The 288,358-nt window shown below is 36.2% G+C and overlaps 1 long non-coding RNA gene across 4 annotated transcripts; it reads right to left on the reverse strand.

The window, feature by feature from the left end:
• Positions 1-59,708: 59,708 nt before the first annotated feature.
• LOC143661778 (uncharacterized) lies at positions 59,709-187,440 on the reverse strand. Of its 4 annotated transcripts, none has more exons than XR_013164831.1 (7): positions 187,327-187,440; positions 184,130-184,227; positions 134,510-134,578; positions 129,062-129,198; positions 122,648-122,826; positions 112,190-112,293; positions 59,709-59,880 (listed from the first exon to the last, which is right to left on the reverse strand). It is a non-coding gene; the product is annotated as an uncharacterized LOC143661778 (long non-coding RNA). The 4 variants fall into 4 exon arrangements; XR_013164830.1 differs by lacking the exon at positions 59,709-59,880 and adding an exon at positions 60,075-60,181; XR_013164833.1 differs by lacking the exons at positions 59,709-59,880; positions 134,510-134,578 and adding an exon at positions 60,075-60,181.
• Between the last annotated feature and the right edge of the window lie 100,918 nt (positions 187,441-288,358).

Below are 288,358 nucleotides of genomic sequence, written 5' to 3' on the forward strand. Positions count from 1 at the left end.
AGACCTAGAGAGAAAAGATGAAAATGGAGAATTGGCTGAGCGTTTTCTTGCATACGTTAAAAAAATTATGGTGAATATATTTATCAATTCTCCAAAATAACATTTACATATAAATTCACAGAATAGTTTCCTTATCCTTGCTTCCAGTATGTTCCATATGTTAGGTTGACATCAATATCTCATATAGACAGAATGCTCTTTCTTCTGAGGAAAACAAAATTGTATATAGGGTCGTACAGTTTTGAATCTGCATTGTCTGGGAATTTTGTGATTATTAAGAAGCAGCCTAGTTTTGACTTGTCTCCTGTCCTCCTCCTGCTGATATCAGACCACGTTTATCAACACAACCTGCTGGGGTTGATTCATGTACCGCACACAAGACATGTTCACATGTTAATCTATGGTCACAGGGGTCATGAATCCATATGAAAATAGGGCCTTCGAAGATATAGTTATCAATTAAGGTGTAGCCACATTGAATCAGGATGTGAATTAATTCATTTTATCAGAGGCCTTCTAATGAGAGGAATTCAGATACAGCCAGGCAGAAGAAGCCAAATGCCAGAAGAAACCAGAGAAGAGACAGAAATTACCACCTGATGCACAGCTTCCATTCCCAGCATCTTTCTGACTCAGGGAGAAAGAATGGCTTGGCTGACATCTTGATTTTGAACTTGTATCCTGCAAAGCATGATCCAATGAATTCTTATTTACGTGCACCCATTGTGTGGTATTTGTCATACAGCCCTGACAAATTAAGATGCAGACCATAATAAATACTAAAATCTAGATGTTTACTAAAAAATAAATACTAAAATCTAGATGTTTACTATAGTTACAAAGAACATTCATGGACATTAACTTACTTAATCTGCAGATAGGCAATGGATAGTTCTATTAATTGATGAAGAAATTGAGGATACATGATTGTCCAGATAGCATAGTACATCATCAGTAAATCTAAAATTCATTCCCAATACCTCTTCTTAGAGCAGGAGGACATAGAGGCAAAGAAAAGATGAAATAGTAGGTTTTTAAGGCCTAGTATTATGCCAGCCAGTCTAAAGGCACCCTAACAAACCAAACTATTGTTACTTACTTCCTCATTTTACTGATGAAGTACCTGTACCACATAAGGGTAAAAATAAATGAACAATCAAGGATACACATCTAGTCAGGATTTCCTTGAGTGGAATGAGCTCAAAAGCTGGGCACCTGGGAAGCACTTCTGGAACGGCAAAGCAAGGACCTCTCAAAATCAGCTCCACCATAAAAGCAATGAGAAGACTGAAAATAGTCTCAACATGAACTTGCTCCAATTTCTGGAAGTAATCTAAAGTGTTATAAAAACCCAAGAAATCTGGCTGAATATCAATAGGAGTAGTGTGCTTCATGGTGTTTCATCTTGCCCAAATTCCACCCCATTCCTCCCCTTCAGCCAAAGCCTTGAAATTCAGCAGCTTCACAACTAAGATAGCTGTAAAAAGAAATAGTCTAGCAGACACCAGAGAAGGCAGAACATGTCTGCAGCTAAACAAAAGTCCCATCTCAAGAGAACTCGTCAATTTGTCTGGCAGCTTGCAGAAAATCTCCATTCTCAGGAAATGCCCTTCCTTCCCTGAATCAGAGCTCCTTCTGTACCAATGGCCCTATAACAGGAGCATTTATTGTATTCAATCAGCACCAATTACTTAACATCACAACTGCCAGAGACAGTATTAGTAGTTGAGCCTCTCTCAGGAGGTTTGAGAAACTTCAAAGGAAAAGTGGAGACTATTATGTCCATAGAGTCTTTGGAAGTTCCAACCCAGTCCAAGGAATTGCAAAGACAATAAGCATGTGCAGGGACTTGCATGCCCAGGAAAGACCTGCGAAGAAATGTCCAACACACACAGAGACCTTCATCAATGAATGCGATGTTTATTCAATCAAGATATTTAAGAAAATCTATGTGCAATCATTAGCCGACCACTAAGTTAATTGAGCAGAACCCTCAGAGATCACACATGACAATGATCACAGACTTTGCAGAGCTGGCTCAAGAAAGTCACAATATAAGCAAACAGCAGTAGCACAAAATAAACATCAGCTACGGAGTGGGTGGTGACAGGTGGAAGTCTGGTTAGGGTTAGGGTTAGGGTTAGGGTTAGGGTTAGGGTTAGGGTTAATTTGTTGGATATTATTATAGCTACTCTTACTCTTTTCTGAGTGTTGTTTGCATGAAATATCTTTTCCCAACCTTCCACTTTCATCCTATTTTAGTCTTTGGTTCTAAAATGAGTTTCCTGTACACTGTATACTAAAATGAATATATAGATGGGTCCTGATTTTTAATCCATTTTGCCAGTCTATGTTTGATTGGAGAGTTTAATCCATTAACATTTAATGTTGTTACTGTAAAGGCAATACTTTCTTCTACCATTTTGTCTTTTTTATTTTATACATCACATTTAATTATTTTTCTCTTTTTACATCTACTGATAGTCTTCATTTTACACTCTTCTCCAGATCTCTCTCTCCTGTCTTTTCTTATCTACCTGTAGTGCTCCCTTTAGTATTTCTTGCAGACATGGTCTCTTAGTCACAAACTCTCTCAGTGATTGTTTGTTTTAAAATATTTTAATCTCCTCCTCATTTTTGAGGGACAGTTTCACTGGATATAGAATTCTTGGTTGGCAGTTTTTTTCTTTTAGAATCTTAAGTGTATCATGCCACTGCCTTCCTGCCTCCATGGTTTCTGCTGAGAAATCTATGTATGGTCTTACTGGACTCCCCTTGTATGTGAGGGATTGCTTTTGTCTTGCTGCTTTCAAAATTCTCTCTTTGTCTTTGCCATTTGACAAACTGATTAGTAAGTGTCCTGTAGTATGTCTATTTGGATCTATTCTGTTTGGGTTTTGCTGCACTTCTTGGATGAGTGATTTTATGTCTTTCATAGAGATGGGAAATTTTCATTGATTAATTCCTCCATTAGTCTTTCTCCTCTTTTTCCCTTCTGTGACACCCACAGCATGTATATTTATGTGCTTCATGTTGTTATTCAATTCCCTGAGGCTCTGCTCCTATTTTTCCATTCTTTTCTCTGTATTTTCTTTTATGGATCAGATTTCAGACATCCAGTCTTCTAGTCCACTATTCCTTTCTTCTGCCTCTTCAAATCTGTTGTTGTAGGTTTCCATTGTATTTTTTATTCATGTCTTTTTGTATCCTTTCATTCCCAGAAGTTCAGTGATTTGTTTTTTCAAACTTTGATTGCTTCTTTTTGTCCTCCCAATGTTTTCTTTATATCTTTCCTCAACTCATTGATTTGATTTTTGAAGAGATTTTCAATGTCTCTTTGAACATCCTGAATTAGTTGTTTCAATTTCTGTATCTCATGTGACGTGTTGGTTTGTTCCCTTGACTAGGCCATAGCTTCTCTTTTCTTAGGATTACTCATTAGTTTTTGCTGATGTCTAAAACATTTGATTTCCTTAATTAGTTTATTCTGGAGATTTTCACTTACCTAGGATTTTCTTGCTGGATGGCTTTGCTCTCTAACTGTTCTTTGACATTCAGTTCACCTTTTTCTAGACCTTTAGCATAGGTTCTCTTTAACAGATCATAAATTTTAGATTTTTGCTGTTCTGTTGCTTGCCTTGTCTATAAGGAGCTTTATGTTTTTAAAAATTTTTTGAGGAAGGTCTCCTCAGCTATTATAGTTGCTAGTCATATTTTCCGCGGCCAGACAGACCCATGTCTTGGGAGGAAATCGTACCCAGCAGCAGTTTCCCCTCAGGGTGAGACCCAGCACATTGACAGGACTTCTTATGAAGCCTGTCAAGTCTGTGCTTTTCCTATCCTGCCCAGCATGTGGCACTTGTCTGCTCACAGCTTCCCACCAGTGTGAAGTGATGCAGTGACTTTAACTTCAGCAGACTCTCCCTGTTGGGGGCATGGCTGAGACAGAAGGGAAGTAATATGATGGCTTTAATTGCGTCTATTTCCAGTCCCTAGGGCCTGAATTCCTTGAAGGAAGAATTCCACCTGAACTGGGCTCCACCTTTCTTTTGGGGAAGATACACCCTTTAGGGAATTAACTCCTTTCACCTGACTTTAATTCTACCCTTTGGGGCGGTGCTGGAGTCTGAGAGGGCTTCCAGTTCTATCTAATGAGCTGTTAAGGAGCCGACAAAAAAGCAAAAAAGCAAAAAGCTCTTTTAGAGCCAGACCCCTGCCCCTCAGGTTTGACAATCAAGAGCTTAATTTGGTTCATGAGTCTATGTATTTCCTGGCTCTATGTGCTCCTTTTTCTTGGAGTCCAGCCCTTTTCTAGTATTTTGTGCTATATGACTAAAAAAAACCCTTTTTTTTTTTGATTTTGTATGTTTGGTTTTTCAGACATCCCTGCCCCTCTCTGGGCAAAACCTCCTAGTACTTTTGGTTCTTATTCTAGGTTTTTCTGAGCTGGGGGCCTATTTTCAGCAGTCAGAATTTATTAAATTAATTTCACAAGTGGAGCTTGGTGGAGCTAAGCCCTTACTGCTAGTAAAGTCTGTTTCCTTTCCCCTCAGGGTACCAGCCTGCCTTGCTCATGGGGAGGGGAGCTGGCCTCAGTGGTCAGGGGGCTTACAGGTCTTTGTGGGGTCTCAGCCACTCCACCTGGTCCAGACTGGTGGACACTGTGTGTCCAGTCACTGATGTAGCCTCAGCAGTTGTTCTGTTCAGTTCTTGGTTATTAACTAGCTGCTCTGGAGGACAAAGTAAACTCCATACCTCACTAAGCTGCCATTTTGCCCCCTAATTATTTTTGAAAAGATTTTTTCTCATATGTCCAAGGTCATATCTTCCTTGTTGAAATGCTTTGTACTGCTACTTTGCATGGCCCAACATTTCTTGTTTCTTTGCATTTTTTAATCTTTTGTTGCACCTTGGATATTTTGATATTTTAATATTTTATCTCTTGAATTTAGAGATGGAGGCATTTGTCTTTTAGTCCTGTATCCAGCTAGAGTTATGACACATATTTCTTTGAATGGCAGGACCTGATAAAAGAAAGAAATAAAGAAAAGGAAACACCTTTCTGAGTTTTTTCAGTTTGGCCTGCGCAAGTATTCTCTTTTGTAGCTTGGCTGTTCTAACAGTGAGTTTATAATACAGTCTGAGGCAAAAGTGCATGGTCCTCCACAGTTATTCTCTCAGCAGATATCTTGTCCTGGGCTTGCATATTTGGCCCTAGTATTTCCCCCTTTGCATGGTCTGAACATCCCCTTAACTCTAAGAAACAGTATTTCCTCACAGACCTAGGCTCTACATGGTGTATGCCACAGCCATAAATCCTGTGCTCCAGACAGCTTTGATCTGTCTGTGCTATGACATGCTGTAGGAGAGCTCCGTGAGCTCCTTTTCGAGCAGGGCAAGTTCTGAGGCAGTGATCCAACAAGTAGACTGGTTCAGTTCTTCAGGCTGCCAGCAAACAGACTTACATAGGCTCAAATACAGCCTAGATTTTGCAGAAGAATTCCTCTGCTCCTACCAAAACCAGGGAGCATGGGCTGTCTCCACACTAGAGCTAATGAGGGCATGAGAAATGGTCCAGCAAGAGTTCCAGGTCATTGTCTTAGCTTTTTAAAGCTTCTTTTGTCTTAATGAGGAACTTTCCCTGTTACTGAAGGACTTTATTTTTGACTTTCAGAAATATGGTTCTGTCAATTCTTGTTTATTGCTTAAAGCTTCTGTTGGAGCACTGAGCCCTGAAACATCTAACTCTGCCATCTTAATAATAGTATCCCCTGTTTCATATGTCTATTTTATTTTACTTTATTCTTTTATTCTGAGTTAAATTAATTTATTCCAAGGGGTGATAGTTACTTGTGCATTTGTTTGGGTTGTTTGCTCTGTTTCCTTTTGTAGTGCTTCTCCCTTCCTACTATATATATTCTGGTCTTGAAAATACAGAGAAAGGATTAAAAAGCATTAATTCACTGAATGATTTCATTATGCTCAATCATCCTGTGAAACTTCAAAGGGCTGAGTTCCATTTAAACCATTATAATCCTTACTTGCCTTCTCTTTAATATCCTTTTAACATGCAGAGTTCCTTTACTATCCAGAGGCATCCCTTTACTATCCAGAGTTACTTTTCTGTTTCTATGGGAGCAGTGGTCCTCGGAGAAGTGAGGTCCCAAACAGTGTTCACATCCTGAGTATGCTTCCCTCCGTGTCATTTGTCTAGTACTATCACCACTCCCTTGAATGAGCACTCTCACTGATCTGTTCTTATATTATCAGAGTTTATACAATCTACTTTGCCACAATATTTGAAGGTTATATACTAAATCTATGAGAACAAAGTTGGGGAGGGTAAAAAATCTGGAGAAGGCATCAGTGGCAGTAACAATGTTTTCAAATGTCCCAAGTATTCCTTGCTACTTCCTAGACTTCTTATAGTAATATGACATCAATTGACCCACTGCAGCAAAAAACAAAAACAATGTGAACAGGAGTCAGTGTACCACTTCTGCAGCCAATTTATTCAAGAGACTGAGCACCCCTTGCAGCTATCAGTTCCTCTTCTTTGGTAACCCTGGAAGCTCTTTCTGAGACGGGTGGAGCCCGGTGCTCTGAGCCACTGCATAGAAAGGAATGGCCTGATACCGATTGAAGTTTTCATGCATAATACATCATCCTTTGCTGCACTAAAATACTTTTATTATTTATCAGCAGAGCTTATTCTAACTTAATGTAACCAATACAGCACCTAAGATTGGTGGCTGGAGAGCAAAAATATTAACAAATTACATAATAATTTGGGATATAAAAATATATTCACAAAAAGCATAGCCAAATGGGTATTTGATCTGACAAAGGAAGGATCCCTTTTACCAACACTATTATATCATTTGACTTCTTTAAAACTTCTATAAGATATAAAAATATATTTATGTGTACATTTTTTTTTTTTTGCATGTGCAGGCACCAGGAAACGAACATGGGTCTCTGGCATGGCAGATGAGAACTCTGCTGCTGAGCCACAGTGACCCACCCTATGCATACTTCTTAAAAATTGGCCTCAGAATATGAGAATATGATGGAGTTCTGCTTCCTCCTGTTTGCATAGAGTTGTCTGGTTATGTCACTGACCTGTGGACTTTCGTTTATAAACCTTTTGGGAATCCAGTTACTAGAAGGGAAACTGATGCCACTTATTGCTGTCAACTCATAAGCCCTACAATATGTGAAAGAAAAAGAAAATGATGAGGAAAATAAGGAAAGAACTAGCGTTCTTCTAGTAGTTCATGTTAAAAACTTTGGAGTCATCTTTGACCCCTTTTTGCCTCTCACACCCCACATCTAATCCCTCAGATAGTCCTGTCTACCACAACTTCAAATCTTATACAAAATCCAACCACCGCTTATCACCTGTACGGCTGCCACTCCAGAATAAGCCATGCTCATCTTTACCTGAAGTCGCATTGAAGTTTTAAAATTGGTCTATCTGATTTCCACCTGTCTCCCCTCTTGTATTCTCAAAAGAGCAGCCAGAGTCAGGCTATTAAAAGGTAAATCATATCCTGTCACTTCTCTGCTCAATATCCTTCCAGCATGTCATCGTCAGCAGAGTAAAAGCCAAAGTCCTGACCAAGTACTACACGCCATCCATGATATTTCTGACACTCCTTCCATACTCCTTTGTCCTTCACTCACTCTGCTTGAGCCTAGTCTTTCTTGCTATTCTGGGAATATGCCAGGCATGCTCCTACCTCCAGTCTTTTGCAGTTTCTTTCTCACTCTTTAGAATGCTCATCCACAATGCCCCTATGTCTACCCCTTTCACTGTCACTTTTTCATGAGATGGTCCTGCTTCTTTGGACCATTACTAGAAATGCTAACCCTTTCTATCCCTCTTATGTGCATTTTTTTTCCTTTCCACTTTCACTATCTAATGTACTATACATTTTCAATTATTTGTCTTGTTTATTCTTAGTTTCTCCTACTTGAAAGTTCTCCCCATGGCCAGTAATTTTTGTTTCTGTGTCTAGAACTGGACGACACATAAAGTAGTCAATAAACATTAGTACTTCTGCATGACGGATGCAGAGTTGGACAGTTTACACCTTTTTAACTGAATCTTCATAATGCCCCTATTATGCAGATATGTTTTCCCCTTTTTAAAGAAAAGAAACTAAAGCTGAGAGAGGGTAAAATACTAAAATCTTGGTCTTTCAGATTTCAAAGCCACTGTTCATTACATCTCCATTATTTTTACTCATAGAAATAAGGGTTATGTGACAGATCCTTAGGTCTTCATTTCCCTTTTATCTGGAACTCTGTTCAGTCTTCCTTTAAGTCTCTAACTTTTCATGTTAACACTGCAAAGACGACCCATTGTGAGGCCTAAGATATCCACACTGTCACCATCTCCTTTGAAATCTCACCAGTTAGAGTAGAGCTGTCAGCCTTTTGTGATATGGCAAGTCTCTCGGTGAAATAAAAGGCCAATGACGTGATATTCCTTGTAAAAGCTATCACTGTGGAGAAGAACTTGCAGCAATGTTCACTTCAAGAGGAGAAATATCACCATATGCACATAATTTTAAAATTCTGACCTATATTTTTAGATACGCTACCTGGGTTAAAAGTTATGAGACAATAACAGAAAGACACAATCATTTTGTTCAGTCTAACTGCTTGAAATGTAAAGGAAAGGCTGTCTATAAAAGTGAACATCAAGTTTGTGGTCTCTGAAATATTACCCATTGATCGAATCAAAAGAGAACATTCAAAATGAATATAAGCTTTATGTAATATTTATAAGTCAAATACTTAGGAAAGTAATTTTGTGGTAAAAGTTTTATGATTCCTGAATTCAAATGGGAGAAAAATTCAAGGGCAGAAAAGATAAAGTGGGAATAAAAAGTGAAGACAAGTGCAATTGCTAGAAATTGAGTCATTCGGAATGAAGGAAAATAGGAGCTAAGATAACAGAACAGTGTCACGATGTCTGTGACATCAGTGCGATGTCTGCACAAGATTCATGTGACCAAGGGCATCTGAGAAATCGTGGTGGGGAAAAGGAGCAAAAAGGTAGAAGAGGTTGCTAATCTCTAGATTTGCTCAATTTCCAACAGGAGCAATAATAAATGCCGTGAAGAGGCGTATTTGTTGAAATGTTATTAAAACATATATATACATATACATGCATATATGGTTTTATATATATTTATACATATATATACATGTGTGTATTCTTATTTCCATAATTTTATACGTCATAGAAAATTTGGAGAACAAGTATCAGTCTATTCCCCAAAAGAGAATATGCACATTGAGCACCTATTATGTCAAGTCAGTATCCCACACACTGATTGGCACATATGCATTTGAATATTGCATTTTTTAGGATTCCAAAATAAGATATTAATTGAATGTCTTTTGATAGTAATAAACTGTTTCATTTGGATTATAAGAATCCATTCAATAATACATCTTGGGCTTATGTCATATTTTTTATTACCATACACTTTTCACTTAACATAAAATGGCAGAGAACTTAGAATTTTATAGTATCAGAGTCCTTTGAATTTAGAATGCTATTCACTATCAATTATTTGGGGCATTAATGGAGCCACATAATTGTAATGCTGAAAATGTAAATTAATCGGCATGTAAATGAGACAGGTATAGCAAGTAAATGAAAGTAGATGAGGTCCTGGGGGATCTGTTTTCATTCTGTTACTGTGTTTCTGGAAAAAGTGTAAATGTTTACAGAGGTTAATGAAATAAGTAAATGAGTTTTATCAATTCTATTAAAATTACATTTAAAATACATAGCTATATTGTGCACCTTAAACTCTAAAATGAGTTTTGAGTTAAAAATGCATAAATTCATTTGGAATGAATGGAAATGAAAAATAGAGATGGAAAAAGAGCCATTTTGTATTACCATGAAAAGGTAATTAACTATCTTTTTATTATTTAGGAATTTTTTTTACAACTTTCTCTTCCAATCTATTTTCTAGTCTCTTATGCAGAAGGCTCATCTGTTTTCAAGGTTAGTTCATTCAAGTTATAGAGGAGAGAGGAAGGAGTGCAGAATACAAAACGAAACCATGGCTATAATGCAGGTTTCTCAGATAGCATGAGGATAGGATCTCTCCTGACAGTCTTTGGTAAACATTAGCATTTGCAAACTCTCTCTCTCTCTCCCTCTCTCTCTCTCATCCCCACCCCCACTCCTCTGGTCTATCAAAAGTATATGCAATTGCTTCTTCTAGTCGATTCTTCATTCACTGATTGAAATGATGGGATGGAAACCAAGGACTGCTTTCACCTAAGCAAGAATCTCTGCCTCTAAAGAAGTAAAATATGGGCATTACTGCTAAGAGCCTCACCTTTCATTCCTCCTTGTTTGCTAAATTGTCCCATAATACCCAGCTGGAAACATGTCACAAAGCATATCAAATTAATCTCTTCACCATTCCCCCAGTCAGTTGTATGCTTAGATCATTATCTAGGAAAGCTCCAGAAATAAATAGCACTCATCTCTATGCACCTAAACTGCTTTGTTTTTCTCAAGTGCCTTTGTGTACTTCGATAATTCAATTATCATTCTGTTTTAAGAAACAACTTTATTCAAACACAATAATACTTGCTCTGCACTTTCTTAAATAAAAGAAATGTCATATAAAAATAGAACGGAAGCATGAATATATGAACTGCTACTTGGGAGCCATATTATTCTTTATTATTATTTATATGGCAGAGTTTCTCACCTTTAGCACTGCTGACGTTTTGGACCAGGTGATTCTGTGTTGTGGGGGGCTGTCCTTACAGTTTAGGATGTTTAGTAGGTACCTGACTCCTAACCACTAGATGCCCCCAGTGGGGACACCATAAAATGTCCCCATACATTGACAAATGTCCCGTGGAGGGCCACCTTGCCTCCTTTGGGAATCACTGGGTACATAGCTCACTTTTCTTATTTTAATAACAGATGCTTTTAACTTTTGACAAACTATCACAGTCCTCCTTCCATCCACTTACCATCCAAAGGGCAGAATTGTCTACATGTTAATACAGCTGTTAATTAATACGGGACTTTAGACAGAGTCTATACTGTATTGGACTCTGTAGTTTAATTCATCAGTTTTATATTTAATAATGATGAAGCACAACATATTTTTAGCGTAATTGAATTAATTTTGTTTCTAATATGTCAACCGATTATCATGATGAAATGTGTTTTGATATTAGATCGGGGGAAAACAAGAACAAATATCTATATTTGTTCTATATCGAACTATATCAAAATTTATTGAGTCATATAGTTTAGTTACACTTGGATTTTAGGGCATTAAATTATTCTTCAGATATTTCAATTATTCATTTATTCAAAGTTGACAAATGGACAATTATTTGATTAATTTAATCCCTAAAATACTTCTTTTGGATAATTTGGCCTAAAAGGTAATTATGCATTCTTAGACTACTTCAGGTTTTGGGTTTGTGGTGTTCATGATAAATATTTACATTCTGAAACTCCTCCAGTTATCGTTCTGACTAATCTTAGGGCCACTTCACTACTTGAAAAATTCTAGAAACTAATTAAAACATTTTAGCAAGTGTAAAGCTATTTAAAAATATGGCTATGATTTGACAGTCAGATAAAAATTCAACCAGAGGTCCCTCCCTTTGGGGACAAGGATCAAGGAGCACTGACTACTCCCAGGGAGTCTTCACTGTGGAGGAAGCCCTGCTGCAACAAACTCACTGTGTTAGCGACAATCCCCCACCCCTTTCTCCAGCACCACCGTTCCCTCTCCTCTCATCCACCCTCTATTTGTAGGCCAGTTTTAGCTCCTGTTACATCATTTGGAAAGTGATTATTTGCTTGTTTCCACTTGGCCTTTGTCCACCCAGTGACTGGCACATCACCTAGAACATCAAAGAGATGATGAACTCCTTGTTGAGCTATTGGGGGAAATTCAGTTTTAATCATTTGCTGACAGTTTGATGAAGTAAATAATGCAACATAAAGTTGTCTGTGGCCTTCTGCAGGTAGAAGAAAAGTGATCCTGGAATGATCCCTTTTTATCCTTGGAAAGAATAAATGAATGAATAATGAATGAATGGGGTACAGAGTAGAAATGACCTTTAATCACTAATTGGGCTAACAGATATCTAATGAAATCTGATAAAATAAATGCAGCATTCCCCATCCCAGAAAGGGTTAACACATTGTGTTAGTTAGATTCAGTTGCCAACTTGGCCAGGTGAGCATACCTAGTCTTGTTGCTGCGGACATAAGCCAATGGTGCATGAACCTCATCTGTTGCTAATTACATCTGCAGTCGGCTAGGAGGCATGTCTGCTGCAGTGAGTGACCTTTGACTTAATTGGCTGGTGCTTAAATGAGAGAGCACAGTGTAGCACAGCTAAGCAGCTCAGCACACCTCATCTCAGCACTAGAAGCTCAGCCCAGGCCTTTGGAGATGCAGAAAGAAGTCACCCCGGGGAAAGTTGTTGGAACCCAAAGGCCTGGAGAGAAAGTCAGCAGAGATCACCCTGTGCCTTCCCATGTAAGAAAGAACCTCAGATGAAAGTTAGCTGCCTTTCCTCTGAAGAACCAACTAAATAAATCCCCTTTTATTAAAAGCCAATCCGTCTCTGCTGTGTTGCATTCCGGCAGCTAGCAAACTAGAACACACATCCTTTCTAGAAATTCTCCAGACTCTTGGTTAGCTCTTTAAGAAGACATTTAAGACCAAATATTGGTATTGAGTCATCTGTTAGTTCCACTAGGCAACGAGCTCCATTAGGAGTCATCGCCAGTCCTCGCCTACCCACTTCCTTTTCTTGGTGTGCAGAAATTTCAGCATGGTTCCATTCTGAATCAGGGGAAAGGTGAGGTCTAATGGAAGGGCCTGATATTTATCTTTTTTTTAACTTATTTTTACTGTATAATATAGCATATATATAAAGCAACAAAAGAAAAAAACAGTTTTCAAAGCACCCTTCAAAGTAATTACAGACAGATCCCAGAGTTTGTCATGGGCCACCACACCATCCTCTCAGATTTTCCCTCTAGCTGCTCCAGAACACTGGAGGCTAGAAGGAATAAATTTTTTTTTATCATAACAATAGACTTTTTTTTTCTTTTTTGTGAAAAATAGCATATATTCAGGAAAACAATAAATTTCAAAGCACTGCACAACAATTAGTTGGAGAACGTATTTCAGAGTTTGGTATGGGTTACAATTCCAAAAGTTTAGGTTTTTACTTCTAGTTGCTCTAAGATACTGGAGACTAAAAGAGATCAATTTAATGAATTAATATCAGCATTCACATTCATTTGTTAAACCCTACTTTCTCTGTTTAACTCCATCATCACCTTTGATCTGTCTATCCCTCTCTTTAGGGGTATTTGGGCTATGCCCATTCTAACTTTTTCATGTTGGAAGGCCCCTGGCATTTATTTTGAACCCCAAACAGGAACAAGCCCCCAGAGGGTGCATGAAGGTTGCCGGAGACATGATTTTACTCAGTGGCAGGGTCTCTCCCCCTTGGGTTGTACAAACACCCCAACGGCGGGCAGCACTGATTTGCCTCCCACCTGTACTGACCCCAAGCTGTTTGGCATCCTAGGAAGACCTGGCCTGATGGATCTCTCCCTGCTCTTTTGGCCCTTTGTGCTATCTAAGTGAATAAAGTGGTCATTTGCTGCAATTCTCTGTTGTCTTAGCCTGTGTTGTCACAATGCACCATATAGCAACTGGCTCCGCACCCTTTAAAAGCAGGGCCCAATTACTTGGTTGTAATAAAGTAGGTCCTCAATAAATGTTAAAAAAGCAGATTGATATATCAAAATAGATTTTTAAAACATATATAAATTTGCTTTAGACCACCAAGTCATATAATAATTGACCATGACATTAATATTAATGGAAAAAAGGTAGAAAAGTTACCTTTCACTCTCCCCTTTTCCACACCTCACCTATTATTGTAGTTACTCAGATTTCTAACAAGGTAGGATGTTAAATAAAATAAAGTTTGTAATCTGATGTTAAGGTATAAATATCAGAAAATTTTCCCTGAATTACGAGAACAAAATCAAAAGGAGAGAGAAGGAGAAAAGAGACTATGATGAGAACGTAAGTATCCAAGAAATATTGAATGTCTTCTATGATTTATGTAACGAAATTAAAAAGTTGAAAGCCAATTTTAAAGCACTTCAAAGTAATATCACTGAAATTAATTTGAAGGATACATTTAATGTTTTGAATCAGAATCTGTCAAGTCTGTCATGAATTTTAACTGAGGTAAAAAAACGTATTCTGATGCATATTATATGGACGTTAGAGTTCAAATACCACAGAACTACCCAAGAAATGATGATACAATAGAAATCAATTACCTGACAATAATAAAGTATCCCAGTGGAAATCATGATGAATGTCAAAGCAAATAGTTTGATGTATTTCACTTATAAACTCTCCTGTTTGTAAAGCCTGGTATGCCAGATAATTCTAGGACAAGATTTTTTATTTTAACTCGACCTAGGTTTTCTTAACTTTTTATTCACGCACACACACACACATACACACACATGTATATATGCATTTAAAAGTGCACAGAGGAGAAGTGTAAAGCTCACTAAATTTTCACAACTGAACACCTCTGAACACTGGATTGAGGAGAAGACATTCTCATTATATGGAAAGCCCTCAGCATGCTCCCTTCCTATCTCTGCCTGCCCCCAAAGATAAGTACTATCCTGACCGCCAGTGGCATGGGTTATTTTGCCTGTGTTTGTATTTTATGTTGATGGAAGAACAAAGACCATGTATGCTTTGTGTGCCTGCATTTATTTGTTTTTACTTAAAATTATGTTTGAAAGTGTCATCATGTTGTTGCAAGTTGTTAATTTTTATTGCTGCATAGCATTCCATTGGGTAATTACTCCATACTTTATTTGTCCCCTCTACTTGAATGTCCATTTGGGTCGTTTCAATTTGGTGCTATTAAAATAACTCTGCTGTAAATATTTGAGTACAGGTCATTTAATGAACATATACCAGCTACTGACTACCCTTTGCCTACATTTTAGAACTTATTTTATAAACTGCACAGTGTTAACTGTTCAGGTACAAGAATAAGCCTTTTTTGTAGGATTCTATTTATTTGAGCAAGAAAATATGTGACTGAAATAACCTGTCATTAAATAAATGCAGACTCTTTAAGGAGGGGGCCCGTATATGACAGATGCACAACAAGTTATATTAAGTTGTTTATTTTATTGCTGATAACTATTCCATATAATGGATATTATCATCATATTACAGAGGGAGAAACTGAGGATATGAGAGGTTAAACAACAAATTTTATAAACCTCTAGCTAATAAATTCTAATTTATCATTATCAAATATAAAAATGAATAATATTCTAGCACATAAATTTGGTTTGCAAAATGGAATGGAATGATGAGAAGAAAGAGAAGAGAGGAAAAGATATTTGGAATAAATGTTTTCAAATCAAATTGAGACGGCCATTTGCTTTGTTACTAAAGCCCAAGTGCTTTAATTTAGGTTTTCCTAGAGGCAGATATTAGGAAACAGGGATTTGACGTCCAGTAGTATATTTGGGAGGTTATCCTAAGAATCACTGACTAAGAAATAGGGAGGTAAATACAAGGAAAAGAAAAGAGTCAACCATCTATCACCACAGACAACTAGAACCCTGGGGAACCCTGTAGACTATGGGGCTCAGAGATACTCCCCTTGAGGCCAAAGAATCTGGTGTATTGTTTTATTTTTACTTTTTTTGCATGGGCCGGCACCAGAATTGAACCTGGGTCTCCAGAATGGCAGGTGAGAACTCTACTCTTGAGCCACCGTTACACTGCTCTCTGGTGTATTTTTAAATGACCATTTTGGGATTAGTGGTTGAGGGCTGATCCTGGGGGTATTGTTTCTCTGTTATGTCACTTCTTGCCTGCTGTCTGCAAGGGCAGAAAAAGCTCCAGACAACAGATTAAGCCCATGGGCAAAGGCATACCAATGATGGCAGCAGGAAATCAGTTAGCATGCATTAAAATGACAAGGTATGAAGAGATATGGGTGGAGAACAAAAAGCATCTGCCATGATCGGATCCTCTTACGCCCTTTGGTAAGCTCAGCCAGTGCTGTCGTTGTTTCCTTCCCGTGGTGCCTACTCACAGGTCCATGAGCACACACGGCAGGAGGAGCAGCGAGGCAAACTACAGTCAGCCCTGCAGAACTCGGATCGGAACCTGCGACTGATATTCATCATCTCCACCTATCATTTAGTAGCAATCCTATCTCCTCATGATAGCCAGGTTCCATTTTCTCTGCCACTATAGTCATTTATTTATTTATTTATTTTTACTTTGCCACTGATTTTCTGGCAGGAGAGGCTGCAAACAATCAGGAAACAGAAGCTAGTGTCCAGCAAAGCTTACAGTCATAAGTACAGGAAACACAAATTCTCTGAGTGGATCACTCGAAGTGTGGTGAGGAGGACCACCGTTTCTAACAAATGTTTCTTAGCTCTACTTACTCAGTCTATCAGGGTCTACAACCATATAATAAGCCAGCAGTGCAAACTGTATTCCATAGGTAAAGGACTGTAGGGCTTTATCCCCGTGTTGCTGTTTTAGCTGCACATTTAAGAGACCTTCTAACGTTCTATTAGGCTGACAGCCTCTAAGTGTAGGACTGGTGGCTGCAATGAGCATGGGTGATCCAAAGTGATATTATACAAGATCCCATGACATCACCTGAAAGCCTTCAGATAGTGATAATATACAAGTCACGGCACAGAGGAAACACAGTCCTAAACCTGGAATATTTAAGAATGCTGACCAGGATGAATCATGTTCCTTCTAAATAGAAGGAGGGTTATGCAATCAACTTGCCAAAAGTAACTGGTTGATTGCTTTGAGGAATGGCACATGCATTGAACAAGGGCTAGGGAGAACACAGATTCCACACCAGTAATTTGAACAGGGAAAATGTATTATGAAGTATTATTAACTAGTAAAGACAGTCTGAAGCTGTATGTATCCCAGAAAAGATCACGTTATTTCAGTCCAGTCCTGAGAGTATAGACCTATTATGAGTGGGACCTTTTGATTATGTTCTTTCAGTTGAGGCATGCCCCAGGCGGTTCTTAATCTTTTTACTGGGAGCCCTGTATCTGAAGATAAATGACAAAGAGGATACACAGAAAAAAGCCCCAGGGCAGCTGAGAGAGGAAGACACTGAAGCCAGGAGCTGGAAGGAAGGAAACCTGGAACAGAAGGGAGAGACCTGAAGATGACATGTACTTTGCCATGTGACAGAGGAGCTGAGCATGACTAGTGGGCAGTCTTCAGAGAGAAAGAACCACCTGTTGATGTCTTGATTTGGATGTTTTCATGGCCCAAAAACCATAAGCTTGTAAGTAAATAAATCCCCATTGTAAAACACAAAAAATTCATTTACTTTAGCAAACTAAAATGATGGTTAACTACTAAAAGGGGTAAAAAGAACTTTAAGGTATATAGAAATAATGCAGAAAGGATCTACTACATGCATGGTTGATAGAAAGTCAAAGAAGGGCCAACAAAAAAGGGTCTTAGAACTTCAAAAAGATCTTCCACCCCAAATGAAAATCAGACATCTTTGGAGAGCTGTGGCTAGAAGGCAAATACGCAGACAATCAAGGAGGGAGAAATTTGCAAGAGGATGTGGGCTGGAACTGTTCTGAACAAATCATCTTGTGGGGTGTTTAAGAAACTCATTGCCTGCAACCAGTCTTCTCACATATCATTTTCCCGACAGCCACAACATAGGACTAGAAAGGTACACAGAATCAGGGATAGAACCCTTTCCTCTTGCTACAATTTTGCAGTGTCCTTTCAACATCCCCTTTTGACAAAGCTAGCAAAGGGTAAATGTTCATAACATCAAGTTCCAGTATCATAGAACTGGTCAAGGGTTGAGATATAATAAATGTTTAGCTCGTATGATATCTGTCATGGTTAGGGACAGGTGTCAACTTGGCCAAGTTGTGGTACCTGTTCATCTGATTGGGCAAGCGACGGCCTGTCTGTTGCAATGAGGACATTTCATAGGATTAGGTCATGATCACGTCAGCTACATCCACAGCTGATTTCATTTGTAATCAGCCAAAGGGGAGTGTCTTCTGCAATTAGTGATGCTAAATGCAATCATGGGAAGCCTTTTAAGGAGGACTCAGAGGAGACAGATTCCATTCCTGCTTTGGCTGGTGAGCCTCTCCTGTGGAGTTCATCCAGGCCATCCATTGGAGTCATCGGCTTCGCAGCCTGCCCTGTGGATTTTGGACTCTGCGTTCCTACGGTCACGTGAGACACTTTCATAAACTTTATATTTGCAAGTGTTCCCTGTTGATTCTGTTTCTCTAGAGAACCCTAACTAATACATCTTGGTACCAGGAGTGGTTCTTAAGGAACAGAATCTTAAAAATGGGTTTTTATGAGTGGTTTTCTACTCTGACTGGACTCAGAGACACTAAGGACTCTGATTCCCGTAATCAGAATGACACTCCTAATTCATGGACTGAGTTGGCAAAGGAGATAGTCAACATATCATCATTCGATTCTCCTAATGCTTCGCTTGTACAAAGCCAGACTCTGGGGGATAATGTTTTTGACACCTTTACAGAGTTTTTCAGAAAAAAGAGTTATAGAGATGTTGGTTGGTTGTTGTTAGATGCACTGTCTACATTAAAGGGTGAAAGGGATGGGCTTAAGGCTTCAAATGAGAAGCTTAAGCGCTGTCTGAAAGATGTAGAGGTTACTATGAGTATCCTGAAGGAAAATCTTATTTCCTGTAGCCGTAGACTTGAGATCTCTGAAAATCAGACTCAGGATCTTATTGTTAGAGTAGCAACTTTACAACGTAAACTGAAATCTCAGTCTTGCATGGTGTCTGCCGTTAAAGTGAGGGCATTGATTGGAAAGGAGTGGGACCCTGAAAAATGGGATGATGACATATGGATTGATAATGATGTTGGGGGTGAGGTTGAAACCCTAGGCCATGCTAAGCCTTCTCTAGAGAACCCTGTAATAGTCTGCCCTGAGGACATAGCCGCCCCACCTCCAGCCTGCCTTGAGGAATTGGCCACCCAACCTCCTCCTGAAGGGATTAACCCTAGAGTTATTAATCCTGTTTCACCAGATGAAACTGCAAATGAAGGCCCTGAAGCAAATGGCTTGGAAGATATTTCTAATTCTTTTCATGACCCACCCCCACCACCCCTCATTTCTTCTAGACCTATAACTAGACTAAAGTACCAACAGGCCCCTAAAAGTGAGGTACAAAGTATCACACATGAGAAGATACGTTATACTCCAAAAGAACTGTGTGAGTTTTCCAATTTATATAGACAGAAATCAGGGGAATATGTGTGGCAATGGATTTTAAGAGTGTGGGATAATGGTGGGAGGAATATAAGGCTGGATCAGGCTGAATTTATTGATATGAGCCCACTAAGCAGAGATTCTGCATTCAATGTTATAGCTCGAGCAGTTAGAAAAGGTGTTAACAGCTTGTTTGGGTGGTTGGTTGAAACATAGATCAAAAGGTGGCCAACATTACCTGAGGTTGAAATGCCAGAACTGCCCTGGTATAATGTAGATGAGGGGATCCAGAGGCTTAGAGAGATTGGAATGTTAGAGTGGATTTATCATGCAAAGCCTGCTCTTACACCCCAGGAATGTCTAGAAGATGCACCTTTTACCAGAACAGTGAGAAATAAGTTTGTGAGACTAGCACCATCATCCCTCAAGAGCTCTGTGGTTGCACTTCTCTGTAGGTCAGATATTACTATAGGAACTGCTGTCACTGAGCTGGAATCCTTAAACACAATGGGGATGACAGGATCCCGAGTTGGCAGAAGCCAGGTGGCAGCACTTAATCACCAAAGACAGGGTAGACGTGGGTATTATAATAGACAACAAACTCAAAGGAGGCATCAAAATTATATGACACGCAGAGATTTGTGGCATTGGCTAGTAAATCATGGGGTGCCTAGAAATACAATAGAAGGGCAGTCTACTAAATTCTTGTTGGAGCTATATAAACAAAAGAGTTCTAGGTCAAGTGAGCAGAAGTCTTACCTGAATTACAAAAACACAGAGTCACGGCCCCTTAATCAATTTCCAGACTTGAAACAGTTTTCAGACCCTGAGCCCCTTGAATGAAGGTGAGGTCAGGTCCCTATGGGGGAGAAACCTGTTACACTGCCACAAATTTATACTGTTAATCTTCCTCGAAGTCTTCCCCAAGGAGACCGACGGCCTTTTACCAGGGTAACTGTGCATTGGGGAAAAGGAAATGATCAGATATTTCGGGGATTATTAGACACTGGTTCAGAAGTGACATTAATTCCAGGGGACCCTAAACGTCACTCTGGACCACCAGTCAGAGTGGGGGCTTATGGAGGCCAGGTGACCAATGGAGTTTTAGCTCAGGTCCGTCTCACAGTGGGTCCACTGGGCCCCCGGACCCATCCTGTAGTTATTTCCCCAGTTCCGGAATGTATAATTGGCATAGACATACTGAGCAACTGGCAGAATCCCCACATTGGTTCTCTAACTCGTGCAGTGAGGGCTATTATGGTGGGAAAGGCCAAGTGGAAGCCACTAGAACTGCCCCTACCAAGCAAAATAGTAAATCAGAAGCAATACCGTATTCCTGGAGGGATTGCAGAGATTACTGCCACTCTTAAGGACTTGAAAGATGCAGGGGTGGTGATTCCCACCACATCCCCATTCAACTCTCCTACTTGGCCTGTGCAGAAAACAGATGGGTGTTGGAGAATGACAGTGGATTATCATAAACTCATCCAGGTGGTAACTCCAATTGCAGCTGCTGTTCCAGATGTAGTATCATTGCTTGAGCAAATCAATACATCCCCTGGTATGCAACTATTGATCTGGCAAATGCTTTTTTCTCAATAGCTATTAGTAAGGACCACCAGAAACAGTTTGCTTTCAGCTGGCAAGGTCAGCAATATACTTTCACTGTCTTACCTCAGGGGTATATCAACTCTCCAGCCCTATGTCATAATCTTGTTCGCAGAGACCTTGATCGTTTCTCCCTCCCACAAGACATCACACTGGTCCATTATATTGATGATATCATGTTGATTGGACCTAGTGAGCAAGAAGTAGCAACTACTCTAGATTTACTGGTAAGGCATTTGCGTGTCAGAGGATGGGAGATAAATCCAACAAAAATACAGGGGCCTTCCACCTCAGTAAAATTTCTGGGTGTCCAGTGGTGTGGGGCATGTCGAGATATCCCTTCTAAGGTGAAAGATAAGTTGCTACATCTGGACCCTCCCACAACGAAAAAAGAGGCACAACGCCTAGTTGGTCTTTTTGGATTTTGGTGACAACATATTCCTCATTTGGGTGTGCTACTCCGGCCCATTTATCCAGTCACCAGAAAAGCTGCTAATTTTGAGTGGGGACCTGAACAAGAGGAGGCTCTGCGACAGGTCCAGGCTGCTGTGCAAGCTGCTCTGCCACTTGGGTCGTATGATCCAGCAGATCCAATGGTGCTGGAAGTGTCAGTGGCAAATAGAGATGCTGTCTGGAGCCTTTGGCAGGCCCCTATAGGAGAATCACAACGCAGACCCTTAGGATTTTGGAGCAAAGCCTTACCATCTGCTGCAGATAACTACTCTCCTTTTGAGAAACAGCTTTTGGCCTACTACTGGGCCTTAGTAGAGACTGAACGCTTAACCATGGGCCACCAAGTTACCATGAGACCTGAGTTGCCTATCATGAGTTGGGGGTTGTCTGACCCTCCAAGCCATAAAGTTGAGCATGCACAGCAGCACTATATTGTAAAATGGAAATGGCATATACGAGATAGAGCCAGAGCAGGTCCTGAAGGCACAAGTAAGTTACATGAAGAAGTGGCACAAATGCCCATGGTTTCCACTCCTGCTGCTACATTACCTTCTCTTTCCCAGACCAGAGCTATGGCCTCTTGGGGAGTTCCTTACAGTGAATTGACTGAGGAAGAGAAAACTCGGGCCTGGTTTACAGATGGTTCAGCACGATATGCAGGTACCACCCAAAGGTGGACAGCCACAGCATTACAACCCCTTTCTGGGGTGTCCTTGAAGGACAGTGGTGAGGGGAAATCCTCCCAGTGGGCAGAACTTCGAGCAGTGCACCTGGTTGTTCATTTTGCATGGAAGGAAAACTGGCCAGAGGTGCGTTTGTATACTGACTCATGGGCTGTTGTTAGTGGTTTGGCTGGATGGTCAGGGACTTGCAAAGACCATAATTGGAAAATTGGTGACAAAGAGGTCTGGGGAAGGAGTATGTGGATAGACCTTTCTGAGTGGGCTAAAAACATGAAGATATTTGTGTCCCATGTGAATGCACACCAGAGGGTGACTTCAGCAGAGGAAGATTTTAATAATCAAGTGGATAAGATGACCCATTCTGTGGATACCAGTCAGCCTCTTTCCCCAGCAACTCCTGTTATTGCCCAATGGGCTCATGAACAAAGTGGTCATGGTGGTAGGGATGGAGGTTATGCATGGGCTCAGCAACGTGGACTTCCACTCACCAAGGCTGACCTGGCTACAGCCACTGCTGAGTGCCCAATCTGCCAGCAGCAGAGACCCACACTCAGCCCCCGATATGGCACCATTCCCCGAGGTGACCAGCCAGCTACATGGTGGCTGGTTGATTACATTGGACCACTCCCTTCATGGAAGGGGCAGCGATTTGTTCTAACTGGAATAGATACATACTCTGGATATGGGTTTGCTTTCCCTGCACGCAATGCTTCTGCCAAAACTACCATCCGTGGGCTTACAGAATGCCTTATCCATCATCACGGTATTCCACATAGCATTGCTTCGGATCAAGGAACACACTTCACAGCAAATGAAGTGCAGGAATGGGCACATGCTCATGGAATTCTCTGGTCTTACCATGTTCCCCATCATCCAGAAGCAGCTGGATTGATAGAATGGTGGAATGGCCTTTTGAAAACTCAATTACGGTGCCAACTAGGTGGCAAAAACTTGAAAGGCTGGGGTAATGTTCTCCAGGAAGCTGTGTATGCTCTGAATCAGCGTCCACTGTATGGTGCTGTTTCTCCCATAGCCAGGATCCATGGGTCCAGGAACCAAGGGGTGGAAATGGGTGTGGTCCCACTCACTATTACTCCTAGTGATCCACTAGGAAAATTTTTGCTTCCTGTCCCTGCTACCCTGAGTTCTGCTGGTCTACAGGTTTTAGTTCCAAAACGGGGTGTGCTTTTTCCAGGAGAAACAACAGTGATACCAGTGAACTGGAAGTTAAGATTGCCACCTGGCCACTTTGGGCTACTTATGCCTCTGGATCAACACACCAAGAAGGGGATTACATTATTGTCTGGGGTAATTGACCCTGACTATCAGAAGGAAGTAGGACTGAAACTACCTAATGGAGGTAAAGAAGAGTTTTCTTGGAATATAGGAGATCCCCTGGGGCGTCTATTAGTACTACCATGCCCTGTGATTAAAATCAATGAAAGACTGCAACAACACCATCCAGGCAGGAATACTAATGGCTCTGAAACTTCAGGAATGAAGGTTTGGGTCACCCCACCAGGCAAAGAACCATGACCAGCTGAAGTGCTTGCTGAGGGGAAAGGGAACATGGAATGGGTAGTGGAAGAAGTTAGTGATAAATATGAACTTCGACCACATGGTCAGTTACAGAAAGGAGGACTGTAATGCTGTTTTGTTCATGTTATACTATTTAAGTTGTAAGATATCAAGTTTAAGAATGAATGTTGCCCAAGGATTTGCACCCCATTCTGGAGAGATTTAATGTGTTTCCAGTTATATGCAGGACCGTTGAGTAGTGTCAGGTAAAAGAAAAAATGTGTGCTTATTTGTTTTCATTTGGAAATTAAGTATGGTCTAAGGTGATATATATATATATATATATATATATATGTAGGTGCCAAGTTGACAAGGTGTGGACTGTCATGGTTAGGGACAGGTATCAACTTGGCCAAGTTGTGGTACCTGTTCATCTGATTGGGCAAGCTCTGGCCTGTCTGTTGCAATGAGGACATTTCATAGGATTAGGTCATGATCACGTCAGCTACATCCACAGCTGATTCCATTTGTAATCAGCCAAAGGGGAGTGTCTTCTGCAATTAGTGATGCTAAATGCAATCATGGGAAGCCTTTTAAGGAGGACTCAGAGGAGACAGGTTCCATTCCTGCTTTGGCTGGTGAGCCTCTCCTGTGGAGTTCATCCAGGCCATCCGAGTCATCGACTTCACAGCCTGTCCTGTGGATTTTGGACTCTGCGTTCCTACGATCACGTGAGACACTTTCATAAACTTTATATTTGCAAGTGTTCCCTGTTGATTCTGTTTCTCTAGAGAACCCTAACTAATACAATATCAAAGGCTAGGCTTTGGTTTAAACTGATGTTAGGTCAGACATTCAGTAGCAACAGTAGCTTGCTCAGTCTTAATAAGAAGAAGCCCAGATGCAAGTAGAATGAATGGATTCCATTTCTCCTCTTCTGGCTATCCCACGTTGGGCCCATTATACAAACAGTGAAATCTGAGAATAGCTGGCCACCACTGGATGAGTCATTCTATACACCTAATTGTTCAATACTTTTTCTGTGATGGATGTTTTTGGGTACTGAGATGAGAGACAAAGATCTCCACACTTTGTACCCTTTCTCATAAGACAATCTATATACTCTTTCTCATATCTCTGCTCTTCTCGTCTTGATTTTTCCAGGTTTCTTTAATCAACAAGCCAGACCATTCGCCTCTGGTCAACACTTTAGGAAACTCTTTTCCTCATGCATCTTCTCTTACTACAACAAATCAATAACCTGAAGTACTACCAGAGCAAAGATTTCCCCTCTTTATTATCTTCCAGGGCCATCCTCTTAAGAGTCTACTTCTAGTTAAAATCAAAATACTGACACATAAAAACTAACCCATCTACAAATCAGGACCAGGTTTTATCCTCCTCTATCAAGAAGACATATTAAGTCCTAGTTATGAGATGAAGAGATATTGAAACAACAGAATTAGGTCACATGGAACCTGAGGCACCTCTTTGTGTGACTTGCATCTCTGCATCATTTTTGGCCTATCCTGAAGATGACATTTCTATCAGATGTCGACTTCTGTTATTCCTATACAAATTGATTCCTTAGTAGTTCTGATAATTCTCAACTCATAATGAGAAACTGATGGACTCATACTTGATGTCAGTCTCTTTCAGGGCCCAGTAAATGCCAGAATTGCTCTTCTAGTGCTAGAAGACATGCTAGAGACTCCCTGTGAAGCCCCTTTCCAGGTCAGATATCTCTAGTATCTGCCTAGCCACATAGACAAGGTTGTCTGGAACTGTTGTACAATACTGATTTTCTCTGGGCCCACTCAAGACTGACAGAGTTCTGAGTCACCCAATAAATCCATGAGGACAATGTTACTAGTACTTGCTGACTCTGAAATCTAAATGAGCCTACCTAGTGGAATGATTCTTTGATGATGATAGGATGTCTAAGGTACAACAACTTGCCCTTTAATTTGGAGGAAATGTCTTGGTATGCTTCAGTTTGTTGTATACCTAAAGATATTCCTCATTTAGAAGATCCCTAAATCTTTGTAGGATTTTTCCTACTTTCTGAAGCCCTACACATCCAAAGTATATGACATTTCCTACTCACTAGATCCAATTAATATGATAACATTAATATGCCTGACTGGCTATACACTCTATAGAATGCTAAAATGACCAAGGTTCCTTTAGACAACACTTGGCTAAAATCAGTAGAGTTAATTATTACCGTGGGGCAGCACTCTGAGTGTATCTTGCCATCCATTCCAAGTGAAGGCAGACTGCTTCTGATCCTCTTTTTTGATTAGCAATGCAAGGAGCACATTTGCCAGATCAATAACTTTATATCAAATGTCCAAGGCTCTATTGATATGTTCTAGTGAAGTTACATGTCTGGCACAGTAGCTCCAATTAGAAATAACCCCTGATTCAGTTAATGGTGCTTTGCTAATATTATCCATAGTCCATCTTTTCTTTTTGGGAAGAAGGGTGTGGTGTCCTGCAGACTGGTGAAGTACAGAGCTGAAATGAAGACTGCCGCCACTGCAACTTTTAGGTCTCTGTCATTCTACTATTTTTGCTGATTTGCCTGGAAGGGGCTAGTTTTAGGGGTTTCTTCTTTACCTTTCTTACTATTATTGGACTTCTCAAAGGTCAGTCCTGAGTATGCACTCAGAATTGAAGGAATAAGCACGGGAGGGGGTGTGTGAATGGGGGTCTGTGGAATCACCGGACCACCAACAAGACAACTTAGTATCAGTATCACACGCATCACCTGGCCTCCATGTGCTCTCACTCTAAGTGGGGGACCATGATGACATTTTTGTTCCCTGGTAAAGCATCAGCTCAGACCCTCCATCCAACAACTCTGGAAAGATAGGGTAGGTCCTCTTTCCTAGCTTACTCAGGTAAATTATCCTAGGTCCATTCTGGGGGAAAGATTAGGGCTTTGCTATTATGGTTTGTTTGAGAGGAATACCGAGTCAAGAGGACGCCGACTATTCTTTAGTAGCCTCTGGGCCTGAGAACTTGCTTAGATCTAGAAATCGGTGTGCAGTGATGATTGTGCATCGAGGCAGCTGACATCAGCCTTTGCCTTGTCTGTGTCTAAGTGTTTTCCATTCTGGTTTGGTATGTTTTTATTCATTTGCTTTTATTTTATTATGTACAGCACACAATGAACTGAATGACTGCAGCATCTACATGAGCTTGTAGGCAGATTCTTCTCCTGTCGAGCCTCTCCTGAAGCCTCGCTGGACCCGTGATACCAGCTTTGTGAGAGCCCGAATCAGAGGGCGCAGCTCAGCGGTGGTCAGACACCTGCTCCACAGAAGCTGGGCAGTAATAAATATATGCTGTTTTAAGCTGCTTAGTTTCTGTAATTAGGCATACAGCAACAGGGATTCGGCTGTCCCAGCTAGGCCAGACAGCGTTACTGGTTTAGAAGCAATGAGGGAAGTTCAGGGCCACTGTGAAAGCTGAAAAACATCATTTCATAAAACATCTGCCTCAAGTGAGGTATTCAGTGTTCATATGGTCTCTAGAAAAAGGGATGCCATTATTTTCTCCTAAGGAGAGTGGGCCACTTCTGCTAGCCCAGATAGTCTGGAGAAACTATTATAGTCTTAGAGAGTACACTTACACTCATTTTATTGAATTTCAGATCTCATTGGTGTTGTTTCTTTTCATTTGGCTTGAAAATATGGGAAGGATTCTAAACATCCCTATGAAAAATGAAAATTAAAGTCATGTTTTGAATTTCCAACTGTTATTAGATAGAGCTCACAGTGCCAAGTTGAGTGATAAGTAAAACATAAATCTAATCCTGGTGTTCATAGCAACTTGTTTATTTTAATTTACTCTCAAAGACAAATATCAGCACTAGCCCTCAAATATTATTCACTAAAATAACTATGTCACTTCTCAACATTAAACTCTTAACCAATTTATTAAAAACATCTGAAACATAGTAAATCGTCTAAGTAGTAGTAACAAGTTATTGTTGATGTTAAATGCTTTGAAAAATCATGCAATGATCACCAAACAATTGCTGACTTATATGAGACTTTGATAAGTCAAATCATAATGCATTCTCTAAGATAACCATAAAATAACTAAATAATATGAATAAGTATCAAACAAAGAAGGGGGAAATGTGATAAGGAAATGTAATAAATAGAAAAAAGGCAAGAAAGGGGAGCCGTTATTCAAAAGACATTAGAATTAACACAGAAGTATGTTTTATAATAACCTAGGGTTAAATTGACTAGGGATTATAATTCTAAATTTGTATGGAACTGTTAACAGATCCTCAAACTAAATAAAGAAAAAAATTGACAAAATCACAAGGAGAATGCACAATAATTGGGGGAGAGGGGTTATTATGTCTCCCTCATAACTGATTGAACAAACAAAAAATTCAAAGCAGTAAAACGTGTAGAATTATGAAGCACAAGATTAATAAACTTGACTTAATGGAAATACGTAAAACACTGCAAAATACAACTGCATAATGAACATTCTTTTCTAGGACGCATGGACCATTTAGCAAATTCAACCATATTTTGGTTGAATATCATTGGTCTTCCACCATTGAGATCATCAAGGACAGGTCTTCTGAGCACAATGGAATTAAGCTAGAAATCAGTGAAAATGACCAGAAATTTCCTATATAAGGTTATATATACAAAAAGTCATAGAGATATGAGCCAATCAGTAAAACAATGGTTATGAAGATAAACTGCATGAAAAGAAGGATTTCTCTTCCTCAGTCGAGGGACTATTTCGGCATCATCAAGGCAGAAGTTCCTGATCATGGAACATAGAGTATTTGCCACGTAGAAGACACTTAGTAAACACTTGTGGAGTGAATGAATCCTAGAGCAATTGCCTGCAAATTACTGGACAATAGAGCTTGCTGGGTAAGAGAGATTTAAATCTGTGACAAAAATGAATGGGTAAAGATTCTTAAAATAGGTAACACAAGCAGAGCTCAGAATTTAGGGTGTCCTATTTTGAAGTAGAAGAAAGAGAAAGGGGAAGAGAGAGAAGAGGGGAGGGGAGAGGAGGAAGAAGAAGAAAAAGGGATGACGTTCCTTACCTAAATCGAGACTCCTACCTTCATTGTTATCAGTGTTGAGAGAGTTCGGCAACCCAGGAATTGTAGGAAAACAAGGGTTTGGTTACTGGTTATCAATGACCCACTGCCATCTTTAAATGAAGTAACTTGTTACTGTATTAGAACATGGACTATTTCTTTCATCTCAAATTTATTTATGCTGATCCAGGAGTTCCCAGGACTAATTACTAATTGTAGAATCATTTCCATAATTCAGTTTCTGATTCCAGAAAAAAATTTGATTACACGTTATCAACTAATGATTCAATTGCCATTTTGACCTAAATTTCACTAGGTGTGGTGACATTATCATAAAGGTTTACCACATTTTTATAAAACATTAATAATCTGTGACTATGTAAAGGTAGGGCTGGGGGATAAAAGTCAGTACCTTATCTATTTCACTTGTGAAATTGCTTTGACTCCTGAGAGAAGCTACCAAATGCATTGCATTCATTATGGTTCCCAGACAACCATATGAGTTTGGCACAGGAGAACCAAAATAATAAAATGACGGTTACCTGCATTGACTCCTACCTCTTCTCTCATCCTAGGTGTCAGTAGATTGATGTGTGACTTATCCAATAACTTCAGAGGGAGGGTCCATGGAGGAGCAGCTCCCGTGCTTCTGGAGAGGAGGAGAAGGGAGAAGCAGAACAGTGTCTGCTTAACCAAAGATATGATTAGGTGTGTGTTAGGATGTGCATCATTATGCTAAATTTGCTTTTCATTGCTTACATACACACATACATACATCGGGGGGCTCTCATTGAATATATGTGCAAAATTATATTTATGTATGTATGTGGAGATGTGTATGCAAATAGTATATGTTCTAGGAGATAGGAAGGAGTGAGAACTTTTCCTATCAGTCCACAGACCTGTTGTAAATCTCAATACAGCTATTTAGACATTGGATGGATTGGTATGGTTATCTATTATTTCCTTCATATTTTTTTAATCTGAAAAAGATCTGAATGACTCCCCTGAAAAATTTATCATGCCAATAATAGACTTTTTTTTTTATTGAAGCAATCACCGGTCTAAATGTTCACATTATTTTAAAAGCTATTCTTTGTAGAAGAGAAAAGTTGGGATAAGAATCTTATCTCTCTTTACAAGAATAGCATTTTGAAGATAACAGGCACAACATTTTCTAAATCTGAAGACTAAAATTCAACAAGATTTTGGCTATCTCAGGATATTATAAAAAAGTGTGATTGAATTTTTAAAATTGAATTTATCAAGTGATCTGAATCTGTTTTGTTAACTAATGACATAAAAGTATTAGCAGCAGAGGTCACAAGGAGTGTGTAGATTTTGTATGTCCAAAGGAAAGATTTTATTTTTGAAGAAATAAAAAATAATTAGAAGTCAATTAAAACTCATAATATGCAGGAGACAGATTAAGTAGTATTAAATTAAATTTAATAATGCAAGGCGATGCTTTTTAATATACTAAGAGTATGGAATAAATCATAATTATAGACTGAATAAATTACAAGATAATTGTCTGAAATAGTAGGTTAATTAAAATCAGAACATTTCCTCAACTGGAAAACCAGAGAGGTTGGTGGGCAATATATCAGAAGTTGGTGGTTATTTCAGTCCAAATGGTCAAAGCAGATGGGCATCTAGACATGGCCCCAATAAGCTGTGGCTTTTATGATCTTATACTGGCTCACAGGATTGACCACATTATCTCTTACTGAGACATGACTGTCACATGATGAACATTTCTGAAGACTCAATATAATTGTATGACTTTCTAACAATGAGAATTTGGTAAGTTATCTATCTCTTATCTTGTTTTCCAATTTATAAAATGGAGATAATAATAGTAGCATCTTATAGGACTTATTGAATATTAAATGATATATAAAGTAGCTAGAACATTGTTTAACATACTACGCTTTCAATCAATGAAAGATGGTGCATTTTTTTAAAAGTTACCTTTACTTTGACACTCATGGTATAGCTGAGACTGAAGTTATTTTTGGATGTAAGGCACCATTTCAATCACAGAATAGTGTCTACATTTATAACAGATTTGCAAACATTTAAATAAATGACACCCAAGTAAATTATTAGTCTAATCAAAGAGGCAGCCAAAATATGCTTCTATTTTATTTTCCTCTTTAGCCATTTTACCTATATGAAAATTATCGTCTTCCAAATCTTTCAGAAAAGCTTCCACTGTTGGAACATTATCAATAAATGGAATTTGGGCTAAGGAAAGAAAATTAACAAAAAGCCCTCAAAGAAAATTCACTTCAGAAAGACTTAGTCTTTTAGATCATAAAGGACCTTATAGCAGCTTACAGGAGTTTGGAGTTAGAAAATTGGTCCAGAAATTAAAAGAGAGGATTTTATGATTCAAGGACTAAAAATGAGATCTGTAACTATGAAAAGGTCTACAAGATTGCTATTCTTTTTGAATTGCAAGCTCCAGGTGCAGAACTTTGAGAAAGACATTTTGGAAAGTGTGCTCAGAGAGCAAATGATCCGGTGTTTCCTATTTGTGCCTGCGTAATCAGAGGTCTTAGTTCACACTGCTTGTTTAATTAGGCTGGAGGTTTTCAATTCACTGGGCTGAATTTCAATTCATTGAACTGACTTTATTATTCTCCTAAAAGCAGAGAACCCCACATACTGATGTAGCAAAATGGGAAAACTCCCTTTATAGTTAGGCCTGAATTTCATTATTAAAATTATTAAACTTTCTGTTTTAATTTTTTGGGGGTGGGGCCACAGCAGGCTGAGGATAGTGTGACACAGCGCATGACCAAGGGTGACATGCCATAGGCAGCCAGGTTCAATTCCTGCCAGTCCTACATGTCGTCAGACTTTGGGGATTAGTCGATGCCCTTTCAAGGAAAGGGCTCCAATGTACTAGTTTATCCATAGCCCCCATAACACTCAAGAAATGCTTGGTTGAGAAAGTCAATTGTAAGGCAAGTCTTTATTTAAAAACAAACAACTCATCTTTTGCTCCTATTCTGTAAAATGAGAATAATAATACTTTCTAATTGTGTGGAAATTAAACAAAAAAGTATACAGAAAATGCCAAATAGAGAAAGAGCCTGCCACATGGTAAGCACTCGATCAAGCATAGTTTGAATTATTTGTGCTAAAAACATTCAAATGTAGGGCAGTGCAGCAGTGGCTCAGTGGCAACAATTCTCGCTTGCTAAGCTAGAGACCCGAATTTGGTTCCTGCAGCGTGTCTATGCCAAAAAAACCAAAAAAAACAAAAAAAATTCAAATGTATAATAAAGATTTCTATTTTTCGTTTGTCAGGCACTATTACTGATTTAAACATTAAGCCTGTCAAGAATTCATATCGCTTACTCTTATTTTCTTCTCACTTGGATTTAAGTCAATTATTTTGATTTTCCATTGAAACAAATATTTTTCATGACTAAATAATCATGACAGTTTTTAGGTGAGAAGTTTTAAAGGTTAAATAATTTGATTTAGAACACTCTGATCTATGTAAATCATGAAACCAAAATGTAGACGTTTTTTAATTTCTGAGAAATACCTCTGACCTATTATGACACTTTCGTTCTCAAATCCGCTGGGATTTGAGAAGGAAATGCTAAATGCAGTCCCTGATAGAATGGTGAGACTACCTGGTAAGAAGCTTTTTTTGCTCCTTTCAATGACTTGGGTTTCTTTTTCAGGCATTCCAACTTTCCATTCTTTGCAATGTGATGCTGTTTTAACTGAATTACTTTCTGGTTTTAATAGGTTTAGGCTACGGAACCACAATCAGGCATTGGTATCCTGCCTATTTCATCTTTTCAATTGTCAATACAAGGTCCTCAAGTGCCTTTAACTACTAAGTTAGGAAAAGCCAGGCGTCTCTAAGGTCTACTTTTGAGGATGTTTTTTATCTGCAGTTTGCACTAAGCTGTCGTGTGTCTCTTTCGCCTCCAGCACTTTGCACCAGCTGCACACAGCAGGTCTGTAACTTGACCTGATGCCCACTGACCACCCAGCAGGGGATGATGGTTTTAGCCCCATAGCAGCACCAACTCCTGCTGACTCTAAAACCAGTGACAGCAATATTACTTCAAAATAATTTTTTAAAAATACCACCTGAGGCCTTCTAATTTTATTCTGACACACTAGAGCTTCCTGAATCTGTTCATAAGCCTCCGGTGGGTAAAAAGCAAGAGACAGAATCCTTTATTTATATTAAACTAAAAAGACATTCAGGTGGACCCCTGCTGGCTTCAGGGGAAGGTATAAGATTCCTGAATGGCTCCTTTCACTGGTAATTGTGGAGGCCAGTATTGAAAAATGTATGGTTTCTATACTCTGTGAGCAGAAGTTGACATATATTCCCAAGGCCAAGAGAACTGTTCCATGGAGTAAAGTCCTTTCACCAGGCATTCTGGCAGTTTCCTCTCTCTCAAGAAAAACCTGCTTTTACTACACAACCTCTAAAAGGTATGATCGTGTAGAACTAGCGCCAGTACCTAAGAGAGACTGCCTTGATTTTTTTTAATTCTGAGCCTGAAAATCTTAGAATAAAGAATTGTTATTCCAGGGAAAAGTCTGGATGAGCTACCTGCTCTTGGACCCACCTACTTCAGCTAAGGTAACGTGATTATATAAGAACATGGCAGGCCACGGTGGCTCAGTGGCAGAGTTCTCGCCTGCCATGCTGGAGACCTGGGTTTGATTCCTGGTGCCTGCCCATGCAAAAATAAATAAATAAATAAAAAATAAACACGGCAATTCCCACAGGAATCACAGAGGGGAAGGAAAAATTCCCTCAAAAATGGTGGAGGAGAGAAAATGACCTTCTTGCAATTCTTCAGGTGTGGTTTCACGTCACCCTCCTCCTCCCACTCAGAGCTGTCCACATGGCACAACAGGACTCTTTGGACTGTTTGCAAAGTTCTGTTCTTTCCACCACACCTTAGCTTCATCCTGCTTGTTGGAGTCTCCTGTTCAGTCAGGAAAGTGGTGTCTTAGCCCTCAATCCTTTAAATTCATCTGCTGTGCATTGAATTGCAGGGCTTAAAACGATGCCAACTGGTGTTCAAACTAACATAATGACCTCCTGGTATTGGTTCTAGGTGTACAGCCATACCCTCTTTCTCTGGATCTCATTTTATAATTGACCTTTAGCTGACAAAGTGATATATTGAACTTCTTGTTTGTCATTTCCTATATAACCTGTTCATCTCCTTTAGACAATTCATTTGGAACGATGGTAAGAGAAATTATTGTCAACCACTCTAATGAATTATGAGGAAACAGAATGTATAAGGATAGCTAGACAATATATATTATAAGCCTCTCATGAAAGAAAAAAAAATAGAGGGTGAGCTTTGCACCAAGATTGCAATATAAAACTAGTGTATGTATAGGGAACACTAAATTAAAGCTGTTCATTTACTTTAAGTTACTGGGATTTATCATTAATTGGACTTATACATTTCAGCATAGAATTTAAATATTTCCAATAAAAATTGCCTAAAATGTCTGAGCAGTTAAAACAGACACCTATTGAATTATTCTTTCTCAATGACATCTTCTCTTTTCCATAAATAGACATATGAATACTACCTTATAACAATTATCCAACTAATTCAATCAGCAGAGCAATCCTGATTTTTGAGGTTCAAAACTAAATAAGACCAGGCAAAATCCAAAGCAAAGTCATTTCCCCAGTAGCAGAATATTTTTCCTTCCTTAGCTTTTTATAGATATTATAAGGGTGAAAGATTATGTTAGTAGGTCTATGAATTTAAAATGTTGATGATTCACTCCCTCTTCCTTTTTTACTTACTCTTTTAAGCCTAAAACTGAAAATTAGCAAGATAAATGTTAATCCAAGATGAAAAATACCAAGAAATAATCACCTCAGCCATTCTGTTTATTATTCACCAGGGAATGTTAGATAAAGCTTATTTAAAAGAAGGAAATGCTATCATTCTATCTGGATGATAAGGTACAGTGCCATGCAGAAACACTGTGGATGGCTATCACTCATAAAGCCTCTTTAAAACAGGTCCGTTATCAGTGGACCCATGTAAAACAAAGCCATACTAACAAGAAGGTCCATTAATGTTTTTTTAATCACTAAATTATATAAAATTTAAGTTAGCTAACCTATAGAAAAAATAGTTCCTTGCTTTATGTCTTTTGGAAATAAGCTTCTTAGTCATAATCATATGGTGACACTAAATCAAGCTTATGGGCAGAAAAGTCAGACTGAATGTTCAAGAAAAAATAAAGTGAGTTATAGTAGATTTTGTAGCAGAAGTTTTATTTATTTCTAAGTCAGTAAATACTCGATCTAATTTAGTTAATGGGATTTTTTAATCACTCTGTTATCAGGTAAGTTCATTTAATTATTTCCTTACAGACTGGTTTATTAAGATAATGATTAATACTTTAAAGAAAATCTTCCTGAAGCTTGCTAGATGCAAAGAAGAATCTTTATAGTTTCCAGAAATATTTAATCTAAATAAAGTTTTTAGATATATTATGTATAGCCTTAAGAGACAAAGCTATTGTCTCAATCAGATGTATGTGTCAAAATCACCTCCGTGAGAACTGGGATTTTAGTTTGTTTGGTTCACTCTTGTGTGTTTATACCCCAAACAGAAACTTCCAGCATCCTTCTCAGTTCTTGTTTTGAAAAGACCACTTCTCATACTTCACAGTAAACCTTACGTTTGCTGAAGCCTTTTGGAAACTACTCTTATTTGTCTTTATATTGGGATTTATGGCTTCCTTTTTATATTTTAAACCTCTGTTTCTCTTGCAAACCTTTTCCCACTCAGCCATCTATTCACTTAGTCTCTTGTGTCCACTGAAGAGTAATATTGATTTTTGATGTAAACATTTTCATATTTTTTTGCCTTTGATGTTTTAATTGGACATTTTGTTAATAGATCATAAAGACACTATTTCATTTTCTTCTTTTATTTTTATATGTCTGTCCTTCACACTTAGATATTTAATTCATCAGTCCACTTTTGAATATGCTGTTAAATGGGCATATACTTTTGTTTTTCTCAATAAGTAGTTTATCTAACCATTTCTAGATGATTTGTTCTTTCTCCACTACATTTTATATTCTATTTGTCATGCATAAGTTCCCCATATATGCTAAAAGTTCGAAAATCTACAGAGAAGTTTATAAACTCCTAGAAAAATATATAATGCACAAATATCCTCAGTAACATCTTAAACAAATGGAAATATTTGCCAACAGGTCCTCTTTAGAAACAAAATGGAACAAACAACAGCCAAGGCCAAGAGGTTTTTAAGTGAGTTTAAACAAACTTTAAAATAATATTAAATTCCTATTTTATACGAGTCATTCAAGAAAATAGAATGAGACAAAATTGCCTAGTTCATATATGAGGCCATGATTCCCATAACTGAGTGTAAGGAAAGCATAGACTCATGTCAATTATGAATATATACTAGATCTCAAAATAAAATATTAGTTTACCAAAACCTATAGGCATATGAAATTACATGATTAGGCATGAATGCAAGGATAGTTGAAAATCAGAAAAATGTATCATTGCTATTCAATTCATTAGAGGAGAAAAGTAGTGTTTTTTAAATCTCTATTTAAATAAAAAAATAAGCTTAGAATTGAAGGAAACTTCCTTAATTTGATAAATATTATCCACGAAAACCTACAGCAAACATTATACTTGATGGAGAAATTTTAGCTTCATGCCTTTTAAAATCAGGAACGAGTCTATATTAATGCGTTATTGGAAGTCCCGCTTAAGCTTAAGGGAAAGAAAGAAAAAGGAATTAATACATGAAAGAAGAGGAGATACAAAGCTGTCACTAAAGGCAGATGTTTAATCATCTACCTAGAGGAAAGTCAACAACACAATGACCATGCAAAGTGAAAGAAATAATGACAGTCCTGTGAGGTGCCTGGGCATAAGGTCAACTACAAAAAGCAGTAGCATTTCTTTACATCAGCATAAGTCAGTTGTTGGGAGCCAATTCTCCACGAGTTTCTCACATATGTGGGCCAAATGTACCTTTGCTGCAGACTATTCTTTTCAAAACTATACCCATAGTAAAGGAAGATTCACTTATTTTCCATCAAAAAGGATTTGGGTTCGCCAAGCCCAGCAGCCACTGAATATGCAGGCATTGTTTGGCCCTTTTCACATTTTCCCGTGTGAGTTGGGTGTCAGCCAGGCGGCGCAAGGTGTGCTTATGTGCTGGGAAATGCTGCTGTTGTGAGCAATGCATTTTCTATTGTTTCAAATCCAAAAGTCATCTATCCCTTGCCAGAACCCATGAAAATGTGGCATGCTAACTTGCTAGCTTTCAAGAAGGGTAAAAATCTCAGATATTTCAGAGTTCTTTTTACCAAATGTGCTGGTTTAAAAGTACGTATGCCCCCTAGAAAAGCCATGTTTTAATAAAAATCCCATTTCATAAAGGTAGAATAATACTGTATGTTTGAAACTGTAATCAGATCATCTCCCTGGATGATGTAATTTAGTCAAGAGTGGTTGTTAAACTGGATTAGGTGACGACATGTTTCCACCCATTTGGGTGGGTCTTGATTGGTTTACTGGAGTCCTATAAAAGAGGAAACATTTTTGAGAATAAGAGATTCAGAGAGAGCAGAGAAGAATGACACAGCCATGAAAGCAGAGAGTCCACAAGCCAGTGACCTTTGGAGATGAAGAAGGAAAACGCCTCCCGTGGAGCTCCAGGAAACAGGAAGCCAGGAGAGAAAGTAGCAGATGATGTGGTGTCTGCCATGTGCCTTTCCAGAGGAGAGAGAAGCCCTGAACGTCATCGGCCTTCTTGAACCAAGGTATCTTTCCCTGGATACTTTTGATTGGACATTTCTATAGATTTGTTTTAATTGGACATTTTCTCGGCCTTAGAACTGTAAACTAGCAACTTATTAAATTCCCCTTTTTAAAAGCCATTCTGTTTCTGGTAAATTGCATTCTGGCAGCTAGCAAACTAGAACACCAAGTAAAAAATAGAGTCCAAAACAGGACGCTATCATAATAGCAGTAAAAACTTCAATTCATGAAGTGATTTCCCTCACCATCAGTACACTATGGTAAAATCTGTAAAGATAATGAGTGGGGTAGAAGATGATTTTAATTTTTCAAAAGGCATTCCATGTTCTTAGGAATGATGCCTTACTATTACCAATGCGTCAGTTATCCTAAAACTAATCTATAACTTGGAAGCAACCCAATCAAATTTCTGGCCAGATGTTCAGGTTATCTTAGCACACTTTATTTATAAATTTATATTGAACCTAATTTATAATTAGCTATGCCAACCTTACTTAAGCAAGAATAAAATGGAGATATTTGCTCCAACAGAACTGAGACATATTACAAAACACAGTTATACTGGGTACTGTTGGCTCAATAATATATCTATATTGATCAGTGGCAGGCACTGACATCCTCAGAAATGAAAGCCGCTCCTAAACAATTTAACTTTAGTGATCATGAAGAATATGGGGCCATAAGTTTTAATAAAAAAACATGCCCAGCTTCTCCTCAAGCATGTTACATTATGTGAAAATTTCTAACAGCAGCACTCCTGTGTTTCTCTGTGGATTGAAGCCTTCTCCAGCCATTTGTTGCTGAGGTAGACTGAAGGCTTAATTGCTTAAATTAGGTAGAAATGTATTCCGGATAATGTTCGGGGACAGACACAGAGGGACCTACAAATCACAGTTTGAACACTTTAAAGTAGGCAGAGTTAACTTTTGAATTGCTCACCAAACTAAGGAGACTTCGTTGTGAGTTTGCAATCCTGGCTTCCTGAAGCCGATGGCAAACTAATTTTCCGTGGGCTGAGTTATGCTTCCACACTTTAATTTGTCCAGCATTTAAAACATACATGTCCGTGAGTGCCGCATGCAGCAAGATTGTTACCCTTCGCATTTTCTTATGTCGAGTCATGCATTTGTCTTACCCCATGAGGCTCGTGTATACAAGTGAGACTGTGACCTCTGGTCTAAATCTGAAATCCTGGGAGCATTAATCAGTGCAAAGACCTGCTATCTGGATTGCGTTAGGATCATCTACTGCTTCTGGATTTTTGGACGGGTGTTGGAAACTCAGTTGGCTTTTGTCAGTTCCATAATCAAGTTTAGCATCTGGAAGGACTGAGTAACTGGCTCCATGCTGATAGTTGTCCCTTTTTTGTGTGGATCCTGCCCACCAGCCCCTTCACAGTGTCCTTCTCCCTGAATATCCTTATCTTAGGCTTGGAAGTTCAGGTGCGCGTGATGGAGAAATTCTACACAAGGTTCAAGATCAGTGTGTTTCATGAGGCAGACCCATATTTCTGCGATGAAGTCAGAATGACATGACTTTATTTTCCCTGGCTAAGCTGCATGAGATACTACATTTTTTTTTCATGTGCAATAGTTCTGAACAGCTATTGAATAGTATTGTTTGACATTGGTTTGTTAAAACAGTACCTAGGATTAATAAAAAAAATTATTGACAATGTTTAAAGAATTAGTGAAACTCAGAGAAGCACAGAGGATCTCAATGAATTTGTCAATTACAGTTCATTGGTGGTGCCTGCAACAGGTTATTTTAATACCACAATATGAATGAAAATGATGAAATTTCTTAAATGGTGCTTTGTGAGTAAAGAAATTTGCAAATTATTGACTGCTGGCTTTATTTCAAAAGCAGATCTTCTCATGAATTTGCGTTTAAGTTGAATTTACTATTCTGAAGGACAAACAGCAGATTTACTCCAGAGAGTCCTTTAAATCGCTGGGGTTAAAATGAAACTCGGTAAATTGGTAGTGTAGAACCTTGTGAAAATTAGAATATAAATAGTGGAGTTAGTCTTGATTGCTGACTTTAAGATTTAGAAATAATAGTTGTCACATTATTAGAATGCGATTGGTTTTTCAATGATAAATTATTTGTCATGAGAGGTTGTAATTATGAGACCACATTTTGTTTTGTATTGATTGCTGGCTCAAACAAGAGATAAAGTCACAATCGGAGTGTACATTTTTCCCAACCTCTGCTGCTAGATCATACAATACTTTAAATATCTTTTGTTTTGGACAACAGCAAGGAAAAAGACTAGCATAGGTGAGTTGCTTGTTTTAAGGGACAGAACGTAACATTGTAAATTTAATTATATCACCATTGTTCTTTGTATCTATGTTAATAACCTTCTTTCTATAAACTTCTGTAACAAATGTGCTATTTATTATATAGTTCATCCCTCAGAGAAAAGCAGCCCCTGAACAATCTGAGAATCGGCTTGACGCTTAGAGCTAGGCCTGGAAATTATGAGGAGCTGGCCTGGCCCTCTGAGCTAGGCCACTGTCCTCTCCTGTTGGACATAAACAGTTTCTCAGAATATCAATGTCAGACAAGGTCACTCTGTGACCAAGATATATTGAAAGGAAAAAAAAAAACAAGGACAATTCATAATTTTGACTAAGTACAGGCAAAAACAAAATTACTGTGCTTACCGCAAAATACCAAGCATCCCACATACCCAGCTAATATGCTGGTGCATCTTTACAAATTACAGCTTTAGCCTTACTACAGTCTTGCCTCCTTCTAGATGAGATTTATAAAGGTGTCCTAGCATGGAATTATCCCCAGTTCCTGACAGCATCCATAATAAAGAGCAAAGCTTCACTTGTTTGGAACCTTCCCCAAATCGCCTACCCAAAGCCCAGAACCTGTTCTAAGTCCTTTCTGACACCCTCTTACTGAGACATCTCACGTTCCTCACCCCACACTCCCTAAAAGGGCACATTTCCTCTCCCTGTAATACACAATGAATCCTACTTGTTCTACTGTGTTTCTGGCCATCTTTTTCTGGAGGGTAATGCAGCCCATTAGTTGTATTCTTGTTTTATATATTAAGTAAAATGTAAAACAACAACAAAATAACAGCATAACTGAAACTTATCACATCATATTAATTAACTTCAGAACCCATAGCTTGTAATCATTTTGAGTCTCAATTCAGGGCCACGTAAATTACTTCTAACATATTTCCTTTAGCTTCCAGGAGATTGCTATTGAAAACAGAAAGTAACTCATCCTAATCTGTGTGCTGTTTTAAAAGGATGATGCGCCCTAGAAAAGTCGTGTTCTAATCCTGACCCGTCTTGTGGAGGCAGCGATTTCTTTTAATCCCTATTCAGCACTGCAGGTTGGAAACTTTATTAGATTCTCTCCAGGGAGATGTGACTCACCCAATTGTGGGAATAACCTTTGATGAGAGAGAGGTAAGACTCGACCCATTCCAGACGGGTCTTGATTAGCTTACTGGAATCCTTTTATAAAGGAACCATTTTGGAAAAAGCTTCAGAGCCCCAAGAGCCACGAGAGCCCACACAGTCAGAGACCTTTAGAGATGAAGAAGGAAAATGCCCCTGGGAGCTTCATGAAACAAGAAGCCTGGAGAGAAAGCCGGCAGACATCACCATGCTCACCACGTGCCTTTCCAGTTGAGAGAGAAACCCTGAACATGACATCGGCCTTTCTTAAGGGAAGGTGACCTCTGGTGGGTATCTTAATTTGGACATCTTTATAGACTGGCTTTAACTTGGACATTTTCTTGGCCTTAGAACTGTAAACTTGCAATTCAGTAAATTCCCCCTTTTAAAAGCTGTTCTGTTTCTGGTCTATCGCATTCCGGCAGCTAGCAAACTGGAACAAGCTGCAAAACCCCTCTTTGAAAACAACTGAATAAATTCGAATAGAACCAAAAGAAAAAGAAAATTTATACTTGATATTTTATGCCATCTAGAGAGGAGATGGTCCAAAGTGAATTTCCTAAAATTGATGTCATAAAATATTGTTTTCAAGATTTATGCATTAAATTAAATTAAACAAAAGTCAGTTTATTTGAAGTGAAATGAAATTCTCTACTGTACAGTTTTCAAAGCCTTTTGTCTAGTAATGCATTCACAAGAAAAGTGCATGGTATTATTTTAGTTACCTACTACTAAGTAACAAACTCTCCAAATCTAGTGGCATTGACCAACAGTGATTTTATCATGCGCATCAACTTTGAGTGACAGGTACTTGGAAAGGACGTTAGAGGGAGTTCATGGGATGTCTCAGGCCTCAGCTAGGAAAGCAGTGATGCCTGGGAGTAACGAAGATGACAGAGGCTGGACCAGCTGGGCAGGAGTCCACTTCCGAGACAACGTCTTCACTCACATGTCTGGGACTTTAACAGCAATACCTGCAAGTCTGTGCTCTACCAGACTGTCAATCAGAGCCCGTAGGTGCGTTCTCTTCACTAAGGCGGTCTCAGGTAGTTGGATTCCATGGCAAGTGGAATCCCAAGAGAAACAAAAGCTGGATGGCATATTCTGACTGACCTTCAGAAGTGACACAGTGTTATTTCTGCTCTATTCTATTGGTTAAAAAGAAAGAGGTAAAGCCTAGAGTCAAGGGTAAGGAAGTTAGACTCGACCTCTAGATGGTGAAGTGCAATATGACAACGTGGAAGAACATGTTGGGAACAGGGTGGGAAATACTGCTGAGGCCACCTTTGGAAAATGTAATATTATAAATATGTATTATTTCAATGATTTATTTGGTCACTGCACACTTTTTTAAAGAATATCTACTAATAACTTAAGGAAAGCTATAGCATGTGAGATGCACAAGCGAGCAAAAGGACTTACGTTCTTAGGAGAACAAACAGTCTTGAGGTTTCCATTAACTGAACATTAAACACACGTGATCATTAAGGTTTGTACAGGCACCTGCATGGCTGCTATTGTGGGAACATAAGATACATGTTTTAAAAAGGGAGAAATGTTAAGTTGTAAATAGAGTGACAGAATAAAAATTTAAAGAAAAACAACAGAACTGCACTATGCAAACAGTGAAACCTAAGTTAAACCATGGATAATTGTTAATAATACAATTTTTAAAATATGCCTTTATCAGTTGCAACAAATGTTCCATCTCAATGCAAGGTGTTAATAAAATGGTGGTTTACAGGAATCCTGCAATTTATACATGATTGTTCTGTAAACGTGTAACTTCCCTGAAAAAGAAAAAAAATTAATAGAATAAACAAAAAGCTTTAATAAGGAAAGAAGCCAAAAAATATTACGTGAAGGTAAATTATAGAGTATGTTAGATAGTGATAAATACAAATGTAGATACAGGGAATAGGGAACACCAGCAAGACTGTAGGTCGCAGTTTGTACAATCACAGCAATTACACTTTCATTAATTCTATGGCATAAATTGACCAGTAACAATTCTTTCCCTTTCATTGACCTGAAATTTTACTTTGCATTTCTTCTCTAGCTATTGATAATTGAGTCCTATACTGTTGGTCTAGACATGGATTCTAAAGTGATAACCTAAATTTCAGCAAGAAAGAAGCCAGAGACTAAATCTGCCATGTGGATGAGTTTCTTCCATGTTTGTATTGTGTTTGTCTATATGCTGGTCTTTTTATTATATGTGCTTTTGTTTTGTTCTTTAAAAATGGATATTATATCTATCCAGAAAGGATAGAAGTTGGGTTTAAGAGGATAAACAAAAGTACAGAAAGATTCAGGTGAGAAAAGAGAAGGAAAAAAAAAGTAGCGATGAAAAATAGAACCATATAAGCAATTTGGATTTCTTCATGAGCCTTTGTTATTTTGAACCCCTCTGTTAATTCTGTCTACTTTTCTCGTGGTTCAAAGCATAGAAAATTAATAATCAGGAAAGTAAAAGGGGCATCATTAATCTGTTCACTGTTACTGTTTTATATTTGCTCACAAAAATTTTTTTTTAAATATTATCTGGTTCCTTTAGCAGTTGTCTAGATTTCCTCCCTCTGCTGATGTTTTAACAAACATGAATCTTGAATAATATAATATTAAAGAGAATCTCATTAAAATAGAATTGGTATCTTGGAATGCTAAATCATAATTGCTTTCCTTCCAGGCTAGAAGTTCAGAGTTTCTGCTGCTGTAATTTCAGAGCTCAATCAGCTTTGAAAAGATTAAGCGTATGGTTAAAGGCTTGTTTTCAGGTGACACCTATTATTCAAATAAAAAAAAGAAGATTGGTAAAAGGCATCTCCATCATATACTGTATGAGGGGAGAAGTCAGCTATCATTTTTCATAAAATTGGATCATCATTACATTCAATCTTCATTAATATAGTTCTGTATATTCTTTTTTTTGTTTGTTTGTTTTTGCATGGACAGGCACAGGGAATCAAACCTAGGTCTCTGGCATGGCGGGCGAGAACTCTGCCTGCTGAGCCACCATGGCCTGCCCTGTACATTCATTTTTAATCTGCAGATTTTGCTGTTCTAAGGTAGTGAATCTATAATATCAAGGAACTAATACATTTTTACTAGTTTGTTGTTAATAGTCTGAGGAGCCACATTTCAATTCAATTCAACTGTGGGTTTTGTTTCAGTTTTCATTTTAGTTTTTAATTCTGTGCTCAGTGCCTTCTAGGCACCATTGGAAGATTTTTAAAGGCAAGAATCCTGTCTTCAAATAACTTGAATGGTTTTGTGTACCTATGTTTGACACGCATACAGAAATTATAAAATATGACAGAGTTCATTTCAATCCTTTCCCTGCCAGCATCAGTTTAGGTATCAGGGACTGCTTTTTTTGAAAACCATACATTAAGACAGCATGATCAGTTTGACAACTTATATTCTCTTTGCCTTTGTAAAATGTACCATGCGTTCAGCTCGGGGATTTTGCTGATGGACAAGGGAGCCAGGTTGAAGGTTCTCTTGTTTTCAGAGTTTGCTTTGGCTTTGCTTGGGCTTGATTTGATTTTTTATAATATTTTGTGGGTCTCCTGACCTTTTACTGCTTGAATGTACTTCAAGCCATGGCTGCTGTCAAACACATAAATAAGCAGACATCCTGGCTCTGAAAAGCAAGACAGATTAGTCCTCTGTGATTGGACTGGTTTGAGGACACAGATGGGATTATTCTTTCTGCTGCTTATTTTTTTACAGGACCATTTATTATGAACATTTGAAAGAGAAAAGACATTGTTACAGTTTACTTGCAGATAGCTGTGACATATAGACAAGACTGAATGGATATTCCAGTCACAGCCATTGTCAGTAGTGTCATCTTTAAATGGAAGAAAATAATTATTTTATTTTTAATTTTAAAAGTTGGCACTATCAGATAAAATTCTTATTTATTCCTCTGTGGTTCAAAGATCACTGAACTTGGAATTGAGAGGCCTCGCATCAGCTCTTGGTTCTGTCACCGATGGTATGACATAAAACAGGTCATTTGCACTCTTTAGATTTCAACTTCCTCATTATTTTGATTTAAGGGCTTGGCCAAGGTGATTTTGAACATGTAATTTCAGTTATTCTTCTATAGTTACCATGTTTTCATTACCTAATGTACACCAGGGATTGGACTTTTCTTGTGCTATCTCATTTGAACCTCCTGATGATCCTGGGAGACAGATATTATCAGCCTCTCCATTGCATAGATGTATTAAATGTGGCCAAGATAAGGCAAAAATCGGGTTCAGGATTCTACAGCTAGGCAGTAATGGAGTCAGAAATCCAACCAATTCTGGGAGTACTTCTCCATTATGTAAGTCTACTTTTATTATAGACCATCAAACTTCTTTTTAAGTGCATGGATTGGGAAGTCAATCTGCCTAGAGGCAAAACTGACCAACAGGCAACATTTGGCTAGTTATTCTACTCTCTGTGACTCAGTTTTATGGTTCTTGAAATAATCCCTCTTCATAATGTTACTGTGAGGGTGTTTCAGTTTCCTTGGCTGCTCTAGCATATACATGCGATGGGTTGACTTAAATAATGTGAATTTAACTCACATTTTTGAGACTAAGAAAGTACAAATCAAGGTGTCATCCGTCCAAGCAATGCTTCTTCCCAGAGCCTAGCATTCTTGGCTCCTTGGAAACACGGCAATGCACGTGACGGCCAGTCCTAGCCTGTCAATTCTCTTCCTGGTTTCATTGAATTGCAGCCCTTGCTTCCTGTGGCTTCTTCTCTTTCTGTCTGCATTTCATACTGCTTTTAAAGAACTCTAGTGCTGGGATGAAGACCAATCCTGATTGAGGTGGGCCACCCCTTAACTGAACCAACCTCATCCAAAGGTCCTATTTACAATGGGTTCGTACCCACAGGAGTGAATTAAGTTTAAGACTATGTGTTTCTGGGGTACATGCAACTCCAGACCACCACAGGGGGATAAACATTAGCATACATAAAGCATTTATGATACAGTTCGGTGCAGGAAGCCCTCCTGCAGTGTTATTCACTGCTTTTATTCTTATTCTTTTGACTTACATCTAAAAAAGATTCATGAGATCGAAGTCACTTCCTTTATATATCGTTGTAGAAGACATAGTTCGAATGTGTCACATAACTTAGTAACTGTCTGCATCTATTGTGACAAAAGAGTCCAGATTTTTGTTTTGCTTTGTTTTTAATTTGGAACTCTACAAGTCCAATTGGGTTTCAGTCTTCCCATCATAGTGTTGCATATTTGATTTAGAAATTAAAATGAAAAATCTCTCTATGCTATAAACGACTTTACCAGAACTCTGAACCTCTATCAATTACATGGAAATGTCCACTCATAAATGTCCACCCTTACTTCTCATAAGTGAATCATTCATGAGAAGTAGATGTTCAATTGAATGGAACCATTTGGCAGACTTCTTCCATGGCAGGGTGACGTAGCATCTCCTGTGGCACACACGAATACACAAAACTGAAGTTAGATTCAGATCACCTGTCACAATCTTAACTCTGTCAATCCCTTCTAATAACATAGAAAAAAGAAACCTTTTAACCCTGTAGATTTAAATTTCTTGGACTTAAACTAAACTTAATACCTTCTCTTTCTGGGGCCATGTGAGGATCAAATAAGATAACATCAGTGTACAGGGCTCTGCACAATGCAATCTCTCTTCAGAACTAAAGTATTATTGTTAGTACTTACTCTTTCTTTTTTAAAACTTTAATTTCAAGTGGTCCTGATTTTGCAATGGCCTCTCATACAACAACAATTTCTGAACCTGGGTGCTTCGATTACTCTACTAGTCTCTTATTTTAAGACATCAGATGTCTTCATGGTGCCAGGGTTACATGGTTTACCCTTAGCGAGGGTGGTTTGCTGCAGGGACACACAGGAGTCATCACACAAACTGCATTGTTCTCTTGTTCGAGAATGTGCAACACACTTAGAATAGTATGATGAGACCTAGTGCCCTGCATTTTCCTTACTCAATGAGCATTCCAAAAGAGGGAGTGTCACTCTGGCTAAATAAGCTGTGATACAATGGAATATTACACAGCCGTAAGACAGAATAAAGTCATAAAGCACATAACAGCATGAATGGACCGGACATCATGCTGAGTGAGATTAGCCAGAAACAAAAGAACAAATACTGCATAGTCTCATTGATATGAACTAACATTAATGAGTGAACTCGGAAACTTTCAGTTAAGAACAGAGGCCATCAGGAGATAGAAATAGGGTAGATATTGGGTAATTGGAGCTGAAGGGATACAGATTGTACAACAGGACTGATTGTAAAAATTCGGGAATGGATGGCACAATACTACCTGACTGTAGCACAATAATGAAAGTACACTGAATGAAGCTGAATGTGAGAATGACTGAGGGAGGAGGCCTGGGGACACGTATGAAACCAGAAGGAAAGATACATGATAAAGACTTAGGTGGCATAATCTAGGGATGCCTAGAGTGTACAATGATAGTGACTAAATGAACAAATGAAAAAACAGTTTTTGCATGAAAAAAAAATTAATTAAAAGAATAAGTGAAATCTCCATTAAAAAAAAAAAGCTGTCACTCCATGGAGTGCCTGTATTGGGTAAACTTTGCCCTTTAACAACCTTATGTCCATCAGGCAAATTGAGGCTTCCAGTTTATGCACCTGCCTGTAATCCCACCCCTGTCTAGGATGCTGGACTGATCTTTCTAACAGAGCCAGCTGTAACAGCTACAGCAGTTCACACGAAACAGGTCTGGCCCCTACCCCTTAAGGAAGTATGTGTCCAGGGCTCGAGATCCATGGAATACTTCTTCTGTTTCTCTGGTATACTGTTTGAGAAGTCGAATTTTCTGAATCATGATCCTTTTCTTAGTCCCTGATTTTATGAACCGTTTCCTGGGGGCATTGCACACTAAAATGAACAAGCACTAATAAAGTGATTGATTGATAGAGAACTTCAGCCACACCTGTTTCTGATGCTGAATGAGCAAGATATTTAAGCAGGTATCTGAGCTTAGTAAGCTTCATGCCTAGTAGCCAACATCACACTATGAATCTAAAGAAAGCCCGGGACAGAGCCTGCCGTGGATCTGGGAACGTTTTCCCACAGGTGGGCTGGAGCATCTTATGAAAAGAAAGAAAACGCCTATTCCATGCGGCCTGCCCCTCACTCAGCATTGCCGTAGATTTTTCCCCTCCCTTTTTCACTACATTTGAGTATATAATGCATAAACAGTCACTTAGCTTGATGTCCTCACCAGAAATGTATTTTCTCTTAAATATATATATAGAGAGATTTTCCTTAGGGAATTTGAGGAACATTCAGTGACAAAACTTGTGTGCTTATGTAGTGCAGCATCTTTCTGTCTTTCTTGGGAATAAGAAGCCTTGCCTCATTTTTATTTGGTTGCTTTTTTTTTCTGAATTTTATCATTTTAGTATTAGTTGCTTTCAAAGCAATGACATTGTAAATGCAAGACATGCTGAGAATCATAAAATTATCCAATGCCTATGCTATAGCCCAAATACAATTACTCAGCTTGGGATACAGCCAAGAAATTTGCTTCGGAATTTTAATGTCAAGTGGTAAGAGATTTCTGTCTACTTTCCTTCGAAAAGTTCATGGTCAGTTGTCAGTCATCTCACCCATTTTTGGGAAGAACACTGCAAGTTTTTCAATTTGTGTTTCCAATTAATTCTTATCCATCGTTATATTTGCAACACAATTCTATGGCAACTATGTTTTTTTTAAATCTGGGTATCACCTCTGCTCAAGGGCTGTTTCTTGCTTCTCTAACGATTTCTGAAAGAAGGGATGTAACTTTGTAGTTTAATTGGATTTTATTCCAGTATGATTATAATATGTTTCTAATTGCTGGATATTTCAAGAGTAAGTTAACTAATCACATTTTATGAACTGAAAAAGATCCTATTGACCATTAACTTTTATATGCTGGTTTCAAGGTTGTTCCTTGTATAACCCAAAGTGTTGCCTACAATTTTTAATGATGGGTCATTTTTGTCACTACACAGTTTTGGAAAAAATAATGAAAAGCAGTGGAGGAATCAAACATCTAAAAACACATAGAAGATTTATCAACACATTTAGTGTTTATTTGATCATAATGCATATTCTATTGAATGTCTAAAGTTCATTTAAAGAGCATTTTTTAGGAAGTCAAAAATTAATGATAATTAATAAAATAATTATAAAAGCCAAAAAAAATTAATGATAATTTGATTAGATACAAATGCATTTCTGATCTAGCAGACATAGTAAAGTTAACTACTGTTGTTTTGAGTGTCCTGGTTGAATGACTAAGATGTAAATCCTAAATAATATTTTCTTTTCACCAATGTTCAATCTTGCCATATGAAAAATAAACAAACAACAACAAAAATAAACCCTTCTAAGTTCTATGAGTGAGTTTGCATCAATCTTCACCTCTTAGGCAATCCCTCTTTGCCACCTCTCAGTTGAGGCTGAAAAGCTTTGCCAAGTGCCTATTTCCTACCCCTCAGCCTAGGGACATGGATTGTTTTCAGCCTGGCCGTTGATCCCCAGTGCTGCTTTCCAGGGTCTCTTTCAGAGTCCACCCTGCACGCATTCTCACAGTGGGCCCTGAATGCTTTCTCCTAATCTCTTCCTCTAGATTTTGTTACTTTTATGGCCCTATCACAGATTGGATTCTGTGGGAAAATAAAGAGATTCATGCAAACAGACTTAAGGAAAATCTCCCTAATGAGTTTTTCAGACACACCCAAATGTACATGGACTATAGCTTAGATTTAAGCAGAGACACGTGCTATCATTTTCAAAGAATTATTAGCCAATCTAATCACATGTAGTATTATATTACACACCACAAAAATAGACAGTGGTCTATACCAGGCTTATTTGAAATTATTTCCAGTACTTATCACATTTTGCTGTCCATATGTGATAAATCTTTGATAAATGATGAAATACAGGTCTTCTTGAACTAAGACCAAAGCTTCAAAGTACATATAAAATTATACATCATACATTCAACAGGCATTTGACGAGGGAAAAAATTATGTCAGGTGCTATATGCATATCTTGTCATTGAATAATTATTGGAAATCTTATCCAAAGTCACACAATTAATAAGCTATGAGTCAAGTTACACACCTATATCTAACTTAGAACCCTGTGGTCATTTCACTGTATCATGTCACTTCATAGAAGTGTACAAAAACAGCTGAATAATAAAAAATATTGAGAATGAGAATGCTTGGTAAATGCATCAAATTTTTCCTATGAGCTAGGCATTTAGCTAAGTGTTTTTCATAATCTAAAAAAATTAATATTCATAACCAAACTTTATAAGACATATTGTTGTTCCAATAATTAGGATGTAAATTAGGAATCTTCAGAGAATCAAGCAATATGCTCAGAACAAGCGAGTGGGAAAACTCCATTTATCACCTCACTCTCTTACTCCAAAGCCCATGTGCCAAAGCACTGGGATAAATATGAATTGTATAAAGGACTATCTATCAAAATGAATTCCAAGATAAATTGCTTGCAAAGGCAGGTTTTAGGTAGGATAAATGCACAAACTGAGAGTGCTCATGAAGTTTAGCTGCTAGAGTTCTACATCAAGACAGGGTAAGAAGGTATACTTAAACCTGTCTTGATAAATCTGAGAAATGTGCTTTAGGGAAGTTAAATTATGAAATAATTTAGGGAGAACTGATTCTTGGGAAGCTTGAGCGAGGCAAAGTGGGCAAACTTTATACAATAAAGACTACTGATTGTACTCCAAAGTAGAAGAGGAATGCATGGAAGAGGGTAGCTGTGATTACTTTCTATAAAAAAGCTGTGTAGGACCACAGTGAAGAGTAGGGAATGTGGGTGAAATACTACAGCATAAATTACGATTTTTGAGGGGTTTGTTGGCAATGCAATGTCATAGCACATTTTTAGAGGCACATAAATTAACATATTCCTTCACCTTTAGTGATATAAAAATTGCTATCATTGTGTACAAGAGATTCAACCATTTCTCATAATTATTTTTCCACTGTGTAACTGAAAGGCAAATGTAGAAAGGGCAAAAAGAAGCAGCTTTGACCAATATGGTTTAAATCCAAATTCTTTATTTGATTAAAATCTGTAAGTTAAATTCATATTAAAATAGAAGAGAACAGTTTTCTCCATACCCAGAAAAATATATCTCATAGTAAAGGTTAAAAACTTAGAAAATATAGCACCAATTTTCTTAAATCTTGGTGTGATGTTACATGGAGGGATATTCTGCTACACCCAACTTTGAAGTTTGTATCTATTGCCATTTTTTAGTATTATCAAGCTAAGTGCCCTGGCAAATTTTCATAATGAGAACCTTCTTGTTCATGTTACTTAAACTTGGATGAAGTGATTGTACTAATCTTTACCCATAAAAGATAATATCTGAGACGGTTTTCCTTTGAGAGGTCATTTTCAGATATAAACAATTTTTTAAGAAGATATGGATAAATGGCTTTTCTGTTTCTAAGGATCTTCATATTTCAGTTAGACGCTGGCACATCCACAGAAGCTCTACTGATAATTGTCAATTTTGAAATCCCTTCAACCCTGTGAACGATATGAATATAAGGATTAGGTAGAGTAAATAGAATTGCTTTATTGAAAGAATCCTGGAGTAGGACTAGAATAAACTTGTTAAATGAGCATGCTTGCTTCAATTTTACTCTCTTTTTAAGCTTGGGAATACTTTCCATCAGCAAATGCAAATTGTTCTAAAGTCCCCACTGACCACTCTTCATTCAGCACTATTTTAAAGCATTTGCAATAAATGTATTCATCCTCATCCATTGTCTCATTTTGTATTACAATTTCACTGCAGTTTGATTACAGAAGTTATAGATTAGCAGCATTGCTAAACATTTCAAGAAAATCATGTCTAGTGTTCATTCATCTGCTAGGAAAGACATCACCCAAGCCATTATTTTTGGATAATCAAGTCATCCTCATTAATGCCCACCTCATATTACCAAAGGAAAAGCAGAAGAAGAAGTTGCATATGATTCCGTAAATCTAATGTGGCACCAGGAGCTGGCTCATGGCTATCAGATAGTGAAAATGCCACCACTATTCCCATTGGCCAACCCTCTGTACGGTGTGACATCTATCTAATAAAATGCACTCTCTAAGAAAAAGCTAAGTACTTTTTTGTAGAAATACAACCTGAAGGAATTGTCCTTAACTTTGTATTTCAACTAGACCACTATTTATAAACTTCTCCCAAAAAGAAATTCTGGAGTTTCTGACAAGGTCAACCAATCTTAAATCCCTTTGTAGCACTATATTGCATATTCAGTTCTTGTCATCCTCTGTAAAGATGGAACAGACTATCCATGTAGGTAATACATATTCATAGGTAATATGCGTCCCTTATAAGAGTTCCCAGTACACTCCCGTCTCCCAGTACAGAACATATTGTTCTAGTATAAATAATTACAATTTTGTCAATTTACTAACAGCTCCTATTACCAAAATCTTTAATCCATTCAGTTTCTTTTCTCTAAAACATTCTATATTTCTTTCCATGCCTTGATTCTGTGGCTCAACTCTTCCCTTGTTTTTTTTAAATTTCTGTCCATGGCCCACTGTTCTTCTGATGAGTATTTTCTCTGAATGATCATATTCACTTTTCAACTACTGTGTGTTTTCTCAGACTACCCAATCTCTCCGTTCTATAAATCAGACTCATGTCACCAACCACCTGCCTGATAGCTCCACTTTCATCGCTTTTTTTGTTCAAAATAGAAATAATTAAAATATACATTAAATTTACAAAATGAAGCAATTAATCTAGACTTTAAATGTGTTTCATTTTCTAAAATGACACCATTATCCACCAAGCCATCTAAAATAAAATTGTCTCTGCCTATTTTTTCTTCCTTAAAAGCCTTATCCCCATACACAATCCAATTGGCCATCAAATCCTATTGATTCCACTGTTTTTATGTCATTGTTTGTGTCTATTTTCTGTTTCATTTGCCACTCACTTAGGCTAAAGTCCTGTAATTTATTATCCAACGTAAAAGAGTCCGTTAGTGCCCCTGGCTATAATCTGACCGTCTTCACCCCACCCCACACCTACCTTCTACATGACTGCAAGTCTTCCCATGACATCCTCATTAAAATCTTTTCAAGGCACTTTCAACATTTCTTTCAGGATAAAAGCGTGGTACATAATTCCTTTCAAGTTCAGGAACCTGCCTACGACTCCAGGCTATTTCTCATATTCTTTGTCTGAGTATGAACACACAATTCAACTTTCGCTTGAAAAGTGTTTTGCTCATTCCCATCTTTTTAATCTTTCTACTTCTACTAAAAACAGATATGAACTTTGGCTTTCAAAAATATTCTTTAAGCCCCAAAGTGTCATGGACACTTGCTCTATGATCCTGGAGACCCCATACAGTATTCTTATATAACTATCATGCTTTATTGTGTTCAACAATTCACTAGTCTGTCCTTGTTATATGCCAAGCCTTTGAAGGCAGGGGCCTGGCTTTAGGTAATTTTTATTGCTAACATCTACTATTGTGCTCAGTAAATATTAGGTGCTAGATAAGCATTTTCTCAGTAGAAATATAATGTACAAAAAATGTGAAAAAGAGATAAGTTGACAACTTCCAGTCAAGTAGGAGGGTACTGTAAGTTGCTCCATGATGCTCTTCCTTCTGAGGATCAAAAACTGGGAAAGCCATCTTCATCAGAACTCTGGAAAACTATTAAAAGGCTGCAGTAATAGGGCAAGTTCAGTAGAAGTTAAATAAACCGTAAAATAAGTTTTTATGTTGCTCTTGCTGGTGAACTGTGAAATCAGCCTCCGCTCCTATTGTAGGTCTCTGACTTTGTAACAGAAGGAGAAGAGTAGCCCCATTTTCGTATACTGGGGTGCCTGTATGTTGGTTTCAATTATAGGTGGAAGCTGGAAAGTTTGAACCAGGAACTCATCTCTGGCTCACCCTCCAAGAACTTGCCCTGCAGTCAGAAGCAACTTGCAAACAGCTAACTTGTATAAGAAACAATTAAGTCAAAGAACGCTGGGGCAAAGTATTACTGGATTTAAGACATACAATAGAACATGCAGTAGGAGGGGGAAGGTCTATTTCATAGAACGTAGAAGAGACATTCAGATTCCTGTAAATATGGGAATTCTTAACGCCATAAGCAATCACAAGGACAAACCTAGGACAAAATTCAGGCTCAAAAAAGGAGAGGAAGAGCTCTATACTTCACTTGTACTCTGGGGAGATCTGCTTGGTAAGAGGGCTAAATCTGTGTAGGCACCAGCCTGCACAGAGCCAATTTAGAACGAAAACTGTTCTTTACGTTTAGTTTGTTTTGTTAGCTCTTGGCACTCAAGAAAATCTCTGTTATTCCACTTGCTGGCTGCAGTCTTAAAGAACAGACAATCCAGGGACTAAATCTGAGAGAAAGTACCTTGAGGTATAACAATGTACAATTGTACAAGAGATTACAAGACAAACAAAATAACAGGAAAGTATGGCCTATCTAAAGGAACAAGATAAAAATTCAGAAACCATCAGTGAAGAAGAATAGATTTTGGACATACCACACAAAGAAAAAAAAAACTAATATGCTCAAAGAGATAAAGGAACACATGAAGAAAGAACTCAATGATAACAGAAATTTGGGATTGAACAATCTGAGAATCTCAATAGAGATACAGAAAATTTAAGATGGAACCACACAAAAATACTGGAGTTGGAGACCATAATAATTGAAATAAAAAATTCCTAAAAAGATTTCAACAGCTATCAGAGCTGGCAAAAGAAAGAATTCCTGGACTTAAAGACCAGGCAGTTCAAATGATCCAAGCAGAAAGGAAGGAAAAGAATGAAGGAAAAGTGCCCAGAGCCTAAGACATCTGTGGGACACTGTCAAGCATAGCAATATATGTGTCATGGGAGTCCTAGAAAGAGAAGAAAGAGAACAAGGAAGAAAAAATATTCAAAGAAATAATGATGGCAAACTACCCACATTTAATGAAAGACATAAATACACACATTCAAAACTCAAAGTGAACCCAAACAAAATAAACTGGAAGAGAATCATGTCCAGGCATGTAGTAGTCACACTGTCAAATTCCAAGGACAAGTAGAAAGCACTAAAAGTTGCAAAGAAAAGCAATATAATATGCACAAAGGAGACTAAACAAGATTAAAAACTTATTTCTCATCAGAAACCATGGAAAGAGTACTGTATTATTAGTAGTTACTTTAAATACAAATAAATTATACTCTCTATTCAGAAGGCAGAGATCAATAGATAAAAAAGTAATTTTACACTGTTTACAAGAAACTAACCTATTGAGACTCCAATATTTGTACACAGATGTTGACAGCGGCATTATCTACAAGTTCAGAAAGTTGGAAGCAACCCAAGTGTCTGTTCTAGTTTGCTAGCTGCTGGAATGTGATATACCAGAAACAGAATGGCTTTAAAAAGGGGTAATTAAATAAGTTTCAAGTTTACAATTCCAAGGCCACAAGACTGTCCCAATTAAAGCAAGTCTATAAAAATGCCCAAATTAAGGCACCCACAAGAGGTTACCTTCACTCAAGAAAGTCTGATGAAGTTCAGGGTTTCTCTCTCAACTGGAAAGGCACATGGCAAACATGGCGACATCTGCTAGCTTTCTCTCCAGGCTTCTTGTTTCACGAAGCTCTCTTGGAGACATTTTCCTTATCTCCAGAGGTCTCTGGCTGTGTGGGCTCTTATTGCATCATTCTGCTCTGTTGCTCTCCGGTCATTCTGAAAAGGACCCTCTCCAAAATGCTTCCTCTTCTAAAGGATTTCCGACAAACTAATGAAGACCTACCTGGAATAGGTGGAGTTGCATCTCCCTCTAATGAAAGGTTAATAACTACAACTGGCTGAGTCACATCTCCATGGAGATAATCTAATCAAGTTTACAACCTATAGTACTGAATAGGGATTAAAAGAAATGGTTGCTCCCATAAAACTGGAACAAGATTAAAACACGGCTTTTCTAGGGCACATAATCCTTCCAAGTCAGTACATTGTCTATCAGTAGCTGAATGGATAAACAAAATGTGGCATATACATCAATGAAGTATTATTCAGCAGTGATACAGAATGATGTTCTGATACATGAGATAACACGGATGCACCTTGAAGATGTTATTTTGAGTGAAATAAGCTAAACACAAAAGGAGGAAGGTTATATGATCTCACTGATTTACATAAATTAGAATAAGCAAATTCATAGTGTCAGAAGCTATAATACAGATTATTAGGATATTGGGTGGTGGCAGGGATTGGGGCGTTAATACTTAGTTGATAAATTGTTTCTGTTTGGGGTGATGGAAAATTTTGGTAATGGATTATAGTAATGGTAGCACAACATTTTGAATGCAATTAACAGCACTGAATTATATATTTGAATGTTGTGACAAGGGAAATTTTTAGGATATATATGTTACTAGAACAAAAATTTAGAAACATAATGACAGAGGACTGTACAACACAAATTTTGGATACCAATGTATTCTATGGACTATAATTACTGTCCAATTATAATAATATTGACTCATCCAATATAACAGTTACCTTAATAATGGAAATTGTTAAAAATAGGGAGAAATGTTGTGCATGGCTGGTATATTTGACATAAATTTTACTATAAATCTAAAACTTCTTTACTAAAAAAATAAATTTAAAAAAACATGTAAAAGGGCAGGCCACTGTGGTTCAGCAGGCAGAGTTCTCACCTGTCATGCTGGAGACCCGGGTTTGATTCCTGGTGCCTGCCCATGCAAAAATAAAAACAATAAGGAAAAGGTGGTTAGCCTTTATTACCCCATTCCTATTCTATCCCTGCCTATTGCCAAAGTATTCTCAAAACTGAGAACTCACCCTAATAATAATATTATTTAAAAATAGATAGTTTCTGGTGTCTCTGTATCACTAGATGCTTAAAACTACATGATTTTGTGGAAAAGGTGTGCTGATTTACTCATTCAGCAGTAGCTCCAGACATCAATAAACTCCCATTGGAATGAAGTCAAAAATATGCATAAGGATTACATCCTCCAGGCTGGAATATGATTTCTGCTTCTCAGACAGAGGACTTAGAGAATGATCTGCATATAACCTCAGTGGGAGGATTGGAAACCAACTCACTCTTCTAAGAAGAGCTCTGAGCATCTTGTACTTTATTTTTCCTCTTTTATTTTATGGGTCACATATAAGACTATGTATCCAGATGGGATTTCGTGGTGTCAATTACTGCTATGTGGAGTCATGATAATTATTGGCTTTACAAACTCTCCATGTAGGGTTCAAAGTGCGTTTGTATACATAATATTAATTCATTAACATGTCTTTGATTATTTAGCAATCATTTTAAATCCCTGAAAACAAGCATCAATGTCCAAATATGTATACGGATTCCATGTGACTTTATTTAATTCAATCAATTTATATTTACCATGCACCTACCACATGTTGATTATCAGACAAAGGACCAAAGGTGTGAGGTGTGGATGTTGTATTAAAGGAACTTTACATTTATATTGGATGTGATGCAGAGGAGAGAAGATATGCAGGCATAGAATTAAAGAAGTTAAATGTCCTATTGTTTGGTCTTTATGTATATTGTTTACTTGAGGACACGTGTCTCCGAACTATAATCCCAGGGTCACATGAAAATCGGGTTATTAGAAATATTCTGTTTTTCTAAATTGTAATTCTCAAATACTTCTTTAATCTAAGAAGCTTATGAACTAGCCAATTTATAATGCGAAATCCTGTGCTATTAAAACATCAGTCAAAAGGCTTCTTGTGATGATTTATAAATGTGATGGAATTTTACAATTTAAACTCAGAATATTTTGAGTCTGAAGTCCTGGTTCTACCCATCAGGTGGGTAATTCTACTTCTAGGGGCTCTACTAAGGAAATGCCTGAAGGATATAAAAAGAAATTGTTTTATGCAAATGATGTTCAAATAGAAATGTTATGATGACATCAACACAATAAACAATCAGGAATTGATACAAATATTGAATAGTTGGCCAGTGATCAAGGCAATTACATAGCCAATAAAACAATATTTTCTCTAAACTTATGTTAGAAGAATTTTTTTGCTATAAGAACTTTTTGCTATGATTGTCATTCAAGAATAAGAATTATATATATAAGTACATAAAATTAAACAAGGTATGTATTTAAAAAGGGGCTTGTATGTTATATCTATTTAACATTTAAATGGCTTTTATCTAAGTGGTAGAATATAACACTTTTTACTCCCTTTAATTCTACTTTTAAGTATTTTAAGTTTTAAAAATGATGGGTATATATCAGAACTGCACTGAAAAATAAAAATTTTATTTTAACAACCAAATACAAGTAAATGGAATTTGGTTAAGATCTAGAAAGCCTAGCACAATCCATCTTTTCTATTTTCTGGAATGACAATTGCTAATTCTCTTTTTGACTTCTAATATTCCAGCTAGTAAGTCAAAGATCATAGAAATTTGAACTCATAGGATTCATTCTGCAAATTGTAGTTTTTTGAAGTCATACAAAAAACTAACACTCATGAAATAGTATATAAAATAATGACCAGATTCTTATCACATGTTAGTGCCTAATGTTTTTCTCTGTTTGCAAATTTGCACTTCAATTAATCCTAGCTTTAATGGATTTATTTAAAGTCTACATCAATTTTTCAGCTAGCACTAATTCTATTCTTAAGTTTCTAGGTAACATGCTAACCCTGTGAAGAACGTTACAACTAACCAGGTTAACGGCCAACGGTGGAGTAGTGAATCTTACCATATTAGGTGTTTAGGTAGAAACTTCCCTCTCTGCATTGAACTACCCTATATAAGTACAATTATTAAAATGTGCTCTTAGAGATTTTAACAGCTGTTTGACACCAATGCAAAGAGTTTCGATGGAGCTGTTTATGAGAATCCTGTATTTAATACATGATTATTCTGTAAATCCATAATTTCTTAATAAAGAAAAAGTAGTTTAAAATAACCCATATAAACTCTAAATTTGATGTTTTTTTTAATAGCTCTAATACCTACATTGCAGAAAACACTAAGTATAAGGTTAAGATGAGAAGTGTAAGTGCTAAATCTCTGATGTAGTTGATCTCAAGGTCCATGAACTCACAGCTGCAAGACGGTCTGTGCGATTGTACGGGGGAAGTTTCACTATTGTAAAGCCTGTTTAGATACGTGAACAGGTTACCGGTTCCACCATAGTCATTATCCAGGGTAAGAAGGACAAGAAGGCTACTTCCTTTCTGAAAAATAATCTTTGATTTCCGTCTTTGATATACTTGTCCCACACATAAAGCTCAGATGGGAGTAATAAAAGTCTCGTACTTCTTTTGAGATTAAATAATTCAGATTGGTCCACGATTTCATATCTGGAATAGCAGACTAAGTTTAATTCAATTTTAAAGAGCTGTGAAAAGATTTAAGATAATAGAACTATGCTACCTTATTAATACAAGGTGAGGAAAGCCAAAAAGGTGAACTGATAGAGAAAAAGTCTCTTGAAAGAAATGAAACTAGAAAAGATACAATTGCCTATCTTACGCATGGGAAATAATTTATTACCAATGTAGGTCACTTTAAAAAGGGAAGTTTCAGCATCCTTTCTCAGTGGACTTCAGCAAATCTCTATATTTCTTCATCTGTAATTTTTGAGTTATCCAATCTGATCTTGATGAGTATGGCTGCCAACAAATTTATTCTGATTTTCTTTGTTGTTTGTCCAACTATCAAGCCAAAAGTAGTTAAATGAAACTGGCATGAGCAGGTTAGGGGAAGGAGAGTAGGTTAGATGATGACAATTTACATTTTGACATAATCATTTTGATAGACTATATTGATATTATGTTCAACAGAATGAAGCATGGAAAACACATTTTAGAAGTAACACAAATTTGTTTTTCCACAGTCCAGAAGACAGACTCATTTTAGGCCAGAAGAAAAATGACTTCTAGTCACATTTGTTGTAGGGCAAATACAATGGATGTTAGCAATTTCTCCATCTTGTTGGCTTATTGGTTCAGCACTCTATCAGATGAAAAAAGCAAGTATATAATCATTAATTGGCTGTAACACAAGGGCACCTTTAGGCTAGGAGGAAACAAACTGTGTTGAAGGAATATCACTGACGAGGATAGTACTGCTATTACAGGAACATAGACTAATAAATTCACACATCACTAAAACACAATGTAATGTAAAAACATACACACATACGTGAAGTGACCTATTTACATCATAGTGTGTGGGAACAAGGAACTAACAATCTAAAAGGAGCAATTAAATTTTCCAGTAAAGATAGTTGATACTTTAATCATAAGTATATAATTTAATGTCTGAGAACAAAACATGTAAAAGATAACTGAATCATAAGCTGTTAGTAATATCAGTGCCCCATTCAAGTATCATGAAAAAAATAACAGTATCATGACATCCACAAACTTATTTGATTAGTTTACACAGACACACATGCAGATATACCTACGAATCAAATGCATGTGTATATAGGCAATTGCTGTGGTTTGCTAAAGCTGCCAGAATACAATATGCCAAAAATGGAATGGCTTTTATAAAGGGGATTTATTAAGTTACAAGTTTACTGTTCTAAGGTCTTAAAAATGTCCATACTTAGGCATCTAGAGAAAGAGCCCTTGACTCTGAAGAAAGGCTGATGTTGTCATAAGTGAGGGCACATGGTCAGCATCTGCAATCCTTGTTCCCGCTCTGTGGTCTTTAGCTTCTGTTTCCAGTGTTTTCTCCACAGGATCTGTGGGTTTGTTTTTGGCTGCTCTGGGGCAAAACTGTGGGTTTCATCTCTTAGCTTACCATCTCAAGGAAGGGCACATGGCCATGTCTGCTGGGCTCTGGTTTCTGCCTAGCTTCTGTCAGTAATCTTGGCCACAGGGACCAAATTTTTTGATGTGGAGGGCCCACCCTCTGCCTTCGAGGCAAACTCTCCCTCTTCACACACATGGATGGAGCTGCTCTCCTCTCCCGGATTATTTGGCTCCAGACCTCAGCTTCCATAGTCCTGACTTTGAAGTAATTTTTTTCCTTCAGTCTGTCCCTTTTCTTTCCCTCTTAGTCCAGGGTGGCAGTTTTTTCATTTATACAGATCTCACAAAAAATTTCTTTGGTTTTCCATGGGAATTTCTGGTTTTTCACACAGCAATCAAAGCCATCAGATGATAGGACCTTCCACAGGTCCTTTCTGGATAACACCATTTCCAACCCTAAGTTTTTCTGAAATGGCGACTAGTTTCATGTTTCTTTAAATCCTCTCATGGAACACTATTCTGTGAGGTCCCATTTTCCAAAAGCTCAGAATTTTCCAAACTATCGGTTTCTGGTTTCTTTTTACCCAAGAGTTCCATTCTCACCGTATCCCTTTCTTGTGGCATTTTACTATAAGCTGCAAGGAGAAACCAGACTGCATTTTCTGCATTTAGTTTGAAAATTTCCTCAGCTAGATATTCAAGTTCTTTCTCTTCAAATTCTAACTTCCAACCAACACCAGGACATAATTTTGTTAAATTCTCTGCCACTTTAAAACAAGAGTCACCTTCCTTCCTGTTTTCAATGACATTCATCTTTTCTATCTATAGCCTCATCAGAGGTGACTCTAGAGTCCACATTTCTACCAACAGTCCCTTCAAAATAATCTAAGCCTTCTCTATTAAGCATAGCACAATTCTTACCAAACCTTCTCCTTAGACATTTAAAAAGCCATTCTAACATGTTTGGTATTTGCAATTCACAGCACTCTATTCCTGGCACCCCTATCTGTGCTAGTTTGTTATGGCTATCAAAAGGCAAAATAACAGACTTGGAATAGCTTTTATAAAGGGGATTTATTAATTTAAAAGTTACAGTTCTACAGTTTTAAAAATGTCCAAATTAAGGCATCCAGAGAATGAGACTTTAGCACTGAAGAAAGGACTAGACAGCATCTGGGTTTCATTTGTCACATGGGAAGGCATGTGGCTGGCATATGCTGGTTCTTGTTACCAGTTCCATTGCCTTTAGTTTCTGGTTCCAGTGGCTTACTCTTTAAGCGTCTGTGGATCCTGACTTAGCTGCTTTGGGGCTTTATCTCTTGGCATCCCACGGAAGAGCTCATGGTGTTGTTTACTGGGCTGTGGCTCCTGTCTAGCTTCTATCAGCTTTTATAGCTTCTGGCATTGCGTAGGGTTCTGCATTTCCAAATATATCCCTCTCTGTCAGTTCTGACCATCTCACTCTGACAGTGTGACTTCAATAAACTAATAAACATGCACCTTGAATGGGCGGAGTCTCATCCCCATCTAATCAAAAAGTCCCACCCACAATTGGGTGTGTCACATCTCCATAAAACCAACCTAATCAAGAAATCCCATCCTACAATATTGAATCAAGATTAAAGGGCATGGTTTTTCTGGGGTACACAACAGTTTCACATTAGTATAGAAATTATATTTTAAAACCATGAAATATTTCATAACCATGAGATATTCATATCTTAACTTGTTTGCTATTCTTCTTTCTTCTGACAACAACAAAAGAGATGACAGGAAAAATAACCATGAACCTTAGAACCAAGAGGTAATTCAATCAAATTCTAAAAGCTTTTGCTCCCACTAAAAATAGAAAATAGCATCTAGGTACACCAATTATGAGTAACAGTCAATTTCCTAACCTATCTTTACACCTTGTTAAGGTGTCAAATGGAGCCCACATTGATGAGTCCAAAGCAAGCAAAATACTTTTATTCATGTTAGAAAAAACATTCAAGGGAGAAATTATATTTCCTTACGTATTTGTTGGGGATTTAACATAGTCCTATGGCATTTTCTCATTCTGAAACATCTACTTGATGACAGAGGAACATAATCTTGCTTCAACTAAAGAAAGTCAACATCAAGTCTGTGTTCATACCACTGGAGAGATTGTTCTGATTCCTTTAAGGTTGCGACTAAGGTAAACCCTGGTATGCTTTGATTTCCCACTCCTGGTGAGCATGTAACACAATCCACATCATGTTCTCCTTTGGGGTGGTCTGGAATTAGGCAACTCAGAAAAGCATTTCTTAATCTCAATCCATTCCTGTGGGTGTGAAACCACTGTAGATAGGACTTATTAAGAGGTTTTCTCTAGTTTAGGTGTAACCATACTGACTCAGGATGTGTGTTACCTTATTTCTGGAGACCTTATAGAGAAGTCTGTGGAGAAGAAGCCATGGGAAGAAGTGTGAAGTCAATGGAACCAAGAGGAGAATGGAGAAGATGTCATCACATTCATTGATATGGGACAGAAAAGCCAAGTACCAAGGAGTGCTGAGAACCAGCTCCAAATGCTACAGTCTTCAAGGGAGAAAACAATACCTTGCTGATGTCTCAAGTTTGGATCTCCAAGCTCGGGAAGCCAATAAATTCTTATTGTTTAAGCCAACCCATTGCATGGTTGTTATTTTATCAGCTAGAAAACTAATATAACTTTCTTATCAGGATCCCAAGTTCAAAGGACACAAACTACAAAAGACTAACTAAACAGTCTGAATGTAAGGACAAGACCATAAAGAATAGTGTTCTCCATCACTTTATCACTAGTTCAAGAAAATGAGTTAAATAATTATTCTAATACAATCCACAATCAAATACTCCTTGGCCCTTGGCTTTCCTGTCACATGGAAATGCACAGGAGGGTGTCTTCTCCTTTCTTTCTGGGTTTCATTGACTTTGCACTTTTTCTCATGGCTTTCTTTCTATGGACTTCTCTGTAAGGTCTCCAATAATAGGATTAAGATCTGCCCATTCAGCTGACCACACCTAGACTAAACATTAACTCATAGTAGTTCTTATTTACAATTAGTTCACGCTCCCAGGAATGGATTAAGGACACGTTTTTCTAGGGCACACAACCCCAGACCACCACAGACGTGAACACGCTGTGGTGAGTATCTACATACTCACCGAGTTTGGGAGTTATTTAATCCTATCTCCTTCTTTTTACATTTATAACAGATAGAACATGTGCCAGAAGCTGCCCTCAATGTTTTAGAAGCGTTATGAATTTTAACAACAAACTAACTTTTAACTATCTCATGAATGAGTAAATTGAAGTTCAGAGATATTAAATAACCTTCCCAGGGTCACACAGCTAGCAAGGGATAGAGGTGACATTTGAACGTCCACACCTGGACTTCAGAGCTCGTGCTCATAACCACCATACTGCACAGCCTCCTTGTTTTACCAACTTGTAAAAAACACATTTAAATAACTAACAGTATGTCAGGCAAGTGAGATTCCATATATGGATTCAATCCCCCATGGAGTTGAAAAGATGATACCCAATTCACTCTAATATAACCCCCACCACATGTGTATACACACACACACACACACACACACTTGTCAAAGACTGGTATATCTGGCAACTATTCCATACTGATTATATAGATTTGCTGACACAACAAATCAGATAATATAGGGTGGATATCAAAATCAACTTAGACAGGGAGATGTCATTATGTAAAGAGAATTAATTTACAGCGTAGTAGCTTTGACTTATTTCAAAGTGATAGCACTACTTTTGATACTGCAATTATTCAAAGATTATAAATACCAAAGACACAGGGATCATTATAATTGTTCATTTCAATGATATTTTTATATGACATTTGATAAGAATGAGATAAAAATCCAAGTTTGGATTCAGTTTTATGCATTTATAAAGGAGAAAGATATTAGATTATGTTGATTGTAGCAAAATCAAATACAACTGAACACCAGTTGCTAAACTTAAGAGTAGATGCCATATGAGTACTTGCTCATTGATATCTTAGATAAATGAATTACAGTAATTTAAGTTTCTTTTGTGACACTATTGTACCTTTTCAATCATATCTTATTAAACCAAACCCATACTTGAAATAATCTTCAATTGCAGTTTCCTTTTTTCTGCTTGAATACCAGAAATTTTTCATAGTGCAGAAAGCAATAAAATAAGCAAATATGCAAACACAGAATATGGAGTAAAAGCCATTAATTGATGATAAATCAAACTCCAAAAGCTTTAGAGAATTATCAAAATTATAGTGAGAAAAGAGGCATATGCCAATGGAGGGCAATCTAAATGGTTGTACTTATTACATCTGGGGGAAAATTCCAAGAGGGATCCTCTAGGAAAAGACTAATTATTTCAGGTGGTTCCTCTGTAATGTCACAGCACTGTAATATCTTGTCAAGATGTGTATTCTTAAGACAAGAGTTGAGAAGAGGTCTGGGAGAGTGAGGAAGTGCTGGCTTCATTGAGGAAATTGATTGGGTCACAGATGACTGCTATTCTGGAAGATGACAGAGGAACCCATTACTGAAAAAGACCCACTCCTAACAATTTCATTTCTAACATATTTTATGAAAAGTCCAGGCAAAAAAGTCACTCTCTGTGATACTATTTAATAAGTCAGAAGTGGGATGAATACTCGTGGAAATATTTTTTACAAGGAAAATTTTAAATATAACCTGTCTAGTAATACTCAGTGCATAGACCCCTGAAAAGTGGACCACTGCCAGAGAAATGCATTTTCTGGGTATCAGTATCAGTTGGAAAACAACAAAATAAAACACTAGTAAGTCAATTTTACCACCCCAAAATTTTTATCACTACATTAATTCAAAAAAATTTGAAATTAACAATTAAAAATAGAAAACAATAAATTAGTATGCTTTAACCTTTAAAGAATTTTAGGTAATCAATATTTTCAAATATTGTCATGGTGTATTTTCCACCTAAAAGTTTGATTCATACAAAGTTCCAGAAGTCTGCAATGGAGGAGGACTGAAGCAAAAAAATATTTTTAACCATTTGTTTGAAATAATTTTTAAAAAATCATAGGAAAGTTGAAAAAATAATACAAAAGGGGTGGCAAGGCAAGATGGTGGCACAGTGAGGTGTGGAACTTAGTTTGTCCACTATATCAGCTAGTAAGTAGCCAGGAACCATATGAAACAACTGCTGGGGTGACATCAGTGATTGGACACACATTGTACACCAGTCGGGAACAGGTGGAATGGCTGAGATTCCACATGGAACCGTAAGTCTCCCAAGCCATGGAGACTAGCACCCCTCCCTTACATACATGGAAGACTGGCTCTCCAATGGGAAAAGAAACAGACTTTATTAGTAGCAAAGAAATTAGCTCAACCAAGCACCAATTGTGAAATTAATTAACAAATTCAAACCACTAAAAACAGGCCCTGAGCACAGACAAATCTGGAGTAAGGACCAAAGGAATTGGGAGTTTTCACCCCAACAGAGAAGGGGCAGGGTTGATGGAAAACAACAACAATAACAACAAAACCCAAAGGCTTTTTGAGTTCTTCAGAATAAAGTACTGGAAAATACTGGAAAAGACCTGGACACCAAGAAGAGGAGCCTAGGGAAACTTAAGAGTCATGTACCAGATAGAACTGCAGGCTTCAGCACTGCCTCAGGCAAGGACAGAATTAAGGCATGTCTGAGAGACAAAATTAATAGTCAGGTGAAAAGCAACAAATTCTTAAAGGGTGCATCTTCCCAAGAAAAGGGGGGCAGGGCCCAGCTCAAGTGGATGCCTTCCTTCAGAGAATTCAGGAAGGAAAACAAAAGGAACTTAAGCCCGCCCTCTACCTTAACCTCTGTTCCAACCACACCACTGGCAGGGAGAGACTGCTGAAGTTAAAGGCATCATATCACTTTAAACTGGTTGGAAGTTGAGGCCATACAAGCACCATACAATGGGTGGGATAGGAAAAGCACAGAGTCTAGAGCTTCATAGGAAAATGAGACAACCTGCTTGGTCTCACCCAAGAAACTTGATACTATATGTCAAAAATTCTGAAAAATCAACAGCAAGGCTACTAGACCTAAGAAATAAGTACAGCAAAGTGACATGGCACAAGAGCAACACCTTAAAATCAGTAATGTTTCTATACATTCATAATGCGCAATCTAAAAAGAAATCAAGAAAAAATTCTATTTACAATAGCAAACAAAGGAATCAAATCAAACAAAGGACGTAAGAGATCTACACACAGAAAATTACAAGAAATTACTAAAAGAAATCACAGAAGATCTAAATAAATGGATGGGCACACCATGTTCATGGATTGGAAGACTAAATATAGTTAAGATGTCAATTCTGCTCAAATTGATTTATAGATTCAATTCAATACCAATTAAAATCCCAACAACTTACTCTGCAGAAGTATGAACACCAATAACCAAAGTTATTTGGCAGGGCAGGGTTCCCTGAACAGCCAAAAATATCTTGAGAAAGAAAAATGAAATAAGAAGTCTCATGATACCTGACTTTAAAGCATATTACAAAGCTAACAGTGGTCAAACAGCATGGTACTACCATAAAGATAGATGTACTGACCAATTGAATCAAATTGAGTGCTCAGGAATAGACCCTTTCATTTATGGACAATTATCTTTGATAAGACAGTCAAGCCAACACAACTGGGACAGAGCAGCCTCTTCAATAAATGGTATTCAGAGAACTGGCTATTCATATTCAAAAGAATGAAAGAGTATTCATATCTGACACCATACAAAAATTAACTCAAAATGGATCAAAGACCTGAACATTAGCACTAAGACCATAAAACTTTTAGAAGAAAATGTGGGGAAACACCTTATAAATTTTGTGATAAGAGGTGGTTTCCTAGACCTTACACCCAAAGAATGAGCAATGAAAAAAAGAATTAGATAAATGGGATCTTCTCTGAATTAAACACTCTTGTCTATCAAATAACTCTGTTGGGAAAGTAAAAAGGCAGCCTATGCAACGGGATACAATATTTGGAAATGATATATCAGATAAGGGTTGTCATGGTTAGGGACATGTGTCAACTTGGCCAAGTTGTGGTGCCTGTTTATCTGATTGGACAAGTGCTGCCCTGTCTGTTGCAATGAGGACATTTGATAGAATTAGATCATGATCACGTCAGCTGCATCCACAGCTGATTCCATTTGTAATCAGCCAAAGGGGAGTGTCTTCTGCAATTAGTGATGCTAAATCTAATCATGGGAAGCTTTTTAAGGAGGGCTCAGAGGAGACAGGTTCCATTCCTGCTTTGGCTGGTGAGCCTCTCCTGTGGAGTTCATCCAGACCATCCATCAGAGTCGTCGGTTTCACAGCCTGCCCTGTGGATTTTGGACTCTGTGTTCCTGCGGTCACGTGAGACATTTTTATAAATTTTATATTTGCAAGTGTTCCATGTTGATTCTGTTTCTCTAGAGAACCCTAACTAATACAAGGGTTTAACATCCAGGATACATAAAGAGATTCTACAAATCAACAACAAAAAGACATAAAACCCAATTAAAAATGGGCAAGAGACATGAACAGACACTTTTTAGAAGAGGAAATACAAATGGCTCAAGGCACATGAAAAAAATGCTCAACTTCACTGGATATTAGGGAAATATAAATCAAAGCACAATGAGATATCACCTCACATCAACCAGAATGGCCATTATCAAAACAACAGGAAATGACAAGTTCTGGTGAAGATGTGGAGAAAGAAGCACATTTATCCACTCTTGGTGGGAATGTAAAATGGTACAACCACTGTGGAAGGCAGTTTGGTGGTTCCTCGGGAAGCTAAGTATAGAATTGTCATATGATCCAGCAATGCCATTACAAGGTATATATTCAGAGGGATTGAAGGCAAGGACACAAACGGACATTTGCACAATAGGGTTTAGAGTGGCATTATGATTGCCAAGAGATGGAAACAGTCCAAGTGTCCATCAACAGACAAGTGGCTAAACAAACTGTGGTATATAAGTATGATGAAATATTACACAGCTGTAAGACAGAATAAAGTCATGAAGCTTGTAACACCATGGATAAAACTTGAGGACATTATGCTGCGTGAAATTAGCCAGAGACAAAAGGACAAACACTGTATGGTCTCACTAATATGAACTAACAGTAATGAATGAACTTTAAGAAAGAAGGTAGAGATAGCACATTTGGCAATGAAGGAGTACAGAATGTGCAATAGGATTGATTTTAAAGATTCAGAAATAGCACAATATTATCTAATGGAAGCACTAATATGAGTATACTAAACGAAACTGAATGTGAGTATGATTGAGGGAGGACTGGGGCACATATGGAGCCAAAAGGAAAGATAGAGAATGAAGACTGAGATTATATAATTTAGGAATGTCTATAAAGTTGACAATGATGGTGATTAAATGTATAAATATAAGCATGATTTTTTTCATGAAAGAAAACAAATGAATATCAACATTGCAAGGTGTTGAAAATGGGATGGTTTACAGGAAAAAGTGCAACCAGTGCAAGGTAGGGTTACAGTCAACAGTGACACTGTAATATGCTTTCACTGAATGTAACAAAGGCATTATGTAAAAACTACATGTCAATAAGTGGGGGATATGGAGGAGAGGTATTGGAGAAAAAAAAATATCCTCATACGGATTGTGGTGTCTAATGTATGGCTATGTGATTAAACCAGGAACCATTGATTTTTTTACTTAGGTTGTATTGTATGATGTGCAAATAAAACTGTTTAAAAATGAACAGAGAGATACAAGTGCTAGTGAAAATGTGGAGAAAGAGAAGGACCTATCCATTGATGGTAAGGAAGCTGAGACATGCAGCCCTTGCATGTGTCCCTCCAAGACATGCAAACTTGGAGGGCAGTTTGGTGATTCCACAGGAGGCTAAGGGTGGGGTTGCCATATGATCCTGAAACCCCATTGCTAGGTATACCTGGACAAACAGAGTGGAGAAATGAATGGATATTTGTACACTGGTGTTTCTGGGGATGTCTTTGCAATTCACAATGGATGGACGTGCCCTAAGGGTACAACAACTAGAAGAATGGAAGGGGGAACTGTGGTTACACATACAACCAACTTCTGAGCAGCTGCAAGAAGGAATGAAGTTGTATGGCATGTCACTAGGCAAGTGAATCTTAAGGACAGTATGTTGAATGAAATGTCTGAAACAAAAAGACAAGTATTATCATGCCTCACTCATATGGACAAACTATAATGCACAAACCTGAAGAATTGAAGTCGAGAACATGGGTTATCAGTTTAGGGTTTATTGTAAAGTTTCCTAAATTGTAAGCTCTATAGCAGTCACACCTATTCTTGAGTTGTAACTGTTATTTCTAAATTCTAAGATACTGAGCTACTTGTGTATAACCTGGTCATTCCCTGAAACTTTGGGTAATTGTGTGAAACTTGAAATGCAGAGTTAGAGCTCTGAAGCTATGAAAGTCAGTATTACCTTACATAGCTACTGATTAAAAAGTTGAAAAATTGATCAGACTTCAACTGGATTTTGAATGAAGTTGATTTGTACAGGGCTAAGATAAATCAAAATATAGGGTAAAAGATGATATGGTCTATATTTTAAAACTTCACCATCTGGAAAAGAGGTTTATTTGGTGTAAAAATTATATTCTCATATAATCTGTGTGAAATTGTTATATAATAGTGCATTATCTAATTTCACTTATATAGTCAGTTTATTCAAATACCATAATTGCATGGAATCTTGAACAGGGTGTGAAATCTTGTTGGTTTATACAGGGTAGAGTGATACCCCAATATATTCCAGTATTTGGACAGAGATTAAAAATATACCTGCAAAGTCTCCTTCAGGGACTGGAGAGAAAGGAGGAAATATTAAACTTCCCATCTGGGGAATTCCTGATATTCTCTCAGTGGAGACAACCAATTCAACAGGTTGAGCCCTCAATCTTGGGTCTCGCTCCTATGAAACCTATTCCTGCAGAGAAGAAGCTAAGGCGACTTTGTGCATTAACTGTCCCACACCCCCATCTCTGGTAACTTGTACTCTACTTTTTGCCTCTATGAATGTGCAGATTCTATTATTTAATATAAAGTGAAATCATATAACATCTATCCTTTTTTCTCTGGTTATTTCATTGCAACATGATGTCTGCAAAGTTCATCCATGTTGTAACATGCATCAGAACTTCACTTCTATTCATGGTTGAATAATAATCAATTTTACATATATATGATGTTTTGTTTACCTTTTCATCTGTTGATGGACAATTGAATTTATGTGGCTTTTTGGTTCCTGTGATAAACTTGCTATGAACAGTTTTGTACCTAGATCTTTTTGGGTTCCTGTTTTCAATTCTTTGGCACATATAGATAGAAGTGGGATTATTGGTTATATTAGTTAGGGTTCTGAAGTGAAACAGAAATGGGAGGAGGTTAGATAGATATCTAGATGGATGGATGGATGGATGGATGGATGGATGGATGCATGGATGGATGGATGAATGGATGGATAGATAGACAGAGGTAAATACACAGATTCATTATACCAACTGAGTCATGCAATCATGGAGATTGGCAAGTGTGAGTTCTATAGGGCATACAACAGGTTCAAAACTTGGATTAACGTGAACTTGGATTGAATTCCCCAGGAGCAGCTAACTGACTGAAGCAGATACAGAAATTCTTCTTTCTGACTTGAGAAATCTGAAATTCTGGCATTAAGATCTCCAAATGATTGATGAGATGACTCTCATTATTGAGGACAATCACCTTTTGTGATTGCAGATGCAGTCAACTGAATATGAATATAGAAGAAAATCCATCTATGCAATATCTCAAAGTTACATCAGGCCAGAGTTTGCATGGTCAAACAACTGGAGAACATACTCAGCTAAGCTGACACTTGACTGCTGCACTATAGGCTTAAACAGGCAGTAGGTAAGGATAAAAATATGAGAAGAACCAAGCAAAAGCCCACCTCAAATAAGAAGCGCTTTTTTGTTTTCCTTTTCTCTCCCCTTTTTCAGTAGTTTGTTTTACATTATAATAAAACCATCTGAGAAATTCAGCTTGTCCAAGGTGCCAACCCAAAGTGTCTCAGACAGGCTTTCAGCTATGGGACAAGTTGAAGTGGCAATTACTGAGACCAGGAATATAACAAATTGACTGCGATCTACGACTAGGTCAGTGATTGCAGGGCAAGGATGTGCTCTTTCCGTAGGAACGTGGAGAGTACGAAATTGAGGGACGTGAGGAGGACCATGAGATCAGCAGGTGTGAACTGATGAAGAATCGCTACACGTCACCCTGAAAAGCCTGTTTGGTTGTAAACAGACTGGCTGGCTCTAAGCGCCCGAAGTCCAACACAGTCAAAAAGGAAATAGTTGCGGCAGAAGGACTAGATTTAAGGTCCCCGAGTGGAATGACGCAGGCAGAGAGGATCTAAACTGTTAAACCAGGTTTGAGTATGAGGAATGTGAGACATCAAGTGACAGGGCTAAGGGATGTGGGCTTAAGAACACCTGAAATAATAATGTCTCAGTTTTGGACAACAATTCATTAAACGATGGGATCTAACAGATGGGTTCATAGGTATGGTAGGTTGAAAAGTGCCTCCTAAAGATAGCCACAGCCTAATCCCCAGAACAGTGATTGTCACCTTACATGGAAAAAAAAAGACTTTGCAGATGCAATTAAATTAAGGGACTTGATGGAGAGATTATCCCAGATTATCTGGTAGGCCCAACATAATCACAGGGGCCTTATAAGAGGGTGACAGAAGGCCAGAGTCAGAGAATGTGATATGATTATGGAAGCAGAGGTCAGACTTAAGCACAGCCAAAAGCCAAGGAGTACAGGCAGCTTCTATACGAGGGGAAAAAAGGAAACAAACCCTTCCTTAGCATCTCCAGAAAGAATGCAGACCCACTTATATATTACATATTATACTTTTGACTTCTGGAACTGTAAGATAATAAAGTAAGTTTGCTTTAAGGAACTAAATACATTTGTGGCAACTTTCTAAAGCAGCAAGAGGAAAGTAGTACAATAGGAATGGGGTATGGGGAGTCAGAAAACCAGGCAGAGAGAGGCGACATAATAAATGCAGTAAATGCTGGAAATCCCAGATAGCCTAAGCCCAGGTAATGAAGAGGCAAGAACCTGGGTGCAGGGTCTAGGCAATAGGTCCAAGGAGATGTCATTACAAACTATCTGCCCTTCTATTTGTAGCAAGGGCTGCCACCATTTTTGCTTTCCATGACCAGTACTTGACTAAGTCAATAGATGCACTGGAATTGAGGTAAGATTTATGGGTCTAGAAGATAGACAAGACAACACCATGATGCAATAACATACTGGGCTGCTTTAACAAATATTATCCAGTGTTTTCACAATGCCATCCTTTAACAATTAGGTCCAAACACTGCTGCTTTTTTGTGTTACCTACCATGGATATGTCAATCATTCACTAATTTATGAGAAAAATTGTGATAATTTCTCATAAGAGACAGAATGACTAATTATAACTCCTCTTTTGCATTTCTTTCCCCTGCTCCAGCAGCTATTTTTCAGGTAAGTTTCCACTAACATGCCCTTCATTATTCATTTTATACCTTAATAATTTAGCAAGAACACTACCTTACATAGCTTCACTGCAGGTTGCTGGCATGTATAACTTTTCAATACAGACTCACTTACCATACACTAATAACCTTTACATAAATAATTAAACACATTCAACTCAGTGGCACTCTTCTTACTCTTAGTCTATAGAGAAAAAGAAAATAAGATATTATTATACACAAATGCTGCTTTTCTATAATCGGGCACACCCTCAGAGTAATTTCTGACTTATGCCAGATAGAAGTATTTCTGAAATTCTCCACTTGTAGCCAAGGTAACCATGATGCCCCGATGGAAAAGAAAAGCAGAAGGAAGAATTGTCCGAGTGAGACCCCCAGTGAGTAAGATTAAATGTAAATGCCTATCTGTTCTCTACCTCTGTAATTCTCAGACCTTGTCAACTAAGCCTTCCCTTTGACCTCCACTACAGGTTTAGCCCAAGATTGGGGTAAACATTCTGTCGCTCATGTTTCTTGTGCATATGATTAATATTCTCAATCAATCTGAGTGTAATTTCTTTCTAGATCTATCACAGTTCAATTTTTGATTACTGCTGGGTGCAGCCCCAAAATTTTCATTATAACAAAGAGCCATTATCATTTTCTCATAATGCTCACCACAGACATAGCCTATTTTTCTGGATTGTCTTCATCTCAACTCTGAGATTTGTACTCACTTTAGGAATTGAGCTGTTCTGAAGTTTAACACCCTTTTTGTGTGTCTGGCTGTGGAAGGACGCTGCTTTGTCCATTTCCCAGGTAGTTTTTGAATTTCAGTCTCTTGAGGGTTGTTTCTAAATCCCATTGGCCATTGGTAGCTCCCCAGATGACTGTTCCAAGTTCTGAAAACTGGCCTTTTTCATTAGGCCGCCTTTGTTGACTTTTATAGTCCTGTCAACTTTATGTTTCTAACCTCAGAATTTACATGAATTACATTTACATTAGCAAGGCTCTTCTACTTGTAACTCTCTTACAACCTTAAAAGGATTCCCCAGAAGATTCTGAGTACTTCTCAGACCTATTTCTTATCTTTGAATTCTTCCCAAACTCGTTGCCGAAGCATGTCTTCCCAGAGTGGTGCACACTGCCAACACAGGACAAAGACGACCCGTCCGTCACCGCATATCCTTGGTGCTAGGCTAACTGGTAATAGTGTGAGGAGCCTCTGCAATTCAGAGGCACCTCAGGAGTATTAAAGGGAAACAGATAACAATGAAATGAAGATGAACAGCCACCAGCCCTCTTCATTATTGAAAACCATGCGTTTAAAAACTGTTACCACTTTGGAACTTATCTCTGAGTTTTCACCAATAATCAGTAGCTGCTCAGATAACTAATTAAAGAAAGCTATAAAGGTGTGACTGAAAAACACATACATTATCATGTTGTATTTTGCTGTCTTAAGAACATACAGTTCAATGCTGTAAAATCACGATTTGCTATTGTAGTCACAGTTACTTGTGGTATGCTCATTGATGGTCATTAACCCTGTTTTCGCATGAAGTAAATTTTGTAGGTCAAATGGAATTTTTCAGATTTAAATGCTAAGGCCATCTATTTATGTACAGCAGAAAACACACCCATGCTGCCTGTATTTATACTACAGCATATTGGCCCACATGGAGATCAGTCCATCTAGGTAAGTGCTTCAGTTTCCTTGGCTGCTCGGGCAAATACAATGCACTGGATTGGTTTACACGGTGGGAATTTATTTGCTCGTGGTTCGGAGGCCGGTTACACTTCCAAATCCAGTCTTCATTAAGGCGATGTGCTGTACCAGAAGACTGTGGCCTTCTGGAGTTGTCTGCTGGGAATCCTTGGTTCCTCTGTCACATGGCAAGTCATACGGGGACGTCTCCTGGTTTCTTCCTTCTCTTCCAGGGTCCGTCGATGTCATGTCATTCTTGGGACCTTCTCTCTGTCTGGATTTTGCTCCGCTTATAAAGGACTCCAGTAATTAGATTAAGACCCTTCCTTATTGTTGTGGGTCACCTTGTCACTGACATCACCTCATCAAAAGGTCCTACACACACTCATAGGGATAGATTAAATTTAAGAACATATTTTTTCTGGAGTACATAGCTCCAAATCACCACAGTAGGTTTGCTTCAAGAGTGCTTGAATCTTGAGATGATGATAAAAGAATTGTGTATTTGTTGACAAGTATATAAACTTAAAATTTGGTTCTGGATAACAGAAGCAAGGGCGGGAATGGCAGAAACCATGTAATCTACCATGAATTATTGTAAGCAAGGGATTGTAGAGAAAGGTGCCGCTATAGTAAATGGAGAATCGCAGTCCATCAGGTTGGTTGAAGAGGCAAGGAACTAGAACCCAGTAAATGAATCATATGTTTATGGAGTCATGTGGACTAGAGCAGGGAAAAGTCGTGTGCAATTATCCTTGGGTCCTCATTCTTCCCTATGTTTGATATTACCCGAGGAAAGAAGAGGAATGAGCACGGATAACATGCTCACTCACACATACTTGTAATGCGTTACTTACTCAAATCAGGCTCTATATGTTGAGTGAGTTTTATCTTCTTGGGTTTTTAAAAATCAATACATCAATTTCATGCTCTCATATTTTGAGTGGAAAAATAATTCTGGATTTAGAAATATAAAGTCTGTAAAAATCTTGTAAACATGTTGGGATGAATGAAGTTCTGAAAAATTACAGCAATCACACCCATGGTGAATGAATTTTTCTTCTTTCAATCTTTTGTGTGGCTTCATCTCTTTGTCATCCTTTTACTGCACAGTAAAAAAATGAGACAAAGTCTACCTTTATATTGTGGATTGTATTATTTTGAGTGTTTTTAAACTTATTCTCGGTGTACTATGAATAGTGTTTTTTGTGCATCTAAGAAAGTAATCAGTAAAACTTACTTTAAAATTGTGGACTGAGTCCAGAAACTTCCATAATTTAAAATTTTGCCCCTGAATTCAGGCAAGAAAAAAAGTGATATCACTGGACACAATATAGAGAATCACAAATCACATGCTAAAGAAGAGCATCATTTGCAATGATTTTGTATCTTGTGGTCTGGACATGAATCTGACTCCTATGGCACTCATTACCAGTTGCATATTCAGAACCAGCTGCCTTACTTATTCTCTGAAACTGGCCAGAGTGATGAGATGATTTATGGGTAAGTTCCTCTTTTGCTAAGGTGATGCTTGTTCAGCAAGTATTGCTGGACAGAGCACCTTTATCTTGAACCTGAGCACAATCAAGTCATCTGTGGGTAATGTGCTCGAAGAGGAGACATGCTAGATTTCCCGACGTTCATTCTAAGCCTATTGATGATGGGTTAAGGGAGGTATTACTTCTAACTTGATCTGTGACTTTGGAGTAGGCCATTTTTGAAATCTGGGTTTCAGCTATTTCATTGGTGAAGTAAATGTTGGTGTATTTTCCCTCTAGGGTGAAACTCTTCATTCAGGCCCTATACACATGTGTGGGTGTGGCCATGTGTATACATATAAATATACATATATACATATGCAAAAATCCTTTTGAAGTTTACTATTACACTTAACATCTTTCGGATATTCAGATGTCACTCAATGCATTTCAAAGAGGCCCACATTATCTTTTTACAGCACCATAGCGATTTACTCTATTTATGTCTCATGGTTTAGTCAATCAATCTCTTGCATTGGTCATTTAGAAAATTATCAATATTTTATAATTACCAGTAGTACTGCAAAAAAAAATTCATTCCCCACATTATATGTAAGGATAAACTTCCCCTCCAAAAGAGGGGCTCTAGAACAGGAGAATATTTTTCTTTAGAGCAATTTGTTATGACACTTCTGAGATGCTTCAAATTTAAGATTGATTTAATCACAGTGAGTCCATCAACACATCTTCACATACTTGGCGCATCTTAATTTGGGATATCTCCTTCCATTCTATGTCTTTCTTTGGTGACACCACAGCATGTAATTCACCATTTGCTTATATGATTTTTCCACTAAATCAGTGATTCCTAAAACGGAAGTTTTCATTTGTATTTTAAATGACTGCCTTCCCTTAATTTCTGTTTCTATAGGTCTGTTCTGGTTCCCAAAAGTCTGCATTTTAACCAGACCTCAGTAACTTTGACATAAGTAAAGGAAAGAACCACATTTTAATAAATACTGCATTAGGCTATGAGCTCCCTGAGAGTTAAGACTGTGCTGTATTCATTTTTTTTACTATAAGTGTCTGTCCAATATATGCCTAAAGGCCATGAATTTAGTAAGTACTTCATAATCCCTCACAATGAAAAAAAAAGGTTAATGATTAGTTTCTTTGACAGATTATTCAGATTATTTTTATCATAAGTTTTGGTTCCTTTGGAAATATTTTAGTGGACTTTGAGTTAAAACAACAATCACCACCACAGCAATATGAAAAATCACATCTCTGCTGCTGCAGAATATGTGTGCATTTCTTGCTATTTTCTTCAACTTCATGCAAAATATTTTACAGACTGGACATAGTAAGGATAAGTAATGTGCACTTTATAAAAATAATTGCCTTATATTAAATATGGTGGGCTTTGCATATAGAATTTCATTGTACTTTTATTTTCAATTTCTAATATTGTTCTTATAACATATAATTTGTCATAGCCATGTATGGGTATAAATATAGTTATTTATAGATTACAGTTTTATAGAATGATCTATAGTAGAGAAGTGTAGGTAGATATTTCATATTCTACACATACCCTACAAATACCACTCAAAGAAAGAGAAATCTATACAAGCTTTTAATGTGAGACTAACTGTTTTGTTTTGTTTTATTTTTCTACATGAGCTGGCACTGGGAATTGAACCTGGGTCTCTAGCATGGCAGGTGAGAATTCTGTCACTGAGACACCATTGCATCACCCAAGACCGAATTTTAAAGCACTGATATATCTAGTTCAGCAACTTTGAGATTAAAATGTTTGGAGGATATCTTTAGAATCAACATAGGAAAAATCCATTAGCAACATTTTCTTTTCTTTTTTTTTTTTTGCAGAGGCAGGCATCGGGAATTGAACCCAACTCCAGCATGGCAGGCGAGAACTTTGCCTGCTGAGCCACTGTGGCCTCCCCAATAGCGACATTTTTGAGAAAAAAATAAAACAAGATATGTTGTCTATAAATATCAGGGAAATAGAGAAGAAATGAATAGCAGGGAGTACTATGAATTTATTTGATGCAGTCAAATATTGGCAGACACAGAGAACTGTCAAAAAAGACAAGACTAACAAAAATGAACAGGAAGAAAAGAAATGGTTAATAATTACTGTCTTATTAAACAAATTACTCAGATTCTTTACAAAAAATGAAGGAAAACAATTCAACCTCTCCTGGTGCCTACGTAGCATGACCAACCCATAAAAGGAGCTCATGTGCTGGTTTCTTATTACTGCTCTGGTTTCAGAGTGGCACATCATTTCCTGTGCTCCAGACTGCACTCAACCAGGCAAAGTAGGACATACATCAAGGAAAGATCAGCCAATAAATGAGATTCATGCAAATGGCCTCTCTGGAAAATCTCAAGTCAAACTAAATAATTATTTATTATAGGTGTTGTGTGCACTTTGTCAAGCTAAGTAATGCTCTGGAGCCTGTATTTTGCTTCACGTCTCCACACACCTACATACCAAATACACACAACTATGTCAAAGCAGAGTGGACAAGCACATCTGTGGTGTCCTCCTTTCTGGTGACCACATTTATTTTTTTCTTTCATGGGCAGACACTGGGAATCGAATCCAGGTTTTTGGCATGGCAGAATTCTGCCACTGAGCCACCGTCGCACCGTCCCACATGCACTTTTCATACCCTCTTGTTAGTTCTATTTCATGGGACCTGCTTTCATTTTGCTGTCAGTTACTCACAATACCTGGTCCCCCCTACTTTTGGTACTGTTTGTTAACATAGTTCACGTTCTAAGATAATTTGTTTTCCAATTAGAAATTTTGAACATCAAAAGCCACCCTCCTAGAGTTTCTGGCAGGCATACGGATTCCTATTTTTCCAGGAAAAGTTTCATCCTATCGTGCAGGGAACTGCCCACCCTGTTGACATTTCAGGACACTGATGCAGTAGATGCATTAATAGAGAAAGTAAAAAAGTTGGCATCAGATAGACCTGAGTTTGAATAATAACAATTCATTCAGTCTTCTATCTGCATGATCTTGAACAAGTTACTTTAGTCTTTCTGAGCTTCAGTTTTCCCTAAAACAGGAATAAATGTGTCCTGCCATGGTGCTTTTTTTTTTTTTTGTATGTATGTCAGGGGTTACATTTCATTCTTTTACCATGTGAGTATCCAGTTATCACGGCACCATTTGTTGAATTTTTGTTTGTTTGGGAAGTGAATGGGTCAGAAATAGAACTGAGGACTCCTTCACGGCAGGTGAGAATTCTACTACTGAACTTTCTTCAAACCCCCTCCATGATATTGTTTTGAGATTAAAATTTGAATGAATTTATGCACTTCAACCCCCTAATAAATACCTCATTTAGTATTTGGCTGACAGTTACTAAATGTTGGCTGCTCTTATTGACTATTGAGATCCAAAATGTTAGTATAGGAGTGACACTTTATTTACATGAATTATTTGAAGATCAAATTAATTCACACTTGTGAAATATCCTGTCATACTACATGAGTGTAGCATCTGTACAAGAAGTACAGATATTTATTTTATTTTATTGAGTTGAATAATTTCTAAACCATTTTCCTAAAGATTAACTGCAAAACTCAATATCATTATTACCAGGGGGTGCTTGTTATTATGGCATGCTTTTGGATTTCTCCCCAATTTCCATCTTACATTTCCCCAAATTTTATAGATCTGTGTGTTCAAAAATGCAGGAATGGAAATGACCTGTTATCAACTTTTTGTAGACAATCATCACAGATGCTGCTTTAATATAAACCAAAATGGAAGGTGAGTTTTCCTTCTTATTTCTTGGTGGGAAATATAGGTATGGGATCTCTTAGTATTTGTTTTTAAAACTTATTTGAGAAGGAAATACCCAATACTTACATTTGAATGAAAAAAGTATTAATATATTATATGGTTTTAACAATGTTCAAAGGCTTTAAAAGATAAAATTAAAATATTAATAGTAGGTAGCTATAGTTGAAAGAAATATATATACAATATTATCAATACAATAAAGCCAATTATAATAAAATCAATTAAAAAGTAAACAATGCAAATGTTGCAAAATGGATTTTTTGCTCTTATATACAGGGAAAAAAATGACATTACACATTTTCAGCAGATTCTCCTTCTTTGTTGCAGACTTTTGAGTGATTTCTAAACCAAAGGTATTCCTAGGCATCTGCCCAGATGGTAAAATATACTGAAACCTCACTAAATGTAAAAGTTAAATTTTAATATTTGAAGATCTATTTGTGGCATAAATAGTTGTATTTCTGAATGTGTTATCAAAGTATTTTTAACATTGTGACCCCAGTACTGCTCATTTGGATATCTTCTTCTTGTTATAATGATAACAATCATTTAGTAGTATTTTTACTGATTAAATATCACGTGATCTATACCATAGAATATTCCTTAATTAAAGTTCAACTATAGCTAAGTAAAACACTTGAGAAATAGTCTTAATCTAGCCTGTAATAATTTCCCCAAAATATTAGCAGCAATACCCATAAGGCACCTTTTTTTTTTAACAATATATTCCTCTCCCAGTATCCTCACAATTCTTCTCAAATTATTAGATTTTCAAAAAAAGGCCAAGAAGACATCTGTCTCCCTCATCTTATTTTCTCTTCAGAAAATTTTGACTTAAATCATGAATGTCTATGAGAAGATTGAAGAAAAAAATCAGATTATTCAGATACTTACTAAACTTCACTAACATGGAGATTATAGCAATTTATTTTAAATACTTGAAGTGGACTCCATTTTATTTTCTCTTTCTTTTCATCTTGCTAATTTGTATGTATAACCATGAAAATATTACTGGTGACTAAACAAGTCCAGTTGATCTTAATGCATCTGTGTTTCAGAAAGGTCATTGAATTGTCATTGTACAGTAAAGCATTCAGGAAACACGACCTTGGGAGTGCTTTTTTCCTCTCTTTGTGTGGAGACGAACAATTTCGCTTATATTATAAAAGGGCAAATTTGCATATATTCAATATTTTGGTTTTGGGTTAAGAAATTAGTACCCCTTTTCTCCCTAAAGGAAAAGAAAAACATCTTTCCTCTTCAATTCTTTTAGCATAATAAAAGCAAAAATTGTAACTGCTGTGAATCATTGAAAGGGCTTTCAACACTGCATGTATTCTAAACACATCTTCAAGTCTGCTGCCAACCTTGTTCGCTAACCCAAAGCCTGCATGCTAATCATCTGAAAAGTCTGATGTTATTCAGACCACGTAAAGAACTGCTTTTCTCCTGAAATACCACCTTGTAGAGATACCAAACACAGTAAATTATATGTAAAAGGAATATATTAAAAGCAATACTGCTGTTTCACCCAGGAAGTGGGTCAAGATTTCTGGATCAAAATTTAGCTCATTGCAATGAGCAAATGGCATATAATAAATCAGGTTTGGGTGTATATAGAGACAAAAAATAGGTGGATGCCACTTGAGGAGTGCCATTTCATTAATTATCTACCCCAAACCTCCGTAAATAATGTACTAAAGTTTCTGAAATTTCTTCTTTAGGAGCTATTCCTTTGGGTTATTAATGTCTCCAGAGAGTTCTTATTAAAAATGTTGGAAAAATTGATGCATTATAATAAATTATTTATGAGATTGGTTAGGCTTTACTTTGGAGAGAAGGCATGAGGATATAAATTGTATGAAATTGAATCCTTAGGGAATTATGTTCCATGGTCACATGCAAGACAAGTCTTCCTCTCGACTGTAACTCTTTGAAGGCAAAGTCCTGAACTTAACTTATTTATTTTTATATCCTCCAGTGTACTCAGCATAGTACAGTGCATCCATTTCAATACACAATTTAAGAAATAATTTCAACTGAAAGAAGAATTTATAAGTATGTTTTTTTTTGTTTTTTTTTTTTTTTTACAGAAGCGGCCACTTTGAGAGTATCTTAGAAGAGGAGATTCCTAAGCAAAACTCTAGATAAGAATGAGCCTGTTAGCCATACAGTGAGTTGTTCTTAAGTGAGCAATTGTGGTGGTTTAAAACTGTATGTATCCCAGGGAAATGTGTTCTTAAATTTAATTCATTCCTGAGTGTAAACCCATCGTAAAGTGGAGTTTTTGAAGAAGATCTAGGTTTTTGTGCCTTCGTGGAGCTTTGGAGGCATTACTTAATCCCTACTATATCAGTTTCTTTTCCAAAAATGGGAACAAATATACATATACCACTGGGTACATTTATATATATAATATATCAAACACCTAATCTGACCTCAAATAATAATAGCCTTACTTCCACCTTCCCTAAAATGACACTCTCAAAGAAAACTGAAAACATGTTTCACTGTAATAATTTTGGGAACATTGTGTTAAATTAAAAAAAAAAACACAACACTCTTAAAGAAATGTTTGTTGTTGTTCTTGTTCAATAACAAAATGAAGGAAGATTAAATGAGAAGAACTATCTCTATCTGGGTTTCCCAACAAAACTGTGATGAGCTTTTTTTTCTTTCTTTATGTTTCTTCCATCTGTGTCAGAAACTTATCTTAGTGGCTCTATGTTAGGGCATTACTAATACCTAGTTTCTGTCAAATCAGCAACACAGGGAAAAAGAGAGACTATTATCTGTCTTTACATACATGACCATGTTTAAAAATACAAATGAAAAGCAAGTTGAAGAACTTTTAAGCTGGAGCACAGTGAGTAGGGATTGTCCATGGTGTTGTTGTTTTAACTCACATGCACATGTTTATGAAAAATAAGCACAGGAGGATCTGCTGGCCCCAGGCTTCTGGTAAGGTAAAACCTTCCCTTCTGGTAAAGGTAAAAATAGTGCAGAAGCCAAGGAAGACAGAAATAATGCTAAGACGGTTGACACAGTTCCTGAAGAATTATTATTAAAGAAACTACAGAAATAAGATTCAAAGTCCGTGCTTTTCCTCTGCAAAACAGCATTGGAGTTGATGCTACTTTACGATACCTTTCCATCCTTTCTTCCTTCTGGCTTTTCAAAACACACCTAGCACGTCCCAATAAAAACTCTTTCTTTCTTTCTCTCTCTCTCTCTCTCTCTGTCACACACACACACACACACACACACACACACACACACACACACACACACACATGAACATACAGATTTGATTATTTCAGTTACAACTCATTTGGCCAAACATCCTATTTTCTCACACGGCAGTGCTCTAGGTTAGGATGGATTCAATAAAATCCATTTCTAGTGGAAGATGTTAATGCATCAGCAATCAAATAGCAGGGAAATGATTGAGTGATACTTTCTTTGAGGCCTAACTCACAGTTTGTAAACAGTTAAAAATAAAGTTTATCATCCAATATTATCTCTCTACTGTCCAGATCAATTTTATTGAAACTCCCAGTTTGTAGAAATAATGTCTCTGACCACATGAAATGAGAACAACAACAAAAAAATAATATCCAGAGATCAAACAATATCAGACAGGTTGGGGGTGGGGATGAGCGGGAAGATGATTTGGGATGAGGATATTTCATATATATTTTTCTTATTAAAAATTTGACTACTGAGAGAAAGGGGAAAGAAGTAATACATATTGACCTCTGAATGTACCGGATAATATTGATGAATAGTTACACAGATATACATGTGGTCTAATTCAGCAAAAAAAATTAAGAATGGAGATGTGATTATACGTTTCAGGTAAGGGGATTTGTGACTTTTTATTTTTCTTCAGTTAAATGAAAGAGATTGCTACTAGCCCAAGATCATACCCCTGGTACAATACTGGATTAAGGATAAAAACGTGGAAGGCAGTATGACTCAGAAGACAGTTATTTTGTCAACAGAACGAGCTGAAAGTTTATAAGTATATTAAAGCTTAGTTACTTTGGTTTAATTTGGGTCCATGGAAACCAAAGTGAAGATATTATAATTTTACAAAGAAAAAAATAATTCTACTTCTATCCTGATTATTCCCTATAGAGAAACAGAGGAGTGTTTCATTAGTATTTTACTTACATAGAACATGTTCCTAAAGTACAGGGTGAACTTCAGCAGGGAATTTATCATGATTTCAACCATATATATAATCAAAATGACCTGTTGAAGAGCATGCCATTATGAGATCTCCTCACCTCCTCATCTCAAATATACAACCAAATCTTCGAGTTTAACTGAAATCATCTTGCCCTCTCAGCAATTCGAAGAACACATGACGCTCACAACACTGCCAAAATGTCAGTCTCCATGGAGGTGAGATTTCTTGGTGAGAACCAAGCTTTCTGCCCACATTCCTCAACCCTACAGTTTACACCAACGCTCACCAGTGGATGCTGTTCATCTTATGCAATATGCCTTCAGATAAATGCATGTAAGATTTTACTTCTTATTGTGTTTCTTCATCTATAAAGACAAGAAATCGACAATTTTCTATTGTGCATTTGGACAAACATTCCCCTCAATCACATATGTATAGTTGTTGCATAATATTACCGGGATCGTTTCTCTCATCATTTGAATGCGCAAAGTGCATAGGAAAAGGCAACTTTTGAAATAATTGTGGCATAGCAAATACTACGCCTCTACCTTTGTGTCTAACCTTTTGTTTTGTTTTCCATTAACTTCTTTCTTGACACTCTTCTACTTTTCTTCCTTTTTACCCCGTTTCACCACCTTATTTTCCTCCCCCATCTTCTCATTTAAGTTAGCAGATATTTATCGGGTAAATATCTGGTAAATATCGGGTAAGGTAAAAGCTATACTGTCTTGTAATGTCTACAGTCTCATGTCATATGTTACATGACTTTAAAAAATACTAGTCTTCAACTGAGTGAGATCAATAAGGCAAGTCTCATTTGCTCCATTTTAAACAAGAGGAGATTGAACTTACAGAAAACATGCTTTGCTAAGGTCCCACGGTTAATATTTACCTGAACTGCATTTATGTTTACTAGGCTGCCACAATTCTTTGTTTCTCCATTTGTGCTTTGAGTACATCTATGGTATTCAGTGGGCTTAGTAAACTTGTTAAAGTCTGTGCTAAGAAACTTCTTGTGCAATCATTCAGCCATGGAGAAGGAATGGCCAAGCCGCCTGGCAGGGAATCCTTCTCAGGGTCTCCTGATTTTCTTCTCTCCCAGCGACATGCTCCTTTGTTATACCAAAAAGTTCAGCTGGAATGGGTGGGAAATCATACGCTCTCAGAGTTGAACATGCCATCCTGTATTCAAACTCCCTGGCCAGCCAGCCCAGGCATTCTGGCAGAAACAGAACCCTGAGGAACAATAGACAAATATATTTTGTTTTCTTTCTTTAAATGCCAAGGGGGTGGCATTATGCCAACACTGCAGGGCAACTCGTAGCATAATTCTGGCCGCCGGTGCTCAGATGCGTCCATGATGGTCCTTGGATACCTGGGCGAGATCTAAGCCTTCTAGCACCGCAACTGCCAGCGTGTCGTGGGCAGTGATTCAACAGAAAGATGATCCAGCAAACAATCAAAATCCTCTAAGACTTCCAGTGTCCTTTGCATCTCTTGGGTAATTCTAGAATTTAAGTAGGTCAGTAAATGATGACCCCTTCAATTTTATGATTTGGAGAGATGGCTTCCCCTGTTCCTCCATGGATAAGCCAGACACATTACAAAGGGATATTCATTTAGAATGTGCACTTTTAGGTTTTTCAAAACTAGTGAATGTGACTGTTTCTAGGAAGAAAGGTCCCCTTCTTGTATTTACTCTCTGTGTGTGTGCGTGTGTGTGTGTTCATTATGAGGTAAATACAAGTTTCTGGATTTTTTTCTGTGACTTCTCCCCAAGCCGCCTCTCTGTTTTGCTTCTTGTGCAGAAATCTAATGGAGGAGACCATGGAAAGCTTTTCCAAAACTGCTAAACAGGGAGAGTAGATAGAAAAGGTTTGCAGCCGATTTATCCCTATTGTGCTGGCTTGTGTGGAGTGTCTCTTCTTTTTCGAATGTGATGAGAAGAAGCACTTCCCAACCAATCGGTTTTGCCTTACCGGTTTTGAATGCGAATAGGAATGCAGAATTGATGTATGTGTTTATCCTGAGCATTTTAATAAGTCCCAGAAGAAAAACAAAAGCTCAAATCACCATAATTTGTGGTTCTAACTCAAAGAAAAACAACTGAGTTCAGTTTCCTTTAGGATTGTTAGCCACCTTATTAAATGTAACTTTTGGAAACCAGGTACACTCTTGAGTTTGCCATGTTCATGTAGCATGGATGAATATTAATAAATTATATCTATACAACTTATTAATATTTTATGTAGATATACATAGAAAGAGTAAGAGAGAAGGTGGGGAGACAGAGAGAGATTTCCCAATTAATAAGGAACTCATATGGGTTTTGTAAATGAACACAATTTCCTATTTTTTTATTTTAAGAATAATATATGATAAATATATCATTTTTCTACCTGAATTAAGTCAAAATCTTGAAACTTGAATTAGTTGAGCTATTAACCTATAGTTTTATTAACTATACCGGCTAATTCTGGGGGATGAGGAAGTCTTGATTCTAATGAAAATTTATGATGATCTTGAAACAAATTTTACTGTTTCTCACAGAACAAAGAGGATTTTGCTCTTGTCATATAGTTGAGTGTGTATGCATGTATTTGTGTATCTGTTTTCAGAAATAGCATGTTCTGAATGTTCACAGCACAACCAGCATTCAATGTAACTAAAACTGCTGTATTTCCCTGTCTAATTTTGTGCATCATGCACATGAACACATATTCACACACACACCATATATGATTCCCTCAGATACTCATATCTAATAGTTCTTTACAGGGATAAACAGATTAGTTATAGTGGCAGGTGACCAGTGAACCATTCAAGTTGGGTCCCAAATGTTTAAGCTTCTGAAACTGGTTATAGCCTTCACCTCCTGCTCTGGAGACAATATGTTTTTACTTCATCTGTGATTGTGAAATAAATATCTTCTTTGATTGAATCTTTTTTTCTCCAGAGAACCTGATATGCTTTCTCTAATGGGCAATGAACACCTTACTCTTATTTCCTGTTGTAATTTGTCTGATAGATAGTTCAGAATCATTACCCAGTATCAGCTCTTAGATAGAATCCCATCGTCTACATATTAAATTCATATCCTTGGTCTTTTCTTTTATACTCAATTATATTTTCAAGGCACTCATGATTTAATAATTTATTTTTAATATTTTCTGGCTTGTGTATGTCGTCTCAATTTTGTTTTAGAATGTGGCAGGTTTAGTAATCAAACATTTGTCTCTCATTTCTCTATCTCAAAACAGGTTTCTGAGTTTTAATGTGCATCAACTGAAATAGCTGCATTAGTTTATGGTACTTAGCTGTTGTTCGTGATTTTGTAACTTGATTCTAGATCAGACTGATAAATCACTAGATAGAGTCATTTCTGCTGTATGCTTTCCAAATTTTAATCCCCCTCCCCTGGTACAATTGATCCCATAAATCTCTCAGATATATTGGATAGGTTTAAATTTTTTTTTAAATAGTGTATCTTTTTTTTTTCACTAGAAAAGTTCAAAAAGTTCCCTGAGCCTTCATTCAAGCCATGGGATCAAGAGATTATTATGCCTGCAATAAAAAACTCAGCCACCATTTATCCAGCATTTATTTTGCAACAGACAAAATGCTAAATGCTTTTTTATTAATGATGTTATTTAATCCTAACACTAAAATCCTATTTATTGGGTATTTTATCTTTATTTTAAAGATGAGAAAAAGGAGGACTATGTTTTAAATTTATGTGCATGTATTGAATGTTAATAAAGAGTAGAGCTGGGATTTGAAGTTGCATTTTAAGAGTAGTTTGTTCATAGATATTACAAAATCTCCAAATAATAATGTTTTAAACAAGACGGAGGTTTATTTCTCCTCTATTGCAAAAGTTGAGTAATATGTCACCCAGAACTGGGCTGCTAACTACACTCATGACTTCCTTAGATTCCCAGGCTCTTTGAGCCTTCACCTTTCTATCACCTCTTGGTGACAGAGTGCCTGTATCCTCAGGGTACGGGCATTACATTTGAGGAAGCAGGACTAAAAAATAGATGTACAGACCAAGAAGGGACAACAGGTGTACTCAGGGGTCTCAGTGAAATTTCCAGGAGGATACAAAATGATAGTTATACTTGTAACCCATGGTTTGGAATTGGCCACACTACTTACTGTGGGCAGATTCGTATCTCATACAGGATCCTCAGAAACAGCTCTTGTCAAGGTGACATTTTCTAAGAGATATTTGGCTGGATATCCCACTCTGGGCACCAGACTCTTAACAGGAGGCTATATCTTTCTGTGATAGTATTTGGAGTTGTTCTCTTACTCAACCTTTTCATGAAGACACAGAAGAACCATTGCGGAAGGAATGATTGTTGTCCAGAGTCAATGGATTGTTGTTAGTAAGTGTTCATCAAATGAGTGGTTGAACTCATCCATGGAATGAGAACCATGTGCATTTCTCTACAGAATCAAACTAGACACAAATATTAAGCAACCAAAGAAAAAGAATGAGCTGGAACATTCTGAAATATGTATCTGTTTTCTCCACCAATGAGGAGTAATTGAAAGCCCTTTCATATAAGCATTTATTCAACAAATTTTTAGTGCCTATCATGCATCTAGCACACCTTCAGATGCTGGAGACACACTGAAGAGTAGCTCAGATGCTGGGGATACACTGAAGAGTAGCTCAGATGCTGGGGATACACTGAAGAGTAGCTCAGATGCTGGGGATACACTGAAGAGCAGCTCAGATGCTGTGGATACACTGAAGAGCAGCTCAGATGCTGGGGATACACTGAAGAGCAGCTCAGATGCTGGGGATACACTGAAGAGCAGCTCAGATGCTGGGGATACACTGAAGAGCAGCTCAGATGCTGGGGATACACTGAAGAGCAGCAATAGCAGAAGAGGCAGAACGGTCACTGTCCTTACATAGCTTACACTCTAGTGGAGGATAGAGACAGTAAACCCAAACAAGGAAGCATCGTGTAATATTTTAAATAATGATAAGTGGTGTGCAGATAAAAGCAAGAAGGAAGAGCATGATGGCGGCATGGATATTTCTGTGTGGATTTGAACTGAAAATTGATCTTTCACCAATCAAGAAAATAAGGAAAGCACAACAGTTCATATGAAAAATTAGAAATATTTCTCCTCGATTCACAAATTCAGGCATAGGACTGTAGAAAGGGCAGGCGGTATGGTAGGGCTACTATGGATCCACTTTATGCACAATTACACGTAAGCACTAGGATGTTAAGTTCATGTGAGAATGCGATGTTTTCAAAGACTGTCTGGACTAGTTATCTTTCTTGATGTGAAAAAATATTTGATCTGGTCCTGCAAGACCGTTTCCACTAACATGTGAAATTGAAAAGAATGGGTATGTGAAGCCCTTGAAAACTTTCCTTCCATAGTTTTGCTACAAACTTTCCACAGAGAACATGGTCTGTTCCACAGATTACATAAGTGAGGAAGAGCTACATATGCGTACAGAGCTACCAGCAGTTTTGTTGCTTTAGGGATAATGAAATCCTCTTTTTAGCTTGAGTACATTTTGTGTTGAATGAGAACTGATATAAGCTCAGTGCTTTCAAGAAGGGCATTGCTGAATTTCTTAGGATTGAATTCATGGGAGTAGACAGCAAATGGCCTTTTTTTCTAGCAATATTTTAGAATGTCATCAGACAGTTCATGCTTTTGTGACATGTACACACACACATTTTAATACATATATGTTTACATTAAATTAATTATCATAGAACAATTGGGGATGGGACATGGGAGGAGGAACCTACTGGCAAATCCATTCCTGTCCTTGCTCCTTCCACTGCCACAAGCTCTGGGTAGAATGTGCCTTTCATTCCCAAGTCAATGCTAAGTGAAATCATTTCTGAAAATAACTCTACTTTGACCCTTCATGTCTCCATATCCTCTTTCTTTCCTTTTGCTCCCTATGCTTTCAGTGTCCTCGTTATGTCCTTTGGTTCCTCAGAGACTGACAGACCATAGGGACATTCATTAAAATGTTTCTATGGCCCAGTAGCTGTACCAGTTGTTTTCCTTCCTATCATCCTTTTAATTCGTACACTTAATGTATGAGCTAAATATCACGGCTCCCATCTTACAGAAAAAGCTACTGAGAATGAAAATTTTAAGAAAGAAAGTTCAGGGAATATCTGAACTTTATGCTTAAACTTTATAGATGAAGAAACTGAGATTAATTCACATGGTTAAATCCCACAATTTAGTATTGCAAATTAAGTCCGATTTTTCTTCCACCATGCCATGACACCATTTTGGAGCCACCTAGGCCACTCAGGCTGGCCTCATTTACCGATGACCTTCTGAGAGCTTGGGGCTGGAACAAGTTCTATAAGCCATATGAAAATGCAGAACATTTTGGCCAAGAGCCTTCTTTGGAGTCAGAAGGCACATATTTGAATCCCAGTTCTGCCTCTTATTGTCTCTGTGTTTTTGAGGAATTTTCTTAACTTCACAGAGCCTGAATTTACCCATGTACACAATCAGAATTCTTAACTCTCAGACCTGTTTTGAAAACATGAGGATTTATGACCATAAGACAGATATTTCATGTGCCTTCTCTTAATTAATTTTTCAATGATCTCTGTAATTAAATCTTGCTACTCTTATTTTGCAGAGGCAACGTTAGGTAGTAGGAAGTATCCAGGTTTTGGAGTCAGGCATGACTGCTTTTATGACCACTTTATCTCTGCAAGATACTGGCAATCTCTGCAAATTAATAGCAATTACTACAAAATATACTTATAGAAAGCACATATTGCATGGAAATTTCCAAACTAATCTACTTTAGTTAGAACTAGGAATTTAAGGTTTATAGGTCAGAAAGGGTGGTAGAAAAATATAAGGTTTCATGAGGACTGAACATAAAGGGAGGAGCTGGGGGAATTTAAATTATTTTAATAATCCTATTTTATTAGGGTAGGAGAATGTAGGGAGTACTCAGTCCTACTGTTTACACGGCATGGTAAACTGTATGCTTGGATGGGAAAATACTTAAACTGATTTATAAAGCAGATTTATCAAAATGTTATGAACAGATTATGCCAGCAATATGCAAATACTTCAAGATACTCGAAAAATAGGAAAAATTCCCCATCTTGTTGTATAAGTCAAAAACAATCACAATAAACAAATGCTGTAAGAAAGACAAATTACCAGTTGGTCTTGTTCATGTATATGGATGCAAAATTTAAAAAAAAAAAAAAAAGACATCTGAAACCAGGCATGTAGAGGAAAAAATGATACCTGTTGCCTATGTTGTATTCTAAAAATGCAAACATAATGGAAATTATGAGCCTATCTGCTTGACAGAAGGCAAAATTGGAAATTAGAAACATCTTTTGAGGATCTCAACTTATGCATCAAAAGGTGATAAAATTTAACTCTTATTCATAACTAAAATATTTACAAACTAGGAAAAAATGAATTTTATTAGTCTAATAGAAAATATATATTAAAAAAAATCCTACAGCAGTTCTATTGGGGCTATGACAGAGGGGCTGGAATCAGACTAAGCCTCCCACCAAGAACAGCTATAAAACCAGAATTAAAGAACACAAACTATTTGAAGGAATCAAAGACTAATCAATGCTGGCAATACTTGGGGAGCAACACTCTCTAGAGGAGGGAAAGGCATTGAGTGAACCAGACCCTCTTCTCAACATTTTTTAACCACTTCAGAGCACTTTCCAGTCACCTTCTTGGTTGTGAAGGCAACACATAGACTAGCAATCTAGAGCTTGCAGCAATGTCATAAAACTAGGGAGAATGGAATGATTTCTAAATGTTGTGTTAATTTCTTTTTTTTTCTTTAATTAATAAAAAAAAAAGAAACAAAAACTAGGGAGAAAATAATAGGGCCAGGGTTGATAAATTAAACAGCACTTAAAGTAGCAAAAAAGCAAAGGGGACTATAGAAAAAATAAGGCTAACATTTAAGAGGCAATTGTCCCTGAGTAATTTTTCAATTCCTAACCTGAAAATGTGTGGACTGAGATGCTGAGAAACAAAGTAGAAAGCAGCTCTTGAGAGGTTCCAAATGTTAGGAGAGATTTTGGAAGTTATGTTGATCAGGAGACAAATGTTGGCGTTTAGGACTCCCCAAGTTAGAGCTGCTGTAGACACATCAAGATTTCAACGGGTGCCACAAAAGGTCTATGAATTAGGAGTAAAGAAAAGCGAGAAATAGACCACCCTTGGACGGATCAAAAAGGCCTGCCAGTACTTCAACTACCTAGCAGAAAATAAATGAAACTCTATTTAGAGGCATTAATATCATTCCTGAACACTTATTTTTCATACGTAATATCAGACATGAAAAAAATAATAGCCTGTCAGATCAAGACCAAATGACTGAAACGTCAGGGAAAATAACAGAATGGAGACAAGCTCAGTGATGATCCATCCAGGACCAGCACAAAGAAAACTGCACAAGGGCACTTCATTGTAAAACTGATGAATAACAAAGAAAAAAAAAAGAACATCTTATAGCAGCCAGAGTAAAACAATACATTACCTTCAGAAGAATAATGGCAAGACAAAAGTATGGCTTCCTTAAATTGGTGAAATAAAATGAACTCTACTCAGAGCAAAAATAGTCTTCAAAATAAAAACTTTTTCATACAAATAAAAACTGTCACCAAAAAAATCTGTTCTCAAGTAAATAAGAAAGGAATGTCTTCAGTGTGAGAAAAATGATCCTAGAAGGAAGCAACTTGGGTACTCAGGGAAGAATAAAGAACACAATTTATGGGTAACTCTATATTATTATTGATTATCTAAGAATCTAATAAAAAATCATTTAAAATATAAATATACCTGGCAAAAATAGTACAAAAATCAGGAAAAGGGTGGGATAAATTAAAATTTTTGTGAGGTGCACTCATGTATAAGAAACGACAAAGATCTTAATTTTAAGTAGGTTCTAATACATTGAGGGTGTATGTTATAATTTCTCGTAAAACAATCGAAATAATAGTAAAGGATTTATTCTCAGAAAGTTATAGAGGTAAGAGTGTAGAAAACATGTAGATGAAACAATTCAGATGGAGAATGGAAAATTCACAAATATGTAGAAAAAACCCCACACTATTAAACAACAAATGGTCAAAGAAGAAATCACAAAGGAAATTATGAAATATCCTTAAGGTGAATGAAAATGAATGCACAGCATACCAACACTTCTGGAATGCAAAAATGGAGGGGTAGAGACGGAAATGTGTAGCACTAAATGCTTATATTAACAAAGAAAAACATCACAACTCAGAGCCTTAACCTTGCAACTGAAGGATATAGACAAATAATAGCAAACTAAATCCAAAGTAAATGAAAGGAAAGAAATAGCAAAGAACAGAATGGGAATAAATAATTCAGAATTTTTTTTTAAATGGAGAGAATCATTGAAGCCAAGAATTAGTTCATGGAAAAGATCAGTAAAATCTGTGAACGTTTAGGTAGACTGACAAAGGAAAAAGGGAGAAGACATAAAGAGCTGAAATTGCAACACACACTACAGAAATATAAAATATTATAAGAGAATACTATGGAAAACTATTATGTTGACATATTAGATAACTTAGTCGAAATAGACAAAATCCTAGAAAAATACAAACGATGTCCATTGACTCAAGAAGCTCTCAAAAGACCAATAACAAATGAGGAGAATGACTCAGTCATCAAAAATCTCCCAGGAAGAAAATCCAGGTATGGATGCTGTCACTGGTGAATTTTACAAACATCCCAAGAAGTACTAAAACCAATACTGCTCAGAATCTTCCAAAAAAATTAAGAGGATGGAAAATTTCTTAAATCACTCTATCAGGCTGACATTACCTTAATACCAAAGCCAAATAAGGATACCACAAAATAAGAAAAATATATCCCTTATGAATATAAATGCAAAATCCTTAACAAAATACTAGCAAATCAAAATAACAGCACATATAAAGAATTAAATATCATAATCAACTGGGATTTATCCCAAGTATTTAAGGGTTGTTCGATAGGAGAAAATCAGTTAATGTGCCGTGTTGATGTATACCACATTAATAGAATGAAGGAAGAAAAACACATAATCATTTTAGTTGATGAAGAGTAGGCCTTGGCAAAATCTAGCACCCCTTCTTGATAAAAACTTAGAAAAATAGGAATAGAAAGGAACTTTCCCAAAATGATATAGGACATATATGAAAATCCCACAGCTAACACGATATGCAGGGTTGAAGGAGAAAGCTTTCCGTATAAGATCTGAAACAGGACAAGGTTGACCACTGTCTCCACATTTCTTCAACATTGTACTGGAAGTTTCAGCCAGAGCAATTAGGCAAGATAAAGAAATACAAGGCATACAATTGGAAAGGACTAAGTAAAACTTTCATTGTTTATAGATGGTATAATCCTATCTGTAAGAAATCCTGAAAAAACCATAAGAAGATACTGGAAGTTATGAACAAATTCAGCAAAGTGGTGGGGTAACAGATTAAGTCATAACTGTCAATAGTGTTCTATACACTAGCAATGAAAAATCTGAAGAGGAAATCAAGAAAAAATTTATTTACAATGGCAACTATAAGAATCAAATTTCTTGGAATCAATTTACCCAATTACGTAAAGGACCTATACTTGGAAAACAACAGAATGTTGCTAAGGGAAATCAGAGAAGATGTAACGAGATATAAACAATGGAAGGCATTCCATGTTGTGTTCGTGGATTGGAAGAATAATTAAATATTGTTGAGATGTAAGTTATACCCAAAATAATTTTACAGATTCAAGTCCAATCAAACTCCAAAAACAGCCATCTCTGCAAAAATAGAAAAGCTAATCCTCAAAGGTATATTGAAGAGGAAAGGGCCTGAATAGGCTGAGCATCTTGAAAAGAAGAATGTAGTTGGAGGACTCACACTTCTTGGTTTTAATCTTATTATAAAGCTACAGTCACCAGAACAGCATGGGGGTGCCACATTGACGGATATAGACTAAGGGAATAGAATTTACAATTCAGAAATGGATCCTCATATTTACGTACAATTGATTTTGACAAGGGTGACAAGTGCACTCAATGAGGAAAGAAGAGTCCCTTCAACCAATGGCTCTGGGAAGACTGAATATGCAAAAAGCAAAAATGAAAGCGGACCTTGACTTCACTCCATATATAAAAATAAACTCTACCTGGATAAAATATAGTAACCCTAACTATAAAACTCTTCGAAGAATAAAGGGAAGAGTTTTTAAGACCTTGTGTCAAGCAACGGTTTCTTAGACTTTATACCAAAAACTCGAGCAACAAAAAGGAACCATTGATAAATGGGATGCCGTGAAAATGAAAAACTTTTCTCAGGGCTCTTCATCATGAAAGTAAGAGGACAACGTACAAATTGGAAGAAAATCTTTGGGAACCACATATCCAATAAAGGCTTAACACTTAGAATACATAAAGAAATCCTACAACTCAATGACAAAAATACAAACAATGCAATTTGAAAATGGGCCAAACACTTGGATAGACATTTCTCCAGAGAAGATATATAAGTGGCCAACATACACATACGATGATCAATATCATCAGCCGTTAGGGGAATATAAATCAAAACAATACCATTGCACACCCACTACAATGGGTACTATTAAAATAGTAAAACCTGAAAATAACTGATTTTTTTAAATCCCACATTACATCTAAAACAGTATTAATTACAGAAATTTGTTGGATGTATTATGCACAATTTTTCATTAGAGCATCTTATATAATTGTCTATATCTTAATCATTAAAAAATGATGTTTTATTAAATACACTCTCCTTTGAGTTTATGGGTTAGGAGGCAGAATGGAGCCTTCTGCAGAACTGGAAATGCTCTTAATGCTGATCTGAGTAGTGGCTATACAGATGAATATGTATGGAAACATTTAATTTTTACTTAAAACTTAAACACTTTACATTATGAGATAAACGTTACTAAACAAACTTAAGGAATATTTAAACCAAACAGGAGAATCACCTTAACACCTGCTAAGGGTGGTAGAGAGTGTAATATTGTAGAAATAATGATACTCTATAAACTATTTTATCATTTAAGATTTAATGGGCATTTCTGTGGCTTCTGAAGCACCCTATAATCACTAAATAAAGATCCGAAATAAAAATTTAAAAGCCTAAATGTAACTGCATATGACAGCTTCTAGTAAGAAAAATATGCAATAAAGTAACGCATTAAATATGAAATGCATTTCTGGTAGAGAGTAGTGGTAAGGTAATGCCAATATCCTACATTTACACGACACCCTAAAGCACATGCAGCACTTCGATATTTCTAATTCTGTGCTCGCAACCGTTCCACAAGCAAGTGAGGGCAAACCGTTTTATCTTTATTTCAAGGGGAATGCTGAGATTTAGAGAAGATATGTTATTAGGAGCACAAAGCTTTTAAATATGTTGATGGCTAACTCAGAGCACTAATTTATTATCAGTACTCACACCTCTCAGTTTCCCTTTCTGTGAGATCACATATATAACTTCAAAATCATTTACAGGCTTAATTTAGCATATGTAAAATAATTCATTCCAAGTATAATTGTGTTTGTTTTAAACTGTTCTGTGCCTTCTCTCCATGTTGCCCAGGGTTACACAGAGTCTGCCAGGCAGTTTTTATGAGTTCACCAAATCCACTGATTCCTCACCTTTATGACTCCCCTGATCCCTATTAGAAACTCACTGCTTGCATTTATATTTGAGGACATTTTGATAAGAAACTTTTTATGAAGTGTTAAAGTTTTAAATTTAATCTATTCAATATTACACATTATGTAGCCTCTGGAAAACTCTACTGTATATTTGTCAAATAGTAAAAGTGATAAAGTTAAATAGTGTCTTAACATTCTCATGAAAATATTTCTGACTTCTCAGATTCCCTGAAAGCAACCACACTTTGAAAATCACTCGTCTGTGATATCTCTCTGCCACTTAAGAATAAAGGAGGTTTCAGTGAGAGTTTGTTCCTGTGTTATCAACAATTCTCAGTAATAAAATTATATTTTCATCAAGCCTTATGAACCTTAATAAAAAGAGTAAGACTTGGAGGCACTTTGGTATTCTTTGAGTTTCATTTCAGGCTGGGGAGGGTTCCTTATTTAGCATAATCCTTCCAAACAATTCATGGACAACTTCCCATGCAAAGAGTCAAACTTGACAGACTATGGAAATAAAATGTATCATAGAATATCTAAAAGTAAAATATGCATATGCTTCTCTTTATCTATCTTTCTATCACTCTCTCTCTCTATTTATCTATCTTAAAGACAAATGCAGGAGTGAAGGAAGAAGCATGAATGATAGTTCCGATTCAAAAAAAATAGAGGGCCTTGAGAGTGAACAATCGCAGACCAATTCATTTCCAATTTACAGCCTCAATTAATTCCCTAACCACATTGTGTATAGCTATAAGCACAGAATGGAAGCACCTTCATAGACAAAAAATCCATGAGAGATAAGGGTGGTTGTTATGGGTAGAAAATCAAATCAGTTGGGCCCTTCCTAATGATAAAATAATTCCAAAGCTTAGAACTACTTTTTTGATTAATGCTGAAGGATTTCCAAGATATATATTCATTTTTTCTAAAACAGTCTTACCATTATTTCAGACTATGCTCTGTGAGTGCCCAGCACCTGCATTCTCCAGTTGCACATCACCAGTGTTTTGCCCAGCAGGGTTCCTTCTAGCCCTCAGCCCCAGATGGCAGGGAAATCCACAGAGCATATGGCATTTGGGAAAATGAGTGCCAACTGCTCTCCAATCTATCTCTGTGGGAAGCTTATTTAACTCCCCTCTGGATGTTATACTTTGAGGCAAATATTTCAGAAACTGAGAATTGTCTATTAATGGGTGATAATATGCCCACAAAAATTTGCAAAATCATTTGAGTTAAAAAGTCCTTCTTTGTCAAGGCAAATCAATGAAGCCATTTAAGGAAAAATAAAGCCATGCAGCTATTATATCTGTAAGACCTTCATAGGTTGACTGAGATGTTGATACATACACACACCAGCAAATGGGAGTAGGAAACTGCCCAGTCGGGACCTGAACCTATCCAGGCCATATTAAATAATGGGCCAATCTCTCTTCATTATGTGGTTTCTTTCATCATCAATTAAACCAAGTCAGACTTCACCAGAACTTATTAATTTGTTACTTTTCCATATACTACTGTATCTGTGAAATCCATTTTGCTTAAGACATGAATTACAAAATCCACATGGCTTGAACAAGGCAGAGATTATTTCCTCTCCTATCATGGACAGTCTTTGAAAACATTTTTGAGAAAAGAGAAAAGCAACACTTACTACCTATCTGCTGCAGAACAAGATCTTAGCATTCTGTGCCTCATGCTGAATATCTTATTTAGACTACTTTCAAAAACAGCACCAAGCTTTATTTAGGTCATGCATTTGAGGCATCAAAATGAGAAAGCATAATCTCTTCATTTATTATGACCGTGTACCAGGTTTACTGCTTTGATAGAATGGCTACCAAGAAAAAATACCCACACTAGTGACAGTAATGAAGTTATGCAGCTTTACATACAATAGAGTTCCAATCATTCTCACAAACCAAAGTGTGAAATACTTCTGAACATCTTCGGAAACTATCTAAACAGACCATTGTTCTATCCTTCTGATTCAACTAGACTAGTATATCAAGTCACTATAGACTTGATTTTAGAGAAAGTCAGTGCCAACCTTATGTAGTTGTTTCTGTCACTCAGTGTTATTGCCTATCAGAAGAACCATGACCTTACAATAGATACAAATCTTGGTTAGTTGTCTTGTTCACTCACTCCTCTTTATATATGGGAATAAAGAATATTTGGTAACGAAGTACACATTTAAAGATTCGACATCATTCTTTCGACAAATGTTTATTGAGTACTTTCTATGAGGCAGGCTCTGGTTTAGAAACTGGGGTCACGTAAGCAAACACAACAAACATGTTCATTGTCTTCATTAAGCTTATTTTTCACTGACGTAAAGTATAGACTTTACTGTTAGGAAATCAGATACAACGTTTTTGACCTACCAGGGGTGAACAAGATGGAACAGCCTTTTGCAAGATGCAAACAATGAAGTGATTCACCCTTTGGCATTTATTTAGGAGCAGTGGTTGGTAATGCAATAGTATTTAGATTACACTAATCAGGGAAAATGTCCTATTGCTTCTCAAATTATTACTCTGAAAAACCTTACTTCTCAATGCAGCAACTTTTCATCATTGCCTTCCTCTCTCACACTGTCTGTGTCTAATCCTCCACTCATTCCCATTAATTTTATTGCCTAAAAATACTTCCTAACTACATTTTAGCTGGTCACTTCTATCTCTTATTGCCATTTTAGACCCATTACCCTTGAATCTTGCTGGATTAATGTAATACTTCTTAAAGTTCTTTACTTCCATCCATATGTGTACCAAACAATTATTTATTCTCTAAAAACTCAGCCTGAATAGATTTTTCTGACACACAGCCTCTATCCAATTTTATTCTAGGACACAGGGGAACACATTTTAATGTGTCCTGTAAATCCTAGCATGATTTGATAACAACTTAATTCTCCTTTTTGCCCATTTCCAAAGCCCCATGCTTCAGGCGCAGTGGCCTTCTCTCAATTCCTTAATACTTTGCCGACAACCTATGCCACAAGGCTGTTGCACATGTTGCCTTATTTGGAATATATTCCCTCTCCGCTTTATCTAATTAAATTCTTATCTTTTTTTGGGGGGTGGGGGAGGATGCATGGTTCAGGAATCAAACCCAGTTCTCCCACAGGAAAGGCAAGCATTCTACCATTGAACCACCTGTGCACCCTAAATTCTTATCTTTAAAATCACAGATAGAGCTTGATTTCCTCGGAGAATACTTCTTTGACTTTTCTGAATATGTCACCTCCTTCATAAATATTATTTAATTAGTATGCTCCTTAATGATATTTAAATAATGTATTTTTCTCTAGCTAGGCTGTGACCTCCTCGAGGAGAAACTAGATTTTCTTCATCCCTGTTCTTGGCATAAAACTGAATACTGAAGTCATAAATGAAAAAAATATTTGACTTATCCAACCTCACATTTTCTGAACTGCTACAGATTTGTAGAGTTCCAGAAAAAAATACTCAAACCAGAAGAATCGTGGTTAAGTGGCAAATGGAAACATCAAGCACAACAAAGTCCGTTTAGGTACTCGGTAAGTTAGAAGGAGCTACTCCAATGTCCTTATGGTTATGATCACTACAGCTGTCTGTGGATGCTCAGGTGAAGATTAGCCTTGGGACGGAACAGCTGTTGTTACTTCTTTCAGAGTTTTTATCCGTGCTTTAAAGGCAACAGAGATACTGCTGTCTTCAGAGTCTGCTACTCTCCTCACTTCCCAGTGTGGGCCATTCCCCAACTCTGAGTGGGCGTGGCTGGGAGGATGGTATCTGTCAGGGTTTGTGAGATGGTCTGAAGACTAGATCTCCACATATGGTCCCAGATTAAGAGTGAATTGGATCTATAAATCAATCTGGGAGGTTTGCCATCTCAATATTGAGTTTCCCAATGTGTAAAATAGTGAATCTTCCATTTATTTACATTTTGTCTTTGCAAGGTTTTCCAGCATTCAACTCTTGACAGTCAACTCCTGATCATCTTTTTCTATGGTTATATAAAAAATTTTAATGGCAAATTTTACTGAGATTTCATATACCATATAATTTATCCAAAGTATACTATGTCTCACCTAGCTATGCTGTCATCAACACACCCAATTTTAGACCACTTTCATTACTCCAAAAAGAAAAATAACAAGTAAACATAAAAAAGAAAACACAAACACCCCACACCCCTTAATTCCCCCTGTTAGTGACCTCTAGTATTGGTGTGAAAGAATATTAAGATATTACTGTTCACTACAGTTTATAGTTGGCACTAGGTACTTTTTCCCAATAGGCCAGTAACTGTTTGTACAAATGCCATATATTTGTACTAGTTCACTGAAGAACTCATACATACTTGTAGTGTTAATCAGAAACAATATCCACCACAAGGATCACTGTGTTATACAATCCCGTATTTTAACCTCTAGCATTCCTTCTGGTGGCTTACATGAGTCTAAATAATGCCTTTTAACCTAATTGACCTACCACTCAGCACTATTACTTGTAATCCCAATAACAAGCCACACTCATCTCTATTTCCAAACATTTAAGTTCAACCTAAATAAAAATTCTGTACCTATTAAGCAACTGCTCCCCATTCTCTTGTCTCATTCTATCTCTTATTAACCTAGCGTGTCAGTCAGGGTTCTCTAGGGAAACAGAACAAACAGGAGATATCTGTAAAAATGAGATTTCATAAAAGTGTCTCATGAAACTGTGAGGATACATGAGTCCAAATTCCATAGGGCAGGCTGCAAGCTGGCAACTCTGATGAAGGTTTTTGACGAATTCCCTAGGAGAGGTTGGCTGACTGAAGTAGAGATGAAAATTCTCTCTTCAGACTGCTGAAGTTATTACTTCTCCATTTAAAGCTGTCAACGATTGGATTAAATGTCTTTCACTGCTGAAGACACTTTCCTTAGCTGATTGTCGATGTATCAGGTACAGATATAATCAACTTATTGATGATTTAAGCCACACAATATCCTTGTAGTAACAATTAAGTCACTGCTTGCTTGACAGAAAACTGGGCACCATTACCTGGCCAAGTTGCACATAAAACTAACCATCTCACCATTAGTCTCAGTTTTGTGACTATGAGTTGACATATTCTAGTTAGGTCATATTAGTGAAATCATACAATGTTTGCCCTTTTTTGCGTGACTTATTTCACTCAGCATTATGTCCCAAGGTTCATCCACATTGTTGCATGTTTCAGGATTTCATATCTTCTTACTGCTGAGTAATATTTCATTGGATGTTGGTAGGAGGTTTTGTTTCATTCATCAATTGAAGGGCTCTTTGATTGTTGTCATCTTTTGTCAATTGTTTATAATGTTGCTATGAACATCAGTGTACAAATGTCTTGGTTGTGTCTCTGCTTTCAGATCTTGTGGTATTTACTGAGTGGCAGAATTGCTGGACCATAGGGCAACTCAATATCTAGCTTTCTGAGGAAATGCTGTCTTCCATAGTGGCAGTACCATTTTACATTCAAACAGCAGTGAATACGCGTTCCTATTTCCCACATCCTCTTCAGTGCTTGCATTTTCCTGTTTAACAGCGGCCATTATAATGGGTGTGAGATGATATCTCATTTTGGTTTTCATTCACATTTCTCTTATAGCTAATTAAGATGAACATCTTTTCATGTGATTTTTAGACATTTGTGTTTCCTCTTTGGATAAATGTCTACTCATGTCTTTTACCCACTATATAATTGGGTATTCATCTTTGTGTTGTTTAGTTGCAGGATTTCTTTAGGTATTTCAAACTCTTATCAGATATGTAGTTACAAATAATTTCTCCCATGAGTTGGCTGCCTTTTTACCCTTTTGACAAAGTCCTCTGAAGCACAAAAGTGTTCAATCTTGAGGTATTTCCATTCATCTAGTTTTTCTTTCATTGCTTATGCTTGGATGCAAGGTCTAAGAAGCTGCCTCCTAACACTGGGTCTTGAAAATGTTTTATATTTTCTTCTAGGTGTCTTATGGTACTGGCTTATATTTTAAAGTCTTTGATTCACCTTGAATTAATCTTTGTATAGGGTATGAGGTAGAGATACTTTCTCCTTTTCAATCCTTTGGATATGAATATTCAGTTCTCCCAACAACATTTACCGAAGAGAATATTCTGTTCCATTTCAGTGGAATTGAGGGCCTTGTCAAAAATTAATTGACCATAGATATAAGGGTCTATTTGAAAAGTTTCAATTTGATTCCATTGATCAATCTATCTTTATGACAGTACCATACTGTTTTGATCATTGTGATTTAACAATAAGCTTTAAAATCAGGAAGTGTGAGTCTTCCCATTTGATATATATATTTTTTGAGGATGCTTTTAGCTATTTAAGGCTCTACTCTTTTCCAAATAAATTTGATAACTAAATTTTCCAATTCTGCAAATTGCATTGTTGGAATCTTGATTGATATTGCATTGAATCTGTAGATTAATTTGGTTGGAATTGACATCTTAATGACATTTAATCTCTCAATCCATGAACACAGAGTATCTTTCTAACTACTTAGGTCTTCTTTGATTTCTTTGAGCAATATTTTGCATTTTTTGGTGTATAGGTACTTTACATCTTTGGTTAAGTACATTCCTAGACACTTGATTCTTTCAGTTGCTCTTGTGAATAGAATGTTTTTCTTAATTCCCTCCTTCGATAGCTCATCACTAGTGTATAGAAACACTACTGATTTTTGTGTGTTGCTCTTATGCCTTGCTACTTTGCTTAATTTGTATATTAGCTTAAGTTACTTCATTATAGTTTTTTGGATTTTTCAAATATAAGATCAGGTTATCTACAAAAAAGAGTTTTATTTCTTCCTTTCTAAGTTGGATAAATTTTATTTATTTTTCTTGCCTAATTGCTCTAGCTAGAACTTCTAACACAACACTGAATAGCACAATGACTATGGGCATCCTCACCTTATTCCCAATCTTAGAGGGAAAGCTTTCAGTCTCCTACTGTTGAGCATGATATTAGCTGTAGGGTTTTCAGATATGTCTTTTTTGATGTTATGGAAGTTTCTTTCGATTCCTAACTTCTGAAGTGCTTTTATCAAGTAAGGATGCTGAATTTTGTCAAATGCCTTTTCAGTGTCAATCAAGATGCTCACGTGATTTTTCCCTTTCAATTTGTCAATGTGTTGTAATTACACTAAATGGTGTACTAGAATTGAACCACCCATGCGGAGCTGGACTAAAACCCACTTGGTCATAGTGCAGAATTCTTTTAATGTGCCATTGGATTCTATTTTCAAGTATTTTGTTGAAATTTTTGCATCTATATTTATTAGGGAAATTGGTCTATAGTTTTCCTTTCTTGTGTCTTTATTACACTTTTGTGCTAGGTAGATATTGGTTTCATAGTGTGAGTTAGGTAGTGTTCCTTTTTCTTTAATTTTTTGGAAAAGCTTGAGCAGCAGTAGTGCTAATTCTTCATGGAATGTTTGGTAAAATTCCCCTGTGTAGACATCTGGACCTGGGCTTTTCTTTGTAGGGAAATTCTTAACTTGTGATTGGTTTGCTGAAGTCTTCCACTTCATTTAAAGTCAGTAAAGTTAGTATAGGGTGTTTGTGTGTATCTAAGAATGGCCCATTTCATCTAAGTTGTCTAGTTTGTTGGCATACAATTGTTAATAGTATCCTCTCATAATTTTTTTTATTTCTTCAGTGTCTGTGGTAATGACTCTCCTCTCATTTCTGATTTTATTTAATTGCATTCTCTCTCTCTTTTGACATTGTCATTCTAGCTAAGTTTTTGTCAAACTTATTGAACTTCTCCAAGAACTAAATTTTGGTTTTATGGATTTTCTGTTTTCTTTTCCCCTGTTGTTGTTCTTCATTTCATTTATTTCCATTTTAATCTTTATTATTTATTTCCTTCTGCTTGCTTTTGGATTATTTGCTGCTTTTTTGCTAATTTCTTCAGTTGTTCTATTAGGTCTTTGGTTTTAGCTATTTTTTCCCTTTTAATGCAAGTATTTAGGGCTAAAAATTTCCCTCTCAGCATCACCTTTGCTACATTACATAAGTTTTTATTATATTACATTCTCATTTTCATTCATCTCAAGGTATTTACTGATTTTGCTTGCAGTTTCTTCTTTGTCCCACTGATTGTTTAAGAGTGTGTTTGTTTAAGGGTGTGTTTGCTTAACCTTCATATATTTGTGAAAGCTCCAGTTCTCCAGTGGTAATTGATTTCCAGTTTCATTTCATTATGATCAAATACTTTGAATAATTTCAGTCTTTTAACATTTATTAAAACTTCTTTTGTGCCCAAGCATATGGTATATCCAGGAGAATGCTCCATGAGCACTGGGGAAGAGTGTATATCTTCCTGGGGTGCAAAGATCTGTATTTGTTCGTTAGGACTAACTCATTTAGCATATTGTTTAGGCCCTCTATCTCCTTATTGATTCTCTGTTAAGATATTCTATCTATTCAACAGAGTGGTGTGCTGAAGTCTCCCACTATTATTTTAGAAACATCTATTACTCCCTAGAGTTTTGCTAGCATTTGCCCCAGGTACTTTGGAGCACCTAAATTCAATGCATAAATATTTATGATTGTTATTTATTCTTGGTAAATTGCTCCGCTTATTAATACATAGTGCCCTTCTTTGTTTTGTATAACAGTTTTGCATTTAAAGTCTATTTTGTCTGATATGAATATAGGTACCCAAGCTTTTTTGCTTTTTAGTTATTGGTGGCTTGGAATATCTTTTTCCATCCATTCATTTTCAACCTATTTTTAACTTTGGGTCTAAAATGAGTCTCTTGTATGCAGCATATAGACGGATCATATTTTTTATTTCCATTTTGCCAACCAGACTTTGTCTTCTAACTGGGGATTTCAATCCATTAACATTCAGTGTTATTACTGTATAAGCCATCTTTCCTCCAACCATTTTATCTTTTGCCTTTATTTGTCATATCTATCTTTTTCTTTCTTTTTTTCCTTTTAGCTACCCTTACTGATAATCATCATTTCTGTACTCTGTTTCAAGTCTCTATTATTCATTTATTTTTTTGAGCTGACAGAACACCCTTTAGTATTTCTTGCAAGACTGGACTCTGGTGAACTGATCCTCAGCTCTTTGACTGCTTGGTCCTGCCAGTGCATATCTGCTGACCTCAGGGGTGGTTACAATTGAGTTCACTCATCCCTATTTTTCAGTCCTATTTTCTCTGCTTTTTCATTCAGCTTTCCCTTGTATCTTGCATTCGGTCTTCTCTAGCCACCCAAGTCCCAGAACTGCTGCTTCGGACAGTTTCTGCCTGTTCACTTATTGTTTTATGGTGGAGGATTGAGCTTCGGCTGTCCTTATTCTGCAATTCTAAATGTCCCCTGCTCATCTTTTGTTACATTCATTTATAAGTATTTCAATTTTAGTGCTATTGTGAAGAGTTACTTATTGTTCCCTGAATAAATGATCTAATTGTTCCATGTAGGAATAAATCCAATATGTAATTATAATATGAATATCATATATAGTTATAATATAAATGCAATATATTGACATATTCTAAAGACTTGATAAATTCCTTTATTCTCATTGCTTTGTATTTCTTATGATTTTGTACATACAGGATAATTTAACACCAAATAAAGTGATTTTTACTTTTTCCTCTCCAATCTTTATGATTTTGCTTCTGTCTTTTCCTTTTCTTATAGGATTTCTTAAAACATTCAACATGAAGTTAAATAAAAGTAGTGAGAATAATCATCCTTGCTTATTCCTGATATTAATTGAGTATGTTGCAGATTTTTGTAGATGCCCTTAATCAGGCGGAGCATGTTCCCCGGTATCCTTAGTTTTGAATTTTGCCAAATGTCTTACTACATCTGTTGAAATAATTTTGTGTTTCTTCTCCTTTATTCTATTAATATTATCTATTCATTGATTTTCAGAGACTAAACCAACCTTATCTTCCCAGGATAGATGTCATTAGGTCATGATGCATTGCATTTTCATAGATAGTCAAATTCACTTCACTGATATCTTGCTTAGAATTTTTCCATATATTTTCATGAAGACATTGATCTGTTTGCTCTCTTAAGATATCTTTTACTGGTTAAAATGGGCCTCATATAAAAAGTAGAATGTTTCCTCTCCTCTATTTTCACCAGTGAAGCCATAAGTATATGGAGTTCTCATTGTGACTGGTTTTAATTATGGATCCAGGATCTTTAATTGATATATAACTGCTGATTTTTCCTATTGTTTCCGTCTGCTTTGGTAATTTGTGTCTATCAAAAAATTTATACATTTCATATAGGTTGTCGAATTTATTGGCATGAAGTTGCACTTAAAATTCATCTTTTATCCTTTAAATATCTAAAGGCATGGTAGAGATATTTCCCCTTTCATTCCTGATATTGGTAATGTGTGCCTTCACTTTTATTTTCTTGATCTCTCTGGCTAAAGGTTTATTGACTTTATTGATTTTTTTTTCCAAAGGAACAGCTTCAGTTTCACTTATTTTCTCTATTCCTGTTCTGTTTTCCATTCCATTGATTTCTGCTCTTCATCATTTTCTTCTTTTTTTCTTTTTTTTGTAGGTAGAATTTGTGCTTCATATTTTTCTAGTTTCTTAAGTTGGAAGCTTAGCTCATTGGTTGGAGACCTTTCTTCTTTTACTTACATAGGGGTTCAAAGCTACAAGCTTTAAGCATACTTTAATTTCATCCCACAGATTTCAGTATGTTGTATTCTAGTTATCATTCTGTTCAAAATGGATTTTTAACCCTCTTATGATATCTTTTTTTTTGGTGCAAGGGTCATTTTAAGTTTTGTTGTTTAAATTTTGATATACAGGTTGTTCCTCTTTATGTTAATGTTATTGATTTCTAATTTAATTCCATTGTGGTCAGACCATGTGCTTTATATAATTTAAAACTTTTAAAAGTTATTAAGCTTGTTTTGTGATTCAAAATATGGTCCAGGCTAAGAAACATACAATACATTACTTGAGAAGAATGCATATTATGCTGTGGATGGGTATAGTTTTCAATAAATACCAATTATGTCAATATCGTGGCTGGTGTTCAAATACCTTTTGTCTTTGCTGAAGTTTTATCTGGTTGTTAATAAATTACTGAGAGAGGGTACTGAAATCTCCAACTGTAAGTATGGAATTACCTGTATTTTCCTTTAATTCTGTCAATTCTTGTTTCATATATTTTCAAGGTTTATTATCAGGTAGATAATCATTTATGATTGCCATTTTTAATTGACCTATTTTTTATTATAAAGTGGTATCTATGGCAATTCCTTCATTTCAATGCCTTATTTTATTGTACACTTATAAAAGCACTTCAGCTTTCCTTTGTGAGTGTGCTATTTACACACACCATCCAATTACCCTTTCTATCCAATTACTTAAAACTCATATGCTTTTATGGACAGCAAATATATTGTCCTTGTTTTTATTTTGTCAATTCTGACAACCTCTGCCTTTTACTTGGTCTGATTTGTCCAGTGATATTTAAGGTGATTGTTGATATTATTAGTATGAGTCTTCAATTTTGAAAATTTTTCTCTACTTGTCCTCTCTGCTTTCTATTTTTAAAGTCTTATCTCCCTTTTCATTATTTGAATTTACATTTTTGAAATTTAATTTTGATTTTTCTATTGGCTTTTTAGCTATTTTTGAATGTTTATAGTGGTTCCCTAAGCAATTACAATACATATCCTTAAGCATTCACATTTCACTTACTGTTAATAATGTATTATTGCAGTTAGAACATATAATAGCCCCCGACTTTAATCATGGTTGCGACCTGTACAGAGCTACAGAAGTTATATTCAAAGGGAGCTACTCTGTGTTGTTCAAGCCTCCTAAGCAGTTTATACTGAAAGGAAACAGTGTCTGTTCTTAATTAAATGAAGCCCCCTCTTCCTCAAATGACAAAAGTAAAGTGCCAGATAAATTTTAGAAAGTAATTTCGTAATAATAATTTAGCGGGACCTGACAAAGCATTTTATTTATATTACATGTAGTAGATAATTGAATGTTGTTCTTCACAATGAACTAATGGCAATTGTCAGAAAATATGATAGTAGTTTGCAATTGCATAGCATGTTTCTTCTAATGAGTTCAATACTTATTCTATGGTCTACTTCTTCCTACAATAAATTGGAAGAATTCACATGTGTAATATCTCATGCATAGTATCAAAGACAAGATGAAAAGTTAGTAACAAAGATAAGATGAAAGTATAAAAGATAGTCGCAGTGATAAGATGAAACTTTGGTTTGCAATTAGAATCAAAGATAACTCTCATCAAGCTGACATCAGTTCTTAACATTAATCAGGATACCCAGTGTGGTAGATTGAAGCTGTATGTACCCATGAAAAGTTCATCCATTCCTGTGAATGTGGACCTATTGCAAGTAGGATCTTTTGATGAGGCTACTTCAGTTAAAGTGTGACACTTTCTTTCAGGATAGGTTTTAATCCTCCTACTGGCATCCTTTATAAATGGGATAAATACAGAGAGAGAGAGAGCACACATGCACTGGGAAAAGGAATAACTGAAATCAATGAAACCAGGAAGAGAAAGGAGAGACCATCAGATACTACCAAGTGCCCTGCCATGTTTCAGTGGAGGCCAGGATGCTGGCAGCCTGTCTTCAGAAAGAAAACATCATTCTGATGATGCCTTAATTTGGAAAGTTTAATGGCCTCAAACTGTAAACTTGTGAGCTCATAAATTCCCATTGTTCAAAGACAACGCATTTCATAGTATCTGTCTTAAGCAGCCTAGGAAACCAAAACAGATTTTGGTGCCAAAAAAGGGGAGTGCTGCTGTTGTAAATAACAAAAATGTAGAAATGGCTTTGCCATTGAGTGAGGGGTAGAGGCTGGAATAATTGTGAGTGGCTTTGTTTCTCTTCTTGCTTTGAAGAGAATGTTGGCAGAAAAATGGATGCTAAAAGTAATTCCAATTAGGTCATAGACAGAAATGATGAATGTGTCCTTACAAACTGGGAGAAACACACCTCTTGTTTTAAAGAGGTAGAAAACTTGGAAAAATTGTGTTCTGACTTAGATGGAAGGCAGAATTTTAAAATGGATTTTTAGCTGATTAGTTTTCCAAACTAAATGTGGAAAGTGAGTCCTGGCCTCTTCCTGAAGGTTATAGTAAAATGCAAGAAGAAAGGGAAAAGCTGAGAACTGAACTTCTGGGTATTAAAAAAAAAAAAACAAAAAAAACAGAATTCAGAAAATTCTGAGTTTCTGGAAAGTGAATCCACAGAGAACAGTGTTCCGTGTGAGGGTCAGCCATGCCAGTGCGAGTCAGGATAGGAAATGTAATTTTCTAGAAAGTATCTGTGGAAATTTTTCTGTCTGATTGTTTGGGCTGCTGTATACCATGTGCAAAATTGACAAGTTTTTTTGTGAGATCTGTATGAATGGAACTAATGCTAAGTTGAACTAAAAGGGACAAAAAAGGTGCCGATTGAAGGAAAAATCACTTCAAAGACAGAGCCATGGAAGCTGAGGTCTGGACTGAAGACATCTTCTTGGGCCAAGACTACAAATCCACCAGGTGTATGGAAAGGGTGAGTCTGCCCCAGCATTTGGAGAGGGTGGAAAGGACCCTGCTCTGTCAGGCCCAGTGGTCTAAACATGCTGAAGATATCTACCTAGGTCTAACAACTGTGCTGGTTTGAAAGGATTTATGTACCCTAGAAAAACCATGTTTTAATTCTAATCAATCTTGTGAGAGCAATGGTTTCCTTTAGTCCTTAATACTATAGGTTGGGCCTTGATTAGGTCATCTCCATGGAGATGTGACTCAATCAATTGTGGGTATTAAACTTGATTAGATGGAGACATAGCTCCACCCACTCTACATGGGTCCTGATTAGTTTACTGGAATCCTGAAAAGAGGAGACACTTTGGAGAGAGTTCCTTTTGAGAATTAGGAGAGAGCTGCAGAACTATGACAAAAGGATGAGAGAATCACAGAGTCCACCAGCCAGCAACCTTTAGAGATGAAGAAGGAAAATGCTTCCCAGGGAACTTCATGAAGCAAGAGGCCTGGAAAGAAAGCTGGCAGATGCCACCACGTTTGCCATTCGAAGAGAGAAACCCTGAATTTCATTGGTCTTCTTGAACCAAGGTATCTTTCCCTGGATGCCTGATATTGGACATTTCTATAGACTTACTTTTGGACATTTCCATGGCCTTTGAACTGTAAACTAGCAACTTATTAAATTCCCCTTTTTATAAGCTGTTCTAGTTCTGGTATATCACATTCTGGCAGCTAGTAAACAAGAACAACAACTATAAACTAAGTTCTCAAGATCATGTACTTTTTAAAGAACATTTTGATTAATTTCAATATTGACTATTTCCTGGGTATACTGGATATTTCATAACTTTTCTTATAACTCTTGGGCCCTTGGAAGAACATACACACAAAAATAATGTCCATTTATGGATAATTATTAAAAATAATTAATGAATATTTTGGCTAGAAATTTTGTGACTTGAAGCAAGTTACTTAAACTCTACTTGACTCCATTTTCCTGACCTATAAAATGGTATTGCTAATAATTACATGACTCTTAGCTTCCTCAGAGGAATATTTACTCAAATAGAAGACCTTTTGAAAAAGTAAATAATAAATGCAATCAATTTCTTAGCGATAATATGAACAAGATGTTCTTAATCACTTACCACTGATATTTAACAGACCTTGCTTCTCATTGGATGAATGTAGCTTCATCTCGTAAGAGGTACTTCCCAGGTTCTCAGTACCAGTGACACATATGGAGCTCATACTTGGGGTGGAGAAGAAATAAGAGAAAGAGAATATCATATGGTTTAACCACTAGGCATAGTGAACTTAAAATGAAGCAGTTTGCCAAATTTTGATATTTTAACTTATTAAATGCCCATTTATTACAAATCTGCTATGTTCAGCTCCCCTGCACTGGCTCAAACTTTCAACAGTTAATCTGAGTGTTTTGGCAGGCTTCAGGTAGAAATTGGTGAATTTAAACATCTTGAATTTAAAAATACAAGACACACCAGATTTAACAAAGCAAATGACCAATCAAAATACATCTCTAGTAGAACTCTGAAATGATCAAAGCTTTAACCTCAAATGAAAGGTAGAATATATGCTGGCATATCAAACTATGACAAATTGAGTAGCTTAAAACAATAGCAATATATTCTGTCATGGTTCTGGAGGCTGTAAGTCAACAATCACAGTGCCAGAAGAGTCAAGTTACTCCCACGGGTCTAGGGAATAACCCTTCTTCACTTCTCCCTAGACAATTCTTGGCATTCCTTGGCAAGTGGCAGCACAAGTTCAATCTTTGCATCCTTTATCATATGACATTCTTTCTATATGACTGTGTCTCTGTGTTTTCATATGGTCTTCTTGTAAGGACCCAGTTATACTATATTTAGGGTCCAACCTAATACACTATGACCTCATCTTTTTTTTTTTTGTATTTTTTTATTAATTAAAAAAAAGAAAAGAAATTAACACAACATTTAGAAATCATTCTACATATGCACTCAGTAATTCTTAGTATCATCACATAGATGCATGATCATCATTTCCTAGTACATTTGCATCGATTTAGGAAAAGAACTAACAAAACAGCAGAAAAAGATACAGAATGTCAATATAGAGAAGAAAATTAAAATAATAATAATAATAAAAAATATATATATAAAAAAGGAAAAAGAAAAAACAAAAACAAAAGAAGAAACAAAAGATACAAACAAACAAACAAAAAAACTATAGTTCAGGTGCAGCTTCATTCAGTGTTTTAACATAGTTACATTACAATTAGGTATTATTGTGCTGTTCATTTTTGAGTTTTTGTATCTAGTCCTGTTGCACAGTCTGTATCCCTTCAGCTTCAATTACCCATTATCTTACCCTGTTTCTAACTCCTGCTGGTCTCTGTTACCAATGATATATTCCAAGTTGATTCTCGAATGTCGGTTCACATCAGTGGGACCATACAGTATTTGTCCTTTAGTTTTTGGCTAGACTCACTCAGCATAATGTTCTCTAGGTCCATCCATGTTATTACATGCTTCATAAGTTTAGTCTGTCTTAAAGCTGCATAATATTCCATCGTAGGTACACACCACAGTTCGCTTAGCCACTTGTCCGTCGACGGACACTTTGGCCATCTCCATCTCCTTGCAACTGTAAGCAATGCTGCTATAAACACTGGTGTGCAAATGTCCGTCTGTGTCTTTGCCCTTAAGTCCTTTGAGTAGATACCTAGCAGTGGTATTGCTGGGTCATAATCCATTCTGCCAGTCTATGTCTTTTGATTGGGGAATTCAGTCCATTAACTCTTAGTGTTATTACTGTTTGGATAATATTTTCCTCTACCATTTTGGCTTTTGTATTATATATATCATATCTGATTTTCCTTCTTTCTACACTTTACTCCATACCTCTCTCTTCTGTCTTTTCGTATCTGACTCTAGTGCTCCCTTTAGTATTTCTTGCAGAGCTGGTCTCTTGGTCACAAATTCTTTCAGTGACTTTTTGTCTATAAATGTTTTAATTTCTCCTTCATTTTTGAAGGACAATTTTGCTGGATATAGGATTCTTAGTTGGCAGTTTTTCTCTTTTAGTAATTTAAATATATCATCCCACTATCTTCTAGCTTCCATGGTTTCTGCTGAGAAATCTACACATAGTCTTATTGGGTTTCCCTTGTATGTGACAGATTGTTTTTCTCTTGCTGCTTTCAAGATCCTCTCTTTCTCTTTGACCTCTGACATTCTAACTAGTAAGTGTCTTGGAGAACGCCTATTTGGGTCTATTCTCTTTGGGGTGTGCTGCACTTCTTGGATCTGTAATTTTAGGTCTTTCATAAGAGTTGGGAAATTTTCAGTGATAATTTCTTCCATTAGTTTTTCTCCTCCTTTTCCCTTCTCTTCTCCTTCTGGGACACCCACAACACGTATATTTGTGCACTTCATATTGTCATTCAGTTCCCTGATCTCCTGTTCAAGTTTTTCCATTCTTTTCCCTATAGTTTCTGTTTCTTTTTGGGATTAAGATGTTCCATCCTCCAGTTCACTAATTGTAGCTTCTGTCTCTTTAGATCTACCATTGTAGGTATCCATTGTTTTTTCCATCTTTTCTACTTTTTCCTTCACTCCCATAAGTTCTGTGATTTGTTTTTTCAGATTTTCTATTTCTTCTTTTTGTTCAGCCCATGTCTTCTTCATGTCCTCCCTCAATTTATTGATTTGGTTTTTGAAGAGGTTTTCCATTTCTGTTCGTATATTCAGCATTAGTTGTCTCAGCTCCTGTATCTCATTTGAACTATTGGTTTGTTCCTTTGACTGGGCCATATCTTCAATTTTCCGAGCGTCATCCATTATTTTCTGCTGGTGTCTGGGCATTTGATCAGATTTCCCTGGGTGTGGGACCCGGCTGGTTGAAAGGTTTTTCTGTGAAATCTCTGGGCTCTGTTTTTCTTTTCCTGCCCAGTAGGTGGCGCTCGTGGCGCTCGTCTGTCTGCGGGTCCCACCAGTAAAAGGTGCTGTGGCTCCTTTAACTTGCCAATCCGAATCTCGCAGTCGGCTCAGGAAACCGCGCGTGGAGGGGGGGTCGCCGGCCACCGTGGCTTGGGGGAGTGCTGGTCCAAATTGCCCAGCTGGCCCGAGACGCCAAGCGTGGCGGGAGGGCCCCGCTATCCAACGTTCCCAGTCGGACCGGGAAGCCACGTATGTGGAGGGGACCCCAGTCGCCAGCTGCCCCGGCCGGGAAAACGCGCGCCCCTCGGGTATCTCACCGCAGCGGATTCTCCCTGCCTGTTCAGCCGTTCCAGAATGGGGTATGCTGTCTTTTTGGTCTCTGTCGTGGCTCTGGGAGCTGTTTTGTATTGTTTCTGTTTCTTTAGTTGCTGTTCTGGAGGAGGAACTAAGACCCGCACTTCTTACTAAGCCGCCATCTTCTCCGGAAGTCTATGACCTCATCTTATCTTAACTAATTACATTTGGTGTTGCACAAAACAAGAACAAGGCTTCAAGCCTCCCAGAACATTACCTGAAAACGGAACAAACTGGGCTGAGGCTCCAAAGTTTCAGGAAGTAAGTTTTTATTTTCTATGGCCATAGGGCTCAGTTGAGTACCCTGTGAAAGTATGAGCCCTGAACAAAAGACAACCTTAGCTTTTATAGACCATATTACATGATAGAGATAAGGTAAGCTTAATATGGCAACTGGTGATGTTAAAGCGAAAACTATTGGTTGGTTTAAATTGAGAAGGGTGCAAAGCTGGGTTATAGAAGCAGATGAGCCATTAGGGGAGGGGTCCCTATCCTAGGAATGTGCTTATCTTGCTTTCTTGCAGTTTCACCCACTCCTGGAGGCTAGGGGTGGGGGGTTGGCGATTTTCTACAGAGGAGGCAGCCAAACCAGAAGAAGAAGGGGGAGAGAGGTCTGCCTGCTGCAAAGCCTGCTTGCTACACTGCAAGGCGCTATTTCCAAATCAGAACACATTCACAGTTTTCTGGGCTTAGGACCTCAGCATATCTTTTTGGTGGACACAATTCAACTCATAGCAAAGACAACCAAAGCTGGTTAATATTTTCCTGGAACTAGAGTAGAAAATAGCTCCTTACTGAAAAGGTCCTATCAATTACCCTCTGCTTGGATCAGTAGCATCTAAGGAAATTTATAGGCCATAAGAGAAGTCAGGAGTACGTTGACAGGAACTCATTGCGTGCTAATAAATGAAATGGGGACTTGGGCCAAAGAATGAACTGCATAAATACGCCAACTTTATTTTCTTTAATCCAGGATTCTAACCATGAAAAATGACCTCTGACATCAAGGTGGGTAAATTTGGGAGAAAGAAGGAAAGAAGTTATAAATCCTCCAGGTGTTAAACATGTCCTCTAAGCAGAGATAGATAACCACCAGATCACCAAACAGCCTATGATTCTGTGGAATCACTCTAAACCACAAGGACCTCAGCTAAACCACGAAAATGCCAAGAAAGCAGAGATTATAAGATAGTGTTAGGCTCATTGATGACAATGTCAAGCCCAAGCTTATCAAATATCTCAAATACTCTGTGTTCTAGAACCATTGTTTTCTACCTGGCATGGATAGCCCTAATTCTATTCAAAGAAGAGAAATACACAGAAAGGAGCCAACATGAACACTATCCTTAGCAAAATGAAGAAGATAAAAAAAAAAAAGGAGGAGGAGGAAAATAAAGTGGAGAAAGTGAAAGGGAAAAGAAAAAACAAGCAATATGAAAGGTCAATGGCAGATAAAGAATATCCACTTGATGACTAAGTATTTCAAGTATTAATCCATACTTTTGAGGGGATTAAAGATTAATTTTTTAAAAACACAAAGACCTTATAAGAAAAAATATAATAAAATATTATGCTGGAATAGCTCTGGAAAATAAATAATAAACATTAAGAAATTATAATAAAAAGTAATAGATTTATCATAGGAATTGGCTGAAGGGACTGCATTAGCAAGTCTGAATTCTGTAAGGTAGGCTGCATGTTGGGATCTCTGATGACAGTTTCAATGAATTCCCCTGGAGAAGCTGGCTGACTGCAGTAGAAACAGACATTCTTCCTTCCGGTTGCTGAAATCATCACTTCTTACTTTAAGGCCTTCAGATGTTTGGATGAGACTCCTCTTATTGCTGCAAGTAATTTCCTGTGTTGTTGGTAGATGCAATTAGCCAGAGATGCAACCAACTGAGCAATTTAAATTCATAAAAGGCATTGGCAGTAACAAGCAGGCTTGTTTCCTTAACCAAACATCTGGACACCATCACAACCATCACAGTTACTCATATATAGGAAATACCTTTTAGTGTTTTCCCCACAATGTCCGGTTTGGGTGGGTTTCTGCTCCAGTCTGAATATTCTCCACACTACCCCATTATGATTACTAACTCTTTTGCACAATAATGAAGTTTGCACAATAATAACGAAAATAGTAGTGTTTTTTCTTCAGAGCAGTGTGAAAACATTGAACAGTTTAAAACAGGAGATGACGTAACAAAATTCACATTTTAGATATGACTTGGGTTATAGTGTTGTAGATGTAAAATGGACATACAGGCTTAAAAATCCAGACATCATATGTGAGGTAGATGGGGAGTTTTCAAAACCACCATTGGTGGAAGGTGTGTTTAGGTAGGGTCATTTTTGTTTATTGTAATGGAATACGGATTTTAATGACTGAGAAGGCTTGTTTAGAGATTCATGTATTTAATATTTGTCATGTTTCTACTGTATCTCTGCACTTTGCACACATGTAAAAAATAATCTCCTCACCCCGGAGGGGCTCTAAGTCTAAACCCATTCTGATAAGGTGCCTAGAAACAAGTGTAAAATAGGAAAGTTTGGACAGTTAAGAAAATTGACTCAACTGATGGTTTAAAACTTACTGATGGTTTAAGGTATTTAAAAATATAAGAAAAAAGATAATAGTGAAAGGAGAGAAAATTCCAATGCCAAACTGAAAAGTTTTCAGAACGTATTCTGTGGTATGAATTGTTTGTGTTTATGTATGTATGCATGCATATATACATAATAAATAATATATTTGCATGTATATGTAGATATAGAGAATATATATTATCTATCTATGTATATATACAGATGATCATATTACAAAAAATAATAAAGGAAGGGTGAATCTCTTATTTTACAAATTCCCTAATCCTCATTAATGCAAATATATTCTTCAATAATAGAAGTCTTTCAATGGGAAATAAGATTTTGTGCATTATATAAATGAAACTATATAGAGGGCTGCAATACTCTTCTAGGTATAATTTCTCACGTTCTTCATTTCAAAGATCTAGGTAAATAGGTTTCATTTATTGTCTAATGCTGTCATTTCTACGATTCTCTAAAGCAGTAGGAGGGTTTTATATCTTCATTTTAACTTGAGGAGAAACTCATTTTGATATTTTGTTCTCTAAATTTCAGATACAGTTAAGTTACTCACAATGATAAGATAAAACTACATATAAGCTTCTTTGAGTAAACCCAGAAAAACATTTAGAAAATATTGAGATAGATGATCTTGGATGACAGCACAGGAGAGCGAAACAGCACTGAATTGGAAGAAAAGATGTTTATATTCCAGCCCAGCCTAAATCTCTCCAAGAAGCCTAAGAGAAATTGTTTCATCACAGCAGACTCAGTTTTCTATCTCTATAATAAAAAACTTAGATTTGTTTATCTTCAAAACCCCATTCAACTAGGAAACCATCAGTCCCTCTATTTAGCTACTAATTATTGACCTACCTACCTACCATCTACTATTTCTTCACAGATTATTTGTCTATACCTAAAATCCATTCTAACATGTATTTTATTTTAAAATCATCTGTCTCTGGAGACTCTGAGAACTATTGAGATATAAAAATGTGGACTTGGTTTAGAGGCAGCCAATCTGAGATACACCTCAAATCTATCAGTTATCAAATCCATTAACACTCAAGATTGAAAGACTCCATGCTCTTTTGAAAAAAGAGCAGGGAGACATTTTTAAAAAGTAATGTTCTTAAAAACAGAACTACATGTTCAGCTGCAAAATGTAAACAGCTTGGAAGTTATCACTCCTGTCCTTACATCAAGGGAAGAAAAAGAACAAGTTGAGAACAAATAACTTTTCTTAGACCTATCAGAAAATTTGTGGTCAAAGCACACACAGTCACTCAAAAATCTCAGAAGGGAGGGTTAAATACAGAAAATCATAGCCAATGTCAATTTACCTGTACCAGAAGTCCCTGGAGTGTGGAGTGAAATATTTACAATGTTGGGGGGAAGAAAACAGACACAGCACAATTACAGAAGTAAACAAAAGTAAGGGTGAAATAAAAATTTTCTCAGACAAATGAAAACTGAAGGAATCTGTTGCCTGCAGATTTGCCCTGTAAGAAATTGCTAAAAGAAGTTGTTCAGTGAGAAAGAACTGATGTAGATTAGGAACTTGAATCTTTGTAAAGAAGTAAAAGAAAAATAAAATCTTATTTTTCTTATACTTCAGTGATCTAATAGATAATTCTTTGTTCAAAGAAATAATTGTAACAATGCATTGATACTTAATTTGAATGCAGCAATAGTATATGGGATGGGAAGAAGGAATTAGAAATAATCAGTTGTAAGATACCTGTGCTGCATACGAAAAAGTATAAGGTTATTTGAAAATAGACTATAATTAGTTTTGTTTTGCTTTTTTTTTTTTTTGCATGAGCAGACACCGGGAGTTGAACCTAGGTCTCTGGCATGGCAGTAGAGAACTCTGCCTGCTGAGCCACCATGGCACACCCTAATTAGTTTTAAATGCAAACTTTAGAGCAAATTTTATTTTTTTAAATATAATTGATAGGTTATGTGAGAAGAGAAAATCAAATCATATGAAATGCTCAAATAAAACTGGAGAAGGCAGAGAAATAATGAAAGATGAAAGACAAACACAGGAGAAGTACAATGAATAGAAAACAGCTACCAACATGGTAGGTATCAACCCAACCACATCAATAATCATTCTAAATATGAATAGTCCAAATATATCAATTAAAAGGCATGAGAAAGAAGATGACCTGGCTGTATGTTGTCTACAAGCAGCAGGAAAAAAATCAGTAAGAATACCGTTGGACTGTATAACATCACAGGGAACTAGGTAATGAACATTTATAGACTACCTCATCCAAAACAGCACAATGCACAGTATTCTTAAGCTCCCATGGAACAGTCACCAAAACAGACCATGTCTTAGGCTATAATATATAAGTTAGAAATTTAAAACAATCAAAATCATAAAAGATATTCTCTCAGATCACATTGGAATTAAATTAGAGGTTGTTAACAAAAAGATAACACACCTCTAAGCTACACATGAATCAACGAAGAGAAATTTAAAGGATATATTTTGAATTAAATGAAAATAAAAATCAACCTATCAAAATTTATGGGACGCCTTGAAAATAGTTCTTAGAGGGACATTTTATAGCATTAAATGCATATAGAAGAAAATAAAAATATATTTAAAATCAATCTAACCTTCCACCTTAGAAAGTTTAAAAAGAAGAGAAAATTAAATCTAAAGTAAGCAGAATAAAAAAAAATACATATTAGGGAAGAAATAAAAGAAATTGAAAACAGGAAATCAATAAAACCAAAGTCTGGTCATTTGATAAGATCAATAATATTGATAAAACTCTCGTCAGGGTAATCAAGGCAAAGAACCCAGAACGGCCAGCATGGTAGTGAGACGAGCAACATTGAACATCTGACGTTACTTAACTTCAAGACTTACTATAAAGCCACAATGATCAGTGCAGCATAGTATGAAAGAAAAGACACGAAGATGAGAATAGAGAACCAAGAAATAGACCCACACAAAATCTAGTCAACCGATCTCTACAAACAGCCGGTGGTTCAGTGGAGAGAAGCTAGTCTTCTACCAAATGGGGCTGGGACAACTGAATGACCATTTACAAAAAGGACCTAAACATAGATCCTGTGCCTCTCACAAAAGGTAACTCAAAATGGGTCACAGATGTAAATGTAAAATGAAAAAAATGATAAAACTTCAAGGAAATCTAGTTGATCTTGGTTTAGTGGTGAGATTTGCAACACAGCACCAAAACCATGATCCATATAAGAAGGACAAAACAAAATATTGGATTTCATTAAAATTAAAATATTCTGCTTCATTAAGAAAATGAAAAGACAAGTCACAGACTTGTAAAACATATACCCGATAAAGGACTAGTGTCAAAATATACAAAGTCTTAAAACTGAACGATAGGAAATCAAAGAAACCAATTAAAATGGACAAATATCTGGACAGAACCCTCACTAATGAGTATGCATAGTTGGCATGTGAGCTGGAAGAAAAAATGTGCAACATCATTGTTCATTAGTGAATTGGAAATTAAAACAATTATGAAATACAGCCATACACCTATTAAAAGAGCTAAAATCCAAAAATTTGGCCATACAAAATGCTGATGAGGATGTAGAGTAATAGGAAGTCTTGTTAACTGCTCATGGAATGCAAAATGGTACAGCCACTTACCAAGCCAAACCTGGTCATAGCATACATTCCAGCAATCACACTCCTAGGTATTTACCTGGTTGATTTTAGAGCCCATTTTCATACATAAAGCTATGCATGAATGTTTACAAATCTTCATTCATGTTTGCCTAAAACTAGAGGAATCATGATGCCCTTCAGTACATAAGTACATAAATACACAGTGGTATATCCATAATATGAAATGTTATTCAGCAATATAAAGAAAAAGATATGGAGGAAACCTAAGTGCATTACCAGTAAGCAAAAGATGCCAGATTGAAAAAACTACATACTTTTATGATTTCAATGACATGACAGTCTATAAAAGGCAAAACTACCAAGACTATGTTAATATCCATTGCTGTCAGGAGTTCGGGACAAGGGTAGGAGGATTAAATAGATGAGTGAAGCACAAAGAATTTTAGGGTGGTGAAACTGATCTGTAGGATACTATAAAGGTGGATACATACATTTGTCAAAACCGACATGACTTTACAATATAAAGAGCGAAACTTAATATATGTAAACTTTAAAAAATCATCAAGGAGATCAGAGATCTAGGAAAAAGCCTCAAGCACGACAAGAGTATCTCACTTCTAAATCAGTATCACTGAAGGAGGTGGAGAGAAAAAGTGAAACCTAAATAATTATGGGAAAGTGTGTAGTCTGTTAAGACTAAAGGCAAAGGAACTACACATAAGGACTATAGACCAGTCGATAAAGTTTTTCCCATAAGGGTGCAAAATATTCTGACATGGCTAATCAAGTACACTATTATTGAAAAATTAATTAAATGGGTAGCAGATGTTGGGAGGTAATTTTCTTACTAGCAGAAATCAAAATTTATAGGTCAGCAAGTGTAAAAGTCTAGAATGATATATGTTGTAATGGATTAAAGTTGGCGACATAAGTAAGAACTTATGTATAAGTTACTGTAGATAGAAATGTTTATACAGATATTTATAGATATGTCTATATACATCAGCGGGTACACACAAACATATTTCTTTTCTCTGTGAGAGGAGAAGCTCTAAGAGAAATAACATCTGATAGCAAATGCTTACCTGGCATCCAGATCTTCATTCATAAATGAAATGAGCCAGGGATCTTTGGAGAAATGGCTGATTCTAGGCCTGGGGCAGGAAATGTGCAAGATGAGTTCAGAGCATCTTGTGGTACACAAATATGTGGATACGGGAGCCAACCAAAAGCACTCCCAATGGCCAAAGCTGAAACAATTTCACTGATAAAATAAAGGAGCATGAGTAAAACCCAAGTATAAAATAAATATCCATAAATCAACATTATACAAATAATTAATTGAATAAAGTAATAAATGGGGAGAAAAGACAAATCTCCAATGCAGAAGAATTTTATGCCGCCAAAATTGGAGTGGGGGGAGCATAACTCCTCACTTCTTAGGGGTGGCTGAGCAAAGTGATTTCCTTCCAGAGAGTACAGTATCTAAAATGAGGAAGGGCAAGAGTGACTTGATAGTGGAGAAAACTGTAAACACTAGGGGACTACTTCAGCCAGCTGATCCAATCAACACCAACAGCTGTACGTCTTGCTGACAGTATGCACTCTTGAGATGACATGGTAAAAGCGGTAATTAATTTCTGTGATCTTCCTCTCCAAATCCCATAACCTCAGTCTAATCATGAGAAAACATCAGACACATTTCAGTAGAGAAGCAATCTACATAATACCTAACACTCCTCATTAAAACTTTCAAAGTCATCAAAAACAAGGAAAGTCTGAGAAACTGGTGGAGTCAAGTGGCGCCTAAGGAGACTTGATGACTAAATATAATGTAATATGCTGGATGGGGTCCTGAAACACAAAAAGGGCATTTGGTAAAAACCAGGGAATTTTAATAACCTTTGGACTTTAGTTAATAATAATGTATCAATATTCATTAATTATAGCTAATACACCACACTAATGTAAGGCGGTAGTAGCAGGGGAAACTTTGTGCAGGGGCGGGTGGTACATGGAAATTCGGTATTATGGACTCAATTATTCCAAATTCCCCTGATTTCAAAAAGCTTTTTCAGAACTATCAATTATTTAGTTTTCGCCCACGCTTCTCTCTTTCTCACCTATGTGCCTGAGAGCACTTCATTTATTCTTAATGGATAAATTAATCCTCAGGATTCAAAGACAAAGTAAATTCCTTCATCCACATTAAATGCCATGTTATCTCTCCAACTTTATTTTCAATTTTACCATACGCACAAACCTAAGCTCAAAAGCTTCAAAATCTCCTGAGCACTTGGCAAACCATGTGTTTGTTGGTTCTATTTCTTCACCTAGAATGTCTACGCTAATCCTTATGACGTTAAACAATCTCTGTTTTAGAAAATCCATGTAACTTCCTTTATTTCCACTAGTACTTAACAATAACCCTTGTGCACACTAAACTTTCCCTCCATCCAACAATGGATAGCCCTCATTTTTGGTGCATACTGCTTTATATGTATCTATTTAACTTTATGTATTTATTTATTATCATATGAAGTATATTGAACATGTCTGGAATGTAGGAATATGGTTTGTTTTGTAACTCAGCTAATTCTTATCAAAGAGCTATTGCTATAGTAAAGAGAATTATAGTATGGGGTTATATAAAGAGATTATAGTATAGGGTAACTTAGAAATCTTCTGGTCTCATATGCTCATGTTTGATTCATAAAATATACTCAGGTGTGAGCCCTCTTTGGCCAAAGCTCCAAAGCTAATAAATATTAGAGGATATTCAGAAGAAGGTCTGAAACCCAAATGCCCTTTATCTCCGTGTGGTCACATTTCGATGACCCCACAAAACTCTACTTGCTGGATAAATCAATGAGCAATGGATCAAATCACATGGATGACAAAGACCTATCTGTACAATCTGCTGTAGGGTGATATAGCTATCTCAAGGCACATGCTTTACAAACTTAGAATGTCTCAGAGCCTGGGAATGAAAAGATATCAGAGTAGCTACAACCCTAATTGCTCAGAAGCTCCCCTAAGAGGCTGCCACCTCTGGGAGAGAGAGAGCACAAAGAGTATCCCCACCACTTCTTCAGTTGACTGGATTATTTATTTATATTCTGTTTTAATTTCTTGTATGCAAAATATTCTTGAATTGAGGAAAGAAAGAATTTTGCATAAAAATATCTCATTGTAGGAGAGAGCAGGACAGATCGGGGACAAGCAGAACTAAAATTTCACTCTAAGAAACCACAGATAGAAAGGCAGACTAAACCAAAGTGAGCAGAAGAAGGGAAATATTAAAAGTAGAAACTGAAATCAATGAAATAGGAAACAAAGAAAAAAAAAAGAAAAATCAATGAAATCAGAGCTGTCTCTTTAAGAAAACAGATACCACTGATAAACCTCTAGAGAGACTGCTCAGGAAGAGAGAAAAGACAAATGACAATATCAAGACCGAGAGAGAGAACAACACTAAACAACTTACCGATATTAAGAAGAAATAAGGAAATATTATGAACAACGCTATGCCAATCTATTTGACAACTTAGATAAAATGGAAAAATTCTTTGAAAGACAAAAAGCAAATAGCTCCCTCAAGAAGAAATTACTAACTAGGATCTCATTCTATCTGTGAAAGAAATTTAATTCTTATTTAAAAAACATTCCCAGAAATATAATTTCAGGCCGATATGATCAACAATAAGTGACATAGCAAGACTGCAGATTACAAAGCCAATTTTCAATAAACAATATGTATAGTCAACAAATAATTGGAAAATGAAGTAATAAAACCAGTACCTTTTATGCTAGATTCAAAATTATGCAATACTTTGTGTTACGTTTGTCAAAATATGTATAATAACGGTGCACTGGCTAATATAAAACATTGCAGAGCTGAATTTTAGACAGACTTAAATAAGTAGAGAGATATACTGCACTAATTCATCCAAAGTCTCTATATTGTTAAGTGATTAGTTCTTCCCTAATCAACAGAATCAAAATCCCTGCAGGCCTGTTTGGAGAAATTGGCAAGGTGAGTCTAAGATTCCTATAGAAGGGCAAGGGTCTATTCAGAATAGCAAAAATAAATGAAAAAGAGGAACAAAGTTGAAGGATATATAATACCTGAGAAATCTGAATCGAATATCTATAATAGCTCCACACGTATATGTTCAATTGATTTTTTTATAAAGAAGCCAAGACTAATAATAATAGTAAGAGTAATGCACATAATAATATGCATAACATGTTGTTCTGGTTTGCTAGCTGCTGGAATGCAACACACCAGAGACAGATTGGCTTTTAATAAAAGGGGATTCATTTTGTTAGTTCTTCAAAGGAAGGGCAGCTAACTTTCATCTGAGGTTCTTTCTTACATGGGAAGGCTCAGGGTAATCTCTGCTGGCCCTCTCTCCAGGCCTCTGGGTTCCAACAGCTTTTCCCGGAGTGATTCCTTTCTGCATCTCCAAAGGCCTGGGGAGTGCTGAGATGAGGTATGCTGAGCTGCTTGGGCTGTGCTACGTTGAGCTCTCTCATTTAAGCACCTGCCAATTAAATCAAACATCATTCATTGCAGTAGGCATGCCTCCTAGCCGACTGCAGATACAATGAGCAACAGATGAGGTTTACATACCATTGGCTCATGTCCACAGCAATAGAACTAGGTACCTTCACCTGGCCAAGTTGATGCCTGAACCTAACTACCACACGTGTTTAGCATTCTGCCTTGAAAATATCAATCTCTCAACAAGAATGTGTTATGGGCCTGTGATGACACTAATGGATTAAGTATATAATACTCCTAACAATCCAATGATGAAGATACTATTAACTGTAAAATCAATACAAGCCATTTTAGAAATAAAGAAACCTGACTTTAGAGAGGTTGAATCACTTTGCTAAGGAAAAGCCATACAGATGGTAACTGGAAGATCTGGGAATTGAAACTGGGTTTGTTTAACTGCAGCACCACTCCAAAGGACCATTTGCATCATAATTACCTACAAATCTATCAAGTTTTCAGTTTAGAGAGTCCTTTACACATGTAATTCATTTGATCCTCATAACCACATATGAAGTTGACAGAGAAGATATTAGTTTCCTTGTTTCATATGTTGGAAAAAATTTGAGATTCAGAAATTTCACATAAATACAAGAACAGAAACACCCTTAGAGTGCACTAATCAATAAAGAAGCAATAGAAATCAAATTATCAATCCTATTGATTTAACTAATGACCTTTGCCTTGACTCAGCAAAACGAAAGTTTCTAATATACTGTCTAAGTAATTCACAGGTAGAGCCTATACTAGTCAGCTAACACTTTAAAGAAGGATAGTGTAAAGCCACTACACTTTTGTCTTATATAGTCTTCAGAAACTTTTATAAGCTCGGCTATTACATTCATGGTCTATTTTGAGTTTTTTTTTAAGTAAGGCTCAAAAGGGTCAAGATTCTTTTGTTTGTTTGTTTGTTTTTGCATATGGCTAATCACTCCAATATCATTTGGTGAAAGGCTATCCTTTCTCCAATATTACTATTATTATAATTGTCATTATTACTATTTGTGGTAGTTAGGTTCAGGTGTCAACTTGGCCAAGAAGGTACCTAGTTCTATTGCTGTGGACATGAGCCAATGGTATGTGAACCTCATCTGTTGCTCATTATATCTGTAGTTAGCTTGGAGGTATGCCTGCTGCAATGAATGATGTTTGATTTAACTGGCTGGTGCTTAAATGAGAGAGCTCAACACAGCACAGCCCAGCAGCTCGGCATACCTCATCTCAGCACTCACAGCTCAGCCCAGGCCTTTGGAGATGCAGAAAGGAATCACCCTGGGGAAAGTTGTCGGAACCCAGAGGCCTGGAGAGGCCAGCAGAGATCGCCCTGTGCCTTCCCATGTAAAAAAGTACTACAGTTGAAAGTTAGCTGCCTTTGCTCTGAAGAAATATAACTACACAAATCCCCTTTAATTAAAAGCCAACCCATCTCTTGCATGTTGCATTCTGGCAGCTAGCAAACTGAACGCTATTATTATATTATCATTAGGCAGTCTAGAATGCCAGCTCAAATTGTTATCCCTCTGAAGTATCTGTCCACAGAAAGAAAATTTTAGTATGATTTCATCTAAGAAAAATGTATTCAGTAGCAATATCAGTTAGAGTTCATGCTGTAAATATGGAGCCCTGTATTCAAACCAAAAGGTTTGATATTCAGGTTTTGCATCCTGAACACCTGATTCTATTGCAGGGTGATAGTGGGCTATCGGCTTCCCACAGACCCAAGGAGCATGAGCACAGGGTGTCTGAATCAGCCAGAACCAGGTGTTCAGATCCAAAGCCAAGAACCCTAATTAGGCTTTTTCAGCTGATATGGCTGGTTTGGCCTGGCAAATATTACTGAAACATCCTGGGAAAGGTGATGGGCATAAAAAATAGTAAATGGGCTCTCTGAAATTTTGGTGCCAGAAACAAGCTATTAACTGTGGTGATTTTAATAGAGGATATCTCTCCCAGGTTTTGTCCTATTCTGTCTTTTTTGTGACCTCTCATGTTTATGAAAAGTAATACATAAGATGAATCTCTGGATGTGGACTAGACATACTAATCCAATACAACAGGACTGATTCGGTAAGTGGAATTCCATAGGTTTGAGTGTGAATTAAGAGAGTTGTTTCTAATTTATTTATTTATTTATTATATCTGGGACTTTGAAGGTCACCACACTAGAAGAACAAGTAGTTGGGCAAATTAAACTAGGTGGGCTGGGCATATTCAAAAGTTTAGAGATGAAATGAAGATCTTCCTGTAACAGGTGAGCCAAGGTCAGTTATATTTTAATTTCCCCAACTCCAATTCATGTGGGTACGTATGGTCTCAAACTATAATAATAATTAGATATATAATAATAATTAGAAATAGAAAATCCCTAAATAATTTATATACTGAAAAATTAATGAGTACCAGGATCATTAATAAGTAATCAGAACTTATCAAAGGAGACATATGCAATGAAAGATGCATGCAGTAAGGACAAGCACAATTTTTAGTGATGGGTAGAAAAAGGAGTAAGGCAATCCTTGTATTAGAGATGATTTTCATTGCAGTTAGGGAATAAGGCTCCAGATTAAGTAAAACAAGCTAAATTGAAGTCTTGAAAATGCATTCTTTTGTTTAAAAATGAAGGTAGGTATTATTTATTTTGCATCCTCCATAATAACTGGTACAAAGCCTAAAACAGCTGTTATGTTCAATGATGGTGACAGTAATGATGAAATACTATCCTACTCATTTGTGTATGGTGTTTGTGTCATGGGAGATGACTTAGGATGAGTCTATTGATTTTACTGGAATGCTTATCTTAGACTAAAATCGTCAGGGAGCAACAAATATATGAGTTGTGGCAGATTTACTAATTGCCATGGTTTAATTAATTATCTATATGTCTGACTCTATATCAAGGGAAGTATTTCCTTTTAAAGTATAATCATAAACGTACCTTATAAATGTGGTTGATCTTCATTCAACATTAAGTCATGTAAGAATTACCAGTTACTGACATGTTCATTCAGCAGTCTTTGAAGTTCTTCTGTTTCTTCAGGGTAAGGACTTAAGTGAGGTAAGCAAGGCACACACCTTGGATGCAAAATTTGACAGAAGACAAAAAACTCATTAATCTAGATGAATATCATTTTTCACTTTTCTTTTTTTTTGCATGAGTAGGCACCAGGAACCAAACCCGGGCCTCAGGCATGATAAGTGAGAACTCTGCCAAGGAGCCACCATCATAGGTATCATTTTAATGCAATATTTAAAACATCAAAATAGCAAAATTTTAAATACAAAGAGGGTCCTGTGCCAAACCATGTTGGATCTTGAGGTAAAAGAAAAAACATTTTTGCGCGTATGCAATTTTAGTTTTCTGACCTTAATGGAAGCAAATTCATCAGTAATATTTACAAAATGTACTTCTGGAAAAAATGTCTATTAAAATATAAAAATATGATAAATATTTTTAGTATAAATAAAATATTTTAATGTAAGGTAATGTGTATTTTAATGCATTCACTTTTTAATTTTTTCAATGTTTTACAACTAATTCAATGTTCTGGAAAAATTAACCATTTTAATATATTAAAGCCTATATGTATATAAGAATATACATTATTGCCTCAGGATCTAACGTACCTTGGCACTATCTGATCCTGCCCTTAAAATTTTCTTATTTTGTCCACCATGAATTTTCCTCCCATTAATTTTAATTAAAAAAAATATTGCAGTGAAATAGTATGTATCCTAACTACAGGTTTTGGTTTTGTTTTGGCATTCTCAAGTTCTGTGCCCAAGGTTAGTGTGTCACTGTACTCGCCACGAGCCTGGCACCACGTTGAAGGAATGATTCACTTTTACATCATCACATGTCATCAGGCACTGTGAAAACTTAGAAATTTAAGAAATGGGTTTCTTCTTAAGGAGAACACATCTTTTGTTTTCTTTGAAAAGAACCAAAGAAAATTGGTGAGTAACAAGTTCTTGTTGTTAACCATTACAGTTTGCTTTGGGGAGAAGGATCTAAGTTGGATGCTATGATATTTTTTTAAATCCTTGCTTTGTCATAGTAAAGAACTTACTTTAATTATTTTGAAAAAGTGAACCAGAAATCATTTCCACCACTTTGATGAAAATATCTTTTGGTTCTTAATTCTAGGATATCCTAGCTTCTTATCCCATCTTTTATGTGTATGTTTTCCAGTTCGAATGAGGTTGTTAGCTCCTGAGGTTAGGCTACTGTTGGCAGCTATTTTGGACCCCCTGGAGACACTAGAAGGAATGCAGTCCTGCCAACACCTTGGTTTTAGCATACTCAGACCTCAGACTCCACCCCCACCTTTTATTTATTTATTTTTTTTTGCATGGGCAGAGCTCCGGGAATCAAATCTGGGTCAGCAACTCCACAGGCAGAATTCTTGCCACTGAGCCATGATTGCACTGCCCCAGATTCATTTTTAGCTTCAGAACTTCAGGACTGTGAGACAATAAATTTGCATTGCTTTTAGCCATTAAGTCTACTGTAATCTTGTGGCAAGTTTGTGGCCATAGGAAGCTAATTCAAAGTCTTAGAAAGAAACCCAGGTTCAGTAGAACAGAAGTAAAGAGGGGAACTTGCTGATGCTCTGGGTCCCGTCCTCTCCGACCTCGTTAGAAATTCGTCCCAGGAAACTTCTCTCCTCATATTCCTCACTTTCCTCTCTGGCACCTTCCCGTTAGCATTCAAACACACATTTCTGCAGCCTTTTAAACGTCAAGGCTTCCCACCTTCTACCTGCCTTATGATTACCAATGATTCCTCTCAATTATACTCATGTTTCTCTAGTAATTTTCACTTCCTGCTTTTTTCACCTTCCGTTCATTCTTTGACATGTTTTCAACAAGATTTCTATTTCCAGGATTGATCTGTGTATATACAACTCTTCTCCTAAATCAAACGCCAGTTTTCACTCCTTATTCTGCTTTTCTTCTGCTCATCATCTGACACTACTCACCACTGCCTTTTGGAGACACTCCAGGATTTCCTCTATTCTGTCTGTACCTTTTCTTTCTTCCAAGTACCCCTTCTTCTACTTTTACATTAAATCCCTTTTCCACCAAGTTCTGCCTTCTTACTTCTCTCCTTCTCCCTGGATGATCCTGAAACTTCTGTCACCATTTATTTCAGAGTTCCTTAAACTCTACATCATTTGTGAAAGGACAATTCTCTGGACAGGACCCAGAACATTTATTAGCCTTGCAAATGGGTAAATTCAGTGGAGGTTGGTGAATGAAAACAAAACAGGCAAACAAAACCACAATGAAAAGCCTAATTGGTAGTATTTACCAATATTCATGATACAAATCTACCTTAGTTGATTTCAGGTGACCAAAGGTTTATCAATGTTACTATGCATCTCCTTAAAAAAGCAAAAGGGGATAGAATCCATGCACCAGTCAAGGGACCACCTCGGACATGATCCAAGAGACATTATCCATCACATCATGAAAGAAGATGGATTCAGATGTTGTGGGGGGGGCAGTAGATTTGGCCACGGAAACACAGTTACGTTATCTTCTGTTGGCTTTTCTTTTTCCATTGAAATGAGAATCAGGCCATTGGCTGAAATCTGAAATAAACTCCTGGTACCGTCAAAGAATGAACTGAGAAGAGAGATGTAAATAGGAGTGTCAGGAAGCACTGAGTCCCCATTTCACATCTGAGATATTCATTTGTTGTTAGTCCAAACAAGCCATCAGTTTTTGCCTAGTTATGTTGAGATTTTTGGCTTCAGTTATGGAGTTGGCAAAGAGTAAGCCATAACCAGAATGAAGTTTTAGAAGTAAATATGATGGAATGAGAACACAAGGGCCAAGAGAATTGAACACGGAGTGAAATGAGTTAGTGTAGTGGTGAATCACGGAAGATAAATGGGTTTGGATGAAATTGAGAACCTGAGGAAAATGATGGATACTGAAAGCAAGCAATGCCAGTGAACCCGTAATGCTGGTGGAGTTGAGGAGTTGGAGTCCCAGAGCAGAGAGTTAGAAAGATAGAATATGTCATAAGGTGGGATACTTGAAATCAATACTATGAGGTATAATAGAAATTAGAAAATATATCATATAGTGTAAGTGCCCTTGAGAGTGAGCAGTTGAGATGAGGTAGAGGATGAAATCATTGGTAGCCAAAAGCTCAAGGATGTGAGACATAGAGATATGGATGTATTATTTTAAAACACCAGCAATGATGACAAGTGAGGGTGAAGAGAGAGCAGTAATGTGGGTGTATAACTTTTCACTCTTCAGTAAAAGAGTACATACCCAGGAAAAATAGAGGTGGTTTTGAAGGAACATAGTTGATTTACTTCAGGTCATATTATTTAGTATGACTTTTTGTTTGTCTTAGGGAGGAGGTAATGGGGAATGAGGAATAAACTTTTCCCCTTCATGCTTAGTTACATGTGGGTCAATGTCAAAAAAGCAGCCAGCACTATGAGAGGCCTAATAGGAATATAATCTTCAGGGATTATATAATCTTCCCACGTGAAGGGAAATTGCAGAGAGGCAGAGGATATGTAGAGGTTTTGCTGATAAAAGACATTGGATTCCAGAAAGCACAATGAAAAGAACAAACAATTCCAGACCTTGAATCAGATGGTGTTGAGAATACAGTCGCATGGACATGAGACTTTGGGGTATGGATGGCCCGGGAAGCCCAGGACCCCAGTGGTGGCTTAGATGAACAAGGATCAGTTATAATAATCTCTAAAAGGAATGTAGGCAGTCGGTTCTCATGACAGCCTTTTCTTGGGATTGCTGATCTAGAAACTGGAGGAAGAACAAGTTCTATGGGCTGGGCACTTCCCCTGAAATCCTACTTAGGGAAGGACTGAAAAATATGGAGATGCCATCTAATCATAATTACTTAACCTTGGGTAAGTGCTTGCCTCCCCATTTTGCTTTCACAACCACATGGGGAAATCTGCCTCCTTTGCTTTTGCTTTTAGTGGATGGGTTGCCTTGTCAGGAATGATTCAAGCTTATGGCTTTCACTTGAACTAGCGCAATAGATTATCAGCAATGCAGGTACCTGTTGGAGAATTCAATCAGGAATTTACTGCGATTTTACACCTGCCCAATGCTTGCTTAAGACATATTATATGTGAAAGGAAGAATAGCTGAAAGGAGAGTTTGCATGCCCGTAGGCTCTCTATTAAATTGCTATTCTTACATTAATTTAGATCACACGTGTGCAACAGATACTAAGCGTTATTATCTCAGCCCCTTGCTGAGCTACAATTTAATAACACGCCTCCTATTTTATAAAGATTGAAAAGCAGATGCATGCATTCGAACAGTAGTTCTGTCTTTCACTGAACCATAGATTATCCATTGTGTTCATCTGTGTATCTTAGGCAGTGGTGCTTGCCATAAATTCCTCCTTAACTTTATTTCAAGGCAATCATTTATTTCTTTAAGGGAATTTGCCTTACTGATTTTGCCAGAGTTCAAAATCTGTTTACTGAATCATGTTTCCCTTTTTTTCAGATCTAACATTGCCTGACCCTACGGTTACATGCAAAGCCTGACTCTAACTCATCTCAAGTGTCTGGCAATAAAGTGCATACCATGTGCTATTCGTAGATACCCTTCCCCCATCCCCACCTCTGCTCTGTACTTAATGTTCCTACTAAGCCTTATGATAAAATTCAAGCTATCTAAAGATCTTTAAGGAATAGGCTAAGTATAAATATTCAACCATGGACTAAGTAAGGTATATCTATTCCATCAATTTTTATTCTGTATGAAAAAAACCATTGATTTTTATGTGATATGTAGACCCAGATTATATGTGCTCCTAAATAAATCCAAAAAGTCAAGAGAATGCATAGCTATTACAGTGGGAGGGAAGGAGATTTAATATTATCAATAATACTTTTAATAATTATAATCGAACTCTTTTTGTGAATTTTCTATATCTTCTTTAATTGCCACAATGTTATGATTTAAATAATACCATCATCATGAGAAAACTGCAGCCAATAGAGAGTAATCGAAATGTCTACTCTGACATTGTTCATTGATACCAGAATGGGGACAGAAACTGACATGTGTTTAACTTTTAAACCCGTGCTTTTACTTACCTACTTCCTCCTTACCTCACCCAGTGGAATCTTATTTTCATGCGTTCACTGACACAGCGTCTAGCCAAAGTTCTGGAGATGGGCCTGTTACTCAGAGATAGAGCAAGCCCATGTTATATCTCTGGCACTTATGATTCCAGAATAGCCACCCGAAATGGCCAGGCCAACCTTGAAATTATCAAGTGTCCAGCAAGGCTCAACAAACCTCAGGAAGAGAAGTTATGACGCCTAAGGACTAAGACCGTATAATTTTGCCCAAGTGTATATTGTACCTTGATTTATAGGTCTCAGCTTCTCCTTAATCATATCTGAGGGAAGCTTCATATTAGACGGCATCAAACCTAAAAAAATTAAGAGGACAAGAGATGGGGCATGGTCTCTTGATAATATTCAAGTTGCCTAAAAGAAAATATTTTTATCTAACAAAAAGTTCTGTATTTGATTAATCAGTATAAAAGCTGTATGATTCCTTAGGGGTCTAAGGGTTTTTGAAGTTGTTAAAACTGAGTTTGAGTTCTGATATGGATATTGATTAACAGTATCAGCTTGGGTAAAGTAATTCAATCAGTTAGCTTTGGGATCCTCATGTGTAGAATGATGATGACAAAATATATCTGTCTCATAAGCTTGTGCTGAGTATCAAATGGAATTATGCTGATCAAAACATTTTGATAAGTGGTCTGTGATCAACTTCTTTGCTGTTTTAAAATATTATGTGCAGCAAAAGTAATTTTCTCCTCATATGAATTTTTCCATCATGATCTCATAGGTTAAAAATAATCCACATTAAATTCTCTAGAAGGGGCATTTATGTAAATCTTTTGGACTTAATAGGGAAATGTATAATTTGTCTCAGAGAAAGATTCCCTTTCATGCATCACATCTTCTTTGTCCAAAGACACCTGTGGTCTTTGAAATTCATTTAGGGCTCTTTTTGCTAGTTAATTTTTTTCTTTTCTGCTTCATATCCTGGATATGGATCCTTTTCCCTTTTGGGAAAGGAAAGCCATGATGCAGCTGAGGACCCTCCAAGAGTATGTCAAGCTCATTTTATAAGGAACCCTTGGAAAGCCAGGTTATGGTGAACTAGTTTCTCTTAACCTGTCTAAAAGATACATCCCAGATCTAGCCTATAACTTCTTCTTCCCGTTTCTCCTATACCCGCTACACCCTTTTTACCTCTGTCATAAAGGCAGGTCCTGAAATATTTGAATGAGTAATAACGAGCCAAGAAAACAGTTATCTTTGAAAATGTCCTCAGATCTTCTTCTGCAATGTTCTGTCAGTTTTATTTTTTAACATTAATATGTAGCATGCTAGAGTCTGAAAAACGAGTATTCACTATAAATTAAGCTCCAGCAAGGAAGGGATTTTTATTTGTTGCTGTTGTTGTTTTCAATATGCTTATTGTTTGGGGTTTTTTGGTCAATTTTTTTCACAGCTAAAACACCTAAAACAGAGGCTGATGTAGTAGTTATTCAACAAATTTTTCTGAATAAAATAATAAACTTCAATTTCAAAACTAAACTCAGTGACTAGTCCTCACCACTTTCAGCTAAGCAATAATGGACTCACACTAGATTTCAAGAATGAGGAAATATAAAGTGATTTCCTAAGGGAAGCAGGTAACAAGGCACATTGAAAAGCCTATGAGAAGCACTGCTTTTTGATTTGACATTAATGGCGATTAGTTAAAAATAAAAGCAGCTGCTCTGGAATAATAAACAAAGACTTTCGACATCTCTTTCTTCCCTTGCCATACTGTCATTCTAGTCTTATCTTTTAATTAAACCTGAACTTTAAAATAAATGCATCTGGCTTGCTAGTTTATTAAAGGGAATATCAGTGGAGAGCTTCTAGAATCAGCAATTGTGTATGCTACAGAATGTCTTTTAAAAATAAATGGCCACATCAAAGGTCCTGATTTTATTGAAAAATTCAACTTTATAATTCTGGTATTAGAAAAGAGCAAAAGAATAGTGTGAAATTTGAAGATTTTCGACTCCTTTATAGCATATTGAAGTGGCTCACATGGCTTTAGTTAAGGATTGGTTACTTTTATTAAACATGGAAATTTTCCCAAGAAATGCAAAGTCCATTATGGTTTATACAATGCAAACCACTTGAAACTTTTAGAATTTACACCTACAGACTTTTTACATTCATGCCTATTTGTACGCTTTGATTAAAATCTATTATAATCAAATGCACTGTATACTCCCTTGGCCATATGCCATTTGCGGTTACAGTGCTTGGTCCTTGCCATTGAGATATTATTTTATCCTTAGGCACTGGAACTAAGTTGTCAAAATAAGAAAAGCAAGGGTAATGGCTTTGTAGGCATATGCATATCATGCACACACTTAAATTTTGGTTATGCTGTAGTATATTAGGAATGAAAACTGAATGTCAGAAGCATGATTCTAAGCCCTGGCTCAGTGTATGTGGCGTTGGTCATTTCAGTATTTTATGACTCAGCTTTTATTTATGAAATAGAGATAACATTTGGCCTTTATTAATAATAAGGATAGAAAGGATAGAAAGAGAAGATAATAATGTAAATGTTTCAGAAAATTAAAACCATATCAGATTGACATATTAAATGTTAGTAATAATCTCTAAGAAATCAGATTTTCAAAGCTGGAATAAAACCAGCTTTACTATTAATATTTATTATGATTATTCTTTCAATTAAATTTTCTGTAAATAATATGTGCCTGCACATGTGTGGAAGATATTGGTAAGATCAAATATGGGTTTGTATATACATATGTCCACAGGGTAGAAACAAAAGATGAAAAAATATGCAGGAAAGAAAAATATACAAGAATCAGTTTTGGAATATATATTTTAATCATATAATAGATAACATCCTGGGAAGTGGGATTGGTCATTACAGATGGGATACATAATTAATATGTAGCATGAGAGAAGAGAGATGTAAAACTTATTCTGTCTCTGGCTCTAAATCCACACAATAAACTTTAATATGAATAAGTGGTTATTGGCTTGGATTTGGATTTTAAAACATGAAATGCTATGTCCATGGTAATAAAGATCTGGTTGGATAAAGGGTCAAGTGTACAGCGACTTCCAGGCATTACTGTCCAAAAGAAAAGTAACTTCTTAGGCTATCTTAATAAAATGTTTTACAATATTCAGTTAAGAAAGCTGGTATTTCTGCATTGGCAGTTCTAGTTGTATTTTTTTAACTATTTATTAGAAAGGGGCGATTGACAATTTAGAGTATGTCTGGCCTGATGAGTGATCCGTAAGCCAGAAAACACGAGGACCACGTGAAGCTCTAGGTCTGGTTAGATGCCCTTTGAAGAACATTTCATCACACTGCATTAAACTCTTCTTTTACTTCTCTGCAGCATACTCAGCCATAGATTCTACAATGCACTATGCCGCTTATTCACTGCAGAGTTGCTACTGCCTACCACACATTAATTTAAGCAGTTTTTTTCTCAAATGTATTAATTGGGGGGGGCAATCAAAGGGTGATGCATTTACTACAGTAAAGTAGGAATGGGTGAAGCAAGAAGAACTAAAATTTATATGGAATGCTCATAAATAATTAGAATGGATTAAATGGATATTTAGTTGAGACCAATTTCATCTCAGTTTAAAGGAAGATGCTATAAACATGAAAGAAATCCAAATATTGAATAAGATGCTTCCAAAAAATAAAATAAAGCTGGTTTGCAACAACAAAATTCACCCAGAGACAAGATAATCATCATCAAGTAGGGCTGTTCTAGCAGGGGATTTCTTCTCTGGGATTAAAGCTTGAATTAAACAAGTTCTGTCTTTACAGTCTGTGTCTCTGTTACGTGGTTCAATTTGTAAAACAAGACCAGACACACACAGGCATTATCCAAAACTATGGTCACAGGACTTTCCCTAGATCTTCATCAAAGATGAACCACTCTAAAGACCTGATCAGGCTACAAAAGGCAGCAGATAGGAAAGGTCTCCTCCAGATCTGCTTGCTTTCCTGACCATGGAAGAAAGGAACACGCTCCAACAGATTCCGGCTTATCTTGGGCTCGCCAGCTTCGCACTCTGCTTCTGAAGAATGGCACACATGTCTTTCCAGACCTTTTATTCCTTCTGCGCTAGCATCACATCTCATTCTCTTTTATAGGATCATTAAAATGGATAAAAAAGAGTATTTACATTGCCAGCAAGAAGGGCTAATCTCACTGCATGTATATCCTAAATGTCCTAATTGTTTTGAAAACCTGCTGCTCTGTGTCTCAAATGTTGACAACAAAGGCAATAGCTTTTACACCTCAAAAAGCCAATGGTTTTCTTCTGTGCGTTTTTAGATTTGCCACAGGGAAAAAATTGTAATCACTTCTTTCACAATGATAATAGCTTAATACGCATCAATTATTGTCAGGCAGCAGAAATAACTGTGTAGTTCAGGATTGCGTATTATCTCTCAAGGCCAGGATGGGATTGCCATTTTCAGTGAGAAAGAGCAAGCTATCCTTTTACTGCCACTTGATTGGAACAATATAGAAATGCATTCGCTTGCCAGAATATTTTGGCTGTGAAATCTTGGAAATGTGTTCTATGTTACTGCAGTGATGCTCATTTGGGGGTTCATTTTTTTCTTCTATCTTCAATACTCTCCTTTACTGTTCTACTTAATCTACCACCTCTAAAGAACGGCAGGGGAATCCTTCTGTCCTCTCTCCTGGACATTTGTTCCTCAAATGAAAATGAGATAAAAATCCCTCAGAATAACAGGATTGTTTTAATTTAGCTGCCTCATACTGACTTGTAGGTTGGCTGAGGTCATGTGAATTCTGGCTCTGGGGTTCTCCTGACGCCCATCTCCCCAGGAGAGAGAGGCCTTACACAGCCGGAAGAATCTGCATGCACAAAAACCACTGCAGAACTTCTTGGTACTTTCATCCCCTCTGGGAAGAAAATTGGACTCAGTAACTTTCTAAATTACACCACTTAAAATAGGAAGTAAATTATCAGGCTAGGGCTGAGAGTTGGAGGTACTAGAAGAGATAGTTATTGTAATAGTTTAATGTAGTGGCTAAAGAGTATAGGCCCAAATATGCTGGCTGGATTTGAATTCCTGCTGCAACTCTAGTTAACTCTGTGAATTTAGGCAATAAACTCTCTCTGGAGTAGAATTATTCATAGCACCAGCATCAAAGTTTTGTTACAAGAATTATATGTGATAAGGTCTATAGAGCATTAAAAACAGTGCCTATTTCTTGTAAGTGCTTAATAAATCTAACACAATATTGTTATTGTTGTTACTGCTGCTGCCATCACTATGACTACTATAATCTGAAATCGCTGAATTCCTTACAGAAAACAGAGGCAGGCAACTTTATAAAAAGATGGAGACACAGGGAAAGAGAGCTCAATCTCACCCATAGTTAGCCCTACTTGGATTTCTGGAAGACTGATTTTTATAGGCAGATTTACTTTTGATCAGCTGGTAATCCAACTTGGGCACACTGTTCAGATACTTAAATGACTGTCTTAGACAGGCCGTCATGAGAACAGAGGAAGGTTTATCTTTTTCATTGTTGTTGTTTGGCTGAACTTGGTACTATTTGTTCTAAATCCCTTGCCATAGCTCCAGGGCTTGTCGAGTACACAGCCAGATGGGAAGAAAATCTCCAATAAGTACTTATTTATCCACTCCCAGTGCAAAATGTCCTCAATAGATTGGAAGGATCCAAGAAAATAAAATTACAGGTTTTGCTTTGCCAAATATTTCTATCATCTCATATGATAATTTCGGTTTCTCTTGCCATGAATCTGACGTGCCTAAAAGCATGGACAAATTGTCCATGAACAAAGAGAATCAATTGGAGCTGTCTTAGAGTTCTTCTGGAGCAAACCCAGATCTCAAAAGCTTACTTCATTTCCACTCTCAAGCATGGATTTGTCATTGACGTTCATATTGAAATGTGTTTGAGAAATAGATGCATTAAGGAGGTTGTGGAAGTGACATTTCCTCCAGGGATTATTCCCTTTGCAGTAACACATTTATAACCTGGATAGAACTCTACCTGTTTTACTGTATAATAATAACCTGTTCAGAAAATTAACAATTAATTGTCTTCATGTATTTGTGTTCATGCTTACTTGGGTATATTTTCCTGAGATCACTTATTGAAATTCAGGAAAATAAAGGTAACAACAAGCATATACTTATATATTTTTTACTAAGCCTTTAGAACAACTGACTCATGTTCCAATGGAGAGTTATGGGTAAATAAACAAAGAATGGGGATGAGAGGAATTCTATAATTTAATAGTATTACAGATCGAACAAATGTAATAATTAGAGCAGTATGTCTCAAAATTCCTAGGTAAATCCAAGCAATTGAATATCACAAAAAGTGTGTTATCCTTGAAGATATAGAGAGGATGATACAACCTGGAACGGGAAAGCAGTGAAGAAGCATCCACAAGATTTGATACAAGTCTGAAAACAAGATGTTTCGTGGTTATAAAAAGAATGATATTCATTCTTGCATTGACAACTACTCAGAGGATATAATTGTGGAAATGCAAGAATATAAGGAAACATTGGAATGTCAAATATGAAGCCTTTTTAATGTAATCTGTGTTTTAGTTAAAGCAAGTAAGAGAGAAGGTAAGAGTCTATTTTATGATACGTGATGATGTTATTAACCACTTTATCAGCTCAGTGTACTCGAGAGTGCCCTGCTGAGACTTCCTTTGCCAAAGACGTAGGAACATCTCACTGGCAGTTCTCCCCAATGTCTGCTCTCACTCCATCCTTTCCACACCATTTTAGGAGTGGAGGGTGGGAAAGAAGGGGAAGGCACAGGTCCACAGAAGTTACTGCAGGACAAGCACAGGGTCTTTGTCATCCGTTTTGCTCTGGAATGGCAGCTACTGAACAATTGACATTTAGTGAACATGTGTGTGGTGAATAGGAACACATGTGTGAAGCAGTGTATAGAGGATCTGAGCCCCTGCACAATCCCTAAATCCATTTCTGAAAATGAATTTTGGAAGAAGAGAATGGAGAAGAGAATAACATACGGCAAGGGGCATTCCCTTACAGTTCTTTTTAAAACAACTGGCAGAGGAAATTGTAGAATGGCAGAGCAAGTGCTTCTAAAACACTGTTCCTCCATAAAAACTATGGAAATGTTAGAAAATTTTCAAAGGCAAATATTTTATAACTCTGGAAAAATGCCAAACTCATGGAACAATTTCAAGGAACAAATCCAAGGAGTGTTTCATGAAGAAAAAACCAGTTAAGCTGGGAACCTTAACACTTCCCAACTCATTCTATGGAGTGAATACCTGCATACAAATCTAGATAAAATTATCACAAGGAAAGAAAATTACATGCAAACACCCTGCATGAATATAGACCTGGAAATCATCAATGAAATACTAGCAATCCTAACCCAACAACATATAAATGTATTCTATACCCCACAACCAAGTGAGATTTATCCAAGAAATGAAAGGTTGGTTTAATATAAGAAAATCAATCAATGAAATTCACCATATATATAGAATAAAAGGCAGCAACATATGTGATCACATCAATTGATACAGAAACCTATCCTACAAAATCAAGCACCCTTTCTTAATAAAAGCATCCAACAGAGTAGGAGTAAAAAAGAACTTCCCCAACCTGATAAAGGACATCTAAAAAAATAAGTAGCTAACTTCATACTTAATGATGAAAGACTGAATTTGTTGCCCCCCAAATCACAAAATCTATTCTCACCACTTACAATCAACATTATGCTAGAAGTTCTAGCCAGAGAAATTGAGCAAGGAAAAATAAATAAGGGACATGCAGATTGGAAAGGAAGAATTAAACTACCTCCATTCACATATGATATGACCTTTTATATAGAAAATAAACACACACACACACACACACACACACTTTTAGAGCTAATAAATTCAGCAACTTTGCAAGATGTTAAATAGACATTTCAACAAGTAAGACACACAAATTTCCATTAAGCACATGAAAAGATGCTTATTAGGGAAAGGCAAATCAAAACCATGAGGAGGTATGACTTTGCATTCACTAGAGTGGCTGTAATGGTACTGCGAATATGGCAAACAGTAACAAGTGCTGTGAGGATGTGGGTCGTTTTGGAACCATTATACATTGCTGCTGGGATTGTCAAATGGTGTAACTACTTTGACAGAAAAAAAAGGTTTAGCAATTCTCCCAAAATTAAACAAAATTTACGTTATGACACAATAATTCCACTTCTCAACATATACACAAGAAAAATGAAAACATATGTTCACATAAAAACTTTTACACTGTTGTTTACTGCAGTTTTATTCATATTACTAAAACAGTAGAAACAATTCAATATAATCAACTGATGAATGGATGAACAAATGTGGCATATCTATGCAATGCAATATTATTTGGCAATAAAAATAAATGAAGTACTAATACGTGCTATGGCATGGATGAGCCTTAAGAATATTATGTTGTGAAAGAAGTGAATTACAAGACACCATATATTATATGAATTTATCTATAATAAGTGGTCAAGATAGGGAAATCCATGAAGATAAACATATATTCGTGGTTTCCAGTGATTTGGGGAGATTGGACAGGAAGAGGGAGTGACTGATAATAGGTAAAGGGTGTCCTTTTGGGGGTGATGACAACATTTTAAAATTACATAATAATTGTGATAGCAGCACAAAAAATGAGAGTATTCTAGAAATGACTGAACTGTACACTTTAAAAGTGTGAATTTTAAGGTATGTGAATATAGCTCAATAAATTGTTTTTATCAATGAACTGTTATACATGCAGCTAGGTTGCTGGAAAATGAAATCCACGCGGATAATTATTTTCTGGTGTCCATCATTGATTTGGTACCTCAGTTGTTTCCGATAGTTTATGAATGTGGACCCTGCTGGATGGCAGCCTAGAATCTAGACAGGCATGGAAACACACAACCAAATGTGCTACTGTGAGTGGTAATATGTACCTACAAAGTGGGCTGCTAGAGTATGGTGGAGAAGTAGATTTTCTTTCTAATTGGGGGTTTGGGGAAGGTTAGCCAGAGCAGCTTTCCAGAAAAAGTGACACTGAGGTCTTAAAATATGTATAAGCAGTACATCAAAGAAAAGAAAAGGAACTTTCAAGGTAACAGTCATAATCTTGATTAAAACACAGCGTTGTGAAAATGTGTGGCTTTTTTGGAGAATTAAAAGTATGTGAAGCCTTCTCTGGTCCTCTAGGACCACTGTCTGTAATCATGGAAATTGCCAATTTGCGTTTTCCAGTAATAGAGCTGACTCATCATGTTCAAGCAAATAGTAGAGAGCCATTTTAAAGAAAAAAAAAGATTATTTAAAACTATAAATTATTTTTGAAATTAGTAGGTTAGATTTTCTTTTCATAAAGATAAGGCCTATGATAATACAGCCCTCAAAGTTGAGCTGCTGGAATATTTAATGAAACCACTTCGAAACAGAACAGATGAATAAATTTTGTAGAAAACCCATAGGACCATAATCTAATTGAATTAATACCTATAATTTCTGCACTTGGATCATGCACTGTTGTCAGGAAATCTCTGGAGAGATTGGGAGGGTTGTTCAATTACTTATGGGCAAAGAGAACTGTTGCATCTTATTGCAGTAAATCCCACTTTAATTAAATTAAAGGTGTAAAGATATTGAAATATAGCCTACCCCATTCTTCATATTAAGGAATTTCTTTGGGAGGTGGCATACAATAGATGGAAAAAGGGAATCAATAATATTTTAAACTATTCATAATTGAGAAAATCTTGCTCTGCCCCAAGTTCCATATCATTTTATGTCCTTACTATTTTTGGTTAATAAACTAATGTATTCATGTGCCATTTCTATTTCGAAGTAAAAAAAAAAGTGTATTGTTTTACATGGTGGAGTTGGTGTCCTCTGAGGGCATATCCTAATGCAACAATAAAACACATGAATGTTATAAAATGTTATTCTTTCCTCAACGTGATTTTATAAATTGAATTTCACAAAATTACATACAGAGATTTTTAAGTGTTACAATTTAAGAATTTTTGACAAAGGCATACACTGGTTTAATACACACTACTTTGAAGATATTGAACATTTTCATCCTCAAGGAAAGTCCACAGAATTTCCCATACTCCAGCCCTTGGCAGCCATTTATAAGATTTCTATTCCTATAATTTTCCCTTTTACAGAAAATTGAAAAAGTGAAAACTGCACAAAGTCTTTTGTGGCTGGCTTTTTTCCGTATAATAAAATGATTATTACTTTGGAGATTCACTGACGCTTTTGAGATTGCATGTATTTATAGTTTCTACCTTTTTAGGGCTGAACAGTTTTTCATTGTATGTGTACATAAATTATTTAATATTTACAAACTGATGGACATGCAGGATGTTTCTAGTTATTGGCTTTTATAAAAAAGTTGTATTAGACAATTCTGTACAGAGTTTTGAATGGACATATATTTTCATTACCCTTGGAAAATTCCATAATAGTGGTATTGCTAGGTTTTATAGTAAGTGTGTATTTAATTTTATAAGGAAGCACTAAATGTTTTTCAAAAGTACTGCATCATTTTGTATTTACAATTTATATGTATGTGTTGCTTTTCATACTGACAAGCCTTTGGTATTGTCAAAGTTTAACATTTTATACATTTTAGTAGGTGTGTAGTGGTATTTTATTGTAGTTTAATTTTCATTTCCCTAAAGAGTAAATATATTGAACACCATTTCATGTTCTTCTTTGCTATCCTTATATAATGTTTGGTAAAATATCAGATGAAACTTATTAGTTATTTTTATTGGTTTGCTTTAAGTTAACAGATTTTTAATTAAATTAAATTAATGTAATTTAATAGATTTTTTTAGTAACATATTGTGATGGTTTGAAGCTGTATGTACCCTAAAAGACATATTCTTAAATTTAATCCTTCCCTGTGGGTATGGACTCATTGTAAGGGGGACCTTTTCATGAGGCTACTTCGGTTAAGGCATAGCCCACTTCAATCAGTCTGAGACTTAATCCTTTTATTGGAGTACTTTATAAATGAAATGAATTCAGACAGAGAGAGAGAAAGCAACAGAAGGAGTTGAAATCAATGAAACCCAGAAGAGAAAGGAGAGACAAGCAAATGTTGCAGGTGCCTCGTCATGTAAGAGAACCAAAGGATCGCCAGTAGCAGTCTTCAGGAAGGAAGCATTGCGTTGAGAATACCTTGATTTGGTTATTTTCCTGGCATCAAAAAAGTGAGTGAATAAATTTCCATCATTAATCTGACCCATTTCATGGTATTTGTTTTGAGTGGCATAGGAAACTAAAATGCATATTGTTTTGAGTGGCATAGGAAACTAAAATGCATATATGCAAACTAAAATTTCCTCTTTTCATCATATTCAAAATATCATTCAGTGCTGTTAATTATATTCAAAGTGTTGTGGTACCAATACCATCATCCATTACCAAAACTTTACAATCAACCCAAGTACAAATTCTAATTTAAGATTTGTCTATAGATTTTTTAGTGTTCTTTATAGATTTACCTTGTAAGTCTTTTATTAGACATTTCTTCAGCAATTTTCTCCAAATCTATGGCTTTTCATTTCATTTTAATAGTCCCTTAAAAAACAGACACTTTTATTTTGATAAAATTTCATCAATGACATTTTTCTTTTATAGCTCATGCTTTTTGCATCATATCTAAGAAAACTTTATCAATATCACAAAAATATTCTTCTATGTTTTCTTCCAGGAAATTTATAATTTCAAATCTTAATTTAGGCCTATAATATATTTTGACTTTAGTTTTGTATTGGAGGAAGGTATTGAAGGAAGTTTGTTTTTTTCCCTAAGGATGCATAAACATCATTTGGTGATTTGACTTTGCACCATTGTTGAAAATCCCCTGACAAAAATATGTGGGCTCATTTCTGCATTATATATATATTATACCATTGATCAACATATTTCCTCTGCCAATGCCATACTGTCTTGATTATTTTAATGTCAGCCCTTAAATTTTATCCCTCTACTTTAAATTATTTTGACTCTTTTAGGCCTTTTGCATTTAAATATGAATTTAAAAAAAATTTTATTATATAGGATAGCATATATACAAAACAAAGAAATAAAAAAAGCAATAGTTTTCAAAGCACTCTTCAACAAGTAGTTACAGAGCAGATCCCAGAGTTTGTCATGGGCTACCATATGATCCTCTCAGATTTTTCCTTCCAGCTGCTCCAGAATGTAGCAAGCTAGAAGGCTTAAGCAATTTTTTATCATCACAACCAAATTTTTCCCTTTTTTTTTTGTGAAAAATAGCATATATTAAAAAAGCAATAAATTTCCAAGCACAGCACCACAATTAGTTGTAGAACATATTTCACAGTTTGACATGGGTTCAATCCCACAATTTTAGGTGTTTATTTCTAGCTGCTCTAAAATACTGGAGACGAAAAGAGATGATAATTTAATGATTCAGCATTCATATTCATTTGTTAAATCCTGTCTTCTCTGTATAATTCCACCATCACCTTTGGTCTTCCCATCCCTCTCTTTAAGGGTGTTGGGACTATGGCCATACTAACTTTTTCAAATTGGAAGGATGTGTCACTAATACGGGGTAGGGAGATGGAACTATCTGATGTTCTGGAGAGGCTGAGCCCTCTAGGTTTCAGGACTTACCTGGACCAGAGACCCATCTGGAGGTTGTAGGTTTCTAGAAAGTTACTTTAGTGCTATACATGAATTTAATAAGCAGTTTATCAATTTCTCCTAAAATGTCTGCTGGGAATGTGATTGGTGTTGTGTTAGATTTAGAGATCAACTTGAGGACAATTGACATCCTACAATATTGAATCTTCTATTCCATGAAAATGAAATATGACCCCATTTATGTAAGCATTTTAAATGTTTCATAGTTTTCAGCTTATAGATCTTGAACATATTTTACCTACTGATTTCATATTTTTAATACTATTTTAAATGTAAAATTTTCATTTATTAATCACTGGTGTGTAAGATGGCAATCGACTTTTTTCATATTGTCCTTTTACCTTTGGAACTTGTTAAACTTTCTAATTAGTTATAATAGATTTTTGTTGGTAATTTGAATTTTCTATGTTGATAATCACTGGTAGGGACTCCAGGAAAATGTTGATGCAAGTGGTGAGAATGGACATTCTGCCTTGTTCCCCATGTTATGGAAAGGTATCCAGGCACACAAGTAAGTATGATGTCAGCTGTGAGGTTCTCCAAGGTGCACTTACTCAGATTGAGGAAGTATTTTTCCATTTCTACTTTCCTGAAATTTTTACCATGCTTAATTTTATCAAATACTTTCTCTGTACTTTTTGTTTTTCTCTTTTTATAATATGTTGTTTTATATATTGCACTGTTTGCTTGTGAATATTGAAATAATTTGCATTCCTGAGATAAGCACAACCTGGACATGAGGTATAGTGCTGGTTTGATTTGCTGTTATTTTGGTAAGGGCATTATTTTGCAACCATGTTTATGAGGCATATTTGCATAAAGTTTTCTTTGCATGTTATATGTTTGCCTGATTTTGTAGTGTTAAGAAAGTAGATATTAACAGAGCAAGATTTATTAAAAGACTTGGGAAGTGTTCTTTTCAATATTCCAGAAGAATTCATGTAGATTGTTTTTATTCTTTCTTAATGTTTAGTAGTGTGCTGGTTTGAAACTGTTACATACACCAGAAAAGCCATGTTCTTTCAATCCTAATCCAATCTTGTGGGGGCAAAATTATTGTAGGATGGGATCTTTTGGTTAGGTTGTTTCTATGAGATGTGACCCACCCAATTGTGGGTATGAGCTTTCGATTAGATAGAGATGTGACCTTGCCCATTCAAGGTGTGTCTTTCTTAATTAGTTTTCTAGTATCCTTAAAAGAGCTGTCCCGGAGAGCAGAGAGATGAAACACGGTGAACAGATGTTGGAGATGCAGAAGGAAAGCCCCCTGGCAGAAGCCAGAAGGATATCCACAGGAGCTGAGAGAGCAATTTAGGAAAACCAACCCAAGGAGGCCAGCAGACATCGCCATGTGCTGGCCCACGTGACAGAGGAAACTGTGTGCTGCCTGTCATCTGAGAAAATATTCTCTTCTTGGTGCCTTAATCTGGACATTTTATGGACTTAGAATTGTAACTTGTATCTTAATAAATCCCTTCTATGAAAGCCAGTCAAGTGCTTTTATATTGCATTCTGTTTTAGCACACCAAAACAAGTAGTTTCTTCACTAATGACATATGGGACTGGTCTATGTGGAAGACATTTATTATCAGGAGTTCAATGTTTATTAAAATCCCAGATGTATTCATTTATCTATTTCACCTTCAACAGGATTTGTCAATTTTTATCTTACAAGGAATTTGTCTACTTGATCTAAGTTAACATATTATTGGAATAAAGATATCCATGCTTATGCCTTATTATGTGTTTCATGTTTATATGATGTAAAGTGATGTCTACTCTTTTATTCCTGAGATTGACAATTTGCATTTATTATCCTTTTTGCATGATCAGTCAGGTAGAGTTTTATTAGTTTTCTTTCTTTCTTTAAAGAATCAACTTTTGTTTCATTGAATTTTTCTTTTGTTGTTATGTTTTGTATTATATAGTTTTCTGCTTTATATTATTTCTTCATTCTATTCTGCATTGTATGTTAAGTACATATACATTTAGGTTAGTTATGCTTTACTGATGAATTGATGGCTTTTTCACTATGTAATGTTTCTCTTTCTTCCTGATACTATTTCCAATCTCAAGTGATTTTTTAAATTAACATCATCACTCCAGATTTCCCTGAACTGATCTACTTTTAATGGCATACATTTTCTCCATCCTTTTACTTTGATCTCATCCAGATCTTTATGTTAACATGATTTTATTATCATAATTGTGGATTACTTTTCTTTCCAGCCTATCACCTGTGATTTCACATTGGAGTTGTTAGCAAACTTTTAATTAAAATAATTATTGATATGATAAACTGCCATCTTTTTTGTTGTTTTACTTCACCTAATGTGCTCTTCAAACTGTTTTGGTGTCTTCTTATTCTTAATTGTATCACTTGAGTTTTTACGATTAAATTTTATCTTTACCTTGTTATTTCTAGCTCATGTTATTTTTTACTAGATGCTCTATGGTTTAAAATAAATATCTTCAACTTTTCATAGTCAACTATCAGATGCTATTATATTTCATGTATAATATAGAAAACTTAAAATATAAAATTTCCATTCTCTGTCTCCCATTTTATTTATTGCTGTTACCATTCAGTTTACTTCCACATGCTACAAACTACACAGTACGTTATTACTATTTTTGCTTCAAATAGTGAAAATGAGAAAATGTGATTTTGTTTACTCACATATGAATCACTTCCATTGCTCTTTCTATATACATTTTTTATTGTTGTGTTTGATTTGTATATCTCAAAATTTGCAACTACTATAATTTTCCTTCTTCTTGAGAACTGATTTTAGCATTTTTTGTAGTTTTTTTTTCTGTTGGTGACAAATTCCTTCAGCTTTTGTATGCCTGAAAAGGCTTTTGTTTTTAAATAATGTTTTGCTGGGGATAGAACTCTATGCTAGTATTAATTTGTATATACATATGTATATGTATGCATGCATGCATTAGAATTGTCAGTCCTCAATGGTGTACCATTGTCTCCAAGATCGCATTGTTTCTGATGAGAAGTCTTCTGTCTTCCTGACCTTTGCTCCTCTGTGTATCTTTTTAATTACCAGCTCACCTTTTTCTTTTAGTCAGTTGATTTTCAAGTGTCTTGATATAATTTTATTCATGTTTCTTCTGTTTAAGTCTCTGCTTTTATAATTTTCATTGCATATGAATAATTTTGGCCGTTACTTCTTTAAATATTATTGACCTGCATAAACCACCCAACTCGCTCTGGAATTCCAATTCAATATCAGAACCTTTAATACTGCCTAAGAGTTCTTGGATGTTTGCTTTCCTTTTTCCTTTTAATTTTTTTTATATTTGTGTTTCTGTTTGGACAATTTCTATTTACCTATCTTTGAGGTCACTGTTTTTTTTCTTTAATCATTTTCAGTGTCATTAGCATGCTTATGTAATATTTCATCATTGATACTGTGTTATTAATTCCAAAATTTCCAATTGAAATTTTTTTACAGTTTCTATTTCTCTGTGAAAATTCTACACACATGTTGGTCATATTTTCTATTTGTTACTTTAACATATTACTAGTGGTCATTTTTAAATATTTGTGTAACAGTTTCAACATACATGTTTTCTCTTGGCCTGGCTCTCTTGACTGCTATATGTTTTGGCAATAGATCAGTTTTCTCCTACTTTCATTGCATTAGAAACATAATTATTTATTCAATGTCAGACAATGTACATTAGACACTTAGATAAATATGTTACATCCAGAAAAATGCAGACTTCTCCTATCTCTTTTGCAGTGTTGATAACTGTTTGTGATTTGATGCTGATGCGTTTACCTCTAGTGCACCACAAGTTTCAAATTTCCACAACAGTAGGATGCTGCGCTCTATGGGCCACACATTGCTGGAGGGTTTTTCTCATTGCACTGGTGCCACCCTCAGTTTTCAAAGTTCCCTGCATGTCTCCTCCACAGAGAAAACTCCTTCTGTGACATTTTTCCTCCTTCTTTCCTTGTTTGTTATTGCAAGGCTTTGATGAAGGCAGAGGGGGATTCTAAAGCCACCTGATCCAACTTCAGACCTATGGAGGTCCCATTTATGTGGACTGAAGGGATGGGACTTTGTAAGCGTTTCAATGCTTTTATCTTCTGTCTTAATTTACCGGACTACTAAGAAAAATATCACACTCTGTATTGGCTTAACAGAAATATACTTCACATCATTGGGGAAGCTAGATTAACAAAATCTAGGTACTACCAAAGCCTTGTTTTCTCCCTAAGACCATAGCATTCTGATGTTGGCCTATCACAATCTTTGGGGTTCCTTGGTGAGCCTTTCTATGACAATCATCACAGTGATTGCTCTCTCCTTGTGTTGGCTCTTCTGGTTTCTGCTAACTTCTGGTTTCTTCTATGAACTTCATTAACTACTGGTTTCTAGTTTCTTCCTTTAAGTAAGCCCCCAGTGATGTGAATTAAGACCCACCCAGATTAATTGGGGCCATACTTTAACTAAAATAGCATCTTAAAAAGTTACTTTGTAAACAGGTGTTTCAGTTTGCCAAAGCTGCTGGAATGCAATATACCAGATCAGAAACAATTTTATAAAGGAAATGTATTAAGTTGCAAGTTTACAGCTCTAAGGCCATGAAAATGCACAAATGAAGGCATCAAGGGAAAGCTATTTTAACTCCATAGAAAGAGCCAGTGATGTTCGTGGTTTCTCTCTCAGCTCAAAAAGGCACATGGTGATGTCTGCTTGCTTTATATCCAGGAATCTTGAAGGGCTTCTCCAGTCTGTTTGTTCTACTAGCTCTGTTGGTTTTGGTGGCTCTCAAGCTTTTTCCAAATTGGTTTCTTCTTAAAGGGCTCCAGGAAGCAACCTTACCTTGAATGGGTGAAGGCATATCTCCATGGAAACCATCTAATCAGAAGTTACCACCCAATATTGGGTGGGTCACATCTCCATGGAAACAGTAAAAAATATTCAATCAAGCAATATTGAATGAATATTAAAGGACATGGCTTTTTGAGATACATATAGCTTCAAACCAGCACATTAAACCTTTTGGACCCCTCCAAAGACATGCTCTTTCCAAATGCAAAATACTTTCATTTCATAATAATATCAGAAAGACTTAAACCATTTCAGTAGTAATTCAAATACAATTCAAAGTCAGAAACAGCAAATCTCCTCGAAGTCAGTTATAAGCGTGGTTTGTCCTAAGGTAAAATTCTCCTCAGGCTCTGGACCTGTAATAATTCAGAACACGCTATTTGCTGCAGCACATGAAGGAGGGACAGTCGTAGGATACACACATCCATTTCCATAGGGAGAAATTGGAAGAAACACATGGGTCCTCAGACCCAATCAGTTTTGAAAACCTGCAGGAAAACTCCTTTAGATTTCAAAATCTGAGAATCATTTATCTTCAGGGTTTTAGAAAACATCAGTCCCACCTTTTCCAAGAGTCTGTGCAGTGGCCTGTCTCTCTCCAAATGCAACCGTGGGGACATTGTGGAGACCACCTTTTTCTCAGCTCTCCAAGCATTTGCACCATACCTAGCCTCTCTGTCATCTCCGGGGCACACGCTCAGCTCCTCCAGAACAATGTCAGCCAGGATCTCCCCAATCACCAAAGAATATGCTCCACCCTCTCCAATACCTCAGGTGGCACAACTCTTCCACTACAAGGAGGTGGAAGGCCCACCTTCTACCTCTGTGCAAATTCACCCCTTCAAGTACTTGGATGAGTCTACTGGCCTGGCCTACACTTTCTTGACTTCAGACTTTAGCTTCCATAATTCTGACTCTGAGGTTATTTTTCCTCCAATGTGTCCCTTTTCTGTCCCTCTTGGTCCAGACTGGCAGTGGTTACATTTATAAAGATCCCACAACACTCTTGTTGGTTTCCTATGCAATAGGCTGGGATCATGCCCATCAGAAAAAAGGATTTTCCAAAAACCCTTCCTGGATAACTCCATCTCCAATCCTGGCTTTTTCTGAAATGGCTGACTGGTTTCATAGTTAGTTAAATACTCATATGGGGGCACTAGTCTCTGGGTCTCTCTTTCTGAAAACTTAGAAATTTCCAGACCATTAATTTATGCCCTTTCATTATACCCAAGATTTCAGTTCTCAGCTTATCTCTTTTCCGTCACATTTCACTGTAAGCTGCAAAAAGAAATCAGGCTGCATAGTCCACAATTAGTTTGGAAATCTCCTCAGCTAAGTATCCTGGGTTGCTCCTTTAAATTCTGACTTCCATCCAATAGAACTGCACAGTTTTGCAAGTTTCTGTGCACTTTAAAACAATGTTCACTTTCTTTTCAGTTTGCAATGGCACATTCCTCATTTCTGTCTAAAGCCTCCTCAGAGATATCTTTAAACTCCACATTTCTAAGAACAATCTCTTCCAAGCATTCTAGGCCTTCTGTATCAAGCACCTCACAACTCTTCCAGAATCTTTCCCTTATCTATTAAAAAAAAAATTCCAACATATTTGCTATTTGCAAACTACAGCAGAACCCCACTTCTGGTACTAAATTTTGTTTTAGCTTACAAAATCTGCCAGAATGTGATATATCAGAACTGGAATTGCTTTTATAACAGGAATTTATTAAGTTGCAAGTTTGCAGTTCTAAGGCCATGAAAATGTGCAAGTTACAGCATCAAGGGAAAGATAACTTAACTCCAAAGAAAGGGCTTATGTTCAGAATTTCACTCTCATCTAGAAAGGCACATGACACTCTCTGATAACTTTCTTTCAAAGAATCTTCAATGGCTTCCCCAGGTCTCTGTCCATTCTGTTGGCTCTGTTGGTTTAGGTGGCTCAAGCTTCTTCCAAAATGGCTCCCTTTTAAGAGGGCTAGTAAGCAACCCCATCTTGAATGCATGAAAATACATCTCCATGAAAAACATCTAATCAAATGTCACCACCCAAAATGTGGTGAGTCACATCTCCATGGAAACAATAAAAAGGATTACTTCAAGCAATACTGAAAGAGGATTAAAGGACACAGCTTTTCTGGGGTATGCAATAGCCTCAAACCAGCACAATAGGATTCATACTCACAGGGATGAAGATTAGCTTTAAGATCATGTCTATGTTATGGTCCATAATTTAATCTTCCACATCTTTCATAGTAACTCCTGATACAATGATATTGTATCAGTGTGCATAGGGTAAATGTTTTATGCAAGAGTGAGTTTGCTCTCCTAATGGCCACATCATTTATTTTGTAACAAGGTGGAATCCTGGGATCAAGCCACTTGCTTCTTCCCATTGCAGATAACTTTTTGTTTTACTTTTTTTTTTTTCTATCCCTTCCTCAGTCTCAGGGGTCCTTGTCATAGGAATGAGAGGAAGGCTGATTTTCTTCCATTTCCCCAGCAGCAGACAACTTTTGCTTTGTTGTAGCAATACATTTGTTTGGTACCACAGGTGGGAAGGCATACTTTCTCATCCCTAATGGTCTAATTTTTCTTCTTACGAAAGAAGTTGTGCAAAGTAGGTGGGGCTTCATGACACCATTAAGGGAAGCATGTTTAGTCTCTTCCCTTCCCCTAAATCCTACTTATAAGAAATTTTAAATACAGCTGGTAGCATTATGAAAATTAACTTTGAGTCTGGGACTCTCACATTTTCTACCCTGGCAAACTAGCCTACCCTCAGGCTTTACATTTTTTTTTTTAAATATTTAGCTTTAGAATTTGGTTCAACTAGCTGTGTTACAATCTCAACTTTCTGAGTGGCTCAAAATAAGAATTAATTTCAATGATTATATTGATTTTTTCATTGATAGTGTGGGAATGGAATTCTCTTGCAGTTTTCTAAATTCTGAGTGCAAGTTGAATACCATATATATTTAATATAACTAATTATATGATTGCTTTACAGTGTACCTTCTTGTAATTAGTTTCTTGTTTATCTATTTGTTCCAAATCTTAATCGTCTTTGCTCTGTCGGCCTTTGACTATTATATTGAATGAAGTCACAGCCCTCCCCACTACATGCGGCATGACTCCCAGTAGTGCAATCTCCCCGGTAAAGTGGGACCTGTCTCTCAGGGATGACCTGGGACCTGGCATCACGGGAATGAGAAAGTCTTCTTCACCAAAACGGGGAACAGAGAAATAAGAGAAAATAAAATCTCAGTGGCTGAGAGATTTTGAACAGAGTCAAGAGGTTATCCTGGAAGTTATTCTTTTCTATTATATAGATATCCCTTTTTAGTTTATGGTATATTGGAGTGACTAGAGAGAAACCTGAAACTGTTGAACTATTTCAGTAGCCTTGATTCTTTAAGAAGAATGTATAACTAGACAGCCTTTACAATGTGATTGTGTGATTGTGAAAACTCTGGGTCTAATGCTCCTTTTATCCAGGGTATGGAGAGATAAGTAAAAAAAAAAAATTAAATAAAAAATAATAGGTGGAGATAAAGGGTAAAAATTGGGTTGATTGAAATACTGTGGGTCAATGAAAGGAAGGGTAAGGGGTATGGGGTATATGAGTTCTTTCCTTTTCTTTTCCTGGAGTGATGTGATCATGGTGCAGAATACACAACTATGTGATGATGTTGTGAGCCACTGATTGTATAATATGTTTGGACTGTATGTATGTGGATTTTTCTCAATTAAAAATAATTCTATTTTATTTCATATTTGGCTATTTATTGTTGTATTTAAATGACTTTTCTAGGAATTTTAAGATAAATGGATAACTTACTATAGTCTAATATGAATTAATGTTATATCATTTAATATATTATAAGAACTTTATAACAGTATTTATTTAGTTTGCTAAAGTTGCCAAAATACAATATAACAGGAATGAACTGGTTTTTAACAATGGGGATTTATTAGCTTACAAGTTTACAGTTCTGGGACTATGAAAATGCCCAAATCAAGACATCAATAGGACATTTCTTTCCTTGTGAAGACTGATTACCTGCAATTCTTAGCTCCTCTGTCACATGGCCAAATACTTAGCCACCTCTGCTGGTTTCTCTGTCCTTTCCCACATTTCATTGCTTCCAGCTTTTGCCTTCAGCGGCTTCTTCTCTGCTTCTCTCTGTTTTCTGTGGGTCCTCTTTCCGCTTCTCTGGCTTATCTCTCTGAGCTTCTGTGGCTTTTTATCTCACTTAGCTTCTCTCTGCTGTTTATCCTTGTATAATGGACTCTAATGAAAGGATTAAGACCACCCTGAATGAGGTGAGTCACATCTCAAATTAACTTAAGACCCTACTCACAATGGCCAACACCACGTGAATGGATTGACTTATTAAACACGATCTTTTTGGGGTCTGTAATACCTTCGTCCCATCATAGTAGACTTTCACTTACTCTCCTCCCATTATTGGTTCTATTGTAGTCACATGTTTTACTGCTACGAATATCATAATCGTCTTCTATTGTTTTACTTCTACAAGGATTATAAACCACACAACACATTTTTACTTTAATCTGTCAGCTCTTTTTTAAATTAAGGAACAATAGAAAATGCCTGTTATATTTCCACGCATATTGATTATGTCTGGTGCTGTTAACACCTTTGCATAGATCTAAGATTCCATCTGACATTGTATTCCTTGAAAATGAAGAATTGTCTTAAAATTTCTCTACTGGTCACAGATTAATCTTTGCCTTATTTCAGAATGTTTTAGTATGTGTTTCTTATTGCTATGGTATTTTCACTTGATATGGAATGCTGGAACAGCAACATTTTTTCCAGAATTTTAAAGACACCCTTCCACTGAATTATGAGCTTGCATTATTTTGAAGAGAATTTATTGATACTTCTTATTACTATTTTTTTTCTCTATTTAATTTTTACAGTCCTCAGCATCCCCTAAGGCTTTCTCTTTACCTGTAATTCTAAGTTTGATTTTGATATGTCAGATGTGATTTTCATTTTGTTTGTTCTTCTTGGGATTCATTGAAGTTTGCATCTATGAGTCAGTATTGTTTATCACAAGTGGACAATTTTCAGCATATTTCTTCAAATATTCTTTTCCTTCTGTATTTTTTCCCTATACTTTTGAGACTCCAGTTACCCCAAATTAGACTTCTTTGTATTGTCCAACAAGCCAGTGAATCTCTTTATTTTTGTCAGGTTTTTTCCTCTCTCCAAACTTCTATTGGATAATTTCTATTACTATTTCTTTAACATCACTGATTTTCTTCTGCAATATTAAATCTGCAATTGTAACATCCAGTTAATAAATAACAAGTATTTTTCCCTTAATAAAGGAATTTCTTTCATTTTACTTTGTCATTTTCCTTACTGCACTGTGCCCTCTTTTACTCAACCGGTACATTTATGTTTTCTAAAATCTATTAAATGTTAATGTTTTATATTCCTTGTAACCTGGTTAAAAATTTCATTTTTGGTTCTATTGCTATTGATTGCTCTTTTGCTTTTCTGCTTCTTGTTAATAATTTTTAATTTGAAAATATTTTGAATAATACATGATTGAAAGTCTATATATATTTTTATTCCTCTAAAGCGTATTTAGTTTTTTTCTAGATGGCAATGAGTTTACTTTTGCATTAATTTCATGCTCATCAGGCTTGATTTTAAGCTTTATTAGGTAAAGTTTATAGCCAAACTCACTAAAAAGCTCAAAACATTTCTTTTTCTGTGCATGAGCTTCTGAAAATGTCAACTGAAATTCTGGGGTGTTCAGTGATTCATTTCACTCTGTCTGGTTGTAATTCCTATGTCACCTGTAAAGTTATGGCCTCTGGGATCTCATTCAGTGCCCAGCATCCTAGCAACATTTTTTGCTAAAACCCCGAAGAATCTTATTTTGCATATGTGCAGCTGAGGGTTTATCCAAAGACTTAATTAGTTATCTGCAGATATCCCCCAAATTACTGTACCTTTCTCTCTTGAGTCACTTTCTAGACAACAAAATAAGGAAGTGGAATCTAAGCCAAGCCTGACAGCATTGCTGAACTGACGAAGCATGTGACAGAGCCCAGATCTATTGAAGTGGATGGGATTTGCAGGGTAGAATATTGGAAAGAGATTGCTACATGGATATGTATTTATATGAATAGTAATGCTGCTATTTTACAATTCAGGAACAACAGTAGCAAATGAAAATCTTATATTTCTTAAGATATATAAGTAATAATATAATATTATTAATTTACTTGCAATTATCAGTTTTCACTATCAAATATCTAGCCCTATTTGATTATGGACAGTCTCTATCCTTGCTGTCAAATTTAGTTTGTTCTCACAGTCTGCAAAAATTAATAATTCCAAATAAAGCACTAAGGAGTCCCATTCATCAAATTAAGCTGCAGTGTGTGTCTATTTTGCATATATGTTTTATACATATATAAAATTCATTTTGGCCTATTAAACAAGGTTTTTAATTCCAATTAGAATTGTGTAAGCTAACATTTCAGTGCAAATTCTAAACCAAGAAGTAACTAACTGATTTCTTAATGTAGGCAGAGATTTCTGGTGTCTTCCACAACCGTGTAACCAAAGCTGTGTAAAATTGAAGAAATGAGCATGCCGCATCTTGAGAAAACACAGGATATCAAACCCTTTTGTTGCAGTTTGCATGAAGTAATAGCACATGGTCATTTGATTATTTTGACTATTAAGATGAATTATTTAGTTCTAAGATGAACTATCTACATTTTAGAGGTATAAGGTGGCAAGAATAAGCCAAGTCTTACTCCAATATTTCTATAACCCAATACTGGAATCTATGGCGTAAAGTCTACTGTCATAAGTATTGGTGTAAAGAACACAGTGAGTTGGACATTAAGTACATCTCAAAAAAGTTACCCTTTTCTTTTGGGCTACGGTGGGGAAGACACTCAAGAGAGATACTGCTTTTTTTGTCCTTAATATTTCTAATATCAGAAATTCTATACCTTTATGCATCTTTAATGGTCCAAGGTCCCAGTACAATTTCTATTGCTTTAGTTTAGCCTGTGTCTTGTTTAGAATTCTCAGGTATACGGAATATAGACATTTAGCATTCCTTGAATTGCAGTGCTTTATTAAGGGGGGAGGAGAGGAACTTTCATTTTTCTCCTAATCTAAGTAATATTTAGAAGATGCAATTATGTAAACCTTCGTGAAAACACACAAGCAAAGCCTACAGAGGGGTGTCATTTCCTTCAATGCTCCAGAGTAGCTTCAGCTTCATTCTTTCCTCCTTCATCTGTGGTTTGATTTTCTTTCCTTTGCTTCTTAGCCCTTGCATGTATCATTAAATCCTGGTTATTACAACCCTCAGCCCCTCTATTAGAGCTCTCTTTTTCACTGCGCACCTAGGGAGGAGAATTACACCACCTTCCATCCCGGCTGCTATACTCAAACCCAGAGAAACAGAAACGCACATAATGACACTCTCTAAGCTCTAACTAAATGACAGCATAAATGCTAGCTCACATAGAATAAAAGATCAAATAAAATGTTCCTTAAGTTCAAGAGGCTATTCTGTGCGTTTGCTTCCTCCCTCTCCCTCAACAAATGCACTTCTGGAAAGGTAGAAATAATTCTGGGATTTTTTTTACAGAGCAAATTTCCTACCTTTGTGAAAAATGAAAACAACAACCACGGAATAGACATATGGATCAGCAAATGCTCTCGTCTAAATATTTCTTTGGCGTTTACGCTACAGAATGGCTCCCTGTTCTGTCATTCAGTTTTTTTCCCGGTAACAACACACATGAAGCGGTGCAGTGCCAGTCTGAAGTGCCAAATAAGGTATTCCTCCTGGGGTCTGGTAAGAAACAGACAAAATGAACCCCCTGGGCTCCACACAGAGCTGCATTTGGACTAATAGCATGGTGTACATCTCTGAGGAAATCAGAAAGCCAAGGTTTCTGGTTATGCAAATATGTCTTTCCCGAACTCTTTTGACTCATGGGCAGTGTCTCAGATACTGAAAAAGTGCTATAGCCAAAGGTCTAAGGTAGATGTTTTTCTTATGTAATTTAATTATTCAAAAGACAAAATGAAGGGCGGGCCGCGGTGGCTCAGCGGGCAAGAGTGCTTGCCTGCCATGCCGGAGGACCCCGGTTCGATTCCCGGCCCCAGCCCATGTAAAAAACAAACAAACAAACAAAAACTAATAAAATAAAAATAACCTTTCTGCTCCCTCCCTTCTTTCTCACTTACTCCCTCTCTCTCTTTAAAAAAAAAAAAAAAAAAAAGACAAAATGAAGTCAAGGGATCAAATGTTGAAGTGAAGCAAAGATGACTAATAAAGGCTGGTTAAAATATTTAGCAGGATATTTGCAGAGGTCCTAAGGAGTCTACAGGTTGAAATAAAATGTAGGGCTGCCCTAATTTTTCTCCAACACAAATAACATTGCTGAAGGTCTTTAAGTGCTGCTAAAACAATAACACAGCCACAGGTATATGCCATTTGGAGCACATCTTCCTTCCTCTGCAGACAGATCCCCTCCATGTCTCTGTCTCAACTGCTCTGACTGCTTCTTTCACAATTGCCATTTACTCTCTCTGGCCTCAGCAGACAATGCTATTTCCATGGACACTGGTTTTTAGCAACCTCTGCTTCATAGATCTTCACTCAGGGATAGATTTGCTGAGGGAGTAGAAGGAAATAGGGAATGGAATAAGTGGCACCTTCTATTCTGCTCAAGCTCCATTAGGCAGTTTCAAAGCACATGGCTAAGGTGGCTGGGCTGACAGAGACCGCGGTTTTCAAAGACATGCAAAACAGAGGTGTTCACCTAGCCCACCTGAAATGGATACTTCGTACTTTTTGACAGAGAAAGGACCCTGGTATGTTGGCCAAAATCCAATATGGGTAATTGCTATCTGTTCAACTATCCTTTCCCCAATAGTTTTTAACATTAATGAACATTTCTCTACTACATTATGAAGTGGCACATGGAAAAACTTAGTCACCTCATTGCAAGGTAGAATGTCTCTAAGATAGGAAGGGGAAAAGTAATGATAATTAAAGACTCTTTTATCCACAGCACACTCATCTTTTGACTGTTATGATGGTCTTTACATTAAATTCTTATAAGAAACATTTGTCATAACTAAGAAAAAGGGCCGACTCCACTAACTCTACTAAGAAAAAAATACTAATTAAGAGTAATTAAACATATTTTTCCAAAGTTAAGTGAATAACCACTAAAGATCCTATTATTTTCATTCCAAAGAACCAATTATAGGTGGAACTTATCTCCCATTAAGCTGTAAACTCCCTGACGGTAGGGTGTATGCCTTTACTTTTATTTTGTGAATCCTCAGTATCTTGTAGTTGTATGTCTTGCATGAGGTTATTGTTATTTAAATCTCCATTGAATGAATAAAAGAATAAACAAGCATATACATGATGTAGCACTTCATGTTAGATCAGTACTTAGGCGATTTCAGGAAGCAGCAGTCACATCATTATCGACCCCCATACACTTGTTCTGAACTCCAGTTGCCATGAGTCACTCTAATCATGCACTTGCCCCCTCTTTTCTTCACATTTTTCATTACTGATAATGAAAATGACCTTACGTATTTTTTAGGTAGTCTTGTTAAATTTGGAGGTGAATTCTTTCAAACACTTCCTAAATCATTCACCCAGAACTATGCTCAGCCACACTGAGTGATGAATCTGTTATGAGCACTGTGAGTATACGATGGCATTCTGGGTGGCTGACATGTCACCACAACAGCCACACTGTCCATTAGCCAGGCAGCATCTGTGCCATAAGAGACCAAACTTTCCATCTCATGATTACATGATGAGCAGATGCAAGGAAACATTTATTTCCTTCCTTCCTTCCTTCCTTCCTTCCTTCCTTCCTTCCTTCCTTCCTTCCTTCCTTCCTTCCTTCCTTCTTTTCGTCCTTCCTTCCTTCCTTCCTCCTTTCCTTCCTTCCTTCCTTTCTCCCTCCCTCCCTTCCTTTCTTCCAACCAACCATCCATCTATCCATCCATCCTTTTCCTATCTTTCATTCTTCTTTCTCTCCCTCCTTTATCCTTCCCTCTTTCTTTTCATTTTTGTCTTCTATTCATAAGGACTGGAGTGAATAGAAATAGTTGTGAATTTTGGAATACATGCAATTCTTAATACAATCACATTAAACCTAAGTTTAGAGGAAAATATTGTAACATTTGCAAACTAATATAATAGAGTTTTCAGGTTGGCCCAGAAGATGGAAAAAGATGTTCCTTTTGCTGTGAATCCACAGAATCTTTGAACAAGGATCATGAATTGGTAGATCCATCTTCATCAGAACTCTGGAAAATAGTTTCAAGGTTGCAGTAACTGGGCAAGTGTCATATCAAGAAAATGAATATCTCAGAGTTAGCACTTTAATATTAAAATATATACTGCATAAAGAAAAGACTAGAAGACAAGCAAAGTAATAGGAGATGGTGGCTGACCCAAAGTAACAAGATAAAAATCCAGAAATCATCAATGAAGAAACACAGACTTTCCACAAACTGGACAAAGAAATTAAAAAAAAAAAAAGATTCTGCATATGTTCAAGGAAATAAAAGAAAACACAGGGAAAGAATTAAAGGATGTTAGGGAAAAAATGAACAATATCAAAATATCATTAAAGAGACAGAAAACTTAAAAAGAAACCACACAGAAATTCTGGAGTGGAAGAACACAATAACTGAAATGAGAAATTCCCAAGAGGGGCTCAAGAGCCAACTGGAGTGGACAGAAGAAAGGATCAGTGAACTTAAAGACAAGACAAATGAAATGATTCAGTGATTTGGGTTGAGAAACATAAAGAAAGCAGAATGAAAAATAAAAGTGAGCCTAAGAGATCTGTGGGATACTGACAAACACCAATATGCATATTATGAGAATCCCAGAACGAGAAGAAAGAGAGAGAGGGTAACCGGATGATTACTCAAATAAATTATGGCAGAAATCTTCCCAAGTTCAGCAATAGACATGAATATAAACATTCTGGAAGCCCAATGAACTCAAAACAGGATAAATTTTGATAGAACCAGACCCTGAAACATGATAGTCAAACTGCCAAATGCCAAGGAATAGGAAAGAGTTATGAAAGTTGCAAGAGAATGTTGCATATAAGGGATTCTTAATAAGATTAGTGCCATTATCTCATGAGAAAACACTGAGGTAAGAAGGCAGTGAGATGAAATATTCAAAGTGCTGAAAGAAAACAATTGCCAACCGAAAAAAACTCAATAAATATAAAATTATTGAAACCATACAGTGTATATTCTCTGACTCCAATGGTATAAAGCCAGATTTAACTACAGAAGGAGAATTGGAAGTGTACAAATATGTGGAGATTAAACACCACACTCTTTTTTTTATTAATTAAAGAAAAAAAGAAATTAACACAACATTTAGAAATCATTCCATTCTATATATGCAATCAGTAATTCTTAATATCATCACATAGATGCATGATCATCATTTCTTAGTACATTTGCATCGATTTAGGAAAAGAACTAGCAAAACAACAGAAAAAGATATAGAATGTTAATATAGAGAAAAAAATAAAAAAATAATAATAGTAAAAAAAAAGAAAAGGAAAAAGAAAAAAAAAGACACAAACAAACAGACAAACAAAAAAAAAACCTATAGCTCAGATGCAGCTTCATTCAGTGTTTTAACATGATTACTTTACAATTAGGTATTATTGTGCTGTTCATTTTTGAGTTTTTGTATCTAGTCCTGTTGCACCACACTCTTAAGCAACCAATGAGTAAAAAAAGAAATCATAAAGGATATTAGGAAATATCTTGAAGTGAATGAGAAGAGAAATACAACATATCACATTCATAGAATGCAGCAAAGGCAGTGTTCTGAGGGAAATTTACAGTTTTATGCATTTATATTAAAAAAGAAAGAATTCAAATGGGAGACCTGACCTCATACCAGGAAGATCTAGAAAAAGAAGAGCAAACAAAAACAAAAGTGAGCAGAAGTAAGAAAATAAAGATTAGAGTGGAGATAATAGTAGAGGAAAACAATGAAACCAATAGATGGTTGATTGATAAGATCAATAAAATTGACAAACCTTTACTTAAGATGTCAAGGAAAAATAACTGCAATCCAAAGTGAAAGGGTTAGCATTACTAGTGACATCACAGAAATTAAAATATTATGAAGATACTATAAATATACTCCAAAAAATTAGATATGTTGGATAAAAAATGCAAAACTCTAGAAACATGAAAATTATCTACTGACTCGAGAAGGAATAGGAATTTCCACAGACCAACAGCAAGTAAAGACTTTGAATCAGTAATCAAAACATCCCCAAAAAGAAAAGTCAAGGAACAGATGGCTTCACAGGGGAATTTTGCCAAACATTCCAAAAAAATTAGCACCCTACCCAAATTCTCCCAAAAATTGAAGAGGAAGCACTTTCTAACCCATTCTATGAAGACATCATCACCCTAATACCAAAGCCAGATAAAGATAACACAAGAAAAGAAAATTGCAGGACAATACATCTTATCAATAAAGATGCAAAACTCCTTAACAAAATACTAGCAAAATGAATCCAACAACATATTAAAATAATTATACACCATTGTCAAGTCAGATTTATCTGAGGTTTGCTAGGGTGGGTCAATATAAGAAAACCAATTAATAAAAAGTAGTGGGGGCCAGGCCATGGTGGCTCAGTGGCAGAATTCTCACCTGCCATGCCAGAGACCTGGGTTTGATTCCTGGTGCATGCCCATGCAAAAAGTAAATAGTAGGGGGAGATCATGATCATGTCAATTCATGCAGAAAAGGCATTTGACAAAGTCTAGCAACCTTCTTCATGCAAAAATCTCAGAAAATAAGGAATAGAATGAAAATCCTCAACATGATAAAGGACATATATGGAAAACCCATAGCTAACATCATCCTGAACGATGAAAGGTTGAAATTTTTCTTTCTTAAACCAGGAACAAGAAGCAGATGCCCACTGTCATCACTATTATTCAACATTGTATTGGAAGTTCTAGCCAGAGCAACTAGACAAGAAAAATAAGTAAAATAGTTCCACATTGGAAAGGAAATATCAAAACTCTCCCTATTTGCATATGACATAATCCTACATGCATAAAATCCTTAAAAATCTATACCAAAGCTGCTAGAGATACTAAACAAATTCAGCAAAGTGGCAGGCCACAAGATTGATATGTAAAAATCAGTGGTATTTCTACATGATAATAATGAATAATCTGAAGAGCAAATTAAGAAAACACTTTCCATTTATTATAGCAACCAAAAGGATCAAATATCTAGGACTCGGCTTAACTAAGAATGCAAAACACTTATACATGGAAACTCTATAACATTGCTAAAAGAAATAAAAGAAGACCTAGGTAAATGGAAGGGCAATCTGCATTCATGGATTGGGAGAGTAAATATTAAGAGGTCAGTTCTAACCAAACTGATTTACAGATTACATGTGATCCCAATCAAAATGCCAACAACCTTCTTTGCAGAAATGGAAAAGCCAAACATGAAATTAATATTGAAGGGTAAGGGGCCCTGAATATACAAAACCATCTGGAAAAAAGAAGAATGTGTTTGGAAGACTCACATTTCTCTATTTTAACATATTAGAAAGCTACATTTATCAAAACAGCATGGTGCTGGCACAAGGACAGATACATACCAATGGCATCAAATTATGAGTTCAGAAATAAACCCTTATATCTATAGCTAATTGATTTTGGCAGGTGTGTCAAGTACACTTAATGGGGAAAGAATAGTCTCTTCAACAAAATATGGTATGAAAACTGAATATCTATATACAAAAGAATGCTGGTGAGCCCCTACCTCATATTATTTACTAAAGTAAACTACAAATACATCAATTGCAGGAATCACATCTATAAAACTACTAGAAGAAAACAGGGACACACATTTAGGACCTTGTGTTAGGCAACGTTTTTTAGGCTTTACATGAAAAATATGAGCAACAAAAGAAAAAGTAGCTAATTGCGATTTCAACTAAATTAAAGATTTGTTCCACCGAGGAACATATTGTGGACTTCAATATGAAAGTAAAATGAAAACTACAAAATGAAAGAATATATTTGGAAACCACATGCCTAATCAGGGTTTAATATAAGGGTTTTCTATCCAGAATATGTAAATAAGTCCCACAAATCAACAACAAAAAGACAACCCAATTAAAAAAAAATGTATAGAGGACTTGAAAAAGCATTTTTGTAATACGATATACAAATGGACAATAAGCACAGAAAAGTATGCTCGTTATCACTAGTCATTAGGGAAATGCAAATTGAAAGTGCAGTGGTGTGCATATCATACTCCTTGAATGGCTACTATTTTAAAAATAGGAAATATGTACTGGAAAGGATATGGAGAGATAGGAACACTCATTCATTGTTGGTAAAAAGGTAAAATGGCATAGCCTCTCTGGAAAGCTTATTTCTGGCTTTCAGAAAGTTAAGAACAGAACTGCCATATGACCCAGCAATCACACTTCTAGGTGTGTGGCCAAAAGAATTGGAAACAGGGACTCAAACAGATACTTGCACACCAAGGTTCACAGCAGCATTATTTACAATTACTCAAAGATGGAAAGAACCCAAGTGTTCTTTAACTGATGAATGGATAAGCAAAAGTTGGTATATAATACAATGGAATATTATTTAACTGATGAATGGATAAGCAAAATTTGGTATATGATACAATGGAATATTATTTAATTGATGAATGGATAAGCAAAATTTGGTATATGATACAATGGAATATTATTTAACTGATGAATGGATAAGCAAAATTTGGTATATGATACAATGGAGTATTATTTACCCGTAAGAGAGAATGAAGTTCTAATATAGGCAATCACATGAAGGAAACTGAAGACACCATGCTGAGTGAAATAAGCCAGAAGCAAAGGGAGAAGTACTATATGATTTCTCTGATATGAAATAACTCCAATAAGAGAATTCTGCGAGTCAGAGACTAGAATAGCACAGGGGCTGTACTGGGAATAGTGAAGGGAGAGATGATTTCTGTTTGCAGTAATGGAAGCGTTTTGGTAGTGGATGGTGTCATAGCAGGACAACATTGCAAATGTAATTAACTGCATCAAATTATATATTTGAATTTGGGTTATAAGGGGAAATTTTTGGTAGTATATGTTGTTACTAGAATAAAATTAAAAAAAAAACATAGGAATATAAAACACGCATAGTGAACCTTAATGTAAGCAATATTATTTATGTTTAGTAGTATAATCATAATTTAATAGTATAATCATAATAATATTGCTTCATAAATTGTAACAAAGATACCATACTAAGTTGGAGTGTTAATAATAGGGAAAACTATGCTTGTGAGGAGGTGTGTATCAGAACTCTATATTTTCTGCATGATTTTTCTGTAAACCCAGTCATCTTCTACTGAAAAAGAGATAAACTAAAGCACAATGACAAAAAACAGGGTAAATTAAACATGTTAAGCTTGATTTTAACTTTCTTTGCTAATTGTTACTTTAAAATTTTAGTTCTACATCTATTTATATCTTTCATGGAGAGAAACCAAAGAAAGCAAAGCATTCAGTGGCTCTTTAGGAATCTCTAGATTAGAAACTATCTCACCAGATATGCAGTTTGAGCACCTCAGGATGCATAATACATCCCAGGTGTGTTGATAATCATGCTTTCTAAATCTCAGATAAGCTGCTATCTGGTTCCCGGCCATTTTTCTACTCACGTGTCACATCACTCCGGTCTAAACTGGGCCTCCCTGATGACACTCCTTATCTTCTCATAACAACAGTCAGAGAGCCCATTTAGATCAAGGTAATTTTTAGTCAAATTAAGAGTCAAATGAGCTTTTAAAAATTTATATGTAACTTATAGGAAAATGGGAGCCTAGATTCTAAGCCCTTATAGCAGCCAAACTTAGCCTGAAGTTGTAAGAGTCTGAGACACTGAGCTATAAGCATATCAGCAGGTATTTCCTGGGAACTTTGAGTGACTCTGTGATACCTAAGACCCCCAAAGTAGAGTAGTGCAGCCCTGTAACTTAGCACAGTTATGTACAAAAACAGTTAAAATAACCACAAAGAGATCAGGCCTCAACCAGAGATAAAGATGAAGCCCATGTGGTTGAGACTGAGATAAACCACAATGCAGTGTAAAAGATGAAGTGCATGGACTCTAGACCTTTACCTGCTGTGTGAGACCAGAGGCAGAGAGGTTTGTTTTATGTCTAGAACCTAAATCTTCTGTAACACACAATCTAAGTCAACCTGCCTGGATAGCTCATTAAACAACCCAAACTCTAGAGTCCAGAATGCGAACAAGGCCTTACAATTCTCTGTAGCTCAATATACATCTCAGGCTATGGTGTCCTGGTGATTAAAAATTATGGATAGAGACCCTGGAGTGTCCAAAGGAAAACAATATATGAAACTATTTAACTGTCCCATCTGGAAAACCCCAGGTACCCTATCAACTCTGAAGAAAATAAGTTAAGCCCTTGATTTTGAAGCTTGCTTTTATGAAACATATATACGTAATGGAGAAGCTAAGACCACCTATACAGAGGCTTCCAGGAAATCTCTTCTGTAACTCAGATATGGCCTCTCTCTCTCAGCCCAACTCTGCAAGGAAGATCATTACCATCCTCCCTACAAGGGACGTGACATCCAGGGTTGAAAGTCTCCAGGCTCCCGGGGATGAGTCTGGTCCTGGCACCATGGGATCAACAACTCCTTCCTGACCAAAAGGGGGTTAAGGCATCAGCCAGTAAAAGAGATCATATAGGGTCAAGAGGCTATTCTTGAGGCTGTGCTTGCGTATGCTTCAGTTAGATAGTGCTAAATGCCATGGTTCGCTCAACTCGACCCACCATCACTCCTGCTACTGCTTAAGAGTAGCTAGGTCTCAAACTGAGACTCTATAATACACTTTCACACACTAAGTTTGTTTTCCTGGAAACTATTATTTCCCGAGGTTTCTTAGGCCGGATAAATTCTGAAACACCGAGGGAACAGCCTCTCCAAGATTATCAACATATTGCATCCCCCTATGTTTTAGCGTTGACACTCCTTTCCAACATGAAAAAGTCAGAACGGGCTTTGCTTAAAGATCCTTATGGATTGGGAGAAAGATCAAAGGAGAAAGAGGAGTTATAACAGAGAAAAAAGGATTTAACAAGTGAGTATGACTGCTGAATGACTACACTGATTTCTCCTAGCCTGTGGTGTTTTGGAGCAGCTACATGGGAACATCTGAAGTAGTGAAATGGCGGCACATGACCGACTCAGAAATCTGTGCTGTAACTACTTGTTGAAGTATACTTTGAAAACCATTACTTCTACTTTCTTTTCTTTGTATCTCATGATACAAACAAACATTAAAAATACTTATTTGAGCAACTTTAGGCATTTTATAAATGACTAAGGCTTTAAGTAGCATCTCAAACAAATTTTAAAAATCAAATCTGCACAATCATTATCAACTCTAAACCCTGCTTTTTAGAGATGTGTAATTCTAAAAGTCACAGAACTCATCTGGGTACTATGGGAAATTGCTTTCCCCAGTTGAGCCTTCATGAAGCTATTTCAGGTGTCCCTATAAGCCATTAAGACAACTCATCTCCCTGTAAAATAAATTTTTATCAGGTTTAATAAAACAAAAAATTTTAAGTTTCATATGTAAATACTCTATTTTGTACTAATAGTACAAGACATAGAAAAAACCCGAGGTCTGTACCACAAGAGCTATGTAAGAATCACACCAGTTTAATATTCAATTTATTTTGGAATTTAATGGAGATAGTGGAAATTCCTGTATATATGAACTGAAAATACTGTAAGGATGACAAACACACAATACTTAAAAATAAAATCACTTATAAAAAAAAAATCCTCATAATATACACCCCCTGTCATGGTCAGGTTCATGTGTCCACCTGGCCAAGTGGTGGTCCCTGTTTGTCTGGTTGGGCAAGTGCTGGCCTGTCTGTTGCTATGAGGACATTTCATAGAATTAAATCATGATCATGTCAACTGCATCCACAGCTGATTCCATTTGTAATCAGCCAAGGGGAGTGTCTTCTGCAATAAGTAATGCTTAATCTGATCACTGGAAGCCTTTTAAGGAGGATTCAGAAGAGACAGGCTCTCTTCCTGCTTCGGCTGGTGAGCCTCTCCTGTGGAGTTCGTCCAGACCCTCCATTGGAATCATCAGCTTCACAGCCTGCTCTGCAGATTTTGGACTCTGCATTCCTGCAGTCACGTGAGATGCTTTTATAAATTTTATATTTGTGAGTGTTCCCTGTTGATTCTGTTTCTCTAGAAAACCCTAACTAATACATCTCGGTACCAAGAATGTTTTAAGAAACAGAATCTTAAAAATGGTTTTTTTTTAATGGTTTTCTACTCTGACTAGACTCAAAGGCACTGAAGACTCTGATTCCCATAATCAGAATGACACTCCCAATTCATGGACTGAGTTGGCAAAATAAATAGTCAAAATGTCACCATTCGATTCTCCTAATGCTTTGCTTGTATGAAGCCAGGCTCTGGGGGATAATGTTTTTGACACCTTTACAGAGTTTTGTGGAAATAAGAGATATAGAGATGTTGGTTGGTTATTGTTAGATAGACTGGCTATATTAAGGAGTGAAAGGGATGGGCTTAAGGCTTCAAATGAGAAGATTAAGCGCCGACTGACAGATGTAGACATTTCTATGAGTATCCTGAAGGAAAATCTTATTTCCTGTAGCTGTAGACGTGAGATCTCTGAAAATCAGACTCAGAATCTTATTGTTAGAGGAGCAACTTTATAACATAAACTGAAATCTCAATGTTGCATGGTGTCTGCCATTAAAGTAAGGGTGTTGATTGGAAAGGAGTGGAACCCTGAAAAATGGGATGGTGACATATGGATTGATAATGATATCGGGGGTGAGGTTGAAACCCTAGGTTATGCTGAGTCTTCTCTAGATAACCCTGTAATAGTTTTCCCTGAGTACATAAGCGCCCCACCTCAAGCCTGCCTTGAGGAGTTGGCCACCCAACCTCCTCCTGAAGGGATTAGCCCTAGAGTGATTAATCCAGTTTTACCAGATGAAACTGCAAATGAAGGCCCTGAAGCAAATGGCTTGGAAGATATTTCTAATTCTTTTCATGACCTATCCCTACCAGCCCTCATTTCTTCCAGACCTATAACTAGACTAAAGTCCCAACAGGCCCCTAAAGGTGAGGTACAAAGTATCACACATGAGGAGGTACGCTATACTCCAAAAGAACTGTGTGAGGTTACCAATTTATATAGGCTTAAATCAGGGGAATATGTGTGGCAATGGATTTTAAGGGTGTGGGATAATTTGGGGAGGAATATAAGGATGGATCAGGCTGAATTTATTGATATGGGCCCACTAAGCAGAGATTCTGTATTCAATGTTATAGCTCCAGCGGTTAGAAAAGGTGTTAACAGTTTGTTTGGATGGTTGGTTGAAACATGGATCAAAAGCTGGCCAACATTACCTGAGGTTGAAACGCCAGAACTGCCCTGGTATAATGTACATGAGGGGATCCAGAGGCTTAGAGAGATTGGAATGTTAGAGTGGATTTATCATGCAAAGCCTGCTCTTACACCCCAAGAATGTCTGAAGGATGCACCTTTTACCAGAACAGTGAGAAATAAATTTGTGAGACTAGCACCATCATCCCTCAAGAGCTCTGTGGTTGCACTTCTTTGTAGGTCAGATATTACTGTAGGAACTGCTATCACTGAGCTGTACTCTTTAAACACAATCGGGATGACAGGATCCCGAGTTGGCAGAAGCCAGGTGGCAGCACTTAATTGCCAATGATAGGGTAGACATGGCTATAATAATAGCAAACTCAAAGCAGGCATCAAAATAATCTGACTCACAGAGATTTGTGGCATTGGCTAGTAAATCATGGGGTACTGAAGAAAACATGAAACAACTAAGTCATTGCATCAAAGACCATTCCTGGTCTTTGAAACCTCCTGGGTATTCTCTGTTCAGTGTCTTACTGGAGGTGAGCTTTGGGCTTTAAGTTAGAGTTTGAGGCACATTCTCAAGAAACTCATCTTTCAGATACTTAACTCAGAAATTTCAATGGGCACTAAACACAATACGAGTCTCTGTTTATCTTAATAAAACCTCCTTTAAAACAAATTTTGCTTTTATAGCTGTCATAACTATTTTTCAAAAATGTCTATTGGCTGTTTTATAAGGTTAATTGAAAAGAAAAGATGATATTTTTCCCCTTGAAAAATACTGGGCTTTTGACCCCTGAGAACAAAATAAATAATAGATGTTTTATGACTTCTTGATTGATTAGACTGGTGCAATTTGCTTTCCCTCTACTTTAAAAGATATTTTTTCCTTTTCTGGAGACTTTGAGTTTTGGTCTCTATGAAGATCTGCTTTTGTACCAATTATCGCTTTTGTGAGACAATTTTGGAAATAGTTAAATATTGGTCTTGATGCTATCTTTTAAGAAAAGGAAGGCTTCTCCTGGGGGAACTTGTGTCTATGATCAACTGGAGACTTCTAGAGAAAGGCGCTAATGAGCTTTTTCACTCCAACAATGGTTACAAAGACTTCAAAAATTAGGTAGATTATTTCCAAAACACTAAGCCACTTGGACAAGCATTGAAGGTTCACAGAAAGTATGCGAGAGAGAATGAGAGAAAGCAAGACAGTGACAGCGAGAGAGTGTGTATGTGTGTGAGAGAGAGAGAGTGAGTAGAAAAGCATCAACATGAGGGATATTGAAGAAATAAGTATGCACATCTTGGATGGCTGGAAGGAAGACATGATCTGAGAAGAGATATCAGAATGAGAAGAAATTGCCAGACTAGAGCATTCTTTACACATCAAAATTTAAAGAATCATATTTTTGCTTCCCCTCTTTTCATTTACATCTCTCTTTTCTCACTTTCTTTCATCCACTGAGCATTTACTATGTTTTAGGTACTGCATGAGACATTTCAAAGCCTTCTTCCTTCTCTTCACCGATAATCAACTAATTTGACTTTTTTCATTAGCTTTTCTTGTCTTCCCAGTTATAACACAGTTATTTGCTGACTTTCTGATTAAATATTTTATTTATTATGTTTTTGAGGTCACCCATATTCAGTGTTTCATTGCGTTCTTCATTCCATTCTTATTAGGTTATAAATATATTCCAAAAGATTATTGTCCAATTCAAGTTCCCTGCAAAGATAGGTTGGAAATGCACTTGATTAGTGATGACCTTCATTTCTGCCAGCTTTCAAGGTTTGGATAATTCAGTTAAGAGCTTACCTTTCTAAACTTACTGTCCTCCCCTCTACGTGGGACATGACTCCCCAGAGGTGTAAATCCCCCTGGCAACATGGGACATGACTCCCAGGGATCAGCCTGGAATCAGCATTGTGTGATTGAGAAAGCTTCTTGACCAAAAGGGGGCAGAGAAATGAAACAAAATAAAATTTCAGTGGTTAAGAGATTTCAAGTAGAGTTGAAAGATCACTCTAGAGGTTATTATGCATTATATAGATATTTCTTTTTAGTTTGTACTGGATTAGAATAGCTAGAAAGAAATACCTGAAATTGTTGAACTGTAATCCAGTAGCCTTGATTCCTAAAGATGATTCCATAACTATAGAGCTTTTTATGGTGTGACCATGCGATTGTGAAAACTTTAAGACTGACACTCTCTTCAACTAGTGTATGAATAGATGAGTAGAAAATGGTCTGGATGTTCTTTTTTATTATATCTATTTTTTTTTGAGTAACAAAAATGTGCAAAAATTAACTGTGGTAATTAATGTGCAACTATATGATGATAATATAATCCATTGTACACTTCAGATGATTATATGGTATGTGACCTTATCTTGATAAAATTACATTTGGAAAAAAAACACTTGACACTAAAAAGGGAAAAAAGAATTTACCTTCCTGAAGTTGGGGAGGTATTACATATCTGAAATAATAGGATTGAGTTCCTGGATGAGAATTAGTTCATATTACAATGCATCACTATATTTATTTTTTGGTTGTAGATTTGGTAACTGACACATTATTTCCCATAAAATGGTAGTAAAAATGAATGAATAATGAATGACTTCTATTCTTTTCCTTTTAAGATCTTATACTGCTCAGGTTCTTTATTGGAAGATAAGTCTCTCTTAATCCAATGGCCTTTATGTAGCATTTTGTTTACCATAAATATATATCAAATATTCTAAAGGTGTCTCTACTTTGATAAACCAGTTATGGGGTTCCTGAAAACTTCTGGGATAGAATAATTTTTTAAAAAAAACATTATCTCATATGGTTTGTTATTAATAGACATCTCAGGGGAATTCTACAATACAGCAGAACAAAATATTTAGAAAAAAAATGACTATCTTTACCAACACTGTATTTTATCTCTTAATTTAATTGTGTTCTCTTTCTACAGGGACTTGATGAGCCAGCATCAACTTCCAATGGGAATGGAAAGCACAGCCTGTGATCCCTGGGACTTCATAGCTTGATGGAGAATAATCACACTAACATGCAGTTAACAATAAACTTAGGTTATGGAAACAACCCCCCACACTTACCACCATATTTTTTATTCAGTTCATTTTGCTCTCTTCTCTTGACTGCAGCTAAAGGTTCTAATTTATCTCTTTATCTACTCTTTTGCCTTTGCCTTCAAAGATATTTCCCATTGTAGCCAAAGTAATCTTTGTAAACCATAAATCCCATCATGTCTCATACCTATGTAAAATATTGGATCCGTGTCTCTTTAAGATATTGTTCACATTCCTTATCAGAAATAGTGGAACTTCATTATACGGCATGTTCATACCTATCCTTACTGAGCAGCTGCCATTCCCTCCTCATCCTACTCTTCAACACTCAAGCCAAGTGTTCCCAATGTCCTGAAAACTTTTACCTTCCCTCAACTAGTTTTCACATAAGCATTCTCTAAATAAAGCATTATTCTCCTCCTACTCTAGCATCTTTTTGGCTAAAGAAATGCATTCTTGACAGCTCACATTATATAGAATTAACTGGGCATTCTTCTCTGTGCATCACTCTTATACACCCTAAGACACATATACCAAATATTGGGTAATTGTTTTTCCCCAATGTGTGCTTCCATAGCATCCTCCATTGCCCCACCAGGATATCGCATTGCATTATGCTATAATTTTTTTTTCTACTTACCAAATCTCTCACTAGGCCCTCAGTGTAAGGCATAAGGGATATTTTTGATCCTGTTCATCATTATGCATAAGGTACCAAGCACAGTAATTAGCACATAATAAAGCCAAATCAATGTTTGTTGAATGAATAAATAAATAAATGAAGTTATTTGGTGGCTGTTACTTCTAAGTTATATAACACTGGTAATTACAAGTTGATTTGAGAAACTACAACAAAATGGCACTATTTTCTCCACAAGAATTTTCAAAAAGAAAGAAGTTTGCAAATGTAGGGGAATGAGACCAACTAATGAATTCATGATTTTAGGAGCAAAGTCCAAATATATGCCAGTCTGTTCATGTAACTTATCTGGTAAATAGCCTTTCTCTAGGTACAGACCCAACCCTCCAGTTCTTGCATGATAGAAATCCACTCGTTTTAGTTTTCTATTTTACATATTTTGTGAAAAACTGAATCAGTATTTTTTATATTATCAAAACTAGATGTTAAGCTATCAGCACTATTATCAATTAATAAAATATACAAGTAAGCAAATGCAGAAGAATTTAACAATGATTAAGTGTTGATCTACAGTTGACCTGAAAAGTACCTGTGCATTTTTTTTTCCTTCAGATTTTGTTACCAAAAAAGATTATGGGAGAAACAGTGTTGCGTTACAATAAGGAAGGCTATAAAATCTTATAACCTTGTATTTTACAGCATCTTGGGTTATAAAATGGTACAAGAAATTCTCAAAACTTTTTACTGCTATATTTTGGGAGTTCTATATGAAATTAGTAATGTACTATAGGAAGAAAAGAAGGCAGTTTCATTTTTATATGATGCTCATGATTCTTTTCTGGTATATATAATTCTGATTTATAAATATAACACATGAATTAGAAAAAGAATTGCGTTTGAATTCCAATTATATTTGCTCACTGAGATTTTGCAGCGTATTACCTCTCTTTCAGGCTTAAAAATGTGTCACATTGACCTTTCAGATCTCATAGTTCCACGCATGTTTCTTTCTATATAATAGATATCACCTTATATTTGTTGAGCTAAGTTGAAGCTAAAAGACAAATGAGGCATGTAACAGTATCTAAAATCTTTCTACCGTGAATTGCAGTTTTTCTTTGATATATTTGCTAAAATATTTAGAAAAAAATTCTTATATGACCCAGCAATAGAAATATAGGAAATTGTTATCTGAAACCATGTGCAAATCTATAGGATACATAAATTTAATTTAGCTGCTTCCAGAAACTAAAATGAGCAAGTGGATGGAAGCGGTTCAGAGCATGGGAGCTGGACTGTGTTGGCTTAGGTGCTTAGCCTGTCACTTAGAAGGCATTTTATTTCCATAAGCTTCAGCTGTTTCTGTTAAATAAGAGCAATTCATGTACACATCCTGTCAGCCTGCTTTGGGTATAAATAGCACAGTAAATTTAAAATATTTAACATAGTGTAACCAGTGCCCTGCTGGCAACGGTGCCAGGTGAGGCCAGATCCACATTGGAAAGTCTTAAAAGTAAAAGAATTTAGAGATGAGGGGGGCCAGTAGGCATATGTAGTAAAGTTTCCTAAAAGAGGAGTTTATTAAAAAGAGTGAATACAGTTAGAGCGGTTAACAGAGGTGTGCCCAAGAGAGAGACATGCACCGAGCGGAGTGGGCCAGCTTGTTTTCTAGCAAAGTCTTACCAGTGGCAGGTTTCCATAGTAACCTTTGAATTCTAGGTGTTTTCTTTGTTATAGAAGGACACAGCTAGCAGAACTCATGGTCTGTTGTCACATACCTCAAATTTGCCTTTGTTAACCAAATGATTAACAATCTTTATGACCCTGTGCTTCCTATTATTAAATAAGAGTTTGCTTTGGGCCCAGAATTTTACAAGCTTTTATGGTTCGAGGAGGTTTCGATGATTTTTAGGGTGGTTTGGGGGCATTAGGGAAATTTTTATCCCAGGAGGTTTGTAGTGCGCATTAGTTCCTTTGGAGCCAGACAAGAAACAAGGGCCTTGGAGTTGTCTGTTAACCCTTTCAGAGCCGAGTAGGAGACCAGGGTCTTACAGCTGTCCTATCTTACCCTGCTTCAACAGGACCTGGAAATTCGTAAAGATTCATTAAACTTACTGTTGTTAGGTGGGCACTTCATTTACCTCTTTATTTCTCAACCTCTTGATATACAGAACTAAAACAAAATTACTCTGCAGAATACAGCAATTGTTATTGAGCAGGGGTCCTAATTACATCACCATTAATATCATAAACTTCAAGCTTGAAGAAGTTAAGAGATCTAGAGCAGGTCACTTAAATCTTGTAGATTTCCATCTGTAAATTGGGGGGAAATACTATTTTGCCTAACTTAAGTAACTGCTTTTCAAGGAAACTTTAAGATATAAAGCATTAAGCAAAGTGGACACAAAATAAACTCTTGACTGCCTTTAGTGAGTTGCGATTTAAAATTACTATGAGACATCACAGGATATTAAAAACATGGTAGGCAAGAGCCAGATAAGTGGGAAATTAGTTCTCAGAAAAGTTGGTTCAAGTTGTTAGAGCAAGTCCCTTTTATCTCTGAGGCAGATAATCTGAAGGCTGTACTAGCTTCATTTTCTAGAGAAAAGGGTAAAGAAAAGGAAGCTGGTATCTGTTCATGTGCATGCACCTCAGAAGAACTCAATAATATAAATATTAATCGATAAAGATGATATTGCTAAGACCATGTTTTGTGAAACTGATGCACAGAAGTCAGCCCTAGGGGCTTGTATCAGTATAATTGGGTGTCACCAGCATCTTTTATTTAATTCTCTCTTCATTAGATTATGCCAAAGTAAACATGTTTGATCGGGACTCTCCTCCTTCTTCATTCTGCATGTATTGCTAGTGATGTAGTGTTCAATTAAGCTGTAACATCAGCAAGGTGGAGATATGTCCCTAGCAATTAGATCAAGTTGGAAATGCTTCCTCTCCTTATTGTCAGTTTTTGAAAATTCTTACTTCACAGACTCAGAAGACCAAAAATGAAGGGGCCTAAGTATTACATCTTTTTCCTTCCCCTTGTCACTTACTACTTACAGAAATGTAATGTTAAGATGGTCATTCTGAGAAGCCCATTTTGTGGGGCAGTATATGAATGTCAGGACTAACAGGCACCAGCACAGGACATAATTTGGAAAAAGCCTGACCCAGCGGCTCGTCTGGAGATTGTAGTTAGAGAAAAAACAGCCAGACTCCTTGGAACATTATCTCGTTCCCACCTGTGCCTGCACCAGACACCAAGGAAAATGTCTTGTCATTATCTGGCTGCCTCATTGCTTTCCACATCCACCCCTCAGGCATACGTACTAAGAAGTACTTTCTACCACCTAAAACCCTGGCCTGAATAGCTTTTTGTAAACTTTTCCTGTATCCCAAGCACTTTCTTTCTCATGAAATGCAACTAATTAGAGAGGCCGGTCTTGGAATTCAAGATTTTGATGTTAAAATGCCTACCATAAGACTGCAGCCTTGGAGAGTAGACATAAAAACAAAACACACCAAAACAAGAAAGCCCCACTAGTTACATTATTTTCTTTTTTTTTCTAATTGAAGATTGTTTTTCTCATGTTTGGTTTTCTCTGAAAGCTGAAGTTTTGGGAAGGTTTTCTTCAATCACCAGCAATTTCTTTTGGCGCCCCACACTCCTGTAATGGCACAGTGAATCGATTCAGCAGAGGGACTTGAAGTGTCATCTGTGTGCAAGGAGCAGGGCCAGGTCCAAGGAAACCAGCTCTTGAGGAGCTCAGGGCAGAGGGAGACAGTCAAGCACTTTCACACAACCATGATGCCTGGATTAGTGTCCTGGAGCTGCTGTGATTACCCCAGACTGGGAGACTCAGACAACATAGAGGGCTTGCGATGGTGGCTCAGTGGCAAAGTTCTCGCCTGCCATGCTGGAGACCCAGGTTCGATTTCTGGTGCCTGCCCATGCCAAAAACAAACAAACAAACACACAGAACTATGCTCTCACAGTACCAGAGGCCAGTGGCCTGAAATCAAGGTGTCAGGAGGGCAGGGCCATGTTTCTTCTGAAGCATCCCTCTTGCCTCTTTCTACCTTCCCATGGTTGCCAACTGTCCCTGGCACCCCTTGGCTTGTAGTGGCATCACTCCAAGTTCTGCCCCAGTCATCGCACGACATTCCTCATGTGACTCTGTACCAGGCTGTCATCGAAGGACACCAGTTACTGGATTTAAGACCTACCCTGGTCAAGTGTGATTTCATCTTAATTTAACTAATTACATTTGCAAAGACTTCAAAGATTTCATGTTCCAATGTTCCTGGCAGACACGAATTTTTTTTAGGGGGTGAGGGACACAATTTATATTGAGAATGATATCTAACAAAATCTCTTAAATTGTAGGAACAATCAAAATTCTTTAGCAGAGTAGAAGAAAACACTTGTTTCTGGCTCTGTGAAGCTAATGCTCTTCGTGAATTATTTATTTGACAATTTCCTTTATGCCCTATGTAGTACTTTCATTTTCTAGATTTTCTAATTCCCCATTCAATATTCAGTTTTCTTACATAGATGGGAAATAGTCTATTTTTGAGCTCTTGCCTTGACCTGCAAGGATCCCTCTCTCTTTCCCTTTCTTTATTACCTTGAAAATCGCCATAATATTTCAGGAGATGCCCTGGGATTTTTCATTTTATATCAATTATTCCTGAGATATGATGTACTCCTTTAGATTTGGATTCATGTCTTAGCTCTCTGAACAGTTTTTTTCAATTATAAAACTCAAATGTCGGATGGGCCATGGTGGCTCAGCAGCCAAAGTTCTTGCCTGCTGTTCTAGTTTGCTAGCTGCCAGAATACAATATACCAGAAACAGAATGGCTTTTAAAAATGGGAATTTAATAAGTTGCTAGTTTACAGGTCTAAGGCTGAGAAAATGTCCGAATTACAAGAAGTCTATAGAAATGTCCAATCTAAGGCATCCAGGGAAAGATACCTTGGTTCAAGAAGGCCAATGAAGTTCAGAATTTCTCTCTCATCTGGAAACGCACATGGTGAACATGGTCAGGGTTTCTTTCTCATCTGGAAGGGCACATAGCGAGCATGGCACCATCTGCTAGCTTTCTCTCCTGGCTTCCAATTTCATGAAGCTTCCCGGGAGGCATTTTCCTTCTTCATCTCCAAAGGTCGCTGGCTATGGACTCTGCTTCTCGTGGCTATGTCGTTCTTCTCTGCTCTCTCTGAATCTCTTTCATTCTCCAAAACGTTCTCTCTTTTATAGGACTCCAGAAACTTATCAAGACCCATCTAAATGGATGGAGACATGTTGTCACCTAATCCATCTTGACAACCACTGTTGACTAAATCACATCTCCAGGTAGATGATCTGATTACGGTTTCAAACATACAGTATTGAATAGGGGTTATTCTGCCTTTATGAAATGAGATTTAGATTAAAACATGTCTTTTCTAGGGGGTACACATCCTTTTAAACCAGCACACCTGCCATGCCAGAGACCTGGGTTCAAGTCCCCGTGCCTGCCCATGCAAAAAAAAATTCAAATATCTGCTGCTCAATTTTTTTAACTCACATTTTCATAGTGGTAACATCTTTAATTTTATGTATTTGTAACTTTTAATCTATTTTCAATTATTTTGCTAATTTTTCTTAGTTTTGCCCTTTCTGGATTTAGTGTGTTTTTTTTCAATTGTGTCTTAGCCTCATTTTCATATTCGAAAATGACTATTTCTGTGCAGTTTCATTACTTTCTTCAATTTCTTTCATAAACAATACCAACTTATTTTTCAACTTCTTCTGTTACCATGTTGTTTTTCACTTTTGCTTTGTTTTTGTGCTTTTTGTGTGTGTTTTTTTTGTATATCTGCTTTTAGGTCTTGTTTTAAAGATTGATTGTTGCTTGTATTTGACTGATTTTCATTTTACGGAAACAAGCTGGTTTTAAGCAGTTTATGTGGGGAGGGGTTCACATTTTTTTCTAAACATAATTAAAACTGCAGCAGAGAATACGGATTCTTAAGACATATTGTGTATGTAAGCATTTGTGTGACAGAGATAGAGACAGAGCTTTGTTTTTGCTTCCGTTTTTGTTTCTCAAAAGCAATCTTTGTTTACCTAAAAGTATTCTGTAAAAATTGTATACAAAATTGTGGGGCTACAGAATAATCATGTATAGTGTTTCCTGATGTATCCTGAGTATCACCCCATTATTAACAGCTGGCATTGGCGTGGTACATTTGTTATAATTGATAAAACTGCAGTTTTATAATTGTACTATTAATTATAATCCATGATTTAACTTAGGGTTCACTGTTTGTACTATGCAGGTCCAATGACTTTAAAAAAAAATTTTTTTTCTCCTAGTACCATAAATACAACTTAACATTTCCTCTTTTTATTAAGTTCAAGTATACATCTCTGTTATTCTTTGCCACTAATTATGTTCAGAAACACACCAGTCTGGTCTGGCTTTCCTAATTCTCAGTCTGCCCGTATTGACCTGTTCACAACTCAATGTCACTTCCAGTCTCTTTAACCTTTAGACCAGCCCTTCAAGTGAGGGCATGTCTGTGAATTCTCTTCCCTATCCTGGAAGCCCTAATCCGTAGCGCGTAACAGGGTTCAAAGACACTTGTTCAGCAGCCTGCACCCCTGGATGACCTTGCCACTAACAACAGTGTTGGTTCTGCCCTGAACGTAGAGGTTCTCGTCCTGGAACTCTCCAGATGCTCCAGGCCTGTCTGCATCTGCAGCAGCAGGCATGGCTGGTCTAACCTTTACTTGATCTGACAACTTTCCCACATATGTGGCCTGTGGCTACAGCGCCTGATAGTTTGATTGAAGAGGTTATGTGTTTATTTCCCATCCTCCATCTAATTTCAGAGAGGAAAAGGGGAGAGCTATCCTTATGCTGGCACCTTAAATTTAATGTCCCTAGAGTCTTTTCTTAAAAAATTCTATCTATGATTATACACCCTTTTTTGGGATAAAATGGCAAGGAGCCTTGTCAGACTCTTGGGTTAGTATTCTTTCCTGAAAGCTATTCATATAGTTTACATCCTCTCGACAATACGAACACAGTGTAGTAAGAATAATAGTAACTAATGTTTCAGTGTGCTTATGATATACCAGCTACTGCCCTCAACTTTTAAGTATATCAGCTCATTTAATCTTCACAATCACCATACGAGGCAGATGCTAATTTCAGCTGAGTGATGGTTCGAGATTCAGAAAGTAGATTGAGCCTGTGAGACTCAGTGTAACCTCAGATTACACTAAATTGTACATAATCTCTGGTTATGTACAACTAGCCAGATTTGTGATTTAATTTTACTATTGCTAAACGTTTCCCTAAGTCAGATGAAGTAGCTACACTTTTCCTCAGCCTAGTTCTTATAAAAGAATATGCCGATAAATAATTACCAGATTTGGGAGCAGAGTACAAGTGAGAGAATAGTCCTTTTGCAATTGAGAGTATCCCGGGAGATTTGAGTCAGAGGGATAAGGTGCTAGATGTGTGGTCTGCTTAATCAGAAAAAGCTTCAAAGTGCAGCTCAGTTTCTTACGACCTTCCCAATGGGAAAAAGCCAAACCACTGAAACAGAGGCCCACAGCAGTGCATTTCTAGCCCCATATGTGAGTAACACCTGATTTTTGCCAGTTATGTTCCAATGTTCTCGGTATGATAATCTTCTACCTTGGCTTGAGTTATGAGTGTTGAAGAAAGAAGAGATTGGGGCCATTACCATTTCTCCTTTAAAGTTTTTTTCATTTATTCACTGAACCCAATATAGAGGATGCTCCTTTTCTTAATTATATGCCTGCTGTTTACAAGTGCTTAATTTAGTTGAGACATGCAGGTGGTCTAGAAAAATTTAAATTGGCTGTCTATATATTAAATTGGCACAGAAGACATTCTCCAATATTTCTTTTCTACATTATTTTTAATACCCATTTCATACTGATTCATATGGTACTCAGCACAGTAACTTGTATATAGCAAAAAATCAATAAATGCTTTTGATTGAATATAAATTCTAGCATGGGATAAATTATTACCCTCTTTGTAATATCCTGCGTATTCTAAATACTGAGCCATGAAATTAGAAGACTTACCATCATTATATGACAAAAGAAAAGAAAACCCATTGCAAAACTGCAAATAGTTTCTTAGCCTTCTCATTATATCTTGTATTGGAGTGATTAAAAACATGAGCTTTATCATCAAGCTGACCTGTGTTTTGAATTTCAGATCTACCAGTCCTTACTGTGAGAATTTGGGTAAGTTATTCAAATATTTTGAGTATAATTTTCGTCACTTTTAAAGTGAGATCGATAGTAATAATCTCCAGGAATTTTAAGAGAATTAACAGAGAAAACTGAATTATAACACCCTTCCTTGAGGCCTCACTTTACTAAAGGCTTAAGAGAAAGGTAAACTGAATCAGAGAATTTGAGGTGTAAAAGTCTGGGCAGTATACTTTGGGGATGGATTCCCTGCAATTCTACCATTGTCTTCTTGCTTTTTGATGGACTAAAAACACTTATTCTGGAATCTCCTTAAAGGCTTCTGATGCACCTTCAGTCTCAATATATATGATGCCCCTCTTGTAGGGTGACCTAGTTCAACACTAAAAACAGCTCACTACCCCTCTTCACATCACATATATAAAGTAAATAAAGTCATATTCTTGTAGCAGCCAAAGCATTAAGCAGATATTTATATATAAGGGAAGTGGATAATAAAATGAATTAGAGAAATATAGCACATTTCATGACTCTTGATATCAAGATAAATAATTCTCATAAGTTTTGATATGATATACAATGCATAAGGTGCTCTGAACTTCTCTTGGGCCATGAATTGGCTGCTCTTGAGCTTTTATAGAAGTTTCCCGATCCTTACATCCAAGGAATGTGTTTCTATCTGCAATGATATTTGAGATAAAGATATTCAATATACCAAGTACTAGAGTCCTTACCTGTGACCAGTTCTCAGTGTTACCAAATCCCAGTTTCTTACTTCTATCATTGGAAATGGAGTCTATGCAACATCTCTAGTTCACTTTGCCCAAGCTTTCTGCAATGAAAGTGTAGATTCATGAATAATTGTCTTATTGGTCACTAAGAAAAAAATCATTAGGAACCATGATGTGTTCTACAGCTTTAACCTATCTTTTAAAGCCAACTTACAAATAATAAAAACAAACATTAATACACAATGATATCTAATATGATTGTCTACCACAGTACATTCTAAATCCAAACATTTTCAGTCATTTCAAGAACATCCACCTTTTTTTATTCTGGGTTAAACAATCATCATGATATTCTTTACAAAGCTCTCTAATCAAAATTAAACTTAATATCTGACATATGGGATCCACTCAATCAATAGTAGCTAATTATTTTTTATTAGGGTCATGCAACATTAAACATAGAAACGGAACTTTTCAAATGAACGCTAAGGGTATTGCTAATCTCCTCCCACTATCACAGGAAAAGTCCTGTCACACACACCACCTCTATAAAAGAAAAAAAGGAGAAGAAAACTCTTAGCTAAGTCACATACATGTTCAAAGTCAAGCTCTGCCACTTCTTGGCTCTCTCTTTGTTATCTGCAGTTTCTCAAGCAGTTTAAGTTTCAATTTCCTCAGCCCTTTGTGTCTGTATGTCAACTATGTCAGAAGGATTAAATTTGATGTAGTTGAGAAGTTAACACAGTGCCTAAGAAGCACAAAGTACCTAATAATACCAGGCTATTTAAAAATGTGTTTTGCCCACTCTCTTCACCTACAGTCTTACAGAATCTGTATATCTATAGACTCAAAGGTTCCTTTTTATCCTAAGTCAACCTAATCCTTCTGAGATATTGTTAAGAAGGTCAATCCCCAGATGACATGAGCCCAGCTTCCCGTTTCATGCATGACTGTGTTGTCACGAATGAACTAGATGAGTAATAACACCCCTGACTTAACGGTGGCAATGAGAGCTAAAAACTTCTGAGGTGCAGCTCTTATGTCCACAAACAATGCTGACATACCAGAGGTGGACAAGCAGACAGACACACTGCTGATCATGGGAACAGAGAATGACACTGTCTTTCAGAGAATTTTGAAAAATAATGCTAAGCAATGACTCCCTTATAAATTCTATTATTTCTATTATGCTAAATTTAATTAAGAATCTATTATTATCCCATGAATTTTCTGTTCGGAAGAAAAAAGCTGCTGGAACACACAAGCTGCCATGGAAAGGACTTCGGGATATTGAGAGTGGGGTATCTTGCACAATTGCTGGTAAGAGTCCTCCCAAATGGTCTGATTGTCTTCAGCTGTCTTCACCTGTCTTCAGCTCAAGGTCAGGAGGAATCGTAGCGGAGGGAAAGGCCACGATAGGATCCTGAGCATCGAAAGCACAGGGAGACCAGCACTGGTTTCCTGATTCAGGCAGCCAGAGAATGGCAGTCTAAGAACAGCCTCACCCTTTGACCTCAAGTACCCCAATGTTTGGGCTTTCCTGTGCAGGAACAACCACGTCACTAAATAACAGCTTTAGTGGTTTCTAGAAATCCTACCAGGAGGTGGCTAGGAAGGTAAACGGTGCCTTCAGGACAGTAACTCATATTGGCGCCTCTGAATCCTGGGCATCACCAGCCTCAGGGAAAGCACCCTCAGCAAGAATGGTGAAATCATCAGTGAGAACCAGTAGTTCATCATGGCTTTGGTGTGGGCAGGGGCAGAAAGATTACACAAATATAAATAAAGGAAATAAGAGTTGATTTTACATATTTTACAAGAAGAGGAATCCTTAGAGCATAGGTGAGATAATATTTGAGGATGCCTAAAACTTGTTAGAAAGAATTCGACTGGGGTTGGACTTCTCCTGGAGCACAGAGGCTTCCATAAATGCCATTTGTCAGTCACTCTCCTGAAGCTTTCTTCCTGTCCCTGGAACAACATGTTGAAATAAAAAAGTCTATTAAATTCTAAACTAGCCTCTGAGATTACATATGGATGTTTATAATAAGTAGGCAACTGCAGCTGTTTTGTTTATTAATTTGTTGTATAAGTAAGATGAGAGAGAAAGAAGATAATATACTAATAAGGGGAAAAGCTAAATGGACTATTTAAAATTATTGTATTTTGATTTCCACTCCATGTCCTGTGTTTTAAAAGAGTCTCAATAATTAATTTTCCTCAAAAAACAAACAAACAAAAAATTAACTTAAAGCTAGTAGCCACACTGCCAGAAACATAATTGACCTGTTTGGCAAGCTGCAAGTATTTCTCTTTAACTGTTCACCAAAAAGAATCATTTAAAACGAAGAAGTGACTTACACTGCTTTTAAAACATGTTCTCAAATATATATTTTTAGCACAAAGTCAATTTTTGTAAACTGGATTTTTGTCTCCTTTTGCAGAAATTAAAGTTCAGAAGATTGTCAATTATTTTTAAGTTTCACGAAAGAAAATCCCTAGTACTCTTTACAATAGAAAGGGTGGATTTTCCCCAAGCTCAAGGGATGCGAAACAGATCTGACCCCAATATATGTAGGCTAGAACAACAAACTTGAAATAATCATTTGTGTATGAATGACATTGACCATTTTTATTAATATTTCGCTGCATCGTATCTAGTATTTCTATTGCTTTTGATATTTACTTTGAATATGCAGAAAGCCTGTCCCAGAAAATAAGAGACAATGAGACTGGTGGAAAAAAAAAAGGTTTGTTAATTTAAAAAGGTTTGTTAAAAGCAAACAAGTTCTTGCCTGCCATGCTGGAGACTCGGGTTGGATTCCCGATGCCTGCCCATGAAAAAAAAAAAAAATACAAACAAACAACCAAGACCAACAATAACTGTGACTTATGGGAAGGGGTAAAGTGGATTATGTAAAGGGGTAAATTTAGGACCCAACCTAAAAGACCTCGTATATTATACTTGGGATACACGAAAGATGTAGAAAACAAAATTATGGTTCAGATACCATGTGGGCCCTGACAGATCTGTGATGACAATGTTGATACTGGTGAGTTTGAACCCATGGCTGGGTTTTCCCTTCATCATTTGAAAGCTGATTTTCTCTCAGCTATCTTAATGGTTAAGTGTATAAGACTTGGTTCTGAACTTTACTAATTATGAGTCCTCAAACTCTTTAAAGCACTAAATTTCTTACCTTTAAAATGGTAGTAATAAAAACATGAGTATCTCATAGGGTTGTCAAAGAACGAAATAAGTTATATAGTGTAAATTGCTCAGCGCAGTTGCTCATACAGGTTCAGCTCTCAGGAAGTTTCAGCAATTGTGATGCGGCAGAGAGGTGGGGTCTCTGTTCATGATGGCATATCCCAAGACCCATCATTTCACTTGTGAGGGGTGCACTTCCCTTCCATCTCAGGATATGCCGATGATCTTGCTTAGCAAGAAAGAAAATATAGAAGGAAGAAATCCGGACTGCCTTTATTTGACTTGGGGTAAAAGGAATGATTGGATGACTGCTGTTTGCATCAGATATATTCAGTTGGCAGTTCTTGCTTGTGAGAAGAAAGAGAAAGGTATGTGTGTTCCTAAACTTAACACTTCAAATGAGTTTAATCATTAGAAAAAGTTTTCTATGAACAGTAAAAATGAATAGCTATGCAGACAAATGTTTTTTTTTAGTTTTCAATTGATTTTCTCAAGAATTAGCTAATTTAATTTTCATAGATATTCTCCAATCTAGATATTATTGTGTTTATTCACCAGATAAGAAAAGTGTGATTTAAAAAGTTGAAGTGACTTGTTCATCATCTAATAGCCATTCTAACTTCAAGTCCCAAACTTTTTATACATGTTCACATGTTCACATGTATGCTTATATACAACATTTTACCAATGTATTGACTATATATACAGAATATATTCTGTTAAATATGATAAATGCATTTTGGATTAGGCAAATGCAAATGTTAGTAGTAGAAAAAAGGATTCAAACACAGATTGAACTTGAAGAAAATTAAAAGTAATTGCCCTAGCTTGTTTTGTTCAAATGATTTATAAAACTTCTGATTTGTGATTCAAGTGAGCAAATAAATGGTTTGCCCATAGAGAAGCAAAGGGCATATTTATTAGATTCATTTTATTTATATGTAGCTTTTTCAAAGAAAATAAGCAATTTCAGCAAACTGAATTCATTACTTATTCTAAATTGAATTAAAATGATTTCTTGCCTATCTTTTGAAGACGAGGTCAGCGGAATTTTCTGTCCTCTAAAACACAAGTTACGAATTCATTTTTTTTTTCTAGATTGGTTATATATATAATGCCAGACTTTGAACAGAACTCAGAAAACTTCTCAAAAAATAATGTTTTATTTTTTGATAAAACAAATAAATAAAGTTCCTTATTCTAAGTTCAAAAATGCAATTCCATGCTGCAATATGAAATGAAAGTACAGTTACTGAGCACTAATATGTGAAAAGTACTTTCAAATATATTACCTCATCTAATGCTAACAACCTCACAATATGACAACTGTTATCTCCCTTTGAAAATGGGAAAGTCAAATCATGTATAAATTATTCAGTGAACTTAATAAGTTCACACAACTAGTAAATGACAATTTAATGTTCAATTCCATATCTTCCCAACTCCAAAGACTATGTTATTGTCAGTCACAACAAATTATTAGCTTCCTTTTTAATTGAACATATGACCATTTTAATACGTCAAACAGATGATGGATCAATATATATATATTTTTTGCATGGGTAGGCACTGGGAATTGACCCTGAGTTTCCAGCATGGCAAACAAGAACTCAGAATCAATATTTTTATATGGCCACTTCTCTGTCTTTCCTGGATTTTCTACTCTGCAATTCCTCAGGTCTTCAGGATTTCTGAGTTGTTGCTATTCAATATCACAATCCATGTAGCCGCTGGAGACAGACCCCACTTGTCACACACTAGCACAGCGGCCTTAGACAAGTTTCTTGATTTCACTATGTACACCTATAAATTATAGATAATTACCACTTAAATCTTGAAAGAGGAAAATAAGGTTGCATATGCAAAATGCAAGTTACAAAAATATTTTATCACTCTTATTCAATCCTGCACTTGTTTTGGAAAAATAGTTTGATTCCCATTAAATGGATTAGGTATGTTTGGTTTTATTTTTCATTGAGAAACCAAGGAAAAAATTAAGGATTAAAGGATGACCAAACTAAATAAACAAACTAAAAAACAAAGTAAGAAAACTTATAAAATTTAGGGAGTTACTGCATTCTGATTCTAAGTTATACTTAAATACTCCACGAATCATCTTGTAATATTTGAAATGGAAGTACTTTCTCTCCTTGGTTCAACATCTAATGGATGTTGTTCTACAGTTGTCAGAGCACTCCCTGCTGTGAATATTTAGTTCATACCAGAACCTGCTTCTAGATTTGCTCTCACAATGAAAACTCTCTAATTAATCAGCCCCTTTTCTGGAACCATGTAGCTCAGTGCTTACACTGGCTTTTGGGAACCTGACTTTCTTTCTTCCCTCTCTCTCTCTTTTACAACATCCCCCCCGCCCCCACCAGTGATATAGTAAGTTCAAAGGTCACTAAGACCTAATTCCTACCTTCAAATAGCTAGGAACATTTCACAGAGACAAGAGTGCAAACAGATCACTGCCAATATATTATAATTAGAACCACTATTGAAGTACATAAAAACTAACATGAGATTTTAGAACAAGAGTGTTTGCCCAATCTGGGGTTGAGGCAACGCTCCCTTCCAGGGACTCAGCCAAGCTAAGTATCGGAGGATGTGTAGATAAGGAGCTAATCAAATAAGTTGAATAAAGGGCTTACAGGGTAGAGAAAAAAGCAAGGGCAAAGACTCCGTTTGAGGAGCAGCATTGTTCTGAGATCACACAAAACCTCAAAACCTGAGGAGAGGTCCCGTCCTTGGTCTTTGGCATTCAGGGTAAAGGTTATGCATCTTTTTCTGGAATCTACAGTTCTTCCTCTGGTCTTTAGAACTCAACATCCCACTATAAAACATGTTATCTCAGCAACATCATCATATGCGGGTCGTCTAACGCGTCTGATGAATAAGGGAAAAGGTTCTTCTCTTTTCTTTCCGGAGTTTTCTGTCTATACTTTCCATGAAATCTCTGTTCATTTCTGAGTTAGGCCTCTTGAAAAACGTCATGATTTATGAGGACAATCATTTTTTCCCCTTTAATCATAAGTCTCTGTATTGTCAATGTGCAATACACCATTCCCGGGTGTTTTAAAAATGTATCACTCTTATTTTAGAATGCCAATCAACTCAGGAATTCAGTAAAAATGACCAAAGTATCCAGAAAGGAAGGGAACAAAACATTAAGTCAGGGCCAGATTCAAAGGTACTCTAACTATAGTTATTGGAATGATGTTTTAGGATATGCTAACTATTCAGATTATGTTTTTTTAAAAAAGCCATAATGACCTATGTTCTGTTTCTCACTTTCCATCTTTTATGGCCTATCTATCAAAAATTATTAATACCTACCACAGAAAATAAAAAATAAAAAAAGACCTACCACAGGAAAAGCCAGCAGACTTAAATACATGTATGAAACAAACTTGATTGTGATGACTATAAAATCTAAGGAAAATTCTTTTGGGGCTTCCAATTATTCAAGAGACAACTTTTTTAAAAAACGGCTTCAAGATGTGGGATGGGCACAAAGCTAATTAAACCTTTATCAGAGAAGTTGCAGGTTTAGAAAAAAATCATGCAGAAAATGCAGAGTTCTCACGTATAATTTTCCCTATTATTGACATTCTGAACTAGTGTGATGATGGTTACGACTAAGGAAAGAATATTACTATAATTTTACTATTAACTCTAGTCCATGGTTTCCATGAGGGTGCACTGATTGCATTGTGCAGGACTCAGCAGTTGTTGTTTTTAATTTTACGTTATTAACATACACACATCCTAAAATTTCCCCATTTACACAATTTAAATACGTAATTCAGCTGTGTCACTTGCATTCCCTTTTTGTGCTACCCTCATCCCCATCCTTCACCAAAACGTCTAGCCCTACAAATAGAAACTCTGTACCAATTAGGCATTGGCTTCCAATTCCCTACCTCCACTTCAGCTCCTGGTAACCTGTGTTCTTGTTTCCAATCATGAATTTGCTTGTTTTAATTATTTCATGTCAGTGATATTATGCAATATTTGTTCTTTTGTGTCTACCTATTTACTCAATATCATGTCTTCAAGATTCTTCCATTTTGTTGTATGTATCAGAACTCCACTCTTTTTTATGGCTGAATAATAGTCCATTGCATGTACATACCACATTTTCTATTCATTTCTTGATGAACATTTAGACTGTTCCCATTTTTTGGAAATAGTGAATAGCACTGTTATCAACATTGGTCTGAAAATATTGGTTCAAGTCCCTGTTTTCAATTTTGGGGGGTTGTATACCTAGAAACAGGATTGTTGGATCATATGGCAAATCTAAACTTAACTCTCTGAGGAACCATGAAACAGCTTTCCACAAAGCCTGAATCATTTTACATCTCCAGCAACAATAATGAGTATTCCTATTTATCTACCTACTCTCCAAGAGTTATTTTCAGGGTTTTTTTAATGGTAGTCATTCTAGTGGGTGTGATGTGATATCTCATTGTGCATTTGATCTGCATTTTCCCTAATAGCTAATGACATCCAGCCTCTTTTCATGTGCTCATTGACCACTTGTCTATCATATTTCAAAACTGTCAATTCAAGATCTTTACCCATTTTAAATTGAATTGTGTAATTTCTTTATATATTCTGGATATTGAATCTTACTGGATATTTGGTTTCCAAACATTTTCTTCAATTCTGAAAGTAGTCTTCTTACTTCTGTCATGAAGGCCATTGATGCATAGAATCTTTAGTTTTGATGAATGCCCATTTATCTACTTTTTCTTTTCTTGCTTGTGGTTTCAGTGTAAAGTCTAAGAAGCTATTGTCTAACACAAAATCCTGAAGATGCTGAAGTGTTTTCCTCTAGGAATTCTATTTTAACTTTTTGATTGATTTTGAGTTCATTTTTCTATGGTATAAGATCGATGTCCACTTTCATTCTTTTCCATAGGGATATTCAGCTTTCCCAGCACCAATTGTAGAAGAGGCTATATTTTCTGCATTGTCTAGACTTGGCACCCTTGTACAAAATCAAGTGGCCAAAGATGTGGGTTTATTTCAGAATTTTCTATTCAATTCCATTGGTCTATGTGTGTGTCCTTGTGGCATGCTTTCTTTATTACTGTGATTTGTGATATATTTTTAAATTAGGAAGTATGCATACCCCACCTTACTTCTACTTTTTCAAGATGATTTGACTATTCAGGACATATAAAATTGCTGACTGGATTTTTCTTTTCTGCAAAGAAAGCTGTTGCAAATCAGGATTGCATTGAATCTCTAAATTGCCTTGGGTAGCATTGACATCTTAACACTAAAGCAATATTAATTTACCAATCCATGAACAGAGAATGCCCTTCCATTTATTTAGGAATTCACTGATATCTTATAGCAATGGTTTGTAGTTTTTCCTGTGTAACTTTTGTACACCCTTGATTTAATTTATTCATAGATAATTGATTCTTTTAGTTTCATTGTAAATGGCATTTATTTGCTTGACTTCCTTGATTTCCACTTCAGATTGTGCATTGCTAGCTTATAGAAACACACTGTTTGCACTTTGCCACTTTGCTGAATTCATTTATTATCTCTATTAGTTTTCTTGAGAATTTTTTGTGACTTTCTAAATACAGGATCTTGTCATCTCCAAATAGGTAACATTTTATTTCTTCCTTGCCAATTTGAATGACTTTTCTTTCTTTTTCTTTACTAATTGTTATGAGTAGACCATTCAGTACAATGGTGCAGTACTAAATAACAATGGGGAAAAGAGCATTCTTGTCTTCTTCCAGATCTTACATGAAAGCTTTCAGGTTGACTATTAAGTGTAACATGAGCTATCAGTTACTCATATGTGCCCTTTACCATATTAAAGAAGTTTCCTTCTGTTCCTTGTTTTTTAAGTGTTTTGATCAAGAAGGGGTACTTGATTTTTTCAAATGCTTTTTCAGTGCCAGTTGTAGGACCCTGTGTTTTTTTCCTTCGTTCTACCAATGTGGTATATTACATTAATTAATTTCCTTACATTGAACCACCCTTGCACACCTGGGATAAATCTCCCTTAATTATGAGATATAATTATTTTAATCTGCTGTTGATTTTGGTTTGCTACTATTTGAGGATTTTTGGATCTATTTAACGAGACAGTGTTCTGTAATTTTCTTTTCTAGTGGTGGCTTTATCTACCTTTGGTATTAGAGTTGTTTCTGATGAGATATCAGCACTTAATCTTACTGGGACTTCCTTGTACATAACATGCTGCTTTTCACTTGCAGCTTTAAGTGCTGTCTCCTTACTCTTGGCATCTGACAGTTTGCCTACCATGTGTCTAGGCATGGTTCTCTGTGCTTATCCTGTATAGCATTTGTTCGTATTTGTGAATATGTATATTCGTGTCTTTCAATACATTTGGAAAGTTTTCTGCCCTTATTTCTGCGAGTATTCCTTCTGCTTCTTGCTCTGTATCTTCTTATTCTCGGGCTCACATAATTCATACACTGGTAGACTCGTTTAGACTACCCCTGGCACCTGGAACTGCTGGCATGTGTGCAGGGCTTACTCTGCTCCCTCTGGAGCAGGGACACGGATGCCCAATGAGAGCTCAGGCCAGCCCCACACTGTACGAGGGATTGTACCTGGTTCATCTAGAGTTGAGATGTAATATTTGAATAGATTAAGGGCTTTAAGATCTGCCATGTATATTCTCCTGGAATAAACTTGCTTCTTAAAATCTAAACATTTCTAAATGCTCCAGGAAAAAGTAAAATTAACCAAAAAGGTGATGTTCCACATTGTTGAAATCTCTTAGAAGCAGCAGTTAGAGAATACAAAGAATAAAACAGAAACAAGTTCTGAATAGAACGGATTGTGTTGTATTGATACTATCCTTTGAGAGTTTCCTCTTAAATAAACCAAGTAAACACTTCAAAGCATGCTGACGTTTGAGATATTTAAAGAGCTCAGACTTATAAAGAATAGCATGAAGCCTAGTGATGCATTCTGTGCTTAACTCTAGATTGCCCTGAAATTCATAAAGACAATTCCTTCAGCAATTATTTTACATGAATCAGACATCATTTATCAAATTCTAAAATGGTTCTAACTTTCTGTAAACCATTTTATAAAGAACACCAAAGAATGTTTACACAGAAATACAGAAAAATCATGCTTCTTAAAAAATAGAAAACAATTGTCTACTAATGCCAGCTACTAAAAGTCTACTTTAATAAATATTTACATGTGTGTGTACCATGACCTTTAATTGAGTTACTGCCATTGCCATCCAAAAGTCCTATCTAAAGAAAATGAATTCGTAATGGAAACTGTCTTAAAAAGGAGAAATCAATAACTATAGATTCTACTGAAAATACTTGGAAGAAGTAAAACTTACATAAAGAGGGAAAGAGGGAAACCACTTTGTAAGGTCAATATAAACCCTGATAACAAAGCCTGAGAAAAGTTTTAGAGGGAAAATAAAATACAAATGAATATCCCTGTAGAATAAAGGCATAAAAATAAAAATTCTTAATGAAATTTTATAAATCAAATCCAGAAATATGTAAAAGAGATAATATGCTTTAGCCGAAGGATGTATGGATAGGTTAAATTGCAAAAATCAATGAATGTAAATCATGGTAATAGAACAAAGAAGAAAAATAAATAATTATCTGTGTAGATGCAGAAAATTCATTAAAAAATTCAACATTCATTCAAGACAAAAACTCTTAGCAAAGCAAAAGTAGTAGAAAACTTTCACAAATAGATAAATAGCAATTTTTAAAATCCACAATTAAAGTCATAATAGTTCATGGTAAAAGGTTACTATGTTTTGAGTGGAAATAAGTCAAAGAATTCTGCTCTTATCCATTCTATTCATATGAGAAGTCACAGTGTAATGAGGAAGAAAGGAAAAATAAATAAAGATGGGAACAATACTAAAACAATCATTCACAGATGATTTTATTGTCTATAGAAAGCCCTATGGATTATATGAAAAGAAACTACTGGAATTGTTAAGTGGGTTTCAAAATGTTAACATGAACACTCAACTGGATAATTATATATAAGCAAAAAATTAGAAAATAACATTTAAAATACCTTTTAAAAGAGTATCAAAAATATCAAATAGGAAAAATATGACAGAACATGCACTATCTATACATATAAAACTAGACAACATTGTAAAGAAAAATTTTAAAAAGGCCTAAATAAATGGAGCAATGTGCTATGTTCACTTATGGAAAGAATCAATATTTTTTAAAATATTGGCTCTATCAAGTTGATCTTCAAATGCAATCAATCCCAGATCAAAATCCCGGAAGCCTTTTTTGAAAGAAATTGACAAACTTATTCTAAAATTTATATAGCAATTCAAAGACTCTAGAATAATCAAAACAATTGTTAAAAAAAAAAGAAAGAGAAATACTAGCGGTCTTACCTTACATGATTTTAAGGCTTACAATAAAGTTAGAAAAGTTAATACTGTTTATTAGGATAGAAGGTGTATTATAAAACCAGATAGTTTTATAACCACAGGTCAGTTGAGTTTTTCTAATCAAACTTTTTACTTCGAGATAACCGTCGATTAATGTGCAGTTTTAAGAAATGATACACAGTGAAACTGTATATCCTTCCATCAGCTTTCCACAATAGTAGCTCCCTGTGTAACTATAGAGTAGTATTACAACCAAGAAATTTATATTGATACAATCCACCAACTTTATTCAGATTTCCTCTGCTATACTCACATTTATTTATGTGTGTTTTTATCACATGCACATTTGTTTAGCAATCACCACAGTTTAGAGACAGAACAGTTTTCTATCACAAGGATCCCTCATAACCTTTTATTTACCACACCACCTCTCTCCATACTCCTAAACATTTACAACACTAGTCAGCTCTTCAGCCCGGTAATTTTATTTCAAGAATGTTACATAAGTGGAATGATATAGTATTTAATCATTTGCAGCTGTCTTTGTTTTTTTCCATTCACCTTAAGTTTCTGGAGATCCATCTAAGCAGTTGCTTGTATCAATGGCTGGTAAAGGTTACCCAAAGATCTTTTCTGGGTTTTGATCATTTCCAAGCTATAAATCACAATAATAAAATTCTACTTAGGTAAAGACTAAAATGTTCCTGGATGAAGAGTGTTATATCAGTGGATACTTAGGTGAGGGACAAGTAACAAAATTCCATAATTACTTAATTGACTAGCAGAAAATTGTTGATTGGTGTACTGAGATTTTAGTCCACATGACAGCCTGAGACTTAAAGGCTACTGAGTGCAAGATCTGAAAATGCTTAAATAAATTTAACCAAAGTGGCAATTTTCCAAAGAAGGAAAGATATCCTTTGGTCACTGGATCAATAGACAGATGATGCTGGGTGATGGGTCTTGAGAGGATGCCCCTAGAATACGATCTGACTTATTGACATGAAGAAAAAGAAATATTTTGATTATCTAGAAATAATAGTACAAATGGTGTTGAGGGTGCTCCTTGAGGTAACTGAGGATACTCGACCCTGAGTTCCAAGAAAAATCATCTAAGGATCTTGCTATTTTAGGAAAGTTTTAAACTCATTGTTGACAATACTCAGATGTCCTCTTGTTGTCTTCTAGAGATTGTTTAAATAATTTAGAATTGTCAACAATTTTTCCTTGGAGAGTAATATCATACCAAAATCTATCAAATCATAAACGGTACCCTTAAAATACTGAAGCTCACCCTCAGGTACTTAGCCAATTCAGTTAATAGATATGTAGAATTCATTTTAGAATATCCAAATCAGCATAACTTAGAAGGGTTAAAATATTAGTTTGAAGTGGAATCAAAAGGAAGCTTTATATTCTCGGAATTCTAATTTAAAACCTGAAAGAAATAAGATGGGCCCTTGATAAAGCCTTGATCTGTTACTTTCCAGGTATATAATAAGTTTTCCTGGATGAAGGCAAGTTAGGTAGTGACTCTCTTCATAAAGTAGGACACCAAAGGAGGCCAAACACATCCATTAGAGTGGAGCATTTAGAAGAAGCGACTGAATAAGGATTAGGCACTGCAGAAAAGTGAGGGGTATTTAATTAATTGTTTGCAAATTAAAAAAAAGTATAACCTTGACCATTTGATTTTTTCTTTTACAGATTAAACTTGAGTATCAAGAGAAGTAGAAGGAGTGATTACTTCCTTTTCTCTAACGAGAGTCAAATTAGGTCTGTGGCCTCCTCATCTTTCGGGTTTAATTTCCTACTAAGAAAATTTACATAATAGTTTAGAAATGTCAACCTGAACTTCAGTAGGAACAACTTCTATTATTCTGTCAATATTAACAAATTCATTTGCTCATGAATAATCTGGAACATTGTCTAATTTTCAATTACATCGCAATTATTTATCAAGCAATATTTTCTATAAGAACACACATGTCTTAATTGGTTATAAAATGATCATATGCAGTAACATTTTCTGGGAACAGGATACACAATCCTTGAGTGAAATACTTGAATTGACAACTTTTGTTATGAAGTAAATTTCTGCCTATAGAATCTGATAATAAATTTGATAGCCTAGTTGATAGAAGAGAAAGAAGTGCTCTGGTGATAGTGCTTACAAAGGGAGAGTTAGAGGTTGAGACTAGGGATGGGTTTGAGATTATAAACATTTCACATCACCCAAACATAAGTACTCCAAGGGATCTGCTATTATATAATAGCGGGATTTAGGATAGAGAAAGTGACACTCATTTATCCATAAGAAAATCACAGTTCTGCACAGTTATTCCTTGGAAATTCAAGTGATAGAGAGTTATTGGGTGCTAAAATCTTCTTCAGATCAGAATCATTGTGTAGGTTTGGGGACATAAACATATTTTTACATGCTAATATTGATATCAGCGTCTCTATCTGACAATTTTGTTTGCAGTATCTGAAATGAAACATACCAATAGGTCCTCGGGTCTTAGAGGATGGATGACCTTTGGAGTCTGTTTCTATTAGGGATCAATAGTTTTATCTGAAAAGTCATCCAATTATCTTAGATGCCTGCTGTCCAGGTGTGAAAGGATGATGTGTCCTAGAAAAGCCATACTTTAGTCCTGACCCATCTGTGGAGGCAGCTGTTTCTTTTAATCCCTATTCAGTATTGAAGGCTGGGAACTTGATTAGATTGTCCCCATGGAGATGTGACTTCCCCGATTGTGGGTATTAGCTTTTGACTGGAGGGAGATGGGGCTCCACCCGTTCCAGGTGGGGCTTGGTGAGTTTACTGGGGTCCTTTAAAAGAGGAGGCATTTTGGAAAACGCTTCAGAGCCACGAGAACCATGAGAGCCCATGCAGCAGAGGCATGTGGAAAGAAAACACCCCCTTAGGGAGCTTCACTAAGCAAGAGGCTTGGAGAGAAAGCCAGCAGATGTTGCCATGTTCACCATGTGCCTTTCCAGTGGAGAGAGAAACCTTGCACTTCATCAGCATTTCTTGAGTGAAGGTAGCCTCTTGTTAGTGCCTAAATTTGGACATTTTTATAAACTTGCTTTAATTTGGACATTCTCAGGGCCTTAGCACTGCAAACTTCCAACTTAATAAATTCCTCCTTTTTAAAAGCCATTCTGTTTCTGGTATATTGCATTCCAGCAGCTAGCAAACTAGACCACCTGCTTTTTAGTTTTTCTAGATCTCTTTAAAAATGTTTCCCTACATGATGGAGACACGACAGATTTAAAATTTTTCCATTCCAGTTTAGTCTTTCTGGCCAAGTTCCTTATTTTGGACTTTGCTTATTTTCAAAAAGAGAGGATGGCCATCATTTTTTATTAGTTGTTGGATCTAACACAGTGTTTTGTTTGAAAATATTTTGAGATAAGTTACTAGTCTCCAATAGATTTTTCCATTCTTTGTTGAAAACCTTGAATTTTGTCTAATGAAGTTTACAAGGAAAAACATAAAAAAGTCCTTACACAATTTTGTCATGTTTCTTGTTCTCTAATCTCTATTCAGTTATATGGCTGGAATTCTTCAACCGTTTTTACTTTCCGATCCATTAATTTTTAACCAATTTTTTCTATCTGAGAGACTCACACATTTAGATGCATTAACTAGAGCCCAAACAAACATTTTTAGAATAATTTTGAAAGCTTCTGGCAAATTTATTTTCTATTTTCTTGATTTTTTTCTTCTAATTTCTCAAACAGTTCTATAAGGGATAATTTGTGTACAATGTCATTCATCCATTGTTAAGAACATAACTCAATTATTTTTATTAAATATATAGAGTTGTATAAGGATTGACACAGTCCAGTTTTATAATACTACAATCTCCCTAAAATCTACCCTGTGCTGTATCTCTGCCCCTACTCCTAACCCCAAGCTGTCACCGACTAGCTTTGTGTCTTTTGAAGTTTTACCCTTAAAAAACACATTAATTTTGCTAGTAATGTCATAGAAGTGGAAGCATTCAATATTACAATCTTATGCCTGACATTTTTTTCCTATTTGTAACAACTCTGAGTCTCCTCCATGTTGTAAGTGCCACCAGTTCCATCATTACTTTTGCTGAGTAATGTCCCATGGCATGGATACCCTGCATTTTGTTTATTCACTTGTTGATGGGCATTTGGGTTATTTCCAGATTCTGGCAATTACAAATAAAACTGTCATAAGTATTTGTTCACAAGTGTTTGTATGGCAATATCTTTTCTTTTATTTGAAAAGAAGACCAAGGAGTAGAAAACATGGGCATTGTGATAGGTGAATGGTTACTTTTTAATAAACTGCCAAATTTACCTTCCAAAGTGATTGTAACATTGTACATTCAATCCCGCAATGTCTGAACATTACACCAGTTTCTCCACATCCCTGAAAAACATGTCGTTGTTGTTTTTCAGGATTTTGTCTTCTAGCCATGTTAACAGCTTTTATTAAGTACATTTGGGTTTCACTAAGCAAATTAACTGATCATGTTTGCTTGTGTTCATTAACCATTCATATATTTTCTCCAGTGAAATAGCTGTTCAAACCTAGGGTTCATTTTTATTGGTTTGTTTTCTTATTATTTAATGTCGAGAGGTTGCTAACATATACAGATACAAGTCCTAATAAGATATGTGATTTGAAAATTTCACCCAAGTTAAGGCTTATCTTTTTTTTTTTTAAATTTAACCGTGTTCTTTCAAAGAGTAGAAACTTTGATAAAGTTCAATACAACAATTTTTTTTCCTCTTATAGATTTTGATTTTGGTGTCATTACTAAGAATTTTTAACCTAATCCGAGGTCATGAAAATCTTCTTCTAGAAGTTTTGTAGTTTTAACTCTTAGGTTTATATATTTTATCCATTCTGAAATAGTATTATGCATGATATAATGTAAAGGTCTCAATTAAACAACGAAAAGATGAATTATAGACTTTAAAAACTTTTGCCCATTAGGATACTTTCAATAAAAAGATAATAGGTAACCCATGACAGGGGAAGCTGCAAAATATCTTAATGAGGCCATATCAGGCTGTATCAACAATTTCTACAATGGCATAATATTTGACAAATAATCCAAATAAAAATAGGTAAAAGATTTGATTATTTTTAATTGGCAAATCATCCAGTTAAAGTAGGCAAAAGATTTGAGCAGTTCAGTGAAGAAAATAAGCATATGGTGGACAAGCACATGAAAAAGCGTTCAACTTCACTAGTCATCAGGAAGTGTAAACTTAATCTATAATTGTATGTAGCAGAACAGAATGGCTACATTGTTACAGACTGAGAACATCAAATGTTGGCAAGGTTCTGGAGGAATAGGTTTCTCTTTCTCCTGTTGCTGATAGGATTGCAACATGGTGCAACCACTTTGCAAAATGTTCTGGGAATTGTTACAAAAGTAAACATACACCAACTCTTTGACTCAGAAATTCTATTCCCTGAAGTTTAACCAAAGAAAGTATAATAAATATCCTCAAAATTACTTGCAAAAGAATGTTCTTCAAAGCCTTGTTTTTAATATCCAAAATAGGAAACATCCCAAGTGTCCATTTATAGCAGAACATATAAATATATATGAATGCTACTCAGAAAGAAAAAGGAATAAGCCCCTGATACATACATACATGGGTAAACTCAATCACTTTGTATGAATTTGTAAGAAGCTTTACCCTAAAGAGTATAATAATTCTGCTCACATGAAATTCTACAACAGGCAAAATAACCTATGCCAGACAAAATAAAAACAGTGGTTTTGTCAGAAGGTAGTTGAGGTTTAGGGTGGAGATAAATTGGAAAGGAGCACCAAGGGAATTCTCTAGGGACAAAATTAATATTCTATTGTGTTGAAAGAGGTTTGAGTTGCACTAGAACGCACTAGAATGGATCGATAGAGATACAAATATGTATACTCAGCAATTTTATGTTTATAGTCTGTGCATTTCATTGCATGTGAATTTAATATCAAAAAGAAAAACAACATTAAATAAATTTTGAATTCTAATCAATCAAATTAATACTGAGGTATTTAGAAGGAAGTATACAGATGTCTGAAATGTTATTGGTAAAACATCCTAGATATTACTTAAAATGCATTATATAATTATATTAAAGGATGCTTTGAAGGATGGATAGATACTTGAAAAAGTAAATATAGTAAAATTTTAAAGGTTGAAACTGTGTGGTATGTATGTGGATAGTCATTCTAAAATTCTTTCAACTTTGCTGAATATTTGATAATTTTCTTAATAAAATATTGGAAAAATGAAGAGATAAGTTTGTATTTTGATAGAGACAGCGGTTACATGATTGTATATATTTATCAAGCTCATCGAATTGTGTATTTAAGGTGCTTACATTCTATCCTGTGTAAATTTCAATGAAAAGGTAAAACTTTAAAATTGTTTGAATAAGTTAATTTAAAGTATTTAAAAATATTTTGAGATGTTACTTTTATAAATAAGAGTAGTAAGTACCTAGATCAATAAATTGATTCCAGGAACATGTTTGCTACAAAAATGCATTATGTCTATTTTTTGTTTCTTTTTTGAAGTAAAGAAACTATTATTAGCATGATCCCAAAATATATAGAATATTGCACGTTTACTATGTATACTAATACATGTAAAAATGAAATAAAAATGTATTTAGGACATGAACGGGAATCCAAGGACAATCACAGAAACAAAGGCTCAGTCTCCCCGTGTCAAGTAACCTACATTCTATTGATTAGCTTTGCAGCTAACAGAACTCCTACAGCTAATAATCAATGCATAGACAATATTTTCTTCTGAGCACAGCTTTCAGTGATTTTGATACCGTTTTTCTTAAGGAAGCGCTTTCAACCTGGACTTGCGGTGGTGCAGTCCTGACTCCGCCTCTGCTCCTACAACTAATAACCAACTTGTAACCAGGACTTTCTTCCAAGCACATCTTTCAGAGACTTCACACCGCCTTCCTCACGGGAGCGCTTCCAACCTGGGCTGCCCAGTGGAGGGTCCTACCGCTGGGAGCCTCTGCTGCTGTGCTGCCTCAAACACAACAAATCAGCCTAGAAAATCAGTGTTACTTGTTAGGTCGGGGGATGGGGAAAGGCACTGCAGCTGGAGCTGCAGAGGCTGTGTCACCCCTCCCAACCTGATCTGGAACTAATGAACCGCCCCTTCCAGATGTTACCTGACCCCCATCCTTAAAAGCTGCCCGCACTGAAGCCCACGTGCGGACTCACCTCTCTGCACCTTGGATGCGGTGAGCTCTACCCAGGAGCGCAGAAATAAACTCGCTCACTTTAAACTTCCTGGTCTACTTTTCTTCTTTTTCACCCTTTTCCCTCCTAAACCTTTCATTACTCAATGATGAAAAACTTAACATGGTTTGGCTAGCTCCAGCAAACGCGGATCCAGTATAGAATAGAATGCAAATTTCCCGAGAAGGTTTAAGATAAGCCCTGTGAATTCAAAGACATTTACAGTTGCATCGGGCTGCTCCCAGCTCTTCCTCAGCATAACCTCAAAGTGCACAGTCATTCTCCCCTGCTATTTGCAGCATTTTAATAGAAAAGTTAGAGAACCTTCGTAACTAAAACCAAAGAACAAGAACTGGATTGTGTAAGAAGTATGAGGAAATCTTCTGGTACAGATTTCATCTTAACAGACACAGCTTGGTAGGAAAAGACACTTTCCCTCAGTCTCAGATTGTGCTTCTGCAGGGGGCACTTTGATGTTAGACTTAATCATTGTGGTTAAAACCACCCAGAGAGGTGTTTAACATCTGGTTCCAAATAACACACACAGGGTTCTGTTATTACAGATTGTAAAACATCATGGCTGCTCTGTCAAGGAATCCATGCAACTCAGCAAGAGAATCTGAGCTAATTTCAGGAGGTACAGTTACAATAATTGCTTCTGAAAGAAAGGACTATGGCAAGAATATTTAACTGGTTTGGATGGGTGGTACCCTCTGAGCTCAGAAATGAGGACTTATAGTAGAAGACCCAAGTAGCAGGAAGAAAGAAGACCCAAGTAGCAGGAAGTTCTCAAGAGGCACATTGGCTCCTCTGTTCCAGCACTTGGGAAATGTGTCCAGTTAAGGCACAGGTGAACTAGCAAAACAAAGAAAGGAAGATTAATGCATTTTTTTGCTACACTGAGTTTGCATTTATGTCTAGAAGTTGAAATCTAAAGAGGCCAAAAATGCAAAGCATTGTTTTATAATTAAATGTGTGTGTATATATATATATATATATATATATATATATATATATATATATATGTATATATGTCTCTATATACACGCATATTTATACTTATATTTATATCTATATATGCATATTTTTGTGTACTAGTTAAACCTCTAAGAGTGTATTAGTTTCTAGAAGGTTTACTAGTAGTAAAACCAGATTCTTAAGATTTTTCTAAGATGAATGTATAAGCTATAGAAGTAGAACTGAGAAAGAGTCAGGGAATGAGCCACCCTTTCATCCAGAAGAGAGCCAGCATAATGAAGTCTCTTGGGAAATCACACAGATGTTCCAAGAAATTAGGGTGAGTGGTAAGGGGGGTAATAAGGGCAGCTCAAATGTCTTAAGAACTACAGAAATATGATGTAGAAAGAGGACTGAGAAGGAACCATTGGGCATGGCAAATGGTAGGTACAGTTTACTTGGACAGGAGATTTGTTTATTCCTAAATCTCCAATTATTGTTTTATCTTACTTCAGAACTCTGTTGTGCTGGTTTTGGAATCAGGCATACAGCTGTAATTTCTAAGTCAGTATATTTTGAGAACATAATTCTTGTCCAAAGGCTCACTCTGGAGTTTACTCCAAGAAAGAATGCAAGAGGGGAACCCATATGCTATGCTTTGTGTGGTATGTTGTCTCACCGTAATTGAATTACAGCATGCATCCCTTGAGAAAAATTAGTTTGGGTAAAGACAGCTCTTAGATTGTTTGCAAACCAGCTATCTCATCCTATCTGTCCCCTAATTCAATGAATTTGAGGCCAAAGCAGGAAAAAAATTACACTAACAAGCATCCAGCTATCAATACTTTATCTAAAATAACCTTATATAAGAATAAACCCTATACAAACAACCCTATACAAAAAAAGAAATACAAAATGGTTAAAGCTGACTTCTCTAAAACATTTCCTTTTTCTATTATTAGAAAATGGAAGAATACCTGCCTGTGAGATTTTCTATCCAAACAATATTGTTCAATTTTTGTTTTCAAAGAAAACTTTCTCCAGAGTATTTAGATGAGTGGCCGTGCCAAGTGGTCCCAAGACCTTTTGATAAACACTATTCCATTACATTTCAGCCTTAAAGAAGAAATTCACCTTTTTTCTTTCTTTTTCACTTTATTTCTCTTATTTTCATGTCTTTAAGCCCTCAAGAACAGGTAACTGGAGTCCACATTCTATGCACATGATAGTACATCCTCATAAAATTTCCAGTAGAAATGAAGCTGAAATCTAGGTAGATAGCTAGTTGAAGAATACATATCTTCCCGATTCTTACATCTGGAAACATAAATCATAGTTTACAGTACACGAACACTCAAAGTATTAATATAAAAAGTCATTATGAAAATGACTTTTTATATTTTTAAATAACATCAACATATCTTGAATGTTTTATATATTATATTACTTGCAAAGAGTTGAAAATAATGAGTGCTTTACATAAATATTCAAGGAATTCAGAGAGACAACATGCAAGTAATTTGACCCATTAGTTTCTTATGAAAAATATTTTATAACACCTTCATTTAATATCACCATGTGTTTTACTTATTTTTGTAAAAAGTATGTAAAGGTGAGTGACAATACCATCAACATGTAAATAGAAAAGTGTTTACAGATCAGAAACAAATATTTTACCATAAATGACAGTCAGAAAATGGACACTTTATTTTGAACATAGCAAATATTTATAGGAATATTAAATATGTAAAATAGCACTTTCCCATTAGACTCCATTTCTCAGTTTCTTATCAGTTATTTCCACGGCAAGTTATTTCTGCAGGACCTATTTCTTACATTATAGTTGACAAATGTTATATAGGTTTTACAGTGGATAAGATCCCTGGAGAGTGGACCTGGCTTCAGGCTCTCTACTGCTCTAAACTGGAATAGTTATTTCTATCATATGCAAAAGGAGAGGTTAGTACATGATGGTAAAAACCTTGTGACTGACACTCCCTTTATCCAGTTTATCGGTAGAAGAGTAATAAAAATAATAAGGGAGGAATATGGCATATGGGATATTTTTGGTTTTCTTTTTTTTTTTTTTTTGGAGTAATGAAAACGGTCTAAACTTGATTGTGGTGATGAATGCACAACTATATGATGATGCTGTGAGCTACTGATTGTGCACCTTGGATGGGTTATAGGATGTGTGGATACATCTCAATAAAATTGTATTTAAAATAAAAAAGAAGAGGTCGGGCAAATGATCGCTAAGAATCTTCCCCAGCTCTAAGTTTCAGGAGTTCACATGGCTGGGTTAAGGTGTGAATACTCTCTAAGCAGAGATTCTTGGCAGTTTCTTTGACTACCCCTTTGACACTTAAGGGGAATTTTCTACAGCCACTGAAAAAATGAACAGCATTAGTAAATTTTATCCAAAGCTAGAAATATTTCATTATTTTTTACCATCCACTCTGAGTTAGGTGTGATACTAAGAGTTTTACTTACACTGCCTCTTTTTATACCTATGAGGTAGGCATTGCTATTTACACTTTCCACATGGAAGAAACTGAGATTTAGAGGTGTTAAAAATTGCCTAATACTGCACTGACAGTAAGTGGCATAACGGGGATTTAAAACTGAGGATCTAGTTGAACTTCAGAGCCTGTGTTTGCTTACAATATTGTCTTGAATCTTTAGGTACATTTGTACTCATTTCAAAAAGCAATTATCTCAGTATTTGACCGGCACAAGCTACTTCTGTCTAAGATAACTCCGGAACCAGCACAGCAGTTTAGAGTATGGGTTGATAGGATGTGCTAAGTAATGCATCCTCTGCTCTTTAGGCTTGTGTAACCCTATTTATCCTGGATCTCGTCCAACGTCTCTGAATGCCTGTTGGAGGTATTAATCTCTGATTTTCTATTAGCTCATCTTTTAAATTTCATGATGGGATTAGTGTCCTTCCAGGGTCCTTTGCTTGTGTCAACATTTACTGTCTATTTTCTTTTCCCTTGGTTGCACGACGTCCCTATCTCCTCCAAGTAGCAAGTTTGTGCTGTGGTGTTACTTTCCTATGTCAATTCTCTGCCCCTCAGTATCTTTATTCTCTGACCCTCATTCCACCCCAATTATCTTCCCATCTCCCTACACAGTAACAGTACCTAAGTCTATGCATTCATCTATAAACACCATTTTATGGTCTCTGTCTTTGAAACTCTATCCTTACCATTGTTTTAGAAATATTTCCAAAGTTTATACCTCCACTTTTCAATTATATTGCACTTGCTTCGCATTCTGCCTTCCATCCTTTCCGATGGATTTGAAATGATCCTTTCATAGTCCACAGTGGTCGCCGAAATGTGAAATCCACTTGTTTTCATTTTTTTTTCCTTTTTTTCCATTTATTTAAACTTTCTGTAGGAATTAGCACTGGGGGTCACCATTTCCATTTTAGAGAACTCTGCTCTATTTGACTCTTGCCATTTCTTGACTTTCTTTCTAAATTCCTCACCACATATTTCTAAAATTCTTTTAAAAAATATTTTTATTGAGAAATATCCACACACGTACAGTCCGATCATATTATGCAACCAATGATCCACAAGATCATCACATAGCTATGTAGTCTTCACATGATCATTTTTAGAACATTTGCATCATTCCAGAAAAATAAATAAAAAGAAAAAAGAATGCATACATCTTAATTGAGTTATCAGTTTTATGTCATCCTTCAAAGAAATGAAGGAGGAGGAGGCAGAGAGATACTTACAGTTCTACCTTGTCTGTAATGTAAAGGAGGCCAATTTTAGAAAGCAACTCCTGCTTCTACCCTTGTTTTTCCATTGTAGTCAAAGGGTGAGGACTGAAGAGATATTCTTACTTTTTGATAAATTCCTTCAAGCTCAAGACAAGTAGTTGTTCACTGTAGTTTGTACAGTTACTTGTTGATCATGTGAGGAAAGGGCTTGAATGTATGGCAAGGGCATTTTTCCCTACAGTTGTTTGAAGGTAGACTCATAAATTGAAATTACAATATTCCAATCTTCATTTTTTTCTTCCTATTTAAACAGATCAGAAAGCTACTTAGAAAATTTAAACCTACTACTGCTACCTCTCCATTTTCGTATCTTTTTCTCCAGAATGGCTTCATTTTTCTTCTATCTCTTTATATCTGCTTCACAACGAGAGCCTGAAATCCATATTGTGTCACCTAGACCAGGTATTCCCCAATGGTTGGAATCAAGATGCAGATAAATCATCTGTGGCTGATAATGGGGTTATACGCAGGCAATGGAAAATGAGCTACAATCAAGAAGGATTAGCCCTGTCAAGCTAGAAGGCAGGGATGGTTGTGTTGTATAAATACAAAAATTTCTGAGTTTTATGCAGTTTAGTCATCAATCATGGAAAAATTCATTTTTATATTTCACAGATCATGCACATTCAATCCTTTTAGTCATTTGACTCACTTATTTCAAGATACACTAGATTAGCTTCTATGGTGCTACTGTGAGCAAATTGTGCCCTGATCTTACATAGAGCTGAGGAGAAGGTAGCGGTGTGTCACACAATACACACAAGGATTAAAGAACTAGATCCTCCCCCAAAACTGAAGATAGAACATGCTTTAAAATTTCTCTCAATTCTACTGCCCCTTTAACTGAAACAATATTGTGAACGTTATATTTTATTTATTAAGGGATAATTTACACGTAAAGTGCATAGCTTTTAAGTGGATGGTTCTAAGAACTCTGATTCATCACATTATTGCCAAAATAATATATGAAACATTTCTATCACCACAGATAATTTCCTTTTGTAACTAGCAATCACCCTACTCTCCACCACTTATCAGAAGTCGAATGCCATTATTATCATATATTAGTTTTGTTCTTTCTTGAACTTCATATAAATTGGATCATACAGTGTGTGCTCTCTTGTGCGTGCCTTCTTTTGATCATCATATCTTTGACATTCATTTATGTTGTAAATATCAGTAGTTCTTTCCTCTACATTGTTGAATAAAATTCCATTGTATGAATGTACCATGAATTGCTTAATGTCTTACTGATGGAATTGGGTTATTTCCATTTATTTGACCACTGAGTAAAGCTGCTGTTGACATTCCTTTAAGTCTTTTTGTGGACGTATTTGGACATTTACCTAGGAGTGGAGTGCTGGTTCATGGGGTAGTTGTATGATTAACATTCTAAGAAATTGCCATGTTTTTCCATAGTGGCTGTACCATTTTACATTCCAATCAGCAATATATGAGAAAGTCTAAACTGTCTTCATCCTTGCTAACTCTTGGTATTGTCAATCTACTTGAATGTATCCATTTCTGACAGTTTGAATTTGTATCTGGTTGTGATTTTAAGTTAAATTTCCCTGTTGATTAATGATTTTGAGAACCATTTTTCATGTTTACTGGCCATTTGTATATTTTCTAAAGTGTGTGCTCAAGGTTTTTGTTTTGAGGTTCTGAAATATGACATATATTCCCCTCTCTACCTGATAATAATGTTTATCTTTTCTTTAGACGAACATATATTTTATTTTAGTTAACTAGAGAAGCTCTTTCTTACCTGGTTCGTGATCCTTCTGGCACTTCCTTTGAAGCCAAGGAGTACAACAAATAAGAAAATGGGAAAGATAGCCATAGCTTTATCTTAGAATTGAAAATTCAATTCCAGGCATTGAATGATTAATAGAACTCTCTGTATGCATGATCATTCATGTCACATGCTCCTGGTATATTCAGCTCCCCGCAAAATACTTGAGTTAACCTCTAAAGAATGGAATGCAATTTCAATCTATCTTATTCAGACTCTAAGATAGTAGTTTAGAATTTTGTAAATGTTTATTTACAAAGAAATGCCATATTTCTGCTTCTTAAAATATATTTCTAAAAGAGTTAGCTTATATAAATCACCAGGGAAAGAAATTAATTTTAATCTTTCTTCAGACAATCAGTAGCTCCCAGTTTCCTGAGTGGTAAGTTAGCTTTTTCAGATGTGTTCCCTTCCTCGGGAGGTAATTTAAAATTAGTGCCCAGACTAATTAAGTAACTTTTTGTATACCAATATCCCCATACTTCAAATCTGCAAGCACTTTCAGATTATTGATCACCAATAGGATGATACACAAGAAATGTAAATGAGAAATTGGCATAAACAATTATATGTAACTTTTCTTCATCTGAGTAACTGTGGAGGTATCTGTTTATAATATTTTTCATTTTTCATTATGGTCACATCTTGATAGTGACTTTCCCTTACACTAAAAGAAAAATATCCAAACAGACTGTTACATCATGAGTTTTATACATTTAGCCCTCTTAACAACTGATTAGTATTGCTTTCCCGTTGGCTAGATTTATTGCTGAGCAATCAGTCTTTAATATGACCCCAAATTCTAAATCAAGCATGTTATGCTCGATTTGGTAGGGCAATTTCAACACTGCTAGTATGGACACTAAATTTTTGTCAATCTTCCTCTTTGTCCTTGGCCAGTTCATTAAATTTTCAGATGGATGAGTATCTACTTCTATTAGGTTGATGATATTCGGCTTGTCAAGAATGGAGAAAGAAAGAGCTAATTAAGAATATGAAAGACCTTTTCATGCTAACGTTGAACAGAGTGAAACTTTAATGCTTGCACTACATGACTATCAAATACAATTCGTTACAATGCTCATTTTTCTTCTTACCCAAAAGTGTTTTCAATTTGATTACACGAGGCAAACAATGCAGAGGAAGTTTTTGAATCAAGATATAAATCAGGTTATTTTAACTTTAGTCAAGAATATAAAGGGGAGAGAAGGGTTCATGAAAAATTTAAAATATTATAAGAACAATGAATAAGACATTATTCATTATACTAATGGTAATACTTATTAGCATATAAAGTATGAGCTTTTGACACTTAAAAATACTGAGATGCATTTCATTTAGTTGCGTATAAAATCAATTTTCACACTTTTCTTAAAACAGTCTAAGTTTTACTCTATATTGCTCCCTTTTTTCCATCTTGGCCCCAAGGTTAGTGTTGGTTTGTTTAAGGGTAAACTGGATTCCTGGTAAAAGTAATGAGTTCAGAAACTGTAATTAAAGAAATGAGCTAATGTCATCTGTCAGGCCACGGAAACTTATATGATACAAACAATAACAATTAAAAAAATGAGAGAAGTTTTACTCGGATTTCTGTGAAATAGTTTCACATTTTAAAAATATTTTAAGAGTCAGACATCATAAGAAGTGGGAAGTTCTATTTGTTTGTAGATATGTCAGGATATTGTGGTGTATAGTAGTAAGTTGAAATAGCTACAGATATTGGCCACGATGAGAGATAAAGCTCAAGGATGGGAACAATGTAAGGCAAGGAGGATACAGCACAGTCAGAGCAAAGAGCTGGAAACACAGCTAAGGAATTAAGCCAAATGTGAATCTGCTGTACTTCTAGTTAAATGAATCAATGCATTTCCTCATTGTTTAAGATCAGAACTCTCTGATATGGCTGCACAGCTCGGCTCTGCAGAGCTCCAGAGGAGCTGTTCTCATAGGCACTGGCAGGAAGGATGCCCCTGGTGGTTTAGTGGGCTGGCCCCGAGTCAGGAGATATATTACCCCAGGGAAAATACACCCCAAATTAAGCGACAGTTAATGACCAACCTAAGGTTAAAGATCTTTGCAATGTTTAACACTGCTAATTGTTTAATAAATGAAAAGGGTGGATGATGGTGATATTTACAAACTTGGGTGCATTAGTGTAAGATGATTATATTCAGCTTTATTCAACTAGTTGTTTTGGTTGAACAGTTACTATGTGTAGAAGTAAACTATACTTTTATACATAGTTTACTATGTGTAAAAAATAAACTAGATGATGAAAAGGATGCAAAAACTAGGTTAATATACTTCCTGGTTTCAAGAATATTTACATAACTAGGGAAAGCCTATCACTGCAAAATAGCCAAAATTGTTGATAAAAGAATCAATGATGTGATAAAGCATATCCAATTTAGGGTAAGGACAGCTTCACTGAAAAGGTGTGACTTTGTTGTGTCTTCAAGTAAGAGGCTTGAAAGAATTGTATAGATACAAATGTGGCAGTGGATTTTGTAAGCAAAGAGATAGAAACATAAGAAATAGCAAAATGGAATGTCGGCATATGTAAAATACAGTAATTGATGCGATAAAAATCACTACAGGAGCTCAACAGCAAATTTGAGATAGCAGAAGAAAACAGTGAATTTGAAGACAAATCAATAGAAATTATCCATTCTGCAAAGAGAGCAAAACGATTAAAGAGAAATGAACAGGTACTCAGGGACCAATGAGACAGTATCAAGCCTACTGAGACATATTGTAAATGAGAGGCAGGAAAAATATTTGAAGAAATAATGGTCCAAGGCAAAGCAAATGTGATAAAAAATACTTCATCTATAGATCCAAGAAATTAACAGACCCTAAGTAGGAGAAACACAAAGTGATCCACCCTTTTTCACATTATAGTAAAACTGTTGAACACCAAGGCAGAGGGAAAATCTTGAAAAGAGGAAAACAACTTATCAAATAGAGGGGAGCAGTAGTATAAGGGATGGCTGGCTTCTCACAATAACAATGGAAGCCAGATGATAGTATGATGGCTTATTCAGTGTGTGTGTGTGTGTGTGTGTGTGTGTGTGTGTGTGTGTGTGTGTGTGTGGAAACTGTAACCCAGAATTCTATACTTTCAAAAATAAAGGTAAAAACAAAGGGCGTTCTCAGATACGCCTCACAGATGTACTTTACTATATACAAAAGAAGTCCTTCAGTTTGAAAGGGAATTAAGTCATACAGCTAGGTAAAATACACTGGTGGTATAAAGCATTACTAATGACAACACCATATTGCTGGGTTTATAAAATAGAGCTAATGTAGCAATAATAACAAAAAGGAGAGAAGAACAAATGGAACTGTATTCAAGTGTCGTTTTTATATTGTAATAGAATTAATTAAGGTAATATTAATCTAAGGTGTATTGTGATAAATTAAGATGGATATAATCCCCAGAACAATCATGAAGAAAATAAATCCAAATTAGAACAAAAATGAACACACATTAAAATGGTATGCTAAAAGTATTTACTTAACACAAAGATAAGAGAAGGAGGACAAGGGAATAAAAGTAACACAAGACATATAGAAACAAACGGCACAATGGCATAAGTAATTCCAACCACAATAATTGCATTAGGTTTGAATGTGATAAACACGCCAATCAAAAGACACAAATTGGGTCAAATTGGTTCACAAATTGGTTCAAAACACAAAGACACAAATTGGTTCAAAACAACCAATGGTGAAAGAGGAAAAATTGCAAAGGAAACTAGAAAATTTGAACCTAATTAAAATGAAAGCAAAACACATCAAAATCTATAAGATACAGGTAAAGAAGTGCTTAGAGGGAATTTTATAGTTTTGAATGCATATATAAGAGAATAAGATGTCTCAAATCAATTATCAAGTAATTTTTAGTGGATAAATTAAGAAGATACTTTTTGTAAAAGAAGGACACGTTAAAACTAAAAGCAAGCAGAAGTAAGAAAATAATAAAGATTAATCAATGAAATAGGAAATTGATAAACAGTAAAGAACCAATGAAGGCAAAAAAACATTTCTTTGAAAATATCAAATGTACTCACCAACCTTCAATTTAACTGGCAAAGAAAATAAGAAAACACATTTTAAAATCAAGAAAAAAGGAGATGACATCACTGTGAACCTTACAAAAGTTAAAAGGATATTAAGGGAACACCAGGAAAAACTTTATGGGAACAAACTAGAACACTTAGATAAGATGTACAAAATGCAGAAATATACAAATTACCAAAATTTACTGAAGTACTAGAAAATATGAATGGCCCTAAACAAAATAACAAATTGAGTTAGTAATGTAAAATCTTCCTACAAAATAAATCCCAAGTCCAGATGGCCTGATTATGAATTCTGTCATCTATTAAAAGAAGAAACAATATTAATCCCTCACAAAATCTTACAGAGAACAAAGAGAGAACACTTCACATCTCAATCTGTGAGGCAAGTATTACTCTACTACCAAAGCCTGACAAATACAAAGCAATAAAAGTAAACAACAGAATAAAAATGACCTTCATAACTTATCATAAACATAGATATAAAAATCCTTAGCAGAAATATCAATAAAAATAATATTTAGCATTACTTAGTGGAACTTATGAAAAGAATGCAAAGTTGTTTTAAGATTCAAAATTCAGTTAAGGAAATACAACATAAAACTAGGAAATACAACATAAAAAACAGGATCATCTCAATAGACAATGAAAGCATTTGACAAAACCCAACAACAATAAAAGACTAATAAACTAGAAATACAGGAAAGCGTTCTGAACCTGAAAAGAGAGCTATGAAAAACCTAACAATTTTAAGAAAGACTAATGTTTTGTTCCTAAGATTGGGAAAAAGGTAACAGGTCTGTTCTTGCCATTTCCAGTCATCATTGAAATAGAGATTCCAGACACTGCAATGCCAACATCAATAAATACAGTTCATGCATATGCACATACATGCATACCTAAATATACACAGATGAAAAGGAAGAAGTAAAAAAATCTTCATTAGTTCATGACTCATCCCTTATGTATAAAACCTGAACGAATTCTCTTTCACACTCTCACGCAAACAATATTCTATTAATAATAGAATTAAACAAAAATAAAATACTTAGAAATGAATGCATGAAAAATTAGTGAAAGATTGGAACTCTGTAAGCTAAAAATTATTGTTAAGAAAATGAATGAATTACTAAATAAATGAAGAGATATGCCAAGTTCTAAGACTAGAAGACTCAATATCTTTAATCTAAGGAATCTGCATAAATTCATTTATACAGATAATGCAATTCCTATAAAAAATCACAGTAGCTATTACGTTTTTGAAAAATTTGATGACATAGATTTAACATTGATGAAGACATACCATGAACCTAGAATAGCATCCACCAAAAATTATAGAATGAAATACAGTTGGAAGACATAAATCATCCAATATCAAAAACTCTTAGGATTACAGTAAACAAGATGAGGAGTTATTGGCATAGACTAGGCATATAGATCAATAGCACACAAGTAAGAGTCCAGAAATAGACTCTTACAACTGTGCTTAATTGATTTTCAACAAAAAAGAAATTCATTAGGGAAAAGACAATTTTGTTATAAAGTAAAGGTGCTATGATAGTTTGTTTAAAAAATGGTGCTGGGACAATTAGATAACCATTAAATAATGACTTATGGCTTTAGCTCACATGCTATGCAAAATTTCACTCAAAATGGATCATTTACCTAACCATAAATTCTAAAATTATAAAACTTCTTGAAGAAAGTATATGAGAAATTCTTCATGAACATGGATTGGGGAAATAGGTATCAGATATAATACCAAAAGCATGAGACATTAATGAAAAAAAAATAATCTTCATCAAAAATAAAAATGTGTTCTTCAAATAAACTAGAAAAGCAAAAAGATAAGCCACAGACTAGGAGAAACTGTCTGCAAATCACATATTTGCTACAAGAGTTGTATCCAGAATTTATAAACATCTCTCGCAACTCAATATTAAGAAGATAAACAATGCAATTAAAAATCGGGCAAAAGATTTGACTAGACATTTCAAAAAAGAAGATATAAAAATTACTAATAAAACATAAAAAGATGCTTAACGTCATTAATCATTAGGAAAATGCAAATTAAATCCACAAAGTAAGATACTATAATTTACTCACTTAAATAAATATAGTGAAAAATACAGACAATATCAAGTGTTGGTGAGAATATGGGAAAATTCAAACCCTCACACATTGCTGATGGAAATAAAATAATAACCACTTTGAAACATTCAGAGCAATTATGATTGTTCTGGTGAGAAAAACCTTTTTTTTCAGGACTAGTTTTTTTAGTCTTAAGTGATAAGCAGAAGAGACTGGTAATCTTAATCTAAGAAAATAAAATCTGACATTGCATAAACAAGAACAGAATGATTAGAGCTTCAATTTTAATTGGAGGGAGCTGAGTTAGATAAAGTTACTCAGGAAAAAAGATCACTAATTTAGGAAAGATACATAATATGTTCCATCATTAGTCAGTCCCCCGACAGGTAATTTCAGGTATGAGAATTGCCCTAACAGTCAGGATGTATCTTTGATATCTCTGAGCAAAGAAAGAGGGATGAAAGAAAATGCTCACTTTGCCATGATCCCCCAACTAACCATAGTCCCTAATAGTTTATTCTAGAGCGCTGTATAAGTGCATTTTAGGACAGTAGTGCAGCCCCAAGACTATTGTAGTAGCCATAAACTTCTTGGTGACACTACGTGCAGGGTACGTCAGTGGACCCATTTGAACATAAAATGCTTATGTTAAAATCTACAACCAGAGAATGAACAAACTGATTTTTTAAAATTATGACAGAAACCTCAAAAATACAACTTAGAATCATATAATAAAATTGTTGATGGAGATTACTGTATAGGATCTTTATTTTTTTAAATAAATCTGGTGTCATTGACAAACATTTTGAATGATTTCTATGGAAATTAGCAATAAATAATATACCTATCTGATATCATAATGCTTTACAGGTATTTCAGATGAAAAACAGTCTCATGTTATAATGTCTCTTGTGTTGTTACTTATACACATATGGAAACATGAAATTGAACGTGTTTTAGCTCCTGGCTGCTAAAACAAATACCATAGAATAGGGTGCTTAACAACAGGGATTTTTTGGCTCATTGTTTCAGGATCTAGAAGGCTCACTTCTTCCCGATCTTCTAGTTTGGCAGCAATCTTTGGGGTTCCTTGGCCTTTGGGTCACATGGCGAAGCACATGGCAGCGCTTCATGCTCTCCTACCCATGCTGAATTCCTCCATGGCTCGTCCGTCTGTGGTCTTCTCGACCAGCCCTCCAGTCACAGAATTCCAAACCGTCAGCCCAGAAGGATGATTTAGTGTATTATACTTAACTGAGGGGCCATCATCAAGAGGTCTCATTTATGCAGGATTCACACCCACAGCAATGGGTTAAGAAAGCCAATGTTTTTCTAGGTCCATGACTCCAAGCTCTTGAATGCCATATGAGGTGACTAGCACCATGCTTGGTCCATTGGAAGCGCTGAGTAAATTTTGGTTATTATTATTGTTGTTGTTATTGTTATTATTATTTAATTTTAATGTTATTATATTTGCATGGAATTTCAAGAGTTTACAAAGGAGATATATATATATATATATATATGTATGTATATGTATGTATATATACCTAGATACAAATACAGACATGTAATTTACTCTTATAAAAACCATGTCAAATGGGAAGAATGGATGGTAGTACACCAGCCCTAAGGTGCAGGGTTTGCAAAGGCTGCACTGTGTAGAAGTAAATGAGCAGCAATCCAGATTGGGAGCAAATCGCAGAATCTTTTAAATGATGGTCTAAATCATGTGAGGCCAGCTGACCCCGCATCCCATGTTCAGTGCAGGCCATGGACACATTAAAACCTTCCACTCACATTTTCCACTTTACCAGTCCCAAATTTTTGAAATTTCTTTCGTATTTCATATTATAGTTCCATCTCTATCTTCATTAAAAATGCATTTGGTAATAAGTTCCTAGCAGTTCTGATTAGCTGTATTATTTCTCATTTCAAACCATTACCATATGGCGATTAAATTGTAAACCTATGATGCACATGGTAAAATATAAAATGTAATCCCTAAATCGATCTTCCTAAAACTACTGTTTTAATCCTGCCTTTCAGCTGTTCAAAGACTTGCAAGGGATTTTGTTTGAAAAAAAAAAAGAAACAGAAAACAGAACATGATTTAGACTATCATTTAAAAGATTCTGCGATTTGCTCCCAACCTGTATTTCCAACTTATCTTCTAGGTCTATAATTTAGCTACATAAAATCTTTATTCATAGTAGCCTATTTTAATTGGTGTCGTCCAAATATGTTTTTTATTTGTTTTGTTTTTCTGCTTATTTTTCCTTTTCTGGGGGTGTCACTTTCATTCTTTTCACCTGATTTCTTCCATTTTTAATGGTAAAATCATTGGCTACCATTGGTTTACAAAAACCACCTTTTTCGTTTTATAGTCCTCAAAGAAAGAAGAGTAGACCAGGTAACAGGATATTCAGACCAAACAAAAATTTATCACTGATTCACAACTTTAGATATATGGAACAAAACTAAATTTAATTAAGTAATTCAATTTCCTTTTTAAAATATTAACTCTGCCCATATAAACATGTTTAGCTGGAAAATGCTTAGTATAGTCCTTGGTAACTAAAAAATCTGTTTAGTGTTATCACTGCACTCAAGCAGTCTTGAAGTTATTTTAAGCATAAAGAGCCCTATTGAGATAGTTTGCTGTTGGTGCAATCTCAACAATAAACTTATTCTCTGTTCCCAGAAACCCTTCCTTGCTCTGCTTGCAAGAAGGAAACATCATATGAAGTAATATTAGCACCAAACAAAATAAAGCAAGCAAACGTTACTCAAATTTGATGAATCCTGTGATTTTCTTTAGTTTTTATTTTTCTTCTACTTTCTTCTGGATTTTTGTCATTTCTTCATCTGTTAGGGTTATTAAAGCCCAAACCATCCTTCCACTCTTGGAAAAATTCTTTTTCCTCCACCTCCTAGGTGATGCATTTTCAATAAACTTACCTTCTCACCAAAGCGAAAACACTTGTTTCTCTGTTTAATGTGGGATCATATAGGCCTGATTATATAAGGCTGTTTTCCAACTGTAACAAGTTAATTTTTAAAAATTCAGAGAAATCATATTTGTCAAGAGGTTCTAGAATTAGTATGGATTCTAGACTGCTTTCTCTAAGGTAGACATTCCATTCTTGACTGTAAAAAAGTGTCCAAATTAGACATTTGTCCTCATAGTAAGTGTATACAACATATGGTGGACATATTTAATCCAAACTATTTTGGGGTTAAATAATACTTCCCTATGTTTTCAGAAACTAACTTTGATGAAAGAGTTTGGCTCAGTTTTACAAATGATATCACTTACTTTTGAGAGATCTTAAACTCTTAGGCACACTACTGTGGATCCTTAATTCTTTATTGGCTAGAGATTGTCAGTAGAGTTGATTCATTTATTCCCCCATTATTGAAATAAGGGATCTTTGGCGTTTGAAAAAAACTGAATTAAGTTCTTTTTTTCTGACCATATAAAATTCAATTTAATAAAGATTTTTCTCATTTAAGAGTTCTGACATATTGAATTTAAAAAGATTTCAAATTTGGAAAGGAAAGAATAAAAACAGATATTACACTGTTTGCAGCTTTCTTCATGTAGAATGAAAATTCATTTTCTATGCATTTGTGGCTTCTAATCAAACAACTAGCTCACAAGTGTAACTACATAGAACAGATGGCAAAACCTTTGCACATTAGACTTTATATCTGAAAAAGAGACACTTTATTTTAAAATTGCCACTTGGGAACATAAAGTGCTCTCATGAGGAAAACACATTTTGCACTTTAAAGGCAGTCCATAAAATAAAGGCAGATGTTTAAAATGACTTCTTAATTAACACAAAACAAACATTTACCTACCCTATGGGGATGAAGCACTGCAATGAAGATCAACCCTTTGAAACATCTTGGGACCCAGTTTACAAAAACCTATACCAAACATTTTCGGATCTCCTGTCTTTCATTACGAAAGGAATAATTATTACATTTATCAACAATTCATTAATTTGAAACTGTTACAAAAATGAATAGCTGTTATTTTCTAGTTTGATGAAATGCTTTTTTTTCTTTAGTAAAAATGTGCTTGAATCTAAAGGATGTGATAATTAAAAACAAATATTATTTCCAACTCATTATACAATTAGGTTACACCTTTAGCACTGAACACTTCCGTTAAGGAAACCCCCGAAGGGATCAGAGATGGTGATATTTCTCAAAATGCCATCATCTGAAATGTAGGCAGGACATATTGCATATAAAACCTAATCATAGATAGCATAAATGCTGAGTGAATCATATAGAACAGACAGAAGATAAAAATACATCACTTTTAAATTTCATGTTGAGGGGGAAAGCTGTTTTTATTTTCAGATTTATTTCAGTAGTTTATTTTGGAGATAAAGCCTTGCACAAGGTTGACCATGTCTTCTTCTTTCCCTGGGGATTTAGTTGAGACCCAGGAAACAGCAATGCATGGATATTTTAGCCAGGATCAACACTCAAGCTGTATGAATAGAATTAGTTGGTGGTTCCCCAATTTCCAAGAAAGCAGATCAATTCTGAAGGTCTCTGGTCCTCTCCTGGCCCAGCCTGCTCCATGGTGGACACCACCTCAGCCTCTCCATTCCCAAATATTTAGTCCCCTGTCCCCTGCCACTTATGCCACAATCCCCAGACCATACTTTTATAGGCTGAAGGAGACAGGAGAGAAAGGAACATGGGCCCACCCACTTGGGTGGCAGTCAACTTGCTCCATGTACAGAGTCTGCTGCTGTAATACATCAAAATACATGTTTAAGAATAGTGCAAGTAATAATAAAGTCCAGAATGCATGGGCAGCAATGAAGAATACACCACTCAAATTCCATTAATATCAACAAGTTTCTCTGTCATGTTGAAATCAAGAAGAACAAGGAAAAGATGGTGTCCTTTTTGTGAAAGTTGAAATAAATATAAAGAGGCCAAATAGAGTAAGAAGAGTTTTAAATTCTGTTTGTTTTCCTTATACAACAAAAAGAATGGCCTGCTGATTGGAAAAGATAGAATACATATTATCAAAGGTAAGGGTTCAGGGGAAAAAAATCATAGTTTACCATCTAACATCCCAAATGAGAAGTACTGAAGAAATTGAATTGGGTGCTGGAGCTAAAGTGCCTAAGAAAGTAAAGTAAAATTAAATTAAAAAATAAAACAATAGGCAACAAATAAAATGTAATAAAATAAAAGCATGCAAGGGCTTTATCAGAATGCTAGATTTGGCAGGCCATGAACTGAAGATTAAGATCATTAAAGTATTATTTTTTATTTTTACTTGAAAAATCTATAATATTAGATTAAATCTCTAACACATCCTCGCTATACACATTCAAGAAAATATCTTCAGTTCTTTGATTCTACTTGTATTATAGACATTGGCTTTGAAAAATTAACAGAAATGATTTTGAAACCTTGCTGAAAAATGTTCATAAATTATAGAGAAATGGAAACTCACTGAGCACTACAGTTTGGGGGATGATTCCTTGATTTTTTAAAAAGTGACAAAATGTGAGCTCCAAAACCACAGTCAGGGTTTGTGATCATGAAAAAAACTTAGAATATCATGTCAAAAAAACCCAAGTATTTAAGAATTTATTGAGCATCTATTATGTTTAGGGTACCATGATAAGAACAAAAGCAAAATGATGAACCAGAGAACTGCTTCCACTTTGAGGGACCAAAACCAGAGAAGATAAAGCACAAATAACTAAACACGGTATATTAATTTTTTAATGAAAATATTTAGGAAATACCATAAATTATCAGTTGACCTAGCTATGCTTGTTGTAAGAGTCAGCAATTGCAACAGAAGTGCCTACATTTGCCTTACAAAATGAATATACATACATTTTCAATATTGAGTATTCATGTGAGCATTTTTAAAAATATATAAGAAATAAATATGAAAAACATAGCAGTCATTAAAAATCAATCGTTTGTTTTCCTTTTTAAAGTAATTTTTTTTGGCATGGGTTGGCAGCAGGAATGGAACCTGGGTCTCCAGCCTGGCAGGTGAGAACTCTGCCTGCTGAGCTACCGTGGCCTGCCCTTAAAGTAATTTTTGAGAATTATATAGTCCCATTCACCTTTTATGGATGTATTTGGAAAGATATTTCAAGATGTTTCATGATTTATGAAATATAAAAATGTGAGCTACAGTATATTATTAGTGGATTTTGTAATTGACAACAACTAAACTGAAAATATTAATTAGATCTCTCATCACACTTATAGCCATTTAAAATATACAGGGTCATCTTCAAAAGTGTATACTTTAAAATTGTTCCATCCATATTCTACATAAAGACTTGGTAAATATAAAAGAGAGTCTACAACTAAAAGCAGTGCTTAACTTAGGTGTTGTGTGAAGAAATTATGATTTGAAGTATTCTGCATTTTCACCCTCTGATAGAGAAGTGCCCTTCCAAAACATCAGGTAAATTTAGAGGGTGAGTATAAAATGTTTTATTTGTATTGAAAATAATTCATTGTATGGTCTTAGTTTTGAAGATAACTCATACACAGTTTACATTAAATAAAAACAAACTGGCAAACTTTAGTTGACCAAATATATTCTAATCCATAAACTGGATGTAGCTGCTTAAAAAGCTAATAAAAATTGTAAATGATGTTCATATACACTTTTAAAATAAATACAGTTTAGGTAAAGCATAATGAAAATAAAGTGCCAAGATCTAGAAATATATTAGTCCTATCCTATTTCCTGACAGTCATATCATTTCAAGCCTCCTGATTCATTCTGGATATAAAAAAGGGGCAATACATTTCAATCACTCAAGAATGGATGGCTAGAGAAATAATTCAAGGAAAGTCAGGACCTTTAAACTTGAAAAGAAAAACATTAAGTAGAAAATTAATGGAATCTTCACAAGTTTGGAAGTGTCACAACAAATTTTTAGATTATGCTGCTTAAGGGACAGAAGTAAAATCAAAATATGAAATTACCAGAGGAAATTTGAGTTTCAGAGGAGATGTAGAAGCAGCCATATGGTTAGGTCTCTAAAATGGTCTGCTTTTGAAGGCTTAAATTTCCCATTTTCAAAATTGCTCAAGAAAAGACTGAATGACACATACATTATAGAAATCTCAGACCAGGCATAAGTGTGAAAACAGAATTTAAGCTATCATCATGTATAAGATATTTGAAGCTAACCAAAAAAGCCTAAAATATTGACTGGAACCTAGTGGAACCCTCAGAGAAATGTCAAAGGCACACACAGTGTTGGTTTTTGTTGTTGTTTTTCTTTATGGACACTCGTACAATTCCTGTAGCTCAGAGATTTTGTTATACTCTGTGCAATAATCCCTAGAAAATTTGAGTGCTTGACACATAATAGTGAAAATAAATATTTGTTGAACAATGAATGAATACATGTACTCAGGAAATTTCATTATGGTGGACCTTCCTCCTCTCCCAAATACTGTTTTCCTTGCTCTCTCAAAGGAGTTTTTCAAGGGCTCCCCACAATAAACCTTCCCACGCAGATCTCAGAGTAATCGTCTATTTCCTGATGTCCTAATAGAGACAGTTATGTTTTACAACAGAAATGATTTTAAATGAAAGCCAGAACTAATATATTAGAAAGATATACTATGGAATTAGAGAAGGTAATGACTGCTCTCAAAGACTTTTTAAGAACTTTTATTGCTTAATTGGCAAATATACATTGAAAACTTCAGAATTTTTAAAATCAAGTATTAATGTAGTAGACTACATAAAAATTAAGAACTTCTGCTCCGTGTAATATATTTTTGTGAGAATGTACTGCAAACCCCAGAGTAGAAGATATTTCCAAATTTCATAGCTTATAAAAGATTTATATCTAAACTTTGTAAAGAAATCTGTAAAGTCAATAATTAAAAAATATCCCAATGAAAAATAGATAAAGATTTAAATAGATACTTCATAAAGGAACTTTATGGGTGACAAATAAGCACCTGAAAAAATGTTCAGCATCATAACTCATTAGGCAAGTCCAAAATAAAACCACAATTGGATCCCAATTCAGTAGAATCCTCACTACTAAAAATAAAACTTTATTCAGTGGCTACTGGCAAAAATCCACTGGAATTCTCAGACCCTGTGATTGGAATTTAAAATTGAAGAACTATTAGTTTCATAAAAAGCTAATCACACACCTACCATATGAACCAGCCATTCCACAACTAGAAATTTGCCTAAGAGAAATGAAAGCAGATGTTCACACAAAGACTTGTACAGGAATGTTCATTGAAGTTTTGTTTCTAGTAGTTCAAATCTGGCCTCAACTCAAAAGTCCATCAACAGTTGAATGGATAAACAAATTGTAATACATACACAGACTAAGATAATACTTAGAAATATAAAGGACTGCAATCCTTTAATGCTCACAACAGCAGGGATAAATTTCAAAGTAATTGTTCTGAAATGGGCAAGCCAGAATACATACTATATGGCTCAGCTTACATAAAATCTAGATAGCGCAAATTAACTTATACTACCAAAATAAATCAGTTGTTGCATGGGGATGGGGAAAAGGGCAGAACAGGAGATAGGACAAGAAAGCAGTTCAAGGAACCTTCTGTGGGTATGATGGATATGGCCATTATCTTCTTTTTTTTTTTTTTTTTTCTGCAGGGTCAGGCACCAGGAATCGAACCCGGGTCTCCATTGTGGCAGGTGAGAACTCCACCACTGAGCCACCATGGCCCACCCAGTATGTCTATTATCTTGATTGATTATGGTGACTGTTAATGAGATGGTTTGATTTTTCAAGTGTGTGTGGTTTTCGCTTTGTCATGTATACCATAATAAAGCTGTTTAAAGATTATGGTCATAATTCATTGAAGGTGGACATGTATGTGTGTTTATGTATGCCTGTGAAGATATATAATTAAGAGTTTATATGCAAAGTATGAGAACTTACACAATTTACTCACACCCTCAATCCACAGAAACCTCTATACATTTCTCTACTTAAGAGAGATTCTGGCAATGCAAAGATGATGTTTTCTTTTTAAAATTGGATATCTCCTAAGTCTCTAGGGTTTCAAATCCAAGACATTTAGAGTAGGCTCTGAAAAGTTCCCTCATACTTAATTTCCTCCACTTTTTTTCTCCAACCAGACGGAGGGTGTAGCAAACTATAGTTCCTTTCCCTAACTACTTACCAAGGATGGCTTCCATGGGTTGTTTATTTAATTAATAAAACAATACTCCTTGAGTATCTACTATATACCACATATTGGCAAGGTGTGAATGAGATTAGAGAATACCGTTTTAAATGCTGGAGTCTTGAAATGTAATTAGGGCAGGTAAAGCTAGGAATGGATTGGCTTATTTTGGTTGTTTTTTTTTTGACATGGGCAGGCTCTGGGTCTCCAGTTTGGCAGGGGAGAATTCTTGCCGCTGAGCCACCGTAGCACCACTCTGGATTGATTTTTAAAAGCAAGAATAGTTCAGCATGTTTGGCCTAAGGATGGTGCCTATGAAAATAGGAAGCGATGATTTCATCTTCTGACTTCTCCTTCTCTTTCTCTCATTCAGTACCTCTTTCCTTCCTCTGTGTGACACTGACAATTCCCAGTGCAGGATTACTGTTCGCAGCTGACCTTAGCATTTGCTTCCAAGCCTGTAATGGAAAGGATGGGGGCTCTGTGAAACCACCTTCCCTGCTGCTTTGCCAGCAGAGCCATTGGCTCCCGACTTGTTTTATAACACAGTATTGAATAAAGCAGTCAATTATCTTGGCTATTTGTTGTCCTCTATTTCTAAACAGCTCTGAAAACACTGTTGATATTTCCTATCAATTCCTTCCTCTTTACCGGAACTGGTTTAATCTAATAGAAAACGATTGCTCTCAAATGCTTGAAAAAGGTTTTGGTTGAGGCGGGTGTTTTGGAGGGCAGTGTTCTTGCATATATAAGATGGATTGGCCAATTCCACAAGCAGGAAATCACGATCATTAGATTCTGTTTTTGCTTCTGCTTCTTGAATTGATAAATTCACAAATTAAGTTCAATAACTAATTGTCCAAAATATGCAGTAAATCAAATTATCTAAACAATTAAACAGCTAGAAAGCAAATAAAGTTCAGTCAGCTAAGAAAAATAGAGGTCTCTGCTTTAAAAATGAGATTTTTAAAATATGTTTTCCTATGAAATAAGTCCCCCTCTCACTATAGGATATTTTTAAATAAGTGACTGAGAATATCTTTCTTAAAAAATAAACTGTTTTTCCTGTTTTTCATTTTTTAAGGCACTGCTTAGTCCCCTTTTCCTTATAGAATATTGTTCAGTCGATGCAGCCCTCTTCTTTAGTTGCCATGGTAACAAAACTCAGGTCTGAATTAAGACCACAGGCAGTCAAATCAGTCAAAATTTTGCAAAAGTAAACACACCTTACTCTATTTTGCTTAGGTGTCTTAGTAAGTCTGGATTAATTCAGCACGTCAGAGAGTCCTCAAAACTAGTTTCCTCCTGAACATGACAGAACAAGATGTTCCCAGAAGGAAGAGACTGTCGGCACGCTAAGAAGTTTGATAACATTAAGGCGCATTGGGAAGTTGTCATGAGCCCCAGAGTCTGGTTAAATAAACCCTCCTTGGCGAAGTACGTACTCCCTTGGGCTTTTCGGGGTTCCTCTCAGATGTTTGTGTGTGTGAGTGTGTGTGTAACATATGCACAGCATCTCCGATTGCATATGTGAAGACATGAGATGATACTACATATAACATATTTTCACTGGTTAATTTAAGGACTTGGCAACTGAACAGTAGCTTCACACTTTAACAGGAGAAAGTGTGCATTTGAAAAATTCCTACTTGCATCAGCTGTTAGCATAATAATTTTATTGTGCAGCATATGTTACCTGTCTGTGGGATATATACCAGACATAAAAACCTGCTAGGTCATTCAGCTATAATCCTTTTTGAGGATATGTGATCCAATTCATAAAAACTACTCAGGAGTCCCACGTTTTTCCTTGTGGGTTTTAAGACCAAATCTTGCTGGTTTTCTTGCTGAAGGAAACATAGAGAAAGGCCCTCACAGTATTAGAAGTACTGGCAGAGCCCCTGCGATTAGAATATATCTCCATATATCTTAAAATACTTAAAGGAAATAATACATTTAGAAAGAATTTGTAAATTATAGAGCACTACATAAACTCGTGCTATTATCGTTATGCCTCAGCTCCTACTAATGCTAATGCTATGTACTAGTCATTAAATGTGTCTTACTTTGGCCCCCCAAATTTAAGCCTGATGAAAGAAAGTCTAATTCCACTTATTAAGAGATGAGGATGAGATTGAATCCTGTAAAACCACTAAATGGATTTAATTCAAAGGATTTAGATTCAGTGTGTAATATCATACAACGATAATTTGCTTCAATTTTTTTGTTTTCTTTGGGGGGAGCCTTCTTCACGTGTTCAGGCATCAGAGAAAGTAACAGTGGAAAAAACTGTTTTTACCAGATCTTTTAATTGCTTCTAAATAACATCATTACATCACCATTGGACCTAGATAATATATCACCCCTGAAAGAGTACATATTTAAAACCTACTTCAATAAACCTGCTTATGCGCTTCAAATACCTGAGGAGCTTTCAAAGAACAAATGTTTTTAATTAAATTTAACTTTCTTCTCTAAATTCATGGAACTGAGAACATCATCTCAAAGCATGCATTGAAAAGAGCAATCATTGCCAATTCTAGGAAATTTTGTCAGGAATAGTGTTTTTCTAGAGACAAAAATTCTGAAAAATGAGATTTAAATTAGGGTTTAAATCAATTTGTGCAACATCTCCATTTTGAAAACAGAATATGTGCAGTAGAATTTCTTTTAAATTAAAAATATTTATATGCCTGCAGAACTGGTTACTTAAAATTAACTTTGATGACTGTTTGTGTTTGGGTAGATATGAATCCCCAAAACGACAGATTCTCAATCGTAATACTTGTTCCTAAGGATTTGAATCCATTAGTTAATAGAACTCTTTAAACACGTATCATTTAAAAAAAAATGTTTCATTAGTTAAGGCATGGATTCATTTGTGATAGGATCTTCTGAAATCTGATTTAGATGTGGCCAAACTGAATCAGAATGATTTTAATCTGCATTGCTGGATGCCTTTAAAAAGACAAAATTTAGACACAGTCAGTAGAAACCAGAAACCACAGAAAGTCACAGGAAGAAATCAGAAGCCAGTGGACATGGGAGGGCCGGCACATGGAGAGAGAGGGGCCTGGGACGTCTGGCGACAAGGAAGCCCATGGGCTGTTGCAAGCCAGCACGAGGATGCTGCAGCTTCCAAGGGAAAGCACGGCAAGGCAGACATCTTGCTTATAGACTTCCGTCCTTCAAAAGCATGAGCAAATAAACTCCTGCGTGTAAGTCAGTGTGGTGCGGTATTTGCCATAGTAGCTCAAGCAAACCAACGCATGCAGTGAACGATTATCCTCTTTTTAAAATCACTTCTAGAATATCAATATGCAATGTAGAATTTTTAAAAATTAAATTGTTACAGACAGAAAACAGTTTTATACAGTCAGGCCTACCTGATCCTACATTAAACAGAGAAACACGTGTCTTCGCTTTGGTGAGAAGGTGAGTTTATTGAAAATGCATCATCTAGGAGGTGGAGGAAAAAAGAATTTTTCCAAGGCCAGTTCAGAGTGGAAGGATGGTTTGGGTTTTCATAACCCAAACAGATGAAGAAATGGCAAAGGTCCAAAAGAAAGTAGAAGAAAAATAAAAACTAAGGAAAAGTCACAGGATGAGTAACAGCTGCTTGCTTTATTTTGTTTGGTCTGAAAATCCTGTTACCTGGTCGACTCTTCTTTCTTTGAGGACTATAAAACGAAGAAGGTGCTAATATTAGTTCATATGATGTTTCCTTCCTGCAAGCAGAGCAAGGAAGGGTTTCTGGGAACAGAGAATAAGTTTATTGTTGTTGAGATTGGACCAACAGCAAACTATCTCAACAAGGGCTCTTTATGCTTAAAATAACTTCAAGGCTGCTTGAGTGCAGTGATAACACTAAACAAATTTTTAGCTACCAAGCACTATACTAAGCATTTTCCAGCTAAAGGGTTATATTGAATATTTTTTCTATCTGTCAGCTACCAAAGGTGTAACCACATTTTTTTCTGAGAAGATAAGAATTCAGTCACTTTAGTATGATTTTTTTAGTACAGTAATTAGGTAAAACAAGGATGCTTCCATTATTTGCACATCATGGTAGAGTGTATTTGTATCTGTTCATTGAAACAGATCATTCTAATGCCTCATTTATTTTCTGGGGCCCTGTGCCTCAGAATTCAGTAGTTAATATTACCATAGAATCAGTTAAGTATATTTAGTTAAATGTATAAGCTCTAGGCCATAGGATTTAGTCAATTGTTCTTCTAGGTAGACAGTATACCACCCAGAGATTTCTCCTCCAACTTACAACCATCTGTTTCTGTGGTTAAGGTGGAGGCTGTGACTGAGCATGTTAGGGAAGTATTTCAATGTTCCAGTATCCCTGGCTTTTTTGTTAGTACTTTTATATACCAAATAGCTCCCTGATAGGCTGCCAAAGAAAACAACAAAATAAAAGGAAGATTAGGATGTTTGTAATATTATTTCCCAAACCTTGGTGTCAAGTTGCCATGCAGTAAAATTTGCACTGCAAGTGGTGGAACATAAAAGCAGTCCATTACTTTAGGGAAGTTGGTGATTGTGTTAGTCAGGGTTCCCTAGAGAAATAGAACCAAGACAGGAGAGGTCTGTAAAATATGACATTTATAAAGGTGTCTCATGCAACTGTGGGAATGGATGTGTCCAAAATCCACCGGGCAGACCATGAGGCTGGCGGCTCCAATGAAGGGTCTGGATGAACTCCACAGGAGAGGCTCGCTGGCTCACGAAGCAGGAAAGAGTCTGTCTTTCCTTAAAAAAAAAAAAAGTCTTACCTGATTGGATTACCTGCTTCATGAAGACCAGCCCTGAGTGAATCTGGACTGCTATGTCAGACGGCAAGGTACATGGTGGCATCAGGTGGTCTCTCCCTTCTCTTTCAGGTTTTGTTGCATCCAGCTTCTGGCTTCTGTGGCTTTCTCTCTATTTCTGTAGCTTTCTCTCTCAGTTTTTGTGTGTTTCTCTCTGTATTCACCCCATTTATAAAGGACTTCAGGAACAGGATTACAACCCACCCTGGTTAAGCCCCAACCAGAGTAACCTAATCAATGTGTCCTACCTACAATAGGTTCATACCCACAGGATGGATTAATTTTAACAATAAGATTTTCTGGGGTCCAACACATACACACTACAACAATTCTCTGAGTTTTTTTTTAAGTATGTGTGTTAAAACTCAAAAAAAAAAGGGTTTAAGAGAAATAGCCCAAAATATTGGAAAAATGCACTGGATTAAAGATCAGTACTTCTGGTTTAGTGCACTGGCTCCGTAATTTACTAGCTATGCCAAACTGAGCAAAACAGTTAATTTGTTTGAAGCTCAGTTTCTTAATACATAAATTGCAGACAATAACCTACCACACAAAGTTATTATAAGGATTAAACAGTACAGTGCATATTTAACATATTCTAATAATTTAAATGCACAAGGATTTCCATTCATTTTTTGTTAATTCAGTAGCTACACTGTGGGTTTCTCTTCTAGACTGGGTATATACACTGAAAACAAAACCAATTTCATGAGTCTTTCTTTAAAAAAAAATGTACAATATAGTGCAGTGTATATTAGCATGACCCCAAATATCCTAAGCTGCCTTCTTGATCAGAAGTGTTACAATCAAATCATAAGCTGGAAATCTCCAAAACTCATTATGTGTATAATTAATTGATTGCTAATTACAGTCAGAAGTTCAAATTACCTGACATCTGAATAAGTGATGTTTAACCGTATTACTCAAGGAAAACAAAAAATAAAGCATTTGTATTGAGATGAAATGCGCCTTGTAAAACTAGCTATCTTTTACCCATAATTATGATGCTCTTTCCTGAGTTTCTATCATAATAGAATATTTATACTTAGTGATTTCATTATCTCTGGTGGCAGAACAAATCACCCCAGTACTAAAACACAATTTTTAGGGTACAAGGATAGTTCAGGGTAGAATTCTAGCATGCCATGTGGGAGACCCAGGTTCAATTCCCAGCCCATGCACTTGCCTAAAACAAACTAGCAAACAAAAAAAAGAAAACAAACAAAAATTCAACAAATGGTGCTGCAATAACAAGATACTCACATGGAAAAAGAATGAAATGTGACGCCCGCCATACAGCATGCCAAACAAACCCATAATCATTTTATTATTCTCTATAATGGCTCTAGAGTTTGTTTGGGCTGTGAGTTGATAGGACTCAGCTGAGCAGTTCTCCCTGGTATGTCTCAGGGGTTTCAGTCAAATGGTGGCTGGAATTTTCTGAGGACTCTCATCGTTAAAAGTTTGGCACCATGACAAGGAAGTCTCATATAGCAAGGTGCCGAAACAGCCATTGCTCTTTGGCCTTTGTCCAACATCTCTATAGGTGTGTTTTTTTCTCACAGTGTTTCCGTTGTAGTGGTTTGGGGGTAGCCAGATTTCTTATTTGCAGCTCGTGGCTCCAAAGTTCTATATCCTGGGAGAGAGAGAGAGAACCAAGAGGAAAGTGGATTTACCCACATGCAGCATCATTCCTTCTACATTCTTTCCATTAAAAAGAAGTTATGATGTCTGGTTAATATTCAAAGAAGGGGAATTGGACTCCATCTCATAATAGGAATAGTGTCATAGAATTTGCAGACATGGTTTAAAACCACCTCAAGTATTAAAATATTAACCAACTCTTGATGGTTTGCTGCCTTGTAGAACTCTCCTGCTACATCATCCCAACATACTTTCTTTTCCTAGCAACAAGCTGTGAAACATAGCAGATGTGTTCGTGGCTTCTCTATATTTGAACATCTCAGAACACATGCTCAGTCTAGTGCTTTAAGAATTCTTGTTGATTTGACTTAAGTTAATTTCTAAGAATATTTTAATGTCATAGCAGGGTGACCTCAATTACATTAGTAAAACATTTTTAGTACAATAGGAGAATTAAATTTTATGGAGATACTTGAGAACAATAAAAAGGATAAGGAGCATTGCACTTTAGTTCTGGGACATTAATATGCTTCATAAGATAACGTTTGACTAAGAGGGTAACGGTAGCACAAATGACTCCAGGGCATATGATATAATAAACAGAGGAGCACAGACAACTCTGAGTGTATCCATGCCAACGTTTCTCCAAACAGTCCTGTTATCCAGAGCAGTTGTTAATAAATGTCCCTTGCAATGTTTCTGTATTTTAGGGCAGTTGATATTAGAATCAGGAGTAAGCTATAAATATAAAATTAAGAGTCAATATACTCGCTGATGCTGAAAATAATACCAGGGACAAAGCCTGGAAACACGGGCTGCATCTCAAGAGAAAATATGCCTTTTTTTCTCCCATTCTCCTGCCCACACCACCAGATTCATGCTGCTGACCTCACTTGGTACCTTCAGTCTCTTTATCTTTTCGATTTGATTAGTGGCAATCATTCTGATCAGGTAAAAGTGTTTGAAAAGTTTAGAGAATACTATAGGCACAATCTGAGACACATGGAAAAGTTGGGAGCAATTGAGGGAGTCCCAGAAAGAAGAATGCATTTGATTTTGCCTCCAGAAACATTATTATTTGATGAGGGAAGGTGATTTGACATCCATTTCATCAGAAGATGAGATAATTGTATCACATATCTTGACTCTGCAGTCAAATTGTTTACAGTGTCATGACAGAGAGAAAGAATCCTGACTCTACCGCCACTACTTATGTGACATTGGGCATGAGCCTCGTCTCTAACTGGATTTCCTCATCTGTGAAATAGTATGTGCATATAAAAAAGTTGTTTCCAGATATTGTTTAAGTAAGATAATCCATACACAGTGCTTATCACAATTTGAGGATTATAGAATGTGATCAATAAATATTAGCTCATTAATATTTAATTATTAGTTGCATAAGTGTTATTTGCTTTTTTAAAAAATACTGAGCTATACCTTCAAGAAAATATTAAAGCTTATATACACAGTTTAGTACCAACCCATGGGGCCCATGAACCTGCCACTCAGGTAGCAAAGTATAGTAAGTATCCTAGTCTGACCGTCTCCCTGAACCTTACACCACTTCTTCGACACCAGAGATGAAGGCACGACCCTCTAAAAGGATTTGGGTTTGCTTGTATCAATACTGGGACAATTATCATTCTCCATATTAATAAAGAATACACTTTATTTTAATTTTAGTCTTGAAGGTTTCCAGACTATACAAAGAGTATAAAAAAAAATTAACCACAACCTATGTGCAGCTGAGATTCTGGTTAAGAATCATCCCATGACATAATTCAGGCTAGTCTGCTTGTTGACCCCTCTGAAGCTTGTATGGCTTTTTTTTCTTTTTAACATGAGCAGGCACCAGGAACCCCCGGTCTCCAGCATGGTAGGTGAGAATTCTGCCACTGAGCCTCTGTGGCCTGCCCTAATTTTTGTACAGCTTTTATATTTAGGGCTAAACCCTTTGGGGTTCCAGTTTACATGGGGTCTCCTATTAGACACTTCATCTTGGATAGGCGCTGAGCTTTGATTTTGTCTCTGTGTGCCACACAATCACCAAAAGAGAAGCTTAAAATCTACAGCAATTGGCACTAAGCTTCAGGGCACAGACTTCCTATGTTAACTTCCAACTTTAACTTTTTTTTTTTTTTTTTTTTATTAACGGAAAGAAAAAAAGAAATTAACACAACATTTAGAAATCATACCATTCTACTTATGTACTCAGTAATTCTTAACATCATCACATAGATGCATGATCATTGTTTCTTAGTACATTTGCATCGGTTTAGAGGAACTAGCAACACAACAGAAAAAGATATAAAATGTTAATATAAAGAAAAGAAATAAAAGTAGTAGTAATAGTAAAAAACAACAACAACAAACAAACCAACAAGCAAACAAAAACAAAAAAAAACCCTATAGCTCAGATGCAGCTTCATTCAGTATTTTAACATGATTACTTTACAATTAGGTATTATTGTGCTGTCCATTTTTGAGTTTTTGTATCTAGTCCTGTTGCACAGTCTGTATCCCTTCAGCTTCAATTACCCATTGTCTTACCCTGTTTCTAACTCCTGCTGAACTCTGTTACCAATGACATACTTCAAATTTATTCTCGAATGTCCGTTCACATCAGTGGGACCATACAGTATTTGTCCTTTAGTTTTTGGCTGGATTCACTCAGCATAATATTCTCTAGGTCCATCCATGTTATTACATGGTTCATAAGTTTATCTTGTCTTAAAGCTGCATAATATTCCATCGTATGTATATACCACAGTTTGTTTAGCCACTCTTCTGTTGATGGAGATTTTGGCTGTTTCCATCTCTTTGCAATTGTAAGTAACGCTGCTATAAACATTGGTGTGCAAATGTCCGTTTTTGTCTTTGCCCTTAAGTCCTTTGAGTAGATACCTAGCAATGGTATTGCTGGGTCGTATGGCAATTCTATATTCAGCTTTTTGAGGAACCGCCAAACTGCCTTCCACAGTGGTTGCACCCTTTGACATTCCCACCAACAGTGGATAAGTGTGCCTCTTTCTCCGCATCCTCTCCAGCACTTGTCATTTTCTGTTTTGTTGATAATGGCCATTCTGGTGGGTGTGAGATGATATCTCATTGTGGTTTTGATTTGCATTTCTCTAATGGCCAGGGACATTGAGCATCTCTTCATGTGCCTCTTGGCCATCCATATTTCTTCTTCTGGTAGGTGTCTGTTTAAGTCTTTTTCCCATTTTGTAATTGGGTTGGCTGTCTTTTTGTTGTTGAGTTGAATAATCTCTTTATAAATTCTGGATACTAGACCTTTATCTGATATGTCGTTTCCAAATATTGTCTCCCATTGTGTAGGCTGTCTTTCTACTTTCTTGATGAAGTTCTCTGATGCACAAAAGTGTTTAATTTTGAGGAGTTCCCATTTATTTATTTCCTTCTTCAGTGTTCTTGCTTTAGGTTTAAGGTCCATAAAACCACCTCCAGTTGTAAGATCCATAAGATATCTCCCAACATTTTCCTCTATCTGTTTTATGGTCTTAGACCTAATGTTTAGATCTTTGATCCATTTTGAGTTAACTTTTGTATAGGGTGTGAGAGATGGGTCTTTTTTCATTCTTTTGCATATGGATATCCAGTTCTCTAGGCACCATTTATTGAAGAGACTACTCTGTCCCAGGTGAGTTGGCTTGACTGCCTTATCAAAGATCAAATGTCCATAGATGAGAGGGTCTATATCTGAGCACTCTATTCGATTCCATTGGTCGATATATCTATCTTTATGCCAATACCATGCTGTTTTGACCACTGTGGCTTCATAGTATGCCTTAAAGTCAGGCAGCGCGAGACCTCCAGCTTCGTTTTTTTTCCTCAAGATGTTTTTAGCAATTCGGGGCACCCTGCCCTTCCAGATAAATTTGCTTATTGGTTTTTCTATTTCTGAAAAATAAGTTGTTGGGATTTTGATTGGTATTGCATTGAATCTGTAAATCAATTTAGGTAGGATTGACATCTTAACTATATTTAGTCTTCCAATCCATGAACACGGTATGCCCTTCCATCTATTTAGGTCTTCTGTGATTTCTTTTAACAGTTTTTTGTAGTTTTCTTTATATAGGTTTTTTGTCTCTTTGGTTAAATTTATTCCTAGGTATTTTATTCTTTTAGTTGCGATTGTAAATGGGATTCGTTTCTTGATTTCCGCCTCAGCTTGCTCATTACTAGTGTATAGAAAAGCTACAGATTTTTGAATGTTGATCTTGTAGCCTGCTACTTTGCTGTACTCATTTATTAGCTCTAGTAATTTTGTTGTGGATTTTTCTGGGTTTTCTACATATAGTATCATATCGTCTGCAAACAGTGATAGTTTTACTTCTTCCTTTCCAATTTTGATGCCTTGTATTTCTTTTTCTTGCCTAATTGCTCTGGCTAGAACTTCCAACACAATGTTGAATAATAGTGGTGATAGTGGACATCCTTGTCTTGTTCCTGATCTTAGGGGGAAAGTTTTCAATTTTTCCCCATTGAGGATGATATTAGCTGTGGGTTTTTCATATATTCCCTCTATCATTTTAAGGAAGTTCCCTTGTATTCCTATCTTTTGAAGTGTTTTCAGCAGGAAAGGATGTTGAATCTTGTCAAATGCCTTCTCTGCATCAATTGAGATGATCATGTGATTTTTCTGCTTTGATTTGTTGATATGGTGTATTACATTAATTGATTTTCTTATGTTGAACCATCCTTGCATACCTGGGATGAATCCTACTTGGTCATGATGTATAATTCTTTTAATGTGTTGTTGGATACGATTTGCTAGAATTTTATTGAGAATTTTTGCATCTGTATTCATTAGAGAGATTGGTCTGTAGTTTTCTTTTTTTGTAATATCTTTGCCTGGTTTTGGTATGAGGGTGATGTTGGCTTCATAGAATGAATTAGGTAGTTTTCCCTCCACTTCGATTATGTTGAAGAGTTTGAGGAGAGTAGGTACTAATTCTTTCTGGAATGTTTGATAGAATTCACATGTGAAGCCGTCTGGTCCTGGACTTTTCTTTTTAGGGAGGTTTTGAATAACTAATTCAATCTCTTTACTTGTGATTGGTTTGTTGAGGTCGTCTATTTCTTCCTGAGTCAAAGTTGGTTGTTCCTGTCTTTCCAGGAACCTGTCCATTTCTTCTAAATTGTTGTATTTATTAGCGTAAAGTCCAACTTTAACTTTTAACTTCCTCCTTTGGGTATTGTGGAATCTTTCTCCACTTTGTTTCAATTAAGCACTATATATATATACACACACACCCACACACACACACACACACACATATATATATACACACCCACACCCACACACATATATATACACACCCACACACACATATATATATACACACACACCCACACACACATATATATACACACACCCACACACATATATACACACACACATATATATACACACACCCACACACATATATACACACACACATATATATACACACACCCACACACACATATATATACACATCCACACACATATATATACACACACCCACACACACATATATATACACACACCCACACACACATATATATACACACACCCACACACACATATATATATACACACACACACACACACATATATATACACACACACCCACACACACATATATATACACACACACATATATATACACACACCCACACACATATATATACACACACACCCACACACACATATATATACACACACACATATATATACACACACCCACACACATATATATATACACACACATATATATACACACACACTCACACACACATATATATACATACACACACACATATATACACACACACATATATATACACACACCCACACACACATATATATATACACACACCCACACCCACACACATATATATATATACACACACCCACACACATATATATACACACACATATATATACACACACCCACATATATACACACACACACACCCACACACACATATATATACACACCCACACACACATATATATACACACCCACACACACATATATATACACACCCACACACACATATATATATACACACCCACATATATATATGTATATATATACACACACCCACACACATATATATATATATATTTTTTTTTTAGGTGCATGGTCTGAGAATAAAATCTGGGTCTCCTGCATGGAAGGGGAGTATTCTCTCACTGAACCACTCTTATACCCTAAAATATATATTTTTAAAGCAGCCTAAAATATATATTTTTAAAATATAAGTTTTAAGATTATATTTTCTCCAGGAAGAGTATATTTCAGAAAACCTAGATTGTGATTCTGCAGTAACAACAATTGAATTGTTAAGTTTTCACTTTTACAATTACCTTGTAGCAAAGCACAGAACGCACATTTATGATTGGAAAAGAGTATGTAAATGTTGCAACCTTGACAATGCAAAAATGAGGTGTAACTCATGGGCATTGTACTGTAGAAACTGAAAAATGGAGAAAATTGAATGTCTTTCACTAACATAGTAGGCAGTTGATATGTGTGGATATCTAAGAGGGCAAAAGTTGAGATTTAAGTCTATCATATAAACTAAAAGTAAAAATGTAAAGTTTGTGCCTTAATTCTCCATCAGAAGAAGAAAGAGGAAAAGGCTTGCTGAGTATAGCATAAGTGAAATTAAATCATTTTCTTTTATAATACCATCATCTATAATTGATAAGTAAATGCTTCAGTAATTTCTTTATTGCCATGGTGATAATTGATAGAAAATCAAATTATTGTGCCTGTGAAGAAAACCAGCATAGACAGGATAATGTTACTTTTCCCTTCAAGGGATTTTACTATAGAGTTTCTATGATATCTGATTTTTTTAATGTACATATAATCTGTTTATTCATTCTATAAGATTTTACTTAACACCTAAGTTATATCATGCACAATTTTAAATGCTGAGACTGACCAGGCTCAAGCAGGAAAAAAATTCCTGACATCGTAGAGCTACTATTCTGGTAAGGGGATATAGAGAAAGATAGCAGAATATGATAAATAAACAAATTACATAATACATTACATGGATATTAGGGTGAAAAGAAATAGAGTCAGTGATACACTTTAAGTCCCCTGGGTCACATTTGAGCCCTTGTGGAAATATTTTGCTGTTGGTCTAATCTCAACAACAGCAACAAACTGACTCTCTGTTCCCAGAAACCTTCCCTTGCTCTGCTTGCAGGAAGGAAACATCATAAGAACTAGCATCTGCACTTCTCTCCTTTCCAAAGACAAGATCAAAAGCCTGAATAGTCAACAAAGAAAGAAGGCCCTACCGGATAACAGGATATGCTGGCCAAACAAAATAAAGCAAACAACCTTTACTCAATTTTAATGCATCTTGTGACTTTTCCTTAGTTTTTAAATGATTTTCTGCTTTCTTCTGGACCTTTGCTACTCCTTTGTCTGTTTGGGTTATAAGACCAAACCGGTCTTGGAAAGATTTGCTTTTCCTCCAGTTCCTTGATGATGTGTTTTCATAAACTTACCTTCTCACCAACATAAAGACACATGGTTCCCTGTTTGATGTGGGATCAGGTGGATTTGGCTAAATAGGACCATGCTTTCTGATGATCATGATTTGGCAGCCATGGTAGGACCCCATGCTGCTTTTAGTGCAGCCCTGACCTGTGTCCCATCAGCAGCGGGGTTCTCTCCTGCGCCCTCAGCTCCATGCCTAGCAGCTGCCTGGGAATTTTTCCTGGAGGGTCTGGGCGGAGGTGGCTGCTGCAGATGGACACCAGGCCCTTCTGGGTGAAGGTGACTTTGCAGTCACTTTCCCTGCCCTGGGTAAGAGTGGGATCTTTTAATTGTCTATTGTATTTACTTGGCTTCTTTTTGTTTTAATTAGCCTATTGCATAAAAGGCTGTTGAGTTGATCCAGGGCTAGTGCATGTGGATTGATGCATTTCAGTCTCCCTATCATGATCCCAGATTTATGGTTCTCCTTTTGATTTTGCACAGTTTGTGCAGTTGGCATTTGTGTAGGGAACCAATTTTGTTTAAGGAGTTCCTACTTTGATGTTCTGTGTTTGTGATTTCTATTGATATTGCCTAGCCATGAGAAAATTTCATAATGTATTGGCTACATATCCCTTAGAAACTATTCTTAATGGTTGGCCTAAATTTGGAGAGTGTCATTTAAAGAAGAAATGGTTAGTACATTTTACATAGCAAATTGTCAGCAACTCTGTGAGGCCACAATATAAATTAAGTAAAGGGCCAGAACAGCCAGAAAATGAGACTTCTGACCTTCAGATAATTAGCCAATTAAAAATGTATTACAAGAATGAAATATTATGAAATTTAGTAAAAATAACAGATGTCAGCTGGCTGTTATTTGCAGTACAGTTACCTATAGCAGACTGTCTCGAGAAAGACAGAGAAATTCACAAGTTAAAGGAAAAGTTACAGTTAGAAAGAGATACCTGGACTTCTACCTCTACTTTAGTAACAGGCTTTCCAAAGCAATTAGATAAGAGAAATAATGATATAGAAGTGCTAGCTTGTCAGTTTTTAAAAATTAGGAAGTCGGGGTAAAAAAAAAAAAGACCTGGCTGAAGGATAAACCTATCTTAGCGAAAAAGGATTGAGATCTGCTCTAGCTTGCTAGTTGTCAGAATGTGATATACCCAAAGAAGAATGGCTTTTAAAATGTGGAATTCATTAAGTTGCCAGTTTACAGTTCTAAGGCCATGAAAGTGTCCAAATTAAAGCAAGGATATAGAAATGTTCAACCTAAGGCATCCAGGTAAAGATACCTTGGTTCAAGAAGACAGATGAAGTTCAGGGTTTCTTTCTCAACTGGAAAGGCACATGGTGAACACAGCAACATCTGCTAGCTTTCTCTCCAGGCGTCTTGTTTCATGAAGCTTCCCCAGGGGCATTTTCCTTCTCCATTTCCAAAGATGTCCAGCAGCAGCTCACATCTGTTATTTTTACTAAATTTCATAATATTTCATTCTTGTAATACATTTTTAGTTAGCTAATTTTCTGAAGGTCAGGAGTCTCATTTTCTGGCTGTTCTGGTCCTTTACTTAATTTATATTGTGGCCTCACAGAGTTGCTAACAATTTGCTATGTAAAATGTACTAACCATTTCTTCTTTAAATGACACTCTCCAAATTTAGGCCAATCATTGAGAATAGTTTCTAAGGGATATGTAGCCAATACATTATGAAATTTTCCCATGGCTAGGCAACACCAATAGAAATCACAATCTTGTGGCTCTCAATTTCTCCAAAATGTTTCTCTTTTAAAGGAGTCTAGTAAACTAATCAAGACCCACCTGGAATGGGTGGAGTCACATCTCCCTCTAATCAAAGGTTAATACCCACAATAGGGTAAGTCACATCTCTGTGGTAATAATCTAATCAAGTTTCCAACCTACAGTACTGAACAGGGATTAAAATAAATGGCTGCCTCCAAAAAATGGATCAGGATTCAAACATGACTTTTTCAAGCACATAATCTTTTCAAGCTAGCACAGTATCCAAAAACCTGGAATCACTGGGAAGACATCAATAAACATATGATCACAATTTAAAAACTGGCAAAAGTTCATATTGTCAGACCAGTACAAGATCCTTTTAATAGCCCTGTTTGGATAATAAATAAAACTATGGTTATAAGGTGGATACTCTGTTGGGGAATTAATTAAAATGGGAAAACTTCTTCATACCTGTTGAGGAAGCTGCTATATGATTAAAAGGGGGGGCATAGAGGAGAGCCATGGGGTGGCAAATGGCAAAAACATTAGAACTCCCTCTCAAATACTCTACTTTAATAACTGTTATACAAGATTGTGAAGCTTCTTTCTGGCTGCACCCTCATTCAATTCCCTATAATATTGGACATATGCCTAAAGCCAGCCTCTAAAGGATTTAACAAACCATGAAGACAAATACCAAATCGTTGTTTTTTTTTTGGGGGGGGGAGGCAATGTAATACCTATACATTTCATTAATCTTTTGTTGTTGTTGTTCCCTCAATCTTTGTCCAAAGATTGTATATTACTGTTTCAAAATGCATTGACGAAAGTGTTTTCATATTTAACACTATTCTGGCACGTTCTATCTTAATGGTAATTGTATGTTCTAAGTTGTTCATTTTAAAAGAGTTTCCAGTATGTAAGATATAAAGGACGTGTTTCTACTCAAAGAAAAAAGGATAATTTTATCTTAACTGGCTGGTTCTTACAGAATAAGGAAAAAAAAAAGAAAATGCAAAACAAAGCCTGAATAAATACAGCTCAGAAAGTTTGCCGAAAAAGACAGTACAGTCAAAGTTAGGAAAGATTTGATGGGTCTATCTATAAAAATTATTAAATCCTTAGTATCAAACAATGTATATTGATAAAATCTGCAATTTAGTTTCTTCTCTGTTAATGTGACAAGTTTTCTTAAATTATTAGTCTGATTTTAATAAGAGGTTATAAGAGATTTTTTCCCTGAATAATCAGTGTAAAAGGCAGAAAGTGTGTGTTTTATCAGAATAACTTCTTGTACTTTATGCTGACTTTATTATGTCCTTGGTTGTTTATGAAAACCAAGTCTTCTCACTTTTAAAAGAGCTAAGTCTTCTCCTTAACTTTACTTTTCTTAGCTTTTTTATTGTATAGTATAACATATATACAAAGCAAAGAAATGAAAAAGCAATAGTTTTCAAAGCACTCTTCAACAAGTAGTTACAGTACAGATCCCAGAGTTTGTCATGGGCTACCACACGATCCTGTCATATTTTTATTCCAGCATCTCTAGAATATAGGAGGCTAGAGGGCTTAAATATTTCATCATCACAATTGACTTTCTTTCTTCTTTTTTTGTGAAAAATAACATATATACAAACAAGCTATAAATTTCAAAGCACAGGGCCACAATTAGTTATAAAACATATTTCAGAGTTTGACATGGGTTACAATTTCAAAATTTTAGGTTTTTATTTCTAGCTGCTCTAAAATACTGAAAACTAAAAGAGGTATCAATTTAATGATTCAGCATTTGTATTCATTTGTTAAATCCTATCTTCTCTCTATAACTCCACCATCACCTTTGATCTTTCCATCCTTCTCTTTAAGGGTGTTTGGCTATGGCCATTCTAAATTTTTCATATGGAAGTGTCCGTCACTAATATGGGGTAGGGAGATGGAACTATCTATGTTCTGGAGAGGATAGGCTAGGTTTCAGAACTTATCTGGACTATTGATCCATCCGGAGGTTGAAGGTTTCTGGAAAGTTGCTCTAGTGCCTGGAACCCTTGTGGAATCTTATATATTGCCCTAGGTGTTCTTTAGGATTGGCTGGAATGGTCCTGGTTGGGAGTTGGCAGGTTATGGTACTTTAACTTTAATTAAATGAAAGAAAGCATATGTATAGATAGATAGATAGATAGATAGATAGATAGATAGATAGATAGATAGATAGATAGACACATATAGATATAATGGCAAATTTTAATATTTTGCTTTCTCAAGGTCAAACCCTAAAGGATATTTTTCATTCTAGACAGTTGCAAAGGATGTGCTCTTTCACCTTGTACAAATGTAGTGCTAAAAAGTTCATTTGATGTTATAATTTGCATAAGAAATGTATACACAATGTTATAAAAATTAAAAAAAGATTTTCTAACCTATGAGTTACTGATCTGCAAAATATTAGAGAAACAATATAGTGCCTCTAGTTATGGTTTTAGTTATTTTAAAGATGTTATATGTCTCAGAAACATCAAAATTTCCTTGTCACTTACATTGCTTGGATTTATTCTAATGCTTCTCTAAAAGTGTTCATGGTTAGCTACGAGTCAGAACTTCATCTTTAACAAAATGAAACTATTGGAAGAAGCAAGGTCAGTTTATAAATTATATTCTACCTGTTAACTGGCATAAACCTAGTGTCTTAGTTAGGGTTCTCTAGAGAAACAGAATCAACAGGAAATATTCTTAAATATAAAATTTCTAAAAGTGTGTCACGTAACTGTGGGAACATAGAGTCCAAAATCTGTAAGGCAGGCTGTGAAGCTGACGATTCTGATGGAGGGTCTGGACAAACTTCACAGGAGAAGCTTGGTGGCCGAAGCAGGAAGGGCCTGTCCTCTTCTGAATCCTCCTTAAAAGGCTCCCAGTGATTAGATCAAGTATCACTCATTAAAAAAGACACTCCCCTTGGCTGATGACAAATGGAATCAGCTGTGGATGCAGCTGACGTGATCATGATTTAGTTCCATGAAATATCCTCAGCACTTGCCCAAACAGACAAACAGTTACCACCATCTGGCCAAGTTGACACATGAACCTAACCATGACACCTAGTAAAAAGTTAAAAGAAAAAAATTGAACCTTTGTTTCATCTGAATTGCTTACATGTTTAACCTAGGGTCCTAGTACTGCATTTTTTTGCCTCTGCAAATGGAAGAATGGATATGTCTTTTAGATAGATTTGGAAGGCTATTGGTGGAGACTGACTAGAAAAGAAATAAGTTAAATTTCCAGTGTTTGTTAGAAATTAAAATGATGTTAATTGGACAGTTGGATATATGAATCTGGAGTTGGGAAGGAGATCTGCACTGGAGAAATAATTTTAAGAGTTCTTGACATATTCACAGTACTACAGCATAAGTCTGTGAGATGACCAAGTAAGAAGATATAGATAGACAATAGAACTGGGACAATGACTGATGCCTGAGATTCTCTAGTCACATTCGACTATGGATAAAAGGTCATAGCAGAAGTGTTGGATCTAATTAAGTTTTTGTTTTTGTCAGAGTAATACAAAAAGGAGAGAGGTGTACATGAATTATAAGTGTATATAAGGAGTGAGCATAATAATGGTCCATGGAATTTAGTCTGAAGAAGGAAGAGGAGTCAGCAGGGAGAGTGACAGACTAGTAACACTGAAAAATGTTAAAATATTATAGATGGAATTAATAGCTTACTCTCAGTGTGAAGCTGAAAATAAGGAAATAAATTCTGGGGTGGATTAGTATAAATTGAAAACTCACAGGTAGGTGTCAGTGATTGGTTATATCCTAAGAAAGAGATAAGGCTCAGATCCTGGTGATTTAAATATTTTTATATTTTATTTAATTTTAAAAGCCCCCAGATTAAGACATTTCAAAGTGGCTGTTTCCAAATGCCACAAAATTTTGCCATTCAAGTTTCAGGTACCTAAAATCTTAAGAGTTGTGGGAACAACAAACTATATGTATGTCAAAAGCTCTGGTTACAAGAGCTGCCCTATGGTAATTTGGCCCTACTACTATGGGTGATATGCCTTAAGGCTAGGTCAGTATGCTCCCACTTTTAATGGAAGGGAGAGGATGATGACCTCACCAGGTTAAGGATATTCATTCTTTGGTTACATTCTTGTAGCATTCTTTTGTTCCAAGGAACACAAAGGCACAAGTAAGGAATTCAGATATTTACAATTCACTGGGAATACTGCTCTATGATCCATGTAAAAGGTAATAAGAGAAAAGATTGCTATCTGCTTCTAAAATGATATATGTGTATTTATTTAATTTAATATTTAGTTTTAAATAAACATTTAAAATTATTATTACATCATAGTCATTGCAACCTGCCTTCTTTGTGGAAATCATGTCAAATTCCATTGTGGGCTTGGAAAAAAATCATGAAAAATTCAAAATATTTGTATATTAAAATATCTTAGCTGTCAAAACCATTGTTTATCACATGATTAGCCAGCTAAAATAAAGATAAATGCAAAAAGGAATATACAGTTCTTAAATAAGTATTTACTTTAAGTTCAATGAGCTAATTACTATATATCTAATGAGTTAACTGGTGCATATTAATTAAATCTTAATTGTTTGTTTAAAATCTCTTTTAGAGAATTTAATGCCATCTGGTTAACTCACTTTAAATGACAAAAGCAGTAAGTACTTAATTGCATTCCTATTAATGTCTGTTGTTTCCAAACTTGCAAGACTTTTAATGAACATTTCACAAGGTTTACTGAAAGAATATTATACACATGAAAATAAATGTGTTGTTAACTCCTTTCCTGCTAAGAGTAGGTGCAAAATAGTATATAAATGTCATTGCATGCATTTTAAATTATTATTTTAAAATAAATTATCAAGCTTAAGAAGTAAGTGAATTTCTAAAAATGTTTTCCAGCAGCAGTTCTTTCTTTCCTACAGTGTATCCACAGATGTTAGATTTAACTTTCTCTCTGCTTTTTATACCCCACAAGAGAAATGTTGTGAAATAAGCTAGACACAAAAGGACAGTTACTGTATGACTTTGCTTTTATGACCACAGTAAAGGTAAGTTCAGAGGCTTATAAAACAAAACATAGAGGACCTAGAAATATATGATAGCTAGAGATGGGTGAAGGGTTCACTAATGAGGTTGAACTTAAATGTAAGGGAATGGATAGAAGCGAAGTCAGTTCATTAGTGGGTTTATCAGTAATACTGTCAGACTGAAGGTGAACATGAATAAAAGGGGTTGTATAGAGCCATGTATTCCACCAATTAACGCTATAAATATGAATACATTCTTGCATAAATTACTTCAAAGGTATGAATCTTGTACAAAGAGTTTATAATATCAGGGTGTAGGGGAAAACTACTATTACATGCTACGGGCTGTACCAAAACAATACCAGGACTAAATAATGCGGTGGGGGAAGGGAAACAAGATTCAAGGGAGGTTTGGACTTTCTTTTGGTAAGGAGGTGCTTAGCAGTTATTTTCCCTTGGGAGCAATGACAATTGTCTAAAATTGAGAGTGTTGATGGACTGTTGACTTTGGACATTTATACGTGATGCCCAATGGATGGAGGTGGCTGAAGGATGCACTGACTGAGAAGTAGAAAGGTGAACTGTGGTGCACACCTGTAATCAAATACTGTGCTGCTACAGAAAGGAGCAAGGTCAATGCTGTAAATGAAACTGGAACATTATGTAGTGCAAAATAAGCCAGAAACAAAAAAGCAAAAATTGTCTGGTTTCATTTAGAAAAAACATATAAGAAAGTTGGGGCATGGATTATAAGCTCTTATTGTAGTCACATTTAGTCCAGAGCAGTAATTATTATTTCTAGACTTTGAGAGGCTGTGTTAGATATGTATAATCTGGTATTTCCATGGAATTTTGGGTACCTATGTGACACCTGAGACTCAGAGTAGGAGTTCTGCATTTCCAGGGGTTGGCAGCATCACATACAACAACTGTTGAGGAAGCCAACCTGGTTGGGTCTGGAGGAGATCAGAATACAGGGGTAGGGAGGATGTTTTCTGCATTTTGGAACTTCACCTCCTCCTCAGGACCAAAAGAAGAGAGGTTTATTTTTTCCAGAACCTAAGTTTTTTGTAGCACTTAATCCAATTCAACGTGTCTGCACAGATCATTTAAACCATCCAAACACAGGGACCCCTGTGGGAAGGAGAGCTTATAATTCCATATAGTTTAGCATGATGCCCAGATGCATCCCAGACTATGTTGACCAGGTAGTTAAAAGATATTGGCAAAGTCACTTGAGGATGGAAGAAAAAACATGGAACTATTAAACTTTACCACTGGAGAAACCCCTGATGCTGTCTCAAGCATTAAGGACTCCCAAATCAATAGGTCAAGCCTTGATCTTCAGGTGTGCTCTTATGAAGCCTGTTTATATAATGGAGAAGCTCAGCCTACCTGTAGTTGTGACTAAGAGTTGCTTCAACAGGACCTCTTTTGTTGCTCAAATGTGGTCTCTCTCTCTCTAAGCCCAGCTCTGCAAGTGAAATCATGGCCCTCCTTCCTACATGGGTGATGACATCCAGAGGTGAAAACCTTCCTGGCAGAGTTGGGTATGGCTCCTGACTATGAGCCTGGCCCTGTCACTGTGGGATTGGCAATGCCTTTCTGACCAAAAGTAGGAAAAAAAATGTGACACATAAGGTATCAGTGACTGAGAGAATTCAAATAGTTGAGAGGCTACTCTGGAGGCTACTCTTTCACAAACTTCAGCTAGACATTGCTACTTATCACGGTTTGCCAAACTCCGACCAAAACCATTCCTGCCAACCTAAGGAACACCTAGGGCTTATCTAAGATTCTACAAAGTCTCCATGCACTAGGGCAACTTTCCAGACACTTACAACTTCCAGAGGGGTTCCTAGGGCACATAACTCCTGAAAGGACAATCATCATCTCCAGAACATCAACTAGTTACATCCCCTAACCCATATTATTGATAGCCCTTTCCAACATAAAAATGCTAGAATGGGCGTAACCCAAATATTCCTAAAGATTGAGAGAAAGATCAAAGAAGAAGGAGGAGTTATAACAGAGAAGATAGGATATAACAAATGGGTATGACTGCTGAATCATTCTATTAATCTTTCTTTTAGTCTCCAGTGTCTTGCAGCAGCTGGAATCAAAAACCTAAAATTTTAGAATTAGAATCCATACCAAACTCTGAAATCTGTTCTACAACTAATTGTTGCAGTGTGCATTGAAATTCATTGCATTTTTGTATATACGTTATTTTTCACAATTATATATATATATATTAAAAAAAAGAAGTAAGTGGGCAGGCAACTGTGGTTCAATGGCAGAGTTCTCACCTGCCATGCCGAGATCCAGGTTCGATTCCCAGAGCCCACCCATGCAAAACAAAAAAGGAAATAACTGAATTTCTAAAAATGTCTTCCAGCATTGTTTCTTCATTTCCTACTGTGCATCCACAGATGTTGGATTTAACTTTCTCTCTGCTTTTTATGCCCCACAAGAGAAATCTTGTGAATGGAGACTTACACAATGCTTTAATCTTAATGTGGCACTTAACAGAGAAGTTGATGCTTCTGTTTTGAGCTACTCTGAGAGTGTGGTGAGTGGCTTGGAAGTGTGGAGTGATCCAGAACTATAGATACGCATCTGTCAAAAAAATGAACATTCTGAGGTTGTATCCAGATCACAATTTATGAAGAAACTGGGTACTGAACTTTGTTTGACAATTTATTATTTTGAACTTTGAAAACATTTTCCTTCCCATGGAAATTATGGTCTTCAGACTTGTTTTCTTGGTCAGTCGGGAAATAGACCCAAACTAAACTTTACCAGAAGACATTTTACATAAGAAGTTTTCAAAATGCAAGACATGACCCCACTAGTGGATTCTGAATCAAGTTTACAGGTGATGACATTTTTTTCTTAAATGAAAAAGAATAGAAAGCATCAGTTCAATCCTACATTGTGAGAATAAAAGTGCATTTCTGAAAACTTTATTTCTTTTATGATAAATGTCTCTATGTTATTTACGTGTTTAAAGTTTTGCCTTTACTAAGTTGTAAAATCAAGTGTGTTTCACTCTGGCTCATTGCTAAACAATGTGAAAAACCCTGGTTTAAGCATTCCGTAAAAGCCAGTGACTATCTGTCTAAATTCTGTCCCTGCCACATTCCAAAAAATGTGGCATTTATCAAACTACTTTTAAACATTTGAGGTCTTGGCTTTGGTAGATAAGCAATATGACTTGCATTTGGAGTTGCATTCCAAACAGGTATTAACAAAGTTAATTCAGTATATTTCCTTCCGAAAATTGTCATTTTTCAAGTAGTTTAATCAAATAAATATCACAGATTTTTATGAACTTTAAAGAAAATAACCAAACGAAACATTGCTAGGTTCAGGTGACATTTGGGACTATGGAATTGCTTTGTGGTCAGTACTGTTGTCACTTTTATAGCAGAGTCTCCACCTGGCAGCTAACATTGTTCCAAAGCTGAACAGCTCAGCCTCATACCTTACTGCAAAAGCAGGTCCTGTTTCCTTCCTGGTGCACTTCTGAAGCAAAACCTTTTATGGATGTACCTAACTGGTCAGCCAAGGCCACATGTCAGAGTCTGGATGCAAAGGAGGCTGGGAAAGCCAGTTTTCCAGGTTATTTCTTTTGAAGGCTAGATATGTAAGACTGAAATTCACCTGTACAAGCAAGGGTCTTCAAAATATGCAAGACAGCCTGAAAACACAGCTCATATTTTCTAAAGTCACATGTGTTGTTTCTTATTTTTGGAAAGCTCTTTCTCTAAGTCTTCAGATTGCTGTCCCTGAAAATCAGGAACTGAAAATCAGGATACTGAAATAATGTTCCGTATCACCCCTTCAGAAAGACTTTCTTAAACTACTCTGCCTAAAGCAGTCTCTCAGTTCTGCAATACTCTCTGTCACATGGACTTACTCATCCTTACTGGTGTGTGCATGTTTAATCTCTTCCTCTTGTTTTTCTCCTGTTGGAATCTCCCTAATAGAAGAATTTGTGCCAGGAAAGGATTTTGCCTGTCTCCTCCAAAGCCTCTATTGTCATTACCCAGAGAAGGGAGCATGCAGTGCTTCAGTAATACTTGTTGATGGATTTGAGTGACTTTGAAGAGCAGAGTAACAGGGAAGTACATGGCATCTAGAGGTTCAAGGAAAATATACAGGATGTGGGAGGCATATTAATGGAGGCAAATGAAGAGGGACTATAGGGAGAGAGGCTTTTGCTCAAACCTACATGCAGGTGTGCAATTATATGATGATATGCTACTCTAGATTGGCTGTCATTGGGGTAAGTGTACCATAGTTAGAAAAGAGCACTAAAGCTTGGCCTCATTCCAGTATCCTGTATGCATGGTATTTTTCAATTATTATTGACTCGACAGACTTTGTGACAGGCACTGTGCTTGAGCAATTACCTGCCTTTGTTCTATTTATACTCACAATCCCACAGATCTTTATTTCTTTTGATCCTCCTTGTTTGTGATTATTTAGCCTGATAATGTTGTCTTCCCATGGATGTTTGGGTTGATATTGGCCTGTCCCCTGGGTTTGGGATGCAACACAGTGCCGTGGGCTTGGTGCCAGCCTGCCTAGACTGAAAGCCTATTTCTCATGTCTAGTCTGTGCATAAGTTATTCAACCACTGTGCTGTTTTCCTCACTTGTAAAATGGATATGAAAACAAGAACCACATCATAGCAGAGTCATGAGTATTAAATGAGTTGATACCATGGAAAGCAGTTGAAATGGGTTTCTAGTATTTTTATCATTTCTCCATGACCTCAATTTTACTTCTTATACCCTAAAATGACCAACATTGTGCCCTGTATTCTCTAGCCTACATCATTATGGTTCCTTTGTGGAACATTCCCCTTGATCCAGCACACTGGCATGAGAAAATGTCAGAAGAAGATGAGGAGTTCGAGATAGGAACAGATGGAGGAGGGTGCCAAGAACAGTCTTTCACGGTTTCAAACCTGGGCCCACTCTGGCCTGTTGTTTCTTCCTTCTTTAAAAAGACAAAATGGAAAGTGCTCACTGGACATCCCCAGCCAAATACAGACAATATTTAGTCTTTTCAAGCAAAGGGAACTTTTGAGGCAACAACAAGGTGGAATGACTCGATTCATGCTAAAGCACAATATGAGACTCTCTTTTCATTGACCAAACAAAAATGATTCATATCAGAATTTATTGTGCAAATCTATAGTCAGGATCCCCTTAAGTAATTTCTGCTGTATCCTCTCAGCGGCTGCAAAGAGCTGTATCTGTCGTAATGAGCAATTCAGTTTGAGTAGATTTTTTTAAAGGAGGTATTTGTCGTGTATGTCGTATAATAGATGTGTGTACATTTGTTCACATGTGCATGAGGCTCTGTCTGTGCTTACTTTAGGGCATTCCATCTCATACTCACTCAGACACGTAGTTCAGGATGAAATATGGGCACGTGTATAGGAAAAAGTTGATACGGCTATTCTAATTTTCAGGACAGAATACCAAATAGAAGAAAGATAAAGAGTTCAGAATTCAGGAGTGACAATCGGGTGCCATTCTTTTGTTTATTCATCTTAATTTAAATATAATCTGAATGCCTTTCACAAGTTTTCAAATTGTCATCTCTTTTTGGAAGTAACTTCTAGCTTCACATTATTTGAAATGTAGTGTAAAACATCATTTCATTTAATACGGCACCCCAAAATTTGTTGACTCATTTTTTTTCTCCACGTTTTATATGGAAAATGTATCATTTCCCTATTGACCTTGTTCTTGAATTGTAAGTGGGGAACTCTGTTACAGATAAACGGTAGGTGTTCATCTTCTATCACTCCTCTGATATTTACACCTCCTTGGTAGTAACTTGCTACCAGGAAGCTCTAACTCTAGCATGAATACAACAGCACAATACAGCCTATTTACTTTCCCATCATCTTTTTTCAAGGTTGCCTCCCACAAATTTAGAAAAGTGTCTACCTTGCTTAACCCAAGTCATTTCAGTGACATGAAGGCATTCTGGAACAGCAATAAAACAACTGCAAAGTCCATTGAGTGCATTTGAAGCAGTCATTTTTCAATACAATTTCTAATATAAATCTCCTTTTCCCTGCACACAGGTGCAGAGGTGTTCAGAGTACCAATGCAGACTTCAGAGACTCATGAGCACTGTGTGGAGAATGTCCCAGAACAGGATGTTGCAGCCTGACGACAGAGATGAGGGTGTCTGTCAAACATCTAGATGATCTCTAAGACAACAAAAAAGAAAAAGCCTCCCCTATAAGATTTTCTTTGGTAAACTGAATTGCAAAAAATGAGTAGCCACGATTTTGAATTTAAAGCAGAACACAATAATTTAAATATAAAGACATAGTTTGGAGTTAACACAAGCAGAAAAGCAAGTTTTATAAAACTTGTACTTGAGCTTCTGAGAACTTCGGATTGCCTGATAGGTACAATCACACTTGTTCTAGAATAACGTGACTCCTGCTCACACAGGAGGGCTGAAATGAATGAACACACAGTGAAGGCAAATGAGGCTCAGCTGGAGATCTGCCCTCGGGATCTTGTTTGAAACACTGGCCATGTGGTACCATCTGTTGAATCACAGACACTAAAAACAGTGCTCTTCAGAACTCGATTTCTGTGAGCCAGGAATGAAGAATGTCTCTGATAGGGATCATTTAACAGAGCTCATTGAACAGGAGCAATATCATCAGAGAGAGTGAAATCTCTCCTGACCACTACACACCACATTAATTCAAAATGGACTGAGAAAATAGGAGTCTTAATTCACTTCTGCCTGCTCATGATCCTCTATTCTACTTAGGAAGTCAAGCGGTACAACATGTGGCGTGTAAATAAGTAGGCGAGAAAAGAAAAAAGCTATATGAACAGACGATATGTTCAGTGACTCATGAAGGTTCTCAGGGAAGTTTGGATGATGCTACCAGGGCCCTGAGGGAAATCCTAGTTTTCTGGATTCTTCTAAACTTAAAGTATCTGGGTTCATCTTGGAAATGGTGTTCTAGTTTGCTAGCTGCCGGAATGCAATATACCAGAAACGGAATGGGTTTTAAAAGGGGGAATTTAATGAGTTGTTAGTTTACAGTTCTAAGGCTGAGAAAATGTCCCAATCAAAACAAATCTATAGAAATGTCAAATCTAAAGCATCCAGGGAAAGATACCTTGGTTCAAAAAGGCCAATGAAGTTCAGGATTTCTCTCTCATCTGGAAAGACACATGGCGAACACAGTCACAGCTTCTCTCTTGACTGCAAGGGCACATGGCGAGCAAGGCATCATCTGCTACTTTCTCTCCTGGCTTCCTATTTTATGAAGCTCTCTGGGAGGCATTTTCCTTCTTCATCTCCAAAGGTCACTGGCTTGTGGACTCTGCTTCATAGTGCTGCAGCATTCTCTGCTCTCTCTGAATCTCTCATTCTCCAAAATATTTCCTCTTTTATAGGACTCCAATAAACCAATCAAGACCCACCCAAATGGGTGGAGACATGTCATCCCCTAATCCAGTTTAACAACCCCTCTTGACTAAATCACATCATCCAGGGAGATGATCTGATTACAATTTCAAATATACAGTATTGAATAGAGATTATTCTACCTTTATGAAATGATATTTTGATTAAAACATGGCGTTTCTAGGGGGCATACATCCTTTCAAACCAGCACAAATGGCTACCGTGAACATTATTCATCTCCTTTCCCTGATTCCATTAAAATGTGTGTGTGTGGGTGTCTGTGCTGTGTGCACACATGCCAGTGTGTGAAAATCTATTTAAGGCTCATTTTACTCAATTTCTCCCTCATGTTAAGGTTTCCAGGGATTTAACACAACCAAGAATATAGTTTAATTTAGCTCAACCATGAAATAGTTTTGCTAAAAGCAAACAATCATATATGATGCTGAAATAGAACATGTCTTTCCTAAAGAGAGGCAAGAATACACGCGAAGTACCACATGCTGACCCCTGGAAAGTACTCACTGTGGAGTGAGGGCAGATCCGTAACTGACCTTCTGGGCTGAACTGAAATGTAGGTAGCGATTGTTACTTCATGGAACAGAACAAACGTGTATTGAATTTGCATTGACAGTTATATTTTTGTACAGCAGTAACCAAATAGAAAATGGTTTATAAACATTGCTAACAATTATAATTCCTGAAGCAAATTGCAAATGGGGTCATTAGGATAAATACACATAACTATAATTAAAATAAAATTGTCTCATACCGTATTATCTACAAAAATGAATCACTCATGAAAGGGTCAGTGCAACATAATGTGGTGGAGAAGAGAGTGAAATCCTATCTATGTCTCTAGGGACCTTTGCAGTGCAAGAATTACATGATAAAAGAAGGCAATGTTCTTTTTAACAGCCAGGATTATCTTTGAAGGCAAAAAAATAAGAAAATAAATTTTAAAAGGTAAATGGTGGTCTATTCCTGAAACATTCAAAACTCTTTTTCTTGTCCTGTTCAAGTTTATTTTCAAATGCAATGTTTCAGTCTGCTATGAAACAAAATTCCTCATGTGCTATCATATTATTAGTAACCAATAATGTATTGGTAGAATTTTGATTTCTGGAAATGAACACTGTTGTACATTCCTCTCTTATTTTTCCATCTTGTTTCTAAAGCCCATTATTAAGTGTTTTATATGTTCTCTGTATTAAATATCCATAGTTAACCTTCAGAAATTGAAGTTTTGAAAGTTTGAGGATGGCAACCTTTTTCACACAGGTGTAAGTGGTGAGATTAAGCCTTGTAACTCATCTGAATTATCTGTGGCCTTCTCCTCATCAATAGATTGCATTCCTACAGTTTCTACTGCTTTTAAGCGGTGGTGAATATTCTTTCCAAATAGGCAAGTTAATGAGGTGGCATGTTACTAAAAAGCATGTTCTTGTGCCTCTTTTGATTATTGAACTTAATCTTGAATTTATTCTTTCTTTGTCTTCCTCTCTTCCTTTTAAATTGTAATTAAGTTAACGTTTGCTACAGGAAATAGAAGAGGAAAATGAGAATATAGGAGAGGCAAAATTATAATATGGATGAAAAAATGAAAGCAGGTTTATGATGTGCTAATCCAGACTGAGTACAAGCACAGTGGAGAGAGAATGTTGTGTATCTATTGTTTAATTTGAAGTTTAAGGAATTTTTGATTGTTAGTCCATAATAGAAGGCACCTCAATGGTGATAAAAACATATCATGATCCTAACTATGAAATAACAGAACAAGAATGTTTTGAAAATATATAGCAATTGTAAATAATTTTGGATTACAAGTTCTAGACAAATTAGCAGTGCTTTATATTTTTAATTTTATTTTTCTTCTATTACTGGTTCTCTTGAGAAGAGAGAGGGTTCCAGAAATGGAGACCAAGAGATTATTTATAGAGAAAATAGGAAAAGTCTATCAATATGTACTCTGACTTGCTAGATATTTTCTCCTCATTTTAAGGATTTAAAGGATTTAGCGCAACCCAAGGTTACTTTATGAAAAGGCAACCTGAGAGTCCAGCAGAGCAGTCCCACCTTGTTCCATTACATCTTCTTACCTGTCTCTCAGCTCTTTCAGCCAAATGGTCAAGAAGCTGTTGTCTCATGGTCCCAGTGCATTTGTGCCATCATTTATGATCCCGGTTTAGTATTCCCTTGGCAGATGTATTGCAGCTCAGCCATAAACTTCATTCATTCATGTTTCCAGAAAATGACTAATTTTATCCATTCAAAGAAAACCTGTGTTTGGATATGTAAAGTGTGCTAGGTTCTCCTTCATTTGCAAGAGCTACAGAGATGCACAAATAGACTCGGTCTTGCCTCTCAAGAAGTTCTCATTTTGGTGATAAAGTGAAATTTGAAGTGATTGATTGCAAGTTTGCAGATGGTTGCAAGTGATATGGGGAGGTATCCCGTCTGAGGATCCATCCTAAACATTGACTGGAGAAAGTGAATCAAGGATGGGTGTGCAGATTTTGTTTATTGCAGAGTGGGGTCCAGTGTTCAGGGCAGAAATAAAATAAGCTTTGAAGCAAGGTAGAGTGGCACATTCAAGAAACTGAAATAATATTAAGACTAGAGCATGAGGATAAATGACACATAATAGAAGTAGTACTTATTTCTAAAAAGGCACACAACCTAGTAAATAAAAATGTTTAAGACATGCTAGTTTATTCATGCCAAAAATTTTTATATATCTTCAACTAGGAAAATATTTCAAAATAATTTATTCTTTACCAAGGAGTTAATGAGGTAGTTAAATAACTGAATTTTCAATTTGACATTGAATTTCATGTTCTAAGTCTAATGGCTTTGGAGACAGTTAATAAATCATCTTTTTTTAAAGTTTGAAGACAATTATTAATCAGGTCTATCAGATTTTAGGAATTAATTTGGAGAAAAACAAGTACATAAAACTATATTAAAATTATTAATTTAAAAGTTTGTTGTTGGTACAATCCTTTTAGTTTGTATATCCCAGATCTTGTTGAAAACTCATTCATTCCCCAAAGCACTGCCTTGGAAGTTTCTGGTCTTAAGCATATACAGGCAAAATCATGTATAGGCCTAGTGGCATTTCCTAGCCCTTGCTTGTGCCCTCTCTTCCACCCCATCCCCACAACCTTTTTACGATGTGCAGATGTTTCAGTATGGTTCTCTAGTGCAGAGATGTTAGGTCTAATGGAATCGCCTGCCTGACCATACCATACACCCAGAGATCAGAAATAAGCACTTTCAGCCGCTTATCAGGGCAAGAGCTCTCAGTGATCCTCTCCCCTTGGGGTGTATAAATACCCCCCACTTGGGCAACACAGACTATAATCTCCATTCCCAAATGAAGTGGGGTGTTACACTGTTACCCAGCAGCCCTGACCAGAGCAGTCAGCTTCCCCAGGAGACTAGTCATTTGGAATGCCCTCCCCTGCTCTTCTAGACCCTTTGGGCTGTGCACATAAAATGTGTACATGAAATGTACATAGTTGGGCAGGCAATGGTGGCTCAGTGGCAGAATTCTTGCCTGCCATGCCAGAGACCCGGGTTCAATTCCCAGAGCCTGCCCATGCCAAAAAAAAAAATGTACATAGTCATAAAATGGTCATTTGCAAAACTCTTGTATTGCTCCTGAGCTCGTGTTTTCATGGCATACCATAAAGAAACTCCCTCCACAGCATAGCAGACAAAAACATTTCCATTATTTTTTAGGAGAAGGCATGAACTGGGGACTCAATTTATAGAAAAATGCATTCTCCTATGTAGTTGAAATTCTCATTTTTTCTTACATATATAATAATAATTTAAGTCAGCTTTATATATCAAGTAGGAATAAAGTCACATTTCTTCTTCCTTTTGTATTTCATAGTCAACGCAAATTAAACTATGTAGCAGCAGATTTCTTAAAACTAGAAACTCATCCAGAGCCGTGTTACTGCTTCGTATTTTATGATGTTATTTCAATTACAGTCCAGACTCACTCTTGGACTTCCACGTTCACATCTTTGAAAGGAAATCATCTTCTTGTCTTCACACAAGGCGTATTTCTTGACGACTCAGCAGAGCACAGGCTGTGAGCTTGTTCCACAGCATGCGGAGAAATTTGCTTCTCCTTGACTGCTCCGTCATGGGTTACCGTAGAGTTATCGTCTAATGAAAGGAGCTTTTGAGAATTAAAAGTGATAATAATAGTTGCCCCAGGTTCCCATTCTAAACTGGAGCTGTTCTGGGTAAACAGGAGATATGGTCTGCCTCAACCTAATGAAGCTGCATCTGAGCTACAGTTTTTTTGTTTGTTTGTTTGTTTGCTTGTTTGTGTCTTTTTTATTATTATTTTTATTTTTTCTCTATATTAACATTCTATATCTTTTTCTGTTGTTTTGCTAGTTCTTTTCCTAAATCGATGCAAATGTACTAAGAAACGATGATCACCCATCTATGTGATGAAGTTAAGAATTACTGATCGCATATGTAGAATGGAATGATTTCTAAATGTGTTAATTTCTTTTTTTCTTTAATTAATAATAAAAAATTAAAAAATTAAAAAATTAAAAAGAGAGCAGATTCAGGGGTAGAATGCTCGCTTTTCATGCGGGAGACTGGGGTTCGATTCCCGCATCTAGCACCCCCCCAAAAAAAAAGAGAGAGCAGAAACTCAAACAACAACATGACACATCTGAGACACTTTCATGTCATTAAACTAGCCTTTTCTATTGTACAGCCCCACCTCCTCCCCATGATCTTAGAAGGTATCGCAGTGAACTGGGAGTCATTATGAGGGTTAAAAAATCAGTGGGTCTTGCCTTCCATGTGAGAGAGGCAGGCTTGATTCCCCACCCATGCAGTACCTACGCCCCCAAATTCAACCAAAGGTGCTGCAGTAATGGGATAGTCACAGGGAAAAAAGAGTGAATGTGACCTCCACCACACAACGTACAAAAAAAAAAAAATCAATGGGAATGAAGAGGGAGTTGGTTTAGTACATAATATAAGATCCACCAATTAGTTGTTTACAGCATGCATTGGGCATCATACCAGTTTGCAATGTTTAAAGTAAGAGTACAATATGGACATATTTATAAGAAATTAGGAATTCAAAATATAATCTAATATAAAGAATGGGGCAATTATGTGGCAAACAAAATGGCAGACATCACTTGAAGTCTGAATTCTTATTAGAAGACACAGACTTAGACCCTCCCATTGAAACACTATGGAAAGGAAAGACAGTCGGAATCAAGGTTTACTCAAGGGTGAAAATAAAATGAAACTATGTAATCAATCTTCAAGAAGAGGTGAGAAATTACATGTCTCAGCAGGAGTTTTAGGGCAGGATCCGATATACAGTAATCAGCCAGGGAGGGGCGGGGAGAGAGGCAGTTTAAACAAAAAGAAAGCATGATCAGGAGACCCAAAAAAACATACTTAGGATGTGCAGAGACTGTCAGAAATCCAAGGAAGCACAGCTGGAAAATACAGGAAACCCTTCACAGGATAAGAAGTAGCTCTTTAGTAGTGTAAGACGTAGCTTCCTTGTGGGCGAAATCAAACCTAAAGGTATAAAAATTTGAAGGCACTGTTTTACCTCTAATCTGGTTTACAGAAAAACTTTGTCAAGTTCATCAGCTGCCACGTAAAATCCATTAATTGTGAGTGAATTATTCCCTTTTTATATTAAGATACCTTTATATATATATAATTACTTATGTGCTCTTTGCCTCAGTTATAGCTACATTTTCCTCACAGAATTGTGATGCTTTGTCATTGAAGCTGTTAGATTTCTTTTGAGACTTACGCTAGGCACAATCTAAGTTTTGAAAATCAGTGAACAATATTCACCCCACTGTCAATAAAAAACACTGGCTACAATTCAATTAGGCACCTGGGATGATAAACTGAACCTCTGTGGTGCCCCAAATGACTCACATTCAGAATATGGATCACAGGTCAGCAGTTCAATACCATTCAGAGACTCACAATATTTTAGAGCCGCAAGGGGACTGAAGAGTTCAGTCCAGGATATGTTTATTGAATGCCAGCTAGATTCCTAGACTTGGATTATAAAAAAAGTATGCGGTCTTTAAAATAAAATATCACTATATTTGAGAGACAATAATCAAGAATATGATTAGGTTTAATTAGATAGATCAAATGATTGCAATGGTAACAAGAAGAAAGAATTTTGCGTACTTCCTTTTCAGCTGACACAAAGCTGAGCTTTACATGCATTTTCTCCTTTGCTGCTCAGAGATTCCCCCACCACCCCTTTAACTCACACATACACACATGCATGTTGGAATGCAATATGAGGCCAGGGTCTCTGCCTTACCTCTTTGATTCTTTCCACAGGAGCATGCCTGCTATATATTAGGCATTCCATATGGATTTAATAAATGAGTGAATAAATGAATGAATGACTAATGGACGACCAATCCATTGAAGTAGATGGTATTTCATTTCCACATTATAGGTGGATAACTTGAGCACCAAAATGATTAAGTACCTGGAACAAGGAGTGGTCATTGACCCCAACTAGTTTTAAGCCAGAGCAGAAGCCCTTCTTTCAAAGAAGCATTGTAGGTAGGTGGGTTAAAGTAAGGAGGGAGATGTGGAACAGGTAAATTGAATTAAGTTTGGGATTCTCGTATATGAGGAAAATAACCTTTCCATTAAATATAAGAAACAGGGAACCATGGCTTCAATTGAATTCAAAAGAATTCTGATGTTTTTATCAAAGACAAATAAGTAAAAACTCTATCACCAAGGTAGGAAGAGTTGATACTACAAATAAAAGTAGAAGCAAGAATAAAATGAAGGCGGGCCGCGGTGGCTCAGCGGGCAAGAGTGCTTGCCTGCCGTGCCGGAGGACCCCGGTTCGATTCCCGGCCCCAGCCCATGTAAAAAACAAACAAACAAACAAAATATAATAAAAAAAAACAAGAAAATGTTTAAAAATGTTTCCCTTTCTTCCTCCCTTCCTTCCTTCCATCCTTCCTTCCTTCTCTGTCTTTCCTTCCCTTCCTCCCTTTAAAAAAAAAAAAAAAAAAAAAAAGAATAAAATGAAAATAACTCTTTAAATTGTAATATATCATTAGGAAAAAGTTATGCTAAAATATTGCATGAAGTGAAACACTTAAATTGGTGGCAGAAACCAAATGATGGACTCAAATTGATGAAGATGACAGCAGGATGTTCACACTTCTTAATCACCACTTGCCACCCACCAATTTACTAAATATATACAAAGGAAAGTATATCATGCAAAACCAACCCTTTCTCAGGCCACTTGAAAAGTAGTGGGACACCATGTTTTAAGTACAGAGAACAGTTTTGTTTTGAGGTTATTTAGAACCCTATGCAAAACCAAAATATGAATTTCCTAGTTTATACAAAAGATGAATTGCAGAATGATAATTATTTACTCCAAAATAGATCTTTTCATTACAAAATAATTCATCATTACATTACTTTGATAGGAACTTTTCCTTTTCATAAATATCAGGTCTGAATTACCGAAGCTTGAGTAACAATGCATTTTGTAGAACTCATAAACTGTATCAAACTATATAATCATTTCTTCTGATTCTAAAAATCATTAAGAAATAAACAAAAATCTTATTTTTCTTGAATCAAAACTAGTATATTTGATAGTTTCAAAAAATTACAGTGAAATAAAATTAATATCATTCCAAAATTTCAGAAAATGAGGGCTTTGCTTTCAATTCAAAGTATTTTGGGTATTTCATGGCCATAATTGTAAGTATCTGTGTGTGCCCAGCGAGCACAAAGGGTGCTGCCTCAGTGGGGATGGATGCAAGGCAGAAACTTTGTTGTAATCACTTGAGTCCAGATTTGCATCCTATCAGAATTCCTAAAAGTATCTCAGAATTTTGATGCGATTTTAGATTTAGGAAACTGTACAGTTGATTATATACAAAAAAAAATTTTCCACTGGGAAAAGATACTCACAGCAACTGTTACTGTTTCATGAGCTCTAAACAACCAACCAAATGAAAAATAAACATGCAAGCAATGACAAACTTGTATAAAAGCCACAAATCTCAACTCTGAAATTGCAATCCAAAGAGTTTTTCTGTTAAGTGTTTCCTTAGAGTTTGCCACATATTTATATGCTAGGTAAAGCTTGCTGAGATTCAAATATAATACATTCGTTAGAAGGAGTTTTCTCCATTAGGACTGAAGTGTCTGTGGTTCTTGCCCAGTGTCTGTGTTATCATGAATATATGAGACTTGCAGGTTCAGGAGCTTAAGGAACATAATATCTTACCAAGCACAGGATGTTTTACTGAATTGCTGACAGCCAAATATCTTGTTTTAGGCCTTTGTGTTAATTATAGCAACCAGTGAACTTCTTGGATGAGTGAAAACCAGATAAACCAATGCCGTAGTGCTCACTCCTGGAAATAGAAGGCAGAAGACTTTAAAAATGAGGGAGCCATTTGGTGTTACTTCAGAGATCAGGAATGCAACAGCTATAATATAAGTTATAAGTGGCCTTTCCATAACATGTATGCATAAAATGCTATTGCTTTATATATCAGCCTCGTACAGGTGATGTGACTGTCCTCCTGGTTACAAGAATACATTTCACAATTAAAGTCACCCAACCCCACTTGGCATTTGAAAACAATTCTTAGGCCATACGTTGGGAGATTATGAGATGTCCTACATCAGGAAATGTTCTAGGTAAGACACTAGGCTTATTCTGACCCCGGTTTCCTATGCCTGTGTTGGAGGGCATCAGAGTTGGGATCCTGAAATATTCCTATGGTGAAAACACTCAATTTGTTTGGATTTCTGTCGATTTACTGTTCACTTTAATTTGCAATGGTTCCTACAATAGTTTATGGAGTTACTAAGAATTGAGTTCATAGGCATGTCATGGTCCACAGACAGTGTGCACAAACTGTAGTATAAATAAGGAGAATTTCCATACTTCCTACAGAACTATATATCATATTTTTTGATATAGGTGTTTTAATGCAAAGTTGGGGGTTAAAGTGTTACGTTGTGAGGTGTTGATCTTCTGAGGTTCTGTTGTTTGATAGGGTACATGGACAATCTTTTGATTGTCTGTTACTTCCTGCCTATGCTTTACTCAATTACCTCTCTTCAGATTTTAGATATCCCTGTTTAGAGTGCCTGAATAATTTTATGCCTAGAAATTTACCCCAAACTAAACATAAATATTGTTTCTTAGTTTTAACATTTTTTTTGTATCACATGAAAGAGGCAAAGTTCTTAAACTTGTTGTTCACAGAAAACTTGAGATAACAAACCATGCGAAGGTTGGCTGGTTGCTGAAAACTTGAGACTGTCCTCAACCCTTGGAGCAAAGATTTTTCCTACATATTTGAGAGAAAAATATATCCTTCCTACATATTGAAGTAGGAAGGATACCGATGGCCCAAAAGGTATTGACATTCTAATCTTACATAGTAATATTGCTTCCTAATGTGTGGAAATACTATTATAACCACCTTCTGTGCAATGTTAAAATTTGTCTTAACTCTTTAAGGATTTTATAGATTTTTACAGAAATCTCATGACCTCCTGAGTTCCTTCAGATGGAGCCACTGTGAATTTCACTGGTCTTCAGATTTTATAATCTTTGTCTATGAGAGAGAAAGAAATAGATTAAAACTACATCTTAGCTCCCTTGTAAAATCGGTAAAGCTTCAAGTGAAATCAAGCACATTAAAACATATGCCATTTTTCCTTTGTCTGAACCAGAACCATAGTTGCCAGTGATTTAAAAGAATTCCCATATTGAGTAAAATTAGTTTCAATGATATCTCTATGTCCTTCCAGCTTAAGGCAGAGAAGGACAATATAGGAGGACAAAAAGTTTATGATAGTATTTAGAAGAAAGGGAAAAAATACAATTCAGAGACAAGAGCTAAATGATTGATGAAAGGTTAAATGAAATGGTAATTTAAAGCTTGATAATGGAAAGTATGAGAGAAACAAGCAGACACTGCTAATGTAGTATGTTCTTACCATCTTCCAAACATGCTTTATATGTTTGTTACAGTAACAAAAGTACAGTTAATTTTGAGCCTTTAAATGTCATCAAGTAAGAGAATATTAATAGAGAAAGGAATGATCAATTACAAGGAGTGCCTGAGGCAAGAACGCCGGACCATGCTGTGAACAATTTTCATCAAAGATTGTCCTTTGTCATGCTGATGTCCCTTGGTCTCATTCGCATCAGTATCTCCCCAGCATCTCCAAATATAATACCAACTCAAAAATAGTACACAATCTCACCAAAATCAGTTAAAGCATGGTCTGTCTTAAAGTGTGGTCTGTCCCTGGCTATGGATCTGTGAACTTAGAGCAAATTATCTGCTTCCAATATACAAAAATGGAACAGTCGTAGGATAAATGATCTTGTTGCCATAGGGAGAAATTGGAAGGAAAAATAAGTCTGAAAATCTGCAGCGTGAATTCAATTCGATTTCAAAATTGGAGAGTTATTCATCCTTGGGCCTTTAGAAATGGCAGTCCCACACTTTCCAAGGGCCTATGAAGTGGCCCTGTTCTCTCCAAACACTAGGATGAGGCTTTCAATCTTGGGGAACATCAGAGAGACCAGCTTTTTTTCAACCCACCCTTCTCAAGCATCTGGGTGACATCTGGATTCTCTGCCATTTCTGGGGCATATGCTCTACCCTTTTAGAATAATGGGTGGCAGCCAGGCTACCCAAGCCCCCAGGGAATCTGCTTCACCCTCTCTGAGGCCTGGGGCGCCAGAAATCTTTCTGAACATTGAGGCAGAAGGCCTGCCTTCTGCCCCCAGGGAAAACTCACCCAATTCACATTCACAGATGGATCTGTTCTCCCAGCTCGGGTTTTCTTGACTTCAGACCTAAACTTCCATGCTTGTTCCTCTGAGATTATTGCTCCTTCTATCTGTCCATTTTCTCTCCCTTCCAGTCCAGATCAGCAGTGGTTCTGTTATACAGATCTTGCAAAGATGTTGCTGGCTTGACTTGTAGCATACAAGGATCAAAGCCGTCAGATAATAGGACCTTCCACAAATCCTTTCTAGATAACTCTATCTCCAATCCTGGCTTGTCTTCTAATGGCTAACATTTAACGATGTTTGGTTAAATCTTCATGTGGGGCACTATTCTCTGGGGTCTTCTTTCTGGAAATGCAGAATTTTCCATATCATCAAATTCTCATTTCTTTGCAGCCAAAGTGCAGTCTTCATCCAGGCTGTACCTTCCACACTCAATTTGGAAGCTTTCCCAGCCAGGTATCCCAGATCATTGCAATCAAATTCTCCATTCCATCCAGCACCAGAACCCAAGCTTTCTCCCACTTTAAAACAAGGGTCACCCTCCCCCCAATCTGCCACAGAACTATATTTAGTGTCCATATTTCTACAATCAGTCTCTTCAAAGCAATCTAGGCTTTCTCTGTCAAGGTCCTCACAATTTTCCTAGAGTCCTCCCCTTGTCTATTTAAAAAGCTATTCAACATATTTGATATTTACAATTGCAGCAGCACCCCATTTCTCTGGTACCAAAATCAGGTTTAGTTTGTTAAGCCTGACAGAATGCTTTTTGTTTGTTTGTTTGTTTGTTTCCACATGGGCAGGAACTGGGAATCAAATGGACTTGTTTTTATAAGGGTGTTTATTTAGTTACAAAGTTAAGTTCCTCAGAGGAAAGGCAGCTGGCCTTCTCTGGCTCCTTCAGTCAAATAGGAAGTTACACAGTGATGTCACCTGGCTTTCCAACCTGACTCTTGCATTTGAAAGGTTTTCCCAAAAGGTATGTCTTTTCTGTATCTCCAAATGTCTGGGTCTAAGCTGGCAGAAGAGATGGAATGTTCTTGCAAAGATTGTGGTGGTTTATATCAGGAGTCATTGATTATTCAGTTTGAATGGATTATATGGTGTGTAAATAAAACTCTTTAAAAATACACAGAAAGATACAAGTGCTGGGGAAGATGGGATGGAGAGATATACCTGCTCACTGTTGGTAGAGAAGTAGAATGGGGTAGCCCCTCTGCAGAGCAGGTATCAGGTAACCGTATGATCCTGCAACCCTGTTATTGGGCATATATACATGTAAGAACTGAAAGTGGGGACACGAACAGACATTTGCACACTGGTATTTATGGTGGCATTACACGCAATTTTCAGTGGATGGAGGGAGCCTATGGGTACAATGATTGATAAACAGAAGGGAGAACAGTGGTGTGTACAGATGATGGAATACTGAGATGCTACAGGAAGGAATGAAATTACAAGGCATGAAGATAGATGAATGAATTTTGAGGACATTATTTTGAGTAAAATAAGCCAGAAACAAAATAACAAATATTGTATGTTCCCACTAAAAGGACTAACTAAAATGAAAGGAAAACATTGCCTATCTTATGACTTTGAGGTGGGCAAAATGCTCTCAGATATGACACCAAAAGCATGAGCCATTAAAGAAAATGTTGACAAATTGGATTTCATAAACATGAAAAGTATTTTCACTTCAAAAGCAGTGATTAATAAAATGAAAAGACAAAATAGACTGTGATAAAATATTTGCAAAGACCCTATCAGATAAAAGACATATAAACAGATATGTAGAGGACTTTTAATTCATTGAATAAACAAATAATCCAATTTAGAATTCATAAAAATTATACATTTTACCAAAGAAGGCATATTAGCAGTTGAGTTTTATGGCACCATTAATAAAAATGTATTATGAGTACCTACTAATTATTGTAGTTACCTAATCTGTGAACAATGCTGACTATCAATAGGTCAGCCCAACTGCTTACAATTCTGACAGAGACCACATGCTTCTGTATACTGGACATTTCTTATCATACTACCAGTATGTAAAATGTATTCCCTTCAACAAAACTAAAATAGTAATTCTATTATTAGAGTCATATAATATGTATTATGGAAAGTTTCCATGTAAGTAAAAATGCAAGCAAAATATGCGTATAAAGCCTTGCCTCTTTCTAAGAGATGTTGAACTAAGTGAATGACTGAGCTAAGTTCCTGAAATTTTCAAACTTTAGAAATATGGACTAATTACATTGGAAGGGCAGCTAAGAAATATAATAAAAAGACAGATATTTAAAGATGTCTATTTTAGCAGAACTGGTGAATGTATCACAATTAATATGCTTTAAAATGTTGGGACAACATCTTCTAATGGGTTAAGCAGAATACGTCACCAATTGCCAGAAACTGGAAGCTTGGTATACCCTACATAATTATAATGCTCACCGCTTTATGGTTGCAATTATTTATGTCACTGCTCTTACTTTTACAGTATCGCTTCCATTATTGCATTTGTAGCTGCTTAAGTCCAGTCCATTTTAATTCCCAAGCATGCACCAATTGCTATTTATAAATCAGGCAATTAAATTTGTTATTAGAAAATAACAAATATTTGATTAAATTAATGAGAGACAGAAACATGATGAAGTATATGAACTGTATTGCAGTCATGTTGCTGTTATATGATATTTTCATGATGAAGTGAATTAACTGGATTAAATCATTTTGATTGTCACATGATCCCTTTTTTATAAATACAGATTTTATATTTATATTACAACTTTACAGAAAGTAGCTGATGCCCTTTCTCAAAGAGACCAAGGAAAAATGTAATCATCCGCACTTATGGGTGCTAATTTGATGGTTGTCATAAAGTCAAAAACGTTGTCCATGAAACAGAAAAGTTTATGATATGGAAATGGACATGATACAATAACTTGCCTCAGATCTTGTTGTAAGGTAGTAACAATTTGTAGGTGGGTGAACAATATTCCCCCATTGGCTTGTGAAACAACAGTACTCTCAAGCAAAAATGCTTAAATGCGGCATCCTTAGATTCCAAGTTTCCTTTGTTTTAGGACACAAGCAGCCTATCAATATTAAAGCTTTTTTCCGGGTGGCACAGTAACTTCATTTCTGGAGCTTCCATGTTCGCTAAAACATAAAGTACAAGCTTCTCTTATTTGTGTTAACAAAATGAGGCCTCTAACACAGAACAGTAGACTTATTTTAGCACTGCATTTTTCATCACCCTAACTCCTAGGGTTGTTTAAACAAAATTTGCAGGGTGCTTTACAACATGTATTTTCCCTGGCCCTTTCAAAACTGGAATAGTGCCTTTATACATGTTTGCAGTAGCTACAATCCTACCCATCTTCTGGTGACTGCCTGTCTTAACTGACCTATCACTCATCCTCCTTGCGATTTTTGCTTTCACCAGATGTGGCTGCTCATACTTATAAATTCTGCACCCTCCCAACTCTAAAGCTGTGTTTTTGCTGGCATGTCCATTTGGGATGTTCTTCAACAAGGTATGTCTTTAAAGGTCTAGCCATTCTCCAAGGCCCTATAAATCCCTTTTTCTGAGAAATGTTCCTGAGTCTTTGCCGAATGTGAATATGCATATGAGGAAGAGGGCACAGTTCAAGGCCAGGGGAAAAACACCATAAGAAAATAGACTGAAAAACACTCCCTGTGCTCACAGAGGGCGAGAGGAGATCATGTCCCCGCCCATAGGAGTGGCCAGACCTCACAATGCATGGGGTGTGTTGAATGGTGCCACCAGAACGGCGTCACTTCAGCAGGGAAGGTAAGTTAACCAGCCCTGGGCTAATGGCTGCTTGGAAATTGACAAGCAAATCTTGCAGGAAAAACGCATTTGAAATGTGCACATCTGCCTGCCAGAACCACAACCCATCTATTTAAGGAGTATCACAATATCCAGAAAACAACAATATAAATTCACAGTGCCCAGCATCCAAGAAGAACAAACTCAGGCATACAAAGAAGGGAGAAAACTTGACACATACCAGGGAGAAAAATGAATCATTAGGCAGGGAGAGTAAAAGAGAGAGAGAGAGAAGACAAATTTAAGAAAAACTAGGAAATAAGGACACAACACCTTTTATACAACATAATCAATATGTACAGGAAGATAAAGGAAAAAATTTGGGCATGATGAGAGGCAAATATTTTAAAAGATTCAAAATCTATAAATGCAAAAAATATATCCTCTAAAAAAATTTTTGCTGAAGTGAAAATGCATTGGATGAGATTAATGGCATATTAGACACTACAAAAGGTAAGATAAAGGTAGAAACTATTTATAATAAATCACCAAGATTAAAAATATATCAACTTACTACAACAGCATGTTGGACAGTCTTGGATGGTCCACTATCTGTGTAGTCATGTGCTTGAAGGAGTTGGGGAAAAGAAGAAAATTAAAGAAATAAATGCCCCAATTTTTCTGAACTGATCACAATTATAAACCCACCAATTCAATTAGCTAAAATAAACTTCAAAAAGAAAAATAAAGGACACCAAGACAAGACATGTCCATATCAAATTACTAAAAAAAAAAACTGTGATAAAGAGAAATTTTATAAATAACAAGAGGAAAATATATAGTACCTATAGTGTATTAGTACATATAGTGTATTTTGAGAATGACAGCAGATTTCTTTTCAGAAAAAAATACTTCAGAAGACGATTTGAAGAGATTTTTAAGTAGCTGAAAAACAAGCCAACCTAAGCATCATTACACAGTAAAATTATCTTTCAAAATTAAAAGCAAAGGAAAGGTATTTTAATTAAAAAAAGAAGCTGAGAGTATTTTTTGCCAGCAAATCTTACAAACAGAAATATTTAAGGATATTCTTCAGTGGGAAGGAAGTGGAAATTTAGATTTATGTAAAGAAATAAAAATATGCTGGAAAATACGAGATTTGTTTTCATTTTTAATCCACTAAAAGTATAGTTGACAGCCTAAAGTAAAAGTAAAAATAACATATTAGGTGGCTAATAAACATGTAGAAATGAAATCTATGAGAATGATAGAACAAAGAATGGTAGGGCATTAGGGAGTACTGAAAGTGTCCTTCACTTACATTAAATGGTCTAATCTCACTTGAAGGTGAAACATAGAAGTTGAAGATACATATTGTACTACTAAAGAAACCTAAACAGTAAAACAAATATGCAAAGCTAATAGACTAATAGTGAAGATAATATGGAATCATAAAAAAATCCAAAATAATGCAGTAGGAGAGAATAAAGGGGAACAAAGATCAAATGGACAAATAGAAATCTATCATCAATCCTGTTGATCTGAATCCAATCAGGTTGATATTTCCACTAATAATAACTGGTCCGAACACCACAGTTATAAGTCAGGGATTATCAGAGCGGGTAAAACAGCAAGCCTCAAAAAGAAGCTGTATGTAAGCTGAGCACTTTATTTAAAAAAAAGACAAAGTGGTGAAAAGGAAAATGATAGCTTAAAAGGTAAGCAACTCAATACTCACTGAAAGGAACTGACCAAATATGAATTTAAAATAGACTTCAAAACAAGCAATGCTAACAGAAATAAAGATAGATATTTCATATTGATAACGGAGCCGATTCTCATGTTGTATAATAATCCCAATATGTATGCACACCTATATGAAAGCTTCAAAATACACAAGAAAAAACTTACAGAATTCATTGGTGAAATAGATAAATCCAAAATTATACTTATTCTCAAATAAATTATTTAAAATTTCTATTTAAGAATATAAAAATATAAAAATAAAAATAAGCCAAATTAAGGATAAAGAAGTAAGAAATATTGATAACAGAAGAAAATAATGAAATATAAAGTATACAACAAAACAATAGAAAAATACAGTGAAACCAAAAGTCAGTGCATTGAAGAGATCAAAAAAATTGATAAGGAAATAAAAGAGATCACAAATAACCAATATTATTTAAAAAGTAGAAGGATCAATATAGTTCCTCCAGACATTAAAAGATAAGTGACATTATGCCAATAAATGTGGCAAATTATGTGATATGGAAAAATTATTTGAAAGAAAACTATCCAACCTCACTCAACAAGAAAGCTACCTGAATAGTTCTTTATCTATTAAAGTAATTGAATTTTTTATTGAAATATTTCCAATGAAGACAGCACGGCCCCAGTTGTCTTTATTTATGAAGTCTACCAAAGTTTTAAGGAAGAAATAATATCAATCCTACATAAACAATCTAAAAATATATGAGTAGTATGAAATTTCCAATTAAATTTATAAGTTTGGTATTATTCTAATACCAACACCCCACAAAGCCAGGACAAAGAGAGAAAACTGAAAACATATAAGCATATATATATATATGTTTATACAGAATTCATATATGTAAATTTAAAATATGTGTGTATATATATATATACACACATATATATACCCATATATATGTATGAAAAATATTTATCAATTTTAACAAGTTATATTTAGCAATATAAAACACATGAACATGTGAAGTTCATCTTAGAAATGCAAAATTAGGTTTACTATTTGAAAATCAATCAGTTTATTTTACATATTATTAGTTAACTAAAAATTTGAACTCTTGGAATCTCTCAAATACAGAAGAAATAATTTTGAAAACCTCCAACCCTCATGCATGAAAAACAGAATGAAATTTTACTAAACTAGGAATAGTCAGGAGCATTCTCGACCTGATAAAAGGAATTTAGAAAACACGGTAGAAAACATCATAATCAACAGTGAGTAAAGTACGTCTATTCTCTAAACTTATATTTAGCATAATTCTGTAGGTACTAGCTAATGAAGAGAGAGTGAAAAATAAATTTAAAAAATCTATATTGAAAGGAAGAAGTAAAACAATGCATTCTTAGATTTCGTGGTCTTCTATGTAGAAAATCATAAGCAATATAAAAAAAGGCTACTAAGTTATTTTATTAAGACCTCAGTACCCAAGATCAATATAAAATGTCAATTTTATCTTTATATATAAGCAAGAAACCATTGGGAATTGAAATTTTTAAAGTACCATTTGCAATACTGTGAAAACATATTATGTAAAGGCATATTAATAATATTTTTAGATCTATACGCTGAAACTGTAAAACATTCAAGGGAAGATAAATTTCTAAAGGATGTGGACGAATATACTGTGTTTATGGACTGGAAATCTCAATATGTTAAATGTCATTTTTCACATGATGAGGCATATATTTAATGCAATCCCAATTTTATAAATCCTGTTGGGGGAGAACAGGATGAGAACTCAACAAATGGATTCAAAAATGTGGACAGAAATGCAAAAATGTATAACAGATCCCAAACCACTGTTTACTTTTTTTGTTTACTTTTTTTATAGCTCTGATTTCATTCGTCCACAGTGAATAATGAGTATACTTTATCTCAGAAATTTAGGATTTGAGCAAACGACTAAATTTAATATTTTTTTGTGAATTTTTTAACAAGTGAATTTTAATAAAAGTCACCTTTATGAACTTATAAGTTATTTGGGTTCCATTTCACCACAAGAGTTTCTATTTTGAGAATACAGCTAATTGAATGCGGGCATGACTAACAATTCTGACATTTTTCAGGGCACATAATTTTCATACATTCACACGCAAAACGCCTTTGAACCCATTTTTAAAGTTAATCCTCCCAGCTTACCAAGATGTGGCCAGGTATATGTATATATATCATTTTTGTTTAAATTTTTATTGTATACTATACATATATACAAAGCAAAGAAATTAAAAAGCAATAATTTTCAAAGCACTCTTCGGCTTCATTCTTATCTCTAAATATCAGGTCATATATATGTAAAACAGCCTCTCAAACTCCAGAAATAATAATCATCACTTCGGACTTAATGTGTCTGCTCTAAAAGCTTTTTTAAAGAACAAATTTGCAGGACTTGCAATTCCATACTTTGAGGTATAAGTGATCAAAAAATTACCATGTCAGTGTAATAAAAAAGATAAGATTACTAGACAGAACAGAATAAACTGTCCCCAAAAAGACTTACCAAATATATGATCAACTAATATTTATTAAGTTGCTAAGGTCACTCAGTAGGGTCAAAGATCATTTTCCCACAGATGGTGGGGGAACAAATGAGGAACCGTATGCCAAACACTGGCTCTTGATCCTTCTCTCACACCATATCCAAAAATTAATTCCAAATGATCAAATCCCAAAATATGAGACTAAAAGTAAGACTAAAACCATCAAGTCTCAAAGATATTGAGACTCCCAATCCCTAAACACATTAACTAAACAATAATGCTTGTTTCTTAAGTTGGCCATAAATTTCTTAAGTAGAACAAAACAGGGATTAAGGATTTAGCTGCCAAAGAAAGCAAAACATTAACTTATAAAAGTCTGCGATTGCTCAAGACCTAAAATGAAACTTGGGCTCCCCACATTCTGTGGGCAAGAAGCAAACAGAAACATCTGCAGACCCCGAGGAAAGCATATTCTCCAGTGCTCACGTCACTGCTGTGTGGTCAGCGTGGCTATTGGAAAGGAAACCCTCCCTGGGAGTGAATTCGAGGGGCGACAAAAACAGCAGCAAAGTGAAACTATCTCCAGAGAGCCGAACTGAGACTAAATAATGAAATATTCCCTAAGCCTAGGGGTGGGTTCTCTTCCAAATATCTGCTCAGTAGGATTTCAGAATTGTTCAAGACAGTTGACTGCCATGTTTCTTCCTCTTTTCCTCCTTCTCAATGGGAACATTTGCTGTGGTTATGGTTTCTCTTTGATTGTACAATGGATGTGGGAGGAGCAGTTGGGATCTCCTTTTTTTATTTTTTCTTTTTCGCGTGGGCAGGCACTGGGAATTGGACCCGGGTCTCCAGGTTCATGGAAGACGAGAAGTCTACCTGTTGAGACATTGCAGCCCGCCCTAAATGGCATGTCCTTTTATAGTTCTGAATCTAGAGATCTGAATCTAGAGATCTGAATCTAGGAAACAGCTTTTCTCATTAATGGAAACACCGTTGCTTATCATCAGAGACCCTGCACTGAGCTTGATTCCATTCCTAGATGAGGATTAGGGGATCGGTTTGCTTGGGTAATGCGTGAAAATCTTTTACCTTAAAGAAAAGAAAAGCCAAGTAATTGGTAAACAGAGGGAAGACAGTGTGTGACATTCATGAGTGGTTTTTACAAAATATTCCTGCACTTTCAATTTCTCAGCGAATTGTGGTGAAAAGCAATGCTCCAAACAGGGGCTGTTCTGTCTGAGCCCCAGAGTGAGTATAATGCGGAGCAGTGTTCCTATACGACTAATATCAGGCAATAGCCAGAAACATACCACTGCTGTTTTAAACCACTGGCATTTTAAAGGCTATTTATTACTGTACCAAAATTAGTTTGTCCTTCCTGACACACCAGCATAATTTTAATTTCAAAATCTAAACTAATCCTTTTCAAAGCTGCTTCACTAAAATTATAAATGCAAAAGCTGAAAATAAAATAAAGAAATCTAGCAATGTTATTAAACATAGTAAATTAAAGAATAATAAAGAAAATCTAGCAATGTTATTAAATATTATATTGTGACTGAGGATTTATTAAGAAAATACAAGAATGGTTCAGACTGAGAAAAAAATAGCAACATAATTTATCACATAAGCTATAGTAGAAATTTAGTTGCTAAAGGAATTTAATAAAAATCATCAGCTCTTTCTAATAGGAATGAAAAGAAACTACTTAAATGCAACAAATCATGTTTACTTCAGATGAAAATCACATATCATTCTTATTCATAAAACTCGAAATTTATTTCATTGAAAATCAGAAACAACTCAAAAATTATTTTCTGTTTTCGTTTTTATGCCAGGGTGCTTCTGTCTGACTATAATACAATAATCAAATTATTTCTTGATGGTTTCTTAGGAACTGTGAAATAAAGTCTCTTCTTCCTCATCAGTGTTTCAAACACTTCATGTTCTGGAATCATTGCCATCTATTAGTTTTCCTGCGATTTCTCATCTAAACTCTGTTTCTGAAAGGCTGTTAGTTTTTTTTATTCGTCATCCTGTATTACAGTCATTTATATTCTCCTCTTTGTACCAGTTTCTCCTTGCCATTTCACCTGAAATGTTTCCGAATTTCTATTTACAAGCCAATGCCTCTTTATGTTTTTTATCAAGGCCCATACTAAGCTCCACGCCCTTCGTTAATCCTGTCCTTGTTTTGGTTTGTTCAACTGATGATTGTCCCATTATTTGATTGTTATTAATGCAAAATTTAATAATTATGCCTTAATATTATTTTGACTAATGTACTCTATCTCTTTTTTCCCCTTCTTTCTTCTTTTTCTTTGGGTTATCTGAGCTGTGTCTGTATTCTTTTTAATCCTGAAATGCTGATTCTGTTCATTCATTGCACAATGTCTTAGAGTTCTCATTATATCACATTTATTTCTATGGACTTTGAATTCTATTTATATTAATTGATATATTGAAATATCTGGCAAGTACTTCTTTCAATATGTTGATGAGATAACATCTGGAATTATCTATTCCTATATAATGGCAAGGTCAATGAAATCATAAGGGCTATTTGAATTTTGAAAGGAAAGAAACAAACTGAAAAGGGACTTTTTGCAAGGATTTCAGCTTTATATAAAGTTGTATATAAAGTACAATGTGTTGAAAATAAGAACTTTAACCCCTGCAAAAATAATTGAATTGGGTATTTAATCCACACCATAATTGTAATTTCATTTTTACTTGAACAAAAAAGAAAATCAGTACTTACAGAATACCTACAGTGTGTGAGGCTTTGTATCCAGAGATTGTTTTTTCCATCGGCTCTACTAATCTTCAAAAGTGTCCTTCCAGGTAGAAATTAATATTTCCATTTGTATTGGGAGATATGCTCTAACATATGGCTAATTCTGGTAGACTATTGTGTTTTTATTGACAACCTAGTCAGTGAATGATGGCATTCTAGTAATTAGACTATTGATGACTGTCGTCCAAATAGCTCCATATATGAACGGGCCCTATGGAAATGTTGGCTAGCATTAAGTTCTATCTTGTGTAGATTATTAAAAGATAGATGTGTGTGTGTGTGTGTGTGTGTGTGTGTGTGTGTGTGTCTGCATATATTATCTTGTATGTTTTCTGGTACATTAACTATGGATTACACCCATGGATTAACTCTATCATTAGCAAATAAGTCTTAATATAATAGTTCTATTTTAGCTAGTTTTGAAACATCTGACCACTAAGCATGTAGGATTAAAACAAGTAATGATGATTTGGCTGTCCTTGGAGTGATTTAGACACGGTTTAAACTATGTGCAGGGACCAGACCTGCTCATGAACTTTTTACTACTGCCATCAAGAAGACAGGCTTTAACATTTTTATAGGATTTAAAAAAATAGAAATTAAAAAAAATTTTTTTTAATTAAAAAAATAAATTTAAAATATAAAAAATAGAGAACACATGTGGCTTGAAAAGCTTACAATTTTACTATATGGTCCTTTACAGGGAAACAGTTTGCTGACCTCTAGTTTAGACACATGTGGTAAGTAAAATTGAGTTAATTATTATAATTCTACCATGACTCAATATCAATGTTTGATATCGAAGGTTATTAAATTTCCCCTTTGTCATCAAATTGAAAAGTTTCATAGATTGTTTTATAGATTTCATTTTATGCAAATAACATTGTCATGAAATAGGTTTAATCCTTAGACTTAATTTGAAAATGTTAACCAAGAATCAAGGCATCCATGAAAACTGTCCAACTGGTTATTACCCAGTCTTAGATAAAAGGAAGATGTTACATAAAAGTCAGAAGTATTTGTTACATAGATGGCAAGACACCAATATGTATATATGACAAAATAATAAGAAAAACCAGAAGTATTTCCAATTGGATTCAGTTGAATAATTTGGATGTGATCTAGTTAGTCTTGATAAGAAACTTACAGTTTTGGATTTTACACAATTTTAGATATTATTTCTAGATACCCAGCAGAACAAACATTTTTTTAAATGATGAAAATGGATACTTCATGAGCAAGTAAGTAGCTGAAATAATGGGGTTACATCTAAGAGAGTAAGAAACAAGTTATTAGTGTACAACTATTTTTATGACAAAATAAGAATATTTTGAGCAGTGCATCTAGCTAAGAAAGAAATTTGTTGGTTTTGATTGCACTGACAATGGTGAGATTAAAATGTTTGAAAATATACAACCTGATTAGAAATTTACATAGATTATACCTTAACACTTCTATGATAAAGATGCTTTGCAATGAAAAATGAGTGAGTATTGTAAGTGGAATAATTTTAGCTATTAAAAATAATGATAACATCGATCGCGTAAAATGCTGTTATGATCAAAATCATAACACATTTTACAAATGAGGATTTTTAATTAATTACTTAATGTAGTGTGAAGTTATCATATTTTATAGAATGATTATAATTTTACCCCATAAATGATTGTGCTGCTGAGTTTATGGCTATACTGGTAATTTAGTATTACTACCCTAAAACAGTCAACTGCTTTTCATGTAATCAGACTACTAGGTGAGTCTGGGTGAGAGCTGTTCCATTCCTGGTGCAGTGCATTGGACAGCTTTAGCAACCCCAAATAACTGCACACACACATTGTGCTAGGTCACTTTTCCAGTGTTCGTAATTGTACTGTACTTGTGTAAGGTCACATTCACAGATTCTGGGTAGACATGCCTTTTCGACATGCCCAACTCACATAAGCCATCTAAACTACTCCTCTCAAAATAATTGAATTATATTAAGATAGTTGTCACCTTTCCTAAGGAGAAAAGCTAACTTTTTGGCCTGAGTTTGGGTGAGAAATCTTCTTATTGTTATTTAAGCATGAGGGGTGGAGTGGTTGACCATTCATATAAAGAACTTCAATTTATCCTACTTTTTCTCAGTCCGATTTCTCAAGCCCTGGAGACTGACATTTCTCGTGTTCTGCCTTGCAGGTCAGTCAGCATTCTTAGCAGTGCACCCCACCTAAACACATTTTCTGTTTCTCCCTTCTCAAATGTTGATCCATTTCAGGGGTGGCAGGTATTAGTTTTCTGAAGAGAAAACAAATAGAAATTTCAGGTTTGCCTATGATCTTTCCAATTTTCTTGTTGATGAAGGATTATGCATTCTCTTTCATTATCCATAGATGCAATTAAACAGTTGGAGGAAGTGCCATTGTATTCACTGTTTCTTAAATGGTATTATCTTGAATGAGAGCTGACTTCTGGAATGTTTTTATTCATATTGAATGTCATATATTTCAGTTCTTTTGAGATTATTATATTTTTATTATATTAGGCTATCAAAAGGTGAATTACATGTCTTGATTTTCCTATTTGAAATTAATCTTTCACTCCTCAAGTAGAGCCTATTTACAAATGTTAAGCTAACCTTGCATATCTTCTCAGGTATAGTCTAATTGATTTATACATCCACAAATACCACAGTCTTGATATGCGTAGCTACATTAATCTTGGATCAATAAAGTGATTCCTTATTTTATTATTCTTCATCGAAATTGTGTAGAATGTCTATATCTACAAACCCTGCTGTGATTTTAATGTTAAACTTTTATATCAATATGAGGGGAGTTGGTATCTTTATTAAATTGAGATTTATTTTCCATGAACATGATATGCATCTCCATTTATTTAGATCTACTTGATTTCATTCATCAATGATTAGAAATGTTATGGATTTATTATTATTATTATTATTATTACTATTATTTTTGGCATGGGCAAGCATCGGGAATCGTACCTGGGTCTCTGGTATGGCAGGTGAGAATTCTGCCTGCTGAGCCCCCGTGGTCCGCCCACGGATTTTTTTTATTTCCATGTGTTGATCGTTTGTACGTAGAAAAACAATTGAGTTTTGTATACTGATCATGTATTCTGCAATTTTACTGAACTCATTTATTAGTTCTAGTTGTTAGTGTATTACCTGGTATTTTTTTCTACAGACGTATTGACCTACAGGGACAGATCTGCAGGTACTTATTCTCTTTTCTTATTGTTCTGATTGCAACTTCCAGCAGTGATGAAACTGGACATCATTGCTTTATTCTGAGCTTAGAGGGAAATCAGTCAGTCTTTTAGCATTAAATATGATATCAGCCATAGTTTTCAAAGTTTTTTTTAATCAAGATGAGGAAATTCCTTTGTATTCTTTGATTGTATGAGGATTTCTTTTTTATTAATGAATGGGTATTGAATTTTGTCAAATGTTTTCTCTGCATCAGTTGATAAAACCATGTGATTTTTTCTTTTACAGATATGATGGATTACATTGATTAATATTTGAATATTGAACCAGCCTTGCATTACTGGAATAATTGCCATTTAGTCACAGTGCACAACTCATGACTCATTTTTACATTTTGCAGCATTTGATTAATAATATTTGTTAAGGATATTGGCATTTGAATTCATAAGGAATATGGTGTTTAGTTCTTTATTTGTTCTGGGTTTGTCTAGTTTTGTTATCAGGTGATAATGGCTTCATACAGTGCATTGACAGTGTCTCCCACTCTTTTTTGTTTCCTTAAGAGATGGTTTAGAACTGGGGATTATTTGTCTATAAATCTTTGATGAAACTCTCCAATGAAACAATCTGTGTCTGGAGTTTTTCTCAAAAAGTTAGGAATTTAATATCCTTAGTAACTATAATGCTATTCAAATGATCTGTTTCATATAAGATGAAAGGTAGTTTTTTGTGCTTTTTGAGGAATTGGATAATTTTATCTAAGTTTTCAAATTTACATGTAAAAGAGATGCTTGTTGTATTCTTCTGTTATTACTTTGATGTCTTCAGGGCCTCATGGTGATATTCCTAGGTTTTCTTTTACCCCTGGTGATGATAATTTGTATGTCTCTTTTTTTTCTTGATTAGTCTTTCTAGAAATTTGTCAATTATATAGATCTTTTCAAAGAATCAGCTTCCTATTTCCTTGATTTTTCTATTGCCTTTCTTTTCTGCCTTCAATACAATTATTTTCTGTTATTATCTTTATTATGTCCTTCCTTCTATTATCTTTATGTTTATGTTATTCTTCTTTTTGTAGGTACTTGACATAGCACTTGATTTGAAAAAAGAAAAAGCAGTTGTGGCTATGAGTTTCCCTCTTGAAACTGCCTTAGCTATGTCCCACAACTTTTGATAGGTTGCATTTCATTGTTGTGAAGTTCAATTGTTCTTTTTTTAACTCCCATAAAGACCTACTTTTTGACTCATAGATCATTTAAAAGTACATTATTTTTCAAGTGTTTGAAAATGTTTCTAGTTATATTTTTGTTATTCATTTCTAGCTTAATTTCATTATGAAAAGTAACATGCGCTCAGATTTCATGATTTTTTATTAAATTGTTTAATGGCCCCAGGAATGGTCCATCTTTTTATGTGTTTTACGAGCACTCAAAGAGCATGTGTGCTCTACTGTTGTTGGGTGAAATGTTCTGTACATACCTGCCAGATCTTATTAGTTTTTGACGTTGTTGCCTTCTTTATCCTTGAAGATTTTCTGTCTCCTTGTTCTATCAATTTTTGAGTGGGTTTTGAATTTTCCAACTATAATTGAGTGCATTAGTATATAGTTCAATGCTATCAGTCTTTGTTTCACTTATTTTTTAGCACTCTTGTTATATATATCAGCATTTAGTATGATAATATCTTTTTTCTAATATTAGTCTAGCCACTCTTGTTTTCTTTTGACTAATATTTGCATGGTATATCTTTTATCCATTCTTTTACTTTTAACCAATCAATATAATTATATTTGAAATAAGTTTCTTATAGACAGCACAGTAAATTCATTATTTTAGCCACTCTGCCAATATGTCTTTTAATTAGTGCATTTATTTGAATTTAATGATCATTTAGGCTGACTTCTGCCATTTTCCTTTTTTCTTTGCTATTTTCCCTCCATTTTTATATGTTCTTTTCCTTTTTTATCCTTTATATTACTTGAGACTTCTTCAGACTTTCATTTTGTTTTTGTGTATCTCTTTGTATAGCTTTTTAAAGTGGACTCTAGCTATTACATGTATAGAGGAGTTATGCATATACACGTGATAACTATATACATTTGATAAGCATAATGTCACAGACTCACAACCTATCTGTATGGACATTTAACAGTTCAAGTGAAGTATACAAATTTTACCTCCACTGACATCTCTTTAAAACCCCCTATATATAATGCAAATATCTTCAATATTTCCCTTGTATAAACCTAGAATCACATCATACAGTTGTCAAAGTTTTAGTTTCAATCATCAAGCATAATTTAGAAAAATTAAGAGGAATAGAAAATATACTGTATTTATTTATATTCCTTCCAGTAATATTTATTTCTTCCAGAAGTTCCAAGAAATCTCCTTTTATCATTTCATTTCTCTTAGATGAATTCCTTTAGCTACTATATAAGGGTTGCTCTACTGATGATAAAATCTCTTAATTTTTCCTCATTTAATCATGTCTTGATTTCACCTTTATTCCAGAAGGATATTCTCACTAGATGTAGGATCTGGATTGACAGATTCATTCTTTCATAGCTTTAAAGAAAAAATGTGTTAGTTCCTTTTGGCCTCCATGTTTTCTGATGTATCAAATGAATCTGATAATTCATTCAAAAGAAATTATCCCTAAGGCTAAAGTGTCATTTCTTCTTCAGTGATTTCAAGACTTTTTATTTTTATTTAATTTTCAGAAGTTTCATTATCAAGTGTGGGAATGGATTTCTTTGAATATATCTTGTTTGGAGGTGTCTTGGCTTCTGGAATCTGTAGGTTCATATGTTTTGCTAAATTTGGGAAAAATTTTGCCGTTATTTGTTCAAATACTTTTTATCTCTGCTCTCCTTACCATCTCATTGTAGGAATTTCATAACCTGAATATTGGATCTCTGTGTTGTGATGTTAGGTCCCTGGTGCTGTAATAGTGTCTTTATTCTATTTTCTCTCTGTTCCTCTGATTAATTTCTACATTTCTATCAAGTAGTGTTTAGCTCTTCCTTTGAGTATTTAACTTTGGCTATTGTATTTTCATTTATAAATTTGCATTTATTTCTTTATGGTTTTTATTTCTTTGCTGAAACTTTTTTCTTTGCGGCCCTTTGTCTTTTTTTTTTCTTTTTTGTCAAACACTGTTGTGATTATTTTTTAAAGCCACAATGTGATGAAGCCTCTTTAAAATTCCTACTTTAAAATTCATTCTAACTTCTGTGTCATTATGGTACTGACATCTGTAGATTGTCTTTTTACATTTGATGGTTCTTGGTTTGATTTTCTATTGAAATCTGAATACTTAGGCACTTATTTGGGATTCTTGATTTGATATAAATCTCCTGTCATAGGAGGCGTCTCATCCCCCATGGGAGAGAAGGAAAGCTGCATCATCACTGCCATTCGATTGGATGTACAGCCTCCATTGAGACACAGGGATAATATCACAGGCTCTTGGTTGGAGCTCAGCATCTCATGCTTCCAGCATTGCCACCCTGGTTGGGCATAAAGGTGACCTCGTTTCTTCTTCCCTATGCCTTTCTCTGACACTGTGGGTTTGGCCTGAATTCTGTGGGGCAGTGGTAAACTCCTGATGCTCTACTGGTTGTCCTCAAACACCAACTCACCTGGGTCAGGGATAGATGTCTTTCTACTGCCATGTGGGGGTGGGAGGTCCTTTGTGATGTGCACTGACATCAAAGGAGTGGTTGGCTTGTTACAGTCCTCCAGGAGTGACATTCTCATCTTTTTGTTAGGACTTCTTCAACACCATCCCTGTGCCAGCTTAGGTTCGCCAACACATTGCAGAGAGAAGTGAAGGTGCAATTGGAGGACTCTGTTGTTGTTGTTGTTGTTGTGTGTGTGTATGTGTGTGTGTGTGTGTGTGTGTGTGTGGTTTGGCTGGAGTAGCATCCTCGATGTCTAAAAGTTTTGTTTTGCTTGTCTGACCCTTTTGGGACCTTTGGCTAGAGAATTTAGGCTTTTCTTGGGGCTTTTTTACCTTCATCAGTTGGCATTTCTTGGTCACTGGGTCTTCCACACCGAGTCTGGATATAAATTAAAAAGATATCCTAGGGAACTTGCCACCATGTCATCTCTTTAGTCGCAAGATCCCTAGTTCATCTGCCATTGTCTTTCCCTCTCAGAGTCTTCTCATGTTTGATTTATATATATATAGCTCCAGAGGTTTTAGCTGTGTTTAGTGAGAAGAATCAAGTAAATTATGTACATTACATCTTCTCAGAAGCAAAAGTCTCTTACTATAAAATCACTTCTGGCTATCATTCATTATTTTAGGCTCTTCAAGAAACTTCACTGTATGTTCCACCTCACTAGAGAGTGTATCTACCTAAAATGGGAATAAATCATGTTTCCAAACTCAGTTGCCAAAAATGGCTCCTTATTTCTGCCACAGAACACATTACAGCCTAGTGTTTATCCTATTATAGTTATTCTAAATTAAGAAATCAACTGTCATACTCTACTACAAGGAATCAAAGGCTAAGTTCACCCAGAACGTCTTTAAAAAATATACATGCGGGGCGCCCACGCCCCGCAGCAGCCGAGCCGCCCGCCCTCCTCCTCCCCCCTCCTCCCCCTCCTGCTCCGGCTGCTCTCCAACCACCATGGTGCCCTCTTCCCCCGCCTTCACCGTGCTCCTCCGCCACCAGCCTCGACAGCCTTGCCGCCCTCACCTTTCCTCCTCCAGAACAGCTACTGGGGGAGTGGAGATAATACAGAGCAGCTCCCGGAGCCACGAGGGAGATCAAAGGGACAGCGTACCCCATCCTGGAACGGCTGACTATCTGGGAGAACCAGCTCCGGTGAGATCACCAAGGGGCACGGGCTTTCCTGGGTGGGACGGCAAGTGACCGGAGTCCCTCCCTTCCACCTTCCCGGGCCAGCTGGTAGAATTGGACAGGCGGTCCCCTTAGGCCGCGGCGGCTGGTGCCCCTACCACACGAGGCCCCCCGGAACAACTGAGATAGTTGGGTCGGAAATCCCCAGACTGCGGAGAACAGTGACCGGGGGATCCCTTCCAAACACGTGACTCCCCCGTCGGCTGGGAACAGTGCACTCTCCCGGGCTGCGACAGCTGGCGCCCTCCCGCCACGCTTGGTGCCCCGGGCCGACTGGCTAATTTGGCCGGACGCTCTCCTGTGCTGCGATGGCTGGCGACCCTCCCCGCGTTTGGAACCCCGGGCCGGCTGGCATTCTTCCAAGACGCTTTGACTGCCGAACCTCCCCTACGGTGAGAGTTTTCCAGAGTTGAGGGACCCACAGCAACTTTCGCTGGTGGAACCCAAAGACAGGCGTGTGCCACGAGCGCCACCTACTGGGCAGGATAGGAAGAACAGAACCCAGAGATTGCACAGAAAAATCTTTCAACCTGTGGGGTCGAACACCCGGGGAAATCTGACTAAATGCCCAGACGCCAGCAGAAGATAACGGATCACGCTCAGAAAATTGAACATATGGCCCTGTCAAACGAAGAAACCAATAGTTCAAATGAGATACAGGAGCTGAAACAACTAATGCTGAATATACGAACAGAAATGGAAAACCTCTTCAAAAACGAAATCGATAAATTGAGGGAGGACATGAAGAAGACATGGGCTGAACATAAAGAAGAAATAGAAAAACTGAAAAAACAAATCACAGAACTTATGGAAGTGAAAGATAAAGTAGAAAAGATGGAAAAAACAATGGATACCTACAATGACAGATTTAAAGAAACAGAAGATAGAATTAGTGATTTGGAGGATGAAACATCTGAATTCCAAAAAGAAACAGAAACTATCCGGAAAAGAATGGAAAAATTTGAACAAGGTATCAGGGAACTCAAGGATAATGTGAACTGTACAAATATACGTGTAGAGGGTATCCCAGAAGGAGAAGAGAAGGGAAAAGGAGGAGAAAAACTAATGGAAGAAATTATCACTGAAAATTTCCCAACTCTTATGAAAGACCTAAAATTACAGATCCAAGAAGTGCAGCGCACCCCAAAGAGATTAGACACAAATAGGCGTTCCCCAAGACACTTACTAGTTAGAATGTCAGAGGTCAAAGAGAAAGAGAGGATCTTGAAGGCAGCGAGAGAAAAACAATCCGTCACATACAAGGGAAACCCAATAAGACTATGTATAGATTTCTCAGCAGAAACCATGGAAGCTAGAAGACAGTGGGATGATATATTTAAGTTACTAAAAGAGAAAAACTGCCAGCCAAGACTCCTATATCCAGCAAAATTGTCCTTCAAAAATGAGGGAGAAATTAAAACATTCTCAGACAAAAAGTCACTAAGAGAATTTGTGACCAAGAGACCAGCTCTGCAAGAAATACTAAAGGAAGCACTAGAGTCAGATACAAAAAGACAGAAGAGAGAGACATGGAGAAAAGTGTAGAAAGAAGGAAAGTCAGATATGATATATATAATACAAAAGGCAAAATGGTAGAGGAAAATATTATGCAAACAGTAATAACTCTAAATGTCAATGGACTGAATTCCCCAATTAAAAGACATAGATTGGCAGAATGGATTAAAAAACAGGATCCTTCTATATGCTGTCTACAGGAAACACATCTTAGACCCAAAGATAAATATAGGTTGAAAGTGAAAGGTTGGGAAAAGATATTTCATGCAAACAACAACCAGAAAAGAGCAGGAGTGGCTATACTAATATCCAACAAATTAGACTTCAAATGTAAAACAGTTAAAAGAGACAAAGAAGGACACTATATACTATTAAAAGGAACAATTAAGCAAGAAGACATAACAATCATAAATATTTACGCACCGAACCAGAATGCCCCAAAATACATGAGGAATACACTGCAAACACTGAAGAGGGAAATAGACACATATACCATAATAGTTGGAGACTTCAATTCACCACTCTCATCAATGGACAGAACATCTACACAGAGGATCAATAAAGAAATAGAGAACCTGAATATTACTATAAATGAACTTGACTTAACAGACATTTATAGGACATTACATCCCACAACAGCAGGACACACCTTTTTTTCAAGTGCTCATGGATCATTCTCAAAGATAGACCACATGCTGGGTCACAAAGCAAGTCTTAACAAATTTAAAAATATTGAAATCATACACAACACTTTCTCGAATCATAAAGGAATGAAGTTGGAAATCAATAATAGGCGGAGGGCCAGAAAATTCATAAATACATGGAGGCTCAACAACACACTCTTAAACAACAAGTGGGTCAAAGAAGAAATTGCAAGAGAAATTAGTAAATACCTAGAGGCAAATGAAAATGAAGACACAACATATCAAAACTTATGGGACGCAGCAAAGGCAGTGCTAAGAGGGAAATTTATTGCCCTAAATGCCTTTATCAGAAAAGAAGAAAAGGCAAAAATGCAGGAATTAACTGTCCACTTGGAAGAACTGGAGAAAGAACAGCAAACTAATCCCAAAGCAAGCAAAAGGAAAGAAATAACAAAGATTAGAGCAGAAATAAATGAAATTGAAAACATGAAAACAATAGAGAAAATCAATAAGACCAGAAGTTGGTTCTATGAGAAAATCAACAAGATTGATGGGCCCTTAGCAAGATTGACAAAAAGAAGAAGAGAGAGGATGCAAATAAATAAGATTAGAAATGAAAGAGGAGGCATAACTACTGACCTCACAGAAATAAAGGAGGTAATAACAGGATACTATGAACAACTTTACGCTAATAAATACAACAATTTAGAAGAAATGGACAGGTTCCTGGAAAGACATGAACAACCAACTTTGACTCAAGAAGAAATAGACGACCTCAACAAACCAATCACAAGTAAAGAGATTGAATTAGTTATTCAAAAGCTCCCTAAAAAGAAAAGTCCAGGACCAGACGGCTTCACATGTGAATTCTATCAAACATTCCAGAAAGAATTAGTACCTACTCTCCTCAAACTCTTCAACATAATCGAAGTGGAGGGAAAACTACCTAATTCATTCTATGAAGCCAACATCACCCTCATACCAAAACCAGGCAAAGATATTACAAAAAAAGAAAACTACAGACCAATCTCTCTAACGAATACAGATGCAAAAATCCTCAATAAAATTCTAGCAAATCGTATCCAACAACACATTAAAAGAATTATACATCATGACCAAGTAGGATTCATCCCAGGTATGCAAGGATGGTTCAACATAAGAAAATCAATTAATGTAATACACCATATCAACAAATCAAAGCAGAAAAATCACATGATCATCTCAATTGATGCAGAGAAGGCATTTGACAAGATTCAACATCCTTTCCTGCTGAAGACACTTCAAAAGATAGGAATACAAGGGAACTTCCTTAAAATGATAGAAGGAATATATGAAAAACCCACAGCTAATATCATCCTCAATGGGGAAAAATTGAAAACTTTCCCCCTAAGATCAGGAACAAGACAAGGATGTCCACTATCACCACTATTATTCAACATTGTGTTGGAAGTTCTAGCCAGAGCAATTAGGCAAGAAAAAGAAATACAAGGCATCAAAATTGGAAAGGAAGAAGTAAAACTATCACTGTTTGCAGACGATATGATACTATATGTAGAAACCCCAGAAAAATCCACAACAAAATTACTAGAGCTAATAAATGAGTACAGCAAAGTAGCAGGCTACAAGATCAACATTCAAAAATCTGTAGCTTTTCTATACACTAGTAATGAACAAGCTGAGGCGGAAATCAAGAAACGAATCCCATTTACAATCGCAACTAAAAGAATAAAATACCTAGGAAAAAATTTAACCAAAGAGACAAAAAACCTATATAAAGAAAACTACAAAAAACTGTTAAAAGAAATCACAGAAGACCTAAATAGATGGAAGGGCATACCGTGTTCATGGATTGGAAGACTAAATATAGTTAAGATGTCAATCCTACCTAAATTGATTTACAGATTCAATGCAATACCAATCAAAATCCCAACAAGTTATTTTTCAGATAGAAAAACCAATAAGCAAATTTATCTGGAAGGGCAGGGTACCCCGAATTGCTAAAAACATCTTGAGGAAAAAAAACGAAGCTGGAGGTCTCGCGCTGCCTGACTTTAAGGCATAGTATGAAGCCACAGTGGTCAAAACAGCATGGTATTGGCATAAAGATAGATATATCGACCAATGGAATCGAATAGAGTGCTCAGATATAGACCCTCTCATCTATGGACATTTGACCTTTGATAAGGCAGTCAAGCCAACTCACCTGGGACAGAACAGTCTCTTCAATAAATGGTGCCTAGAGAACTGGATATCCATATGCAAAAGAATGAAAGAAGACCCATCTCTCACACCCTATACAAAAGTTAACTCAAAATGGATCAAAGATCTAAACATTAGGTCTAAGACCATAAAACAGTTAGAGGAAAATGTTGGGAGATATCTTATGGATCTTACAACTGGAGGTGGTTTTATGGACCTTAAACCTAAAGCAAGAACACTGAAGAAGGAAATAAATAAATGGGAGCTCCTCAAAATTAAACACTTTTGTGCATCAGAGAACTTCATCAAGAAAGTAGAAAGACAGCCTACACAATGGGAGACAATATTTGGAAACGACATATCAGATAAAGGTCTAGTATCCAGAATTTATAACGAGATTATTCAACTCAACAACAAAAAGACAGCCAACCCAATTACAAAATGGGAAAAAGACTTAAACAGACACCTACCAGAAGAAGAAATACGGATGGCCAAGAGGCACATGAAGAGATGCTCAATGTCCCTGGCCATTAGAGAAATGCAAATCAAAACCACAATGAGATATCATCTCACACCCACCAGAATGGCCATTATCAACAAAACAGAAAATGACAAGTGCTGGAGAGGATGCGGAGAAAGAGGCACACTTATCCACTGTTGGTGGGAATGTCAAAGGGTGCAACCACTGTGGAAGGCAGTTTGGCAGTTCCTCAAAAAGCTGAATATAGAATTGCCATACGACCCAGCAATACCATTGCTAGGTATCTACTCAAAGGACTTAAGGGCAAAGACACAAACGGACATTTGCACACCAATGTTTATAGTAGCGTTATTTACAATTGCAAAGAGATGGAAACAGCCAAAATCTCCATCAACAGAAGAATGGCTAAACAAACTGTGGTATATACATATGATGGAATATTATGCAGCTTTAAGACAAGATAAACTTATGAACCATGTAATAACATGGATGGACCTAGAGAATATTATGCTGA

Source organism: Tamandua tetradactyla, chromosome 17, assembly GCF_023851605.1.
Source record: "Tamandua tetradactyla isolate mTamTet1 chromosome 17, mTamTet1.pri, whole genome shotgun sequence".
Taxonomy (NCBI): Eukaryota; Metazoa; Chordata; class Mammalia; order Pilosa; family Myrmecophagidae; genus Tamandua; species Tamandua tetradactyla.